The sequence below is a fragment of the Stenella coeruleoalba genome (genome assembly GCF_951394435.1).
Source record: "Stenella coeruleoalba genome assembly, chromosome: 15".
Lineage (NCBI taxonomy): Eukaryota > Metazoa > Chordata > Mammalia > Artiodactyla > Delphinidae > Stenella > Stenella coeruleoalba.
The window spans coordinates 66791200-67079557 of NC_137161.1; the positions used below are offsets into that span (position 1 = coordinate 66791200).

The 288358-nt window shown below is 42.8% G+C and overlaps 4 protein-coding genes and 2 pseudogenes across 15 annotated transcripts; 4 read left to right on the top strand and 2 right to left on the bottom strand.

The window, feature by feature from the left end:
* Positions 1-8554: 8554 nt before the first annotated feature.
* On the bottom strand, positions 8555-33779 carry CDR2 (cerebellar degeneration related protein 2). Its single transcript, XM_079945547.1, has 5 exons — positions 33422-33779; positions 24972-25084; positions 12485-12633; positions 12066-12227; positions 8555-10538 (listed from the first exon to the last, which is right to left on the bottom strand). Exons 1-5 carry the CDS (start codon positions 33498-33500, stop codon positions 9686-9688), a joined length of 1356 nt encoding a protein of 451 aa, XP_079801673.1. The 5' UTR covers positions 33501-33779; the 3' UTR covers positions 8555-9685.
* Positions 33780-37761: 3982 nt separating this feature from the next.
* LOC307198506 (transmembrane protein 180-like) lies at positions 37762-42275 on the top strand (annotated as a pseudogene). Its single transcript has 4 exons — positions 37762-37802; positions 37967-38141; positions 39133-39887; positions 42169-42275. The product of its transcript is annotated as a transmembrane protein 180-like (transcript).
* LOC307198507 lies at positions 41951-72544 on the top strand (annotated as a pseudogene). The gene is made up of 5 exons (XR_013831783.1): positions 41951-42287; positions 45614-45764; positions 48041-48123; positions 51385-51507; positions 72523-72544. The product of XR_013831783.1 is annotated as an uncharacterized misc_RNA (transcript).
* Positions 72545-96536: 23992 nt separating this feature from the next.
* Positions 96537-141628, top strand: METTL9 (methyltransferase 9, His-X-His N1(pi)-histidine). 5 transcript variants are annotated; one of them, XM_079943905.1, is made up of 5 exons: positions 96537-96958; positions 107957-108147; positions 112820-113029; positions 118673-118857; positions 138952-141628. In XM_079943905.1, the coding sequence occupies exons 1-5, from the start codon at positions 96791-96793 to the stop codon at positions 139155-139157; spliced, it is 960 nt and encodes a 319-aa protein (XP_079800031.1). In that variant the 5' UTR covers positions 96537-96790; the 3' UTR covers positions 139158-141628. The 5 variants fall into 5 exon arrangements, with proteins under 5 accessions (XP_079800031.1, XP_079800032.1, XP_079800035.1 ...); XM_079943906.1 differs by having other exon boundaries at positions 138955-141628; XM_079943907.1 differs by lacking the exon at positions 107957-108147 and having other exon boundaries at positions 96821-96958.
* IGSF6 (immunoglobulin superfamily member 6) lies at positions 126552-137880 on the bottom strand. The gene is made up of 6 exons (XM_079945138.1): positions 136869-137880; positions 133155-133511; positions 130659-130765; positions 129954-130001; positions 129524-129604; positions 126552-127987 (listed from the first exon to the last, which is right to left on the bottom strand). The coding sequence occupies exons 1-6, from the start codon at positions 136933-136935 to the stop codon at positions 127928-127930; spliced, it is 720 nt and encodes a 239-aa protein (XP_079801264.1). The 5' UTR covers positions 136936-137880; the 3' UTR covers positions 126552-127927.
* Positions 141629-145958: 4330 nt separating the features above from the next.
* On the top strand, positions 145959-217429 carry OTOA (otoancorin). Of its 6 annotated transcripts, none has more exons than XM_079944333.1 (29): positions 145959-146121; positions 157151-157246; positions 157590-157618; positions 157710-157740; positions 157856-157883; positions 159353-159440; positions 162207-162338; positions 165268-165503; positions 169496-169599; positions 173734-173834; positions 175639-175778; positions 178285-178408; positions 180493-180708; positions 182332-182499; positions 183250-183390; positions 186127-186185; positions 186361-186478; positions 188684-188757; positions 190839-190974; positions 191943-192133; positions 193723-193816; positions 198738-198867; positions 201941-202128; positions 203418-203573; positions 209373-209515; positions 209696-209871; positions 210760-210857; positions 213862-214057; positions 216559-217429. In XM_079944333.1, the coding sequence occupies exons 2-29, from the start codon at positions 157156-157158 to the stop codon at positions 216627-216629; spliced, it is 3459 nt and encodes a 1152-aa protein (XP_079800459.1). In that variant the 5' UTR covers positions 145959-146121; positions 157151-157155; the 3' UTR covers positions 216630-217429. The 6 variants fall into 6 exon arrangements, 5 of the variants coding, with proteins under 5 accessions (XP_079800459.1, XP_079800460.1, XP_079800461.1 ...); XM_079944334.1 differs by having other exon boundaries at positions 209735-209871; XM_079944335.1 differs by lacking the exon at positions 182332-182499.
* The last annotated feature ends 70929 nt before the right edge of the window (positions 217430-288358 follow it).

Below are 288358 nucleotides of genomic sequence, written 5' to 3' on the forward strand. Positions count from 1 at the left end.
AAGTTTATTGGCATGGCAACAGGCACATGAAAAGATGCTCAGCATTGGGAATTACTAGAGAAATGCACATCAAAACTACACTGAAGTACCACCTCACACCAGTCAGAACGGCCGTAATTAAAAAGCCTACAAATAAATGCTGGAGAGGGTGTGGAGAAAAGGGAACCCTCCTATACTCTTGGTGGGAAAGTAAAGTGGTGCAGTCACTATGGAGAACAGTATGGAGGTTCCTCAAAAAACTAAAAATAGAGTTGCCGTATGATCCAGCAGTCCCATTCCTGGGCATGTATCTGGAGCAAACTAATTCAAAAAGATACATGTACCCCTGTGTTCACAGCAGCACTATGTACGATAGCCAAGACGTGGAAACAACCTAAATGTCCATCAAGAAATGAATGGGTAAAGAAGGTGTGGTATATATATATAATAGAATACTACCCAGCCATAAAAAAGAATGAGATCGTACCATTTGCAGCAACATGGATGGACCCAGAGATTATCATACTAAATGAAGTTAAGTCACAAAAAAACAAATACCATTTGATATCACTTATATTGGAATTTAAAATATGACACAAATGAACTTATCTACGAAACAGATTCACAGACATAGAGAACAGACTTGTGGTTGCCAAGGAGGAAGGGGGTGGGGGAGAATGGATTGGGAGTTTGGGATTAGCAGATGCAAACTATTATATACAGAATGGATAAACAACAAAGTCCTATTGTATAGCACAGGGAACTATATTCAATATCCTGTGATAAACCATAATGGAAAAGAATATGAAAAATATAGGTACAACGGAAATCACTTTGCTGTACACCAGAAGCTAACACAACATTGTAAATTAACTATACTTTAATAAAATGTTTTAAAAAATACATGGTTCAAAACAAAAGATACATGGTTCAGTAAAAATGGAAGATATAGTATACTCCTATTTTAAAATATGGGGTGGGACTTACCTGGTGGCACGGTGGTTAAGAATCCGCCTGCCGATACATCTACATGTGGAACAACTCCTACGGAGCACCTACTGAACGCTGGCAGAAGACCTCAGACCTCCCAAAAGGCAAGGAACCCCCCACGTACCTGGTTAGGGCAAAAGAAAAAAATAAACAGAGACAAAAGGATAGGGACGGGTTCTGTACCAGCGGGAGAGAGCTGTGAAGGAGGAAAAGTGTCTACACACTAGGAAGCCCCTTCGCGGGCGGAGACTTCGGGTGGCGGAGTAGGGGAGCTTGGGAGCCGCGGAGCAGAGCACAGCAACAGGGGTGCGGGGGGCAAAGCGGAGAGATTCCAGCGCAGAGGATCAGGGCCGACCGGCACTCACCAGCCGAGAGGCTTGTCTGCTCGCCTGCCGGGGCGGGTGGGGCTGGGAGCTGAGGCTCCGGCTTCTGTCGGAGCGCCGGGAGAGGACTGAGGTTGGCGGCGTGAACACAGCCTGCAGGGCGTTAATGCGCCGCGGCTGGCCGGGAGGGAGTCCGGGGAAAAGTCTGGACCTGCCAAAGAGGCAAGAGACTTTTTCTTCCCTCTTTGTTTCCTGGTGCACGAGGAGAGGGGATTAAGAACGCTGCTTAAGAGAGCTCCAGAGACGGGCACGAGCCGCGGCTAAAAGTGCGGAGCCCAGAGACAGACATGAGACGCTAAGGCCGCTGCTGCCGCCACCAAGAAGCCTGTGTGCGAACACAGGTCACTATCCACACCCCCTTCAGGGGAGCCTGTGCAGCCCGCCACTGCAAGGGTCCCGGGATCCAGGGACAACTGCCCCGGGAGAACGCACGGCGCGCCTCAGGCTAGCAACATCACGCCCCACGCTCTGTGACCTTCCCTAACCCCCCCCCCCCCCCCCCGCATGAGTGAGCCAGAGCCTCTGAATCAGCGGCTCCTTTAACCCCGTCCTGTCTGAGCAAAGAACAGACGCCCTCCGGCGACCTACACGCACAGGCGGGGCCAAATCCAAAGATGAGCCCCTGGGAGCTGTGAGAACAAAGAAGAGAAAGGGAAATCTCTCCCAGCAGCCTCAGAAGCAGCGGATTAAAGCTCCACAATCAACTTGATGTACCCTGCATCTGTGGCATACCTGAATAGACAATGAATCATCCCAAATTAAGGAGCCCTGTGGATGAAAGGCTCTTGGTGCTGCAGCCAGGAGTCAGAGCTGTGCCTCTGAGGTGGGAGAGCCAACTTCAGGACACTGGTCCACAAGAGGCCTCCCAGCTGCACATAATATCAAACAGCGAAAATCTCCCAGAGATCTCCATCTCAATGCCAGCACCCAGCTTCACTCAACGACCAGCAAGCTACAGTGCTGGACATCCTATGCCAAACAACTAGCAAGACAGGAACACAACCCCACCCAGTAGCAGAGAGGCTGCCCAAAATCATAATAAGTCTACAGACACCCCAAAACACACCACCAGACGTGGACCTGCCCACCAGAAAGACAAGATCCAGCCTCATCCACCAGAACACAGGCACTAGTACCCTCCACCAGGAAGCCTACACAACCCACTGAACCAACCTTAGCCACTGGGGACAGACACAAAAAACAACAGGAACTACGAACCTTCAGCCTGCAAAAAGGAGACCCCAAACACAGTAAGATAAGCAAAATGAAAAGACAGAAAAACACACAGCAGATGAAGGAGCAAGATAAAAACCCACCAGACCTAACAAATGAAGAGGAAATAGGCAGTATACCTGAAAAAGAATTCAGAATAATGATAGTGAAGATGATCCAAAATCTTGGAAATAGAATAGACAAAATGCAAGAATCAGTTAACAAGGACCTAGAAGAACTAAAGATGAAACAAACAATGATGAACAACACAATAAATGAAATGAAAAATACTCTAGATGGGATCAATAGCAGAATAACTGAGGCAGAAGAACGGATAAGTGACCTGGAAGATAAAATAGTGGAAATAACTACTGCAGAGCAGAATAAAGAAAAAAGAATGAAAAGAACTGAGGACAGTCTCAGAGACCTCTGGGACAACATTAAACGCACCAACATTCGAATTATAGGGGTTCCAGAAGAAGAGGAGAAAAAGAAAGGGACTGAGAAAATATTTGAAGAGATTATAGTTGAAAACTTCCCTAATATGGGAAAGGAAATAGTTAATCAAGTCCAGGAAGCACAGAGAGTCCCATACAGGATAAATCCAAGGAGAAATACGCCAAGACACATATTAATCAAACTGTCAAAAATTAAATACAAAGAAAACATATTAAAAGCAGCAAGGGAAAAACAACAAATAACACACAAGGGAATCCCCATAAGGTTAACAGCTGATCTTTCAGCAGAAACTCTGCAAGCCAGAAGGGAGTGGCAGGACATATTGAAAGTGTTGAAGGAGAAAAACCTGCAACCAAGATTACTCTACCCAGCAAGGATCTCATTCAGATTTGATGGAGAAATTAAAACCTTTACAGACAAGCAAAAGCTGAGAGAGTTCAGCACCACCAAACCAGCTCTACAACAACTGCTAAAGGCACTTCTCTAGGCAAGAAACACAAAAGAAGGAAAAGACCTACAATAACGAACCCAAAACAATTAAGAAAATGGGAATGGGAACACACATATCGATAATTACCTTAAATGTAAATGGACTAAATGCTCCCACCAAAAGACACAGATTGGCTGAATGGATACAAAAACAAGACGCATATATTTGCTGTCTACAAGAGACCCACTTCAGACCTAGAGACACATACAGACTGAAAGTAAGGGGATGGAAAAAGGTGTTTCATGCAAATGGAAACCAAAAGACAGCTGGAGTAGCAATTCTCATATCAGACAAAATAGACTTTAAAACAAAGACTATTAGAAGAGACAAAGAAGGACACTACATAATGATCAAGGGATCGATCCAAGAAGAAGATATAACAATTGTAAATATTTATGCACCCAACATAGGAGCACCTCAATACATAAGGCAAATACTGACAGCCATAAAAGGGGAAATCGACAGTAACACCATCATAGTAGGGGACTTAAACACCTCACTTTCACCAATGGACAGATCATCCAAAATGAAAATAAATAAGGAAACACAAGCTTTAAATGATACATTAAACGAGATAGAGTTAGTTGATATTTATAGGACATTCCATCCAAAAACAACAGAATACACATTTTTCTCAAGTGCTCATGGAACATTCTCCAGGATAGATCATATCTTGGGTCACAAATCAAGCCTTGGTAAATTTAAGAAAATTGAAATTGTATCAAGTATCTTTTCCGACCACAACGCTATGAGACTAGATATCAATTACAGGAAAAGATCTGTAAAAAATACAAACACATGGAGGCTGAACAATACACTACTTAATAACGAAGTGATCACTGAAGAAATAAAAGAGGAAATCAAAAAATACCTAGAAACAAATGACAATGGAGACACGACGACTCAAAATCTATGGGATGCAGCAAAAGCAGTTCTAAGAGGGAAGTTTATAGCAATACAATCCTACCTTAAGAAACAGGAAACATCTCGAATAAACAACCTAACCTTGCACCTAAAGCAATTAGAGAAAGAAGAACAAAAAAACCCCAAAGTTAGCAGAAGGAAAGAAATCATAAAAATCAGATCAGAAATAAATGAAAAAGAAATGAAGGAAACGATAGCAAAGATCAATAAAACTAAAAGCTGGTTCTTTGAAAGGATAAACAAAATTGATAAACCATTAGCCAGACTCATCAAGAAAAAAAGGGAGAAGACTCAAATCAATAGAATTAGAAATGAAAAAGGAGAAGTAACAACTGACACTGCAGAAATACAAAAGATCATGAGAGATTACTACAAGCAACTCTATGCCAATAAAATGGATAACCTGGAAGAAATGGACAAATTCTTAGAAAGGCACAACCTGCCAAGACTGAATCAGGAAGAAATAGAAAATATGAACAGACCAATCACAAGCACTGAAATTGAAACTGTGATTAAAAATCTTCCAACAAACAAAAGCCCAGGGCCAGATGGCTTCACAGGCGAATGCTATCAAACATTTAGAGAAGAGCTAACACCTATGCTTCTCAAACTCTTCCAAAATATAGCAGAGGGAGGAACACTCCCAAATTCCTTCTATGAGGCCACCATCACCCTGATACCAAAACCAGACAAGGATGTCACAAAGAAAGAAAACTACAGGCCAATATCACTGATGAACATAGATGCAAAAATCCTCAACAAAATACTAGCAAACAGAATCCAACAGCACATTAAACGGATCATACACCATGATCAAGTAAGGTTTATTCCAGGAATGCAAGGATTCTTCAATATATGCAAATCAATCAACGTGATACACCACATTAACAAATTAAAGGAGAAAAACCATATGATCATCTCAATAGATGCAGAGAAAGCTTTTGACAAAATTCAACACCCATTTATGATAAAAACCCTGCAGAAAGTAGGCATAGAGGGAACTTTCCTCAACATAATAAAGGACATATATCACAAACCCACAGCCAACATCGTCCTCAATGGTGAAAAACTGAAAGCATTTCCACTAAGATCAGGAACAACACAAGGTTGCCCACTCTCACCACTCTTATTCAACATAGTTTTGGAAGTTTTAGTGACAGCAATCAGAGAAGAAAAGGAAATAAAAGGAATCCAAATAGGAAAAGAAGAAGTAAAGCTGTCACTCTTTGCAGATGACATGATACTATACATAGAGAATCCTAAAGATGCTACCAGAAAACTACTAGAGCTAATCAATGAATTTGGTAAAGTAGCAGGGTACAAAATTAATGCACAAAAATCTCTGGCATTCCTATACACTAAGGATGAAAAATCTGAAAGTGAAATCAAGAAAACACTCCCATTTACCATTGCAACAAAAAGAATAAAATATCTAGGAATAAACCTACCTAAGGAGACAAAAGACCTGTATGCAGAAAATTATAAGACACTATGAAAGAAATTAAAGATGATACAAATAGATGGAGAGATATACCATGTTCTTGGATTGGCAGAATCAACATTGTGAAAATGACTATACTACCCAAAGCAATCTACAGATTCAATGCAATCCCTATCAAATTACCACTGGCATTTTTCACAGAACTAGAACAAAAAATGTCACAATTTGTATGGAAACACAAAAGACCCCGAATAGCCAAAGCAATCTTGAGAACGAAAAACGGAGCTGGAGGAAGCAGGCTCCCTGACTTCAGACTATACTACAAAGCTACAGTAATCAAGACAGTATGGTACTGGCACAAAAACAGAAATATAGATCAATGGAACAGGATAGAAAGCCCAGAGATAAACCCACGCACATATGGTCACCTTATCTTTGACAAAGGAGGCAGGAATGTACAGTGGAGAAAGGATAGCCTATTCAATAAGTGGTGCTGGGAAAACTGGACAGCTACATGTAAAAGTATGAGATTAGATCACTCCCTAACACCATACACAAAAATAAGCTCAAAATGGATTAAAGACCTAAATGTAAGGCCAGAAACTATCAAACTCTTAGAGGAAAACATGGGCAGGACACTCTATGACATAAATCACAGCAAGGTCCTTTTTGACCCACCTCCTAGAGAAATGGAAATAAAAACAAAAGTAAACAAATGGGACCTAATGAAACTTAAAAGCTTTTGCGCAGCAAAGGAAACCATAAGGAAGACCAAAAGACAACCATCAGAATGGGAGAAAATATTTGCAAATGAAGCAACTGACAAAGGATTAATCTCCAAAATTTATAAGCAGCTCATGCAGCTTAATAACAAAAAAACAAACAACCCAATCCAAAAATGGGCAGAAGATCTAAATAGACATTTCTCCAAAGAAGATATACAGACTGCCAACAAACACATGAAAGAATGCTCAACATCACTAATCATTAGAGAAATGCAAATCAAAACTACAATGAGATATCATCTCACACCAGTCAGAATGGCCATCATCAAAAAATCTAGAAACAATAAATGCTGGAGAGGGTGTGGAGAAAAGGGAACCCTCTTACACTGTTGGTGGGAATGTAAATTGATACAGCCACTGTGGAGAACAGTACGGAGGTTCCTTAAAAAACTACAAATAGAACTACCATATGACCCAGCAATCCCACTACTGGGCGTATACCCTGAGAAAACCATAATTCAAAAAGAGTCATGTACCAAAATGTTCATTGCAGCTCTATTTACAATAGCCCAGAGATGGAAACAACCTAAGTGTCCATCATCGGATGAATGGATAAAGAAGATGTGGTACATATATACAATGGAATATTACTCAGCCATAAAAAGAAAGGAAATTGAGCTATTTGTAATGAGGTGGATAGACCTAGAGTCTGTCATACAGAGTGAAGTAAGTCAGAAAGAGAGAGACAAATACCGTATGCTAACACATATATATGGAATTTAAGAAAAAAAAATGTCATGAAAAACCTAGGGGTGAAACAGGAATAAAGACACAGACTTACTAGAGAATGGACTTGAGGCTATGGGGAGGGGGAAGCGGTGACAAAGCGAGAGAGAGGCATGGACATATATACACTACCAAACGTAAGGTAGATAGCTAGTGGGAAGCAGCCGCATAGCACAGGGAGATCAGCTCGGTGTTTTATGACCGCCTGGAGGGGTGGGATAGGGAGGGTGGGAGGGAGGGAGACGCAGGCGGGAAGAAATATGGGAACGTATTATATATATTAAAAAAAAAAAAGAATCTGCCTGCCAATGCAGGGGAACGTGGGTTCCATCCCTGGTCCAGGAAAATCCCACATGCTGCGGAGCAACTAAGCCCATGCACCACGACTACTGAGCCCGAGCTCTAGAGCCCGAGCCACAACTACTGAGCCCGCGAGCCACAACTACTGAAGCCCGTGTGCCTAGAGCCCATGCTCCGCAACAAGAGAAGCCACCGCAACGAGAAGCCCGCGCACCGCAACGAATAGTAGCCCCCGCTCCTGCTCGCCACAACTAGAGAAAAGCCCACGCGCAGCAACTAAGACCCAACGCAGCCAGAAAAAAAGAAAAAAGGGATGATAATGAGCACACTTGTAAGGATATACCAACAAACTGGTAACCAGTTGATTCTGGGAAGAAAGGTTGGGAGGTCAGGGAAGATGAGACAACTTACTTTACAATCTCTTTGTACTGTTTGAAAAAATAATGTTTTACCCCATCAATCCAGTTTTGCCATTGAGCAAAATTAGATTCAATGCTCATTTTAACATCTGAATACTGTAAAATGTCTTTCCTATGACTGAATGATCAAATGTTTTGAGAATTACCTAGTCAAATGCTATTAATTCAGAACCAAGCCTGACATTTCTAAAATAGTGAAAATTATATACAGCATATAAATTTGAAAATGTTTTTAAATCATATAGTAATTTTAATGAACATTTATCAGTATGAACAGAATTTGTGCTATTACACAATTCCAAGGAATGGGAAAAAATGGAAATGGAAAAAAAAATCACTCAGTTCTTCCCAGAGAGATTTGTTGGAAGAAGAAAAGTTGGTAATAACAGCGAAAAGGCTTAAGCTTAAAATAACAAGCAATTGATCCATTTGTTCATTTTCATAGGTAGTTTTATTTGGTTTTTAGAAAAATATACACAATAAATGGGACCTCAGTTCTCTTAAATAGTTTTAAATTAAAAGTATGCAAAAGTATGCAAGTGAGAGGATGAGTGTTATTTCCAGTCAGGACATCAACACTGTTTAATAAAGTGGCAGATAGGAATTTCTGCAGCAAGTCACAAACGTTTACAGGAATGGCAGGAAGTGAGGAGAGCAGCCTGAGGCTGGCAGGCTGGCCAGCTCAGACGGCACAGTGCGGGTACGGGTTCATCGCGCCCCTTCAGCCTGAATTTAAGAAAAGAATGATTTGCCTATCCTAACCACTACAGCTTTGAGTAAAAATATTTGAATGTGGGGAAGAGGCCCTCCAGGGCTCTAACAAGCTAACTGGGCCAACCAGAGCCTGCCCTTTTAGTTTGGTATTCAGTTAGACTAAAATGTTATTAGGGTTACCTGTCAGTCACAGTTCAACCGGTAGCCCATGTAACCAACTCAAAGGCTTGGAGTATTTGTTAATGCCACGTATTTTGGATTAGACCCCTGCTTTCTCCTGAACATTCTTCTTAATGAATTCACAGTATCCAACAGTGTTTGTGAAAGAGATTTTCCCTTGGCAGCCATCTGACTTCTACATAGTTTTGAGAAGTTAAGCAAGGAGGCAGTAGGAATTGCCTTAGCTTTGTTTCAGCTCTGCCCTTTCCCCTATATAATATACACTACATATATATATATATGTATATATATATATATATATATATACACACACACACACACACACACACACACACACACATATACATGCACACTATATACTACAGTTACTCCAGGCCTACTTCTCCAGGAGCACATATTTTCCCTCCACTGGTCCTGGGGTTTTTCAAGGAATCGCAACCTAATTGTCACGCCAGCCAGAGGCCAGTTTGTCATGGGAGTTACTGAGGAGCTTAAATGGAACTCGATTATACAACTGCCGCCGGTACCCACCTTCCTCCCTCGCTGTATGCACCTGCTAAGTAAGCAAAGCAATGAGGCAGACGTCAGGAGCAGTATCAGGTTTGGGGTCTACACACACTTGTGTGAGTGGGAGAGAGAGGTGATAGGAAACAGGCCAATTAGTGGTGGAGCTGGCGGTTCACTTAGGAATGAGAAGAGAGAGATCGGTATTTTGTTCTCTGTTCGTCTATTTCCTGTTTGGTTTTCTTGATGCAACTAAAGATCTCCTTAAAAAGCACTTTGTATTCTGGTGGTGTCGAGGTGGTGGGGCAACTGATGGGCTCTGGGGTGACCGACGCCGGTTCCCAGCCAAGGGTGCCAGGCTCGGGCTGGGCGTTCACTGCGGCCGGGTCCTTGGCCCTGGAGGTCTGCACAGCCTTGTGGGCCAGGGAGTCCTCCTCCTGCTGGCACTTCCTCAGCAGCTCCTCGTACTTCACCTTGAGGGTGCTGTACTGCATGTCCACCTCGTGCAGGAGGGAGATGCCCCTCTGCTTCACGGCCTTGGCCCTCCGGATGCAGGTCTCCTCGTGGCCCTTCACAATGTCGCCGCCCGCCAGGCTGCTCAGCACCGTCTCGCTGCTGCTGCGCTTGAGAGGCTTTCTGTGCGCTTCGGGCATGGTCAGGAGCATCTCCTCCAGCAGGCTCTGGCTGGGCTCCTTGACAGGGACAAACAGAGAGTCTGGCACCAGCTTCTCAACCCCATTCACAAAAGGGCGCTCCGACTGCAACATCTGCCGCATCTCCGCCACGTCGGCCTGCAGCTCCAGCACACGGGTTCGGTAGGCCTCCGCGGCCCCCAGCTGCTGCTCCAGTTCGCTGTTCTCCTTCAGCACCAGCCCGTACTCCTCCTCCACGGTCGCCCGCTTCTGCCGCTCCAGGCTCAGCTGGGCCTGCAGCATTGTCACTGTTTTCTTCAAATGCTCGTTTTCTTCTTCATCAGGGCTCTGCTGTAAGGCAGTGATCTTCTCGGCAAACACATGATCGTACACGAAGTGCCTGGGGAAAATGTTGCAAGAATCTATTACACAGGTCAACTGAGAATGCAAAGAGGGAGACTGATGATTTTTTTCAACTCCCTGTTTTTGAGGAGCTGTGATGTGAATGATGTTTTGCCTATTCCACACTAGAGCAGTGGCTAAAATGAACACGTGAGAAAACACAAGTTCTGTGACTAATTTTTGTTTTAAACATTAAAAATACTACAGGGCAATTATACTCCAATAAAGATGTAAAAAAAAAAAAAAAAAACCACTACAGGGCTTCCCTGGTGGCGCAGTGGTTGAGAGTCCGCCTGCCGATGCAGGGGACAAGGGTTCGTGCCCCGGTCCGGGAAGATCCCACATGCCGCAGAGCGGCTGGGAAGATCCCACATGCCGCAGAGCGGCTGGGCCCGTGGGCCATAGCCACTGAGCCTGCGCGTCCGGAGCCTGTGCTCCGCAACGGGAGAGGCCACAACAGTGAGAGGCCCGCGTACCGCAAAAAAAAAAAAAAAAAGAAAAAACTACAGAACATCCATTCCCAAAGATCAGCTGTATGACTGATACTGTTCAAGGAAATCAGAACAGCCAGTGGTGCTCAGTGTTGGCTGCAGATTAGAATCACCTGGGCAGTCTTAAAAAATACTGAAGCCTGGGTCCCACCCACCTAGATTCTGACCTAGCTGGTCTGCCACCTGGACTTGAGTTTTTTTTTTTTTTTTTGTAAAGCTCTTTATGTGATTCATAATATACAGCTAAGACAGAACCACTGCTGCAGCGATTTTTAAACCACAAACACATATCAGAAACACCTAGGCAGTCTTTTCCTCACACCTAGAGATTCTGATTAGGCCTGAGGGAGTCGCTGGTTTGGCAGTGTGAAAAGCTGCACAGGTGACCTGGTGAACGGTCAACGCTGAGGACCCCCAAGTGCACGGGCTGGTCTCTCGCCTCTTCAGACTCCTAGGCAACTTGTAACTGTACTTATTTGTGTGGTTATTTGCTTATCTGCCTCTTCATGAGACTGAAACCTCCACGAGGGCAGGAACTTTGTCTGTTTTGCTCACCACTCCTCACATCTGGCATTAGCACCTGCCTTGCAACAGGTGCTCAAGAAATAGTTCCTAAATAAAGATTCAATCTTAGAACTCTATATTGTAAAGGCATTTCTGCAGGCAAAAAAACCTTGTTTGCCTGGATTTTTGTTTTACTGAATTTTCCATTTTTTTCTTCACTGGAATGTGAAATACAACCCCAAAATCTGTAGTATATCAGAAGTACTGCACCTTATTTTAAATTAAGATTTAACACATTAAAAGCACTAAAATACACGAGACTTTCAAAAATAAGTGTTCACCGAATTACTAATACTCAAGAACTCAATCATTTGTATGTTTAAATTAAGTGGTTTTGTTCAAACCACCGGTGGTCTAATAGCCAAGTGGCATTTCCTAAAAGGGTACTTTTAATCTGCTGGAATCCGGAATGTGTCAGTGACACGAGATGCACTCCTGCTTGCAAATGCCATGGAAAGGCAGGCTCTTACTGGCGGAGGTCATACAGCTCTTTCAGAGACGAGAAGCTGGGTGCCGATTTCTCCCGGTCATGCTTCCCCCGGCTCCTCCCTTGGCCAGATGACTTCAACTCCTCCACTTGGCTCTGGAGGTGATCAATGTTGGCTTGTAGGCATTCAATTGTTTCAGTCAGACTGTGAGGAACAGACAGAAGCCAGTTGCTGCTTGTCATATTAAATTAAGGGCGTAAGCAGTGAGGAGAGATTAGCTGCCAGCCACTCAAACTGGGCTTGCATAATTGGAAAAGACTTCTATTTAATCTCTATTCTCCACAGAGAATTAAATTAAACCTTGCCCCATATTGACCCAAACCCACTACAGCCATGTTCTATTCTAGTTGATAGTAAATGACTTCTCCTAGGGCTTCTTCAATGGATTCTAAAAACTTTACCTCAGAATCTTCTGCTGTGAGGCCCTGCTGTCAGCAACGAGCTTTTGATTTGTTTCTTCCAGTTCCCTTGCTGTGACATCTAATTGCTCATAAACCTTTGCGTGCTGTTCATTCATCTGCCGCAGGAGCTCCACCTGCTTGGTCAGATACTGGAAGAGATGATTGTGACCAGTTTACACGTTAAACAGATAAGATACCTGCAGCATTCCAGCACCAACTGCATCCCACAATTCAATTCAGTTCTGGCACTAACTACTGGAGCTATGAGGGCTCAGCCCCACAGAACCGCCCCCAGTTCAGGCGCTGCTGTCAAGTCCCAGGGATCGCCCGTACATTCAAACAACCAGCTATAAATCTGGGGGCTCCCGTGACCTCCCCTCAGGTTCAGTAATTCGCTAAAACGACTCACAGAACTCAGGAAAGGGATTTACTTACACTTACTGCTTTATTCTAAAGAATACAACTAAGGAACAGCCAAAGGGAAGAGAGGCGTAGGGCAGGGATGGGGGTGGAGAGCAGTGCGGGGCTTTCTTGCCCTCTCCAGATGCACCACCCTCCCAGCACATCCATGTGCTCACCAACCCGGAAACCCAGCTTCACTGCACAGACAGGATTCATTCAATCACTGGCCACTGGTGAATGAACTCAATCTCCAGTCCCTGACCCCTCTCCAGAGGTTGGGGATTGGGCTGAAAGTTCTAACCCTCTAATCATGTGGTTGGTCCCTCTGGCAATCAGGAAATCCCAAAGGACTTAGGAGCGCTACACCAGGACATGGGGACAAAGGTCAAATATATGATTTTCATTATACCACAATATCACAGGTTTATTTTATGAAAAGAAGAAATTTAAATCTCAAACTACTTTCCTTAGTAAGAACTGAGTACAAGCCATCCTTTATACGCTTAGTTTCCCTAAAGCTCACCAACATCTCGTGTATCATAAGGCTCTTCTACTCTTACAAAGCACAAAACACACATAAAATTAATATTTGACAGGAAAATCTAAGTGAGACACGATAATCCCACAAGAGAAAAAGCATGGAATACATGATCAATGTTTAAACAAAAATATGTTTTATAGACATAAGAAAAGCCTAAAGAGGAGGATTTTAGATGATTTTTGTTTGAAAAAAATTTAATTTTTTTCCCTCTGGGTGAGACATTCTGGACAAAGAACAGGGAGAAAGTATTGATTTAACCAGAAAAAGATATTTTAACTTAATATTATTCAAAGATACTTTTAATTCTGTGAGAATGTTGTCACCATAATCCTCCTTATTTGTGAGAAACTTGCCAGATTATTTATTTTGGTACTGCTAAGACTGCTTTCTAAATGGCCAAGGATAAAGGGGAATAGTCACAACCTTAATGCCTCAATGTTACGTTTCCTTGTTTCCCCTCCGACTCAACTCCACCTGAAGAGGATGAAAGACAGCATATATTCCAAATGAAATAGTCACAATATTTCTCTGGGGCAAAACCAGAAAGAGGAAAAAGGTAGGTCTGAAGCATTACCAATGACCAAATGGTAATAGACCAGACATGACTTTAAAAATACGTTTCTTGAGGCTTCTCTTACATACCTATACAAGTATTTACAAAGCTAACAGACTTCTTTCACAGACTTCTTTCAAAGAAAGGGCTATATGACTTTCAATGGGCTCTTTAAATGGCAGTGGTGTGGCAGAGTTGAAAAAAGTATATGAGGCCTTTTTTCAAACTAGTTACATAGCTCGGTAGCAACGTGTTGAGAAAACACTTAATTCTCATACCTTCTCATCTGAAACTCTTGGCCAAGAGTGTTTTGGAAAATTCTTTAAATTTTAGGAAGACAACACACACTTTATAACATCCCAGCGAGGGTTGGGTAGCACTCTGTTATCAAGCATTGATATTCTCATCAAAAGTATGAATAAAGATTATAAACAGCCTCACATGAGTTCAGGTCAGGGTTTGCTGTCAAATGAACTTGTTGCCTACTTAAGAAAAATATCTTGTTTTTACAGAGCTTTTCGGGTTCAGAACTGAAAATAAATTGTGGATCCGTTAGTACCTACCTTGTAGGATTGAAAGTATTAAATGAGATGGAGTGAGCACGCAGCATAGCCCCTGTAAAAGCCTATGTTTATTCTTCACTCCCTCAATCCCCACCAGCTTCTCCTAGAAGTGTGCCTGTAATCCTGCCCTCTGGCTGTCAATATTCTGGTAGATTCCTGTCACTGGTAGGGAATGTTTTCAATCTCTTCGGAATACTGGAGTAGAAAAAGGTTCAGAACATAGGAGTGTATATAATAGCTGCAGAAATTTTGCAAGCTACTTTATGTCAAGTATAAGATCTCAAGTATTCTTTGGGACTGATTCACAACAACCTAAAAAAAGTCTAGTGCACAGACCAGACACTAATTATTAAGTTACCACAGGAGCTGTCCCTGCCTAGTGATTGGAACAGTCACATCCTCCGTAGGACACATTTGCCCCACAGAGGGCAGGTGGGACGCCAAGTCTTGGTGGGCACAGGATCAGAGAAGAGAGATGGTCTGATGGGAGGCAGCAGCACAGAAGCTAAGAGCACAGGCTGTGGGGTTGGAATTTGGTTTGAAGTCCTACTTTGCCATTGCTAACTGGGTGACCTCCCGTAAGTAACTTAGTTTTTCTAAGGTGAGATTTCCTCATCACCTACCTCACAAGGTTGCTGTGAGGTTAATATGAGGGAAGGGTTCAGCATGGTATCTCGCAAATGGTAAAATTGCTCGATAAGAGTAGCTATTTCATCCTTATCTACAGTTATGCGTTTTCAAACTTTACATGTGCTAAAATTCAACTGGGGGATTTATTGAAGTATAGGAATCTGGGCCCCTTTCCCCTAAAATTCTGAGTCAATGAGACTGGGGTAGAGCCAGGATTCTGCATTTTTAGTAAAAACCCCAGGTGATGTTAGTGCAAGTGTCCATGGATCACACTTATTAGAGAAATGTTGATCTTGGACATAGAAAATGCTGGAAGCCTCCCCTCCCCCAACCCAATGTCTCTCTTTCTCTTGGGTCCAGGAGACATAAACATTCACTTGGATCGAAATGATTCTTAAGCTTAATGTATACCATTTCCCTTCTTAGGACTTAATTTAGTGGCAGTTATTCACAAAAATTAGGCTATATTTTAACTGTATCGCAACAGCATTCTTTATCATGTTGTATTTTGACATGTTCCTACAATCATAATTCCCTGAAATTATATACTACTTATATAATTGAGTACTCCTTCCTAAACTCTCAGTCCACCCAAATACTGATTCTCTACAGGTGGCTAATCTTAACTACTGCATTTTAAAAACTTGTTAAAATGGGGCTTCCCTGGTGGCGCAGTGGTTGAGAGTCTGCCTGCCAATGCAGGGGACACAGGTTCGTGCCCCGGTCCGGGAAGATCCCCCATGCCGCGGAGCGGCTGGGCCCGTGAGCCATGGCTGCTGAGCCTGCACGTCCGGAGCCTGTGCTCTGCAACGGGAGAGGCCACAACAGTGAGAGGCCCATGTACAGCAAAAAAAAAAACTTGTTAAAATGGATAATTTCAAACATATATAAATGCAGAAAAATGGTTTAATGAACCCTCATCTATCCATCATCCAGTTTCACAATTATCAATAGGCAATCTTGTTTCATCTCTACTTTTCCACTCCCCTCATTCCCCAATCAATTTAAAGCAAATCCAAGACGTCTTAAGTATACATATTTATATATTTCTAAGCAATAAGACCTCATTTTAACCACAATTCCAATCACACTTTAAAAACCCCAACAATTCCTTAATATGTTTCAGTGTTAACATTTTCCCATCTCTTAAATGGTTTTTCCAGCTTCATATGTAGTCCTTATTTCACCCTCAGGGGGTACCTTTATCTTGAAATTGTGGAGTTGCCTCCCTTTGAGGCAAGCTCCCCCTTCCTTTAGGGCCTTTATTACCCAATCTCCCCTCTCCCAGGGGCCTCGCCTTTCCTGGCTGGCTCCATCTAATCCAGCAGCCCTTGACCTGAGGTCCACGGGTTGAGAAAAGTTACACCTTCATTTTCACTAACTTCTAACTGAAATTTAGCATTTTCTTCAATTATGAATGGAGGCAACAAACCACCAGTAGTATGAGGAGTACTCAGGACTTCATCACTTACAGGAATCACAGATGTTTCCATAGCACATGATAGTGGCTGCAGAAATCTTGACTTACCTCATCACTATTTGAAATGACAGTTTTTAGATTGCTATTAGATCTTGGTATTTAATGAATTAATAAACACATATTAATATATCACAAATTTATTTTTTCAATATTTTGATAGTCATTTCAATATAACCGATTCCCTCTGTAATTTTATGTATTTTAAGAGGTTCATCTTAGAGTCACGAGATAGCCAAAGGGATCCACAGCACAAAGATGGCCAAAAAACTCAAGATTATCCTTTAGGCCTCCATGCAAACATAGAGGCTTCAGAAGCCTTTCTAGACCACCCCGTCTAAAGCAACACCACTCCCAAGGCACTCTATTAATTTCCCTCAAAACACTTCACACTTAATAATAAACAACCAAACTGCTTACTTGTTAATGTCATAGTCTTCCTAACCCTCCTTGAAGAAGGTAAGGCTCTTATACATCTAGTCCATTTAGCACAATTCTTGATACACAATAGGGACTAAAAAATACTGGCTAATGGCAATTTCTAGACCTCTCTTCACAACAGCTCATCATGCTTGGTACCACAACTCAGACTGCTGGAATGTCGAGAGCCTTCTTTCAAAGAGTTTGAGAATGGCTTTGGCTATAGCCCTTTTGGGAAAAAGCCCTAATAGATACTAATTCTTTCCCCTCTTGCTCCATTTATGGACAATTTCTCTGTGTTTATTCCCATGGCACAGCTGTGCCTCAGCAATCTGAAAGAGACATTTTTTACCAGTCTCTCTTACATGGGCCCCAAGATGTGTCCCTTTTTAAAGATATAATATTCAAATTAGAGTCGTGGCCGACATAAAGGAAATAAGTCAATGTGTAAATAAGTACAAAGAGGCTGTTTAGAAAACTGCAGTAGGTCCCCCTCATTTGATATATAAAAACCTGTAGGGGATAAAAACCACAATGAAACCATTTAGGAAGAACTTGTGATATTTTGGTCTTAGAGGACTTGGCTTTAAGGACAATCTAAAGAATGGCAGGAAGCTTGCTTTCACGTGGTAGGAGTTTAATCTTATTATGATTAAATCAAAACTAATCAGAAAAGCCCTTCACTTCTCCAAGAATCTGTGATAGGTTACCTAACAAAGAAATCTGACTAAATTGGTCAGCAACTTAAAAGAAAAATTTTTAGCTCTCTCAGCAAGTATTGATGTGAGGCCAGAGAATCAGAATCCATGTAGTCAGACACTGCTTTAAGGCTTGGCCTCTAAAACTTCAAATTAGTATTTAATCAAATTTTTTCTGATTCTACAAGGAAATGGGTTAGCTTATTTTCTACCCTTCATTTAAAGGTATGGCTATGCTTCTCATGTTCTGGTTTTCTCAATTCAGAATCTTTGATCATAGCCTCAAATGAACCTGTCTGGACTGACAAGATCCTAAAATTCAAGTGCCAAAAAGAGATCGAGTACAAAAGTATTTGTCATATTAAACAGCGGAGGGTGATGAGGGGATATTTAAGCTAAACAGTGGAGGGAGGGGAACATGGGGGTAGCAAAAACACAGGCAAAAATGTCCACTTATAGGCAAGAGTGTCAAAGTTTAAGTTCCGTGGGTTATCTCCCACTTGTCTTAGAATTTGTACAGAATGTCGCCTCAACTAGGAGTAAAAGGTTCAGGTTATGTGAAAAAGCTATAAATAGGCCACCTTTACAACTGAGGCAAACTTTTGAAAAAGGCCAGCAGGATTCTATTAACACCTGTTTGCAACTGTAGAACCCTGACCTGGAATGCTGGAAAAGACAGACACAACCAAACTAAAAACTCATAAGGAATGGAATGGAAATTCAGCTTTTATGCAGTGTTGGGATTATTCTTATATTAAGGATTACAGCCCAAATCCTCTGAATTTAGTATCGAAATGACCTTCCACAATACTGAAGAAATATTTCCCATTACCTTTGAAAAACTTCTTTCCCCTGATTAAAATATTGTATTTCCCCTGAAGGAAATTTAGGAAAAAAGTAAAAAGTATGAATATGAAAATAAAAACCACCTATAATCTCACTATTAAAAGCTTGGCTTGTTCTTAAGATCTATTTTCCAATAATTGAAAAGGATTTATTTTTTTCAGAATTAAGATTCTTTCATTACTAAAATTCTTAAAACACACGGATAAACTGCAACAATTTATACTGTCCAAAATATATACACACACATAATCTCATCACCTCAGAACAACTCTGTACCAATGTCACGCAAGCATTCTTATCACCATTACACAGCAGAGCAAACAGGATCTGAGAGGTAATTCACAGGCCTAAAGTCCAGCTATTTGCTATAGAATTAAGGGCTTAAGTCTGAACATCCTAACACTGAGGCCAGAGCTCCTTCCACATCCTTTCAAAATCTCCAGAGGTGGAAACCCACAGTTTAGGAAGTGCTTCGTAAACTGCTTACCTGTCTTCTGTTAAGATACTGATTTGAACAGGTATTCAGTGATTACCTACTATGTTCCAAAGACTATGAATAAACACAGCAACAGACTTCAATGTTGCAACGGAAAATGGGGAGGTGGCGGGGGGAGAGAAACAGAATAAAACAAATCAAGAAATAAGTGTAATATATAATAGAATATCGATAAATGTCATAGGGGAAGCACAAAATGCTTTAAAATCTCCGAGGATGACGTGAGCTTTTGAAAGAAGGGACACCTCTAAGGCCAGACTTCTTTGACTCCTGTGGGGATAATGCAGGTTTCCAAGCAGAGAAGCAACAGAAACACAAGACTGTGGGCTGCTCACACAATTGTAGAAAACTTGACGAGAATCCGATTGTGTCTGATGTGTCAGATCTCATTACTCTGCAAAGCTTCTCTCCACCCCCTCATTCAGGAGAGAAAAACTTGCTCTAGAATCTTGAAAAATTAGACGCTAAGTAAAAGCCACACAGGTTATAGGCATCTCTGAAGCCAATCATTACTTTCAACGTTTAATCTTTTTTTTACATTAAAAACAATGCCTAACAAAATACTAATTTTTATGAGGACTGTTTGAAACCTGTTAACAGTCTTTGAAAGCATACTTGTAGTTCCACTGAGAAAATATCCTTTCACAGTTTCCTAGTTGTCTATTTCCATAATGAGTCACAGTTTGGGGGATTTTTTTTTTAACATCTTTATTGGAATATAATTGCTTTACAGTGGTTAGTTTCTGCTGTATAACAAAGTGAATCAGCTATATATATATATATATATATATATATCCCCATATCCCCTCCCTCCCACCCTCCCTATCGCACCCCTCTAGGTGGTCACAAGGCACCGAGCTGATCTCCCTGTGCTATGCGGCTGCTTCCCACTTGCTATCTATTTTACATTTGGTAGTATATATACCACTCTCTCACTTCGTCCCAGCTTACCCTCCCCCCTCCCCGTGTCAAGTCCATTCTCTACATCTACGCCTTTATTCCTGTCCTGCCCCTAGGTTCTTCAGAACCATTTGTTTTTGTTTTTGTTTCCAAATATATTTGTTAGCATATGGTATTTGTTTTTCTCTTTCTGACTGACTTCACTCTGTGTGACCAACTCTAGATCCATCCACCTCACTACAAATAACTCAATTTCGTTTCTTTTTATGGCTGAGTAATATTCCATTGTATATATGTGCCACATTTTCTGTATCCATCCACCTGTTGATGGACACTGAGGTTGCTTCCATGTCCTGGCTACTGTAAATAGTGCTGCAATGAACATGGCGGTACATGACTCTTTTTGAATTATGGTTTTCTCAGGGTATATGCCCAGTAGTGGCATTGCTGGGTCGTAGTTCTATTTTTAGTTTTTTAAGGAACCTCCATCCTGTTCTCCATAGTGGCTGTATCAATTTACATTCTCACCAACAGTGCAAGAGCGTTCCCTTTTCTCCACACCCTCTCCAGCATTTATTGTTTGTAGAGTTTTTTGATGATGCCCATTCTGAGCAGTGTGAGGTGATACCTCATTGTACTTTTGATTTGCATTTCTCTAATGATTAGCGATGCTAAGCATCCTTTCGTGTGTCTGTTGGAAATCTGTATATCTTCTTTGGAGAAATGTCTATTTAGGTCTTCTGCCCATTTTTGGGTTGGATTTTTTTTTTTTCTTTTTTTTTTTTTGCAGTACGCAGGCCTCTCACTGTTGTGGCTTCTCCCATTGTGGAGCACAGGCTCCAGACACGCAGGCTCAGTGGCCATGGCTCACGGGCCCAGCCGCTCCGTGGCATGTGGGATCTTTCCGGACTGGGGCACGAACCTGTGTCCCCTGCATCGGCAGGCAGACTCTCAACCACTGCGCCACCAGGGAAGCCCCTGGATTGTTTTTTTGATATTGAGCTGCATGAGCTGCTTGTATATTTTGGAGATTAATCCTTTATCAGTTGCTTCGCTGGCAAATATTTTCTCCCATTCTGAAGGTTGTCTTTTCCTCTTGTTTATGGTTTCCTTTGCTGTGCAAAAACTTTTAAGTTTCATTAGTTCCCATTTGTTTATTTTTGTTTTTATTTCCATTTCTCTAGGAGGTGGGTCAAAAAGGATCTTGCTGTGACTTGTCACAGAGTGTTCTGCCTATGTTTTCCTCTAAGAGTTTTATAGTGTCTGGCCTTACATTTAGGTCTTTAATCCATTTTGAGTTTATTTTTGTGTATGGTGTTAGGGAGTGTTCTAATTTCATTCTTTTACATGTAGCTGTCCAGTTTTCCCAGCACCACTTATTGAAGAGGCTGTCTTTTCTCCATTGTATGTTCTTGCCTCCTTTATCAAAGATAAGGTGACCATATGTGCATGGGTTTATCTCTGGGCTTTCTATACTGTTCCATTGATCTATATTTCTGGTTTTGTTCCAGTACCATACTGCCTTGATTACTGCAGCTTTGTAGTATAGTCTGAAGTCAGGGAGCCTGCTTCCTCCAGCTCCATTTTTCTTCCTCAAGATTGCTTTGGCTATTCAGGGTCTTTTGTGTTTCCATACAAATTGTGAAATTTTTTGTTCTAGTTCTGTGAAAAATGCCATTGTTAATTTGATAGGGATCGCATTGAATCTGTAGATTGCTTTGGGTAGTATAGTCATTTTCACAATGTTGATTCTTCCAATCCAAGGACATGGTATATCTCTCCATCTGTTTGTATCATCTTTAATTTCTTTCATCAGTTTCTTATAGTTTTCTGCATACAGGTCTTTTATCTCCTTAGGTAAGTTTATTCCTAGGTATTTTATTCTTTTTGTTGCAGTGGTAAATGAGAGTGTTTCCTTAATTTCTCTTTCAGATTTCTCATCATTAGTGTATAGGAACGCAAGAGATTTCTGTGCATTAATTTTGTATAGTTTTGGGGGTTTTATCCTAGCGTTTTCACCGGTTCTGCACATTCTTCATCTACTCAGAGTAGCTTGTTCCAAGACCATTTTCTGGCTGATTTAAAATTTCTCTGGGTTGGTAGGATAAGAGCTTTCTTTTTGGTTTTCAACTGTATTTTGTTAAATTTAAAAAATGATCATGTATTACTTTTCGAATCAGGAAAACTCCCAATAAACATTCTAAGAAGTCAGTTTAAAACTTGTACAAGTGATTCCATTTGTGTAAAGTTCAAAGACAGGCTAAACTAATCTAGGGTGTTAGAGTGCTGTTTAGGGGGCGTGGTGACTGGAAGAGCTGATAATGTTCTCATTTCTTATCTGGGTATTGGCTGCATGGGTATGTTTATGAAAATTCTCTGAACTATATACTTAGCATTTGTGCCTTTTTCTGTATGTATATTTCAAAAAAAAAGAGAAAAAAAAAACATAAGGTTTGAGTTAAGGAAAGAGTCCTTATAAAGTTTAGGGGGCTCTGAAAGGATATAATGATAAGAGGCACTATACCTATTGCAAGGGTCATCTTTTAGTACAGAATTAGGTTCTTCAACTGCCTGGTTACTTTTACAAGAGCGTCAGGCTTTCCTTGTTGTAGACTACTGGAGGGAGACCTTGGAAGTCTGTTGTGATCTGCAAGTCTGCCTGGGCCCAGGTGTGAACCAAACAGGCAGTAAGGCTGGTCTGTGGGAGGCCTCTGGCTGATAAGCGGGCTTAGCCAGAATTGCCATTTCATCTCCCTGTTTCATCCCATTCCTATTGACTTTCAGGAAGTGATTTATAAAAAGAAAGAAAGAAGAAAGCCAGCCGTAATGGCAGAGAAGAAATCTAAGACAGTGTTGTTCTTAGTCAAAAAACAGCTTTGGATAAAGAGTGAAATGTTGAAGGCTACAATGCTTGGATCTATGAACCAGTGGACCACGTGCTCTGTTACAGAAACAAGAGATCCATGGAAATGTTTCTGGAAGTAATCCAGGCTAAATTTATTTAATTAGCTTTATACATATATTTAATTGTATATTTATTTAATCATTAAGGTCTGACCTGGATACTTCATTTTTATTATGCTTTTCAACATCTTATAAGAATTGGGGGTTGGGGAGAGGTGACTGCAGGGGCCAAGGGACCACATCCGTGTAAAAGCTTGATTACAAACATTTTTTAAGGAAAAAAAAATCTTACAGAAGACTTTAGATAGTGGAGTATTATTTGTAGATTTGGAGACTCTTCAAAGATCTTTGGATTTTTTTCAGAATGTCAATGATCTGTTTCAACTGTTTAATCATCTTCAATACCACAGAAAAGAAAATAAAGGTAGAAAGACAGGTAACTTAGATCATAAAGTAACTGTGTTTGTCATCTCCTATAGTAACAAATAGGCATCATTCTCTAATTATACAAATATTTGGACTTTTTTCATCTATATTTGGAAAAATGTCCTAAAATAAGCATTATAGTATTGAGTTATAGTGATTTATAGGCGCTTTCATGGAAAACATCAATACAATGTATTAAGACTATGTTTCTACCCAAATACAAATAAATGTATCTCACGGTATGCGGTGATCTTCATGTATATGCCCTAGGACCACTCTATGAAATTTTCCAATGAGTTGAAAAACGACGTGTATGAAGCAAAACAGGAATGAGTTCCTTGATCATGTATGACATTTGGCTAGTTTAATAGTTTTAAAATGCCTGGTTTTCCTGCATTTTTAGATTTCTGCCCAATTCTATTCCATTTTGGGTATGGCATGTTCTATGCTCTTCTGATATAGAATATACCAAAAATGATAGCTGGTGACTTCAAGATCATTATAAGATACACCTTCCTAGAATTATAAAGGTATATTTCAGTCACATCATTGGCTAAATTCATAAATCCTGATGAAGGGGGGAGGGAAATCTACCGTATGCATCTTAATTATGGTTACTATGTAAAATTAAGGATACTGAAATAATAAATTTGTCTTAGTTTTGATGATAGGCTTATTTGTATTCAAAAACTGAAATCTGTGTAATTTTGATTGAAGTCAAGGACAGTGTTATTCCACGTCTTTGCATTTCTAGCACCTGGTTCCATATATAATCAGAGCTCAGTAAGTTCTGATCATGATGAATGGCTTCTGTGTTCTAAGGTCTTTTATATTTTTCTGCACATAGACATAAGAGTCCTGGTTCTACTGCACCAATTTGAGGAGAAGGAGCTGTAATTTAAGTGCAATGCTTTTTGGGGGTGGGATGGTAGTTTGGGGCATGAAGTGTTCTAATAGGACAACTGTTTGGTTAATATCCATAACTAGCATCTTTACAGTCACCTGACCTACACATAACTGGGCTACTTTAATGGGACTATTTACTAGACAGCACCTCCATTTTAATCTGGTAATCTAGCATCTTTCATATTACGAAATGCGGTACTACAATTTTTAAATCTTTCATCAAATTTAGGATGGTGTTTGTTAGGGGGAGGGGATGCAGCCAAGGAGGGGTTATAGAGGGAGTCTCAACAATGTGGATGGTTTTCTTTCTTAATCTGCTTGGTGGATACACGGGTGTTCATTGTATTATTCTCTTGTACCTCTTCGCACATCTCAAATATTGCATCATTCATTTTAAAAAGAAAAAAGTGAAAAACTAAGTATAATATTCACAGCTTTACTTTGCTTCACATACTTGTAAATACTGCACCATTTACTTCTAGTACACTTCACCAAGGGTGAAGAGAGAAATTTCTCTCATCACAGCAGACTTACATGTTGGGAAAGCTTAAAGAAAGTAAAAGTCAACCTCCACACACTTCCCAATGGTTCTTTATTCTAAAAAAAGTGTATATTAGAAATTAAACACCGCTTTTAATTCCAAGTGTTATTTTAGTAGAATACAATTGGCGCTAGAGCAGCGACAGGCCACACCTCAAAGGTAACTCTCCCGCTGAGTAAATTACCTCAATTTCCTGGAACTGCTCCTGATTGGTTGTGTACATCTGCTGAAGAGAATCCTCCAGCTCTGTGTTCCGATCCAGTAATGTCTTCCCAAGCTCAGCAGCAAGTTGGAGATCTAGCACAACAAGTAAATCTTAGAATAGTGCAAATGATCTCACCTTAACATTTTACATAACCCAGTCCTTTATTTTAAGAATGAAACAAGACCTAACCCCACATATAAAGTTTAAGTCAGATCCCAATGGAAGGTGGAATGGCACAGAAGGAAACCTGGATTCTACTTAAAAGTCGGTTGTATTAGGGCCTTTTACTAGGTAATGTACTCTTGATGTACCCTTACTTGTAAGACGTGAAGAATAGTGATATTCATTTCTTTAGGAATGATCATTCAGGATTGTGACATCTGAGATCATAATTATTTGCTAATGGACTGGACTTAATCATATCCTGATCGTCTACTTTTCTGGATGGACTGTTAAGCCAAAGTACAGGCAAACCTTTCAATAGTCTCTAAAGTTCCCAGGAATCTGGCTGCTGTGAATGCAACTGTCAAAGCAAAGTGTGTTGTTACAGATCCTGGCCTCCTAAGTGGACTAAAAATTAAGTCACAAAAAGGAAAACTATTGATACATCAGTGATGAGAACATTGCCACAGGTCTCTCTCATTTTTATCTGTTTCTCTTCATGTCCTTCTCCAAGATGAGCAAACCAGATAAGCAAAGCAGAAGTACAGTTTGTGTGGTAACTCAGTCATGGCTCATACTTTCATTTAGCAAAGAAGCATATTTCTTTTCTAAACCTTATTTTTCAAAGCTCTCTCTTCTTAGGCATATAGGCACGTAAGACAGGATTTGTTATAAATCCCAGAAATAAAAATTTAGTGATACAAAAAAAGGACAATAGTTCTAACATAGGTGACTGAAACACTTATCTGCATAGTAAATTTCTTTGAGAGGTCCTTTGATATAGTGGGAAATGCACTGAACTGAGTAGGAAGGTCTGGGGTCCAGTTCTGATTGCCATTTACCAGGTTAACTTTCAATATAGTCCTTACATTTAGTGTTTTGTGTAGAGAGATGACTGTCCTGTCAATATGATTCTGAAAATCAAATGAAATAATTTACTTACTTTACAAACTAAGCTGCAATACACAGGCAAAGTTATTATTGGTATTCATTGATTCACAAATGAATGATTTTGTTGCTAGGCACCATGCTAAGATTTGGCTAGAATGGTGAATAAATGGATGAATTTCCTGCTTTCCTGACACTCCCAGATTAATGGGGAAAGGCAGACAGCAAGTAAGTAAATAAACGTGCAAACTGTGATAAACACTGTGCTTCCATACATGTATGCATAATTCAATAATAGCAGACACTGTTCTGGGGATACAGGAATAAACTCAGCTAAAAAATTCCCTGCCTTCATGGAGCTTATACTCTATTGGGAGAAACAGCATGAAAAAAATATATACTAGATAGCAAAAAGTGCTAAAGAAAAAAAAAAAGAAGAAAGGGGGCAGGAAGAGTACGGATGTGGGAGGTTGAAATTTAAGAACAGGTGACAAGGGCTTCCCTGGTGGCACAGTGGTTAAGAATCCGCCTGCCAATGCAGGGGACACGGGTTCGATCTCTGGTCCGGGAAGATCCCACATGCCACGGAGCAACTAAGCCCGTGTGCCACAACTACTGGGCCCGCGTGCCTAGAGCCCGTGCTCTACAACAAGAGAAGCCACTGCAATAAGAAGCCTGTGCACCGCAATTAAGAGTAGCGCCCGCTCACCGCAACTAGAGAAAGCCTGCGTGCAGCAGGGAAGACCCAACACAGCCAAAAATAAATTTATATATATATATATATATATAAAGAACAGGCGACAAGGGTGACATAAGACTCAAGATGTGAAGGAACTGAATACGTGACCCACGTAGTTCTACTCAGGGGACCGGAATTCCAGGCAGAGGCAAACCTGGCAAGCATGACTGGGGCTAATAAGGAGGCCAATGAGGCCTGAGGGGGTGTGTGTGTGTGTGTGTGTGTGTGTGTGTGTGTGTGTGTGTGTGTGTGTGTGTGTGTGTGTGTGTGTGTGTGTGTGTGTGTGTGTGTGTGTGTGTGTGTGTGTGTGTGTGTGTGTGTGTGTGGTGTGTGGTGTGTGTGTGGCAGTAGGAGACAAAGAGGGGCTCCATGGAACCCAGTGAAGGCTTTTCATACGATCACTCTCTCTGGCTGTTGTGTAAATAGATGGAAAGGGACGAAGGTGGAGGGAGTGTGACAGGGATATTGCAATCATCTGGGTGAGAGAAGGTGGTGGCTTAGACTACGGTGGCAGAGATGGAGATGAATAGAGGTGTAGGATTCTGGATATGTTTTGAATGTAGAGCTAAAATGATTTGTTAATCAACTGCATGTGGTATGCAAGAGAGAAAAAGGAAAAAACCTCTCTGGGTGTGGTATTAATGTACAAAGGATCTACTTCAGAAAGGGAGGTCACGAGGAAAGTCTTTCTTAGGAGATGTTTTAGCTAAAGTTTGAAGGAGGAGGATATCACCTTGTAAACGCCAGGCAGAGGCCCTAAGACAGGAAAGAACCTGGCACACTGCACAGCCCAACATAAAGCCAGTGTGACGGAAGCACACTGCAGGAGAGTGGTATGCAAGCTGGAGGAGTAGGCAGGGATCAGATCACACAAAATTTTATTGGCCACGGGAAAGAAAGTTTATATTTTATTCTAAGTATGATGGAAAGTCATTTCACTTAGTGTCAAAAATATACTTATTATTATGAAAACAGGGAACCTCGCCACATATGATTTTAAAACAATTTTTAGAGGCTGACAAATAAGGTTTAACATTATTCATTACACCAATATTAAAACTTAACCTAGGGCTTCCCTGGTGGCGCAGTGGTTGAGAGTCCGCCTGCCGATGCACGGGACACGGGTTCATGCCCCAGTCCGGGAAGATCCCACGTGCCACGGAGCAGCTGGGCCCGTGAGCCGTGGCCGCGAGCCTGCATGTCCGGAGCCTGTGCTCCACAACGGGAGAGACCACAACAGTGAGAGGCCCGCGAACCGCAAAAAAAAAAACAACAAAAAAACTTAACCTAGAATAAGTGGTAAAAGAAAAGCAACCACCTTTGTTACCTGGTACTGTCCATCTGAGTGCATAATTAGCATTGTGCTTGGTTAGTTTTCCCTCCTTAGGAAAAAACAAAGCCGCAAAACCCACCAAACACTACTATTTTAAAACATTTTACACCCATTTAAAATAAAACCTTATACTTTTGTTAGATAGGTGTTAAAATACATTCTCTTGTGATTTAAATATTAACAATGTCTACTAATGAACTTAAGACTTCAGATATCAAGTCTATGAAATAACATCTTGTATTCACAAGACATAAAACCCTTTACAAACCATTCAAAGCATTTAAGAGACATTAATTTTTTATATCTTTTCAAGGTAGTTAGCCGATGCTAATCAACCTGACCAAATCCACATGGTGAGTCACAAGCAAAAGATAAACCACTGTCAATTCTAACTTTCACCATCATCCCAATTCTCTATGATCCATATCCACACAATTTTAAGTCTATTGACAGAGATGTCCATATACTTCTTTGCTTAAGGCAGGGAGTACAAATCTTCCTAGCTGAGGTACTTAATCTTTTCACTTGTTTTCCTGGATGGCAATGAGAAACTAGAGTTAAGCTCTTTGGCTTTTACTGCCTGCGCTGCCAGTGAAAGCATCTACAACCCCAGGCAAGTTAATATCTTGTTTTCATTAAGTGAAAAAGGAACTAAGTACAGCTGAGACGTTCCAGAAATAATTATTTTGTACTCAGAGGGTAGGCAATGTGTATACATAGCCCCACACAGGAACCACCACGATGAATTACTAAGGACAAAGCATATAAACATTACCTAGACATTACTTAAGTCTCTCCTGGCCTGCTGTAAAGCGGTGAGTAATTCCTCACTGGGAAGGACCCGAGACTCACCAAAGATATTCTTATCTAGCAATCAAAACCTGAGCCAAAACTGCTTCCAGAATAAAGACTAACTTGAGACCACTTCAGCTATTTTCCTCAGTTAGGAAACTACCTATGCTACTTAATACCAGCCAGGAACAGCTTTCCTTTTCCTGCTGCTGCAGAAAGAGATGCCAAGTATAGCACTCTTCTAGTAAACAGCAAACAGAGAAGAATTTGAGACTTGTCCTTATCGCAATCCTTATTTCTAGTTAAACAAAGCCCCAGCCTGGCTCAGTAACCTGAAGTCTCAGTCTCCTAAATATTTCATAGGATGTTTAGGACAGAATCCTGGCGAAACAAGTCTCAACTACAAGAAAGTGTCTGTGAAGCCACACTGTATAACAGGATATTACTTCATCTGTTAGTTTACAGACAAGAGTCTTTTTTGGTCTTAAGGAAAAAAAAAAAGTTTATTTCCTGTTGTGTAGCATCTGGCTTCCATAACCAAAAGGAGCCAAAAGCTGGCAGTAAGCCCAAGAAAGTTTTCTAAAAAATTAGCGGGGGGGAATGGGAGAATAAATGTCTTTTATTTTTAATTAACATATAAAAGAAAAGGAAACAAGATAGTTTTGAAGCCTTATGCACCTGTTCATCTCACCTTACAATAAGGATTTTCATTAAGAGGTTGCCTTTTCTAAATCCTACTGAACTGGCGTAGGCAGCCACTAAAAATACCACAGATTTACTGCAGGCTTGAGAACCGCAACTTTTCAATACCTTCATGTTCAATATTCTTCCACTAATCAGTCTTTGCAAGTGATAATAATCTATTTTAACAGTGTAAACTGTTAGCTTTAAACAGAATATTCTACTCAGCCCTATGCTCTAGGCAAAGTGATTTTTTAAAAAAGATCTTCCTTCCAGAATTCTGAAATCTTTAAATCCCACTGCTATTACATTTTTCTTATTTTACTTCAGTTTTTTAAAAAACACGAGGATGACATATTCCCATGTTAGCTGTAGTCTCTAGCAGTAATTCAATAACATTAAGGCTGAAAGCTTTTCCTATTACCAAAACAAATGCGTCATTTGGTGATGCTTCTGTGCAACCCCTGTTGCCAACGTTACTACAATTGGGAAAGCAAAAAACCTGAATATAAACATCAAGAAAAATGATGGTGTCAGTTTTAATGACCAGTGATTCAGCAAATTAGTTGCTCACATGGAAAATGTACTCCTCTTAAAAAGAAGTAGAAATCTTAGGATTCCTTTAAACTAAGATTTCATTTGCTGAACCATATAGTAGAAACCCGAATCCTTATTCGAAGCTTGCACAGCCCACCAAATGACAATTAAAATAGCAGCTGGTCTAAAAGAAAACCCAGTCTCTTAAGTCTTTTCACCTTGTTCTCAGGGGCACATTTCAGAGGTAGCACCATCATTACCTGCACAGGAGGCTCCTGCTGTCCCAGAAAGGATCTCACCCTCAGAGACCACTGTCAGTGTCCTCACTGTGCCAACTCAGCTCTTTGACAAAAGACAGTCTCTTCATCAAAGTGTTTTATAAAAGCAAAGGGTTTTCTCCTTCTGCCTGCATACAGCTTTATGTGTTTCTAACAAGGTATGAATGGTAGGCCAGAGCCTTCCGAGGTTAGAAACTTTCAGCAATTTTCATTTTTAAAAAGAATGCCCCAAGCAAACTTTGGTATAGAGATTCAATCTACTTAAACAATGCTTCTGTTGCTAAAGGAAAAAAATCTGTAGTTCTACGACTTTGAGAACAGGATCTTAGTTGTTTTAGCAGCTCTCTACAAACAAGGCTCTCTCAGTAAAATTAATAGTGAGGATGTTAAAAAATGAACAGACATATGTCTGCACTTGATAAAAACCCACTAGATCTGCTTATCAATCTAAGAGGACAGACCTGCTCCCAAACTTTATTCAGCAGCAAAATTATCTCGTGAGGGCTCGCCCTGTGCCAGGCACTACATGTAGGAGGCACACACCAGGAGGTGGCTCTCCTCCAGTCAACAGGTTCCGAGACCGTCAGTGAGTAGGATCCTGCCTATCCTATCTTGTGGACGGGCACTGTGGCCCCAGTGCCTGGATGCACAGCTGGCACAGAACAAAGAAAATGTTTGAGAAATGAACAAATTAAAAAAAAATCCTTTAGAAGTTTAGGAGTTCTTTAACATAATTTAATGAAACTGGGACAAAGATACCCTTCTATTCACACTGTAGCCTTCTTTCTTTTACAGGCCATATTCACAGTTATGATTGTTGGAATTTCACATCTATTCCTACACTACACACTTAAACTAAGTTATGACACACAGGGTTATGTCAAAGTCCATCGCGATAACAGATGTAGAAGTCTTTTGAAAAGCACAGAACAAATTCCAAATGCAAATTGCCATTAAGGAGGTTTGGACCTGTGCTCTTTAAGGTTTCATTAAACTTGAACACCTGATGACTTCATTTCGATCAGAGGTTAAAGAGTTCCACATCTAACCCCAATATGTTGCATTTGCTCCTCAGCAGATTGAAATATTACAACCAGTTGTTCCTAACAACCTCCCGCAGGGGGAAAGTGCAGCGTGGACTAAGGCACCTGATGGAAGAGAGCCATGAAAACAATAATCCTGTGTGAGTGCCTCAGTTCAGTTCAACAAATGTTAAAATCGAGCTCCTATTATGTGCTAAGTATTGTGCTAGATTAAAAAAAAAAAAAAAGCCCATACAGATCTACACTTTCTAAATACAGTAAAGAAAACTATTTAGCTTTGATTATAGGACAAACTGCTTAATTTATTATAGGGAAATGTTGCAAGTGCACAATGGCTGCCTCATAAATCCTGCAGAAAGTTTCAAACTAGGCCATCAATCCTTAGGGGGAATTCTGAAAACAGGTTAAAATGTAAGACAAATCTGACTTGTGGACGCTGTGAACATGATGACAGATACTGCACTGCAGCCACTGAATAGCTTAGACTATATAAAGCGTAATGGTAAACTACTGTGGTTTAAGCGACAGGCCACGACATATCGATTTAAGAAATCACCTTCCCCAAAAAGAATTCCTTATGTTTCTTTTCTAAGTACGAGTCATTCAAGCCTACATTCTTTCTTCCCCCCAGATTCAATGGTTAGCAGGAACAAACACCATGGCCATTTACTATTCAACTAAATGAGATGTTAATTTTTTGTGCAAGTTAGAGCTGAAAAAGTTGATTTACACAGAACAGCTGAAACAAGATGCCTGAATACAATTCCTGAGGATTATTCAGGATTCAGTATAGTGGTTGAAAAAGTTTACTCTGGAGTTTGGAGTGGAATCCTAGCTCCCCCAATAACAGTATCTACTTCTACCTCTGAAACTTCGTTGGATTAAACGAGCACCTGTGTGAAGGGCGCATCAGTGTCTGGCACACAAACGCTGTCTCCCAACTGCAAGTTCCTGCTATTAATAGGCCAAAAGCTGGGTGGCACTGGCTCCAAACTGAGGGCCGCTCTAAGGTTTTCTCTGGAGACAAGAAATCCAAGACAGGCCAAGACAGGAATGCCTGTTTTTAACTAAGAAGTTAGGGTGCAAAATGAAGTAAGTGGCAGAGGTAGAAGTGCTCTCAAGTCATCTCACCTGGCATCCGGTAAACTACTCTGCAGAAGCAGTTTTTTTTTCGCCCCCAACAGTCGAACACCAACTAAAAAAGCTGTAAACCAGGTGGTGAAGAAGAGACAGGGTTTGGGCAGTGACTATGATGACTCCTCATTCTGAGTGGGTGGGTTCAAAAATACTTCGCTGTACAGCAGAAACTAACACAACATTGTAAATCAACTATACTCCAATAAAAATTAGTTTAAAAAAATACTTGCTCCCACACCTAACTTGAGGGAAGTCATTTGGCCGCTTTAACCTCCGCTTTCCCCATCTGAAAAATGGGGATAACGCGAATTACTCTCTCACGGAGTTATTGTGTCTATCAAATGTGTGCAAAGGGCTCGGCACGGTTCCTGCCACACAGCACTGCCAGCCGGGGACTTAACACCTGCAGCAGCTCACACTCGCTGGGAGCCCCGGCTGTGGTTCCCCCCAGAGGCGGAGAGGAAGCAGGGCACGAGCCCGGTAAGGAGCCACCCCTCTCTGCTCCGAGGAACGCCGTGGAGATTAAATCAATTAATCCGGAGAGAGCGCTTCAAACGGTGCCTGGCGCCCGGTTAGCACTGCACACGCAGTAGTGGTGGTGATGATACTGATGATGCTGATGCTGATTACCGCGCAGAAGCCTGGGCCCCGCAAAGCGGAGTCCTCCCGGGTGGGACGGGCAGGCGCGACAGTCCCAACGCCAGGTGAGCGCCAGACCCCGCCCCTGGCATCGGTGGGCCCCAAGCAAAAGCAACTTTTTAACAGTTTCGCGGCCGGGAGGAGTAGCCTCGAGCCGTCAGCCGCCCAGACCAGGCCCCGCCTGGCGATCGCGCCCTCACCTTGCTGGAGGTCCTGGTGGTCGTACCACGGCTCATCCTCTTTCATCTCAAACTCCTCCACCAGGTTTTCCGCCAGCATCTCGGCCGGCTCTTCCGGGGGCAGCGGCCCCCGCCGCCGGCGGCCCGCCTCAGCCGCTGCCCCGGGCTCTCCGCCGGCCCCTCCGCACTCAGCCAGAGCCGCCCTCTGGCGGGACCCGCCGCCGCCGCCGCCCAAGTTCCGCAGCGCCGCCCGACCACAGCCACCCGCCGCCGCTGCCGCCGCGGGGCGCGCCGCAGCACACCCCGCGGACCAGCTTCCCGACTCGCCCCGCGCCGCCCAACGACACCAACGGCCAGCGCCCCGGCGCGACCGCCTCAGCCGGCGTTCCAAGCCGGCTCCTCACGCCGCAGCCGGGCCCAACGTGGCACTTCGGCAGAACCCTCCCAGACCGGGGCTGCGATTCAAACCCCCGGCGGCGCCTCGGCCAATCGTGAGCGGGCCGCCGGCCGAGCGGCGGCGACGTCGTCCAATCGCTTCTCACCACAGGCCCGCGGTTCGCCCGGGCTCAAGGGCAAGCAGCCAATGGAGACTCCGAAGGAAACAAAGGAGGCGGGAAAAGGAGAAGGGGTGCGGCCGAAGGCCCCGCCCCCTCCTCTGCTTTGAGTCACTTCTGGGCGTGCGTTCCGGTTGCTGGGGTGTAGAGGTGGCGGCCTCCGCGGCCCCTTTGATGGATGTCCAGCCGATGGACGGGCTGCGTGGGTGTGAGGGGCAGGAGTCCGGCCTCCGAGCAGTGGGCGGTTGCGGACGGGAGGCGCGAGGAGTGCCGGGACACCGAGGTCCGCTGCCCTGCCGGCCCCTACTGGTCTTTTGACTCCCAGGTTTGCTCTGCTTAATGCGGGGAAATTGAGGGTCGGTCGGAAGTTTAGAGCAGTTAGCTGTTTTTTCCTTGATATCTGAGCCTCTAACCCACTGAGAATTTGTACTCACTCCCCCTGAAATGGTGGGCCTCAGACCTACCTGAGTATCTGGGGGCAGGAAGGGGTGCAGTTGAAGCTAACTGCACAGTTAAGCATCTGAAGTCATGACGTTGCACCTGGAAAGAAGAGAATGCAGCCCGAGCACTTGATGGCCAGCAGGGCAGTGAACGCTGTTCTCCACAGACAGTAACAAAATAAATACGGCTCATGGGTTGTGGCTTTTACCATCATCGTGCAGACAAAGCACAGAAATTCTAAAGTAGGGTGACAGACCAGAAGGTCAATGTTCTCAGCCTTGATGTAATGGTAAAGGTACGGCTGACAGAAGACAGCTTAGAGTAGAATGCCAGCCAATAAACTTGGAAGAGGTAATAAAAGAGGAATGGTAAACTCACAAATCCTTTTCTTCTGAATCCAGGTATACTAAAAGGTAAAATGTAACTGATCTACTTTTTATTGCTAGGTTAAGAAAGAAGCTAGGTCCCCTGTGTAGCTTGTACTGCCCTGGTTGTCAATATTCTGGTAGAGATATTATTAGCCCAGAGCCAAAAGACAATAACTAAAACCAACTATCTTAATTTACAAGTAAGTCACTACAGAGAAAGCTCTTTGGAAAGAGAGATGATTGGATTTAGGATTTGCTGATGGTGATTTGTGGAAGCTGAAGGGCTGGAATCATGCCTCTGACCTTCAAGAGACTCATCTTTCACAGCCACTAATCTGCAAGATTGAAAGTGCTTTTTCTCCATGGCAAAACTCCTTTTGACTCCGGGTCAAATGGGAAACTGTATTGAAATGCCCTTTAACATTCTTCAAAAAACAAACACAAAACAACAACGAAAAAGAACGGTCTGGAGAATTAAAGTTATTGATGATTTTAAATGGCAACCCCCCCCCACAAAACCCCACATACCAGACTTTATGCCTTTTAGTATTAGTGTGTTCTTTTTAAGGACACTATTTGGGGAAACGTTTTCCCCCTGCAAAAGCTTGAACAAAAATTGCATTGAAAAAGACAAGTTAGCTTCCAGTGCTAAAAACCCTGCTTTGGAGGGGTTTCCATCATTCTTTTAGAGTCTATAGTCATAGCTGAGAAGCAATCATAAGCAGCCTCTTCAGCAACATTATTATTTGGTTTAGTAATAGGTTAGTGAATAACAACCCAAGCTGATTCTAAAAGGAGGGTTTTGGGTTTCATTTAATAATTCACCAGTATTTTGTGCACCTGCCCACCCTAATCATTACACCATTTTGCTACTTTTAAACTCTTCTGTATAAAACATTTTGTGTTACAGAAGAACCAGTTTCAGAAATCCTTTATTCCTGGTTGTAAAGATACACTATTCTTGTTCTTTGGTGTTTTGTTGCTATAGTAAAATCAGGTAAGGAGAGTTTTTAGATAGTAGTGTTGGCTTTAAAAAGATTCTTAAGTGGTGATTTTCAGTTTGATACCTACTGAAATAAGTGCTTATTACGATGAAAATAATCTAAAGCAAAATACTGATAGTTCCTTTTGCGGATAGAAATAAGGAAGATTTTTACTTCCTCCTCTCAATATATATAAACAGAAGTTTAGGCTATGGAGTTTTTTGTAATGTTATTAAAACCTTATATTCACCATATATATATATATTTTTTTATATATATATATATCACATAAACCTTATGTTTCAGACAGGGTGGGTGCTTAACTCAAAATCTTTAAAAAAAATTTGAACTCAACTAAGCAAGCTTATGATTCTTTGCAAAATTGTGAGTTTATAAATACCTGCCTTCTGACTTAATGATAGATCAGTTCAGAGGGTGTGGCATGCTTCTTGTTTTAGCATGCCTGAAATAAAACTAAGAAAGAGTGCCTAGATTTTGGTGGGCTAAATTTGTATCTTGGCTTTTGGTTCTCCGGACTCCCTTGTTTTTGGCTCTCTTAGTAACCCTGTGGCCTCAGCTTCAATCTTCATTCTCACTTATGCCAAAAAGTAACTCCCTAGAGTGAGGTCTTCAACAGTACTTCCCAGCGTTTTCAAACCTGAGAATTACCTTTAAAGCCAGAAATGTTGGCTGACCTCCACATAATAGTGCTTGTATTTTTCAAGAGTTTGAGAATGCATAATGATAACAGTTCAAGTATTTGTATTGTATCATTACAGCAGAATCTACAAACATTTTAAGAAAGCTAGTACACAAATGGGCAAAATATTCTTTATTCTGTTTACGGACAATGCTTGGTCTGCATATGGGTTTCATAACCTTTTTGATAATTCTAGGGCTCTACTTGCCATAGAATTAAAATCATTCTTGTATCTACCCGATGCAAAATGAAACTCAGGCACTTAGGTAATTTGATCATTTGAGCCAGATACCCACTTCCCCCTTCTAACTTGCTCTCCCCTTCTCTAAGAAATTGGGTAATATAGACTGAGGTTCCTGCTTAATTCCCAAGAATTGTTCAAGCAGGTAACATCTCTCGAATTATCTGAATACTTTTGTTTTCTGCTTCAGTAAGATTTTGGAGACCTGCCCATTATAAAACAGGAAAATCATGGTGTTATCTTTTTTTTAAATTTAATTTATTTATTTTTGGCTGCATTGGGTCTTCGTTGCTGCATGTGGGGTTTTTCTAGTTGTGGTGAGTGGGCGCTACTCTTCGTTGTGGTGCACGGGCTGCTTATTGCGGTGGCTTCTCTTGTTGCGGAGCACGGGCTCTAGGTGCGCGGGCTCAGTAGTTGTGGCTCGTGGGCTCCAGAGCGCAGGTTCAGTAGTTGTGGCGCACGGGCTTAGTTGCTCTGTGGCATGGGGGATCTTCCCTGACCAGGACTTGAACACGTGTCCCCTGCATTGGCAGGTGGATTCTTAACCACTGTGCCGCCAGGGAAGTCCCCATGGTGTTATCTTAAAACTATAGTCAAGATTAAAAAAGCAAGATGAGTCTATACCTACCTCTTGCTTGGTTAACCTTTTCCTGTTTTCCAGTTGGATAAATCAAGTCCCTGAAAGGGTAAGACAATTTGCCAGATTTAAGAGGAACATTTACATCAGAGCAAGGACCAAAATGTGTTCTTTCTATATCCATCTTAGCTTTGGGCCAAAGTTACATAGAATGTCAGGAGGAGATCAAAAATAAATCTCCCAGTGCAAGTCTGTACTACTGAATGGACAACTTTATGCTGAGATGAAGGGCTTGCAGCTATTCCTTCTCTTTGACACTTGCTAAAGGATGTCACTTCATTGTTTTTTTTCTGTTGTAACCTCCCAAGTAGGGAGGATAATACTGCCGTAAACACATCTCCCTGACCGCTAGTTAAACATGTCTAAACTCTTGAATATATTTCACTTTTATAAGTTAGAAGAGATACTAAAGATATATTCAAGTAAAGCCACACTCTATGCAAATTAGGGTTCCTGGCAACATCTCACAGATTGTTGAGTGAGTGGATAAGAAAGTAAAGTATTAAATCTCGTTGCGTATTCACAGCTAGTGGTTTTGAACTTTTATTTAAATTAACTAGTGTCCAGTGGGATTTTGCCACTCATCAGTTATTGTATGCAAGCAGTGAATTTTAACCATTTCTTTTTTTTCTTAAACTAAAGGAAGAAGAATTCCTCTGTGTGGAAAATGGCATTTTAAAATATCAAAACCATTGCTTGGGCATTTTCTAGGATAACATTAGGGGCTGCAATGCTAAACTCTGTCTTCAATTTCTACTATGTAAAGGCTTTTTTGCACCTGTACGAGATTTCAGAAGTGGCCTTTTACCAAGCGCAGGTGAGATGGAGCCCTTGTTGTCCTTTCACCTTAGGACAGAGTTTCTCCTTCCTCATAGTTGTGCCTTGCTGTGATTTTGCAAGGAGCTGATTCCTCATGAGCTGAAAGAGTTAACTATCAAGAAGAGGTTATCCATGTCCAAGATCCTCTGTTTAACGGCAAAGAGACTTTTGAAAGATTGTCAAAACACAACAGCTTTAGAGTTTAAAGGGTAAGCTTTTGGTTATCTGGAAAATTCCCTTATGTGGAAAAATTAGAATTATTAAGATAGTCTATGTTTTGAAATGACCCATGGTATTCACAAATTTTATTGTAACTCATTACCAATTAGATGTTCAGGATGGTTAGAGTTCATGGTCTTAAAAACCCGTATGGTTTATAATGTTACTTGTTTATTACCAACAACAACATCCTTGATCTAATAAGTGTTTTTGCCATTTTGAGATGGCAAACACTAATATTTTAACCTTTCCTAATGAAATTATGTAAAACTGTGCCATGATCTGTAAACAGGCCGTCACTCTTTGCAGAGGCATGGCTGTGTGCCTTGTGGGGAGACACTGTAGCGTAATGATTGAAAGCACAGACTCTGGGGTCATCTGCCTTGGCTCAAACCCTGGCTCTGTCATTTCTTAGCCTGGCAAGTTGCTTAACATATCTGGCCCTCAGTTTCCTTGTAAAGCAGGGATAATAATAGTACCTGCTTCACAGGGTTGTTTTAAGGATTTAATGAAATAATTCATGTAAAAACTTGTTTGCCTAAACACAAAGTGAATGTACACTGTTTTTGAGAGGTAGTATTAGCTGTTATTATTAATATTTCAATATGTACACCCCCTACAGATACTGGAAGCAATGAGCTTTTTTTTTTTTTTTTTTCAACTCATCAACTTTGGTTACTTCACATTAATTAAAAATTCAGGGGTCATTTTCATCAGTATAAACTATACTAAAATAATCCTGTGGTGTTGTTTTTTTTTTGTTCTCCTAGATGACTTTAATGATTTGGAATGCTCTTAACGACCCGACTGGGTATTTTCACAACAACTGTTAGGCTGACTGCTGTTCCAATATCATAGTTCTGTTTTGTGTGGCGGCCCTTTATATGCAGTAGCCTTCCTGCTTCCTTGGCTCCCTTGGAAGTACTATCATGAAGGTGACTGGGTTAGTGGGCTTCACCTGGTGGTATCATTATGTGCTTCTGATAGCACGCTTACCTTTGTTCAGCAAGCCCAGTGTGTACTGTTTGCAGAAATTTTCACTAGATATTTCACTAGTCGGCTAATTATTTAAATTATTTTCACTAATTTCACTAGTCGGCTTCAGCTTATTAAAATCAACCAAGTGGCATCACTGGTAGGATCTACCAGTATCCTTTTCTGTGGTCTCATCTCTGATAACATGGAAATTTTGCTCAGTTTTCAGGCCATCACTGTTGTCATGCTATTCTTGCTACTGCCAGCCTTTACACTGGCATGCGCCACGTGAGTCACTTAGAACCTAAAAGAAGCCCTGAGGAAAACCCTTTCTCAGAAACTGAATAGGATCTCCCCTGGACCTCCATCATCTCACTGATGAGACAAATCTTGATCCAGAAAAACTTTCGCCTTTTTCTGACTATGAATTTCTTCCAAGTCTTCCATTTAACCTTCTTCAGTAACTTCATGATGATCTCTGTTGATAATCTCATTCCTAAGGATGTTCTTCCTTCTTCCATAAGCGGCATCAGGCTTTATCTGCCCACAGGTATGTGATGATTCTTCATGTATCTTCCTACAGGGATTAAAGATGTAACTCTTACCTGGCTGAGGAATTAAAAACCTGATTATATCAGTAGTTGGAAAAAATGATTCACATTTATTAAGAGACCCAAAGATTCAGAGTCCCAGAAATTATACAAGATTCTGTAGAAACATAATGGAAACAAGAGATGCAAGGAAAAAAGGAAGGAGCACCCAAGAAAGCTGAGCAATGTAATATTTTAAACATTTAGCTTTTCAATTTTGTTCTCCTGAGCTTCCTCATTTAAACCTCCACACAACTACAGAGGAAAATACATGGCTTCCTGTGAGCCTGTCATTTTGCTTTATCCTGACATTTAAGATTCCTGTGACTGTTACAAGGAAGAAGAGTTACTTGATCATGGATTCCTGAAGCCAGGTTTCAAAAACACTTGGCTAAAAGACTGGAGTCCTAGAATTCCAGAGCGTTAGTAAAATTCCATGGCCATGACCATTATTGTAGAGGGTGTATCCTCCAAAAAATATACCAACCTGTTGTTTATTACACGATTTGGAGAGTTGATGAATAAAATTGCTTCCCTTAACCTAAATATATCCTCTAAAGATATGACTTAATCTAGCCTATGATATGGGTTTTTCCTGTTTTCACAATTAAAATCTGTTATCTATACTCTTCAGAGAATAAGTTATTCTAGATAGACAAGTTTTTACTGTTTACTAACTTTCCAAAAGATTTAAACCATGTGGGGTAGAAGTAGTTCTGAAATGTTCTAAATGTTGCCACACTTTCTTAAGCAAAGTATGAGGGATAGAACTTGCCTTTCTGCCGTTAGCTCAAGGCCTTTATCATAGTTTGGTTACTGTATATACCATAATACTGGTAACTCACATTTTCTGAGTGCTTACCATGTGCAATGGGCCATGCCAAGTACATTGTATACGTTATCTCGTGTAATCCTGACAACTACCTTTGAAAGACCCATCCTGCCAAATGAGAAAAGGGAGGCTCAGAGGCCCTTAGAGCCGTGCACTTTAAGATTCTCTCTCTAAAGTGTACTGTGTTTATGTGGTCTGTTTAGCAGAATTTACCAAATAGAGTAGCATTTTTGGCTTATCAGTATAGTCTCAGGGACTATGTGTACACAGTAAAATGATGCTCCCCCTTCATGGCAGTTTGAGGTTTTTCAAGCTGTTTGCTGACCCAGAATGGGGAGCTGTTTGAGTTCTTGTTTCTACTTGTTATTGTCAGATTCTAGGCTATATATACATTCCCACTTTTAATCATGTACTTGCCTATAGTATCTCCTCCAGGTAAAAAAAAGTTTGTTAAACTCTTACATAAATTAAAAAAAAAAAAGTAGATAGATATTTTTATTTTTTTGGCCACACCCAGTGGCATATGGCATCTTAGCTCCCTGACCAGGGATCGAACCTGTGCCCCCTGGAGTGGAAGCATAGAGTCCTAACCACTGGACCACCAGGGAATTCCCAATAGATAGATGTTTTTAAGCAGTTTAATTGAGATGTAATTCACATACCATACAATTAATTCACCCATTTAAAGTATACAATTCAGTGGTTTTTAGTATATTCGCAGACTTGTGCAACCATCAGCACAGTCAATTTTATTTTTGTTTATTTTTAAATTTTTTGGCCGTGCCACATGGCTTGCAGAATCTCAGTTCCCCGAACAGGGATTGAATCTGGGCCAAAGCAGTGAAAGCCTGGAATCCTAACCACCAGGCCACAAGGGAACTCCCACCACAGTCAAGTTTAGAACATTTCATAATCTCAAAAAAATGAGTTGAAATAAGGTAGTTTTTTGGTTACGGTTTTATTGAGGTATGATTGACTCTCAAGAAACTACATATATTTAAACTGTACGACTTGGTACAGTTTGACCTACGTATGTACCATGAAACCATCACCACAATCAAAATAGTAGACGAACTCATCGCTCTCCAAATTGTCCTTGTAATCCCTCCCTCTAATTCTTCCTTAGTTTGCATTTTCTAGATTTTTATATAAATGGAATAATACAATACGTACTATTTTTTGGTCTGGATTCTTCAGTCATGTTGCTGTGGTATCAGTATTTCATTCCGTTTTATTGCCAAATAATATTCCATTGTGTGGATATACCACAGTTTGTTTACCTATTCACTTTTTAATGGGCATTTGGTTGTTTCCAGTTTGGGGCTATTACAAATAAAGCTGCTGTGAAAATTTGTGTCTTTTTTTTTTAGATGAATTTTAATTTAATTTTTATTTATTTTTTTATACAGCAGGTTCTTATTAGTCATCAATTTTATACACATTAGTGTATACCTGTCAATCTTTGTATGGACATATGCTTTCCTTTCTCTTGGGTAAACCCCTAGGAGTAGAATGGCTGAACTGCATGGTAGGTAAATGTTTAACTTTTAAAGACACTGACAAACTGTTTGCCAAAATGGTTGTACCATTTTACATTCCTCCCAATCATGTATAAGTTTTCCAGTTCCTCCACATTCTCATCAATATTATATCAGGCTTTTTAGTTTTGGCTATACTAGTAGGTGTGTAGCAGTATCTTATTGTAGTTTTGATTTGCATTTTCCTAATGACTGCTAATGATGTTGAGCATCTTTTTTTTTTTTTGGTGGTACGCAGGCCTGTCACTGTTGTGGCCTCTCCCGTTGCGGAGGGACGCGCAGGCTCAGCGGCCATGGCTCACGGGCCCAGCCGCTCCGTGGCATGTGGGATCTTCCCAGACCAGGGCACAAACCCCTGTCCCCTGCATCAGCAGGCAGACTCTCAACCACTGTGCCACCAGGGAAGCCCTTGAGCATCTTTTAATGTGCTTACTTGCCACCCATATATCTTTTTGGTGAATTATTTGTTTAAATATTTAATTATTTTTTAAGTGAATTGTATATTGTTGAATTGTAAGAGTACTTTATATATTCAATATATTATGTATTCTCAGTAAAGGTGCTTTGTTGGATATATGTTCAGCAATATTTTCTCCCAGTCTCTCTTGGCTATTAAATTTTAAGAGAAGTATAGCCAAAAGATTTCAATGATCATTTTTCTCAAGCCTTCACACTAACATATGAATCTCTGTTGAGCTCAATAAAAAAATCATTATAAAGTGGAAATCCAAAGTTGCCTTAAATTTTATTCTTAATTTCTAAAGAAGTGACACGTATAAATTATTGGGGTAAAAAAAATGACAGCTTGTTGGAATTTGTTGTTATTTATGTGGCTAAGTCACTTTAACACAATACCTGTTGGTTTTGGTAACGAAGGCTAAGCACTGTATTTTCATTTTCTCAGGCTCTCTTCCCAGTGGCTTTCTTTTTGAGGAATTGAATAAATGAAAGGAGAAAAGAATGAGCAAGTGCTTTTTCTCTCTAATAACTGTTTTAATCGGTCTGTGACTCTTCCACATCCCACTCCCCTCCAAGAGGCAGAATAGTAAATGGGTTAGGAGCATGGAGACTGCCAGGGAGAAGTCTGCCTCCCCACTTATTAGCTGTCTGACCCTGGGGAAGTTACTGAAGCTCTCTGTGTCTCAGTTTCCTTCTCTGTAAAATGAGAATAAAAATGGTACCTATGGATTGGAATTATTATGAGGATTAAATGAATTAAGACATACAAAGTACTTAAAATGGTTCCTGGCACAAAATAAACACTCTAGAAATGTTAGCTTTTATTAAATCTCAGTGCAGCAAATATTTATTAAACTTTCACTATAAGCACAGCATTGCCTTTATCTCTGTTTGGATTTAGGCTTCTTTGGCATTTGTTTGCCAACACTTGTTCTGGGACACATTATTCACAAGCTTCTACTCAATAAACACATGAATGGAGAGCCAAAACCCTCAGTTTGTAGAAGGCTTTACTTTAGTAAAAGAAAAAGTAGTCTCTTTTTTTGTCGTTATATTACTCATCATTGACTCCTATCTTTTTTTTTAAGATAATGTTTTTTAATTTAATTTTACTTATTTATTTTTGGTTGCATTGGGTCTTTGTTGCTGCACGCGGGCTTTCTCTAGCTGCCTCGAGTGGGGGGCTACTCTTCGTTGCGGTGCACGGGCTTCTCAATGCAGTGGCTTCTCTTGTTGCGGAGCACCGGCTCTGGGCACGCGGGCTTCAGCAGTTGTGGTGCACGGGCTTAGCAGTTCTGGCGCACGGGCTTAGCAGTTGTGGCTTGGGGGCTCTAGAGCGCAGGCTCAGCAGTTGTGGCGCACGGGCTTAGTTGCTCCGTGTCATGTGGGATCTTCCCAGACCAGGGAATCGAACCCATGTCCCCTGCATTGGCAGGCGGGTTCTTAACCACTGTGCCGCCAGGGAAGTCCCTGGCTCATATCTTTTTACATTGGACAGAAAAGTAATAAGGAACAATTATTAAGTACTTTATATGATGAGAGAGACAGAGACAGAGAAGGGGAGGGAGTGCTAGTGGGAGGAAATGCCTCTTAGGTAAAGTAACTTGTCTATGAATGAACAGCTGATAAAAGTGGCAAAGCTGGAATTCAAACCTAGGGACATCTGATTTCAAAATCTTTCTCTTTCCACTTTGCCACATATTTCTTACATTATTACTTTCTTATATTTTGTATAGTATTTTTGTATTAGAGGTTGAAAACAAGAAGCTTCATTTCAATATGTGGAACTGTGTAAATTTACAATATTATTATTAAATATAGGAATGTAAGGGGGCTTGCTGGGGTGTTTTACATACTTTACCTTATAGAACTCTAAGAAATGCCTTGGATCCCATCAATCACTGAGCCATTGTTTTAATATTAAAAAAAAAAAGCGCTCTTGTTCCTTGAAAGTACAGAATTAAACCAAAAAAATCAGTCAGGGGGAAAACCCCTTATTTTTGTTAAAGAATATTGGTATTACATCATTGAAAATTCTCCTCTAATTGTAATGTATGCACATTTGGTTAGTGAAAACAGTTCAGGGCTAAATGATATACTTCTTAAAACTGAAAACAAAGAGGATCTTTTAATCTTTGTTAATGTACATATGCATATTTAGCACTAACTTTTTGGTCTAGAACAATGAACTTTTTCATTGGTAGCAAGAAATGCAGTAAAAAAATGTGATTGAGCTCTTAACATGAATCGAGTAGAATTATGAAAATATATAAGATTAGGCAGGAAACACAACCAGAAGAAATGTAGATAGAATCATAAACTATTGTTTATCTCTGGTGCTTGATTTTAGGATTAAGAAAGTACATTTCAGACATATTACAGCAAGAAGAATAGTAAGATATTCATTTAACTATTTACTACTGTGTGCTAGGTGAATTCTGGGCTTTAATCCCAAATTTTAAAATCTGAATTTATTTTAGATTTGAGCTGGCCTTTTCACATTACAATAAAGCAATGCTTGTTGTTTCTAAGTGATGGTTCTTTCCTAGTTGGTTTTAGTAAAACCTCATGTTAGTGTGGAAATAAAAATGTATGAAACTGTTGCTCACTTTGTTCATTTTATAGGAAATAATAGCTGTTTCCTTGTTATTTATAGAATATTGGTCAGCTTTTATGGATATCAATGGATAATAACATTTCTAACCATGATAGATAGTATTAGTTGTGTGTTTCAACTGATGTTATAATTCAGAAGCAAATTTATCTTTGGCTGAGAACGTGTATTTCGTTGTCAGGAAGAATAAGCATAATTCATGGGATTCCATCTTAACACGACGCCAATCTGCTTCCATTTCAGGGCCTTGCACTTGTCAGCCAGTCCCGGCTGAGGAAGTTCGGTTACTATGTATCTTGTTTGCATTCTACCTAGAAGGAGCAGCCTCCATTGTCATGTTACTTCTTGGACAGCAATACTATTATTTGTTGGCTCGTTATCTCACTTTTATCATGTAAGTAAATGCCGGTGCCAGTCCCAAAATTACAGTAGGTCTTGCCATTTCCTTTCAAGCAGTGAAACATCTTTGATCTGAAATGTGTTTAACATTCATTTCTAGGCAGAGTCATTATACCTTTCTGTCAAATTGAATGTGAACTCCTTTTTTGCAGAGACTTCTAATGCTAAATTTTGTGGTAAAGTTAAGCACCTCTTTGTAACCTATTAAAGGGCATCATTTAGTAAACGCTGCTGCCAAATAATCATCTTGTCCCCAAAAGATGTTCTTTGCCTTTGCCATCTTGGGAAATGGCTCTACCATCTTTCTAGTTGCCCGCGTCAGAGATTGAGAAGTTGTCTTTGCCATCTCTTTCTTGTCTCCTACATCCAATAAGCTACCAATTATTAGTAGTTTTAGCTCCCTAATATGTCCTGAATCCACCCCTTCTCTGTTTCCACTGCCATTCCTTTAGCTCAGGTCCTCATCATCTCTTACCTGGATTTCCATATAGCCTCCCACATGGTCCCCTTGCCTCTAGTCCCCAGTCCCTCCAACCCCTTCTTCCATATTGCTTCTAGAGTAACGTGTCATTCCATTGCTTAACAATCTTAAGTGGCTTCTCATTACTTGCAGGATATAATGCAAATAATGACATATGAGGTCCTTTGTTATGCAGGCCCTGTTTACCCTTTATCCTCATTTCTTGTTACTCCTCCACTTAGAATGAACTCCCTGCCATAGAGAAACATTTTGCAGTGCCTGATTCAACACCTCCATGTCTAACATGCAGCATGCTGTGCCTGGAGAGCTTTCACTGTTTCTTATATGGCTCTCTCCTAGTGTTTCTTTAGGCTGCAGCTCAGGGGTGTGTTTTCTGGAAAGCCTTCCTCTATTTCCTCATCTGGATTGGTTGTCCCTCCTACATGACCCCAATGCCCTGTGCTTATCTCTGCTGTAGCATTTATCCCCCTGTCTGTGATTGTCTGTGGCTCCCACTGGACTGAGCTTATTATGAATAAGGTCTAGTTTCTTATTACTGTGGCCCCATTATCTACTATAGTTCCTGCAAATAGTTGGTCCTTAGAAAATGTGTTTTGGGTGAATGAATTAATAAATCCGACTCCAGGTCCCTGCTGGAACAATTTGAGAAAATTTTCATGAAGACTTACTTGCATTTTGAATACATTGGTAACGGAGAGTATACTAATTAACCCAAAGGATTGAATCTCTGTGAAACTTCAAGATGTTAGAACCCCACATAGATAGCTATTCTATAAATCTACAATAGTGGCCTTGGCTATATCATATTTAAAAGGACATCTTGATAGGGATTTTTAGAATAAAAAATTTTGTTTGCTTTTTTTTTTTTTACTTAAACATACCTCCATTTTTATTCTTCTATCATAACTAAAATGTTATATGTCCTTTTATAGTTCTTAACTTTCCTATCTTGATATCAAGAGATTTCTGTATTGGATGTGCTGTTGAACTAGAAGATTTCTAAATGCTTCTCCAGTTAAAATATATTGGAATTTATATTATTAAATACTTACTACTTATATATAATATTTTACTTAACTCATTTTTTTTTGCATGGGATAAAGATTGTGCAAAAGAAATATAAGAAGATAATCTACCTTCCCTTAGCTTATGGTAAAGAATTAGCAAACATAAGTAGTAGATTATAAATTTAAACTGAAAAAAATTTAAAATATCTGCTATATTTGCCTTCTGTTATCAAAGATAATTTTAAAAGTTATATGTTTATGTGAATGAGAGATAATGGATTCTCATTTCTTCTGTTTTATTGTGCAGTTTACAAAATATTTATGCTGTTTAAAATATAAACCAGAAAAACACCATGTCATTATTACCATGCTCATAAAGCTAGAAAGTTCATTTTAATTAAGGCAGATAAACTATAGGAAATAAAAGGGAAAAAAAGGAAAAATAAAGAGAAAAAATGTCTGATGAATTCATGGCATGTTTTGTTCTTTAGAACCTATCCGTAATTTAAGCAGATTTAATGAGCAGTCATCTGGGAATGAGGAAAAAGCATAGTAAATTTTTCAAAATGTAGTTATTTTATTTTTAAAAGAGAATTATATATTCATAGATATATTTTGGGAGGATAGAAGCGTGTGCCTAATATATGTTTACTTTTGTAGTATATTATTTCATTTTTCCTTTTTGCAAACTGAATGTCTACTTTTATTTGTTGTTTGGTTTTTAAACAAATCTGTGCCTCCTAGTTATAGAATTTTCATTTGTGTATTTAAAATTGTTTCTAGGGTGATTGTGCAAGCTTCTTTTTGCTCATTTAATCTGCCACTAGCTGACATGTCAATGCAGATGTACTGAAGTTCAACTGGCAGTAAGTAATATTTTTTCAAATATTAGCTATAAAAATATCACATGGAGGCAGGACCTATCAGAGTCTCCATATCTCAGTTACATTGCCATTACAAACCACATAACTGAAAGATGACCATAAGAGGCAGCACTGGGAATCAGAGAGCAGAACATACAGGCTATTCATAATTGTTCACCCTGGGCAAGTTTTCTCTGCTTTTGAAAGGACATCATAATTTTTTTATCCCTCAGCTTCACACAGCCAGTGCTACAACAAGGTTAAATCTCAGAAACCGAAGTGAAACCTCAGATAGCTTTATGTTATAATATTGCTGTATGCATTCTGACACTGGATGGTCAGGCAAAATGACCTTCGCCCTGTGACATCACAAGAATTAAAAGTGAAAATCAAAGTCCATCTTATCCTCTTTTACTTGAAAAAGTGTAAGCTGATGACGAGAGATTTTGTTCCTTGGTATGGTTATTATAAACGCTTTAGATCAGCTATAAAATTCACTTGATGGGCAAATATTTTGTGATATGTGCCCTATTTTATGGATTAGAGAGGACTGTATTATTTGAAGACTGGCATAGTCTTTATTAGCTTTTAGAAGCTGCATGGCTTCTTTTTTTTTTTAATACAACTTAAATTGAAGGAAGCTTTGCCAATCCAGCTTGGTGATTTCTTCCTTATATAATTTCTTTCCTGTTTCAGGGTTTGTTGCTAAGTCATATTTGGAGTGGTGAGCAAGGTGGTGAGCTCCTTAAGGTTCAGGACCGTGTCCCTAAGTGCCTAGAAAAATGACCGGCTCAAATCACTTTTTAAAAAAATGAATAAGTTAACAAGAAGAAACGTCAGTAAACATCTTATAACCCTCAAATTCTTTTTGAATGAGACTGGGTACAAATGAATAAAATGCCTCAAACAGTCGGAAAGCGAAGGGCACTGACATTTATCAAATGCCAATGTGTGTAAGCACTGTATGGCTTTTGCTCATTCAAGTCACACACCAGCCATGTGTGGTAGAATTATTGACTCAACAAATATTTATTGATTGCCTCCTATATGTCAGGCACTGTGGTCAATGCTGGGGATACAATACAGCAGGTCTTGTAACAGATCCTTTCTAAAACATACTCTCTCCTATGCACATGCTGTATGCTTCTGACTGAATGGCTACTCTTGAAGACACATGTGCTTTTCTGCTCCCATAAGTTATATCCTTACCAAGAGTCAGTACTTTTTGTTTCAAATTGGTTAATGTCAGATGCAATTGTTATTATAATTACAACACTTAATTACACTTATATTTTATAAACTTAGGAAATATAAGTATGAAATGAAAGTTATTTCTATGAACACTAAGTTGAATGCTTTAGAAAAACTTGATAAAGATTAAGTGTAAAAAAATCACTATCAAATCTGATGTGATGAGAACTGTAGATGTTTTGGGGAAAAGTCATAAAAATCTAAAGGTATTCTGTTCTTAGATTGCCTTGTGAACAACTTTAGGTTCTCTCTATAACTGATAGTAGAAACCATAGATCATATCCTATGGATACTATACATGCCAGAAAGATGGCACAACACTTTCATCAGTGGACTTGTACTTCAAGAAAAGGTGGGTGAATGAGTATAGTTAAGTTGAAATAGAATGCTCAATGTCTTATCTTCTGAAAATGATTTTTTGGCTTCAGTCAACTGTCATCCTGATCAGGTCAGATAAGAACTTAATGCAGGGAGCCAAAGCAGGTGTAACCCTTGCCTTTATGGCACTGACGGTCTAGTGGAGGATACAGACAGCAGTTGTATTATTATATTATCATGAAATCATAATTATCCCCATTGTCAGGAAACTAAAACTCTTGAGGGGTTAACTTTCCCAAGGTAAAGTAACCAGCAGATTGAAGAACTGGGAATGACTCTCAAGGTCTTACCATCAAAGCAATCTTCCAATTCTCTGGCCTCATCTTTTCCCTTCTTTCCTTTCCTTTTCTTTTTTTCTTCCCTTTCTTCACCTCCCCTTTTTCTTCTCTTCTTCTTTAGTTGCAAGGTTTCCATCATTAGTTGAAATACGATAAAATTTCAGATTACTCAGTCAATGCACTGGATTTATTTTATGTGACGTAACTAAATTATCAAAAAATGATATGGCAGGATTCTTACAGAGAACATGTTAAAGTAATCCTTTATAAACTTTGGGCAGAAAGACTTAAGTATGAAACCCAGTTCTACTAGTTGCTAGCTGTGTGACTATGGACAAGTTAGTCTGTCCTCCCATCCCGAAAATAGGAGTGATAGTATCTTCCTCATGGGATTGTTGCGGAGCTTAAATGAAATAATACATATTGGTACTGGAGATATTGTGTGTTCAGTTCCAGACCACTGCAATAAAGCAAATATTGCAATAAAGCAAGTCACATATTTCTTGGTTTTCCAGTGCATATAAAAGTTATGTTCATACAATAGTGTAGTATATTAAGTGTGCAATAGCATTATGTCTAAAAAATGTACATACATTAACTTAAAAATACTTTATTGCTAAAAAATGAAATGTCCAAACAACTACAATAGTAACATCAAAGATCACTCATCACAGATCACCGTAACAAATATACAGTAAGTCCCCTACAAATGAACCTTCAAGTTGTGAACTTTCAAATATGCGAACATGCATTCGCATGTCCAATCACATAAGTTAGTTCACATGTCTGGCATACGTTGTCATGTGCGTACATCCGCTACAAGTGGTTGTGCTTTTGTGTACTTTACTGTACAGTACTCTGTAGAGTACAGTAGTACAGTATCTTTATTTCAAGCCCAGGATGTCCAGAAGCAAGTGTAAAGGCAGCAGTATATAGCCCATTGTGTTAGTTGGGTGCCTAGGCTAACTTTGTTTGACTTAAGAACAAATTAGACTTACGAACGCGCTCTTGGAACAGAACTCGTTTGTATGTAGGGGACTTACTGTAATAATAATGATAATCTTTGATATCTTGCAAGAATTACCAAAATGTAACACAGAGACACAAAGTGAGCAAATTCCATTGGAAAAATGGCTCCAATAGACTTGCTCGATGCATGTTTGTGGCAACCCTGCATTATCAGATGATGGTTAGCATCTTTTAAACTATTTCTATTATTGTCTATTTAGGCTCAAGGAGGACTTAATAGCCAAAAGGTCCTTGATACTTGTATACATATATATGTATATACATGTACATATATACACACATGTAATTTGTGTGTGATGTAGACACATGCTACTTTTTTCTGTTCCAGGTCACCCCTTTCCTCAATGGCCTTTGGCATCAATGCTTTATTTACCAAACCTGCTCAGTCTTTAGCTCCCATGATGATACTCTCTAGGCTAAACCAGTATGGATATGGAAACCCAAACAAAAGGTAGAGAAAAAAATTGCTTTGAAGTAACGTAATAGAAATATGAAAGCAAACTCAGCCTTTTACATTGATTAGTAGGCAGTATCTTAGACTTTGGGCATTATTAGTCATTAATTTATAGATCTTGCGTAAACTACAATAAAAAGTATTCATGTCAAAGGAATTTCAATAGGAATATCTTTAAGGGTATTCTTTAAATTATGTATGCTACAGATGTCTATGTAATTCACACTAAGCTACATACTGATTGCTTTTTTAAGTCATTCACTCATTTATTATTTCATTCCACAAATGTTTCTGAGGGCCTGCTGTTATCTGCTAGGTTCAAAGGTTCTGGGCATACAAGATGAATAAGGAGACTCCAAAGCCCCACAGATTGTGAAGCACTGTGTAGGGCCCCACCAGCCTTTGGTGATAATGGGCACTGTGGTAATGCAGGGAAGAGGTTCCTGCCTCTGTCTGCCTAAAGTCAGGGAGCCCTTTGCAAAAGAAGGGTTTCTTGAGCTGAATTTTGGAGGCTGAGTGGGATTTTTCTCTTCTGAACACAGAGGAATGTCATTGCCGGCAGAGAATACAGCATGGCAGATATCCAGAAGCATGAGAGAACTCTCACTAAGGTATTCATTTACTCACTCAACAAACATTGAGAGCCTACCACATCCTAGGCTCAGTGATAAGGCAATGAACAACAGGGGGACAAAACCACAGAAGCCTCTGCCCTCACACAGCTTACATTCTAGTGGGAGGGAGGCAGGCAGACAAGGAATTAGCTAAGTAAAATACATAGTATGTTAGTTGGTGAGAAGTCCTCTGGAGAGAAATAAAACAAGAAGAAGAGGAAGGCTTGGGGAAAGCTGCATTTTTAAATAAGGTGATGGGAAGGCCTCACTGCCAAGGAGATGACATTTGAATAAAGACCTGAGGGAAGGTGGGAGGGAACCAGGGTGCTCTTTGGGAAGAGTGTTCCTGGCAGAAAGCACAATGAGTGCAGAAGCACTGAGTGCAACATGCCTGGCACTAGGTCTGCCGAGGAGGCTGCCAGCATGACTGGAGCAGAGTGAGCAAATCCCATAGATCCTTGCAGCCCTCCTTTGTTACCTTGGCTTCACTATGAGGTAAATGGTGATGGTGAGGCAGTGGAGGATTTATTCATTTGTTTACTTGACATTATTTTTTAAAGCAGTCGTAGGGTCACAACAACACTGGGCAGAAAGTACACAGAGTTCCTGTAAATTCTCTGCCTTCCCACGAACTGCTTCCTCCACTATCAGCATCCCGCACCAGAGTGGTACAAATGTTATAATCCATGAACCTACATCCTTATCACCCAAGTCCATGGTTTACACTAGGGTTCGTGCTTGGTGTTACACATTCTGTGGGTTTTGACAAATGTATAATGATGTGTGTCTTCACTGCCCTAAAAATCCTCTGTGTTCTGCCTATCCATCCCTCCTTCCCACCAACCCTGACAACTACTGATTTTTTTTTACTGTCTCCATAGTTTTGCCTTTTCCAGAATGTCATATAGTTGGAATCATACCTTTTCAGATTGGCTTCTTTCACTTAGTAATATACATTTAAGATCCCTCCATTTCTTTTCATGGCTTGATAGCTCATTTCTTTTTAGCACTGAATAATATTCCATTGTCTGGACGTGCTACAGTTTGTTTATTCATTCACCTACTGAAGGATATCTTGGTTGCTTCCAAGTTTTGACAATTATGAATAAAGCTGCTATAAACATCATGTGCAGGTTTTTGTGTGAACATAAGTTTTCAACTCCTTTGGGTAAAGACCAAGGAACACAATTGCTGGATCATATTATAAAAGTATGTTTCCTTTTCTAAGAAACTTCCAACCTGTCTTCCAAAGTGACTATACCATTTTGAAATCTCACCGGAAAAGAAATGGGAGTTCTTGTTTCTCCACATCGTCCTCAGCATTTGGTGTTGTCATTGTTCTGGATTTTGGCCATTCCAATAGGTGTATAGTGGTACCTTGTTTTAATTTGGAATTCCCTAATGGCATGTGATCTGGAACATCTTTTCATATGCTTATGTGCCATCTGTATGTCTTTGGTGAGGTGTCTCTTCAGGTCTTTTGCCCATATTTAAATCAGGTCCTTTAGTTTTCTTATTCTTGAGTTGTAAGATTTCTTTGTGTATTTTGGATATCAGTCCTTTGTTAGATATACTTTTTGCAAATATTTTCTCCCAATTGGTGATTTGTCATTCTCTTGACAGTGTCTTTGGCAGAGCAGAAGTTTTTAATTTTAATGTAGTCTAGCTTATCCATGATTTCTTTCATGTATTGTGCCTTTCATGTTATATCTAAAAAGTCAGTGACACCTAGATTTTCTCCTAGTGTATCTTCTAGGAATTTTATAGTTTTGCATTTTACATTTAGTTCTGTGACCCATTCTGAGTTAATTTTTGTAAAGGGTACAAGGTCTGTTTCTAGATTCATTTTTTGGCATGTAGATGTCTAGTTGTTCTAACATCATTTGTTGAAAAGACATTTTATTGCCTTTGCTCCTTGGTCAAAGATCAGTTGACTGTATTTATGTGGGACTATTTCTGGCCTCTCCATTGTACTCCATTGATCTAATGGTCTATTCTTTTGCCAAAATCACAATGTATTTTTTCTCTTCCAGTTTTTTTTTAATATTTATTTATTTATTTGGCTGCGCCAGGTCTTAGTTGAGCATGCAGGATCTTCGTTGCGGCACGTGGGATCTTTTAGTTGTGGCATGTGGGCTCTTAGTTGTGTCATACAAACTCTTAGTTGTGGTATGTGAGATCTAGTTCCCGGACCAGGGATCTAACCTGGGCCCCCTGCATTGGGAGCACAGAGTCTTAGCCACTGGACCACGAGGGAAGTCCCTCTCTTCCAGTTTTATTGCGATATAATTGACATACAGCGCCGTATAAGTTTAAGGTGCAGAGCATCATGATCTGACTCACATACCACATGAAATGATTATCACAGTGAGTTTCATGAACATCCATCATCTCATATGGATACAACACAGTGTCTTATTACTGTCGCTTTACAGTAAGTCTCGATGTCAGGTAATATCAGTGCATTGACTGGCTTTTTTCAGTGTTGTATTGGCTGTTTTTGATCTCTTTCCTTTCCATGTAAAATTTAGGATCAGTTTTTTGATAGCCACAAAATAGTCTTCTGGGATTTCCTTAGGGCTTGTGTTGAATCTATAGATCAAGTTAGGAAGAACTAAAATGTTGACAATATTGAGTCTTCCTATCTGTGAACTTGGAATCTCTCCATTTATTTAGTTCATCTTTGATTTCTTTCATATTTTGTTAGATTTATGCCTAACTATTTCATTTTGGGGGGTCCTAATGTAAATGGTATAATACTTTTAGTTTCAAGTTCCATTGCTGATATATAGGAAAGCAATTAATTTTTGTATATTAACCTTATATCCTATAACCTTGCTATAAATGCTTGTTAGTTCTAGGAATTGTTTTGTTGCTTTTCTGTTGTTGGTTCTTTTGGATTTTCTACATAAATAAGAATTTATTTTTTTAAGTTTTTCTCACAACTCCCTGCATATTTCTATTATAAATATTTTCAAATATACAAAAAAATTTGGATAATTTATACAGTGAAGACATATATTCACCACCTATATTCAACTATTTATATCTTACTATATTGGTTTTAACACATATTGATCAAGGTATCCATCCCTCTATCTATATATCAATCATTTTGTTTTTCCTCACAACTTCTTTTTATTATGAAAAATTTTAAACACAAAAGATATTGAAAGAATGATACAGGGAAAATCCATGCACCCATTTCTTAGGTTTAACAGTTTTAACATTGTGCCATATTAGCTTTATCTGTATTTATGTGTATGTATGTATTTTGTCCTCTGAACCATTTTAAGGTTAAGTTGCAGATATAGTAGCATATCGTACATCTTGTAGCTTATGTACACCTTATAGTTTAGCTTACATCTAGAAATAAAAGCATTCTGACTGAAGAGTTCTGAGCACAGTAATGACATGATTTGACTTACCTTTTTTTTTTTTTAGAAGATATTGGGGGTAGGAGTTTATTAATTAATTTATTTTTGCTGTGTTGGGTTTTCGTTTCTGTGCAAGGGCTTTCTCTAGTTGTGGCAAGCGGGGGCCACTCTTCATCGCGGTGCACGGGCCTCTCACTATCGCGGCCTCTCTTGTTGCGGAGCACAGGCTCCAGATGCGCAGCTCAGTAGTTGTGGCTCACGGGCCTAGTTGCTCCGTGGCATGTGGGATACTCCCAGACCAGGGCTCGAACCCATGTCCCCTGCATTAGCAGGCAGATTCTCAACCACTGCGCCACCAGGGAAGCCCTGACTTATCTTTTAACAGCATCCCTCTGGCTGCTGTGAGAGAATAGATGAATGAGGGGAGTTAAGACATGGGAAACCTGTAGTTTAGTAACATATGGTATATTGTGCTTGATGGTAGCTGGAGGGAGGTGAAGCTGGAAAGGTCAGGGGGTGATGCTGCATTTAAATTTTCTTAATCCTATACATCAGGGTGTCCCAAATGTGATGACTTTTTAACTTTTGTTATATGAGTTCTCTCTGTACTATTATTTACTTAATATTTTTCTTTAAATTTATTTTAAATCACAAACTTAAAAAAATCTGGCCATAAGCAAAAGTATCCATGATATATATGTATAACTGAATCACTTTGCTGTATACCTGAAACTAACACTACATTGTAAATAAACTATACTTTAATAAAAGTTAAATTGGGACTTCCCTGGTGGTCCAGTGGTAAGACTCCTTACTTCCACTGTAGAGGGCACGGGTTTGACCACTGGTCAGGGAACTAAGATCTCTGCATGTTGCCCAGCGCAGCCAAAAAAAGAAACAAAATTAAATTAAATTATTTAAAAAGTAGGGCTTCCCTGTTGGTGCAGTGGTTAAGCATCCGCCTGCCAATGCAGGGGACACGGGTTCGAGCCCTGGTCTGGGAAGCTCCCACATGCCGCGGAGCAACTAAGCCCGTGCGCCACAACTACTGAGCCTGCGCTCTGGAGCCTGCAAGCCACAACTACTGAGCCCGCATGCCACAACTACTGAAGCCCGGCCAACAAGAGAAGCCATCGCAATGAGAAGCCCGTGCACTGCAATGAAGAGTAGCCCCCGCTCACCACAACTAGAGAAAGCCAGCGCACAGCAACGAAGACCCAATGCAGCCAAAAATAAATAAATTTTTAAAAAACTAAAAAATAATAAAAAGTATACATGAAAACATTCATTTGGTGGGTTTCACTTTTTCTAACACAATTAAAATAGTTAACCATTAAAATAACAAGAACTATTGTGTATCATCTGAAAATCATCACATGTACTACCAGGAGTACAGACGCTGTACTTTGGGTAAGACTACTGTAGGTAAAGGAAGTCATTGAAGATTTTTATTTTAATGGAGTTTAATTGCTTTACAAGGTTGTGTTAGTTTCTGCTGTTCGATTAAGTGAATCAGCGATATGTATACCTATATCCCCTCCCTCTTGGACCTCCCTCCCACCCACCCCATCTCACCCATCTAGGTCATCACAGAGCACCGAGCTAAGCTTCCTGTGCTTTATAGCATGTTCCCAGTAGCTATCTATTTTACACATGGTAGTGTATATATGGCAATCCTAATCTCCCAATTTGTCCCACCCTCCCCTTCCCCCCTCTTTGTCCAAATGTTCATTCTCTACATCTACATCTCTATTCCTGCCCTGCAAATAGGTACATCTGTACCATTTTTCTAGATTCCACATATATACATTAATATACGATATTTTTTTTTCTCTTTCTGGCTTACTTCACTCTGTATGACAGACTCTAGGTCCATCCACATCTCTACAAATGACCCAATGTTGTTCCTTTTTATGGCTGAGTAATATTCCATTGTATATATGTACATGTACCACATCTTCTTTATCCATTCATCTGTCATTGAGGTTGTTTCCATGTCCTGGCTATTGTAAATAGTGCTGCGGTGAACATCGGGGTACATGTGTCCTTTTGAATTATGGTTTTCTCAGGGTATATGCCCAGTAGTGGGATTGCTGGGTCAGACAGTGGTTCTATTCTTAGTTTTTTGTTTTGTTTTGTTTTACTATCATTACTCTGAATTTTTTAAAAATATATTTATTTATTTTTGTTTATTTATTTATTTTTGGCTGTGTTGGGTCTTCGTTGCTGTGCACGGGCTTTCTCTAGTTGCAGCAAGTGGGGGCTACTATTTCATTGCAGTGCGCAGGCTTCTCATTGCGGTGGCTTCTCTTGTCGCAGAGCGTGGGCTCTAGGCACACGGGCTTCAGTAGTTGTGGTACACGGGCTCAGTAGTTGTGGATCATGGGCTCTAGAGCACAGGCTTAGTAGTTGTGGTGCACGGGCTTAGTTGCTCTGCAGCATGTGGGATCTGCCCAGACCCAGGCTCAAACCCATGTCCCCTGCATTGGCAGGTGGATTCTTAACCACTGCACCACCAGGGAAGCCCCACTCTGAATTCTTTTTCAAGTAGGTTGCCTATTTCCTCTTCATTTATTTGGTCTTGTAGGTTTTTACCTTGCTCCTTCATCTGTAACATATTTTTTTTGTCATCTCTTTTCTTTTTTTTTTTGATGCGTGGGACTGTGTTACTGTCTTAGTGGTTGTTTGGCCTGAGGCTTCCAGCACTGGAGTTTGTAGGCTGTTGGGTAGAGCTGGGTCCTGGTGCTGAGATGAGGATGTCCGGGAGACCTCACTCTGATTAATATTCCCTGGGGTCTGAGGTTCTCCGTTAGTCCAGTTGTTTGGACTTGGAGCTCCCACCACAGGAGCTCAGGCCTGACCCCCGGCCCATGAACCAAGATCTCGCAAGCCACGTGGGGTGGCCAAAAAGAAAGAAAAGAAAAGAAAAAAAAAGGAGCAGAGCAAGAACAAAAGGTAAAAAATAAAATAAGATTAGAAAACTAACAGATATGTTAGAAAAAATAAAAATATAGATGAAACAACAACTGGAAGGTAAAACAGAACCAAAAAAGGAAAAAAAAAGGCTGGCAGAGGCCTTGGCTGTGGGGGGGCGGGGCTTAGGCAGGGGCGGGGTTTAGGGAGAGGTGGGGTCTAGGCTCAGCACGGCCGGAGGGGCCCTGGAGTGCCTCTGGCCTTGGAGTGTGGATGATCAGGCCCAGGACCTCGGCAGGCTCCCTGGGCCCAAGTGGGTGGGGGAAACGCTAGCCACGCTTCCCCTCCAATCCTCTGATCCCAGAGGGTCCCTCCCCGTTCGCCTCTACTCTTCTTGCCCCCCCCCCCCGGCCCCACGCCCCTAGAACCCATGTGACTGGATGGGGCCTCTGAGGGCGCAAGACCAGGCCTGGGACCCCAGCAGGCTCACCAGACCCAAGTGGGCAGGGGAAACCCTAGGTGCATTCCCCATGATCCTCTGATCCTGGAGGGTCCCCCCCGTCTGCCTCTCCTCTTCTTCCCCCTACGCCTACACCCCTAGGACCCATGTCGCCAGAGGGGACCCCAGAAGCTGGAGGACCAGGCCTGGGAGCCCAGCAGGCTTCCTGGGGCCTGTGTGCGCAGGGGAAATGCAAACTGCATTCCCTCCCCGGTACCGAGGGCCCCTCCCAGTTTGCCTCTCCTCTTCTTCCCTCCCCTCCCCTCCCCTTCCTCCCACCTCCCTCGCACACCCCCAGGATCCACGCGGCCAGAGGGAGCCCCGGAGGGCGGAGGACCCGGCCTGGTACCCCAGCAGGCTTACCGGGGCCTGACTGGGCAGGGGAAACCCTAGCCGCATCCCCCCGCCGATCCTCCAAACCCCCGAGGGTCCCTCCAGGCGTGGGAACCCCTCCCCTCCCCCAGCCACCCCTCAGGGGCGGCAGTGCCATCCGGCCTCCACTTCTCCACACCCTCAGTCCCCCGACATCCTACCTGGTCACTCGGGGGTTCCTCCCATCCCCTTGGGTGTCGAGGTCCCCCACCAGCATCTGGTAGGTGCCCTAGTTGTGGGGAGACCCGAACTCCGTGTCCTCCCACTCTGCCATCTTGACTCCACCCCGCCACTGAAGATTTTTAAACTTGGGAAAGACATAACCTGAATTTTGTTTTAGAGCATTCTGGCAGTGGTATAAAACAAGGTTTGGGCGCGGGGGGCAGAATTAAAGCCTAGTTACTAGTCACCTACTGTAGAAAAAGTGCTCAGAATACAAAGATAGATAAAATAGTTTGCTGCCAGTAAGGAGCCTGCAGTCTAGTAAGGGTGACAGACATTAGGACAGGTAATTGCAGCACAGAATGGTAGGTGCTATGACTAGAAGTATATGCAATATGTAACAGAGGCTGAAAGGTGGGCATGATAGACACTGCCTCAGAAACCAAGTGCAGGAAGGCTGTACACAGGAAAAGATGCTTTAGTCATTTCAGTGGAGGCATTAATACTATGAATGAAGATTGGAGGTACCTGGGGAAGAGGAACAGTATCGCAAAGCATGGACATGTGAAATGATGGGGCATTCATTCAACAAATATTTACTGAACACTTAACTATATACCAGCTCCTGTGCTGAGTCCAGAGAACAAAGAGACAAGAGATGCAGTCCCAACTCTGAATAAGCTCACCGTCAATTATAGTGAAAATCATAGTGCTATGTGTTAGGTGTTATTGATGTAAGTGTGGGATGCTATGGAAGTATATACTGTCTGAGCATATAATTCAAACCCGGTAGCAAAGAAATGATCTCTCAGATGAATTGTGAAAATGCAGTAGGAGTCTGTGCAAGTACAGAGAGGCATGAGATCATGTGACATGCTTGGAGGAGCTGTGCATGGTTTAGCAGGGTTTGAGAAGTATGGATCTGATCCTGAAAGGAATGGAATATTATTGTTGTTAAACCAAGGGGTAATAATAATATCATACTCAACTTTGAATACATCACCCTGCAGTGTAGAGAATGGTTTGAAGGGAGGTTAGCCAACTCACAGAGAAAGAACAGTTTGAAGACCAGAGCTGGTTTTATATGAGAAACGCTGGTGGGCGCCTGAGCTAAAGCAATGTAACATGGAAGGTCAAGAGGAGATTGACACAAGAGAGGTTAGAGCATTAGAATCATTAGAATTTAGTGATACTTGGATTTGGAGGCATGACTGACAATTGGGTAACTGTGTGTTGAAAAGTGAGTTGAATGTGTGAGAGAAGTGAATGTGGACTGTTCTGGAACACATTTTTCTATAGAACTTTAAGAAACTCTTTCTCAGTCTTAGCTTCTCCATCCACAAAGTGAACGTTTTCCACCTGCATTAGGGAAGTTGCTCGAAATCCAAGTAGCGTTAAATGCCTCAAGCAATGTTGTAGAAGAAAACCGTGGTGACAGAAGGGGGAGAGGAAGAGACTCTGGAGTAGAACTGACTCGAAGTTCATTTGCTGGTAGATGTGAGAGCAATGGAGGAAGAAACGGTGTGCTTAGCTTGTGCCCCTCCAAATATTCTTTGAGAAACAGAAGCTCTAAAGTAATAGTTCTCAACCATGTTGCACATTGGAATCACTTGGAGCTTGAAAAAGTCCTGATATTCAGGCCACACCCTCGGCCAGTTAAATCAGAATCTCTCGGGTGAGATCCAGGCATCAGTATTTTTAAAAGTTCCCTAGCTTATTCTAGTGTGCAGCTGACGCGGAGAGCCTGGAGATTTACTTCCTTGGAAATAAGAGGCTCTGGAGACTAATTCTTGTTGACTCAGGCATAGATATGTCGACAACCAGACACGTTGGCTGTGTCATCTCGTGCTGCTGTAAGCATTTTTAGAGTCATAAACTTATTCAGGGCACTCAAGTATCATTTATCTTTGATAATTTAACGTTTGGCATCTTGTGGCCTCACGTAGCTAATGCCAGTCTGAAAGTGGCTGACTGAAGTCCAGAGGCTAACTGTATACTTAGCAGGATATGGTTTGATGATCAGAGAGTGCTTTGATAGTCAGCAGTATGACAAATTTAGCAAAAATGTCTATTTGAAATAAATTTCATACTTGCAAGTGAGTTTTCTAATATCTGATTAATATTTTACTATTAAAATATACAGAACTGTGTGGTTCAGGGGTATTATTCTCCCCCCTGTGATTTTTGAAAGATGGTCTGTGGTTCCTTGATATAGTTAGAGAAATGTTCGTTCTGCAGGGTAGATTATTTTTCTAAGTTTAATAGATCTATTCGGCAGCCTGTAAATGTAATTGTTAAACTTACTGCTAATGGAGATTCATAACGGAGGTACTTGGGCAAGAAAACCAACGTGTAATCTCTTCTAATTATAGGGGATAAGGCGTTTCATGTTGTAATATTAGAAATTGATTACCTAATTAGTTTATACACGTAGCTTCTATCAAAAAAATGCAACAAAGTCCATACTTTTCACACAAAACAAACAATGACGATGAAATTCTAGTATATTTTAGATAAAGGGCTACTCTGTCCATTTGGTCAATTAAGCATGCTCGCGTGCTTTTATCAGCAAACATTTGTTGAGTACCTACTGGGTGTGAGCACTGTGCTGGGAGCTGAGGTAAAACAGTCGTAAGACATGCTGCCTTTTTGCCTTTGGGAGCTCACGTGGCGCTAGTGGTTGAGGCAGACGGCAAAGTCCAGTGCAGTGAGCCAAGTCCGGGGTTGTGATGAGCACACAGTGCAGGAGGAGCACAGACTTGACCCTCGGTGGCTTGGCGCCGCCCTGACGTGGTAGTACTGTCTTTTAGCCCTGGCCAAATCCCTGCTGCTTGCACATTCTGCAACAGAAAGATAACATTTTCCCAACGTTCAAAGTCTGCCAATTTATTTGTTGAATTACAGTGTCATCTGTAAAGACTTTGCAGGAAACCTAAATAAAATCTATCACACACACACAAAATAGTCTTCTAGATCAATCTGCTATATATATAAGTGTGTTGTTAAATACTGTATATGCAGCCTTTCTTTTTCTTGTCTTTTGTCTGGAAGCCTCACAATAGATACTTTCCAAATTATACTTGCAACGGAAGTTTAGGAGATGACTTTTCTCTTAATAACAGAGTAAACAATACTGTCTTTAACTCCAGCGAAGAAGCAGATCCAAAGTGAGTTGCTTCAGGGTGAATAATTGACAAAAAATAACCTCAGGCCTTTGTCTTTTAAATAATGAAAACAATCTTGGTATTTAACTACATGTAGTTAATCATTAAAATCAATCTTAAAACTGTGTTTTGAAAACAAGTAATTTCCATAGAGATTTACTATAAGGACAGCCTGGAAATCCTTAGGCAAGCATCTCTCCTGCTCTTTTTAATGACTTCTGTTTCATATTAGGATGAAATCAGTGGTTTTATTCAGTGTTAAAGATTAAGTTACCTAGACTAGAAACGAGCTAGTCTTATGTATTATACTTGGTGCTGGTGGATTTTGCTCTTTCAAAGTATCCATTCTATATCATACTGTTGATTCTGCTGTAGTTATGAAATGCTTATTGTGAATTTCTTTATTAATGTTTTACATATTCTTGCTTTATGAGGCGACTGATGAAGCATAGAGGCTTGAAAAGGAAAAAAAAAAAAATCCCCTCCTCTGAGCAGCTCATGTGTCCTAGTATAGGATCCCTAGGAGAGCTAGAGATAGTCAGCAGTTAGAGCACTCCACATATTCAGAGCCTCAAATTTTGTACTTTGGTGAGACATGACTTTCCCCTTCTCCATCACTGCCTATTTGGGAACGAAGGATTAAAAACAAATAAAAAATCTTACAGCTGTGTATATGAACTGTGTACATCTGAGCATATACATTCATTGGGGTTGCTAGAATGAATACCGGGATAATCAGTTAATACCTGATTCAAGATTCTTATAAGTCCTTTTGCCAACTATGATGAACATGAGCACTTGTAGCATTCTAAATTATTAAGAATATTTGGCCCCAAATATTCTGCCTGAAGCTAAGTCAGTTTATTAATAGTGTCAGAAATGGAGCTGTGATGTGAAATTTGGTGTAGGAAATTCTATCTGGAATTTCATAGGACCACAATAATATAGACCCTATGTTTTGCCACAGAATTATCAATGCTGTGTCGATTTCTTCCCTATAGCTCACTTCTCTTCCTCTGTAAATAAGGGTCATAATGTTTCATTGCAAAGGGACCGCCTGAGGACAAGATTATGTCCAAAGAAGGAGATAATCAACATTAGGGATTTTTTTTTTTTGGAGAAATATTATGATCTTACTTTTTTCCATTTAGTCTTTATAGTTGGTAACATTAACAGTAGCTCCCAGCCTCTGACAAAGAAAAACAGGTATATCAGGAGTTAAATCCTTACATTTTGTTCTTGTTTTTTTGCGGTACGCGGGCCTCTCACTGTTGTGGCCTCTCCCGTTGTGGAGCACAGGCTCCGGACGCGCACGCTCTCCGGATGCGCAGGCTCTGGATGTGCAGGCTCAGCGGCCATGGCTCACGGGCCCAGCCACTCCGCGGCATGTGGGATCTTCCCGGACCAGGGCACGAGCCCGTGTCCCCCGCATCGGCAGGCGGACTCTCAACCACTGCGCCACCAGGGAAGCCCAATCCTTAGATTTTGACGCCAGCCATGTGATCTGTCAAGCTCTTCTTGTTCTTGATATTTGGTGTAGACAATTGCCTTTCCTTGAGAGTTTCTGAATTCATTTCTGAAGAGAGCATATAACTTCTCCTTTGAAAATGAGGGTTTTTTTCCTTCTGATAAATTTATATTATAAATACCATTTTTTTCTTGCAGAGATTTTTAGTTTAGATCTAGGTTAAAATCTCAGCTCCATACTTACTAGCTGTGGAATGCTGGGTGATTTAATTAACCTGGCTAAGGCTTAGTGTCTTCTTCAGGGTTATTGTGAAAATCAGTAGCAATGACAGAAAAGTGTCAAACGGGGCAAGGCACATAGGAAGGCTGCCCTACGTGTTATGCCATCACTGTTCTTACAAGGGGCTCATCAGGCTGACCCTAGAAAGGAGAAATTTCTTCTTGAGGCGGCAGCAGCTTATGTGGACTCAGGCTTCCCAGACCCTAATTCAAAGGAGACTGTATGGCCACAGAAACCATATTTAGGTCTCTTTGGCCTTTTCCATCCTGGGTTCCTCTTTCTCTGCAGTTCTCACTGATACCGATTTTGGCAGCAACTTCTTTGACAGGATTTGTCTATTTTTGTACTAATGACTGTAAACATATTACTCCAATCCCATCAGGAAGCAACTTTATTAATTTTTTATATATATATATAATATATATGAATAAATATATTTATTATAAATAAATAAATTTTATAAATAAATAAATATATAAATAAATTATAAATAAATATAAATAAACATAAATTTATAAATAAATATAAATAAATTATAAATATTATAAATAAATAAATATATTATATATATTATTTATATATATATAAATATATATATATATATATTTTTTTTTTTTGCGGTACACGGGCCTCTCACTGTTGTGGCCTCTCCCGTTGCGGAGCACAGGCTCCGGACGCGCAGGCTCAGCGGCCATGGCTCACGGGCCCAGCCGCTCCGCGGCATGTGGGATCTTCCCGGACCGGGGCACGAACCCGTGTCCCCTGCATCAGCAGGCGGACTCTCAACCACTGCGCCACCAGGGAAGCCCTGAGCTTATTTTGATAGCAGAAAAGGAGAGTGGAAAGGAGGCAGACTTTGCTTTAGTGTTGAGATGTGGAAGAGCCCCAGTATGATAGGATTGGAGGTGAGAGGATAGTGATTTATATGGCCCCCTTTACCTCACAGAGCTGAATTTACATGGTTTAGCAAGGAAAGCTAAGCTAAGACAAGTAAGTAAGCTAAATTAAGAAAATGAGGGAAAAGATACCAGACAGTAATACTTCAGAACGTAATAACCCGCAGGTAGATATTTTTCTTTTAAAAGTAGAGCATGGGCTTCCCTGGTGGCGCAGTGGTTGAGCGTCTGCCTGCTGATGCAGGGGACACGGGTTCGTGCCCCAGTCCAGGAAAATCCCACATGCCGCTGAGCCTGCGCGTCCAGAGCCCGTGCTCCGCTACGGGAGAGGCCACAACACTGAGAGGCCCGTGTACCGCAAAAAAAAAAAAATAATAATAAAACAAAAGTAGAGCATTGTGAGAGAAAATTGGGAGCAAATTTTTTCCATAAGCAGAGGTTCTTTACATTTATTTATTTATTCATTCATTCATTCATTCATTCATTCATTTATTTTTGGCTGTGTTCCGTCTTCATTGCTGTGCATGGACTTTCTCTAGTTGCGGCAAGCCAGGGGCTACTCTTTGTTGTGGTGTGTGGGCTTCTCATTGTCGTGGTTTCTCTTGTCGCAGAGCACGGGCTCTAGGAGCGCCGGCTTCAGTAGTTGTGGCACACGGGCTCAATAGTTGTGGCTCCTGGGCTCTAGAGCGCAGGCTCAGTAGTTGTGGCGCACGGGCTTAGTTGCTTTGCGGCATGTGGGATCTTCCTGGACCAGGGCTCAAACCTGTGTCCCCTGCATTGGCAGGCAGATTCTTAACCACTGCACCACCAGGGAAGCCCAGAGGTTCTTCTTATAAGATAAAATTAAATATATTTATTGTCTCTTTGCCTCCACTAGAATGTAAACTTTGTTGAGGGTAAGGATCATTGTTGAATTATTTACTCTGTACTGTAAGCATCTAAAACAGTAAGTGTGCAATAAATAATTGAGTGAACTAAATTATAAGCAGAGCTTAGGTTTTATTTTTCTACCAGAGATTCATTTAAAAATGTTGTTAAGGGGCTTCCCTGGTGGCGCAGTGGTTGAAAGTCCGCCTGCCGATGCAGGGGATGCAGGTTCGTGCCCCGGTCCAGGAAGATCCCACATGCCACGGAGCGGGTGGGCCTGTGAGCCATGGCCGCTGAGCCTGTGCGTCCGGAGCCTGTGTTCCGCAACGGGAGAGGCCACAACAGTGAGAGGCCCGCGTACCGCAAAATAAAAATAAAAATGTTGTTAAGGATGAAATTGACATTCTGAAATTATAAAAGGCCAACTGGTCACTAGGTTCATCCACATCCCAGTAGAGGGGATGTAATGTGAGAGAAGAAAAGAAATTCCCTAAATCATGTGCATATCTCTCAGATTAGAGTAACATCTTAAAAGAAAGAGGAAATCTTAAGAAAGGAGCAGAAAGATCAAGGAAATTTTTGGACAGCATCAAGTGATTCAGTGAAGTAGTAGGGTAATGAAAATTGTTGCAGCTTCGGTAATAACGGTGTCAGCCTGAAAGCATTGGGGGTTAGACCACAACGTGATATCAAACTGCCTTAATCATTTAAACGTTCATTCCCCTGCCTTCCCTTGAACTTCCAGCCTAAGGCTTTCTCCCTGTAGTGTTGTCAGCACGCTCACATCAGGCTTTGCCTCTGCTGATAATCACAGGTGTTCCGCATGCCTCCTCTCACCATGAAAAAAAGAGAAAAAGACAATTCTGTCTTAGAGATAGAAAATCTCCCAGAGAGAACCCCTGGCAGCTGGAATCCAATTTCTTGTTGTTTCTGAAATTGGAATCCGCTATAACTAGAGTATGCCGAAGGATAATGGGCTCCTTGCTGTTAAACACTCAGATAAAAAGCACACAGGTGCCTAGCCAAGCAGAAACCAGTCTTTTCATAAAACACTGGGCTTTGAGCACATACTGTCCTAATTCCTTGACTAGCAGCTCATGGTCATGGCTCTATGGTTTTTTTCTCCTTTAAAGGTCTTGATTAGGCTGCTTCCTTTCTTTTATTGTGTTTAAGAAATGTGTGATTTAGGCTGCTGCAAAGTGGGATTTGGGTTTCCCTTACCTTGTTGGCATCTTGCACCCTTTATTGGTCCAGTCCTCCCATCTGGTCTGTCTTGTGGTTCCAATCAGTGAACAGTCAAAGGTGGGGAGAGAAGCATCATGCTTCTGCACACCTACAACATCAAGTTCAAAAGTATAGTCATGACCTTGTCTTCTCATTCTTGAAATCTGTGCTCAGCTGTTTCAAACCTCCTGTGTCCTTGTTAGTAATGGCCAATTAGAAATCACTGAATCCTTTCCCTATAGTGGTCAGAGGCAGCCAGTTATGGTAATATGGACATGAGTGCCAATGGTAAAGTTACACCATTTGGGCCACTTCGGCTGCAAGTGACAGAAACCCAACACAGGCTAGCTCAAATAAAAAAGGAACTTACCAGCTCATAAAACTGAAAAGTCAGGCAGAGCTGGATCTATGTAGCTAGTACTCAGAGGATGTCAGGAACCTGTTTATCTCTGACTTTCCCCTCTGTGTTGAGTGTAAACTTTTACCACATGGCAGCAAGATAGCTCCATGTTTACATGGGCCTAACAGCCTCAGATCTTAGAGGAAACATGTACATTTGTCCCAGTAGCACAGCAGAAGTTCACAGGTGGACCTTGAAAGGCTTTGCGTGCGTCACATGTCTGTTCCTGAGGCAGTAGTTGTAGCCTGAGGCTGGAGTCCTCTGACCAGGTCTGGGGGTGTGCCTGCCCTTGGGGGTGGTAGTCAGCCTCCACTGCATCTTCAGAAGTCAGCCTCCACTGCATCTTCAGAAGTAAGACAGGGTTACTGTGGAAGAGGGCAGAGGATTTTTCTTTCTTTTTTTTTTTTTTTTGCGGTACGCGGACCTCTCACCGCTGCGGCCAGGATTTTTCTTAAGGGAAGGAATGCTAGGAAGACAAAACACTATGTGCACCCAGAAATGAAGCTTTCCATAGATAGTTTGGGTGGAGCAGAAGTGTAACCAGATCCTGAAAGCATTCTTGCTCCTCTGTTACTTCTAGAGGCTACAGTCAGTATGTGTTGGGTAGTCCAATTGATGACCCAAGCCTTTGTGGTTGTCTCAGAGCATAGAAAGTAGCAACAAGTGGGCAAAGCCTGGGTTGGTCATAATCAGCAATTCTTGTATTGAGCAGGGCTCAAGGTGAAGCGTGCTTTTGTGGAGCAGTAGTTGGAAGGGGTGGTCATACCTAAGCAAATGCAATCCAGCCCAGAGCACCAAGGACTTTCCCACCTGTGGCTTTTAGAGGAGGAGGTAGTGATGGTTGGACGTTCTGCCCATGATTCTAGGCAGAGGCCTTCTAGTAAACATCTACTTATCCTTCAGGACTCAGCTCGAATCCCACTTCCCTGCGGGAGTCTTCTCCGGGCTCCACCTGCCAAGAGTAGACCAGACGCTCTGGTTATGCGCTCCTATCTAATGCTTTGTTTTTTCCACCTCAGCACTTTTTCTTCTTACGTAGTCATGTGTAAGTCGATCTGATTTATGATTACTTGATTAAGGTCTATCTCCAGCACTGGGAGGTGGCCTCCGTGAGAGTAGGAATTCTGTCAGTTTGGCCACCATTGGATAACCAGTCCTTAACCCAGTGCCTCGCGCGTTAATCATCACACAGTGCCTATTTTTTAAATGAGTGAATCACACATGGGTCCTGGTTATTGCAACTGGTTTTAGTATGAAAATGTAACAAACCGCCTCCTTTTCTTGTATCATATAGTTTGATCTTCCCACTTATTTCCTTAATCGGCTGAATTAACGAGGTGCTGTTTTAAATAGCCCAAGTAACCCAAAAGAAGCTGCAGACTAGATAACCAGCCCTCAGATGATTAGGAGGCCTCTTTTACTGTGTATGATTTAAATGAAAAAATATGATCTATCAAATATAATGGAGAACCATAGGCATCTTTGGGCTTAATTGAAGTTCTTGGCAGTAAATAAGGTTGTGTCATTTCTGAATATTATTATTAACTCTGGTTTCCTCTTGTAGCCTCAAATTTTGTAGAATGGAAGTAAGTTTAGTAATAAAAATGAATGCCCAGCTCCTGCCACTTTGTTTGAAACCCATTGGATGGTAATTTCAAGACTAAAATGTTATGAGTATATAGATGCATATGCCTATGCACTGCGCCCACCTCCACCTCTGTCCTCCTGTGCCCGGTGTGTGGTCCTTCGCTGTGGCCTCAGCATTTCTCCCCAGGCATTGTGATCAAGGGTTTACATGTCAGCTCCTCTGGTATAATCAACCGGAAGGTAGGGTTTACTGACTTATTCAGTTATTTGAAAGAATCAAAATTATTTGATAAAATTTCAGTTACCTTTTAAATGGGTTCAATATATACCAAAACTTTTCTGAAACTTTTTGTTGTATAGCTTTGAATTAATAAGAAAAGAAGCCACTGGGGAAACTAAACGTGTTTTTTTGTTTTTGTTTTTGTTTTGTGGTACGCGGGCCTCTCACTGTTGTGGCCTTTCCCGTTGCGGAGCACAGGCTCTGGACGCGCAGGCTCAGCGGCCATGGCTCACGGGCCCAGCCGCTCCGCAGCATGTGGGATCTTCCCGGACCGGGGCACGAACCCGTGTCCCCTGCATCGGCAGGCGAACTCTCAACCACTGCGCCACCACGGAAGCCCTAAACGTGCTTTAAATCTTTTTTTCCTCCCAGTACAATCTTAGATCTTCATGACGCCGTGTTTAATTTGATTTGCCTGGTCCTACTGGGCATCGCAGGAATTCGGATTCTGGTTTGCAGCCCATTCATCAGGAACAAGACAGACCACACAGGGGCTCTCTAAGGGCAACATCAGCCATCATGGGAGTCAAATGAAACTTCAGTTGTTTGTCCTTATAGAGTTTACATTATGCCAGAGGGTAAAACTGCTCTTTATAACCTCTAATTTGTTTAGAAAACAAACAAACAAAAATCCAGCACAACTTAGGGGTTTTTGACTCCATGATAAGGAAGTTAAATATGAATTAAGTGGGCTGTTTCCAAGTGGTCTCATAGCCTGGACACAACCTGTCACTCCTCACCCTTGAACTGCTATGTGAGCTCCTTTGTGTTGCCCAGAGCCCCCCTGACTGCGTGTGCCACTTTCTTTTATTTTTTTAAAGCCTCATATTGCTTCTTTGACTGATTTTATTAGTGATACATCCCTTTTTTTTACCCTTTTCATTAAGTAATACTTCATCACCATCATCTGTACATTGCCTGTGATTAACGGTTGTCAGACTTGGGAATTCAGGGACCTCGATAAGAGGACTCATATAGTCCAGGTTTCTGTGGTTCACTGTCTTGGTTACAGAGCTTTTGGTTGTAAAGAAACAGGAATTCATCTTCAGCTCTCTTAAATAAAGAGAGGTTTCTTGTAAGGATGCAGTAGGCAAATTCCTAGGCATCAGGGACAGGAAATAGGACTAGAGTGGGAGAGGCAGGGTGGCTGAGGCAGCTTTCTCTGTTTCTGTCACCTTCATTGTTTTCTCTCTCATTCTCTCTCTCTCTCTCTCTCTCTCTCTCTCTCTCTCGCTCAACTGGCTAAGAACCGGACCTTTCAGTTCGGTCGCCCACCTTCATCTGACTCAGACTCTGTGTGCTGGTCCAGATTCTCTTACCCAGGAGTGATAAGTGGCCCAGCATGAGACACTGGTACACACTGGTGTGATAGAAATGCTTAACGATTGGCTCTCTGAAAAAAAAAAGTATGCATATATACATGTGTAATTTTATTATAAATTTTACTGATAAGAAAGGTGTATAGCATATGACTTACAAATCATAATAAAATATACCTCCTTTTTTTTTTGAAATTCCGTTTACCTATAATTTCAGTGTGACTTGCTATTTCTTTTTCTTTTTCTTTTTTTTGGCTGCATGGTGCGGCGTGTGGGATCTCAGTTCCCCGACCTGGGACTGAACTCGCACCCCTGCAGTGGAAGCGCTGAGTCTTAACCACTGCACCGCCAGGGAAGTCCCATGACTCGCTATTTCTTACAAATTCCATATTGCATTAGAAGTGTTTATAATTGGCAACAATAGCCATGAAATCAAGACTATGAATGAATGCTTGACTGCTATTCAGTTCCACAAAGAAGTCACTCATGTCATGACCAAGCAGTGTAGTTCCAACCTAAATATTGTTTTATATTTTCGTTTATGTTAACGAGTAAGACAAAACGGACACAATGAAGACACACTTCAGAACGGCACTCAGTCAGCCATGATGTGAGCAACCTCTTTGATTAATTGAATGATAGGTTTTGAATACTGGAAAGAATATGTTCTGAATTTCTTGTGTTTTTCACAGTGTAACAGCTATAGACATGAAAGTTTTGAGTTTAATCTGCATTATTAACATTTTGTTACTTTCTTGAGTCTAGTCCATGGGTTAGCAAACTATCACTGCTGGGCTAAATCCAACCTGTGGCCTATTTTTGTACAGTATGAGATCTAAGCATAATTTTTACATTTTTTAAAGGCTTATAACACAAACAAAACTATGCAATAAAAACTGCATGTGGTTTACAAAGCCTAAAATATTATATGGCTCTTTACTGAAAAAATTTGCTAACCCCTGGACTAGACAATCAACAAAACAAAGCAGCAATTTATACTGATTTCCATGGTGTAAATACATCCAACATGGCTAATTTCAAGCTACAAATGTGATATCAGGGAACACAGATTTGGGAAGAAGTGCTCAGTAGCATACCATTATAAAATTGGAAGATGAAATAAATAACTCCATATACACATGTCATATCACCATACAGGTAGAATAGACATTAATAACATTAAAGAATAAAAATAGTAAAATGTAGTAAAGTAGTTAGAAAGTAATGTCTTGAGTATTTATCACCTTTGTTTTTAATATAATTTATTTGATTATATATATATAAATTTTATATATGGAATATAAAATTTTAAAATAATGGCCATGTTTAAAAACCAGTTTGAGAAGTTCCTGAAAAATTAGCAATGGCTCTCACCAGCCAGCTTACCACTGGGTATACTTCACAAGCATACTCTGTGTCTCTGCTACTTGGTTGGTGGGTAAGCATGTTCAATAAGACGTGTAAGGAGTGTAGGTGGAATAGACCTGATTCATATTCTGAGTTCTCTGATTCAAGCCAGGATATTGAAGTAAGAGAGTGCAAAATGGTATAGTTCCTGAATTTGTTTTCTTTTTGCTTTCCCTGAAATCAGCGAAGTTCTATCAGGTCCTTGAGATGGGGAAGGCCAGGGATGGAGATATTGACTGCATTATCTTCCAGTGAGGTCTGTTTATCATAAATTCACACTTAATCTTGAAAGGGAAGCTAAAGATTGTGAAGAAGTTTGGTTTTGTGCAAACTGTAATGTGCAGAGTGTCCCGTGAGGAGAGAATCAGTGAACTTGAAGATAGGCCAATAGAAATTACAGGCATACCTCATTCTACTGTGCTTCACTTTATTGCATTTCACAGATATTGCTGTTTTTACAAATTGAAGGTCTGTGACAACCCTCTGTCAAGCAAGTCTATTAGCATCATTTTCCCAACAGCATTTGCTCACTTCATATCTCTGTGTTATATTTTGGTAACTCCTACAATACACCCATGATCAAGTAGGATTTATTCCAGAAATGCAATGATAGTTCAATATCTGCAAATCAATGTGATACACCACATTAACAAATTGAAGAATAAAAATCATATGATTACCTCAGTAGAAGCAGAGAATGCTTTTTGACAAAATTCAACATCCATTTATGATCAAAACTCTCAACAAAGCAGGTATAGAGGGAACATACCTCAACATAATAAAGGTCATAAATGAAAAGTCCAGAGCTAACATCATACTCAACAGTGAAAAGCTGAAATTATCTTCATTTCCTCTAATATCAGGAACAAGACAAAGATGTCCACTCCCACCACTTTTATTCAACATAGTATTGGAAGTCCTGGCCACAGCAATCAGGTAAGAAAAAGAAATAAAAGGAATCCAAATTGTAAAGGAAGAAGTAAAACTGTCACTATAGATGACGTGATACTATACATAGAAAATCCTAAAGACTCCACCAAAAAATTGCTAAAACTTATCAATGAATTTGGTAAAGTTGCAGGATACAAAATTAATATACAAAAATATGTTTAGTTTCTATATACTAACAATGAGCTATCAGAAAGAGAAATTGAGAAAACAATCCCATTTACCATTGCATCGAAAAGAATAAAACACCTGAGAATAAATCTAAGGAGTAAAACTATACTAGGAAAACTATAAAACACTGATGAAAGAAATTAAAGATGACACAAACAGATGGAAAGATATACCCTGCTCATAGATTAGAAGAATTAATATTGTTAAAGTGACCATACTACCCAAGGCAATTTACAGTTCAATGCAATCCCTATCAAAATACCAATGGTATTTTTCACAGAATTAGAACAAATAATTCTAAAATATTTATAGAAACACAAAAGACCCCAATAGTCAAAACAATCTTAAGAAAGAAGAACAAAATTGGAGGTATCATGCTCCCTGACTTCAGACTATACTACAAAGTTACAGTAATCAAACAGTATGGTACTGGCACAGAAGCAGACACATAGATCAATGGAAAGGAATAGAGAGCCCAGAAATGAACCACACTTATATGGGCAATTAGTCTTTGACAAAGGTGTAAAGAATATACAATGGGGGGAAAAAACGCCTCTTCAATAAACGGTGTTGGGAAAACCAGGCAGCTACATGCAAAAGACTCAAACTGGACTACTTTCTCACACCAGATGCAAATATAAACTCAAGTTGGATTAAAGACTTAAATGTAAGACCTGAAACCATAAAAATTCCAGAAGAAAACATAGGCAGAAGGCTCTTTGACATCAGTCTTAGCAATATATATTTTTGGATATATATTGCTGTAATATATATAGCAATATATATATAACTATTATATATTTATATATATAATATATATAACTATTATATTTATATATAATATATATATTTTGTTTTCTTTCCCTAGGCAAGGGAAACAAAAGCAAAAATAAGCAATTGGGACTACAACAAACTAAAAAGCTTTTGCACAGTGAAGGAAGCTATCAACAAATGAAAAGGCTACCTACTGAATGGGAGAAAATACTTGCAAATGATATATCCAATAAGGGGCTAATATCTAAAATATACAAAGAATTCATACAACTCAACGTCAGAAAAACAAACAACCCAGTTAAAAAATAGGCAGAGGAACTGAGTGGACATTTTTTCAAAGACACACAGATGGCCAACAGGCACATGAAGAGAGGCTCAACATCACTAATCATCAGGGAAATGTGAATCAAAACCACCTCACATATCACCTCACACCTTTTTGAATGGCTATTATCAAAAAAGACAACAAATAGGCCCTGCGCTGCCAGGAACTGATCCCTAGGGCTGGGTGAAGGAGTTTCCTGATCTGATGAGTCTGTTGCAGCCAGCCACACTTCTGGATGAGTTACCGTGGCAACTGAAGAGTCCATCATCCACATCCAGCCATACCACTACATCCATGATGTGATGGACCAGAACAGCAATGTGTCCTGTGTGGAGATTGGGCCAAAGACTTACATCTGGCAGGAAAATGAGAGGGTCCTGTTTGCCCACATGCGCACAATGACTGTTCCCCCATGCCATTACTGCACAGTGGCAACCCAGTGTTCCGGGATGCCCAGGGCTCCATGCTCTTCAATGTCACAGGACAAGTATGGCTCCGCCACACTGACTTAGAGATCTGGCTGACCCAGGACCCCAACCCCCTGTACCCAGGGGAGGTGATGGAAAGTACCAGGCATTGATGGGCAGTGACAGCAGTGGTGGACCAGGAGAGGCCCAGGCTCAGATGCCCGTGGTCATTCTACAGAAAGTCATCGCAGACCTGCAGTGCCAGCCAGGCGCTCGTCCATGTTGCCCTCAGACCCTGGGCCTGAGTGAGGGGGCACCCCACCTTCACTTCTGTAACATTTCTTTACCTTCACCTCCTTGCCATTTTATACGGTTCCCTCCGGGTTCCTCTACTAAGCAGTGCTTCTTGATCCCGGAAGCATTAAGCACATGACCCGGGAGGTTTGAGGCATTCCTGTCCACTTAAATGCAGACACTTTGGGGAAAATGTGTGTGGAGATAGTAAAGTCATGAAGAGTGATTTGGATGTTAACTCTTAAGGAATCTGAGAGAAGGGTGTAGGGGAATTCTTTGTACTATTCTTGCAAATTTTATGGAAGTCTCAAATTATCACAAGTTAAAAATCACCCATATCCAGGTTCTACCTTAGACAAACTAAATCCCTCTCTTGGGGGGGAGCCGTGGTGGGTGGTCGGGCACCAGCATTTAAACACTCCCTAGGGTGGAGAGAGAGCTTTCCTCATCGCTGCCTCTTTAACCTCTGCTTCCCCGGCAGCCCCAGGTCACAGCAGCTCATGCTCAGACCTCACATGCTCCAGGCCAGGAGGGCCCGGCCTTCCCTTCCTCAGAGCCCAATGCCACCAAGATGTTCCTTTTCTACTGGAAAGTCAGCACTCACCCTTCTTCAAGGCACTGGCTTATACGCGCATCAGTTCCTTTCCCTTCACTGGGGTGGCACCTGGCTCGGGCCTGCCTTCCCCCACCTTCCTGCTCTCCTGGGAGGCTCACTAATGTCCACGTGATGACTGGGTCAACATCTTAGCCTTCTTGACCTCAACTCTGACCCTTGCCTCTTGTGCTCTGCTTCAGCCCCGCCCAGTGCCATGTCCACTCTGGACTTGGTTGTTATTCCCCCACCTGCCCACCTCTGAAAGAAATTTTTTTTTTTAGCTAAAATATTTATATTTTCTTTTTTATTGAAGTATAGTTGATTTACAATGTTGTGTAAGTTTCAGGTGTACAGCACAGTGATTCAGTTGTACATACGTATATATCTACTCTTTTACAGATTCTTCTCCCTTGTAGGTTATTACAAAATGTTGAGTATAGTTCCCTGTGCTATGCAGTAGGTCCTTGTTGCCCCGCCTCTGAAATTAAACCCAGCTCCTTCTTAAGCATCAGTCTCCCCTTCCTAGCCTTCCTCTGTTGTCATGTTGTCTCCAGGCTTTTGAATCCCATCTTCTCTCCTATCCCTCAGATTCTCTTCCTGGTCTCTCCCTACCCCCAGCGGAACCTCGTCATTTTCACACACTCTGCATGTGCTGGACCTGCACCCAAACCCGGTCCTGGATTGGTGTTACCCCCACCTGACCTTTCTGTCCTCACACCCAGGGCAGATCCACCCCAACAGTGTTATAAGTAGCTAATGGGGTAAGTGGTTCATTCCAACCCAAGCCCTGCTCGTTAGTTCTCTTCCTTCCCAACCAGCTTTCTCTCCTTTTTTTTTTCCCTGCATGCCTCTAAATATTTATCATACTTAGTGACAACTTGGTCACCTACTTAGTTAGAAATTGAAGCCATCTGGAGGGATCTGGGTCTGTGTCCCCTTCCCTTACTTTACACCTACCCTTATCTCCTTTCTACCTGTTGGAGCCTCTAGGAGTTTCCCCTCCATCCGTGGACCCAGGAAGATGCATCCTTCTATCTCTGAGATCTTATCCCCACCTAGAGCTTCTCTCTCCCGTCTTTAATTTCTCTGTTACTGGTGCCTTTCTCTTGGCCAGTAAACGTGTTCTGCCTCTTCCATCGTTTTCTGGCCTTGAAGGCTTACTCGTGTACACTTTTCATTCTAAAGAATGCATTCATAAGGCTGTAAAGTCCTCTCTGACTTCCACCAATATCCACTCTCCTTCCCCAGAGGTATCTGCCATCATCCATTCACGGTCCACACTTCCCGATACATCTATGCGTCCACATAAGTATGTATCCATAAAAAGTATTGATTATAACTTATTTGCATAATGACTATCGCATTGTCACTTGCCCGTGTATTTTGAATGAACGTCTCATCTTGGTGCATAAATCATTTCTTGTTTAATTGTTGTATGTAATGCCATATGATGTGTAGAGGTTCGGCCCTTCTCCTACTGAATATCATTTAGGATGTTTCCAATTTATAAGGAAAAACAGTGCTGTGGTGAATAGCCTTGTCTGTGTGTCCTTGTGCATTCTAGTTTTTTCCTTTTAAGAGTAGGAACTGATAAGAAACTACATTACCGGGCTTCCCTGGTGGCGCAGTGGTTGAGAGTCCGCCTGCCGATGCAGGGGACACGGGTTCGTGCCCTGGTCCGGGAAGATCCCACATGCCGTGGAGCGGCTGGGCCCGTGAGCCATGGCCACTGAGCTTGCGCGTCCAGAGCCTGTGCTCCACAATGGGAGAGGCCACGACAGTGAGAGGCCCGTGTACCGCAAAAAAAATAACCAAAACAAACAAACAAAAAACCAAAAAACAAACAAACAAAAAAGAAACTACATTACGTAACTGATAATGTAGAAACACTACATTCATGTGGACTCTTAAGAATGGCCCTGTGAATCTAATTTTTAGCTATTTATTGCTTTCTCTTTCCTCTTTACTCTTTGATGACAACTTGTACCTGATGTTCTCTGCTGTATTCCCTCACAAGCCCCTGCATCTGGCCCCTGCCCCCACCTCCACTGAACCCACTTTGGCAAAACCCCAAGACATCCCAACTGCAGGCCCAGGGGACAGTCATTTTGTGTCCTCTCAGCCACATCCACTGTTGATCTGCCCTCTTATTAAAACTTGTCTTTATGTTTTACTCTGTGGATGTCTTTTTCGTCTTCTCCCCGTCCCCTCTGCCTTCAGGTTCTGTCCTGACTATCCTGCGCGCCCTCTTCTTTTTCGTGGCCTTGATCACTTCATCTCTGTTGAAGACACCCAACTCTGTAGCTCCCAGCTAAGGTATAGACTGTGAGTCCCCTAGCTGCCTATAGGAAGTCCTCTCCTGGATGTCCCACAATCGCTTCATACTGGACATCCAAACCTACTACTTCCCCTTACCCCCAAATCTGTTCTTCTCTCATATTCCCAGTCTCATTTGGTGATACTACTGGACCTAGTCACTCAAGCTGGAAGCCTGTAACAGCATGTGGGACAAACTGGAAGGAGACAAAGGAGGCAGCCAGGAGACCAGTTAGGAAGATATTTCCATCATCCAGGCAAGAGGTGTTGGCGGCTTAGGTGAGGGTGTGGCAGGGATAGATAAAGGCAGACCTGGATTTGCAGTGGACAGACAGGAAGTGACCATGGAGTAGATGTGAGAAATGAAAACCATACTGGACTACATGCTCTTCCCAGAATGCTCACACCTTCCTCCTCCTCCTTTTACACCTTTATATCAAAAACCAGCTCTTCCTCTGAGCCCCAATTCAAATGCTACTCTCTGAGGGCCTTTCCCAACTACTTCACCTGGACTTCTGCAACCTCTTCCCCTTGACCCGGTCCACAGTCTGCTTGGAGGCATTGGTCTGTGTTTGTCTTATCACCCACTGGAACCTCAACTCCACGAAGATGGGGGTATGTCTTGACTCCACCACAACCAGCCGAGTGCAGTGCACAGAGAAGGTGTCCAGGCAAAGGCTTGCAGGGGCAGGAAACCTCCAGCTCTGCCTCTCTCAAACCCAGGGTGTGGTCGGTGGGTGAAGTAGAGTTATGTGAGCTTCTCCTCCCCGGGGGCCACCCTAGTTGGAGTAAGGAATGGCAGGTAGCCTTCACTAAGGCTGAGGTTCAAATCCTGATTCTGTTCCTTACTAGTTGTGTGACATTTGTCAAGTCCCTTAGCCCCTATGAACCACTTTCCTTGCTTTCCTGCCTCCCTCAGATCAAAGATCAAGTGAAATCCTATTTGTAGAAACATTTGTACAAACTCCTAAAAGGTTTGGCTACTTGTGTCTGGGCCCTCCTTCCTGATGGAAGCAGATGTGATGGCTGGAGTACAATGGCTGTCTTGTGACCATGAGGCAACCTTAAAAACAAAGCCTCATGCTTAAAATGTGCCTGTTTATACCTCCCCACCTCCTTATACTTCCTGAGAGTCCCAGTGCACACTGGGCCATGAGATATTCCCTTCCTTAGCTTCCCAGATGTTTCTCCCACATCAAGCCCCCTATCTGTTGCCGAAACTCTGCCTCTTTTCACCAGTGCAGAATAGAAACGTGGAGACAGAGTTTTGGGTGAAGTAAAAAAAAAAAATAGCTTCACTGCTTTGCCAGGCAAAGGGGCCACAGTGGGCTAATGCCTTCCAAACTGTGCTTCCCACCCTGGAGGGGGTAGTGAGGAGTCTTATAGTGCTCAAGGAGCAGGGTGTGATCCACTCGTGCACATTCTTCTGATTGGTTGGTGGTGAGGTCATCGAGAGTCAGCATGACCAACCCTCTGGTTCCAACTGGTCTGGGATCTATGTGCTTGTGGGCAGCATACAGTTAACTTCTTCCACCTGGCGGGGGGTTTCAGTATCTGCAACAGCTCAAGGATGTGACTCAGAATATTATCTACAGCCCTCGAGGAGGAACTAAAGGTCCTTGACTTTGTTTAATAGCTAAAGTATTATTATTTTGCCTTGCTTGACTGTTTCTCATTTTTTTTCTCATTTCTCTGATTAAATTTATTCTTTGACTAAAGTTTTTCTGCAGACAACAGGCAGGCAGAGGACATGGGTGGGGGCTCTATTCTGGGCAGGCTTCATAGGGTCCTCCTCAGTTACATGCCCAGTTTTCCACAGGCGTTTCTAGTTCAAAACAAGTTCTGAGCATTTCTTCAGAGGAAGGTGTGTCCTTGGCCCATCAGCTGTGGTGTCCTCTTGCTCTGTCAACTCCACCTTAGCTCTTCAGACCAGATGGCTTTGGGGCCACCTTCACCTTGTACATTCCACTTGGAATCTTGTTTGGGGACAAGAAAAAAGGAAGATAAATAACAAGTGTTGGCAAGGATGTGGAGAAAAGGGAACACTTGTGCACTGTTAGAGGGAATGTAAACTGGTGCAGCCACTATGGAAAATGGTATGGAGATTCCTCAAAAAATTAAAAATGAACTACCATACGATCCAGCAAGTTCACTCCTGGATATTTATCTAAAGAAAACTAAAACACGAATTAGAAAAGATATATGCACCCCTATGTTCATTGCAGCATTATTTACAATAGCTATGATATGGAAGCACCCTAAGAGCCCATAAATAGATGAATGGATAAAGAAGATGTGGTGTGTGCGTGTGTATGTGTGTGTGTCTAATGGAATATTAATCAGCCATAGAAAGAATGAAATCTTGCCATTTGTGCCAACATGAATGGACCTAGATGGTATTAGGCTAAGTGAAATAAGTCAGACAGAGAAAGACAAATATTGCATGACTTAACTTAGATGTGGAATCTAAAATAAACAAGTAAACAAACATAACTAAACAAAAACAGAGTCATAGATACAGAGAACACACAGTTTGTGGGGGTGGGAGAGGAGAGAAGTAGGTGAAAGAGATTAAAAGGTATAAACTTTCAGTTACAAAATGAGTCATGAGTGGGAAATGTAGTATTTGGAATGTGAGTCAATAATTATGTAACATCTTTGTATAGTGACAGATGGTAACTAGACTTATCATGGTGATCATTTTGAAATGTACAGAAATATCGAATCACTATGTTGTGTACCAGGAACTAACATAGTGTTGTATATCAAGTATACTTCAAAAACAACAACCTCAGGGAAAATGTGATCAAATTTGTGGTTATCAGAGGTGGGGTGTGGGGGGAAGAGGAATTGGATGAAGGTGGTCAAAACGTACAGACTTCTAGTTGTAAGATAAATACAATGGATGTCATGTATAACATGATAAACCTAACACTCCTGTACATTATACATGAAAGTTGAGAGTAAACCGTAAGAGTTCTCATCACAAGGAAAAATTTTTTCCATTTCTTTAATTTTGTGTCTATACGAGGTGATGGATGTTCACTAAACTTACTGTGGTCATGATTTCATGATATATGTAAGTCAAATCATTCTGCTGTATACCTTAAACTTATACAATGCTGTCTGTCAATTATATCACAATAAAATGAGAAGAAAAAAGTAAATGGGATTTTACACACATGCACACACACACACAGGAATATTATTCAGCTATAAAGAAGAAGGAAATCCTGCCATTTGTAACAACACAGATGAGCCTGGAGGACATTATACTAAGTAAAGTAAGCCAGAAACGGAAAGACAAACACTCTATGATCTCAACTGTATGTGGAATCTAAAAAAGTTGAACTCATAGAACCAGAGGTTGGAACAGTGGTTGCCAGTGGATAGGGGTGGGGAGGGTTGGGTACAAACTTTCAATTATAAGATGAATAAGTTCTGGGGATCTAATGTACAGCATGGTGACTGTAGTTAATAATACTGTATTGGTAACAATGTGAGGTGACGGATGTGTTATTTAACTTGATTATGGTAAATATTTCACAATGTATGTGTATATTAAATCATCTCATTGTATACCTTTAAAAATCACATTGTACAACCCAAAATATATACGATTTTTACTTGTTCATCACACCTCAACAAATCTGAAAAAAATTAAAACTTCTTATCATTGGAAGACACTTAAGAAAATGAAAAGGTAAGGCCACAGACTGGGAAAAAACTATTTGCAAAATTCAACTTTGATAAAGGACTTGCAGGTAGAATAATAAAGAACTCTCACAACTAATGAAAAGATAACAAGCAACCTAATAAAAGAAATGGATAAATACTTGGACATTCCACCAAAGAAGACATACAGATGGTATAAAAGTACATGAAAAGATGTTTAACATTTTTGGTCATTAGGAAAATCCAAATTAAAAACCAGTGAGAGGGCTTCCCTGGTGGCGCAGTGGTTGAGAGTCCACCTGCCGATGCAGGTGACGCGGGTTAGTGACCCGGTCCGGAAAGATCCCACATGCCGTGGAGCGGCTGGGCCCGTGAGCCATGGCCGCTGAGCCTGCGCGTCCGGAGCCTGTGCTCCGCAATGGGAGAGGCCACAACACTGAGAGGCCCGCGTACTTAAACAAAACAAAACAAAACAAAACACCAGTGAGATAGGGACTTCCCTGGTGGTCCAGTGGTAAAGAATCCGCCTTCCAATTCAGGGGACGCGGGTTTGATCCCTGGTCAGGGAACTAAGATCCCACATGCCGCGGGGCAACTAAGCCCACGCGCCACAACTACTGAGCTCATGCGCCTCAACTAGAGAGCCCGCCTACCACAAACTACAGAACCTACGTGCCCTGGAGCCTGCGTGCCACAACTAGAGAGAGAAAACCCACACGCCACAACTAGAGAGAAGCCCGTGCACCACAACGAAGATCCCGTGTGCTGCAACTAAGACCCGAGGCAGCCAAAAATAAAGAAAATAAAGAAAAAATAAATCTTAAAAAAAACAACAACAATGAGATATCACTACATAACCATTAGAATGGCTAAAATAAAACCTAATAATACAGGAATTCCCTGGCAGTCCAGTGGTTAGGACGCCGCCCTTTCATTGCTGTGGGCCCGGGGTTCCAAGGAACTAGGATCGTGCAAGCTGTGTGGTGTGGCCAAAAAAACCCGCCAATTAATAGAATTTTTGTAAAAAAGCGAATAATGCTCTACACATGCTGACAGGGTTGTGGAACACCCAGAACTCTTATGCCTTTCTGGTAAGAATTAAAATGGTACAGCTGCTTTGGAAAACAGTTTTAGCAGCTTCCTATAAAGTTAAATATACCCTTGACATACAATGCAGAATTCCCACTGCTAGCTGTTTGCCCAGGAGAAGCAAAAACTATGTTCACCCCAAATATGTACACATTTGATTGTGGCTTTATTCATAATTACCCCTCCCCCAACTGGAAACAACTCAAATGTCCTTCGGTTTGTTAACTGGTGAGCAAAGTGTGGTACATCTACACTGTGGGATGCTACACGTCAATAAAAAAGAGATACTACTAATACCAACAACAGCATGAATGAATGTCAAATGCATTATGCTAAGTGGAAGAAGCCAGACAAAGGTTATCTACTGTATGATTCCATTTATCTGATATTCTGGAAAAGGCAAAACTATCAGGGCAGCAAACACATTAGTGGTTGCCAGGGCCTGAAGGTTGGGGAGATGGGTTGACTACAAAGGGACACAGGGATTGTTTTTTAAAATTTAATTAAATTAATTAATTTATTTTTATACAGCAGGTTCTTATTAGTTATCTATTTTATACATATTAGTGTATACATGTCAATCCCAATCTCCCAATTCATCCCACCACCACCACACCCACCATGCTTTCCCTGCTTTGTGTCCATACGTTTGTTCTCTACATCTGTGTCTCTATTTCCGCCTTGCAAACCAGTTCATCGGTACCATTTTTCTAGATTCCACATATATGCATTAATATATGATATTTGGTTTTCTCTTTCTGACCTACCTCACTCTGTATGACAGTCTCTAGGTCCATCCATGTTTCTACAAATGACCCAATTTCATTCCTTTTTATGGCTGAGTAATATTCCATTCTATATATGTACCACATCTTCTTTATCCATTTGTATGTTGATGGGCATTTAGAACCAGAGGTTGGAACAGTGGTTGCCAGTGGATAGGGGTGGGGAGGGTTGGGTACAAACTTTCAATTATAAGAGGAATAAGTTCTGGGGATCTAATGTACAGCATGGTGACTGTAGTTAATAATACTGTATTGGTAACAATGTGAGGTGACGGATGTGTTATTTAACTTGATTATGGTAAATATTTCACAATGTATGTGTATATTAAATCATCTCATTGTATACCTTTAAAAATCACATTGTACAACCCAAAATATATACGATTTTTACTTGTTCATCACACCTCTATATATGTACCACATCTTCTTTATCCATTTGTATGTTGATGGGCATTTAGGTTGCTTCCATGACCTGGCTGTTGTAAATACTGTTGCAATGAACATTGGGCTGCATGTGTTTTTCTGAATTATGTTTTTCTCGGGGTATATGCCCAGTCGTGGGATTGCTGGGTCATATGGCAATTCTATTTTTAGTTTTTTAAGGAACCTCCATACTGTTCTCCATAGTGGCTGTATCAATTTACATTCCCACCAACAGTGCAAGAGGGTTCCCTTTTCTCCACACCCTCTCCAGCATTTATTGTTTGTAGATTTTTTTGATGATGGGCATTCTGACCATTGTGAGGTGATACCTCATTGTAGTTTTGATTTGCATTTCTCTAATAATTAGTGATGGTGAGCAACTTTTCATGTGCCTTTTGGCCATCTGTATGTTTTCTTTGGAGAAATGTCTATTTAGGTCTTCTGCCCATTTTTTGATTGTGTTGCTTGTCTTTTTAATATTGAACTGCATGAGATGTTTACATATTTTGGAGATTACTCCTTTGTCCTTTGATTCGTTTGTAAATATTTTCTCCCATTCTGAGGGTTGTCTTTTCATCTTGTTTATAGTTTCCTTTGCTGTGCAAAAGGTTTTAAGTTTTATTAGGTCCCATTTATTTATTTTGGTTTTTATTTCCATTACTCTAGGAGGTGCGTCAAAAAGATCTTGCTGTGACTTATGTCAAAGGGTGTTCTTCCTATGTTTTCCTCTAAGAGTTTTATAGTGTCTGGTCTTACATTTAGGTCTTTAATCCATTTTGAGTTTATTTTTGTGTATGGTGTTAGGGAGTGTTCTAATTTCATTGTTTTACATGTAGCTGTCCAGTTTTCCCAGCACCACTTATTGAAAAGGGTGTCTTTTCTCCATTGTATATCCTTGTCTCCTTTGTCATAGATTAGTGGACCACAGGTGCATGGGTTTATCTCTGGGCTTTCCTTCTGTTCCATTGATCTATATTACTGTTTTTGTGCCAGTACCCTATTGTCTTGATTACTGTAGCTTTGTAGTATAGTCTGAAGTCAGGGCGTCTGATTCTTCCAGCTCTGTTTTCTCCTCTCAAGATTGGTTTCACTATTTGGGGTCTTTTGTGTCTCCATATAAATTTTAAGATTTTTTTGTTCTAGTTCTGTAAAAAATACCATTGGTAATTTGATAGGGATTGCATTGAATCTGTAGATTGCTTTGGGTAGTATAGTCATTTTCACAATACTGATTCTTCAATCCACGAACATGGTATATTTCTCCATCTGTTTGTGTCATCTTTGATTTCTGTCAACAGTGTCTTATAGTTTTCTGAGTACAGGTCTTTTACCTCCTTAGATAGGTTTATTCCTAGGTATTTTATACTTTTTGTTGCAGTGGTGAATGGGATTGTTTCCTTAATTTCTCCTTCTGTTCTTTTGTTGCTAGTGTATAGGAATGCAAGAGATTTCTGTGCATTAATTTTGTATCCTGCAACTTTACCAGATTCATTGATTAGCTGTAGTAGTTTTCTGGTGGCATCTTTAGGATTATCTATGTATAGTATTATGTCATCTGTAAACAGTGACAGTTTTACTTCTTCTTTTCCAATTTGTATTCCTTTTATTTCTTTTTCTTCTCTGATTGCCATGGTTAGGACTTCCAAAACTATGTTGAATAAGAGTGGCGAGAGTGGATGGACATCCTTGTCTGGTTCCTGATCTTAGTGGAAATGCTTACCGTTTTTCACCATTGAGAATGATGTTCACTGTGGGTTTGTTGCATATGGCCTTTATTATTTTGAGGTAGGTTCCCTCTATACCCACTTTCTGGAGAGTTTTCATCATAAATTGGTGTTGAATTTTGTCAGAAGCTTTTTCTGCATCTACTGAGATGGTCATATGGTTTTTATTTGTTAAATTGTTAATATCGTGTATCACATTGATTGATTTGCATATATTGATGAATCCTTGCATCCCTGGGATAAATCCCACTTGCTCATGGTGTATGATCCTTTTAATGTGCTGTTGGATTCTGTTTGCTAGTATTTTGTTGAGGATTTTTGCATCTATATTCATCAGTGATACTGGTCTGTAATTTTCTTTTTTTGTATTATCTCTGTCTGGTTTTGGAATCAGGGTGATGGTGGCCTCATAGAATGAGTTTGGGAGTGTTCCTTCCTCTGCATTTGTTTGGAAGAGTTTGAGAAGGATGGCTGTTAGCTCTTCTCTAAATATTTGATAGACTTCACCTGTGAAGCCATCTGGTCCTGGACTTTTGTTTGTTGGAAGATTTTTAATCACAGTTTCAATTTCATTACTTGTGATTGGTCTGTTCATATTTTCTATTTCTTCCTGGTTCAGTCTTGGAAGGTTACATCTTTCTAAGAATTTGTCCCTTTCTTCCAGGTTGTCCATTTTATTGGCATAGCATTGCTTGTAGTAGTCTCTTAGGATGCTTTGTATTTCTGCGGTGTCCGTTGTAACTTCTCCTTTTTCATTTCTAATTTTATTGAGTCCTCTCCCTCTTTTTCTTGATGAATCTGGCTAAAGGTTATCAATTTTGTTTATCTTCTCAAAGAACCACCTTTTAGTTTTATTGATCTTTGCTATTGTTTCCTTTGTTTCTATTTCATTTACTTCTGCTCTGATCTTTATGATTTCTTTCCTTCTACTAACTTTGGGTCTTGTTTGTTCTTCTTTCTCTAATTCCTTTAGGTGTAAGTTTAGGTTGTTTAGTTGGGATTTTTCTTGTGTCTTAAGGTAGGATTGTATTGCTATAAACTTCCCTCTTAGAACTGCTTTTGCTGCATCCCATAGGTTTTGGATTGTGGTGTTTTTGTTGTCATTTGTCTCTAGGTATTTTTTGATTTCCTCTTTGATTTTTTTCAGTGATCTCTTGGTTATTTAGTAATGTATTGTTTAGCCTCCATGTATTTGTGTTTTTTACGTTTTTTTCCCTGTAATTGGTTTCTAATCTCACAGTGTTGTGGTTGGAAAAGATGCTTGATATGATTTCAATTTTTGTAAATTTATTGAGGCTGGATTTGTGACCCAAGATGTGATCTATCCTGGAGAATGTTCCGTGTGCACTTGAGAAGAAAGTGTAATCTGCTGTTTTTGGATGGAATGTCCTATAAATATCAATTAAATGTATCTGGTCTGTTGTGTCATTTAAAGCTTGTGCTTCCTTATTAATTTTCTGTCTGGATGGTCTGTCCATTGGTGTAAAAGAGGTGTTAAAGTTCCCCACTATTATTGCATTACTGTCAATTTCCTTTTTTATAGCTGTTAGCATTTGCCTTATGTATTGAGGTGCTCCTATGTTGGGTGCATATATATTTATAATTGTTATATCTTCTTCTTGGATTGATCCCTTGATCACTATGTAGTGTCCTTCCTTGTCTCTTGTAACTTTCTTTCTTTCTTTATTTTTTTTTGCGGTATGCAGGCCTCTCACTGTTGTGGCCTCTCCCGTTCCGGAGCACAGGCTCCGGACGCGCAGGCTCAGCAGCCATGGCTCAGGGGCCCAGCCGCTCTGCAGCATGTGGGATCTTCCCGGACCGGGGCAAGAACCCATGTCCCCTGCATTGGCAGGCGGACTCTCAGCCACTGCGCCACCAGGGAAGCCCCAACATTCTTTACTTTAAAGTCTATTTTATCTGATATGAGTATTGCTACTCCAGCTTTCTTTTGATTTCCATTTGCATGGAATATCTTTTTCCATCCCCTCACTTTCAGTCTGTATGGGGACACAGGGATTTTTTTTAGGTAATGGTAATACTCTGTATTTTAATTGTCGCGGTGGTTACACAGTTTTATGCATTTGTCAAAACTCATAAATTGTACACTACATAGGGTGAATTACCTGACTTGAAAAAATTTACAGACCACAGAATTTGCTTTCATTTTATTTTTGGAAGGCTGTTTTGAAGTGATTATACAAATGCCATTTGACTTGCTATTTTGAAATGTCATTTTCTTTTTTTAGGTTATCTGCACACTTAAAAATTAATTGCTTCATTAAAAAATAATTTCATGACTTTTGAATGCTTTTAATTAAAGTACATATTGCTTTGCTGAGGACCTTGTCTCTGTCTTCTCCCTGGTGAGCCATGTTGCAAACTGCCTATTTACAGCAGGATTCTGAATCAGCCCACATGGGATGGCCCAAGGAACTGCATTTAACCAACATCACTGGGGATTCTAATGCTTGTGGTCCAAGGACTGTTAATAAACACCAGGAGGCAGTAGAGCTTTGTGTGAAGAATGTGGGTTCTGAAATCAGACTGCCTGGTCTAAAGTCATGCTTCAACCACTCATCTGCTGTGCAGTGGAAGCTTTCTGTGCCTTAGACTCTTTCTCTGTTAAAAAAAAAAAAATTGATAACAGTATTATCAACCTTGTTAGATTGTAGTGAGGATTAACAGTGTTAGCACAATGTCTGGCACCTAGTACATGCTGTCCTTGTTAGTTGCATGTGTGATAGTCTTGCAGTGCTGTTGTAGGAAGCTCTTTTTCTTTCTTTTTTGGTTTTATCCTTTGAACTTTATTATCACGTTTCAGAAATATCTTCATTTGGTTGACATACTGATAATTCTTCCCTCATGGAAGGTTCTTTTTCTTGAAGAGTGAAGCTGTGGTCCAGATTGAGAACTTCGTGTGGTAGAAATACATCTATTTTCATTTTTAGAGTACTTTTCCTCCAGGTATTTCTCAGGGGACTAGGCAAGCCTCACACAATGAAATAGCAGGGGAAGGTAAAGGAGAGGGTGATGAATATGGGCTGGGGGAGTAAGAAATGCAAGGATTTTGGTTTCAGATCATAAGGAGCTGACAATTTGTCAAGCACATAACTCTCAAAACAATGTCTCCACTTATACACTTTGTTGCAGGTATGTACTATTTTGCAGTAAATCGTTTCCCATTTACCTTATGGAGTGTTATGAACTCTGAATTTATGAGATTTGTTTTTAAAGTGTGTGGGAAAATTATACCACTTCTCTTGTGTACTATATAAGTACAGATATGTTTATATTAGCTTTTGGGGAAAATCCACAGAATTTATAATTCACAAAAGAAAGTAAGCAGGTAAAGGAACAGACCCTGTAACTGGAAGAGACTTTAAGAGTCTCTGATCCAGGTCCATGACTTTATGTACAGGTGGTCTTTATTAATTTCCATTTTTGCAGACAAAATGATTAAGGTTATGTGATTTTCCAAGGTCACATGGAAAATATCAGGATTGTAACTAGAATTTGAGTTTCCTGCCTCCTGGCATAAATGTTCAACCTGTTTTTGATGATAAAGAGGGCTGGATTAACTGATATGGGGACAGGGACTGGGAGAGTGTGGTGGGACAGAAGAGACCTTGAATAAGAACCACAGGCATATGAGAAAGCCTCATTCCTATACATTGCATGTTTCAGGCAAGTGAGGCCTGATACCTGTTGGATGAGGGAAGGCTGGCTGGTCATCACCATTCCCATAAGGAGTATAATGTAGGTCAATTAATTACAGTCTGAGGGTTTTTTGGTATAGAAACAATATGTTGGTACATTGAGAATGGAATCATCTCTCACAGGCACAGTAGCATGGATCGAACTCACAGACCAATGCAAAAAAAAAAAAAAAACCTATCTTAATCTATACTGAGACACTAAACTACCCATGGGACAAATGGTTGTGTTCCCCCACTATCCCTTATCCTATATAAGGGATATGGTGGGCATAGAATGAAGGACATGGCGATTCAGGATAACGTTAAGGGATGATGTCATGGCACTTGATAAAATGGATGCACCCATCTCCATCCACACAGAGAGGCACCTGCTGCATTGAGCAAAATGGACCAGGCTTTGGTCTCCTGGGCTTGTGGTGGAGATCCACTGTGAAATCAGTCTGCCTTTCCATTTCCTAAGGCTGACCCAATCCTCCCCGCCCTCCACTCACACGAGCTGTTAATTCTAAAATATGTTATTACTTTCCTTCAGTCAATTTTTAGTCAAGTCTTGTCTTGGGGACCTGCCTTATTTTAAAGATGACTTTTCATCTCTTTGCTCTAATCCATTATGTACATGCTTCAAAAAGTGTGATTCTCAGCAATTTTATTTCCTTAGTTCCAGAATTTTTTTGAAGGCAATTTTATGATTGACTCCATGTACCACCTACCATGTCAAAAAAACCTGACAAAGTTTTTTTCTTGAAACATCCTTAAACATATATGTCAAAAATATAATTTATTCCTGATGCTTGTGTCCAAACAGACATAAGTTCCAAACTGGATAAAATAGCTAACAAATGTTAGATGTCCTCAAATATGATGTGTTACCATGTGTCAAGATGAAAATACACCCATGTATTTATAGACATGGGCTGCTATTTATAGACAATAGTGGAGAAATTCCAGTCCATGAATCAAACAGGGGGTTGAAGGTTCTAAAAATGAATCCATTGTACTATCAAACCCTACAGGAGTAACTTATATTTATTTTCCTGAGACTTATTCTATTGAATAATCATGATGAGCACTGTAGATGTGGTAAAAATGATCTGTAAATATGTCTCCTTATGAAAGCAAAAAAAGTGCATATAACTAACCTAAGACAATTTGTTTAAATTGTAAGATATCTGAAAAGCATCAAATTTGGCTCCAATATCATTTATAGTTCTGGTTATAAAATGGACCATTCCTGGAGGGAGAACAGCCTGTTCTACATTCACAAATACCGAACTTCACTTTAGTGAGGTTCCTGAGCAAAGCTGGCTTCCCTGACCCACGTCCCCAGGGCTGGAGTGGGAGGCATGAGGGGAAGGTGGGATCTGAGTTCTGTTGGCTAAGAACAGAAGTCTCTGTGGTGGAGGAAAGGCTTCTGGCCTCTGATGCCTGCCCCGTCATATCTAAAACTTTTTTGGAAAGACTTGAGCATAGAAATCTAATGAACTTGGAAATAAAGCTTCTATTGTAAAACGGCTTCATAGCTGGTTTCAGTACTTACTTTGTCAATTTTAGGAAACTGTATGGAACAACTGCAGAGTTCTCACAATCTAAGGTTTTGGTTATCTAATAACCAAATGCATTTCCCCTGGATTTAATGATTCGTGCACACAGTAAGTTTAAGGAAGATCCCAGGCTAAGTTGCAAAACAAACTCACATTAGTTGTAGCTATTAAAAAATCGATCACAGTTTTCAGCAGAGAAGGGAGTTAATTCTGTCTGATTTTCAGGTTGATTGATTGCTCAAGTATTCTCTTTCATAAAAGTACTCTTCCTCATTTTCAGACCAGTTTGTGGTTGTGCAAAGATAAAATTGTGGTCTTCTCTCATGCCAGCAGAGATGTGGTTCTGTGGTATGTTGTACAAACTATTTAAGATACTTATGTTTATGTACACACATACATGCTTTGTCTACCATAAAATATTTAGATTTTAAGTGTTAAAGGCTTTCTCATCATACCATGCAATATTTTTTCATGTACTTCATATAAACCATACGTTGGAAAGTTGTAGAGTCACAAAATAAGAAGGCTTTATAGTTTCAAAATAAGTATATGAAAACACAGTGCCATGAAGTTACATGGTGAGCTGGGGTGGAGAGGAAGCAGCCATTCACAGGACCAAACCCACATACATGCAGGAGACAGCAATTAAGAGGCCAAGGATAGGGATGTTTTGAAAATATACTTAAAACAAGATGAAAGATCTTGGACCTTTGAAAATGCCCTAGAAAGTGAATGAAAACAACAGCCTTCTCTTTTATCAGAGCTCTGACTCAGACCTACTACTAGGAAGACCTTGAAATACAGAATATATGTATAGAAATATATATCAAAAAACCATATATTCCTTTAAGTGGATCAAACTATTATATGTGCAAATTTCTTTTAGAGATCCTAGAAGCAGTTGCGTACATGGACAACATTAAGTACATAGGTGGCCCACCGTGATTCCTCACAGCCCAGAAGGCTCTCAGGGGTACCCCATATTTTCTCCCATAATTACTGGGTGCACCTGTAGTCCAGAGGAACTTGGAAGCTCTCAAGCTTAGCAAGGAGATATCAAAATGAGGCCCACAAAGCAACACTTCCTCAGGACAGATTTTTCCTGAACCGCCCCCCTGCCCCCGCCCCCCACTGAGGTCAGGTCTCTGCTGTAAGTTCTCCTAACAATGTACACTTCTTTTCTAGCACTCAGCAAACTGTAATTAGCTATTCATTTTGTGATTACTTGGACAGGTCTGCCTCCCTACTAAACAGTAAGCTCTATGAGGGTAAGTCATTGTGTAAGTCATCGTGCTTTCCTCTCCATTTAGTCCAGTGCCTGATGTCTTGCATGTACTCAATAAATCTTTATTGCCTACGTGAAAGTGGTAGTTCTTTGTCTTTCCAATATTATTCCTGACATAAATTGAAACAGGTATGAGATTGCCATGGGAGGGAAGCTGTGGGGTTCAGAAGGTTCTAAGCAGGTGAAATGCTGTGGCTGGCCCAGAGGTATGCAAATGAGCCAGCCAGGAAGAGTTTCATACATCAGAGATGGAAAGGTTTTCCTACTAAGAAGACAGGCATCTCTGACAAGTACATAAACTTGAATTTGCTGCCTGATTTTGTGATTCTAGGTTTGAATGTTATGTAAATAGTTTTGTGTTTCATGTTCCTTTTAGCCACTTTCATTCTCACTTCCTAGTTCAAAGTCTCAGGAAGGGGTGTGGGAATAGACAGACACATTATGAGGAGGAGCTATAATCGTGGGCTCTAAGGGAATGTTTTATGGAGGTTAGCTTTGCAGAGACCAGTCGCATTAGGAATGAGCATCGTTATGATAATCTCGGTTGAGTTTTTATAGTTTATGAAGCTTTCAGATCATCTGATTCTCACAGACATATTGTGAACTAAGCGACTCAGAATCGTGGCCCACAGTTTATAGATGAGAAGAGGGAGGTTCGGAAGAGGTTGAGTTATCCAAGTTACAGTGAAAGCAAGAGCAAATTAACATTTTTTGAGAACTTACTATGTGTTGAGGCACTATGCTAAGCCCTCTATATTTAGAATATACAATTTAATCCTCACCACATCCCCATGATGTGATACATTATATATTATATAATAATATATAATAATATTATATATTATTACCTCCGTTTTACAGATGAGGAGACCAAGACCTAGAGAGGTCAAGTTGTTTGCCTCAAATCGCAAAATCAAGAAATGTAGAGCCAGGCTTCAAACCCAGGTGGTCTCTTTCAGAGCTCAGAGGATAAACCACTATGCTAATGAGTAGCATTAGGAGATTTCCAGTAGAGTATATTGTATTATTTGTATTTGCTAACCAGGTTTTCAGACTCTTGGTTCAATTCTGCTACTTTATGCTGCCATTTTTTATTTTTTGCTGTACGTGGGCCTCTCACTGTTGTGGCCTCTCCCGTTGCGGAGCACAGGCTCCGGACGCGCAGGCTCAGCGGCCATGGCTCACGGGCCCGGCCGCTCAGCGGCATGTGGGATCTTCCCGGACCGGGGCACGAACCCGCGTCCCCTGCATCGGCAGGTGGACTCTCAACCACTGCGCCACCAGGGAAGCCCCTGCCATTTATTTATTTATTTTTTAAACCTATTTGCAGTTTCACCTTAGCTTAGACTTTATCAGTAACCATAGTGATGTCATTGCATATGCCTGAGATTATATCAACCAAGTTCAGATAAAAATCCCTTCCTTATATTTACTAATTAAAAATAATTGTTGAATATATTTACTAGTTTTATGTTTTAGAGGTGCTCATTGCTTAATAACCACAAGGAACATCTATTGAATACACTGGGGAAAACTTGCACCTTTCTCTGACACTCTACAAAATATTAAGAAGTATAAAAAGAATCTAAGTCCGTGAAAATACGTGATTACATGAGTTCTTTTTAGTCCATTACCTCTTCAAAGAGATGACAATGAACAACAGTGATGGCACATTCTGTGTCCTCTACAGATCCAGCTCTCTCTCTCTATAGGTTCTCTTTGTAATTGAAAAGAGAACATGAAGGTGTCGTAATTTGTAGCTGATAAGAACAGTTACAACAAAAAGTGCCCTGCCTAGAGTTCTAGATAGGAAAGTGATCCATCCAGTCAAGATTTTGGGCCTGTGCACAGAGATGTGACCCAAGCTACACACCTGAGCCCTGGTCAGGAGGGCACTGAGCAGAGCCCAGCTTTTGAATATCACTGCATTTCAAAGCCACATTAGAAAGAATACTGGCTGCTATTTGGCTTTTTGTGTTATCTGTGCCTCTTCCCCTCTCTGTGATGGATAACTGAGGTTTTAATATACAGTAGTGACATACTAGTAGATGAAGGAAGGGGGCAGTCCCCAAGGGCAATCTGAACTTCTGCTTAGTATATTTACTCTTGCTGTTTTCCTTCCTCCTCATTTGTAATTCAAGAGGCTCTCTGAGAAGAGAGAGACAGCAAGGCTTCTTAGATGGATCAAAGGACGACAAGCTGGGATACCGGGTTCTATGAAAAGGTCTGCTATTGAATTTGTTCTGCTACCTTTAGGCACATCATTTGTTCACGCTGTGCTTTGGTTTCTTCCTGTGCTTGCTAAGAGTAAATAACATGTACTTGAATATTTTGTGATGATTATGGAGTATTTTAAATGCGTGAGTGATTTATTTTTCCAGGCCGCCTGCTCAGGTCTAAAGTGAAAGTCTGCTCCTTTGAGATGCTAGGCTTCGTGGTGGTCAACTGACCCCAAATCCTTTAGACGACAGCAGCCACCTAGTTGCTTCTTCTCAGCTCATCAGGCTTACTCTATAGTTGCCGGGCTTATCTTTTGGTCTCCTCTGTTTGCAGAAATGAAATATGTAATTTTATATGTTCATGCTGCTTTTACACTCCCCCACCCCACTCACCCCCTCGAAAAAGATGAAGGCTTTCTTTGGCACAGAGCTGCTTTATCTGTGACACTGATCCCAAGAGACAGTGGAGAGAGGTGACATGGCAAACAAACTGAATTATCTGAGCTTGTTACTATAGTTCCTTTTTGATGATTTGGGTCAGGACCACTAGAGGTTGAACTAGATTTAGTAAGGTGCAGGCTCTTTGGGGTTTGGCAGGGAGAAGTCAGGGAATATACTGGAAACAGAACACAAAGTACCCTTCCCCTTTCCCCTCCCTGCCTTTTTGTTTGTTTGTTTGTTTGTTATAGCCTGTGTTACATTAGGCAACAAGATGCCCCTGTCAGCGAAAGGTGCCAAGCTGAGAGTCTTAGAAGCTAATAAAAATGTTTGTGGATAAGCAACAGTTTTGTTCCTCAGCAGTGGATCACCACGACGCTATTAAATAACAGTCTCTGAAGTGCACTAATGGAGTTAACAGAAAGGTTTCTTTTGTTTTGAACTAAAATACAGTGTATTACATTATTTCTAGTGAAGTTAAAAGCAGTTTCTAAACAAGCCTAGGAAGGTGTGAAGCTAGAGGACCCATGAAATATGTTACTCCTTAGTTGTAGCTTTGGTGGCAGCAGGAAGAACTTCAGACACAGGAACACAGTGTAACCTTTCAGTTTTGAAACGCTGCTAGGTCTTCCCGTTCTATAAATGATCAAAGAAACATTTGGGTAAATACTGCTCCCAAACCTTACTTGGCTTTAAGAGTGCTGGGTCCAACTTCCGTTTGTTAGTTCAAGGAAACAAGCAGCCAGGGACTCTAATTTGGGGTCTTCATTCTTGGACAGGGTCATCAACACACCAAAACATCACTTGCAGGTGCCCCAGCTGCAGCAACTTCCAACAAAGGCAGAGCTTTCCCCGATGCCTCTTAGAAACAGGGAGCCAGCAACCTGCCAGGCTTGGGGAACTGGGCGGGGAGGTGGGAAGGGATTGGTGGTAACTTTTCCCCCCTAGATTCTTGTCCGCTTTGCAGCTCCTGTGAAGCAGGGTGGAGGTCCTTGGGGTGGGGGTCTGGCTGGTCGGCTCTAAATGTAAATAGGAAGCCACGCAGCTCAGCAAGTAACAGTTAAGAAATGGCAGTCTCCATCTCTGGCAAGGACTTGGTCCAAGTGTCCGAAGGTACGAAAGGGATGAGGGTCACCCCCGGGTCAATCTGCACAACCTGGTGAAAGTCCCTCCGTGGTGGGGGCGTGAATGAGGGGCCCAGAGGCAAAGACTAAGGCGAGGAAAGACCAGAAGAACCGCGGACACTACCTTGGAGGGACGGGGAGGCTTCAGGTACCGCCTTGGAAATTATCTCCCCTGGCCCAAAAGTCTTAAAATCGTTTCCGCCATGATAAGGAGCCGCGACCAAACGGGAGGCGTGGACGCGCGCCACGCGGATGCGCGCTCCCTTTGTCCCACCTCCTGGCCGGCCCGCTCATTGGGAGGAGGGAGCGCGCTTCGGAGAGAACGCGCCGCAGCCGTGCGTATGTGGTCCGGGTGGAAACTGGAGCCGGTGGCGGCGGCGTTCCGGGGGCGGAGAGGACGGGGGAGGCGGGAAGGCTGCGCGCCGCCCGCTCCTCCCCACCCCCCGCCTCGGCCCTGAAGGGGCTGGATGGGCGAGTTGGGCGCGATGGCTCGATCCTGGGCGGCGGCGGCGGCGGCGGCGGCGGCGGCGGCTGGAGGCGGTGGCGCGTCCTCCTCCTTGCCCCGGCGCCGGCGGTGATCCGAGCGAGTGGCCGCGGCCCCCGATGAGACTGCTCGCGGGCTGGCTGTGTCTGAGCCTGGCGTCCGTGTGGCTGGCGCAGAGGATGTGGACCCTGCGGAGCCCGCTCACCCGCTCCCTGTACGTGAACATGACGAGCGGCCCCGGCGGGCCGGCGGCGGCCGCCGCGGGCGGCAGGAAGGAGAACCACCAGGTACTGGGCCGAACCCGGGCCCGGCGGGGCGGGGCCGTGGCGGCCGACCTTCCCGCGCTCAGCCTGGCTATTGTGCGGGGCGTCATGGCGAGAGGCCCCCCCGGGCCTCGCCCCGCCGCCCCGGCCTCTCACAAAGTTTCCCCCCGTCTTCCCGGCCGGGCGCTCGGTCCCGGCCCGGCGACTCCTTTTGTTCAGCGGCGCGGGCGGAGGACGGCCTCCCCTATCCCTCCCCGGCCCCGGCGTGCGCGGCCCGGAGCCCCGCATTGTTCCTGGGTCCCCGGCGGTGATTGCAGGCGCTCCGCCACCTCGGCGTCCGCTCCCGGCGGCGGGACGGAGGAACTTTGGGGTCGGCGCGTGGCGACTGGGACCCATCTGACATCAGGGCCTGAGAGCTAGATGATCGGACCAAACCCATTATCCCGGACAACCTTCATCAGCTCCGAGAATCACACCGAAAAGCCGGTGCCTCTTTTTGCCTGGTTGAATTTCTGAACGTACAAAAGGTCATAAAGAAATTTAACCGTGCTTCGCGAGCCATTTAACTCCCTGGGCTCGTTCCGGTGACATTTTCCCTAAGCACTTAAAAATGTGTTTGACAGGTCGTCACTCCCATCCTATCGAACCTTCCCCTGCTACTAAAGAGAGATCGCCTTTAAACTTTGATTTTGGTATCTGACTGCAGAGATGTGATAATAAGAAAGATGATGTAAGCTTCTACTGGAAGGGTTATTAGAACTGGGCAGGAGTGAATTCTTTAAAAAGTTGTAGTTGTGCACTGTGAACGATGGCGGTGTGGCTCGTTGGGTAGTCTTTTCATTAGCTTAGTTTTGTGCCGCTTAAATATGTGCATTTGTAGTATTAAGAGTGAGATATTTCATATTTGACCGTAATGTAGTTGGCGGTTAACATGACTATTGCAAGGAGGCTTTTGAACTCTGCCAGAGTGTTCGTTTATAATAGCTAGCATTTGTAGTACATTTTGCCTGCCCAGAGAGCAGTAGCTAATTACTTCCCATCTTGTGTCTCATAATTTTCATAGTTTTCTCATTTTCCTATGTCATTTTTCTTGTTATGCCAGGTGTTCAGAGTTTACACCGAAGTTGATTTCATGTGTTCTAATGAAACTAAAGAATTATCTAAGGAGATAAGGCTATTCATTCAGAGAAGTAGTGTTTAGTTTTTCTTTAAAAAATATTTATAGTGGCCTTTTTCTATTTTTAAAGGAAATCATAAATTTCCATAAAATTTTTTAAAATTTATAATCCCACAGCTATTGCACTTTGTTAGGTAATCACTCCTATGATATTGTTAGGAGTGCACATAAAGTTAGTCGGTGATCTTAACTTGTAAACCACATTGTTTGCTACAGATTGATCAGTCAGTTTTAGAGTTGTACTGTAGTGATAATGTAGTTACCAAAATGTTATATATCTGTAAGGAACATGGATAATGGTGTAAAACAATGAATAGAAATGTCCTTTTTAACAGTTGGTAGAAATAAGTTTCTGGGTAGGATAAAAAGGAGGCTTATTTCCATTGACATGGAATTATGGTAGAGTCTCTTGGCTGTAGGTGTTTATTACAACGCTTGTGATTACCTCTACTGCAGTACACTTGATGTTTTCAGTGCTCAAAAAAGAAATAGACATATTATAAAACTGAAAAACTGTTTAAGTAACTTGGTTTTTATGGGGCCTAGGTAGAACTATAGCTGTAGACATAGCCTCAGAATATGTCCTAGCAAGATATCTCTGAATGTCTTCTAATTGTGTACCTTTATCAAGTTGAATCTGCCAGGTTCTAAGGAAATGTAATACCTCATTTACTTCATTAGGCTTCTGAGATACTAAAGTATGTGTGTACGTGTGTACATGTGTGTGTTCTAACCAGTTGCACCTGACAGCTTGGCAGCTAATTTCTCTGAAGACTAATCTGGTGGTTTCTGAATATTAGGTGGGCAGGGGGAGATTGGCTCTTTTCCTTAGAACAATCAATCCAGACATTATTTTGAGTTGATACATGCACATTATGAAAATATTGTCCATGAATAAAGATTAAAATGAACAAAAGAAACATGTATAGAAACCACAGTGAAATAGGAGACTGTTCTCTCTGCAACGTGGCTGAGTTGATGATTTGTTACCTGCTTTATATTTCAGGATCCTGGGTTTGCCTTATAAACTTAGTTGCTTGTGAAGTAACTTAACCCTAAACGCTTTTCCTCCCTTCAAATTAATAGTTCATACTGGGTCTTCTGGTGTTCATTTGGGTATGTGGCTTCCATAGCCAGCCACATCTGGTTCTTTTGCAGTTGCATGAAAGTGGGGTTATGGATTTGATTGAACCATACTTAGCACAAGTTTTCCTTATGGTTATTATTATTATTTTTTTAAGTTTTATTTTTTTTTAATTTTATTTATTTTTTTGTGGTACGCGGGCCTCTCACTGTTTTGGCCTCTCCGGTTGCGGAGCACAGGCTTCGGACGCGCAGGCTCAGTGGCCATGACTCACGGGATCTTCCCGGACCGGGGCACGAACCCGTGTCCCCTGCATCGGCAGGCGCACTCTCAACCACTGCACTACCAGGGAAGCCCTCCTTATGGTTATTTTGATTAAGAAGTTATGGTGGTAGATTCTGTGTTTAAGACAGACCTTGGGCAATGTTTGTTCTTTAAAAATAGCTATTTAGTTACTATAGACTTGAGAGGCAAGGCTCCTTTGAGCTAAAGCAGCTCTAAAACTATAGTCGCAGCACCATTTTAATAACTCGGTTTGGTGTGCTAGCTTCAAAACTGGGATTTATGTTTCACTTTGGGAAATCGAGAAGCAAGGGAGGGCTTCTCTCAGAGTAGGGATGGATATGGCTTGCATGCCAAATTGGGCTCACTGACTTTTTTGTACAGACTGTGAAGTAAGAGTAGTTTTATACTTTTAAATGGTTGCAAAAAATATATAATCTTTTGTAATATGTGAAAATCTTTTTACATGAAATTCAAATTTCAGTATCCACAAATAAAGTTGTGTTAGAACAGAGCCACCAACTTTGTTTACCTATCATCTGTGAGAGCTTCCAGATACAATGGCACAGTTGCATGGTTGCTACTTTATGACCTACAAGCCTAGAATATTTACTGTCTGGCCCTTTACAGAAAAAAAAGTTTCCTCCAGAGAAAATTTCCAGCTTCCTTAATCAGCAGCACATTCTTTTTTTTTAAGCAGCACATTCTTAATCACAGATTGCAAGGTGGGTAGTTTGACTTACTGGGAAGAAATTGAGGCAGACAGTGAGAAACTAGATATGTGACTTTTCAATATTGGCTGACCCGGAACTTACAAAGAAGATAACAGCAACAAAAACTTTGGATCTAGTCTTTTTGAGGCATTGCACCTAGTACTTAAAGTTAATGCAACTATTAAAGAGCTATTGAAACTCTTAAAGGACTCTTAGGCCCCACTAACTAGGTTCTTGATAATAACAGTTATTCAGCAGCTTCTCAATTGATGGAGTGAAAAAGGATTTTTATCAAACTCCTTGGAGCCAGGCCAGGACTATTTCTGCAGGTGACATACTGCAAGGTTTTTTTTAAAAGCACAGATAACATTATCGGGAGTTAATAAGGTGTGACATAAAATTGCAAATATGTGTATATCTGACATTTTATTTTTTCACCTTCTTATATAAACTTGAACTGTGCTTTGCCATAAGCAGTGGTGGATTTAAGATAGAATTGAAATGATTTGGATTTTTTTCCAAATGAAAAAACACTTGGACATCACAGCGAAAGATCAAAGGTTATGCTAAAGGACAGATTCTGTCTGCTGCCCCTCACTCCCCAGTTACCTTATGGAGGTGGACCCAAGTCAGGCATGAGTTATCAGTGCTCAGTGGGGCCAGTCAGCTAGCCAGACAGACACTGATGGATAGGTTCGTGTCCTCCTCTGAGCTGCCTTTGAAAGTCTGGAGGCCTTTGCAGCCGAATACCAAAGAGATTTTGAAAAGGGTTTCTTCCTTCCTTATAACCTGTGTTGAAACCCTAAACAAGTGTTTGCTTCAGTTTTACAGAACACGGGGATGCTCTGTTCTTCTGGATATACCAGAGGCCTTTATGTTCCCCTCTGAAGGTGCCCTAGGGGACCCAGGTACTTCCAGTAAAAGAGGTTTTTAGACCCTCTGAAGCGTGGTTAAAATCTTAGGATTGTAAAATACAAACAGTGAGTGAGTATTTGAAATGAAGATTGCCAGTAATTTATTCATTACATCAGAGCTGAAGCAATTTAATCTAATCTGTATAAGTTGTTTCCCTCCATGGACGTGAAGGTGTCTTGTTACTCTGCACTTTGAAATCTCACATAAAGAGGTTGTTGGTTTAGGTTTGTGTCATTTGTAGAAAAAGAATGAATGATTTGAATATCTCCTCCTAAGCTGTACTTATACACAAGGTGTCAATGATTAAACGTCTGGACTGACATGATTGCATTGTAGAACTGAGAATGTGATTTTTGAATCCTTAGCTGTCAAGGTCAATGTCGTCAGGCTTGGTCTTACCACCTGCTGTAGTAGAAAAGATTCTGCTGGACCCTGTCAGTGGAGCCTTTCTGGTTGTTTTTAGTGGTACTGAATATCTCAGGTCTTTGCTTACTCATTTCTTTTGAGAATGGCTGGGTGCCCAGACCTACAGTGTGGTTTTTGGGCATTCCCTTGAACTTCAGTTCTCTGACTGGCTTTTGTGGACCTTGGACAGGAAGGGAAAGAAAATCAAGTTATTTTGCTTCTATTAAGTGTCAGGTACTTTAAATATATTATCCTCTCTAATCCTCAAAACAACTCTTGGATGTGGTATATCCCCATTTTACAGACAGAAGATTGAGGCTGAGCAATGAAACTTGCCCAAGAGCACAGTTAATAGATGGCAGAGTTGGATTTTGAAACCCTGCTCTGTCTGGTTTCAAGGCCCAGGCTTTCCCCACTGTTTCATGGTGTCTCTCCTAGGAATCCTTGTTGTCTGAGGGGCTGTGAAAGTAGACTGCCTTCTTAATGGCAGACTGTCCCCATCCTAGTGGACGTCTGTGTAGACATTGAAATTATGTAGCTGAGTACAAAAACCAAGTTGTTCTTGCAGTTTGTGAGTTAGATAAAGATGGGACAAGTGCTTGAAGTTCTGGCTTTCATCCAGTTTGTGCATGCTTAGGTCAAATTTAACATTGAAAAAAAAAATCTTGCCTGTGGTGTCTTTCTTGTGACACCAGCCAATTCTCTGACACTAACTAGGTGTTCTACAATTCACTTCTGTTTGACACTACCCGGAGTTAACAGCCCAGAGACTTAAGGGCTCCTTCCTGCAAGACTGCCCTCACTTCACATGTCAGCTACAAGTTGAGGGTCCACAGTCTACCCATGCTTCTGTCGGACTTGTTTATAAACTCTGTGGTTTCCACAACCCCCATCAGGTTAAATAACTTGCTGAAATGACTCACAGAGCTTAGGAAAACACTTGACTTCTGCTTATGGTTTATTATAGAGGATACAACTCAGGAACAGCCAAGTGGAACAGATGCCTAGGGCAAGGGGTTGAGGGTTGGAGAGGGTGGCACAGAGCCTACGTGCCCTGTCCAGGTAAGCCACCCTCCCAGCGTATCGATGTGTTCAGCCACCTGGAAGCACCCAGCCACCTGGAAGCACCCAGAACCCTGTCTTTTAGGAGTTTTATGGAGGTTTCATTACCAAGGCATGACTGATGAAATCTTCGGCCTTTGGTGATTGAACTCCATCTCTAGCTTCTCTCCCCTCCCTGGATGTTAGTGGTGGGGCTGAAAGTTCCACCCTGCCCTCCCGGTCATCTCCTGAGCATACAAAAGGTGTTTTATCACTCCTGAGTTTCTCGAAGGTTTTTAGGAGCTCTGTGCTGGGAACTGGCGATAAATACCAAATATTTATTTTTTATTAAAATCAGGAAGTTGGTTTTTTAAAATAACTTTCTAATTCTAATTTTACTAATGTGCGCAAGTCCTTTGTATTTTGGAAGAAAAGACTGTTATATCATATGCCACGTGTTTGACTAGTTGAGGAACTCAAAAAAATAATTTCAGAAAAACTTTTAACTGTATCCCTCAGTCTGATAAGCAGATATAATTTTATAGGGAAATTTCATGTCTACTTTAAAGGAACGATTCATCAAACAAGGTTATATAAAGATGAGGAGATTTCCATGGCCTTAATGAAATCTTTAAGACATGACTTAACACTTCATTATGTTGACTAGCTGGTGCCCTGTCATGTCTACCTGATTTGGCCATTTATTGTTTGGCTAATTATTAGTATCTCTACAGTCTTGTTGCTAGTAGGGAGAACATTGCTATTTACTGTAACCTCTTTTAGAAGATGTTATGTTTAGTTATCACATCCTATTTCACACTTGGCATCAGCAGATGACTGCATGGCATAACTCTGGCTTGATTAGACTTTGTTATTTCAAAGATTTCCTTACTTATTTCCATTGAACAAAACTCAAGCAAACTTTAAAGGGAGATGCTAGCTCACAAGATGCTTTTTCAGACCCTGTGGTCTCCAGCTGAGGAGTACAGCCCTACAGTAGGGCTGGCACACGGTCCTTCCAATGTGAACCTTTAACAGGCATGATACTTTGTTCTTGCCTGTGCACATTTGTCTCTGTAGTCTTTGAGGAGCACACGTTCAAAGAACTCACCTGCTTGAACATGTGCAGAAGCCTACAGACAGGCCACTTAGTGAGAGCTCATTAAAGCTTTTCATTTAAGCTGGGTTGTCTGGAGAGAGGTAACTCCAGGGGGACTGCCACATGGTTGCATGGGCTCCTGCACTGACTTTCTGTCAACATCTTAAGGGCAAGGTGACTACGTATTTAAGGCCTGAAGGTCCTGGCCAAGATCACGATGACATTACTTGTTTCTCTGGGTTTCTGATTTTTTTCCCTCCTCTGGAATGTAAGTTCCTGGAGGCCAGTGAGTCCATCTTTAATTTTCCCTAGACCACTTTTGAGCTGGGATGGTTAGGAAATGCTAATGAAATTTTCTGGGTAAGCCCATTTAGGGGTTCTTAAGCAGTGGTGATTTTGTACCTTCAGGGACACTTGGCAATGTCTGGGACATTTTGGGTTGTCATAACTGGAGGGTGCTACTGGCATCTGCTGGGTACTGGCTAAGGATGCTGCTAAACATCCTGCAGTGCACAGGACAGCCCCCATAACAAGGATTGTCCAGCTCCAAATGTCAATAGTGCTGAGGTTGAGAAACCCTGGCCTAGTGTAATTTAGTTGCTATCTAGATCGGATTATCTTTAGACACATTTAGTCAGTCTAACTGGCCAGAATAGTTCTGCTTTCTCAGACAGATACACTGGGTAGCCTGAAGCAAAGAGAAGCTTCTTTGAAAGAAACTCATAAAAAAACCACATGCACCTAGAACAGGAGCTTGAATCAGCTGGGAGTGCTCAGAAACCCCAGGCTTCCTATTCATTCAGGAGCTATAAGGTGGGAAATGAAATGTGCTCTGCCAGGTGCCTGGTACAAGGTAGGCACTCGGTGTGTTCCTTCATTGCTTGCTCTGCTAATGCAGTTTTGTGGTGGGTGGGTAGCTTAACTACTATTTACAGAATTGGGTTTAAGCAAGGCCTTGCAAAAACCTTGAAGTTTTAGAAATTGATGAAACCCAGTGACACCTGTCTCCATGGTTATCCTTGTGTTCTCTCCAGGATTTTACTAGAAACTCTAAATTTTATCTGTTAGACTGCCTGTGATTTTTAACAATAATTGTTAAACAGATGAACATTTATTGTTCATCCGTATCTGTGCCAGTCACTGAAGTCAGTCATTGTCCCTGACCTTTTATGGCGCTTTCTGTCTACTGGGAAGATAGACACCAGACATGCAATTATGTACAGGTGTTCAGTTCAGTGGTTATAAATGTTACTGAGGAGACTTGGGAGATGTGAGAGAGTATTAGAACAGGGGATCCATCCTAGTCTGGAAGTTCAAGGGAAACTTCCTTGAAGAAATATTTAGGCTTAGGTCAGTTGGGGTGGTGGGAAATGTAGGAGACAGCGAATACCGTGCGAAACAGCCTTGGGAAAGGAGCCTTCCAGGAAAAGAAAGAAGGGTACAGTGTTGTGACATAGTGAGTGGCTGGGTGTTATGGATTGGTAGGGAGTGTCGTGAGGTGAGGCTGTGGACACAGAATGGACAATCCTGTAGGGCCTTGTAAGCCATATTAAGTATTTTGGATATTAAGACTTCTCTGAAGCAGGGTATTGACATGATTAGATTTGCATTTGAAATTTGCATTTTTAAAGAGATATGCTTGACCACTTAAGTTTTCTAAGTGTACAATTCAGTGCTTATTAGTATAGTCACAAAGGTGTACAACCATCCTCACTTTCTAATTTTAGAACATTTTCATCACTTGATACAGAAACCCCATATTCATTAGCAGACACTCCCCATTGCCTCCTCTCCCCAGACCTTTGGTAACCGTGATCTACTTTCTACTTTCTGTCTCTGGACCTGCCTATTCTGGACAATTCATGTAAAGGAAATCATGTAATTTGTGGCCTTTTGTGACTGACTTATTTCACTTAGCATAATATTCATAGTTCATGTTGTCTCGTGAATCAGTACCTCATTCCTTTTTATGGCTGAAATAATATTCCGTTGTATGGATCAATCACATGTTGGTTATCCATTCGTCAGTTGATGGACATTGGGGTTGTTTCCACTTTTTGGTAGTTATGAATAATGCTGCTATGGAATTGACATTAGTATCATACAGATGGTCAGGAGGAACATGGAATTCAACCTTCATCTTTAAAGAGAAGGGCATTACTCCTTTTTATTCTGTAGTACAGTCTTTTCAGTAAGCATTTTCTTTTCTGAAAGATTTGTATGGCAGTAAAGGTTCAACCACATGTGTTAATGTTGATGAATTGAGAGAAATGCTGTTAAAAACTTGAGTTTTGGGGAACACTTGAAAGCATTATTTGCAGTTAATGGTGCCAATTCTTGCTTAGTTCTGGAAGTCAGAGTCTGTTATTGTTCTGGTTGTCTATTTACAAGTGGATGCCAAAGAATTCTTAGCTCCTCTGTTCCACTTGAATGACTTCTTGTCCACGTTAATAGAATGTACCTGATTGCCTATTACCAAGGTGATGGCTTTCATCTTGATTAGTCATTTCAGAGAATTAAGAGAAAATAAAAGTTAGAATGGCCTCAGTATTACAGAGTTCAGAATGTGAACCAGGAGGTCAGGCATATAATAAAAAATGGTTTATGACCTGCACTGGGGCATAACTTCAGGCACAATGAGTGTTAAGAATTAGTTAATGATTAAGCATGAACGTTTTCAGACCAAGGAAAAAAGTGTAGGCAGTGAATGTAAGAAGCTTCAAAGCTTATCATGTAGAGTGGGAAAAATAAAAATAGTATCAAGCTGAAGCAGTTTTGGTAAAAGTGTTTAATGGTAAATTAACACAAATCAGTCAACAATTGGAAAGATTTGGTTTATCAAGTCAGGGCACAGAGTTCGTAAAAAGATTAGTTAATCTTTGAAATCTTAATGTGCCTGTCTGCTTCTTTGTATTGGTTTATAACTGGTTCCTTTCAATGTTAGTGTCGGGAATATTACCCAAAATTTCATTCAATATTTAGCAAGCTTAGGATGACTGTAAAATTGGTCCATCAATTGTGCAAGCAGTTACAGGACACCTACTGCTGATGAATGGTCGTGTTTGTCAGGGGGAAGCAGGTTACTTTTGGCTATTCATTGGGAGAAATTGATTGTTTCTTAGTGGATAACAGATTAATAGTAACTGGTCTACTCTGCAGTTTCATCATGGTACTTAACGGACTTACGTTTATTTATCAGGCCATGTCAGAGGACTTTATCTCACGGCTATTATTATTACAGTAGTCTCATGTGTCTGGTCCTATATTGAGGATTGGCCTGCATTAACTTGCTTAATCCTCTAAGTAACCTACCAGGATAGATAGAAACCAGTGACATCTCTAGTCTACCGATGAATTTACAGAGGCTCAGAGATTAAGTGACTTGTGTGAGCTCATACACGGGAATGGCTGAGCCAGGACTTGATGATGAGCTCACTCTAGAGCTGCGGCGCCCTGCAGGCTGCTTACCCCCTTCTCTGGTATACTAACGCTAGATGAAAACGGGACACATTTATCACGGAAGATTACATTTCATCCACAGTTGAGGTTCTTGAATTTTGTTCTAAAAGTGTGTTCTGGTTAGAGCCTATTCCTAGAAATCTGGTTCTTAGCATGTTATTACTTTGTCTTCTCATTGGTTGCATGTGACCTTAAGTAACTTCTTAATCTTTCTCAAACATACTTGGCTCCTGTCTAGTAGAATGTTATATGACCTGGTAAAGCGCACCTCAGTGTTCCTAAAGGTCCCTATTTAGCCCACAAGAAGAAGCGCAGCTTAATCTGGTCACTGGAATATTAAATTCTGCTGTTCCTCCTCCGCTTACTTGATTTGTCTGGTGGTTTCGAGTTAAATCATTGCATTGAGTGACTGTTTTCTTATCTAAAAACAAGGTTAATGTTGGTAGTTATTGCCTTATGTTGAACCCCAGTGAAGGAGAGGCCAACAGTTTTCCTAATCTTGGGGTTCAGGGGGATATGGTGACAGAGTTTTGGGCCAGGAGTCAGAGCACTTGGACGGTGGCCTGGCTCTGTCACTTACTGAGCTGCATGACTCGGAAGCCTCTTCACCCTTCCCCCACTCTTCTCTGCGTACCCTGAAGGTAATGAGAATTAAACCAGGAATTATGTATGAGGAAATACTTTATACCTTATAGGTCATATAAGAGATGATGATTATTCTTAAAGTGCCATGAGATTATAACATTTGGAAATCTTAGATTTAATTTAGTTTTCTATTTTTTGTTTTTGGACTTCTTAGATGACGCTTCAGTTGTATGTTTTCATTTTTTTTCTTCTTTCTTTTTAGTGGTATGCGTGCAACAGAGAGAAATTATGTGAATCACTCCAGGCTGTCTTTGTTCAGAGTTACCTTGATCAAGGAACACAGATCTTCTTAAACAACAGCATTGAGAAATCGGGCTGGCTGTTTATCCAATTATATCACTCTTTTGTGTCATCTGTTTTTAGCCTGTTTATGTCTAGAACATCTATCAATGGGTAAGTGAATCTTGGATACTTTTTTCTTTATCCTTAGGTCTAAAAAAAGAAAAGGAAAACGAAAAGTTACCTTGTTGAGATGTTGACCACCTCTACAGCTACAACACTTCTAGTCAGAATCCTTGGCCCAGTGTCTCAGCCTCTGCAATTATGCTTTTAAAATTCACTGTAACTTGATCTTGATAAACAGCCTCATTGGTCTGTATTTCTGTGATGGGAGTCACAGTGCTTCCCACTTTGGTGTGCACAGGAATCACCTGGGTATCTGGTTAAAAGGCAGATTCTGAGTCAGTAGGTCTGGGGTGGGACCAGAGATTTTGCATTGTTAACGTGTTCCAGGTGATGCCTATGCTGATCTATTAGAGAGGAGCAAGATGGTTGGAACCATCTTAACATAGGCTGAAAAGTAAGATCTTTGCCTTAAGCACACTTCCCAGGAGCAAGTTTTTTTGGGAAGGATCTAATTCAGCCCAGCAGTGGATGGTGGCTTGTTCGAGTGAAGGGTTCTCCATCTGTTCTTTCTTTCTTTCTTTTTAAAAATATTTATTTATTTATTTCGTTGTGCTGGGTCTTAGTTGCAGCAGGCGGGCTCCTTAGTTGTGGCACGTGGGCTTCTTAGTTGTAGCATGTGGGCTCTTAGTTGCGGCATGCATGTGGGATCTAGTTCCCTGACCAGGGATCAAACCCAGGCCCCCTGCATTGGGAGTGTGGAGTCTTAACCATTGTGCCACCAGGGAAGTCCCTCCATCTATTCTTACATAATGTTTAGACTCACCAGAATTTTGTAAACATTGTGGAATTCTCTATCCCTAGAGTGGTTCTCTCATATAAGTCTATGGAAGAAGCTTTAGGAATATTTTTATCCTTTCTTGGCCAAATTTTCAGACACCGCAAAGCCTAAGAATCCAGAACTCCAAAGAGAAAAGCAGCAGGGCTCAGTGCTTGAAAAGCCTGTTGGACCACTTGAAGCCACTGGCTGGGCCCACTTTTTCTTCCCTTGAGGTTTGGAGCCAGCTTCTACTGAATGTCTGGATCCCCAGTCTATCATCTGGTCCTTAAATATGTTTTCAGGAACCATGAGCCGTTTCTCAAGATTTCTTCATTGTTTATATGAAATTGCCTTAAATTTGCTTTAGCAAACAGTTGTTATTTTTGTATTGGTAGCTGAGTTTAAACAACTTGGTCTGACATTTTGTTTCTAAAATTCACGGCATTGAATTTCTGTTCTGTACCATTTATTTTTTCGCTGGGAAAGCAGACAAGTCACCGCAGCAGTGATTTTTAACCTTTTGGGGGCCCTGTACCTCTTTGAAAGTGATATAAAGTAGAAATTCTCTCTTCAAATAGTCCTTACATTCAGCATTTTGCATATAATTTAGGGAGATTTCAAACTCTAAACCGCTTCCCCCTACCTCTGCCCTGTTCGCCCCTGGTTAAAATTCTCTGCTCTGGGATTTCACAGTTCGGTCAAAGGGGCAATAAGATTAATAAATCCGTTTTGGCTTATCTTATCCACAGCTCTTCTGCTTTTCTTTTTTAAATAACCCTCATCCCCACCCCTTCATCCCCCCTTGGCACCCCTCTCCCCCAACAAAACAAAAACATCTCTTGCCCTGTGTCCTATTCTCAGCTGGAAGCTTAACTTTGAGCCCATTGGGAATTTCCGTCTATGGCAATGGAAGCTTATTACCACAAGTGGCTGTCTCTTATAGAAATAATTACTATGGTAACCTTTTTTGAAAGAATATTGATTTATTTTATTTATTTTGTGGGTTTTTTTGGCTGCGTTGGGTCTTAGTTGCGGCATGCGGGATCTCTGTTGCAGAATGCGAGATCTTTTCCATGCGGTACGTGGGCTCTTTGAGGCTTGCGGGCTTCTCTCTAGTTGTGGCGTGCGGGTTTTCTCTCTCTGGTCGTGGCACGTGGGCTCCAGAGGCCGTGGGCACTGTAGTTTGTGGCACCCAGGCTCTCACATTAAGGTGTGCGAGCTCAGTAGTTGTGGCTCGTGGGCTTAGTTGCCCCGCGATATGTGGGATCTTAGTTCCCCAACCAGGGATCGAGCCGTGTCCCCTGCATTGGAAGGCAGATTCTTTACCACTGGACCACCGGGGAAGTCTCTATGGTAACCTTCTTGAATTAAAAAGATAAGGTACTTATCGACGTCCTTTACTGGGAAGGGGAAGACCAAGTAAGGAGAGACTTGATAGCTGTTTTCAGAGTTTATTTTATAAGGAAGATATTTGTAAGGAGGTTTATCTCCTCTGTAGACTCTAAATCTAGAGAGAACTTAGAGAACGTAGGATGTTTTTTTACACACACACACACACCCCAAAAAAATACATCGACATCACTAACTTTGGGAGTTAAAGACAAATTAGAGAGCCATACCTCTCCGTGGTATGTGTTTGCTGGAAACCTTGTACTGAGCAAAAGTCAGTGTCTTGGTATTTTAAGTGGGATAATTCTTCATTGTGTGGGACTGTCCCACACATTGCAGGAAGTCTGACTTTTCTGACCTTGCCTTCTAAGTGACAGTAGCACCCTCAAGTAATTGTGACCACCCAAAACTCTTCCCACCTACTCCCAGGGCCCCTAGAGACCAAAATTCATCTGGGCTCGATGAATTTAGATTTTTTTTTTCTTTTGGCAGTTTAAATCTTTTTGTGTAGCCTCTGTTGCTCATGATCTTTGGAAATAGGACAATGCTTCTCTCTCTGGTGCCTTTCAACCTGAGCTCTGACCTCAGATGACCTCTAGCTCTAGAATTTTATGATTTTCAGGTCAAGGGTCCTTAGACTCCAAAGAGATGGCCAGGGAAGCATGTTAGTTTACAATTGGGAACGTTTAAGCCATGGAACTGTTTTGCAACTTACCTTTGGTCCTATGGCAAGTTAGCACCAGCATTTGAAACATGTACCCCCACGCCTGTGACCTCTCTTAGCTCTTGTTCTGACTCTGGCTCCCATGTGAAATTTTGTGTAGCTATTTCAGGAAGTTCAGCTCCTTTTCTCAGTTTTCTTTTTCAGCCTGTTTTCCCACTGGAAGATAGGAACAATTGAGGATTAAAAACAACTTGTCTTTTAGGAGATGTTTTCTCTGGGAGCTAGTTGTATTGGGTGAAAGTCTGAGGGTCCCCCCCACCGCATTTTTTAGCATTTCTGTAGGGCAGAAGATTTACTGCAAATATATTGTTAGATTTGGTTGACCTCTTCTGAGGGAAAGGGGAGGAGGAGCTTGTTATATGAGCTCCATATTTTAATTTTTTCCTGAAACTGGTCTTACCAGGAACACCCAGTTGCACACGTCCTTCCAGTCACTGTGTAACAAACATATTGCACCTTAGGATTATTCCCAGAAAGCAGCAGTATGGCACAGATTTCCCTGCCATTTCCTAGACCAGTGGTTTTCAGACTTTTCCAGGGTCTGAAGAGGAAGCGCCTCAGGAGCTGCTTCAGGCTGCAGAGAAAGGCCCAGGAGTGGGCTGGCAGCAGCGCTGAGGCTCTCAACCTCATTTCAGCAGCAGTTCTCCTGTTACATTTTACATTGTCGATGAGTAACGTCTGCTTCGTTTAAAGAAACGGTTCTGCTGCTTAAAGGAAGTTTGAGAATCCCTGCCCTAGACAGACTGGGATTTGAGAGCTAGAAAGCAAGTTCTAAATAGGGAGTGCATTTTATTTCTCAAGATGATGCTTCCTCAGGACTTGGTTTGATCTGTAGCTGCTTTTAGGAGAGCTCTCTTTGATCTCCATTTTAACTCCTCTTTTTTCAAAGGCATTACTATGCTTTAGATGTTTTTTAGGATTTTTAGAAATAATAGGACCCAGCCAATTGTATAACATACAAACTGACACAAGTATGAATCTACTTTTTAAATGCAGATTAACGGATATCACAAGGACCACTATTCCTCTTTTCTCTAGTGTCTCTTAAAAATCTAATACCTAGAGCTACTTTTTATACTCATTGTTCAGTTTCATATTCTAAATGGCTTTTTTCCCCTATTTTCTTTTTCTGCTTAGTGTTATTGGCTAGTGTTGTGGTCTGATCCTGTTGGCCTGTCATTTTTTTAAACCGATATACATGTTTTCTATTACTCCTTCCATCTTTCCTTCCTATTTTGACTTAAATTCTTCACATTCATCTTTTTTTTTTTTTTCTTTGCGGTACACGGGCCTCTCACAGTTGTGGCCTCTCCGGTCGCGGAGCACAGGCTCTGGACGTGCAGGCTCAGCGGCCATGGCTCACGGGCCCAGCCGCTCCGCGGCATGTGGGATCTTCCCGAACCGGGGCGTGAACCCGTGTCCGCTGCATCGTCAGGCGGACTCTCAACCACTGCGCCACCAGGGAAGCCCCACATTCATCTTTTAATTTCTTATATATTTTTTCTTCCCTTCCCACCTTTTATTCCTCTCCTTTCCCCACTCTTTTTGGTGTATTGTTTGCAGCCTCAAAGGCAGACGATGATATCTAGAGGTGTTTTCTTATTTTATTAACTTTGCTTTTTAATCATAAATCATATAAAAGATATATATTTTCATCGTATAATCGTATAAAATAAACATTGTGTAAGTTCAGAAGGCTGTTGGTGTTGAGTCACTACTTTGTGTGGATGTTGGGTGGAAGTGCTTAGCTTGTATAGAGTCATCCATTTTTGTCCTCTTTTCTTTTCCAGGTTGCTAGGAAGAGGCTCAATGTTTGTCTTTTCACCAGATCAGTTTCAGAGACTGCTTAAAATTAATCCAGACTGGAAAACGCACAGACTTCTTGATTTAGGTGCTGGAGATGGAGAAGTCACAAAAATCATGAGCCCTCATTTTGAAGAAATTTACGCCACTGAGCTGTCTGAAACTATGATATGGCAGCTTCAGAAGAAGAAATACAGGTACAATTTTTAGACGTGGTTTAGAGTATATTTCTTGGTTTTAGATGTATTGCTTCTTGAGATTATATTATTTAAAGAATATAAATCAGAAACAATTTCCATGATGAGGAATTAAAAAAAAAAATCTTTCCATATTACAGTTGACTCTTGAACAATGCAGGGGTTAATTCACGTATAATTATAGTCAGCCCTCCGTATCTGCAGTTCCTGCACATCTGCGGATTTAACCAACCATGGACTGTGTAGTATTGTAGTGTTTACCTTTGAAAAATATGGGCAGTGTATAAGTGGACCCAGGCAGTTCAAACCTGCATTGTTCAAGGGTCAACTGTACAAGTAAGTGGAAATTGAGAGAGAAATCATCTTTCTTTGGCAGTGTTCTTCTGAACTAGAGGTTTTGGCGCTGTAGGAAGGAAAAGGGTGGGTGAGAGACAGCTTGGAGAAGAGAGATCATACGTAGGGACTTGTTCCCTAATTTGAATCTGGCATTCTCAAATCTTGTTTTTTGTTTATTTTTTTAATTAAAAAAAGCTTTTTAAAAATTGTGGTAAAAATATGTAACATAAAATTTACCACTTTAACCGTTTTTAAGTGTACAGTTCAGTAGTATTAAGTATATTTGCACTGTGGTGTAACCACCATCACCATTCATCTCCAGAACCTTTTTATCTTTCCCAACTAAAACTTTGGTACCCATTAAACACTGATTCCCCAGTCCTCTGTCCCCCTGGCTCCTGGCAGCCACCATTCCACTTGCTGTCTTTGTGAATTTGACTATTCTAGGAACCTCGAATAAGAGGAATTGTACAATATTTGTCCTTTTGTGATGGGCTTATTTCATTTAGCATAATGTCTTTAAGGTTCATCCATGTGGTAGCATATGTCAAAATCTCCTTTCTTTTTAAGGCTGAATAATATTCCATTGTATGTATATGCCACATTTTGTTTATCCATTCATTTGTCGATGGACACTTGGGTTGCTTCTACCTTTTAGCTATTGTGAATAATGCTGCTGTGAACATGGGTGTACAGATATCTGTTTGAGTCACTGCTTTCCCTTCTTTTGGGTATATACCCGGAAGTGGAATTGCTGGATCAAATGGTAAGTCTGTGTTTAATTTTTTGATGCATTGCCATACCTTTTCCACAGCAGCTGCACCATTTTACGTCCCATTGCAATGCACAAGTGTTCCATTTTCTCTACAACTTCACCAATACTTGTTGTTTTCTGTTTTTTTGATAATATCCATCCAAATGGATGTGAAGTGTCAAATCTTGGTTTTTAGACCATCTGCTGCTTGAGAGACTTAGGAAGAAGGTTATTCTTAATTCAGTATGGATTCTATTGAATGGGGGAAGACGGTGCTGAGTATGGAATGGGGGAGGTGGAGGTAGAGCCTGCTTCCTTCTCTGATATATTTGAAGCTGGGCTTAGGCTTAGAAAGAAAGGAGAGAATTATGTACTCCCTCACTTTCTTACCCAGCTAAGTTCCTAAGTAGGAGACTATCTTAGGAACAGACTAACCCTAGAGACAGAGCATTAGCATAGCTCTTGGAGCAGGATTAGATTTAAATTTGGGCAAAACATGGACATGTTTAGCCTGGGGAAGAGAAGACCAAGTAGGAAGGAGGGGAAGGGAAGATTACTGTAAATGAGTATTTAAAGGGATTTATATGGAAGGAGGCCCACCTACCCCGGGCCATGGCCGTGCTTGTTTGCCTGACATTCAAACCCTTCTGAGACTAAGTGCCCAAAAGGAATTTTCAGTGAGACTTCAGATGTTTGAATTAGTGATTCAGTATATGTAGAGTTTACATGTTATGTTACCTGATAAACTTGTACACCACATAAAAAATACTTAGTTATTGGGAATTCCCTGGCAGTCCAGTGCTTAGGACTCGGCACTTTCACTGCTGTGGCCCAGGTTCAGTCCCTGGTCGGGGAACTAAGATTCTGCAAGCTGCGTGGAGCGGCCAAAACAAAACAAAACAACTTATTTTTCTTTCCCTAATAAATATTTCATATGCCAAAATCTGTTTGCCGTTTGATAGGGAAGTTATACTGGTTGACACTCTCTTCATAATATTATTAGTATGAAATAGAAACGTATTCACAAAAGTGGCAACTTTTGGTACAGTTTGACATTTTAATGGGCAAGCAGTATCTTACTAAGTTTAGGGTTCGCCTAATCCATGATGGCAGGGCAGACTTTTAGCTTCCATGTTTTTTTTTTTGGCTTCTTTTTGGGAGGTAGCTGTTTTTTGTTTCTCTTCAATATCTGGGCTCATGAAAAACTGGCTTTTTAGTAAAGGTTCTGGATGTCATTTTTGAAATAAACCCATAAAACAGAAAATGGCCAGGCTTTCCCTCTGTTTTGCCAGGATATTATTGTTTATGCCAGAAAACCTGATTGTAAAATTTAAGGATGTGGCTTTGATTTTTAAAACAAAACAATAAATTTTCTCTACATTGCTGGTATTTTTTTTTTATTTAGGATTTATCAAAATACTGATTGCTTTGTTACTTCTCTAAGGAAAATGTATTTTAAATCCCCCTGAAGGTAAACTATTACTTAACTCACTTTCTTGAAAATAATAACCCCCTGAACGGACGCCTTTCTTCTAGGGTTAGAAATGCTGTTTTGGAAGAGCCATAGACATTTAGGAAGGAATTATACAATTACTTTTTGATTGTGTGTACTAATGAACAGTTCCACAATTCAAATGACAATAAATAAAAACTGTTGTTTGGCAGGAAGAAAATTTTGGCAGCATGGTTACCTTCCTTAGTCTGCTTTACCAAAAGTTAACATGAAAATTTGTTGACATGATCTGAATGGTGGTTTGTAGATAGTGGAGGAAACAAGTGTGTGGCAAGATGCGGACTGGCAACGTGGACGGGTTTGGAATTAAGTCCGCACAGGCAGTTCACCCAAGTGTGTGGGTAGTTCAGAAGGAGTTGCGTATACATTTTTGACACCAGAGAACAAAGATCTTTAATGTAAATTTGAAAGATGCTTGACTTTAATCCATTATCTATAGGTTATCTTGATCTACAGGGATCTTTCTTGAAAGGAAAGGAAAATATTGTGGTTAATTCTATTTCTCGTGTTCATATCCTCTTTTCTTTTTTAACAAAAAGATACTGGAGACTGAAGGGATGGCCATTCACTCTCAACCCACCACCCTGGAAGCATTTATTCAAGGACTGATTGTTAGGTTCTTTCTCACCTTATATGGAGAGAGCAGGTTCATTGACCTGAATAACATACTAGGAGAGTTTCCAAGTTGTAATTTCTACTCTGCTAGAGATTTACAGTGTGACCTTGGACAAGTCACTTCTTTCATTTTTCTCATAAGAAGAGGAAGATTCTAACAACTTGTTAGGATTCCTGGGCTAATATGCAGTTTGAGTGGGGCTGATAAATACATCTTCATCAGTGGAACTGAGTTTATAAGTAGAAATCACAAAACAGAAGTAAAGATGAAGTTGGACCTCTATAGGTATAGTTTTAACTGTCCCGATATTAAGGCTATAATTTTCTGTTATGAGCATGTGTTTCGGTCTTTCAAAATTACCAACATGGAAACTACCTATCCTCAAATAATTCTGAGATGGATTTAGTTAGATTATTCTAGATATTTTTTAAAATACATTTATTTATTATTTATTGGGTCTTCGCTGATGCGCGCAGCCCCTCTCCAGTTGTGGTGAGCGGGGGCCCCTCCTCGTTGTGGTGCGCTGGCCTCTCATTGCAGTGGTTTCTCCCGTTGCGGAGCACGGGCTCGAGATGCTTGGGCTTCAGTAGTTGTGCCTCGCCGGCTCCAGAGCGCAGGCCCAGCAGCCGTGACGCACGGGCCCAGCTGCTCTGCGGCATGTGGGATCTTCCTGGACCAGGGCTCGAACCCATGTCCCCTGCATTGGCAGGCGGATTCTTAACCACTGCACCACAAGGGAAGCCTGCATTATTCTAGATTAAAACATGCTGATGATGTTGGGTTCTGCTTCGTTTTAGATCAGGCCTAATTTTTTTTTTTTTTTGGCTTTTTAAATCAAATATATAATTTGTCTTTTGCAAGTTTATGAATTTAAATTGGCTGTTTGGCTAAGGTATTAATATATAAATAGTCTTTCTTTTTAATTGTTCATTTCTGCTTTTAAAATGGGAATTGATGACATTTTTATCCTGAAAGTAGAGTCTTCTCTCTAGTTTAAATGAGCTAAATACAGCTCCTAAAATCATCATTGCAGTCACAGTTTCGATACAACAAAGTGATTTTGGAGCTCTAATGCCCTAATTTCAAGCAACAAAGAAATCTGACTAGCTCCTTGAAGTTTGTCAGTTTTGCTTTGGAGGAGGCTTTAGTTTTTAAAAACATCTAGATTGAGGGATTCCCTGGTGGCGCAGTGGTTGAGAGTCCGCCTGCCGACGCAGGGGACACGGGTTCGTGCTCTGGTCCGGAAGGAAGATCCCACATGCCGCGGAGTGGCTGGGCGCATGAGCCATGGCCGCTGAGCCTGCGCGTCCAGAGCCTGTGCTCCGCAACGGGAGAGGCCACAACAGTGAGAGGCCCGCGTAGCACAAAAAAAATAAATAAATAAAATTTAAAAATCTAGATTGAAAAGAAGATGCACCTGAGCAGTTAGTGTTTCTTTTTATTCTGCTATACAAAAATGCTCTAAAATGTCATTATACTGAGTTTTCCTAAACAGTCCTCATTATGCTTCTAGAATTTTCTAAGATATCTCTATCTGCTGAGCGTGATCAAAGACTTGTTTACCAAAGGTCCTTTTTCCTGTTTCCTTTTCCTCCTGTCTCTATCATAACATGCCTCACCTACCACATTCTGATTGGTATAACCAAGCAGGAGTGAGTAATTTATGGAATTGCCTTAATGGTGTGGCTAACAAAGCCTCTTGATATAAGGTCTCCTCCTCTCTGTGAGTAAAACATTGTAAAGGACTAGAAATGTTCTTAGGGCGAGAGAAGACAGGGAGGAGAGAGAGGGAGGGAGAGACTGATTGTGTTCATGAGATACTGAGGGCTGAGAGTGGTGTGTTAACTATGTTCTTCGCTTACTGTTTTAATAGGATGTCCTGTGCTTTATCTTTTTCTATATAGTTATTTAGAGATGAAGATTCTAGAATATGAAATAGTATCTCTCTCCTGGGAATAGAGATGTGCTCAAAAGACATAAATGGAAATTATCTTATACCACTCCTAGCCATTCTTAAAAATAGGAGGGACCCTAGGAATAGAAAACATGAATATATGATGTCTTCTACGATTACATTCCAGTGAATGTAAAAGTAGGATTCTTTGTTCATTAACTGATGTTCAAGAATTGGATGCCCCAGTTTCGTAACCATTTTTATCATCTTATATCTTCATATTTATTAAACATACTAGTTCTTATAAAGGAAATTTTGCATGTTTTGAGATTTGGAAATAGGAGAATTGCTAAATTTAAAGAAATATGGTTGTTTACTTTCGTATGGCCATTTTATTATTGCAAATATAAATTATAAATGAAGATTTTTGAACTCACTTTGATTTAGAAGACAAAATTAAAGTCTTTACTGGCATCTAAGTATTTTTAAAGATGTCTTTAAGAGGGTTTGTATCTTTCTGATTTTTCCAGAGTACTTGGTATAAATGAATGGCAGAATACAGGGTTCCAGTATGATGTCATCAGCTGCTTGAATTTGCTGGACCGCTGTGATCAGCCCCTGACTTTGTTAAAAGATATCAGAAGTGTCTTGGAGCCAACTAGAGGCAGGGTCATCCTTGCTCTGGTCTTACCTTTTCATCCCTATGTGGAAAACGGTAAGTGTGGCCACCCACTTACCAGCCTGTTATCCAGAATTGGTGCTTATTGGTATTTGTGATTCTGTGCTGTGCACAATTAGACATGGACTGGTATTTCTCAGAATAGCCTGGAATTTAACAGAGTACAGTTAACCCATGTAAAATACCACCTTGGTTAATGTTCGTCTTAATGTGGATTTTATAGAACTCTGGTACTCCCTTTGCAGTGGTAAGAATTAATACTCAGATGGATCTGCCTGCTCAAGATTGAAAGCCTAAAATGCTTTTAAATGGAGCCTTAACCACTAATTTATTAGCTTATGAGCTGAGTCAAGCAATAAATGATGCCTTTTAATCTACCTGAATATACCTGCCAAATGTTACAGCTGTTTCATATTTTACGTCTCTCGTCCCAGACTCTAATAATGATAAATGCTGTTGTTATCCATTTTTTCCTTTTGAAGACCATTTGTGTCCCAGCATGTATCATTTCTTTGACGTTTGGTGTTTTGATTGCATGGTCTTGCTCTTCAGCAACACTGAACGAAGAATATCTCAGAAGAAATGGTTTGATTTCATATTGCTTCACATTTACTTTTGGCCAGAGACATTCATTCATACTTGGTTTTCGCTTATGTGGTTTGCATTTTAGATCATGTTGAAAGTTATGACTTTAAACCTCTTTTGAATTTTCATAAGTTATTGTACAGTCATGTAAAAATTATTATATGAGTAATGCATGTTAATATTTTTAAATCTTTACTTTTTCTTTTTTACTGCCTTGTTCAGCTTTGGGTTCAAAAACTCTAAGCGCTTGTAGACATTTTTAAGAAATCCATTAGTATTTTGTAAGCATCGTAGTTATCAAATACCTGTGAGAGTCTGTGTCTTAAGGGATAACACTGAAGTTTGCTTATAACTGTGGATTTGTGTTGCCATTCACTTGCTCCTTCTTTTCTTCTTATTTTTTCTCCCTCAGGTCTTAGCCCCTTCTGATTTCGTGCTTGTCTTAACGTTTGCCGAATGGTTTTAGATTTGTGTTGATGGTGGGGAAAATGGAGAATTCTTTAGACATAGGAGGGTGGGAAGGAGAATAGATAGAATAGATGTCCCCTCCCCCATCTAACTTCTCCATTCCTGTGTTGAATCCTTTTGTCATGGTAAAGAAAAAAACTGCTATAATGTGTGAGTGCCCATATAGTGCATATATGTGTTGTATAGGGGAAAACCTGGTAAATGTTGTCCTTGATAATTTAGCAGCCTGACCTTGTTTCAGTGCTGTTCCCTGTGTAACTAAACCTCGGCTCCATCTCACTGCATTGCAGTCACTAGTCATCAGGTTGTAAGGTCCAGTCTTCCTGTGTCCTGTTGGGCAACCACACGATGGAACTTTAATGCTACTTCCTGACATAGCAGGAGGTGGAAGAGCAGGGGAAAAAACATCAATCTAACCATGAATTTTATTTCCTTGTGTTTTTGTTTTTTGTGTGTGTGTGTGCTACGCGGGCCTCTCACCATTGTGGCCTCTCCCATTGCGGAGCACAGGCTCCGGATGCGCAGGCTCAGCAGACATGGCTCACGGGCCCAGCCGCTCCGTGGCATGTGGGATCTTTCCGGACCGGGGCACGAACCCGTGTCCCCTGCATCGGCAGGCGGACTCTCAACCACTGCACCACCAGGGAAGCCCTCCTTGTGTTTCTGACACTAAAAATTGAAAAGAAGTTAAACTGGACAAGAGGGCAGTCTCTAGTAAGGCCTGAAAACAAGCTCCTTGATTGTGGTTGCACAGTTGCCTGTTGAATCCAAGGAGTCTGGTGTGTGATACACAGCAAACTGAGCAGCGGAGCCTTGTTTGCTGTGGGTGACCTTTAGTGACCTATAAGTTTCGTAGACCGCTTGTGGCACTCTATTATTGCTTCCTTTCTCTAAGTCACTAATTAGATCCTGATGATTTCCATGTGACACTGTGTAAAGACCCAGGAGGTGCAAAGTGATCTTGCTGTGAGTTCATGTGTATGGGGCTGGTTTAAGGATATGTGAGTGTACTTTTCACACTTGGCTCAATTTATTTTTTAACAAAAGCAGTTGTAGATGAAATGATTACTTGTGTAATTTTTTTTTGATTTGTCTTGAAGTTGAACCCCAGCAATTTTGTTGCTTAGGTTAATTTAGGGAAAAAAAATGCAAAATGTATCTTTGTAATTTCAGTTTGTTTGGTTTGCTGACCCAATTCTGGTTGGGGGTTATTAAACCTAGTGAGAATTGTTTTAAGCATCAAAAAGGGGCAAAGTATGTAATCAAGAAAAGGAGACTTATTTTGCAAAAATGAACATTTAGTGATGTTTAATTTTTCAAAATTGTAATTTTTATGAAAAGGTAATTCATGGTCAGAAAGAGTTCAAGCAGCTTGCAAGAGAGTATAAAAGGAGGTTTCTTATCCACTCGTTACACAATCTTGTTCAGGTTTCTTGAATAGTTTTCTAAAGATAGTCTATGCAAATATGTGTGAACATGAAAAAATTGATTCTATAATTAAAGCCCATTATAAATAGTTTCATTGCCCTTTTCCTCTCAAGCATGTCTAGGAAATTATTCCTTACTAGTGCGTAAGTATCTACATCCTTGTCTACGTGTAAGCAGTGGTGTGCTGGAGCTGGTTTTACTGGCTCAGGAGAGCTGATTGTTATCTTGGCAGGAATTTAGTGAACTGGTTGTTAAACTTGGCCATTATTGAAATTGACCTCAATGGGAGTACTTACACCATGGAAATTGGCACACTCCACAAATAGTCTCTCCCTTCTCCTAGCTGATTGGTAAACCTTTACCAGCACACTGCTGGGCATTTGGTAACTTTACTAGAGGAGGCCTCTGTTGACTTATTACTTTTAGATACCAGCAGTTTGCTTTATAAATATTTACAAGTGAAATGAACATTCTTAGGCAAGTCTTTTGCACACGTGTAAGTAGGTATCAGGATGTTTTCTGCTTCAAGAAACAGAAGGAGCAACTAAAAGTAGCTTTTAAAAATTAAGAGTTTATTTTAGAAAAGTGATTTCGAGGTTGGTTAATTCAGTGATGAAAGTGTCCACTGAAGCTCAGAACTTGCTTTCATTTCTTCATCTTCAGTGCGTTGACATTCCCCTCGCAATTACAAAATGGCTGATGCAGCGCCAAGCATCATGTGTAGGCGTGACAGAGTCTTGGAAAGAAAGAGGCATTTTCTCCCATCCTTTTTTTTTTTCTAAAGTGATGGAAACCTTTTCCAGAAAGCTCCCTGGCACATCGCACTTTTTCCCATCGGTAAGGATGGGGGCACATGCCCTGCCCAGCCAACAACTGGCAGGCAGGTTAGGACAATTGTGCTGCAGGTCTGGGGAGGGAGTCTGCCCTGAGCATATTTACACTGTGAGACTGAGCTTGCGGTGAAGGTGGGAGGGATACTCTTATGGCACAGAATATCTTTATCATTTAAAAAGTGTTTACTGAGTGATGCTGGAGATAAATGAGCGAAAAACATACAAATATCCTTGTCCTCATGGAGCTTATGTTCTAATGAGGAAGACAGACTGTAAACAAATGGCATGTTGTTGATGATAAATGTTATGGAGAAAAATAAACAATAAAAGCAAAACAGGGGCTTCTTGGAATTGGGGGTTGGCTTTGGGCGCTATAATTTTAAAGAGGGGGGCTCAGGGAAGGGCCTCTCTTAGAGGGTGATGTAGGGAAAAGGCTGAAGGAAGTAAGGTTTATGGTTATCTGGATGATACATTTCTAGGAGTGGAACTGCTTGTTAAAGAGTGAGTTTTCCAGGGCTTCCCTGGTGGCGCAGTGGTTGAGAGTCCGCCTGCTGATGCAGGGGACACGGGTTCGTGCCCCGGTCCGGAAAGATCCCACATGCCGCGGAGCGGCTGGGCCCGTGAGCCATGGCCGCTGAGCCTGCGCGTCCGGAGCCTGTGCTCCGCAACGGGAGAGGCCACAACAGTGAGAGGCCCGCGTAATGCAAAAAAAAAAAAAAAAAGAGTGAGTTTTCCAAATAGCTACACTGTGATCCTAACACCATTTATTGAGTAATCATCTTTTCCCCAATGCTTTGAAATGCCACCTAAATCATAGACTAAAGTCCTATAATGTGTTTGGTTCTGTTCTCTGAAGATTTATCCTTCTATATGTGTACCAATACCAAAATACTTTAATTACTGTAGCTTTATCATGCTTGTTAGTATCATAGCACTAGTCTTTCTTAATCAGTTTCTCTTAGATTTTTCTTGGCTTATTTATTTAACAGATCAACTTTAGCACTAACTTGCCTAGTTCCCCTATATTTATCGGTTAATTTAGGGAGTATTGAGTGTTCTTAGCTAATAATAGGATGTCTTTCAATTTATTCAGTTATGTTCATTAGTAACAAAATTTTCTTCATAAATGTCCTGCACAAGTTTTGTTAGATTTATTCTAATGGTGTGTGTGTGAGATATTATAAATAGGAATTTTTCTTCCTTCATGGTTAAAAAAATAAAAAATTTTCCCAGCTTTATATAATTGGCAAACATTTTTTGTATTTAATGTGTTCAACATGATGATTTAGTATACAGTATACATTGTGAAATGATTGCTGCAATCAAGTTAATTAGCACATCCATTACCTCACATAGTTACCTTTTGTGTGTGTGTGTGTGTGTGTGTGTGTGTGTGTGTGTGAGATGAGAACACGTAAGATCTATTCTTTTAGCAAATTTAAAGTATACAGTTCAGTATTATTAACTGTAGTCACCAGGTGGTACATTAGATCCACAGAACTTTTTCATCTTATAACTGAAAGTTTGTATCCTCTGACCAACATCTTCTTATTTCCCCCACCCACCAGCTCCTGGCAACCAACATTCTCTTCTCTGGTTCTGCAAGTTTGACTTGTTTCAATTCCACATATAAGTGTGATCATACAGTATTTGTTCTTCTGTGTCTAGTTTATTTCAGTTAGCATAATGTCCTACAAGTTCATCCATGTTGTCTCAAATGGCTCTCCCATCATATTTTAGAGTGGATATTATGCATACACAGACAAGCAGTTGTTTTTTGTGTGTGTGTGTGTGTGTGTGTGTACCAGTTTTGTAACCATTTACCTTATTGGATTATTTTAGTGTGTCCAGTAGTTTTCAGCATTGATTCTCTTGGGTTTTTTTAAATACAGTTACAGCATCTGCAGATGGTTTTAATACTTCCTTCTCATTTTTAGACTTTTTTTTTTTTTTTGGTACAAGTGAATTTGTAGTTATTTCCAGAAAATGTTAAAGAAAAAAATGGTGGAAATTTTTGCTTTGTTTTTTACCTTAATGAAAAAATACTTTAAATATGATTCTGTCTTTCGGCTTGAGATTGCTGTCTGGCTTGAGATACATATTTTTAAAAAATCCTATTTTATTAAGAGCTTAAAAAAAATCAGGAATCAATGTTGAATTTGCCACCTGTGTTTTCAACATCTCTAGAGATAGGGTTTTTTCTCCATTGGCTTATTAAATTAATAGTACTGTTCTAATACATATCCACTCTTGCATCCCTGGGCTTAGGCAGAGTAGTCTTGTATGTACCACTAGATTGTATTTACAAAAACTCTAAATAAAAATATTAGCATTAATATTATTGAAAAATGATAGTCGGTCTGATCTGATCTTTTATTTGGAGGATGTTATCTTTGTCATGTTTTGGTATCAATGTTCTGCTGGTTTTGTAAAAAATAATTTCTGAGTTCTTTCTAATGCTCTGGAACAGTTTAAATAGCATTATGGTTATCCGCTTTTGGAAATTTGGTAGAATTCTCCTGTGAAACCAGCTAAGCCTGTGGGTTTTGAGAGGTAGCCACTGGCAACTTTCTCACTTTCTTTCAGGGTCATTGTTCAGATTAAATTAGACATGTTAAGTCTTAAAGTTCCCATCAGTCTAAATAGAAATAAGCTAGACTCTGGCCAGACTGCTTTGTTGAAAGAGCATGGGCTTTGAGGGCTGACCTGTTTTGAAACAGGGGTCAGCCCTTATTACCTGTGCCTCTCATTAAGCTTAGTGTTTCATCTGTAAAAATGGGGCTAATACCTACCTTGAGGTTTGTTGTGAAGATTAAATAACGTAATTTAAAGGATAGTGCCCAACCTTGTCTATCTCAGTATTGGTATTTGATACACATTAGATTTTTTCATTCCATCCTATTCCGTTACTTTGCTTTTATTTGTAGCTTCATTGATCAGATTTGTTCACAGTTCTTCACTTTGAAGTATTTGTCAATGTTTTTGCATTTTAACTTGGTCTCAGAATCTGTACCTTTTCCATCGGTTTATGTGACTTGACTCCACAGACACTTAACTATATGCCTATTAGCCCAGGGCTTCAGACTCTCTCAGGTCTTATATAGTAGAGAGAAAGAAATGACTTATTCTGAAAATCTCGTTTACACCTTTTGGTATGTGGGTTTAAGTGCTCTTGTCTAGAGGGTAGGGTGTATAGACACTAGAACCATGTCTGTCCATTTTCGTCTTCAAGTTGTTTTAATATTATTTTCTTTTCATTGTCTTGGGAAATATAAATCTAAACAGAAGGCTATAGCTTAATCCTTTCCAGTGAAAATTCTGGATGCTCACATAGCAGGAAAATTAATGTTAGGGATCCAGTGAACAGTCCTTATGAAGAGGGGTGAGGATCAATGGCTAGAGAGTGAAGTGTGCTTCATATCTTAGTTGAAATGCTGAAAAAATATTTTTCTATAGAAACATCGTTCAATTGCATTCATATAAAGGCATTTAAGAGCCTACTATGTACCAGGCAGTGCTAGGCAGTAGAAATAAAAAGAAATGAGACATGTGCTTCTAGTTTTAAAATACTTACAGAATAGTTCAGAAGATGTAAACAGACAATGGCAGGATAGTCTGATAAGAAACATGACAGAGTACTATCGGTTTAGAGAAGGAAAGATCCATTAACTGCTAGGGAAGTTTTCATGTAGGTGACATTCGACCTGTTTGTATCTGTGGAGCATTTTACCAGGCAGAGGGAACGGCATGTGCAAAAAAGCATGAAGATGTGAACAAGGTGGGGTTCACAGGCGAGGACAAGTTCAGTGAGACCCAAGGATAGCATGCAAAAGAGGCCTTTGGTTGCATAATAGTATAGCACTCAATAAATATTGTTGGCTACATGGATGGATAAAAGAATGAATATTCTATATACATCAGGCGCTCATATATGACCTCAGGGAATATAACTACTTGGAAAAGTGTATTCCAAATTTTAGCTTAAAAATCAATCTTTGAAACACAGTCTTTGGTTGTATTGGCAAAGATTTAATCTGAATCAAATATGAATTTGTCTTAGGGATTTTGTTTCCTTGTTAGTTACACAAAGAACAGTATATATTCAGCCCTGAAAGTACCAAGTAATGATTCTCAGAAACGAAAAGGAAATGATCGAATCCAACACTTCTTCTATTCACCTAGATGGTGTTTGTGGTTAGTGGTTTGGAAGTTCATTTATTTCAGCCAGGCCAGTGGTCTCAAAGTGGAGGGAGTACACAAGACAATTTATTTTGGGATATAGGAAGAAAATATTAACATTTTTATTTATATTACTTTTAATGCCCATTGTTTAATTTCTATTTTTGTGTATACACATATACACACATAAGTGTATATGCATACACTATATAAATCACACACACGCACTCACACGTGTATACATCCTACACACAAATAAAATGAGGTTATGTGCTCCCCTCTCTCCCCTTTCCATTTTTCCTGGCACATGTGATTAGAAAGGTTAGAGATTACTGATTTAAACCGTTAGTACAAAACGCTTTCAAGGGATCTTAAAATATTCTAAACTTTGATCTGGGTTTTAAAAATAAGAATACATCTCATTTTATACCAGCTTAAGAGAAGCACTTTAATGAAATAAACATAATAGGTTGTAATTCATGTTTAGTAATGAACATATACTTGTAGGTACTTTAAATAGATTTTTTTTTACACAGAAGTAACTTTCAGAGAACAATTCATAACATGTTTTCTTAATGAGATGGTAATGAGTGCCATAAACATCCTTGCTGTATACCCAGTCCCTTACCTAACATTTCCCTCCTAAGTTGGTTAAAAATCAACATTGCAACGGACAATACAAAACTATATACTTAGTATGATCCCAGCTATGTATAAAGTGTAGGTTTGTGTAAGTGTGTATGTATGTGCACATATGTATATTTGTGTGTGTGTGTGTGTAATACAATGACTAATTAAAAGAGAAAAAAAAATCAGTATTGCAAGGGCATTGTCAGGAACAGTGCATTGCCGAATCCTTCCCTGGTGCTGCTGTTTGGCACGAGACTGACATCTAGAGTCGGATGTGGCTTATTTGTTCTGAGGTTTTTTCTGGTTGAACTTTCTGCTTTGGATTTTCTGTATATAAGTTATTGTATTCTTACTCTATATTCTATTCTGGTCTCACTTTTTGTTGGTAGCATGATGTAAGTTATTTTGCATACCCTGGTAGGAAAATGTGCACTATACCATTGCCCCATTGCAGTACCAGAGGAAATAATTTTTGCTACAAAATACTTCTCAAGGTGATTTTTTCTAACTCAAATTTTGCCACTCTCCTTCCTCCCTCCATCCTCCTTCCCTGCCAACTTAGTCTAACTGGCCCATCACTTCTACACACCGTAAAGACAGTTCTTCCATGCAAGACTGAGGCACGTGGTGTGGCTTCAAATCTTCTTCAGGGCAACAGTCATCGTGTGGTGCACCTCATATGTTGAGTGAAACAAATAAAGGATATATGCTGTAATTGAAAGTTTTTGAAGAGGTTTGACTGCTTAGAATTCTCCTAGCAAATTAGGAAAGTATTTTTCAGTTGCATTTTGTTGGGCTCTAGTATTGTGATAATTACTCTTAGTAATAGTTTCCTTATACTCTGACATTCTTCTTGTAGCCAGTTGACTTTTCCGTTTACTTTAAATTGTTTTTAAAAAAACCCTGATCAGTGTATGTCCATTGACACTTGCATAACTTCTGGAGTTGGATTTTCAGTGACTTAATTGAAAATCAGAAGATTTCTATGGTCTTTCATAGTTAGAAGGTGCTCTTCCATTTTCATAAGTGTTGTCTTTCTCCTGCTGCAATAGTAAATAATAAGCCATATTTTAAGTTATGTAACCAATAACGCCACGCTACAAGCAACATATAAACTACAGTGCCATCTTGCATTCTGGGTCCTAAATACCCTTCCAGTAACCTTAAAGGTCCAGTTACCATTTTCCCTTTATTTGGAGTAAGATGTGGGAACTGAAGAATAATTTTCTTGTTCAGATGCCATTGTCAAAGCCCTGGCTTAGAGCTTTAAAATTCCTACTTCCAGGCCTGTCTTCAGGCCATTTACCTTGGTCTCTTTGCTGAAAAAGGTGCCCCAGCATCAATAAGAAAAGAGTGTGAACAGGCATTTATAGTTATTCAGAGTGACATCTTAGGTAATTAGGCCACTTCTTCATGTGTTTATATATACATTGAAGGATGAAGTGACCACGTAGATGATATTCTTTCCTGGATGAAAATCCTTTTCAGAAATCGGATTTAAAAAAACACACTTCAGGGGGCTTCCCTGGTGGCGCAGTGGTCAAGAATCCGCCTGCCAATGCAGGGGACACGGGTTCGAGCCTTGGTCTGGGGAGATCCCACATGTCGCGGAGCAACTAAGCCCGTGCGCCATAACTACTGAGCCTGCACTCTAGAGCCCATGAACCACAAATACTGAGCCTGCGTGCCGCAGCTACTGAAGCCTGTGTGCCTAGAGCCCATGCTCCGCAACAAGAGAAGCCACTCAATGAGAAGCCCGTGCATCGCCACGAAGAGTAGCCCCCGCTTGCCGCAGCTAGAGAAAGCCCGCGCGCAGCATCAAAGACCCCATGCAGCCAAAAATAAATAAATTAAAAACAAAACAAAGCAAAACCCTCCCCACACCTCATATCAGAATTCTGTTTCATGTGGCCTCATGGCTGCTGTTTAAGAAGAAAATATCTTTCCTAGTATATAAGTTCATTATTTTGTATACATTTTAATTAAAATCTGAGCAGTTTGATCATGCATCATGGAAACCATCTGCTCTGCTGGCTCTAAAACAATGTCTTGTTTGAAAAACCTGTTTATATAGGACTTTAAAGAAACACTATCAGAATGTATTGTAATCAATATAGATGTATTCTTTCTATGACTACAACCCCAAAGACTGAAAAAAACCTCCTTTCTTATTTTTATTAGCTGTATCTTTTTTAATGTGAACAAGTAAGTTTTCTATATAATTTGATCCACAGATGTTTGCAACATCTACTTAATGCTTACTACTGCATGCAAGATACAATACAAAGTAGCTTTCAACCCACAAAAGCATCCTCGTCTGTACTGAAAACATTGCCTGTATCCAATGTGTTTCTGAAAGATTTCATGTCACTAAGATGCCAGCCTGGTGTCTATTGAATATTGCATCAGATGACCTTTGTTATGTATTTATCAAAGCAAGTTCTATATAAAAATGCATTTTGTGAAAATCCTCTTTCAGACGTTTGTAAAGGAAGACTTGGTTATCGATAGGTTGTTGGCAGCTTAGTTGTTTTTAGTTAAACATATGCTTTATATCTTTTTTGATATTTTACACTTACAGGTTGTTGGTTTGTTTCCATGTGTCTCTTCGTATATAGTTCTTGAGCAATTTCCTGAAAAATACGCCGAGCACTCTTTTTCTATAAATACAAATAAGAAAAAAATGTATCTGTCTCAGGAATAAAAGCAGTGATTATTGCACATCATCTCAGCCTTTTCTTTCTTTATTGCCACCAGTCTCAGAAACTACCCCGCCCAACACATCTATACCTAGTTAACTCTTGTATTTTGAGTATAGTAAGTAGAATTTATGATTGAGAACTATCAATTTACCACATATGTTACCATTATCATTTTTCTCAACAATAGGAAATAGTATCTGTGGTTGCAAGTTGTTCTTTGATGATGTTCTGAGTTTCTTAAATTATTTTGGATTTGAAGTAGTTACAACCACAATTCGAAAGATATTTTACAAGCATTGGTCTGTACCTTTTGTGAATCTTCTGTTTCCTTCTTTCTTAGAGTGTTAGATTTTGACTGTCAAGAAGAAAAGGAGAATCTTATAAGACACTTTATGTACTCAAAACAGTTGTGGCAGAGATCTCATACCATAATAAGGTTAAACTAACTTAATATTTAAATGGTAATGCAGTAAGAGTTAATAATTTTCATGTCATTTCTGAGATGCTTTATTAATAAAATAGCTCAAACTGATTGTAGGATTTATAGTAATCCTAATATAACATACACATCCCCCCTCTTGTAGCATGTGAATAGCCAGAAGATAGTCTTTCTCAAAATCTTTAGGCCTTTTAAAGATATTTAAAGGCAGTTTCTAATCTCTTTTAACTTTTTTTTGCTCTTAAAGATTGTTCTTAGCCCTTTCATACCTCCCCCACCAGCGGAAAGTAGCATGTGTATGATGGTTATAAAGAAGGGTCTCTTATTCCCATATTACTGGGTTTTAAAAAGAAAACCCTGTAAATTGTGTACTCTGGTTAATAATTTCAGTGATGAAAATTTTTGCTTTCTTCTACAGACCTCTCCTGCAGGTGGTATTTCCTGCAAATGCAAAGGAAGATATTAATTAGATGAGCTATTTCTGAGGCTCCCGACATGTGGAGAGATGGAAATTATTTCCTTATGATAATATTCAAGGCCATAGGGACATCTAATGCAAGAAATTTGACTTACTTTGGTGAGGACGATGAAGTACACGAATACACCAGTGACGTAGATAGACAGCAGTGATAAGAGGGCCGCCAGGAGACTCTGCAATTCCTTGCTGAGAGCCTTCCTGTCTTTGTTAATTACAGATACAGAAAGAACCACAGTCACTATTGAAGCATATTATTGCAAATATATGTATAAAGTATAATCAAAACTACATGTTAGAGGTGAAACATTAACTTATTCTATTTGGCTATTCATATAAAAATTTATTCAGGGTCTCTTGATTCAGAAAGTACTCAAGTATATGATATAGTTAAAGCCAGTTCATTAGTTCTTTAAATGTATTATGCCCAACATGTTATTCATTTTTAAAACTTAAAATTTTTAAAAATTCAATTAATTACTTGTCATAATGCTAAGTATCACTTTTTATATAAAGTTTTGCTGAAAGTTAGATAAACATTAAGAGTTTGTTCAAGGGTGTTTAAAGTTTCTTTTAGTAGATATGATGTACAAGTGTCACCAAGAGTCTGTTTATGGAGTTAAGATACTTTCCCATGTGTATTTATAACCTTGAACTGTTTAGTACACATAGCTGAACAGTGCAGTTCTCTAAGAACCTGAGAAGGCCGTACATTGAGACTTTAGTGCTCACTGCATGCTTAAAAGACAGGCATTGTTATATGTGCCCCTTATTTCTAATAAAGTTCTGGAAGTGGATTTATTGAATCCGTTTGCACATTCTGAATTTCTCCCTCCTTGCAGGAAGTGTCCTGTGCCCTAGGTAGTGATGAAGTAACACACCACGTCTTCAAGTACCTGAGTATTTGAAATACAAAATCCATTTAGATTTATAATTGTTATCTGAATAACTTGTACTTTTCAACTAAATATCCCATAGATGCTTATCGTGTGAACTCAGTTTATACAACATACATTTTTCTTGTGAAACTAACAAATCAACCATATCTGTAAAACTTAAAAAGTTTCAAGTGTGAAATTAGGAGCTCTGTAGAAAAGGAAGTTGCCATGTCTATCTTAGTGGTACTTTCATTCCTGTTCCTCAAGAAGAATGTTTCTTCACGTAAGCTTGCAGGTTTGAAACCTTCATCTCTTTACAAACCATTTTTCTTCTGTCTAGTATTTTTTATAGAAGACGAATGCATGCAGTGAGATATACAGATCTCCAAAGCGGTTGTGTTTGTTTTAATACCTATAGCTAATGTTTATTGAGCACTTGCTATGAACCAGGCACCATTAAAAGTGCTTTATGTGTATTAATGCATTTATAATTTACCTTACAGGTGAGAATAAACTAAGGTTAAATGACAGTGGAATATCAAAAGGCCATTAGAGCACCAAAGCAGGGGTTAAAATACAGGACCATCTGGGCTCCTCAAAGTCCTGTTTTAAAACCAAAAGGCTGGCTAATTTGAGTTTACGTTTTCATGATCTCAGTGCTCATCTTACCAGAGTTTTTTTTTTTTTTTTTTTTAAAGAAGATGTTGGGGGTAGGAGTTTGTTAATTAATTTTATTATTTATTTTTGCTGTGTTGGGTCTTCGTTTCTGTGCAAGGGTTTTCTCTAGTTTTGGCAAGCGGGGGCCACTCTTCAATGCGGTGCGTGGGCCTCTCACTATTGCGGCCTCTCTTGTTGCAGAGCACAGGCTCCAGACGCGCAGGCTCAGTAGTTGTGGCTCACGGGCCTAGTTGCTCCGCGGCATGTGGGATCCTCCCAGACCAGGGCTCGAACCCGTGTCCCCTGCGTTAGCAGGCAGATTCTCAACCACGGCGCCACCAGGGAAGCCCATACCAGAGTTTCTTTAAAGACGAGAGGTCTGAAAAAAAGCACGAAGTTGCTGCCCTTCTTTTCCTTCCCCCAGAATCACGTGAAGCTTTTCCTCTGAAATTTCTTAATTTCTTAATTTATAGAACTTAGCTAGGCTCCGTGTCCTCACTTGCATGAGGAAATTGTCATGGATTTTAGTAAATCTCAAGAAGCCAGGGCCACACCGACCTTTTTTCTGTTCCTTATCTATGCAGAAGGGGTAGGGTCAGGGATCCCCCAGTGGCTTCACCTAAAATTTGTGTTTATTCTCCATAATGCATTTTTTTTTTCTGGGTCCAATTTATTGATCGCTTTCGCTTCTCCAGTGTTTTGTTCTAGATGGTGCAATACCAGACTAGATACTGACAAGGCTGTCAGTTAATCATCACATTTCCATCAGTGTAACATACAAAAGGAGGATATAGTTGGTCAGCCTTTGCCAGTAAAGTCTGGACATGGAAAGAGAATATAGCACCCACATAACCCTGACTCTGCGTCTGTGGAGGCTGGGAGATGGTGTCAGAGGAGTTCTTGAATCCAGACTTCATGTTAGCTTGTGTGCAGGTCACACTCTTCACTGGCTCGGGTACTAAGTTATCAAATTGACCTCATAATCTCTGCATATAAGTATTGTGATGCATTTCGGGGGCAGAGCAGAACGCAGTGTTCGGGAATAAAGTCTTGACTAACCTCTTACCACCAGCACAGTCCCTCCTCCCGTGCGCTTAGCTCTCGGTTCCTTTGAACTGGGAAAGGCTATTCCACAGACGTAGATTGCACTGTCATTGAAAGCCAGCCTGTTCACAGTGAGGGCAACTTGGTTTTGTGCCAGATTCACAAGTGTGAATTTGTCTGTCTCATCTCTGCATCCATCCAAGCACAGGTTCTCGGGCTGGAGAGCGCCATAGCGAAACCACAGGCTTGTTGGTCGCTCTGCAGGGCACCCCTCGGTGGAGAAAGAGCACTGCATGGTCACAGCCTTTTGAGTGTAGTCCACTTCAAGGGAAGGTGGTTGAACCACCGAGACGGTACAGTTGCTCGCGGCACCTGCAGGAGGAAGCAGGTGAGCCTGTTTAGTGGGCCTCTCACCTCCCTTTGTGCTTCCGTTTTATTGACATTTTGGGGTGAAGAATCGTTGAAAGCCATTGCTTTCTTTTTCTTCCCTCACTCCCAGCACAGACAAGACTGTAAAAGTAGACACTGGTGACAGTATTTTATAATAACTATAAATGGGGTATAACCTTTAAAAATTGTGAGGTTGTACACCTGTAACTTACATAACATTGTACATCAACTTTACTGCAATTAAAAAAATTTGAGACTAAAAAAAAAAAGTAGACACTGGTATTCCTCACTTTTCCTAACTCTCCGAGTTTCCTAACCTCAGCCTGCTGTTGTGCAGTGATGTCTGGTACTTGAGGGCAGCCCCAGAGAGGTCCCGGGAATCTGCATTATCATGAGCGGAGGTGACAGCAGATCCAGAGTCAGAAGTTCGGGGTCCACATGTACACTTGTGGTGTACGTACAAGCTTTCCTCTGACCTCCCTATGCAGATCACTTACTCTCTCAGGACCCGTTTCCTCATCCGTACCCCCTGGCCTCACAGGAGTGTTGTATTCAATGTGGTAATAGGTATCAAAGCCCTTCATGCAAATGTCACGCCCACTGATTGAGCACATGGGCAGTAGGGATTTGGGGGGGGCCTTGTGGCAGTTGTGATTGCTAGGAATTCATGACAATTTACAGTTGTTCTTTTATGAGTCTAGTTGTCCCAGTGGGAAACATTATAAAAGGCAAGATGTACATCTGGGAAAATGTAGCCCGGGCTCAGCCTACAGGGTCTTTGATTACTGAGCAGAGGCCTGATGAGCTGGCCGGGCCGCAGCCCAGCAAGTTGGATTTCTTCCTGGCACTTGTACGTTGCTTTGTAGTCTCTTGTAGCTTTCATCTATTTGATGAGAGTGTAGCTCCTGGAGCACACACTTTAGTTGGGATCCTAGCTCTGCCAGTTCCTAGTTCTCTGGTCTGTTTCCTCATTAGCAAAATGGGGATAGTATTGTGCACCTCATGAGTTTAGCGGGAAGTTTAAGTGAGGCCATGTATGCATAAGGAGTATTTACTTACCTAAGTCTTAGTAAGTATTTAATAAAAGGTAGCTATTTCTGCTGCCACCATTATTCCGTTAATGGGCAGTGTCATATGCCCATTTTAGAGATAATTGTGGACATCTCAGCAATGTGTTAGCAGGGCCGGGGTTAGATATCCAGTCGAGTGCTCTCTCCACCATGTCCTGCTGCTTTCATGTCATAGAGGTTGGGTCCCTACTTTGGCCTTCTGTCTAATCCCAGGCATGTGAAGCTGGAAAGCTGCTCAGGTGTTTATAAATGGGAAGACCTCCCCTCAACCCTTTTGGGATCAAGGGAGGGGCTCTATGTGAAATAGTATTGGTTGAGACAAATTGGAATTTTTGCATGTTTTTAGTCTGACTTTGCCTGGTTATATGTTTCCATGTGGTCTTATTTGTCTGACTTTGTCCTTGGCTACTGTAAACGAAATTGAAAGGTAATCCAAGTGGTCTGATGTAAGTTTCAGACGAGCTTTTTGTCACCTAACGTTTTTGTTATAGGTCCTGACCCAGAACAGAAGAATTAAAACTAGAATCATGGTATCTGTGATGCAGGTCTGTTCTCACCATGTTTTAATTTTAGCATTTGTACAATTGAAGACGAGCTGGGAGCTTTTTAGCAACCTGATAAATGTAAACCAGATGAGAGGGTAAAGTCACTTGGAGAAGACCAGGCTTCCTACTTCTTCAGCTGAGGGACTTAGCTTCACTCCTAAGTCTGATAACTGTAAGCACAGGTCTCCTACCCAGACTCAGTCACCTTAGAAGTAAAGAAACGCTTTACAAGGTATAGTGATCATTATGTATGGAAACTTGAAATGGAAGTGGGCCTACCAAGCCACAAAGTTAACCAGCAGTGTCCCAGTGTCAGGTCCTCTGTCACATAGAGTTTTTAACAGGGAAGCTGCCTTTTAACATTTTTCTTGGAGAGCTAGTGCTCCAGGGTAAAATAAATATTTGCAACTTTGGAGTTTCATATATCTGCTCATTTCTGACTACTGCCTGAGAAGGGAGAAAACCAGTTGCAGTGGTTTCCTGTGAGAGCGCAGACTGTGAGGACACCGCTGCCCCTTCCCCCATGCTGTGAAGCAACATCTTAGTGAAAAAAGGGAAGTTCGGATGATATGTCACACTGCAGCCCACTCCTTGAAAGATTTCTCTTTAAGAACTCCCACATTCTGTAGGATTTTTTTAAAAAAAAAATCTGAAAAGGTTGAAAGTTTATCTTCTTAGTGGAGGGAATAAAAAAAGATTACTATTTTTGAAGACCAAGCTAGAAAATACATAGAAAATTAATTTTTTGACACTTTCTAAAAAAAGCCTCTTTGGAAAATTTCGAACATATGCAGAAGTAGTCGACCAGCACAGTAACTTCTGTGCCGTCACCTGACTTCAACCCAATGTTGTTTCACCTCTTCTCCCTACTTGCTCCTTCAGTCCTGTGTTATTTTAGGGCAAATTCCAGATATTTTATCTGCACATCTTTCAAAATATATCTTTAAAAGATAAGAATTCTTTAAAATAATACTAATTAAAATATATTAAAAGTAATATATACATATTAGGGAAAAAAAGACTATAACTGAAAGTAGAAGCAAAAAAATCACCCATAGTCCTTTCATCACCCCCACCAAAATCACTGTTAACATTTTAATATATTTCTTGACAGATGAGAAAAAAATCATTTTAAGGGCTTTTGCTCCCTTTCCTGCCCTATGACCCAAACTTTGTGGGCAAATCTGAGATTATTAGATTTATTAGAACTATGGTGAGATTATTAGAACTGTGATGTAGGAAACTCTTTCATAGAGAAAAAAACAGGTATAGGCATCCATATATTATGAGATGATTCTTCAAGGAAGGAGCCATTGCAGTTGTTTTTTTAAATGACAAGTACTTTAATTTATAGAAATTCAGCTTTTCTGAAGCACTGTTCTTTAAAAATATTCAAGTATTGTTTAGTGCAGAGTGAGTTCACCTGTATGGGAACTGAATTGTTGATTACTAACATGTGATTTTACGAATATTTTCAACCCTTTGGTGAGGTGCCCTTCTCTACAGCTGCATAAGAGCAAAGGACATTTTCAGTGTTAATATGAAATTTTTTCTCAGCGATTTTTTTTTATTACCTGTTTGAGAAAAAAAATTTATCACCTTAGACAATTTCCATAATGTTATACATTTAAAAATTAATCTGTAGGGGCTTAAAATATAAATGAATTAGGCAAAAAGTAGCAATTGATTTAAATAAAATGGAGGGAAAAATAAAAGAACCTTACCGACATGAAATAGAATCAGATTGAGTTCCAGACCGAGAATGATTTTGCCTCTGTTCACAGTCTTCATTTCTGTGTGTATGTGTGACGTGGTTGGCGGGATTGTGTATTTGAAGAGAGTTGGCTTTTTTTTTTTTAAAGAAAGGAAGAACCAAAGAGAGGAACTCTTATTAAGGAACCATAATCAGGAACTTTTTGAAATTGTGTAAAGATTGTTTGTAATCCAGTTTCACCATTGCAAGTTGAGATTTTAGCCTAGAGCACACTTCTAAATGTTCATATGTTCACATTTTTCTTGGATTTTACAAACCCTCGAAAGTGTTAGATGTTTTGAGTGAGATTTTGATTTACACGTGGTGCATATTCTCAGGATGTATTGTTTGACGGATAATTCGTACTTTAAATTTCTAGAGCAGTTCAGTCGCTGGTCTTGGGGCATCTAATTTGTGCTTAGTGCTGGGCCAGTAACTTCTGGAAATGGAGGAGAAGCAGAAGGAAGTGTCTTCACGTAGAGGCAAGAGAAAAATTAGTGAACGGTACATCAGAGTACAATGAAGAAATAAGTTGTGTACCATTAACTAGCTGTGCCCCAGTTTGTGTGACCCCTTTTATTGTGCTGTGAAACAACTGTGTGGAATCTCTGTCATCCCCAGCCCCTTGGGGGCTTCAGCAGTCAGGTTCTTTGTAAGCAACAGAAAATGACTTGGGCTGACTTAAGCAAAGGGTAATTTACTGAAAGGATTTGGGGTAGCTCAGCGAGTCACTGGAAGGACTGGAGAGTCGTGTGTGGGGGTCTACACACAAGACACATGCCCCAAAACATACTATAAAACTGATCCAAAGAGCACACTGCCGCCGCCGAGCACTAGATGCTGCAGCTGGACCAAAGCCTGTCGGTAGTACCGCCCAACGCTGCCCAGCTGCTTGGTCTCACGCCACCGCTCCGCCTCCCCAGAGAACGAGCCTCATGTCCCCACTTCTCTGGGTCACTAGCTCCTCCTTCCAGGTCTCAGGTGAGTGTTTCTGAGCTTAGGGTCGTGTGCCAGTGCCTTAGCTGCAAGAAAGGCAGGGAAAGCTGCTTCCCCAGGCTTTGTCTTCCACCAGGAAGAGGGTGCTGGGCCACTGAAAAGAGCGAAAAATCTTCCCACTGTACTGTTTGTACTCTTGGCACCTGTTGATTATATTTTGTCATTTACGGAAAGTTATTCTCAGTCTGAATTTAGTAACGCTTTTAGTATTATTGTGTTTTTTCCATCATCATAGCATCTAAAAGCACCCCCAAATTTATATATACTATTGTGTGTGTGTGTGTGTCTGTAGTCAGTGCTTGGTATGTGTGTGAACTTGAAGACCTTTTCTAGCCCCCCAGTATCTGGGCATCTGATGCTCATGGGTTTGGGAATGACTAACATAACATAGACTTCAGTCACTATTCCAAGAAGTGCTGGATTGATTCATCCATTCTAGTGTGTTAACCACTCTCTGGTTCTGGAGCTTAACTTTTATGAAATTGTTCTGGAAAGTTAGAGAGTGGATTGACCTCCCTTGAAAAAGATACTGAATGATCTGTTTTTATAAATTAAAACCTTCATTAGCCTATTTTTATTTTCAGCCTGATAAACCTCTCTAGTTAATATGTTGCATAATTTTACTACACTAGTGGCATTTTCTAGCATTTATCCAAAACCGTCTTTCAAGTTTTACGTGTTACTCTCTGCTTCAATATTCCAGTGTTTAATCAGCAGTTTTCCAAACCTATTAACCATTACACACCAGTCAGTCTGAGGGAGGGTGATGTCCAAAACTGTCAGAGAAAATAGTAGTGTGGGCTTTGGGTCCAGTTAAACCAGGGATTATGTTTCTGCCCCAGTGTTCATGAACCTTGTAGGCTGGGGCATGTGCTTCAGTTCTCCTAAGTCTGTACTTCCTCTCTTTGTCCTACTGCTGGGTCACCTGGGAGCTGATTCCTCAAAGCACCCAGTGCTTGGCACATACCAAGTCCTTAGCAAATATTGTTCTTCCCCTCTTCCCTCTTTAAATAACTTGTTTGTTCAAGAATTTAACTTAATGTTTTTATTTGTTTTAGTAGGTGGCAAGTGGGATAAACCATCAGAAATTTTGGAAATCAAGGGACAGAATTGGGAAGAACAAGTGAATAGTCTGCCTGAAGTTTTCAGAAAAGCTGGTTTTGTTATCGAAGCTTTCACTAGACTGCCATACCTGTGTGAAGGTGACATGTATAATGACTACTACGTTCTGGATGATGCTGTCTTTGTTCTCAAACCCGTATAAACACGTGGAGCTTGAAATTTTCACAGTCCACCCCAAGAATGTATGCTCCGGAAGAGGGTCTGCGTTCTCAATTATGCGAAGGGAGGACCTTTGGGGACTGCCATTCTAAATATCATGTAGGAATTTTAAAAGCCAAAATACTAATTATTTCTTTGTAGTGTGTAAAAGGAATGTTTTTAAAAAACAAAAACCCAACTCTTTGAGGACTTTTATTAACTCTTTACTCAGTAATGCAGGTCACACTCCGATTATGGAAGATATTTTTTATACTTAATTGCAGTAGGGACTCATTCCCAGGCAAAGCAATAGTCATGACTTCACATGGAACCAATAAATATGGATTGTTTTTAATAAAATGAAGACTGGCAATAAAACTGTCCATCCAGTTGCAAATATTGGTTATAGGATATAGCCACTGATACTCTTTCATGTTTAGAAATTCTATCATTATTCAAGAAAATGTTTTTAATCATGCTAATAAACTTTTTTGGAGATGACTTTGGCATCATGTTTGAGTTAATATAAGGCTTCCCTGGCATCTGTCATTGCTTTGGCTTCAGGGGTACCCGAATAGTAGCAGTATGTGAAGGATGCAGTTGACTTGAATGTGCGGTGAAGGAAGGCTTGAGACGGGGGTGGGGTGCTTACTGCAAGGTGTGGTGAACATAGGCAACCCAGACGAACCCTCAGAACAACCTCATTCAGATACAGTACTTCGAGGACCACTCTCACTCCCTAACTCATGTTGTTTTCGGAAGTGCGGAACACTGGATTCTGACTTTGTGGTAGCTTCTGTCCTACATTCAGAATTTTGTTTTTTCCGGACAGTCTCAGGTTCTCAGCATTGAAACATTCAGTTTTGTCTTCTGACAAAAATGCAACCTAAAAATGTTTTAATTCAGCTTCTTACTCTGTACTTGTATACATCTTTCCCAGAACTCGGCTCTTTCGAAATCCTTAACTGAGTTTATCGAAATCCTTGACTGAGTTTAGAGTTTGCCAAGAGTGTGGTTTGAGGAAACCATGTCAGACTCATGCATTCTAGAATCAGCAAGTACCTCCAACTATATATCCAGAAGTGTTGCAATGAGGAACTCATTAGCAAGATCAATAGCCATTATGGATGTTACAAAGAGCAGAGCACTTAACCCAGAATCTAAAATCTCAGTAATAACAGATGCCAATTTGAGATCGTGGCTATTAATATGTTATTCTCACAACTTTATTTCTTTTGTCAGCCAGGTGTTTCATTAAATATTCTCATTCATATGCTCATAGAAGTTATCAGATCAGCACATTTACTGCAACACCTGGGTGTAAAGGAGAATTAAATCCTTGAGAAGAATGACTTTATTATTCATTGAGAACAGCATTCCCATGTCCTCACACCAATATCTTCCAATGTTATTGTGTAGTCATAAGAGTTGGGTTATGTGATTTATGCAAAAGTGTTATTGGTGTGTTCTAATGCTTTTTTCCAGGAATTCAAATAAGTGAAGTGCAAATACTTAGCACCTTAGATTGTAAAAATAGAGGAAATGAGTAAACTTAATGTAGTTCGTGTACAGTTGAGTTTTGCTTCTTTATAAACTGTCATCATCAGGGGTTACTATTTAGACTGCCGAACAAGAGTGCAAGAGTGACGGATGTTCAAAGAGGCAGGCTGCTCCAAAGTGTTTCATAGCCTTGAAATCCAGAATTAATTTGAGAGTCTATTTGAAAAACACACACCTCATTCTTTAGCCCCCAAATCAGAGAAAGCACAGACATTAATTTATTTCAAAGGTAAAAATACTTTCTCAAAATCTGAGGTTCTCTGAAAGCCAGCTTCTCAAAAGTGCGTTTTTTTTTTTTTTTTGGTGAAAATTTAAACCAGCAAATCCGCTCACATTTCGTGCCTGGTCTTGAAAGTCTTGATGGTGTGTCACCATTCCACTAGATGGCAGTGTTGCTTACTGAGTGTCGATGGCTGTTTTTTTCCCTAAATGGAGTCATGTTTTTTCTTTTTTCTCCCCCAAATACAATAAACTGCCTTCTTGTCTACACCATTCCTGTGTAAGTGCTTCATATCAAGTTAAGGTTGTACTAGAGGAATTAAGAAGAGCTCTATTTGTGGTCAAAGCAAGCTAACCAGTTGACCTTAAAGGTCACAGAGAAAGGAAATGCAAGCTGCACCTGTGAGTCAAAGCTCTTTGCACCTGCAGTTGTAAGCCCCTTGAGTGTTGAGACTACTGATTTCAGGGAAGGGAAGGGAAGAAGACACAATGGCCTTAGTCATTTCTCCCTTGTGCAGAGTTGTTAAGAGAGACAGTGTATTTTCTACCCTTCTCAATGTCGCATCAGTTTTTACACAGTTGACCTTTAACAGAAAAGAAGCTGGGCTGGGAAATAAAGTAAAACTTAGCTGTTTCAAGTCATCTTTCTGAGTAAAGCTTTGTTTTCACTTAGTTCCGAGTATAGTATTTAAATAGACTTATAATGAAGCAAGGTGCTTTCATCAATTGCTTCCCGCTGCTTGGTTACTGATAAAAGTATTTCATGATCTTTTTTCTCTAAAAGCTACAGCACCTTCAACAGGGGCTTCTAGTGGCTAAAGTGACCTACTATGTTTGTGCAGATGCCTAAGTACCCCCCAAATAAGCTTTTTTCCAATGCACCCATGTTGCAGCTGGAAGCTGGTGGACTGAGCTAGGGTTGTCCAGGCTGAGTTGTGCTGCCTAGGAGTCCACTGAGCACAACCCTGGGCTCGCAATTGACTTGAAACAACCAGGATGCTCACTAAGCCACAACTTATCAAAGATAGAAAATCATGAATTGGCAGAAGGAAGTTCACACTGTGTCCATGCTAATCTAAGATCTAAGTGAAAAAATGCACCCAGGATCATTAAGGAAATATTACCGCAATGTAAAATTCAACAGCCTGCCTTTTTGCAAGTAGTGGATGATGAGACAATAGCTGGGCAACAGTGAACAGCACAAGAAAAACAATTTCATATCTACCGTAGCTATGTAGGTGTTCATATGTTTTGCTGCTTACCTTTATCAATTCTAATACATTTGTATTGTCTGTCTTCTATGTAGGAGTTGATTCTAACTTCTTTTTAGTTGTCACTTGTTTTTTAAAATTTTATTTTAAAATGAACTTTTATTTTGGAATAATGTTAGGTTTCAAGAAACCTTGCAAAGATAGTACAGAGAGTTCCTGTATACCCTTAACCCCCTAACGTTATCTTGCATAGAAGCCACGGTATGTTTGTCTAAACTAAGAAATTAACATCAGTACACTACTATTAAGTAAGCTACTGACCATTGCAATTTTGCCCATGTTTCCATTAATGACCTTTTTTCTGTTCTAGGAGCCAATTCAGCATACCACATCCCATTTAGTTGCTTACTTTTTAAATTGTTAGTGTTTACTGACACAGTACCATTATTTATCTTTTCCTTTCAATTTTTTTATTGTAAAAAGCACATGAAATTTACCATCTTAACCATTTTTAGGTGTTCAGTTCAGTGGTATTCCATACATTCATATTGTGCAACCATCGCCACTATCCATTTTTACTCTTTTCATTTTGCAAAACTGAAACTCTGTACCTGTTAAACACTAACTCCCCATTCCCTCTTCGCCCCCAGCCCCTGGCAATCACTGTTCTACTTCCTATGAGTTTGGCGCTTCTAGGTAACTCATATAAGTTAGAATCATACAATATTTGTCCTTTTGTGACTGGCTTATTTCACTTAGCACAATGATCTCAAGGTTCATCCATATTGTAGCATGTGTCAGCATTTCTTCCTTTTTTTTTTTTTTTTTGGCTGCGCTGCGCGGCATGTGGGATCTTAGTTCCCCAACCAGGGATCGAACCCACAGCGCCTGCAGTGGAAGCAGGGAGTCTTAACTGCTGGACCACCAGGGAAGTCCCTCTTCCCTTTTTAAAGTTGAGTAATATTCCATTGTATGTATTTTGCTTATCCATTCATCTGTCAATGGACACCCGGGTTACTTCCACCTTTTTGTTGAGAATAATAACAAAATGCTGCTATGAACATGGGTGTACAAATAATCTGTTTGAGTCACTGTTTTCACTTCTTTCGGGTATATACCCAGAAGTGGAATTGCTGGATCAGATGGTAATTCTATGTTTAATTTTTTGAGGAATTGCCATATTGTTTTCCACAGTGGCTGCACCATTTTACATTCCCACCAACGGTGCACAGGGGTTCCAATTTCTCCATATCCTCCCTAACACTTGTAATTTTGTATTTGTCTTGATAGTAGCCATTCAGTGGATATGAGGTGGTTTTGCGTTTCCTTGATGATTTGTTTTTACAGTACAATTTGTACAGCATTGGGTTTCATTTACTAGTAACTTGCACTTTATAGCTTGCTATCTATATTGATATCAATGAATTGGAATCAGTGTCCACTGATACCAAAGTACTTCTTTTTAGTTATGAAATTTCATACTTTTGGAAAATTAGGAGAATATTATTACATAACTGGAACTTAAGATTTCCCTCTGGATTTTAGAGTCAATATGCTGTATTCACATGAATTAAATACTAGTGTATTTTTGATGCAAAGCCATTTAAAAATTACTTTCAGTAAGTGTAAAATGAAAAGTAAAGATCCCCTTTCTCCACCCCCAAATAAATGAGCATGTGAAACTGGAATGTCTTATTACAGACCTGCATTTCTTAAATTCTGGAAAATAATTAAGGACAGGTAGAATGCCCAAATGCTGTTTTCTTATATCCTGTTCAGGAGTCAACACAGAATATGGGTTTTAAATGCCTTTGAACCCTCAACACTTTTCAAATGGTAGAGTTGTGGTGTTTGAGAATACATTGGCCGTCATTTTTATACTCAGCAGAACAAAAAAGTTTTCCCTGCCTTTGATTTTGCCACCTTGTTTTTATTATTTATTATTTATAAGGTGGCTGTGACTGATCATAAAGCCCTACTGGTTTTGGCATGTTTGTTATAGAAAAAGTAGAAAATACCGACAGGTGTAAAGAAGAAAATGCAAGTAGGTTTTACCTGTATCATAATCTTAGAGCACCACTGTTAACGTTTTGGTATATGCCCTTCTAGACTTTTTTACATCCATATATGTACCCACACATACACATTTACAAATTAACATTAAAATTTTTGACAATAAAAAGATACTTTTATTCTTCCGAGATAAATCATGTGAAACTCATAGACACCTATTTTCTAAATCAAAAATTGACAAAGGATGGAAGACATTTTCTATCATTTAGTGCTTGAGAGCAAGATTCTTGTTTAAAGGATTAAACCAGGAGCCTGGGGATAAAAGGATGTTTTTGAGGATGCTGATAAATATCATAACTATTTTTAAAATAAATTTATTTATTTTATCGTTTTTGGCTGCCTTGAGTCTCCGTTGCTGTGCGCAGGCCTTCTCTAGTTGCGGCAAGCGGGGTCTACTCTTCGTCGCGGTGTGCGGGCTTCTCATGGCGGTGGCTTCTCTTGTTGCGGAGCACGGGCTCTAGGCACGCAGGCTTCAGTAGTTGTCGTTCTCCGGCTCTAGAGTGCAGGCTCAGTAGTTGTGGCGAACGGGCTTAGTTGCTCCGTGGCATGTGGGATCTTCCCTGATCAGGGATCGAACCTGTGTCCCCTTCATTGGCAGGCAGATTCTTAATCACTGCGCCACCAGAGAAGCCCCACAACTATTTATAAATAATATAAATATTACATTAAAACCATCAGATGAGCAACAGAGCAGTACAGTTGGCCATTTCTGGAGAGGATGTCTAATTTTGCCACTGACAAAGTAATTTTGCATTACACAAAGTAATTTTGCATTACACATTTTAAAAAAGTTATTTTAAAAAAAATTTCAGGCATTGAGATGTATTTCATTAAATGTAAAGGATTGCAAGGAAATTTCTAGAGTTCACAATTATATTTTCATTAGAAAAGACAGTTATTCATCATTTCACCATGAGAACCTGACACTTCAATGTATTTCCTTTCTGTTTTAATACAAGTGCATATAACATATATTACTTCATATTTGGCTTTTTTGGGATATAAAGTGATTTCCTTGTGTTTCTGTTGTACAGTCTTTATTATACCCATTTAAATAGCTGTATAACCCACGAAATTGATGTAGCATAGCTCACATAACCATTTCCTTAATGGTGAACTCAAGTTGGATCTTTTCCTACCGCCCCCCACCCCTTCTTTCTGTATTTATATGTAATGCTGCTGCAGTAAATATTTTGGTGCACAAACTTTTTTACTTCTGAGCATTTTTTTCTCCTTATATAAATTTGGCCATGTTTACTGACCTAGGGGTCTGAATATCTTTACGGTTCTTCTTCCCCTTTCCCTTCCTCTTCTTCCTTTTCATCTTCTTCTTTTAAAAACCTTTTTATTACAGAAAATTCCAAGCTCACGAAAAAGAAGAAACCAGGTAACAATAACCCCTGCTCAGGCTGCAGCAAGTATCAACACAGGACCAGTTTGTTTCACCCAGATTCCTGCCACTCCTTGGTCCCCGTTATTTCCACGTAAATCCCAGACATCATATTTCAGGTTTGCAAATATATATCTGCAAAAGATAAGGACTCTTTAAAAAGAGCCATACTGCAATTGTCACCCCTAAAAAACCTAACCATTAAACATCCAGCGACTACATTGCTGCAGTTGTCCTATCATTTTTAAAATAGTTTGTTTGAATTCAGATCCAAATAAAGTCGCTACATTGTAATTGGTGGATGTGTTTGGAGAGCCCTTCAGCCTCTTTCCTCGCTGCTGTCTCGGAGAGGGGCGAGGGAGAGCGCGTTTCCGCCTGCGTCTTGCACGCTTCGGGATTGTGACCCCCGCTGCGCTCGGTGCCCGGGTTTCCACTCGGGCAGCCGCCGCCGGGAGGTGGGCGCGGTTCCCACCGCCCGCGCGCTGGACTCAGAGCGGCCAAGCGGGGCACCGCAGGTGAGGCGCGGGCGGCCGGGGAGGACCCCGCGGGGCCGGGCGCAGGGACGCGGGCGGGCGCAGCTCAGGCGCTGGGGTCGCGCGGGGGCCAGGAGCTCGACGCGGGCCCGGTGCAGGAAAGGGGCACAAGGTGTGCGTGGGGCGGCGGGTGACAGACAAAGGAGAGGGGGCAAATGGCGGATTCAGCGGCTTTAAGGGCTCGCGGGGGCGACGGCGTCATGGGAGGGAGTGGGGAGGAAATTTCCAAGACAGGGATCCGAAGGCACTTAATAATAGTAAGAAGAAGAAAATGATAATACCAGGAGCAACAACAATAGCATCAGTAATAATAATAGCTACTATTCATCGAGTGTTTATATGTCCCACGCTGGGCTCAGGTTTTTTAACGTATTTTACATATAAGGAAAGTTCTTTGCATAGTTTACATACTTTATCTCATGGCTGTTGCGAGCAAGAAATGAGAATATTCAGGAAGAGCATAGTACTGACTCTGCATTGCATAAATTGATGAACTTTAAAAATGTTTATACAGTCTTTCGGAGGGAGGTACTATTGGCATCCCCATGGGACAGAGGAGGAAATGCAAGCTCAGAGAGGTCAAGGAATTTGTTGAAGAGCACACAGCTAGTAATGGGTGGTTTAAATGAAAACGGGGGCTTCTATCCCTGAGGTGGCACCTCCCACCTGGAGTTTTAGATTCAGAGTTACTGAGCAGAGGCTGGAGAGCAGAGCCAGTATGTGCTTGGAATCATTTAGGTCTGGGTTTGGGACCTGGCCCTGCCACCTACCAGCTGTGTGACCTCGGGCAGGTCACTGGACCTTTTAGAACCCGTTTCCTCGTCTGTGAAATAGAAATAACAGTAATATTTGCCTCAAAGATTCTGCAAGGACTGAGAGAGGCAGTGTGCATAGAGGGGCACGTGCTTTGTTCTCTCTCATTCAACGGTTGCTACAATTATGATTACTAGGGAGTCCCGCCATTTGCTTGCTCTGTGACCTCTGCATGTCCACTGAACTCATCTCTGAGACCAAGTAAAGTAAACCTTCAGGGCTGGTGGATTGGGTAAATGAATTGGTCCGGCAGATGGAAGATGCCCAGTGAGACCAGCATCCTCCTGTCTCTTCTTTTATCACAGAATCCCAGGCCTTCCATTTTGCTCTCCTGAGACTAAAAGAGAGGAAGGGGAATGACTGTCCAGAGTCTCGCTATCAGTGACAGAGCTGGGACCGGCACTTAGGCCTCATGCCTGTAGTCCAGAGAGCTCCTATTCCCTTGAGTTCTACAACCCTTGTGAGCCGGGCAGTTCTAATGCCATGGTTTGAAATAAAATCCAAATCCAGTTCAAATAGCCTGGTATTCTACAAACCAGACCAGTTAGCCCACTTTGCATTCATAGTAATGAAAATAGTCTTGTGGGTTTTTTTTGTTTTGTTTTTTTATTATTATTATTTTTTTTTTGCGGTACGCGGGCCTCTCACTGTTGTGGCCTCTCCCGTGGCGGAGCACAGGCTCCGGACGTGCAGGCTCAGTGGCCATGGCTCACGGGCCCAGCCGCTCCGCGGCATGTGGGATCTTCCCGGACCGGCTCACGAACCCGTGTCCCCTGCATCAGCAGGCGGACTCTCAACCACTGCGCTACCAGGGAAGCCCTTGTGTTTCTTTTGATTTTTGTTTCTGGGAGAAAATCTCCAAGATAGTGTCTGTAGGTCCGTATGTATGTGTCCATGATTCAGACCTTAAATGGAGCTGCTTTGCAGACAGTAAAACTTCATGTACTTTTGAATTGTTGGTTTGTGTCTGGGATGGGATGCCCCAGCGTTGGGGGAACCTCCTAGCATCTTTGCAAGTTTCATGGAAGATGAAATGTCTCTCATCCCTTGGGTGACCAGCTCATCCTGTTTTGCCTGCACCTTTCTGGGTTTTAAAGCTGAACCCTCCCTGCTCATCCAAAAGCACGAAGTTTTTTAGGAAACCATGTTCATTTCAGGTTTGTGGTTATTGTTGCTGGTTTCATTTTGAGTTCCTTCAAAGCAGTCCTTGGTTGCCTGATTTTCACCCATCTGCTGGGAGAGGGCCTTTAGGTGGGAAGAGGGGCGGGGTGCGTGGAGAAAACTATCGACCCCCAAATCGCTGTTGCCCAGCTCAGTCCTTTTAATCCTCTTGGCCGAGCTCCTGAAAGAGAGTGACCCGAAGGGCTTTTAATTAAAACCAAATCCCATCCTGGCGATGGGCTGGGGTTTCGTTGGAACGAAGACTTTATGTGCAGCAGAAAGTGGGGCATCTGTTTCAGTAATTGTAAACCCCTTGTATAGTTAATAGGGAGACTGTAGCAATAAGCACAAGAAGCCTCATTGTCTGGGAAACTGGAGAATTGTGAATGAGGCCAATGCCCCAGGGCAGCTGACCAAAGGGAAGGGAGAAAAAAGGGCCAAAGGTTCCCCAAAGTCCCCAAACCAGTAAGAGTTATTATGAGAGTTGAACATACCAGCCTGCGGGGTGGGATTGATGGAGCAGAATGTGTCTACAAAGTGCTTTGGGATCAGGTTCGCTCAAAACCTGTTAGAATGCGCTGCTTTTGGTGTCTGGAGGTTTCAAAAGTTTCAGTTTGTTTTTGCCCTGGGCGGTCAAGTGAGCATACCTGTTTCCAAAGTTGGTTGAGAAGTCCCCTTGGGGGATAAAGAATCTATTTGCATAACAAGCCAGGCAATAGCAGGGGAATCTGTATTAGAGGGTGCTGGGGCGCCTATAATCTCAAGAAACCATGGGTGTGCATTATGGTGCAAGTTCCCAAGGGGGTGGCATCCTGTGACTGAAGTGAGCCTGGGAGTCAGGCACCACCCTCACCTGTTTTCCTACCAGTCCTCTGGCCACTCCTCTCAGCCCCCTTTCCCAGTTCCTCCTTATCTCTCTACTTTCTTTTATGAAAAAACACAGTATCTCTCTCTTTTTTTTAATTTTTAAATTTTATTTATTTATTTATTTTTGGCTGTGTTGGGTCTTCACTGCCGCTCGCGGGCTTTCTCTAGTTGCAGCAAGCGGGGGCTACTCTTCGTTGCAGCGCGCAGGCTTCTCATTGCGGCGGCTTCTCTTGTTGTGGAGCACGGGCTGTAGTCACACAGGCTTCAGTAGTTGCAGCACTTGGGCTCAGTAGTTGTGGCTTGCGGGTTCTAGAGCACAGGCTCAGTAATTGTGCATGGACTTAGTTGCTCCGTAGCATGTGGGATCTTCCCGGACCAGGGCTCGAACCCATGTCGCCGGCATTGGCAGGTGGATTCTTAACCACTGCACCACCAGGGAAGCCCCAAAAAACAGTCTTTTTTGTTTTGTTTTTTCTTTAAAAAAATCATTTATGTGGAAAATTTCAAGCCCATATAAAGGTAGACACAAGAATATAATGGGCCTTATGTACCCATCACCCAGCTTCAGTTGTCAACTTGTTTCATCCATCCCTATTTCCTCCCTCCTGTATTATGTTGAAGCCATCTCAAATGTCACATTTCTTCTGTAAATATATGAGTGTAGCTCTAAAAGTGGGCTTGGCAAACTTATTCAGTAAAGGAACAGAGAGTAAATATTTTCGGCTTCATGGGCCACACAGCCTCTGTTGCAACGTCCCAGCTCTGCCGTTGTAGTGTGCAAGCAGCCGTAGACGCTCCTTAAATGAATGAAATGGCTGTAGTCCAATAAAACTGTATTTATGGACACTAACGTTTAAATTTTAAACATGAAATTTTCACGTGTCAAGGAATGCCGTTCTTTTGATTTTTCAAAACTTTAAAAATGTAAAAACCATTTTTAGCTCACGAGCCACACAGAACCAGGTAGCCTCTGAATTTGGCCCTTGGCTTGTAGTTTGCGAGCCCCTTGTAGGAGGTCATCGAGAGGACGTGACCGCCTGTTGACCCTGGAGCTGGACTTGGGAATCAGAGCCTCCTCACCCCTCCCCCGTCCTTGGAACGTACATTCTGCTCACTATTCCCACAGTGGGAGCGTTTTCAAGGACGCAGCCTTGAGAGAGCAGTGTGTTCTTGAGATGGTCTGGACAGTATACATGACTGAGCTCCATTAAGGCCTCTATAAACTTTCTATATTCTGGGGGGCGGGGGTGGGGATCTTGCGGCCCCTCAAGACAAGCTTACTGTATAGCACAGGGAACTCTACTCAGTATTCTGTAATAACCTTTATGAGAAAAGAATCTGAAAAAGAGTGGCTATATGTGTATGTATAACTGAATCACTTGGCTGTACACCTGAAACTAACACAACATTGTAAATCAACTCTACAATATAAAATAAAAATTAAATTAACAAAACAAAACAAAAAATCCCTCATTAAAATATGTAACGGCAACAACAACAAAGACAGGCATTGTAAGTAGGTTTCCTTGCTTATTACACCTGTCCCCTACCAATCTTCCTCAGTCTCCCCTTACCCTCCCTGTATGGGGGCTAGCGTGTGAACCAACATCCCTCCTTTAAAAGATAAGTACTCCTTTAAAAATATAACCACATTTCTGTTATCAACAGTATTTCTTTAAAATCTTAAGATAACCACTCGAGGTGCAAATTTCCCCAGTTGTCCCACAGTCTTTGTTTTTTACGGTTTGCTTGAATCAAGATGCAAATAAAGTCTGTATGCTACAAGTAATTGTTATATCTCTTAAGTTTTTCAAGTTCCTCCGTGTGTGTGTGTGTGTCTGTGTCTATTTCTGTCTGTCTCTTTGCAGTATATTTGCTGAAGAAACTAGGTGGTTTATTCTGGGGAGTCTCCTACAGTTTTGAGTTTGCTGGTTGCACCTGGTCTACCCAACATTTTAACAAAGGAATGCTTGGGTCTCAGTCCTTGAAACTTACCCACGTCTCCCTACGCTCACTTTCTTGGTGATCTCATCCAGTGTCCTGGGTTCAAGTATATGCTGACTGCTCTGCATAGATAGCTCCAGTCTGGAGCTCTCCCCTAACTGCAGGCTCAAACACCAAACTGCCTACTTGCTTTCTCCACTCGAACAATTAATAGTCTTCTCCAGCTTAGCTTGTCCACATCTGAGCTCCAGGGCCTCTCCCCCAAACCTGCAACTCCTACGGTTTTTCCCATTTCCCACCCCTCTAGATGCTCAGGCCCAAATCCTTGGAGGTTCTGTGACTTCTCTGTCTTTTATTCCTCACATTCGGTCTATTGGCTGCACCTTCAAAATACCCGCAACCACATCTCACCGCCCTTACTGCCATCGGTGACTAAGTCATCATCATCATCATCTCTTACTGCTCTCTTTGCTTTAGCTGTTGCCCCCCTTCAGGTTATTCTCAACACAGCAGTTGGTTTTATGGAGCCAGTTTTTTAAAAGTCAGAGCACAGCTCTTACTCTTGTGCTAGTATCACTTCAGTGGCTCCCATCTCCCTCCAAGTAAAAGTCAAGTTGCTAATGATGACTTAACCTCATCTACTGCTCTCATCCTCTTGTGATTTATTGCATATGTAAATTGCATTCCTAATGTCAAGGCCTTTGCACTTCTGATTCCCTTTTTCTGGAACATTCTTTCTCCAGACTTTCCCATGAGTTGAATTTTGAAAACATCAGTCTGGCTTATTTGTTTATTTAATAAACCCATATGTAGAGCTTTCTTCATGCCAAGCATTGTTCTAAATGATTTACTTCATTAACTCATTTTATCCTCATATGACACTATGAGGTAGGTACCATTTATTAACCGCATCTTACAGATGAGGAAATGGAAGCACAGAGAGATTCAGTAACTTGTCCAACATCACACAGCTACTAAGTAGCAGAGATGAGATTCAATCCAGGCAGTCCTGCTCCACAGTCCATGCTTCTCCTTTCTCTTTTGAAATCAGCTTCTGTGAGGTATAATTTATATTACAATAAAATGCATCCATTTAAAGTGTAGAGTTTGATGAGATTCAATAAAGGTATGTACCTGTGTAACAACCACCAAAATCAAGGTATAGGAATGTCGCCCCCAAAGTTCCCTTGTGTTCTTTTGCAGTAAATTCCTCCCGCTGCACCCAGTAGAGTCCCAGGCAACTTATTTGTTTTCTGTCACTGTAGATTATTTTGCCTATCATGGAGTTTCCTATAAATGAAATCATGCCATATGTACTCTTTTGTGATTGGCTTCTTTTGTTTGGCATAATGTTTTTGAGGTTCATCCGTGTTGGTGCATAAATCAGTTTATTCCTTTTCCTGAGTTTTTTTTTTTATCTTCCATGTCTCTCCTTTACATGTTTATCCTTTTCTCTACTTTCCTGAACTTACAGAATATATTTATAATAGTCATCCGGTCTACTGATTTGATCTTCTGTGTCATTTCTGGATCTCTTTCTGTGGACTGGGTTTTTTCCTATGGTAACCAGCCATATATTCAATTTTTAATTGGATGCTGGACATTTTGGATTCACATTTCTGGATGTTGTGACACTCCTTTAAATATTGTTGGGTTTTGTTCTAGGATGCAGTCTAGTTATTTAGAATCAACTTGATTCTTCCAAGACTTGCTTTTAAGCTTTGTTAGGGTAGGTCCAGGGCAGACTTTAGGGCTAATTCAGCCTATTACTGAGGCAGTACTTCACTGAGAACTGTCCTTGATACTCCGTGTATTTGGAGGTTTTCCACTGGTAGTTGGGAATTACTCTCCACCCTGGATGAACTCCAGGGATTGCTCTGCTTATTACTGGTGGTTCTTTCTTCAGCTTCAGGTGGTTTCTTACATGTATAGGCATAGACAGACCAATATTCAGCCAAAGACTCAAGGGACCCTTGTTCAAATCTCTAGAACTTTCTCTCTGTGCAAATCCCTCCTCAAGTAGTCTTCCCTGTGGATTCTAGTTGCCTTGGTTTCCCTAAACCCCTACTCTGTCTCCTCAGCTCTGTTGGGATTCTCCTTCTGGTGCTGTGGTCTAGAGACCCCAGGCAGCGAGCAGGGGCACTTACAGAAAAACCTCAGCTTTCCCTCCTAAGTAAGGAAAACCCCAGTTCTCCCCCTCCTTCTTTGTTCTCTTCCTATAAGCCTTTTACCTGTGTGTCTCCTTTACTACTCACTCAAGACACTCAACGCAGAACACATCACTTCTGACCCTCCGGGTCACCAAACGTGTGGAGGATTTTCCTTACGCCAAGTGATTCTGTGACACCAGCTGGGTGTCCTACAATTCAACTTAACTCTGACACTGTCTACCTGGAGGTAGCCTCAGGTCCCACAGGTTAAGGGCTCAGTCCCTCAAGACGTCTCCCATCCCACTTCAGACACCAATCTCAAGTAGCAGGTCTCCAAGTTACCCACAACTTCTGTCTGATTTGGCTACAAATCAAGGTTCCCATGACCACCTCCTCGGGTTCAATTAATTTGCTAGAGCAGCTCACAGAACTCAGGGAAACATTTACTTACATTTACCAGTTTATTAAAGGATATGATAAAAGATGCAGGTGAATAGCCAGATGAGGAGACACATAAGATGAGGTCTGGGAGGGTCTCAGGTCTCAGGAGCATCTGTCCCCAGGGAGTTGGGGTGTGTCACCCCCCTGTTGTGAATGTGTTCATCAACCTGGAAGCACCCTGAAACCCCTATTATTGGAGGCTTCCTCACATAGGCATAATTAGCTATTAACTCCATTCTCAGCCCTCTCCCCTCTCTGGAAGATGGGAGGGTGGGGCTGAAAATCCCAAGCTTCTAATCATGGCTTGGTCTCTCTGGTGACCAGTCTCCATCCAAGAGCACACCCAGAGTTGCCTCCTTAGAACAAGAGGGCTTCCCTGGTGGCGCAGTGGTTGAGAGTCCGCCTGCCGATGCAGGGGACGCGGGTTCGTGCCCCGGTCCGGGAAGATCCCACATGCCGCGGAGTGGCTGGGCCCGTGAGCCATGGCCGCTGAGCCTGCGCGTCCAGAGCCTGTGCTCCGCAACGGGAGAGGCCACAGCAGTGAGAGGCCCGCGTACCGCAAAAAAAAAAAAAAAAAAAAAAAAAAAAGAACAAGAGATACTCCTAGTGCTCTTTTCAAAAAAATTTTTATTGGGGTATAGTTGATTTATAATGTTGTGTTAGTTTCAGGTGTATAACAAAGTGAATCTGTTATGCATATACATATATCCGCTCTTTTTTAGATTCGTTTCCCATGTAGGCCATTACAGAGTATTGAGTAGAATTCCCTGTGCTATACAGTAGACTCTTATTAGTTATCTATTTTATGTATAGTAGTGTGTAAATGTCAGTCCCAGTCTTCCAGTTTATCCCTCCCTCACCTTATCCCCTGGTAACCATAAGTTTATGTTCTACATCTGTAACTCTATTTGTTTTGTTTTTTTTTTTAATTCATTTTATTTATTTTTGGCTGCGTTGTGTCTTCGTTGCTGCCTCTAGTTGTGGTGAGCAGTGGCTACTCTTTGTTGTGGTGCGCGGGCTTCTCATTGCGGTGACTTCTCTTGCTGTGGAGCATGGGCTCTAGAGGGCAGGCTCAGTAGTTGTGGCTCACGGGCTTAGTTGCTCTGTGGCATATGGGATCTTCCTGGACCAGGGCTCGAACCCGTGTCCCCTGCGTTGGCAGGCAGATTCTTAACCACTGTGCTACCAGGGAAGTCCCTCTATTTCTGTTTTGTAGATAAGTTCATTTGTAACCTTTTTTTGTAGAGTCCACATATAAGCGATATCATATGATATTTGTCTTTCTCTCTCTGACTTACTTCACTCAGTATGACAATCTCTAGGTCCATCCATGTTGCTCCAAATGGCATTATTTCATTCTTTTTTATGGCTGAGTAATATTCCATTGCATGTATGTACCACATCTTCTTTATCCTTTTCTTTGTTGATGGACATTTAGGTTGTGTCCATGTCCTGGCTATTGTGAAGAGTGCTGCTAGGAACATTGGGGTGCGTGTATATTTTCAAATTATGGTTTTCTCTGGATATATGTCCAGGAGTGGGATTGCTCGATCATATAGTAGCTCTATTTTTAGTTTTTTAAGGAAACTTCATACTGTTCTCCAGAGTGGCTGTACCACTCCTAGTACTCTTATCACTTAAGAATTTACACGGGTTTAGGAGCCCTGTGTCAGTGATGGGTCAAAACCCAAATATTAGAACAAGAGATCCTCCTAGTGCTCTTATCATTTAGGAAATTACAAGGGACTTAGGGGCCCTGTTCCAGGAACTGGGGGCAGAAACCAATATATATTTTCTGTTATCTCACAGTTTCCCTTCTCTCAGGGATCTCAGTCTTGTCCTACCTGTTATCCAATGTCTGAAAACCTTTGTTTCATGTTTTGTTTGTTTTCTAATTGTTTAAGGCGAGAGAGTTTATCTACTGCCAATTACTCCGTCATAGCTGGAAGCAGAAGTCCAACTCATTCCTTATTTATTGATGAATGGTATTCCACTGAATGGATATACCGTATTTGTTTCACTTTTCATCTATTGTTGAACATTTGAGTTGTTTCCAGTTTTCGGAATGGAACTCTACAAACCTTTGTATGGACGTATGTTTTAACTACTCCTGGGTAAAATACCTAGGGGCAGAATTCCTGGATCATAGAGTATTGTATACTTAACTTTATAAGACACGGCCAAACGGTTTTCCGGAGTGGCCGTATCAGCAACGTATAAGAGTTCATGCTGCGCCCCATCATCCTCAACACTTGGTGTTGTTAGTCTTTTTAACTTTTAGCCATTCTACTGTGTATGTAGTGAATTTGTTACCACATCAGACTGGGGTCCGCTTGCCCGCACGCAGCAAAGCCAATCTATTGACCCTGGGTTTTGGTGAAGGAAAGTGCAGCATTTATTGCAGGGCACCAAGCAAGGAGTCCAGGGAGCTAGTGCTCAAAAGGCCCCCCCAATCCCCAGAGTCTTTCAGGGAAAGTTTTTTCAAGACAGGGTGAAGGAGGGGGGTTTGGGGTGTGTGATCAGCTCATGGACATGCTTCTGATTGGTTGGTGGTAATTGGGAGTCGACATCATTAACCTTCTGGTTATAACCGGTCTGTGGCCTACGTGCTTGTGGGCAACATAAGTTTACTTCTTCCACCTGGTGGGGGTTTCAGTATCTGCAAAACAACTCAAAGGACGTGGCTCAGAATATTATCCACAGTCCTGGAGGAGGAGCTAAAGGTCCTTGACTTTAATGGCTAAAGTATTATTATTTTGTCTTGCTTGACTGTTTTCCTTTTTATGCGTTTTCTCACTGCCCTGGTTAAATTTATTCTTTGGAACTTGGGGAAGGCCTAGGAGGCTAAAGTCTTTGTATAGACAAGAGGCAGGCGGAAGGGAGTGCGGGTCTGTTTTGGGAAGGCTCCATACGGTACGGCTCAGTTACAGTACCTCATAAGGGTTCAGTTTGCATGTTCCTGGTAACTAATGATGTTGATAAGCTTTTCTGTGCTTATTGGCCATAAATGTATTTTTTTTTTTTTTTTTTTTTTGCGGTACGCGGGCCTCTCACTGCTGCGGCCTCTCCCGTTGCGGAGCACAGGCTCCGGATGCGCAGGCTCAGCGGCCATGGCTCACGGGTCCAGCCGCTCGGCGGCATGTGGGATCTTCCCGGACCGGGGCACGAACCTGTGTCCCATGCATTGGCAGGCGGACGCTCAACCACTGCGCCACCAGGGAAGCCCAAATGTATTTTTTTTTTAAATGAAGTTTAAGTTTATATTTTTTCCCTATTGGCTTGTTTATCTTCTACTTACTGAATTGTTAGAGTTCTTTTCATATTCTAGATATAAGTCCTTTGTCAGATATAACAGAGTCCATGCTTTTAACTGCTGCTTTTTGTCTGATTGAGAGGAATGAGAGGTAGATGTCAGAATATAAACAGGCCATTGTAGAGTGAGGAGAGAGATGATCGTGTCTTATACTAGCATAGGGTTTAGATGGAGCAAAGTGGATGGAATTTAAAATTAAAAAAAAAACCTCAAGGAATTCTGGGTCTATTTTTTCCCCTTTTGTCTTCTGAATGTTCCTAAATATATTTACAGATACAACCTGAATCAAACCTGAATTTTTCTTTTCTTGAATTAACTACAGGGAGAATGTCTCAGGAACCTAGGACATACTCTCTTTTGCTGTTCCTTTTTCTGAGCCATGGAGTGGCAAGTCATGGCGTTCCAGATTCCCGGCAGGGTAAGTCCTGAGGGAGGAATCATCTGTCATGGTTCCACACATCTTAGAGAATGGAGTGGGGTTAGATCAATTTAGGTACATGATGCCGCAAAGTGTTTAGGGATGTGTGTGTGCCTGTGTGTGTGTGTACCCACGTAAGTGTAGAATTTTCAGGATCATTCTGAAAGGGTTTTTCAAACCAAGGTTTTTTCACACTGGCACATATGCTCACAAGTATAATTAAAATTCACTAAACATTTCCTTCACGAGTAACCTTTTCGGGGGCTCTTTTCTTAATACATATTTGTATTTTTGAGGGTCATCCAGTTCAATTCTATTTATACATTCAACGGCTTTGTTGCAGATTTGCCTCCTTTGTTGCAAAAAATGGCGGTGAGTATCCATTTTATTTTAAACAACATCCCCTGTACTGGAGCTGCCAACTTTTGGATGTTATACTCGACAATATCTCTTTGCCTTTTAGGAAGAAATAATAGATGGAAGCTACCTGAATGGTAATGTCCCTGCTGTCCCTGCTTGTTGCTTCTAAGAATTTCAAACAGAATGTGCCTATGATCTCTCTGGCATGATTCCTTTTTAAGTTGTCTTTTCATTTTATTTCCATTGTAGCCTTGCTGGATCTCATACAGTTTCAAAGGTAACTCATCCTAAAGGGGAGGGGAAGGGATGGAATAGATTTTTAATAAAAATTCTTAATGGAAGTCTCTTAACTATAGAAAGTAAAATGTACTCATTACAAAAAATATCACCCAATGAACAAGTGTTTTAGAATAGATACATTCGTTCAACACAAGTTTGGCCCCCTCTGCTCTAACATTTACTGACTGCTTACTGTGTAGCAGGTACTATTCTAAGTGCTTTTATGCATAGAAACACATGTCCTCTTCCCAAGCCTCCCCCTTCTCCCACCCAAGTAGGCCCTATTGTTACCCCATTGGACAGAATAATGAAACTGAGGCCCAGGGAGGTGATTTAAGGTCACACAGCTGGGAAATGGTGGAGCTGGGGTGTGTATCCGGCAGCCTGGCTCCAGGACTCACTGTTACTTTGCTCTCACTGTCACTTTATATTCTGTGTACAGGCTGGTGTTAGATACCAGGGATGTGGAGCAGGGCACTAGATAGTCTTATGGAAAGACAAATATGAACAGGTAATTCTAATATAACAAGTACTATGAAGGAGAAATGGGAGCCTTGGGGCCCCATGACAGGAGCACTTAATTATACTAAAGTAGAAGATTCCCATAAACAGTCTTCTCCCCAAGGTAACTCCAGTTGATAGTTTTGGATACATTCTTTCAGGCTAAAATTTTTTATCTATCTATCTGTCTATCCATCTATCTATAAAAAATGTGACTATAAAAGGCCTTCTAACCGTTTAAGGCAGGAAGATTTATCTACTGCCAATCATTCCATCACAGCTAAAAGCAAAAGTCCACCTCACTCCCTTCGACTGGATGAGTGACATTCCATTCCATACCATCTGTTTAACATTTCACCTGCTGTTGGATATTTGAGTTGTTTCCAATTTTGGGCTGTTATGAATGAAGTTGTGCATTTTCTATGTGTTGGTCAACGTTTTCAGCACTTTACATGTGTGAACAAATTTAATTCTCACAGTTGTTCGCTGTATTACATAGAAAGGGAAACCGAGGCACAGGAAAATTCAGTAAACTGCCTAAGGCCATACAGTTCAGTGGGAGAGCCAGGATTCAAACCCAGGTTTCGAGCCTACAGTCCTAACTGCGCTATTTCAGCCTCTCATGGTATACAAGGCATCTGTTTTTTAAACTTAATACAGTCAGGACACCTTTCCAAGTCAATCTGTTTGGATTATTAATCTGAGTGGATTGTTATGGGATTTAGCTTCAAATTGATCATTGTCTTTGAGAGACTGGTATGCAGGCTGATTCCTGGAATTGGAAACTCCCCCTCACTGTGCCAAGGAAACACATCTCCTACCTCTAAGCACAGAGTTCCTAGCATCCTGGCCCATCTTCATTGTCCTTTCTGAACCTCGGTCCCCTGATCACTCAGCTAGTAGGGGAACTGCTCATCCTAGGCGAGCCTGTCACCATGACCTTCTCCTGTCTGTCTTCAACTGAAGCTCCCATGTGTGGACGGCAGACCTGTCCCACAGAGTCGTGGCCTATCTGAATTCACGGAACGTTGCCTTCACCATCCCCAGCCTGCAGGTGTGTATCTGAGACCCGTCCCTATGTTCCCCTCTCAGTGCTCAGGGGTTGCAAAGTCAGAGAAGTGGGCTAGGTGGAGAGCTAGTCTTCACTTCCACAAAGGAACATGTTCTGTCCAGTGTTTTTAAGCTCCTTTGTCTCTCTTTCATTTTTCCACTTTTGATGGAGACATGGTGTATTAGAGCAGCAGTCCCCAACCTTTTTGGCACCAGGGACCGGTTTCATGGAAGACAGTTTTTCCATGGGTTGGGATCGAGGGGATGGTTTCGGGATGATTCAAGTGCATTACATCTATCGTGCACTTTATTTCTGTTATTATTACATTGTAATATATAATGAAGTAAGTATAGAACTCACCATAATGTTGACAGGAGGCGGAGCTCAGGCGGTAATGCGAGTGATGGGGAGCGGCTTGCCCGCCGCTCACCTCCTGCTGTGCGACTTGGTTCCTGTCGGGCCACAGATCGGTAGTGGTCCAAGGTCACGCACTGGTGTTAGAGTATAGGCTGAGCTACTCTAACAAAGAGACCATAGATTGCAGCAGCTCGAACAATTTAGTTTATTTCTGTCTCATATAATAGTCCAGGGCTAGGTGGGAGGTCCAGAGAGGAGAGACAGCTCTACTTCAAAAGGCCATCGAGGGGCCTGGGTTCCTTCTGTCTTGTTGCTTTGTCATCATCTAAGGAGTGGTTGCCCACATGATTGAAACAGCACATCCATTCTCCAACCCAGAGAGGGTGTGGTGGGAAAGAGGAAGTGAAGGCTGAATAGCTTCTCTTTAAGGATGTGACCTGCAAGTTGCCCACTTCTTCCTGCTCACGTTTCATTGGCTCACAGTCCACAGTCACATCTTACTGCAGAGGAGCAAGATGAGAGACCATGTACCCAGCTAAAACTTATGGGATTCTGTTCCTAAAATAATTACAAGAGAGTGGACCTTTGGGTATAATTATCAGTCTCCCAATCATGGGTCCAAGAAATATTTTTCTTCCCTTTTAACTCTACTAGAAGAAAAACAGTAGCACAAACATGTAAATGGATGGCAGTGGATATTTGCCTTGGGGAACAATAGGGCCTGGTGGGGACTGCGGTGAATTGGCCAGCACATGCCTCATTAGCATAATCGGTAGCCCAGGGCGTTTTGTTTTGCCTTTACCAATACACTGTGAATAGCACAGAAAATTGAGACAACATTCTTTCAGAGTTCAAAGACTATTATTTGATTCAGCAAAGAAGTCATGTCATTGACGAATGAAGTTCTGACATATGTCTTTTTTTGTTTCGGTTTTTACTTACCTTATAGTGAAGATGAAAGTGTCAACCAACATTCATGTGAGAACGACACTCAGAACCCTGGTTGTTATCCATTTACCAGGAACCCGCTAGGTGGAGGTGGCTGGTGGCCTCATGGCATCTGCTTTCTTCGCCATGTTCATCTGTGCAATCTAGAGAGAAGTGATGCCTGCCCTTTCTCTCTAGCAGTAGGGTTTCTCATAAAATGTGTATATTTTAACCTGATTAGGAGCTATACTACCTCTCTTCCTATTTGTATATTCATTTAGTATCTACTTATCCAGCCTCTATTCTCTGCCAGGCACAGTTCTAGACACTGGAGACTCAGGAGAACAGGCGGTCACATTAGTACCCACGTGGGCCTTTCATTCTAAGGGGAGGGACATTGAGTAAACAATCATTGAACTCATTCAGGGCAGAGAATAATGGCTGGCACTTACTGAGAACACTTTACATCATCATTTACTCCTCATGACCTAGGATTCATTCTTACTTACATAGTAAGTTTGACTGTTGTTCCTACCTTTCAGCTGAGAAAACTGAGACCCAGAGATACTGTTGCCCATTTATCAAATAAAAATACAGGTTTCCCAGTTAAATTTGACTTGCAGATGATCAACGAATACATTTTTTTAGTGTAAGTATGTCCCATGCAATATTTGGGATATACTTACGCTAAAAAATTATTCGTTTATCTGCAAGTCAAATTTAACTGGGCATCTTGTATTTCATCTAACCATCCTAGTTAAGGAACTTGCCCGAGGCCGTACAACTAGTAAGTGGCAAGGTGGGGATTTGCACAAAGGTTATCTGGTGCTAGAGCTCACCTTTGTCCATGATGTCACACTATGCTGCCTTTCTAGAGCACCTCTATTTAAGGAAGATTTAGAAAAGAATTCCCCAGATAGCAGAGGAAATCTCTTTCAGGAGAGGCTGCTGGCCTCTGCCCCTCACCCTGGAGGGGGTGCCACGGGGAGTTCATGCTGCCTGAATTTTGCTCCTGTGCTGGGGGCTTGGAGCATGGGAGAGGGTTTGAGCAGTGCCCATCTGGAAGTAGTAAACTTTCCGGGTAGAGGCCAGCTTCCCTGGACTTGAAACCTCAATCACCTGCAGGGACCAGGCAGGCCGTGGGGAAATCAGCTACCTGGAGGGTGGTGAGCCGGAAGAGTAATTACAGTGAGCAGCTGTCCCTCTGCCTGTTGATTATTACACAGAAGGGGATGTATGCCCAGCGTTGCCACATCTTTGTGGTTTCCAAGAAAAGTTGGAAATTTGGATTTTTGTGAGGAATTCCATGAATTTTAAACGTTAGCAGCTCATAAAAAATTTTGGAGCCAATTCAACCAAACGTGTGCAGGCTGCCAGCTTGCGGTCTCTGCAGGGAATTAGGTGGCCTGGCTGGGCTGCTGGCCGTGGTGCTGACCATGGGCTCCTGTCCTGTCCTCACTGACTCTCCTAACGTTCCATATCCAGGCAGTCATGGAACACCACCTGGAACAATGTTTGTACCAGCCCTGGAAACTGCTGGAGGACCTGAGGGGAACCGACGCTCAGCAATTCCGCACTGCCATGAAATGTCTCTTAGAAGACAAGAAGGACCGCTTGGTGAGGCTCTCTTGGCATCCTGGGAGCGGAGGACATCCAGGGCCAGTTGGTGTTTGTCGAGTTGAATGGAATTGAGCCTCACTCAGGCCTGGGCCCTTCTTTATCTCTTCCTCTCTCCTTCTCCTTCTGCAAACTCCCTGGGACCTAGGTTTCCTCTCATACTTTCTCCAAAGTTCAGATGAAGAGCCTTATGAGTCATATGATTATGAGTACTGAGAAATGAGGGGTACTGAGGAGTCCCAGCAGTTTGGCTTCATAAACATCCATGAATGATTACTGTGACCCAGGGGACACTGGATTCAGAGATGAAAGACTGTCTCTGCCCTCAAGGAGCTTATGGTCCAGGGAGACCAAAAAACAGGGACAGAAAATTTCCACAAAATGAGGTTGGTAATGTAAGAGCAAAGAAAAGGCCTCTGAGACCCAGAGAACCCTTGGAATCAGAAAGGTGAGGTGTAGAGGTGGTTTTCTTTTCAGAGGCAGTTGAGTGTGGAGCCGTGTTTTCCAAAGGGAATTGAACCATTTAAACATTTTAATAATCATAAACTTATTTTAATGTCTGTTATTAAAATGCACATCAAAACTGTGAGTTTGGTGGAGATGTAATGTTTCCTTTTGAAATGAATTTAAGTTTTAAAAAGAGTTTAAAGTAAAAATATGAACTAAATAATAGTAGGCAATGCAAAGATATGGCAAAAATGAGGATGGTGGTCTTTGAAAATGCTACTGATCTGTGTTTACTGTGTGTCGGGTATTATTTCCAGGGAACGATCAGCAAGCCATTTCTGTAAAGGGCCGGAGAGTAAATATTTTAGGCTTTGCAGGCCATACAATCTCTGTCACCACTACTCACCTCTGCCGCTGTAGCATCAAAGCAGCCGTAGATGGCAGGTCAATGCATGGGTGTGGATGTGTTCCAATTAAACTTTATTTGCAGAAACAGACAGTGGGTCAGATTTGATCTGTGGGCCATATTTGCCAACACCGTTCTAAGGGTTTAACAAACGTGGACCTATTGAATTGTCTCCAGGACCTTCTGAAATGAGGATAAATAGACTCTTACCATTTCAATATTCAGATGAGGAAACAGGCTTGGAGAGGTTGAGTAAGTAACCTCGGGTTACACAGCTTGAAAGTGGCAGATCTGAGGTGGGAACCTGGGCTCCTGACTCTAGCTGTGAGCCCTCTGGCATCTGGTGAAGCCCATGGGCTCCATCTCAGAATAATGTGTTAAAATACAATGGATGACAAAGGAAGCCAATTCTATTGAAATACATTTATCAAAATACATAAGACAAAGTTAAGGGTACAGTAATTTATGTGCTTCTTTAACACATCCAATAACAAGATTTAGTGGCGGGGCTAATAGTTTCTGTAATTTTGAGGAAGTGTTGAGTGTAAGTGAGATTTCAAGACATTTGCAGCAATGGTAGTGAGTTATGAAAGTTTGTGATTTCTAGTGATGACACATCAAAGGTTCTCCTGCCACCTTGCTGGCTTGCTGCCTACATTCATCCCTGAAGGAGATGCCAGGGACCAATTCCATGGCACTGAAAAGGAGGTTGCAGTTTCCCCCCAGTGTTCACAGATGCCCTAATACTATCCGCAGACCCCTGCCCAATAACCCCTAAGTTACACTCTTAGCCGCTGCACTGTTTGGCCCCAACCGGGAATGACGTAAGTTAGGAAACACATGGGCGTGGTGAGAGGTGTGGGCTTGGACTCCATACACTTGTTTCAGATCCCAGCTTTGTGCAGGTTTGGCCTGGTTAACTAGTCTCTCTTTTGTTCTCATCACCTGTAATATTGAGTTAATTATAGCATGTAATGTTTGCTGAGTGTTCACTAGGTACCGGGCACTCTCCATTCATTATCTCCTTCAATTCTTATCTAGATCTAGGAGGTAGGCCCTGATTTTATCTTCATTCAAGAGGAAGAAACTGAGACTTTAAAAATATAAGTGATTTGCTCAGGGACATACACATGTAAGTGGAGGGCCTGGCATCTGAACCTAGGAATGTCTGACCCGCAGACCCATGGGGCTTAACCTATAGGACTGTTGTGAGAATTACAGGAGGTGATGCATGCTTGCTCCATGCTTGACACAGTGCCTGGAGTGTAGTCCATAGGCAGTAAATTGTGGTTGTTGTTTTCGGAGGGTGTGTTGGGTGAAGGACAGAGTCGTGTCCAGTCTGATTGTACCTACACCCTGTCAGTATTCCTGGGGTCTGTGGTTCAAAAGATTCATTCACTCGTTCATCCTAACAGGCTATTTCTCAATGTCTTCTAGGTACCAGGCATCCCGCTAGGCACATGGCTTGGGCCCCAGCACTTTCCTGGCTCAACCTCAGCTACACACTGGAATCAGATGCCAGGGCTCCACCAGAGACCAGTTAAACCAGGCTCTATACAGTGGTGCTGGGGATCACCTCCCTAGTGATTCTGATGTGCAGCCAAGATTGAGATCCACTGGCTTGGAGGAAAGATAGGCCCATAAGCATCTCTAATGCATCGTGGGGTTTGGTTCAAGATGCTGTTGGGAGCCCAGAGTGGAGGGAGATTTGGATTGACTTAAGTAGGACATCAGAGAAGACTTCACCAATGAAATGACAACTGAGCTTGGCCTTAAAGGATCAGCTGGATTTCTCTGGGAGAAGGAGGTGGAGAGGGGATGCCAGTTAGAGCAAGGGCCTGGGGTGTGATAGTCATGGTGTATCTGGAGAATGACAAGGTGCCTAGTGTGGGTGAAGCAGGTGAAGGCCTTGACTTTGTTCTTTAGATGATGGAAAGGTCTAGAAGATTTGACATAGCAGCATGGTGTTTAACAGTGGTCCTGAATTTCACCACTGCTGCTAAGTGTGGTCTCTCCCAGTGTTTCCAAATCAAGAGGCAGCTCTCAAGACAAGCCTAACTTCTATCATTCCTGTAGGAGCTGGATGACATCACTGTTGACTTGGGAGAGATTCGGAAACAAGCCTTGCAGAGCCCGGGCGTGAACCGCAGCCTGTTTCTCATCACGCTGGAGAGGTGTTTCCAGGTGCTGAACCCCCTGGAGTGTGTGGAGATCCTGGGCAGGGTGCTAAGGGGCTCCTCAGGCCACTTTCTCCAGCCGGATATCACGGAGAGGCTCCCCCGGGACCTGCGTGAAGATGCCTTCAAGAACCTGTGAGTGACCCCCTGCCCCCCCCGAGTCTGTCCTGAGAAGTCAAGGAGGTAACGCATGAGGGAGGGGAGAAGGCAGGTGGGGACAGGTTAATGTTCGAGGTCAGTTTAGAGATGGTTTGATTAAAACAGAGTCTCCCAAATTTTAGTCATTCTGGTATCATCCTCACAATTTTTCCATACCTATATACCACCTGTATTATTATTAGTTCGTGTTTTTTAAAAATAGATTCATTCTATTTACTTAAAATATCTATTTTAAAAGTAAATATGGGACTTCCCTGGTGGCACAGTGGTTAAGAATCCGCCTGCCAATGCAGGAGACACGGGTCCGATCTCTGGTCCGGGAAGATCCCACATGCCGCGGAGCAGCTAAGCCTGTATCCCACAACTACTGGGCCTGTGCTCTAGAGCCTGCGAGCCACAACTACTGAGCCCACGTGCTGCAACTACTGAAGCCCACGTGCCTGTGCTCTGCAACAAGAGAAGCCACTGCAATGAGAATCTTGTGCACCACAGCAACGAGTAGCCCCTGCTCGCCGCAACTAGAGAAAGCCCGCACACAGCAACGAAGACCCAATGCAGCCAAAAATAAATAAATGAATTTATTTTTAAAAAAGTAAATATGATACACACTACTGTACATAAAAAAGATAACTAACAAGGACTTACTGTATAGCACAGGGTACTATACTCAATATTTTGTAACAACCTATAAGGGAAAAGAATCTGAAAAACATAGGTACATATGTATGTATAACAATCACTTTGCTGTACACCTGAAACTAACACAACATTGTAAATAAACTATACTTCATAAAAAATAAGTAAATAAATTTTAAAAAGTAAAGGGCTTCCCTGGTGACGCAGTGGTTGAGAATCTGCCTGCCGATGCAGGGGACACGGGTTTGTGCCCCGGTCCGGGAAGATCCCACATGCCGCAGCGCGGCTGGGCCTGTGAGCCATGGCCGCTGGGCCTGCGCATCTGGAGACTGTGCTCTGCAATGGGAGAGGCCACAACAGTGAGAGGCCCGCGTACCGCAAAAAAAAAAAAAAAAAAAAGTAAATATGGTATAATTACTGTAAATGGGAAACCAGTATCATTTGTCTTAAGTAATCATAAAAATAAATACAGTATAAAAAACAAACCAGTGTCATTAAATCCTAGCTAGATATGTTGTTCTGAGCCTAGGACCTGCTCCCTTGGTTAAAAAAGGAGCTGAGTGTGTGTTGAAGACTCTCTAGCACTAAAGTGAGACTTCCACCTTGAGAGTCAGCAGGACTGACAGACACAGTTGGATCCAGAAGCTCAAATTACGTCATCAGGAACATCTCTGGCTTTTTATCTCTCAGCTCTGCCCTCCTCTGTGTTGGCCTCACTCCCAGGCGGGCTCTCTCCACGAGGGAGCATGGGCACAGTTCCAGGTAGAGTCCTAGACCTGATTCTCATTGGTCCACACTGGGTCATGTGCCCATTCTTCTTTTTTTTGGCTGCGTCACTCAGCATGTGGAATCTTAGTTCCTCAACCAGGAGGGATCGAACCCACGCCCCCTGCAGTGGAAGCGTGGAGTCCCAATCACTGGGCCACCAGTGAGGTCCCCATGTCCCCATTCTTGAGCCGGTCACTGTGGCTAATGGGATCTTATATGCTGAATGGCTTAGATGTGGGTCACAGTCCCACCCAAATGACATGGATCAAGATGGGGACATGGGGACTTCGCTGGTGGCCCAGACAAGTGTTGAGAAGAGGGAGGAGTGGACACTTGACAGTCAAAACTCACAGCTGGCCAGCACAAAACTTTATGTAAACCCTGACAAGAGCCTGGGAGAAGGTTACAAGCCTTACAGAGAGAAAGACAACAGATTAATACGGAGAGAACGTTGCCCGACACCAGATTCTCATCATGAGGTGGGAGTCCAGAATATGGCCCCATTTCCCGTTTCTTGATGAGCATCATTTAATCCAACCTCTTCTTTCGCAGATGAAGAAACTGAAGCCCAAAGAGAGGACAGCGTCCTTTGAAGTGACCCCCTGGGGCCTGACTTAATTTGAACTCAAGCCAGTTCTTCTGAATCTCAGTTTTTTTTGTTTTTTTTTTTTTTTTTGCGGTACGCGGGCCTCTTACTGTTGTGGCCTCTCCTGTTGCGGAGCACAGGCTCCGGACGCGCAGGCTCAGCGGCCATGGCTCACGGGCCCAGCCGCTCCGCAGCATGTGGGATCTTCCCAGACTGGGTCATGAACCCACGTCCCCTGCATCGGCAGGCGGACTCTCAACCACTGCGCCACCAGGGAAGCCCTGAACCTCAGTTTTGACCTTTTCCTACTCTACCCTCCCGTCCCCTTCTCCTTGTGAGGATGATGTCATTAAGCCCCACCCCCCATTCTTCAAATGAGGAGACTGAGGCACAGAGAGATTGTATAACTTGCTGTAGGTCAGACTGCTAGGGAATGATAGAGCCAGCATTTTTACAAATGGGCAAGCTTTCCCTTAAATAATGTAAACATCGTTTTTTCAAAATTGTATCTATCTCCTGTCCCTTTCACGTACTGTGCTGTTCTGAAAAACAAAACAACAACCCAAAAAAGACAGAGAGAGAGAAAGAGAGAGAAAGAAGAAGAGGAAGAATAAGAACCAGGAGAAGAGGAGAAAGGGGGAAAAAAAACAACCGAGGAGAAGGAGGAAGAGAGGAGAAGAAGAAGAAAAGAAAGATACGGCAAGAAGATATTAAGATAGATTTAAGGGAAAGTTTGCCTCTTCATATATGAAATGACGGGGAGAGTGGTGAGGAGAAACTTTAAGCTTAGAAAAGGGCAGATGGGTCATTTGCTGAACTGATTTTCAGTGGTGGTGGGTGGAGGTGAGGGAAGTTTTCCAGGATGAGTAGACTCAGCTATTTTGCAGGTATGAACTGGAAGGGTGATCAGTGCCAAATGCTGTGAAAGGTCAAGTCATATTTGGACCAAATGGGACTGCTGGGTATGGTGACAAGGAGCTCATTCAGGACTTGGGCCACAAGGAGTGGTGTGTTGATGAAGAAACCAGATGTCAGTGTCTTAAAAAGTGACCAAGACACTTTACGCCCATCAGGATATCTGTAATCAAAATGTCAGATAATAACAAGTGTTGACAATGACGTGGAGAAATCGGAACCCTCAGACACTGTTGGTGAGAAAGTGAAGTGGTACGGCTACTTTGGAAAATAGTCTGGAGTTCCTCAAAAGGTTAAGCATAGAGTTGCCATCTAACCCAGCAACTCCACTCCTGGGTCTATTCCCAAGAAAAATGAAATGTGTCACACAAACACTTATACGTGAATGTTTACAGCAGCGTTATTTATAATAGACAAAAGGGGGAAACAACCCGTGTCCATCAATTGATGAACAGATAAACAAAATGTGGTATGTTTGTACAACGGAACAGAATTTGGCCATAAAAAAATGAATTACTGATGCATGTTCCAACATGCATGAACCTTGAAGTCATCATGCCAAGTGAAAGAGGCCAGATACAAAAGTGACATATTATATGATTGCATTTATCGGAAATATCCAGAAGACGTAAATCTATAAAGAGAGAAAATAGATTAGTGGTTTCTAGGAGTTGGGATGACTAGAAGTTCTGGGGTGATAGCTAAAAGGTAGGAGGTTTCTTTTTGAGGTACTTTAAAGGATTCTAAAATTGATTGTGGTGACGGTTGTACAAGTCTGAATATACTGAAAACCACTGAGTTGTATACTTTGTAAGGTATAAGTTATATCTGAATAAAACTGTTACAAAAAAAAAAGGACCTGGTGGTGAGGAAGTGATGAACAGTCTTTGGAAGGTATTTAACTGTGATGGGAAGAGGAGAAACAGGAAAATCGCTACATCTGTAGCAAGGGAGTGGGAAGGGCTTTTAACCAAAGATAGCTTTGTATACTTCTGTTGTTTGCACCCTGCCTGAAGGCCTTCATATTTGTTCCTTAATTGACACCTATGTGTATGTCATGTAGGTCTGTGGTGTTCAAAGATCTCTACGACCAAACCTCGGCCCATTCCCAGAGGGCTGTCTACTCCTGGATGACTGGGATTTTGCAGACATCTTCCAATGGCACTGGTGAGCTCAGGCTTTGAGGTGGGAACACTTTTTAGGGGGAGTCCATCCTTAAAAGTGATGCTTCATCTCTGAAGATAGGGATTTGATTTCATTGCCACTTAAGATTTTTAGCTCCCTCAGCTTCCAAAAAGTGTTTGCTGTGGTTTATGGAAAAACCACATACCCCATTTCATCAGTGCAGTTTTCACACGCTGAAGTCTTGAAGTCAGCATCATCTGTATCTTACAATCAACACCGTGTCCAAGTTTAGCTTCTTAGTGGAACGTAAATAATGCTGGCACCTTAGATTCCATGAAAACTTGCTGTGCTGAGCAGCATGCGGGATCTTAGTGCCCAGGGATCGAACCCTGTAGTGGAAGCGAGGAGTCTTAACCACTGGACCGCCAGGGAAGTCCCTCAATGAAAACTTTTAGAATCAGGTTACAAGTTCAAAATCTGTGTTAAAAATCTGTATCAAAGTGGGACAAAATAGGTTTTTTTTGTTTTGCGGTACGCGGGCCTCTCACTGCTGTGGCCTCTCCCGTTGCGGAGCCCAGGCTCCAGACGCGCAGGCTCAGCGGCCATGGCTCACGGGCCCAGCCGCTCCGCGGCATGTGGGATCTTCCCGGACCGGGGCACGAACCCGTGTCCCCTGCATCGGCAGGCGGACTCTCAACGACTGCGCCACCAGGGAAGCCCAAAATAGTTTTTTTTAAAGGAAAATATAGGCAATAAAGCACAGAAATTTAGTGCTAAGCTTCCTGCAACCGAAGCAGCAATAGGTCAGGAGTAGTTTATTTGGCAGATGTTCATTAAAAACCTTCTGTTTTCTAGAGCAGTGAAATTCATAGAGACAGAAAGTAGAGTGGTGGTTGCCAGGGACCAGAGGGAGGAAGGAGTGGGGAATTACTATTTCATGAGTACAGAATTCCAGTTTTGCAAGATGAAAAAGCTCTGGAAATGGATGGTGGTGCTGGTTGCACAGCAAAGTGGATGTACTTAATGCCACCGAACTGTATACTTAAAAGTAGTTAAGGGGCTTCCCTGGTGGCACAGTGGTTGAGAGTCCGCCTGCCGATGCAGGGGACGTGGGTTCGTGCCCCGGTCCGGGAGGATCCCACGTGCCGCGGAGCGGCTGGGCCTGTGAGCCATGGCCGCTGGGCCTGTGCGTCTGGAGCCTGTGCTCCGCAACGGGAGAGGCCACAACTGTGAGAGGCCCGCGTATCGTAAAAAAAAAAAAAAAAAAGTAGTTAAGATCGTAAATTTTATGTTACGTGTATTTTACTGCCATTGAAAAAAAAGGAGAGAGAATGGCTATGTAGATTAGTAATGCAAACAATTTCACAGGTAGCTTCAACTTGTTGAATCGTTAATGTTAGTGATGTAAAGACAATAAACTTTTTAAACACCTAAAAAGAGCCTACTATGTGTCAGCCACTGGAGATACAAAGGAAAAGAAGACTAAGTCTTTGTTCTCATGGAGCTATAATTTTATTGTGGGAGAGTAGGTGGAGAAAACTTGTAAGCAAGTAAATAAAGAGAGATAGAGAGAGAGAGGACACAAATACCGGTAACTGCTCTGCAGAAAATAAAAGGGATCAATGCCATGGAAAGGGTGACTGCTGTAGTCTAGAACAGGGCTTGGCAAGTGTTTTCTGTAAAGGGCCAGAGTAAATTTATAGGCTTTGTGGCCCTACAGTCTCTGTCTCAACTATCCGACGCTGATGTTGTAGCACAAAAGCAGCTCTAGACAGCAGATAAATAGGCTTGGCTGTGTCCCAAGAGAACCTTATTTATGGACACTGACATTTGAATTTCATGTGATTTTCATGTGTCAGAAAATATTCGTCTTCTTTTGATTTTCCCTCAATCATTGAAAAATGTAAAAACCGGGAACTTCCCTGGTGGCGCAGTGGTTGGGACTCCGCGCTCCCAATGCAGGGGGCCCGGGTTCGATCCCTGATCGGGGAACTGGATCCCACATGCACGCCGCAGCTAGGAGTTTGAATGCTGCAACTGAGGAGCTGGCAAGCCTCAACTAAGGAGCCCACGAACCGTAACTAAGACCCGGCACAGCCAAATAAATATTTTTTAAAAATGTAAAACCCAAGCTCGAAGGTGGGCTGGGTTTGGTCCACGGGCTGTAGTTTCTGACTGCTGGCTAAGGAGGCAGAGCAGAGCTCTCTGGGCAGGTGACTTTTGGATTGAGACCAAAATGAGAAATGGGATCAGACATGCGAGGCTCTGGAGGAAGAGCATTCCAGGCAGGGGAAGCAGCAAATACAAAGCCTCCGCGGTGGGAATGAGCTGCGTGTGTGTGGGAAACAGAGAAAGCTGGTGGCGGTGAAGTGTAGGGAGTGCCAATCAATCCTTTTCCTGGAATTCAGCTCTGAAGTTTGTATATAAGAAGCATTAAACAATGGAATAAATGGCTTCCGTGTGTAGCAGAATTCCCTCTGCCTGATGCATGGTGGTAGCCTCCAAAAAACTGAATCTCACACTAAGTGACCCTGAGAAATTCACTCAACTCACCCTCCAGACTCTAGACTTCCCTTAAGTCCTTGTTGCCGGAATTTAGTTGGAGACAGACAAATTCCTCTATGATACATTTCATTATTAAGCTAAGTGAATTGAAATGAATTCTATTTGGACTTTAAACTTTTTTTTTCATGAAGTTCCTTGAGGTAACTGGAAATACTTTGGGTGTCAAAACTATCCCAAGTTTGGGGATCATTGGTCTGCAGAAATACAGTTCATGCTTACTAATTAATTAGAGGGACTTCCCTGGTGGCACAGTGGTTGAGAATCCGCCTGCCAATGCAGGGGACACGGGTTCGAGCCCTGGTCCGGGAAGATCCCACGTGCCGCGGAGCTACTGAGCCCGCGTGCCGCAACTCCTGAGCCCATGAGCCACAACTACTGAAGCCCATGCGCCTAGAGCCTGTACTCTGCAACAAGAGAAGCCACCGCAATGAGAAGCCTGTGCACTGCAACAAAGAGTAGCCCCCGCTCGCCGCAACTAGAGAAAGCTCGTGTGTGGCAACGAAACCCAACGCAGCCAAAAAAAAAAAAAAAAAATTAATTAGAAATGAACAACTCAGCTTGGTTCTTGGTGAATTTAGTGGTTTCCCCACAGAATTCTCTAGCCTTCCAGGGCCATCCTTTCTTCTAATAACCAAGTCAAGTGTGCAGAGTCCCCATCGAGAGGATCACAGGTGTTTACCTGTGCGCACCACAACAGCTCTGATTCCTGGGCTGGGGGAGGGCAGCCTCTTGTCCCTGTGACTTGGCCCAGGCACCAGCTGACTTCACTGTCTCCTCTGGGCCTCAGCCATTGCCCACGGCCTGCTGCAGCAGCTCTTAGTGACTGATTCACTGCACCCTATAACGGCTCCTGCTTTTTCCATTTCCCCAAAATGCTACCAACGCAATGGTGTTCTGTGTAAATCTTTCACTGGAGGATTAGGGGCAATGGCAGCCAATTCTAGTTCACTGAAACTTGAAGTTGGATCCTGGCCACGATTGTTCTTAAAGCCCCACTGATATTTGCCGATGGGGAATTTCAAATGCCTGAACGGAATTACAGAGTCCTCTGGGAATTGAGAGGAGGGAGAACACTGCTGCTGGCTGAGGAGATGAGAGAAGGCTTTAAGAAAGGAAACACTTGGAAGCTGAAGAGTTAGGGGAAAGGCATTCTAGCTGATGAGACGGGCCCAAGAGAGTAAAGATTTGGAGACCATGTGGGGTGCATATGAGGAAGGTTTGGCTCATGTACATGGTGATAATAAGGAAGATAAGGATTGTTACTGGTAGTAATAAAAGAGTCAAATATATTTCAAGTTAGTAACTAAAAATAAAACTGTATTTTGTGGTCTTAAGTATTAAAAAAATAATCTGCATTTCTAACAAGTTCCCAGGTGATACTGAGGCTGCTGGTTCAAGGGCCGCTCTATTGAGTAACGAAGTGGTGGACGTCTGTCATCGCCTGTCTGTAGTGTAGCATCTCATAAGTAGGGGGCTCTCAAAAGATGGTTGTGGAATGAATTAATAAATGCAGAGAGGAGTCCTGACATCAAAGATCTTTTGACTCTCATATACCAGTGCACAGCCTTTTATTAATTTTTACTTATTTGTCCACTTATTTATTTTTTGCAGATGACTCTGTTTCATGGGTCAGTGCAGAAAACTTATGGATTTTGGGCAGATATATGGTTCACCTATCCTTTGAAGAAATTATGAATATTAGTCCTATAGAAGTAAGTTGGAAAAGTTCATTTCCATGTTCCCATCACTAATACTTCTGGGGTAAGGTGTATTCTAAACCTCTCACGTTTAGCCAGCTAGTCAAGGTGCCCTGGGAAATGAACACCCACCTCAGCTCAACATAACTTGAGCATCTAAAGGAAATTCCTGGAAGAAGACCTCCAGCAGTCAGTCATTGGATTGTGTTCTAGTGTAGAAAAGCTAAGAAAAGAAAAAGGATTGTGGACTGTTAAGATAGCTCTGATGTGAAAAAACATGACCTATAAATGTTGGCTACGTACCAAAAATCATTTAAGGGTATTTTTGTACTCAGGAAAGGCCAAGGACGATAACTGTAGAGTTTCCGGTCCTTGGAAGCACGAACGCAAATGAAAAGCGATGTGGATTAATAGCTACTTCAGCACGTGTGATGATTGGATTTTAACTCTAGAGTTTACAGTGGAGAAATACACATATTCGAGGTTACCTAACTCACCCATCAGGTGTCTTTCTCCTTCTGATGTTGGCTCGATGACACTAAAATCCCTGGGGTAGCATGATTTTAGAATGCAGCCTCCCAAGAATGCTGCCAGCAGGGAGGCATTCGTAAGCAGTTTGGGGCTTGCCACCAGTTTTTATCCTGTGCGCCCTCACTTTCTGCTGGCCAGTGAGAGAAGTGTTCACATCAAATGACTGGCTTGTTCAAGGACCGATTGACCCAACAATATCTGGTTGTTGCGAAACCAGAGGCATAACGAGGTTTCTCTTTTTACCTGGGAGGCTGGAAATATTTCAAATGTCTCTCAATTTTATAATTCCCAGTTATAAAATTCCATTTTACTCTCCAAAAGAAGTTGAATTTCAGGAAGTCGATAGAGGTTAAATTCTTAGGAAACTGGGCCCCTAGCGGGGAATTTCTGAGATTCAGATGCCATTTGCACCATTTCTTCATCTTCTAAAAATGTAGAGAAGGGAGGTGAAGCCACAGAGTGCCAATGCTACGAGGGAATTTCATATGGACGAAGAGTACAATTCTTGAGGGAGAGAAAACTTTTTGAGACCTTTAAGCGCAGAATAACCATGCGTTGAAATATTGGAGGCTTCAATGCAAAAAAGTGAACAAGAATAGAAAGAATCTGAATAGCATATTTAATAAAGTTGAATATATGATATATATTTGCATTATATAGGTGTGTTATATATTATGTAAACATACATTTACATATATATTATATACATATATTCAACTTTGTATCTTACAAAGAGAACACACTCTTTTTTTATCACCTGAGGGTCATTTATAAACTGACTCATCTATTAAAAAAATTCTGATTCCCCAAAACAAACAATTTATGGACCATATTCTCTGACCTCAATAAAGCAAATCTAGAAATAAATGTGCTAATATTAGCTTTAAAAAAGTTCAACTGCTCAGATAGTAAAAACAAACAAAAAACTTTCCTAAATAACAGTTGGATTGAAGAGGAAACTAAGGCAGCAGTTACAGACCATTAAGAAATCAATGACACCTATGGTTACCAAAGGGGAGGGGGGTGGGAGGCATACATTAGGAGTTTGGGATTAGCAGATACAAGTTACTATATATAAAATAGATAAACCACAAGGTCCTACTGTATAGCACAGGGAACTGTATTCAATGTCTTGTAATAAACTATTATGGGGAAAAAGAGAAATCAATGAAAATGAGGCATGGGCACCTCCAAGTGCCAAGAGTAGGGCACAGCACAGACCAGCAGGGCGGGGCTGCACGGGCGCACTTCATCTCTCCACACTGACCTTCCTGTCCTTGTCCACCAGATTGGGCTGTTTATCAGCTATGACAACGCCACCAAGCAGCTGGACACGGTTTATGACATCACACCTGAACTGGCCCAGGCATTTCTGGAGAGAATCAGCTCCTCCAACTTTGATGTGAGGAATACCTCTACCATCCACAGGCAAGGGGCGTGGGCGTTGGCCCTTGGAGCTGTTTCCCAAGATGCCATCTAAGCATCAGCTTCCTCTGAGCAGCAAAAGACCCGGGGAGGAAAGGGAGGTGGCTGGTCCATGTCTTTGGAGAGTTCCATGTCTTTGTGCATGTGAGGGAGGTGTTTCCCCAAAGAGACCCCTTTCAAGAGGTTGTGAAGCGGGGAAGAAAACAAATGCTTTTAAGCATCTCCTATGTGCCAGACATTTTATACAACCTTATCAAGCGCTAAGATTCCAGCTCTGGGCACGAAAATGGAACATTTTAACTAGTACTCCATCCATTCCAAGGTAAATGTGTAATTCCCAAGAGGTTGGGTTGAGTATTGGAAATAGCTCATGGGTTCCCATATCTGTGAACCCCTTGTTATCCAGACTCTCAGGTGGGGAGCCCTGGGATGAGATCAGCTCTAGAATTTAGTGATTGTAACATGATCCCCCAGAACCATTTCCAGCAGGGGAGGGCCAGGAGCTGCACACCTGGTGACCCCAGAAAGGGTTTGAATGTTGGGGGGTGTGTGCAATGGGGAGGGCTGATGGGCACTGTTCACCCATCTTCTCTCCATCTCCCAGGGCCTTACTGTCACAGTGCTTTCTCTGACATTACCACATGACCTTACATTTTTCAAAGCACTTGCAGAGAATGTTCTCATATAAAACTCTTACACCGGGGCTTCCCTGTTGGCGCAGTGGTTGAGAGTCCGTCTGCCAATGCAGGGGACACGGGCTCGTGCCCTGGTCTGGGAAGATCCCACATGCTGCGGAGCGGCTGGGCCCGTGAGCCATGGCCGCTGAGCCTGCACGTCCGGGGCCTGTGCTCCGCAACTGGAGAGGCCACAACACTGAGAGGCCCGCGTACTGCAAAAACAAACAAACAAACATAAATCTCTTTCACCGTCTTGCCCCATCCTTAGTAATTTTCACCATTAGCATGGCTCCCATTTTTTTTTTTATAGTTACACCAAAAATAGCTTAGCTATTAAGAATATGGGACCTGGAACCAGACTTCCTGGGTTTAATCCTGGCTCTGCCACTTACAAGTTGTGTGATCTTGGCCATGTTACTGTGCCTCTCTGTGCCTCCATTTTCCCATCTGTAAAATGGGAGCTACTAAGCTGCCTACCTCATTAAGACCCTTGTAAAGATTAAGAACATCTGCACAATACGGGGATATATGTATATGTATATGTATAGCTGATTAACTTTGTTATACAGCAGAAACTAACATACCATTGTAAAGCAATTTTACACCAATAAAGATGTTAAAAAAAAAGAACATCTGCGAATAGTAAGTGGTCAAGAAATATCAGTTAACCTTAACATGGTTATTAATATTCAGTCTTCACTTCTTCTGAGTCTTCTTTTTTCATCAGACACACTTTCAGATCCTTTCCCTGGCCTGGTTGCTTTCTGGTGGACATGTCTGAGAGTGTCAGTGTCTGATCATGATCGACCAGGTGGTCCAGCCATGCTAAGTTAAGTAGATTTCATACTAATGCTAAGAGCATCCACTGATGAAGTGCTTAGTATCCACCAGGAAGTATGCTAATTAGTTGGTATGCCTTTTCTCACTTACCTCTCACAGCATTCCTCATTCCTTCATTCATCATATTTAAGGAAACCTCCCCATTAAAAGCTTAGAGAGGCAGGGCTACCCTGTACAGTAGTACAGAGTGTGCAGTGCACAACCATGTGCTGCAGGCTTTCAGAGAAGTTAAGCAACTTGCTACAGGTCAGATGTCTCGTAGAGCTGGGCTTCAAACTCCAGTTGGCCTGAAGCTATGTTCTTAACCACTAGATACAGTGCTCCCCGTGAGACCAGGATTCAAATTCCATCTCTGCTCCTACGTTGTTCTGCCTCTTGTGTTTTTTTTTTTTAAAGATTAAATTATTTTATTCAATTCAATAGATTTTTTTCATTAAGAAGTTTATTTATTAAAAAGTTTTTTAAAACATCTTTATTGGAGTAGAATTGCTCTACAGTGGTGTGTTTCTGCTTTATAACAAAGTGCCTTTTGTGTTTTTTCCCTTTTGAAGTCATCATCATCTGGTGATGTTGGTTGGAAATAAACCTCTGCCTCAGAGGATCCCTCAGGGTGGACCAACCCCTTATCTCTGAGTGGAAAATTGGGGTTTTTCTGTGGCTAATTGAGCACATGCTTTCCTTGTGCCCTTTATTGCCTCAGGAGGAGAGATGGCAGAGTTGGTTGGATCTAGATTTAAGGCCCTGCACCACTACTTGCCTTGGGCAAGTCACTTGATCTCTCTGAGTCTCAGTTGACCCTTCTGTGAAATGGGGCTAATGAGAGCACCTACCCTGCAGGGCTGTGATGAGATAATCCGGGTAAAGGGCTCAGCACAGTACCTGGTACGTGGCAGCTGCTATGATCGTGACCTCTCGGTTCTAACTGGGGTGGGGCTGCGGCTGTGGCCCCCGGCTCTGCGCCCTCCACCAGCATCCCTTGTCTTCTCACACAGGCTGGGGCTGCTGGTTTGTTTCTACGATGACCTGGAGCTGCTGGACGCTGCTGTGGCCCAAGTCCTCCTTCACCAGATGATCAAGTGCAGCCACCTGCGGGGCTTCCAGGCTGGTGTTCAGAAGGTGCAGAAGGGCTACAGCGCCCTGGAGCCTCAGCCTCAGTTTCACTAGCCAGAGAAATGGGAAGAACAGTCCTTCCTGGCCTTTGAGAGAAAACATGTAGGGTTTATCAAGATCTAGGTCCAGCCTCGCAGGTGGTATCTCAAACACTGGGATGAGCTTAAAATGGGAAGAAACCACAAAAAACGGTAGGAAAAGCTTGAATAGATCAAAATTCAATCAGAGCAGCCACTTCAAACTTAAAGGTGCATAAGGTTGCTTGGGGATCTCAAACACAGATTTAAGGCCTGGGTGGGGCCCGAGACTCCGCGTTTCTAACAAGCTTCCAGGCGATGCTGAATCTGCTGGGCTGGTGACCATGAGTGGCATAGCAAGGAGACACAGCAGTGGTTCTCGAACCTGGTTCTGTGTTAGTGACACGCCCCTCCCCCAGGCTCTACCCCCCAGAGATTCTTGTGTCATTGGTCTGTGGCCTCAGATGCAGCCAGGGTGGAGAGCACTGGAATGGAATGTATTTGCTGAGTTCCTAGACCAAGGTTTTGGACCAATAGGCACATGGGGACTGTCTCGTTTCCCGCCTCACTCCATCTCTCTCTCCTTTGTTCCCTTAAAGTCTTAATTCTGCCCGGCTTCTCTCACCTCTTTTTGTCTTTCTCATTGTTTTAATTGAAAAGATGACATGAGAGCAGTATTCAAGAAAGTTTGATAACATCGTCAATAATTCCACAGCAGTTTCTCACACATCACAAAACCCTCGGTCCCATTTGGCACTTTACATAGTAGGCGTTGTCTTGGTCAGTGCATATTTTTGTTTTCCAGGAAGAGCAGCCTTCCCAAGCAAGCTTGAGCAAAAATAAGAAAAAAAATGTACTTTAAGGTCACAGGGGTAGCTGTGACCAAGAAGAAAGTCAGATACAATGAGATATGAGAAAACCCTTTGGATCATCTAGGTCAGTACTCAAACCTGAGGACGCATCAGAATCACCTGGAGGGCTTGTTAAAAACAGCTTGAAAACATACCCACATCCTCCTCTGATTCAGGAGGTCTGGGGCGGAGCCTGAGAACCTGCATTTCTACCAACTTCCCAGGTGATGCTGATACTACTGGTCAAGGACCACACTTTGAGAACCACTGCTTTAGGCCTTTTGCAGGTGTGGGAGCCAGCTTTAGGGAAGGGGAGCTGCTGAATTTGGAGAAAGCCAGGAACTGTGACAGCTGTTTCTTTCACTTTACTCTGCTGCCCCCAAGTGGCCATCTAGAACACTTGCGTACCTTCGTCTGACATGAAGATATGGTTTATGCAAGTTCAGGTGTTAAAACGTGAACCGTTCTCATTTTTTTGTACAGAGGTCACGTTGCAATAGATGAGTTTATCACCTTCTGTACTGGAAGCAGTTGGGAAGCACACTTGACTATAACTAGACAGGCATGTTACAAAAAATAATGAAGGGGATCACAGAAATATGAAAACCTGTAACATAATTTTAAATGAAAAATATAGAGCAGAAAATTGCACTTGTGTTCATGTTACAACTATGTAAAGACTACATGCCACAGTTTATTTATAAAGGCATAAGAAGTTTTGGAAACATATATACCCAATTGCTAATCATAGTAATTTTTTTTGAGGTAAGATTTTCAGGAGACTTTCACTTTCTTGTTACTGTTGAGAATTATTTTTACATAGATTATATATTATTATGAACCCCCCCCCCCCAGCTATTTCATGAAAGAAAAGCAACCAAATAGACAGGATATAGAGTTCAAGGTCATAAAAATAAAATAGTTGCTACGGGAGTGTGGTTGAGTTACGGGTGAAGTGAACAAAATTTCCTTCTGCCACGCTTTAAGGTTGATTTAATAACAAATTAATATTTAAATGAAGCATAAAGTGAATTTGTAGCATACGAAAGTCAAAGCCAGAGGAGGTGGTGTTCTCAGTGGGGTGACTCACGGTCTGGGCTTAGCAGGAGTCCCTCCCCTTTTGACAGGGCAGGGTCGGTCGAGGGTGCATCCCGGGGTGTAGTCAGAAGGAACCACCATCTTGCTTGCTATCGACCCTCATCCCAGCTTGCTCCCCTTCTAGCTCAAAGCCGACCTCCTGGAAATTGCCACAGAGAACCAGACCCTCAACGAGACCCTGGGCTCTTTGTCGGATGCAGTCGTGGGCTTGACCCACAGTCAGCTGGAATCCCTCTGCCCTGAGGCTGTGCACGGCGCCATCTCGACCCTCAACCAGGTCTCGGGCTGGGCCAAGAGCCAGGTCATCATCTTGTCTGCCAAATACCTGGCCCATGAGAAGGTCAGTTGGAGCTTGAACTCTATTTTAATGCCCTGAGACCCAAGGGCCAGTTATACACACACAACAGGGGCAGCCAATCAGTAAGAAGATGGTGCCAAGGGGGACTACCTGGGTTCGAATCCTTGGTCTGCCACTTATTAGCTGTGTGACACTGGAGAATTGGCTTAACTTCTCTTGGCCTCAGTGTCCCAATTTGTAAGACGGGGATACAGTAGCACCTGTTCCATAGGATTATGTGAGTCACACACGGGAAGAGATTAGAACAACACATGACCTAGAGTATGAGCTCAATGAGTGTTAGCTGTCTCTGAGTTAATCCTTTAAGCTTCCCAACAACCGTCTGAGGCCAGTAGTGTTATAACTTCCATTTTCCAGGTCATTCATACGAGGCACAGAGTGTAAAAGGGAATTGCCAAGGCCACATGAAAGGGGCAGAGCTGGGACTGAACCCAGGGCATCTGGCTTCACATCCTGCTTGCTTCACTCCCATGCTAACTACTTCCATCATGACACCAAGACCAATGCCCACCCATTCTTACTTTCTGACTCAAGACCAAGGATAGACCATTCATCTTGTCCCTTCAGGACTTCCGGTGACTTTCGTCTGAAGGCTTTGCAGACCTTCTGTTTTGACTGGGGCCACATGGGTCCACTCTGTGAATCTGATTTTAGGGAGCTGAGGGACACTTGTCTCGTTCCTCACAGCCCTGGACCAAGAGGCTTGTCTCATTCCTGTGTCCGACTCATCCTCCAGAGGGGTGAGGTGACTTTTGCTAAGAAGCCAAGAGCTCAAAAGGTCTCGCCTTCTTTGGGGACAGTAAGAGACTGTCCATTCTACAGGGAGTAACTATAGGAAACCACTCAACGGTTTTTTGCAGAACCAAGGAATGTCTCTGATTATATTACATCTAGCGTCTTCACTCCAAAGGAGTGGGGGGAAAAACCAAGCGTGATTCCTGTTAGAGTGGCCAGCTATAGTTGTATTTGTCATAAAATATCACACTCATGTCCTAAAACGCTTCTTTACTTCAACTCAAAGCTTCCACATGAAGGTAGATGAGCGTGGGGCTTTGCCGTGTCAGATGCCTGCCGGTGACATACTGAGGCCGATACTGAGGCCAGTGGGCTTTCTCAGGGTCCCATGAGAGCGGGTGGGCTGGGTAAACTAAGAGTCCCACGATCTGCCCGAAGGTTCTTGCCCATTGTTGCCAACGTGGGCCCAGTATCGCCTGACATTCAGATTTTTTTTTTTAATAAAGCAGAAACTCTAATATGGATGTTTATAGATTCCTCCAATATTTAAATCTTGTCAGCTAGTTCAGATTACACACAGAAAAGCCCATTGCCTGGTCAGCTGTGGCACATGGATAGCACATTGCTAGTTGTGCTGTGGCCTCAGTGGCATAGTGATTCCCCCAGTGGTACAGTTACTGGTGTCTTGTGTTTTGATACTTAGCTCTCTTTCCTGATGGAAGGAAGGAGGATCTGGGAGGGCAGCTTGTGTCTTGGTCACGGTGGTGCCCCAGCACCCGTCTGGATACTTGGCCTGCAGTAGGGCCTAGTAAACGTCCGAGTGGTGGAGGCCCGGAGCTGGGCCTCATCCTCCCTGGCCGGTGCCCCCAGGTGCTGTCCTTCTACAACGTCAGCCAGATGGGCGTGCTACTGGCTGGGGTGGGCACCCAGGCCTTCCACGCCATGGACCGCAGGGACCTCGTGCAGCTCCTGAGAAGCACCATCTCCCTGCACGTGTCCGACTTGTCACCTGCCCAGCAGCACGGTGTCTTGAGCAAGGTGAGAGGAAAATGTCTGGTCCGCAGCCCTGGGGCTCACAGAGCATGTGGTTCTGGGGCTTTGGGAGGGGTCTGTGTCTTTAGGTGGGGTTGTTCTGAACCTGGAGAATGCCTTCCCCTGACGCCCACCTTCTCTCCTTTCCAGAAGGAGCCTCTGGGGGTTGTGCCTTATTCTCTCCAGACCCAGGTGCTCTCCCCAGCCAGTCAAATCTGGAAGACTTTTCTTCAATTAGGTTTCTTGCTGTAATAATGTTTTAGGAGTTTGGTTTTCAAATGTGAAAATGAATCCTGAATCCCCCTACTGCTTCTGAACGCCCCTCCTTTCATGCTCTGAAGCCATGTCCCTATTCCTCTTTCTCACTTGCAGTGGGTCTTCTGGGCATCCTATTCTATCAGACCTGCCAGGTCCTATTGTACAATCTGTTAAGAAACCAACCCAAAGGGTTCAGCCTAATTTCAACCAACACCTTGCAGATAGCTGTCACGCCTATGGTTAAATTAAAGAGTGTGGGTTTTGGAATAAGACAGACTTGGGCTTAAATCTCATGTATCGACTTTCAGCCTTACTCGTTAAGCCTCGGTTTTCTTATCTGTAAAATGGGGATAAGGATCATCTCCACCTCCTTGGGTTGCTGAGCAGACCTGATGGATTTTATTGCCAGTGAAGCACTAGAGAGAGCGCCTGGCCCTCACCCAATGCTCCATGTACCTTCTGCAAGGTCGTTATTATGTTTCTTCTCACTTTTGACAGGTGATGGAAGCAGGAGATACCGCCTCGGGCATTGTGGAAATACAAGGGGCTTTCTTTAAGGAAGTGTCTCTCTTTGATTTATGGAGGGAACCTGGATTCAACTCCACAGTCCTGAAAGAGAAGGAGCTCCGGCGGAGTCAGGTACGACTGTGACTCCCAGAGGTGGTGCCTGGGTTTCTGACTGTCTTGTGGGAAAGGTCTGTTCTAAGGTTAATTTGGTAAAAGAAACTTGTTTCTTGTGATTAAACTCAGGAGACAGAATAGCGGAGTGTTAAGTTAGACGAGACCCGAGCGTGAATTCCGGGGCTGCTGTTTATTAACTTTGGGGTCGCTGCTTCTCCTCCCGCGGCCTCAGATTTCTCCTGTGCAAAACGGGGATCATTTCTCACGAGAATCGTGCTGGGCAGTGCACTGTGCATAAGAGCAGTTATCACTGGGGCCTCCTGGGGAGGGTTGTGCTGTGGAGGCCGACTTGCGGCCTCGGAACCTCCCCTGACTTGCTGTTCATTCCCTCACTCGTCAGTGTTTGTGGAGCCCCTGCCCCCCAGGTGCCTGTGCGTGGTGCTGGGGACACAGAAGCGAGCAAAACAGAGGGAAGTCCCTGCCCTCAGGGGGCTTCCATCCTAGCGAGGGAGACAGTGCGGAAGGTCAGCAATTAAACGTGTGCCCTGTTAGGTGACAGGTGCTGCTGCTGAGCACTAAGGAGGAAGTAAACCGGGGGAGGGCCAGGCCTTTTAGGGGGTGAGCTGTTTAGACAGGTGACGTCGCTGAGCTCAGAGAGGTTGTGGAGTGGCTGCTGTGAGGACTGCCTTCTACCCTGGGCAAGAAAGGGAGCTGAGGGGCGTCTGAGAAGGGACAGGATCTGACTTTGGTTTTCGAAGAATCACTCTGGCCGCTGCTTGGGGACTGAGTTGAGGAGAGCAGGGAGGAAACAAAGGGACCAGTTAAGAGGCTACTGCGTACAGTGGCCTGGACCAGGTGTTGGCAATGCAGGTGGTGGCCAATGGTCAGATTCTGGGTACAGTTTGAAAGTTAACAGTGACAGAATTGGCTGTCGGATTGGATGCGGGTGTGACAGAGGGGAGGCGTCAGGCCTTATGTGCCCGTGAGCTGTTGCTGGTTACCCACCAGCGCCAGGTTCAGTGGGGCAGCAATTATTTTATCTACTCCCATGGTTCCCAAGGCTCTTGCTTAGGCTTGTTCACAAAGTTGGATTCAGCTGGTGGCTGGGCCTGGCATCTCATTGATGTGTCTGACATCTGGGCTGGGGAGACTCAAACAGCTGGGGGTGTCTCTGTTTGGGTGTGGTCTCTCCATGTAGTGGGTTGAACGGTACCCCCCCCAAAAGTTATATCCACCCAAAACCTGTGGGTGGGAATGTGACCTTATTTGGAAAAAAGGGTCTTTGAAGATTTAATTAAGGTCTCGAGATCCTCCTTGATTATCTGAATGGGCCGTAAATCCAATGACAAGTGTCCTTATAAGAGCGGAAAACGCAGACAGCAGAAGAGAAGGCAGACTTGGCACACACAGAGGAGAAGGCCACGTGAAGATGGAGTCAGAGACTGGAGGTGTGCAGCAACAGGCCAAGCGGAAGCCACCAGAAGCTGGAAGAGGTGCGGGAAGATGCCCCCCAAGAGCCTTCAGAAGAAACCTAGTTTGCCGACACCTTGGTTTCGGACCTCTGGCCACCAGAGAAGAAATTTCTATTGTTTTAGGCCACCAGGTTTGTGGTAATTTGTTACGGCCTTTCTAGGTGTCGGATACTGTCCAGAATGGTGGGTTTGGGCAGCTGGCTTTATAGGGGTGGTTCAGGGCTCCCAAGGTGTGTGTCCCGAGAGAGAGCTGGGAGAAGCTGTCATCTCTGGCGACCTTGGAAGTCACATAGCATCACTTCTGCTGCGCTCTGTCTGTTGAGGCTGTCTCAAAGCTCCCCACCATGCCACCCACCTCCAGCTACAAGCGGACTCCATCTCTTGATGGGGGAGCGGCTCCGGAAGCTTCTAGAAGAGCATATTAGGCAGAAAATACGCGATCACTTTGGAGAATATGTCCTGCCACGTGTGCTTTGAAGATATTTTTGTCTCAGCAGCTGAGTTGATGAAGGCCATTCCCTGAGATGGCGGAGATGATGGGGGGACCCTGGAACTTGATCCTGTGCCTGAGGAAATCTCTGGGGCCACACACAGAGTGCCTGGAACTTACCTCCCCTGCTGCTCCTTTCTCCTGGGCTCAGCTGTCATGTCACCGATGCCTCCGCCTAATGCCAGCTCATAATTTATTCTGTTTAGGGAATTATGTTCTAAGTTTCAGAGTCTATAAAATAGATGAATGTCGTATTTGATTGTATATGCACGTTAGGTGTTCTGTAAAATTACGTTCCTTGAAACAAATGACGCCCCTGCCTACGAGGCCTTGCTCTCCTGGGGGCCCACCTGGGAGGGCTTGAGGGGAGTGCTGTTGTGAGCAGGACTTACTTTACTGTTGGAACTTTCTAGCCCATCCTGGTCTATTCATCCGTCCGTTTTGTTTTCTGGGATGCCGTGTGCTCAGAAACAGCAGGTGGGCATGAAAATAGGGGCTCTAGGGGGTCCTCAACTGGGCAGCAGCTTCTTAGAGCACAGGAAGTAAACTTCCAGGCTTGCTGCCCTGGCTTTGCTCCTCATTCACCTCCTGGAGCGCAGGGTCACCTGGGGTGTGAGAGCATGGACTCTGCAATTACCTGACACCAGCTCAAGTCCCAGCTCTGCCGCTTAGCAATTGTGTGGTTCTGGGTAAGTAACAAAGCCTCCATTTTCCCATCTGTAAAATGGGAGCATAGGACTCGTCACGGTAGGTGAGTGCTCCACCCCCATGGCAATCATTCTCTTCCTTCAGGCCTTGTTCCTGTTTGAGCTTCTGTCAAAGACAACCAGGCGGCCCGAGGAGCTCTTGAGGTAAGCCTGGGGCTGACGAGCCCTCTGGAGTCTCCCTCCCGAGGAGCCTATTTCCCAGGAGGGAGAGTTGGACAGTCCTGCCTGCGGCTGGTGTCAGATCAGATCTGCCTTTGCTTGCTCCTTCTTTCCTCTTCCCTACTCTCCTTTTCTCCTGGGTCCCTGTTTTGTTCTGTAGCGCAGGGCAGCTGGTCAAAGGTGTGATGTGCTCCCACATTGAGGCCATGAGCGTGGACTCCTTTCTGGCTCATTTCCAGTATTTTGAGAACAACTTCTCTCTGCTTTCACCGTATCAGGTACCCTCGAAGCACTTCCTTGTTTCTAATTCTCTCTCCCTACCCGGTTGCTGGGTGAATTAACTGTGGCGTCTGAAGATACTTGTGCCAGGATCATACTGATGCAAGTGACGATATGGGGCCAAATACTGGGCCAGGTTTTCTCCAATTTCTTTTTTAAAAGCTCCACATACCTATGTCTCTACAGCCAGAGTTTCAGAAGATTGGCTATTCTATACCCAGATTTGAACCCCAAAATTCACTTGGAAGGGATACCGTTTTGCATGTCCACAATTATGCTTTCCTGGGCCTGCAGGTCATACCCTCCTCTAACTTTCATACCCTTTCCAGAGGTAGCCTAGAATGGAAATAGTCCTCTAGGAGAATTTAAGTTTTCATTTAAAACTTCATTTTCCAAATAGTTAAGGAGACTCTTTAACCCTTTGGGGAGACCAGAGGCAGTGACTGACTTTCACTGTATCTAAGTAAGTAAAAGCGGGCCTTGGGGGCAGCTTTGGACTTGGAGTGCAAACGGTCGGCTGTACAGAGTCTGAGAGGGTGAGCAGGTGGCCTGGTGCATTTCAGATCTGAATGAAAAGTTTCCAAACAATGACTTTTCTTCCCGAGAGCCAGGAAGGGAAAAGCCGGGTGTATAATCCTTTGAGATCATTAGAGGAACAGGCAAATTTTTAATGCAGCCTGTCATTCCCTCAGATTGTTCATTCTGTCAGTGGTCCTCAAACTCGAGCTTGCATCAGCATTGCCTGGGAGGCTTGTCCACTGGGTCTAACGTTTCAGTTTTGGTGGATGAATAAGTTGTGGAGATGTGCTGTACAACACAACACCTGCAGTTAACAATATGGTATCTGCATTTCACAATTCGCTAAGAGGGTTGCTCTCAAGTTATGTGCTCTGTTCACAAAAACCAAAACAAAGGGACAGGAGGACACGTTGGGAGCTGTTGGCCATGCCTATTACCTTGATTGTGGTGGTGGAATCACAGATGTTTGCATATGCCCAACTCATCGAAGTGTATGCATTAAATATGTGCAGTTCTTTGTATATTGATTATACCTCAATAAAACGGTTAAAAAACCAGAGATTGCAGAGCCCCACTTGCAGAGGTTCCCTGGGGTTTCTGGGGTGAAGCCTGATATTTTTCATTTCTAATGGTTCCCTGGTGAGAACCACTGAACTATATTAAAAGCCTTGCCCAGGTAGGGTGGGAAGCAGGTTATTTCTGAAACCTGGACCTTGGCGTGGCTGTCTCCTTCCACTCATCAAACTGGTGCAATGGATGGAGTTCAGGCCAGCTTTGAGGAAGACCTACATGTTCAAACAGGAAGAGTTGTCCCAGGAAAGCTCCTTACCTGATTTTGCCCAGTTCTCAGAACCTTCAAATACCAGTTAATTAGAAAATTTGCCTTGATTGTTTATCTTTTTGCTGAAAGCACATTATTATAAAACAAAACAATAGAGAGAAAGTAAAGTTTCTCCTAGAGCATGGTTTCAACAGGGGACCATTTGGCCATATCTGGAGACACCGTTGGTTGTCACACCTGGGGGAGATGCTACTGGCACCTAGCAAGTAGAGGCCAGGGATGCTACTTGACATCCCATAACACAGAGGACTGCTCCTGCAACACAGTTACACTGTCCAAAATGTCAGTAGTGCTGAGGCTAAGAATCCCTGCTCCAGAATTTAACTACAGAGAAAGTTTGCTATTGACTTGGAGAATTTTTCGTATCTATAGAACATATCTACATGTAATTTAAGACACACAAATGAGCTCATACCATACACAGTGTTCTGTTTAAATGTATATAATGTGCGCACGCGCACACACACACACCCACACACACCCACGCATAAATCTACCGTATGGAAACACAGTAGTTGCATCGTATTCCATTGTATGGCTATACCATAATTTACTTAACCAGTCCCCTACGGATGTATATCAAGGTTACATCTCACTGCTTGCAGTTATAAATAAAACTGTGGTGAGCATTCTCAGACTTAAATTTTTGTGTGCATCTTATTATCGCCTCAGTTTCTTCATCCATAAATTGGGTGCAGTCGTGTTACCTACACTGTAGGGTGTTCTGTTTAATAAGTGAACGTATGTAAAGCACTTAGAACAGTGCCTGACACACCGAGAGCACAGTCTGTGTTTGCCCTTGTTATTATTGGACTAAATTCCTGGCACTGCTTTAATCTTTTAGATTAATTGTTTGGCGTGGAAATACTGGGAAGTTTCCAGGTCCTCTATGCCACCCTTCCTCTTGGCTACACTCCCGTAAGTGAACATCAGTCTCCCTTTCTGGCTCAGTAAGATTGGCAGGTGTCACCAAAGCCAAAGTGATTCTCTCTCCCTGGGTGTTGGTGAGGAAACAGGGGCAAGTGGACAGTGCCTTCGACAGTTAAGTCCTTGAGAATCAGGATTTAAATTCTGAGCCTCACGTTGATATTTTAGACGGACTCTCCTGCTTTTTCTTGTTATTTAAAAACCAAAGCCAAAGCAACCTGAGCCTGAAGGAGTGAGTGCCAGTGAAGCAGGTCACATCTGGGCTGGCCTCACAGCTGTGTCCAGGCTCCAGGGGAATCAGGGCTGATGGAAGCAGTGGGGATTTCTCCTGGTATGTGTGGGTGTTCAGGCATGGGGGGGGCAGCCCTGCTTTTTAAACATGGTCTGGACACTGTTTCTCTCTTTTCCTCTTTATTTCCCTCTCCCTTCTCTTGCTGCCATTGTCTTCATTGAATTAAAAATATTTATTGAGTGCTTACTACATACTAAGCTCTCAGCGATAAGTAAATTTTCCCCTTATAAGAGCTTACAGTCTCATGGAGGAAAAACAGACAAGCATGAAGCCAATTGTAATATCAAGTTGATATTTGGTTGAAAGTGACAGAACCTTGACTCAAACTGGCTTAGGCAATAAAAGGTAACTTTGGAGTCAGGAAAGTCCAGGGATGGACTTCAGGCATGGCTGGATCCAGGGGCTCAAATGAGAAGGGCAGAAGGGTCAGGGAGGGCTTGTATGACACCTTGGGGTGTTTTACTTGTATTCTGGGAGAGATCATCACTACTGTCCATATAGAGGATGGAGTGCAGGGGGCCTGGCTGGAAGGAGAGAGACAGTGGAAGCTTATTTCTGTAAACTTGACCTTGGCATGGCTGTCTTCTTCCACACATCCATGTCTCAGCTCATGCCTTCAGAGGGGCTCTCCTGGCTGTTCCCATATCATTCTGCATTACAGAGCCATTTAATTTTCTTCCTTACATTCATCACTAGCTGAAATGATCTGTTTTATTAACTGGTTTCTGTGTTTCTTCCCCCTACAGCATCCCAAAGACAGGGGCCTTCCCCTCATGTCTTGTTCATGGTGGTAGCTGGTGCCCAGCACAGTGGTTGGCATGCAACAGATGCTCTGTATATATCTGCCGAATGAATGAATGAAGAAATAAATAAGATGGTGATACTAGGACTGGAGAGGCGAGAACAGATTTGAGTAATATTAAGATGCTAGCAAGGACAGAATTGGGGATAAAGAGACAAAGGGGTCTGGGATGGCAGAGAGGAGGCAGAACATGTTTGGGGGAGGAGGTTGAATTTGCTTTGGGAACAGTCAGGTGGCCATGATGCCACATGGCTCCAGAGCCGTCTTTCTCAACCTTTATTTCATTATTGCCTCCCGAAGGGGAAAAACTTAATTTCTCCCTAATGAGAGAAATTACAAGGAGTAAGATTTTGTTGAGTAGGGTTGAGCTTTGGCGGATCACAAATCATTGTAATAACTAAGATTCCCTGCCCCCACCCTCCCTCTCCCTGAACCAGTTTCTCCCCACGGGGGTGATATCGCTCCTGTTGAGAATATACGGTCAAGAGCTTGGAGGAGAGTTCTGGACGGGGGTTGACAGAACTGGGAGTCATTTCTCTTACTTTCTCCACTCTCTCCTTCTCGTCCTTTTCCCTCCACTTTGTGTTTTATTCTCTCTTCTCGTTGTCTCTTTCTTCTTCTACCTTTTCATTTCCTTTCTCCTCATCTCCCCTCAACCAGTCCACCAGCCAACCTCTGTTTATGGAGATCCTGTTCTCTGATCAGTGCTGCTGGGTCATGGAAGAAGGGCATGATGGGAAGCTTGTTTCCCACCTGTAGGAGAAGAGCATTATGCAAAGTTTGTTTCCCACCCACAAATTAGGAGAATGATGGGTGGGAGGCTTGCTACCTGCCCAAAGGAGACAGAACATCTCTGGGGAGAACCAGCATTTAAGGAACACCCCTGTGATAAGCTCTTGGGCATACAGACCCCGATTTCAGGGACAAATACAGAGCAACCACTGTTTTCCTTCCCTCATTCTCTCCATCTCTCTCCAGGGCTCGCTACCTGGCTTCTGTCCCAGCCTCCCAGTGTGTGCCCTTTCTGATCAGCCTGGGGAAGAGTCAGTTGGACTCCTTGGTTTTAGATTCCCACAAAAAGAATTCAGTCCTCAAGAAAGTACAGCAGTGCCTGGTAAGGAAACTCTTCCTGGGTGACACTTTCACTGGTGTCCCTTCCCCTCCAGGTATCTGTGGCCATCCTGGAGAGCCCTCAGGGGATCTGGCTGGGCTCTCAAGTCTGATGTGATGGCCACAAGTGGGCTCTGAAACCACTGGGTGGAACACTCTTGGCTACTAGTTCTGGGGACTGCCATTCTGGGGCCTGAATGTTGGCAGGCCGCTCTGGAGGACAGGAAGGAGCACAGTACACGGAGTCTGGGTTCTAGACACACATCTGCCACTGCCTGGTTAGGTGGCTTTGGACAGGTCACTTCGCCTTCCCGAGCCTTGGTCTCCTCATCTGTAAGATGGGTGCTGTAGCACTTTACTCATGGAGTATTGAGGACATGAAATAGGTAATATATTGTTTAATGCAAAGGCCCAAAGGGCAGAGGTGACAGTTTCTTTATCTTGAAAAAGTGGATGATATTAGTACTCACTCTTTTTTTTTTTTTTAGTACTTACCCCTTAAGGTTACTTTGAAGATGAATGGATTCAGGCATGGAAATACTTAGAACAGTGCCTGGCACCTAGTAAGCACTCGATAAATGTGAGCTATTTTTGTCATTTTGAGAAAGAGCTCTGGAGGCTTTCAAGGGCCGTGCAAACTTTGAAGTGCTGTGTTTGTTATTGCAGTACTATCATTATAAGGGTTACTGAACTCTGAGGTACCCTCAGAGCAGTCACAGTGACGCTGACCACAGCCTCACTGAGTGAATGCTCACGATGGGCGTCTTCCACCCACACCCGCCCCCCGTGGGGTCCCCCAGACTTCTGGGGCCGGCACCCCTGGGGTAAAATTAGGCCCCGTGCCTTCTCTACAGGTCCATGGCAGGGTAGGCGATTCAGATCCTGGAACCTTTACGAGGTTTGGGGTCGGGAAGTGTTTTACAGGATCCAGCCCCACTGGACCTTTCCACCAGCTCCGCTTGTTGGTTTCAGAATGACTCCGTTGCTGATGAGTACACCGTGGACATCCTGGGAAACTTGCTCTGTCACTTGCCAGCGGCCGTCATCCACCGTGGGGTGTCCCCCAGGGCCTGGGCCACTGCCCTGCACAGCCTCAGAGACTGCCTGGACCTCAGCCCCCAGCAGAAGGTGGCAGTGAGGCTCAGGCTCTTGGAACAGCACGGGTGAGGAGGGCCCGGGCTGGGCTCCAGGGCTGGGGTAGGGGGGCTGGCGAAGGGGCACCTGGCCCTGGCGCTCCTGCCTCAGAGCAGAGTCTCTAACTTAGGACGAGGTTAGACACTTCGATTGATTCTGGAAACATGATCTTTTTTCTTTTGGCCTCAGATTCCCTGTAAGGTGAGAATGATAGCTGTTCTACAGGCCTCATGTGGTTGCCACCAGTACATCTTGGCTTGTGGAAAGGGAAAGGGTTTCAAAAACATGGTACTTTACAAATGCGTGGCGGTGTTATTATTATTTTTGTTGGGAAACACCACCACCAATAATACTAATGCAGATAATCGAGGCACCGTCAGCTCTGGGTGAGTGAGAAGTCCCTGGGGGAAGACAGCTGTTCTTTCCCAGGCAGAGTTTTCTGAAGTTAGGTCAGATATTTGAGTAGGGCCTAGATATCGGTCAACGGTTAGACAACAAATGTTTTTGGAGTAATTACTGTGTCCCAGACACTTACTATTATATAGAGTTTAAGAGCTGGGACTTGGGAGCTTGACTCCTTGGGTTAAATTTTTCTACCGTCTGCTGTCTGTGTGATCTGGGAAAAGATACGCAGTCTTTTGCACTTTAATTTTGCATCTGTAGGATGGGGACAGTGAGAGTCCCCACAGGGCTGTTGTGATGATTAGCTGAGTTAATGCATTAAGGGTTAAAGCACTTACCACAGTGCCTGGCATGTAGTACTGAGTATGTGACAACAGCATTTTGACTAGGAATGAAGATACAGTGGTTATTATTAAGTGTGGCTCCTGCCCTCATGGAACTTACAGTCTGTTGGGGTAATATCGTTAATCAAAGAGTTAAGGGGAGGCTTTTTGGCCGGGGGTGGTTTGCCTTGGTCCTAGGAGAAGGGTCATCATTGCTAACTGGGCAGACCTCCTTTAGAGATATCCTAGTGTGAGGCACTTCCCCGTGGACATTTGAGGTCTCCACAAGAACAACGGTGGATCCTGTGTCAGTGCTGTTATTATTCTGCCAGGCTCGAGAGGAAATTTCATCTTGCTATAGGAGGAGACCATTATGGTAATTTAAAAGGAGCTGATATATCTTTACTGTTCTGTTGAGAAAAGGGAGGAAGGAAACACTCTGATGCAAATGACAGACATTCAGTAGCTCAATTCACACTAAAACATGGGAGTTTACTGAGTTTAGAAATGGATGGGACTTCAGGCATGGCTGGATCCAGGGGCTCAAATGATGTCATCAGGAATGTGTTCCTCCCATCTCTCAGCTCTGTATTCTTGGTTGTGGCCTTTATTTCCTCCATTTGGTGAGAGGAATGGCCTCCAATATCCTTTTTACTGCTAGAGATGCCAGAAGAAAGAGAGAGCTTCTCTAGTAGCTCCATCACAATTGCCAGGGATGACTCTGATTGGTCCGTTTGCATCACATGTGTGTTTTCTTGGTTAGGGGCGTGGGACCAAGTGATTGACAGCCTCTCCAGGTATAAAGATAGTCTTTTCCTAAAAGAAAAAGATGCTGGGGGACAAGGACAAGAGCGTGATTTTTCCATTTACTGTTTATTATTATCTCTCCTTAGACTCCCCCAGAACTGGACAGCTGAGACTACAAAGGATTTGGGACCCTTTCTAGTACTTTTCTCAGGAGATGAATTAAGCTCTGTTGCCACAAAGGTACCTCTGCGTTCTATCTTTAGAAGGCTGAAGGAGTTTGAAGGGGAGAGAAAGTGTGCTTAGTTATATTCCCTTGGGTTTTCTGCCAGTTTGTTTTTCTGGAAACTTCCTGCCTGCCTCAAAGAGCTCAGGTGTTTCCAGCTCCACTCCAGGATGCCCAAGGTTCAGGGAAAGGGAGTGAGGCAGCCGCTAAACGAGCTCAGGGTCTTTCACTTGGCCTCTGCCCAGATGTGCACAGGCTGGGAGCTGTCATTTAGCTGCCACTCTGCTATCTGTGTGCCTCCCACATGCACGCCTGTTCGAGGGCTTACACCCACCAGCGCCATATGCACACGCATATGTGTGTCCAGTGTGTGCAATCACATGGGCAAACATATTTAATCCAAAACCAAATCTTTATTGAGCACTAACACTCGACTTGGAGTAACTCTCCAAGAGTTAGACAAGGCCAAGAGGCATGCCAGATGAGCATGTACTAGTCAGCTTCTGCTGTGTAACAAAGGCACACAATCTCACCGGCATGCAACAAGAAGCATTTATTTCTTGCTGACTGGTCTGTGGATCTGGGACACTGAGTTTGCCTCTAGGGCTAGGCTACCTGGAGCGTGTTCTTCTCGCAGTGAAAGTCTGAAACTCTAGAAAAGGGAGTGCAAAGTGCAGTTCTCCTTAAGGCCTGGGCTGGAAAATGGCCGGCTGTCACTTTCTATCGGCCAAAGCAAGTCACATGAGCAAGCCCACCTCAGTGGGGCAGGAAGTCTCCTCCATGCAGGTGGAGGGTGGGGTAAGAGGGGATGTTTGCTGAACAAGAGTTAGATCAACCACAAAGCACGTCCATACACCCTCACCCCTGTGCTCACACACGCAAGATGTATGTTGTCACACACGCTCAGGGGGCCTGAGCACCTGGCACGTCACCCAGGTTCACACATGCACAGCAACATTCCAGTGTCCAGTCATGGTAGAATCGTCTCCTGGGGTGTCCAAACCTAGAGTCATAAGCAGCAGCTGCATGTATCTTAAATGCTTATCTAATCTTTTTTTAAAAAATCAGCTTTTGAAATCGAAAAAGTCTTGTATCAACGTGGTTAAATCTCAGAAACGCAGTGTATGGAAGTTGCAAAAAAATATGTACAGTAGGATACGAAGTAAATAAATACTAGTTAATTTTAAACACATGCAAAACAATGCCATATGTAAGAGAACTTTAAAAGTACATGAGAATGGTTAATTATCAAATATCAAATTCAGGGTGACAGTTAACTTCTGGGGAAGGAGGGAGGCCAAGGGTGAGGGAGGGAGCTATCAATTATATTTGTGATGTTTTATTTCTTAAGCTGGGTTCTGGGCACATGGGTGCTCTGTTGTATTATTCTCTCTACTTTTGTTTTAATGCCTGAAATGTTTAGTAGAACAAGTAATACATGCTCCTGGTTAGAAAATCCCATCTATACCAAAGGCTATAGGATGAGAAGTTTCTCGCCCCACATTTCTAGGTTCCTAGCTTCTCTCCTCAGCAGCAGTTGCTGTTCCCAGATTCTTCTGCATCCTTTCTGGAAAATCTTCCTCCTGCCTTTACATGTTCTCCCTTTAAAAATACAAAATGGAAAATACTCTGCTGTGCAATTTGCTCTTTAGAAGTTAACTATTTATCTTAGAGCAGTTTTGCTCGTGACCTTAGCTGCACGTGGGAATCACCGGGGAAATTCTAAAAGGGACAGACACATGGACCCCACCCCAGACCAATGGTCTCAGAATCTCTAGGGCAGGGCCCAGGTGTCTGTGGATTTCCCAGGTGCTTCTCACCTGCAGCCTGGGCTGGGAACTACTGGCTTAGACTGTGATTCTGATTCTGAAGATTAGAATAGAAGGAGGAACTATAAAACCCAACGACTTTTGGGGCACACTCTTTTGGTGACTGGGACACAGAGACACACTGCTATAGGGAAGCGTTTGATGAATTCTCTAGACTTTTGGATAGATTACCAATAGTATCCTGAGCTTGACAAAGTGCATCAGCTCTAGATGAGAAATGGCACCTTCTCCAGGGCAACCAGAGGCCCCCTCGTTGCTAGTCTTCTCCTAGAACTCAGAGATAACTCTTTCCTCCTCCTTTTATACATATAAATTTTAACAAAAATGAACAAACACTACCAACCCCAAAAGACATAGGCATCCATACATTTTATAGATATTATCAGATGGTAATGATGCAGCATCTAACAGTCCCACAGAGAAATAAGTATGCGTATTTCCTACATCTTGGCCGGCATTAGGTATTATCACTTTATTTTATTATTGACAATCTGATGGGTGAAAAACAATATATACTTACGTTATTGAACACGTATTGGATTAGTACTGAGATTGGGTATTATTATCTATGATTCTTGGTAGAGACTAGTTGGGCTGGGGATTAAATTTACATGAGAAGCTGCTACAAGCGTACCTCGGAGATATTACGGGTTGGGTTACCGACCACCGCAATAAAGTGAATATTGCAATACATCAAGTCACATGAGTATTTTTGGTTTCCAAGTGCCTATGAAAGTCATGTGTACACTGTACTGTAGTCTGTTAGTGTGCAATAGCATTATGTCTAAAAAACAATGTAAATACATTAATTAAAAAATACTTTATTGCTAAAAAAATGCTAACCCTCATCGGAGCCTTCAGTGAGGTGTAATCTGTTGCCAGTGGAGGCTCTTGTCTCGACGTTGATGGCTGCTGTCTGATCAGGGTGGTGCTTGCTGGGGTGGCTGTGTCGATTTCCTAAGGTAGGACAGTGAAGTTTGATGCATCCAGTGACTTCCTTTCACTAAGGATTCCTCTGCAGCATGCAATGCTGTTTGATAGCATTTTACCCACAGTAGAACTGCTTTCACAACTGGAGTCAATCCTCTCAAACCCTGCTGCTGCTTTATCAACTAAGTTATGATTATGTAATATTCTAAATCATTTGTTCCCATTTCAACAGTCTTCACCAGGAGTAGTTCCATCTCAAGAAACCACTTTCTTTGCTCATCCGTAAGAAGCCACTCCTTACCCATTAAAGTTTTATGAGATTGCAGAAATTCAGTCACATCTTTAGGTTTCACTTCTGTTTCTAGTTCTCTTGCTATTTCCACCACATCTGCAGTTACTTCCTCCACGGATGTCTTGAACCCCTCAAAGTCATCCATGGGGGTTGAAATCAACTTCTTCCAAACTTCTGTTAATATTGATGTTTTGACCTCTTCCCATGAATCACAGATGTTCTTAATGGCATCTAGAATGGTTAATCCTTCCCAAGAGATTTTCAATTTACTTTGCCCAGATCCATCAGAGGAATCATTATCTATGGCAGCTATAGTCTTAAGAAATGTATTTCTTAAATAATAAGACTGGAAAGTGAAAATTATTCCTTGATCCATGGGCTACAGAATGGATATTGCGTTAGAAGCCGTGAAAACAACATCAATCTCATTGAACATCTCCATCAGAGCTCTTGGGTGACCAGATGCATTGTCAATGAGCAGTAATATTTTGAAAAGAATCTTTTTTGTCTGAGCAGTAGGTCTCGGTAGTGGGCTTAAAATATTCAGTAAACCATGTTGTAAACAGATGTGCTATCATCCAGGCGTTACTGTTCCAGTTATAGAGCACAGGCAGAGTAGATTTAGCATAATTCTTAAGGGCCCTAGGAGTTTTGGGATGGTAAATGAGCATTGGCTTCAACTTAAAGTCACCAACTGAATTAGCCCCTAATGAGAGAATCAACCAGTCCTTTGAAGCCAGGCATTGACTTCTCCTCTCTAGCTATGAAAGTCCTAGATGGTATCTTTTTCCAATATAAGGCTGTTTACTGTAGCCATTTTTGTTAATTATCTGAGTTATATCTTCTGGATAACTTGCTGCAGCTTCTACATCAGCACTTGCTGCTTCATCTTGAACTTTCATGTTATAGAGATGGCTTCTTTTCTTAAGCCTCACGAAACAACTTCTGCTAGCTTCAAACCTTTTTCCTGCAGCTTTCTTGTCTCTCTTAGCCTTCATAGAATTGCAGAGAGTTGGGTTTTGCTCTGGATTAGGCTTTGGCTTAAGGGAAGGTCGTGATTGGTTTGATCTTCTATCCAGACCACTAAAACTTTCTCCATATCATCAATAAGGCTGTTCGCTTTCTTATCATTTGTGTGCTCACTGGAGGAGCACTTTTAATTTCCTTCAAGAACTTTTCATTTGCATGCACAGTTTGGCTAACTGTTTGGTGCAAGAGGCCTAGCTTTCAGCCTGTCTCAGCTTTTGACAAGCTTTCCTCACAAAGCCTAATCATTTTAATTTTAATTTAAAATGGGAGCCTTGTGACTATTCCTTTCACTTGAACACTTAAAGGCCATTGTAGGGTTATTAATTGACCTAATTTTAATATAGTTGTGTCTTGGAACAGTGAGCCGTGAGGAGAGGGAGAGAGATGGGAACAGCCTATTGGTAGAGCAGTCAGAACACACACTACATTTATTGATCAAGTTCACTGTCTTATATGGGCACAGTTTGTGGTGCCCCAATTACAATAGTAATGTCAAGGATCAGGGATCACAGATCACAGATCACCATAACAAATATAGTAATAATGAAAAAGTTTGAAATATTGTGAGAATTACCAAAATGTGACACAGAGACATGAAATGAGCAAATGTTGTTGGCAAAATGGTGCCAATAGATTTGCTTATCACAGAGTCGTCACAAACCTTCAATATATAAAAAATGCAGTATCTGCAAGTGCAGTAAAGCGAAGTGCAATGAAACGACGTATGCCTGTATAAAGAAAAAAAAAGCAATGGAGGCAGTGAAGCAGTGTTCCAGTTTACACTCTGATTTAAGTCTGTGTTTCATGTGCTTTAATTATTACTCATTCCTCCACTTTCATCTTCGCTGCCCTGCACAGTTTCCTGACATCCTTCAGCAAACAGCTTCCAAGATGGCTGGGACCTTGCCCCCCAAAGAATTCCTCCAGGCTGTCTTTGAATCTGTTCGGAACAGCAGTGAGGAGAGCCCCAGCTCTGACCGCAGCCCTGGTGAGTGTTCCTGGGGGTATCTGAGGCCGTTGTCATGGCAGCAGTGTTTTGGTTAAGTCCCTGGCTTCAAGAGGACTCCTTGTCCAGGGGACTGGATGCAATGTTTGCAAAGCAGTAGAATAGCAAAAATCCACAGGGCATAGAATTACATCTTTTTTTTAAAAAAATAAATTTATTCTTTTTTTTTTTTGGCTGTGTTGGGTCTTCATTGCCGCGCATGGGCTCTCTCTAGTTGAGGCAAGCAGGGGCTACTCTTCTTGGGGTGTGCGGGCTTCTCATTGTCGTGGCTTCTCTTACTGCAGAGCACGGGCTCTAGAGCGCAGGCTCAGTAGTTGTGGCGCACGGGCTTAGTTGCTCCCGGGCATGTGGGATCTTCCTGGGCCAGGGATCGAACCCATGTCCCCTACATTGGCAGGCGGATTCTTAACCACTGAGCCACCAGGGAAGCCCAGAATTACATCTTTGTAAAGTGATTTGGAATCACATCTTGCACTCCTTACGCAGGCCAGTAGGTTTAATGGGTGAACACGTGCAACAAACATTTCAAAACAATTGATTTAAGGACCAAAATGGCTGTGTGGCTATGAATTGCTGTGCTGGGGCCAGGCTGACTGGATTTGGATCCCAGGGCTGCCACTTATGGGCTGTGTGACTTTGGGTAAGCTCTTTAACCTCTCTGTGCCTTGGGTTTTATCCTCGGTAAAATGGGGATAACGAAAATCCCTACCTCATTAGATTATCGTGAAGGTTGGTGGGTTTGAAACCTATAAACATGTACACGACAGTGCCTGGCACGTAGGAAATGCTCAGTAAGTATTAGATATGATTACAAGTATTATTGTGCACCTACTGAGTGCAGACTTGTGCCAGGTAGGAGGGGACAAAGTTAATCAGACCCGAGAATAATTGTAATAATAAAAGTAATCTGTGCTTACTTTCTTTCCTGCAACAAATAATTTTTGAGCACTGACTGTGTGAACAAAACAAAAACCCCTGCCCTCGTAGAGCTTACTTTCAGATGGGGTTGAGGGTAGCCAGACAATAAATTACAGACGTAAGTGAAGTACGTAGTATGTCGTGTGATGAGTATCAAGAAGGAAAATAAAGCAAAGGACAGGAGTCAGGGAGCGTGGGATGTGGGGCTGTAATTTGAAAGGAGAACACAGTTAAGGAAGGGCTCACTAAGGTGACGTTTGAGGAAAGGCCCAAGGCAGTGTGGGAGTGGGCCCAGTGGGGACCTGGAGTTGGAGTCTTCTGGGCAGAAGGAGTGTGACAGGAGTGGGGGAGGAAGGAGGAATGAGGGGCAGTGTGGCTGGAGTGGGGTCTTATCTCCTTGTAAAGGAGACCCGAAGGTGGGGTTTCATGGCGGCATCGAGCACAGAAGTGTCGTGATCGGTCTGACGTTCACCTTGGGTCGTCGCCTCTCCGTGCATTGTCTCGTCCTCACCTCTGTCTATGGGGTGGGCAGTTTGCTTTCTCCCAAAAGCAGAATGAGGTTTAGAGGGATTAAGAGATTTGGCCAAAGTCTCAGAGTTAGTCAACGGCAGCTCTTGGAATTGAACCCAAAGCAGGAGATGTTCGCCACTAGCCCATACGGTCCTCGCTGCCTAACAGTCCGGTTGTCATATCGCCGTGCTCCTACTCTCTGCCTGTGGACACGTGAAAGTAAGACTTTCCGCCCTTGGGGGAGGATGCGCTTAGCTCCAGTGCTTAATTGGAGTTTTCTTTAGTTGGTTCTGGGTATTAATTACTGCTGTGCTTATAGTCATTAATGGATTAGCAGAATTACTACTTGCTTTCATTTTAGTTAATTTTTGTGTGTGTTGATTCATTCAGTGAATATTTCCTGAATACCTACTATGTGTCAGGCCCTATTCTAAGCCCCAGGAAGTGATAAGACCAAGTCTCTGCTGTACTTTTAAACCATTCTGTTCTCTAATTCTGTACTTTCACTGAATCCTGCTTTCATTGGAAAGTGGGGCAAAGGGAGTCCAGGAGAGATGGGTCTTTTGTCTCCTCCAAGTGGGTTGTGATAAAGATGTTTGAGGACCAGACATGTACCTTTGACCTGGTCCAGTTCTGCCTCTTGATTAGAGTCCAGTGAATTTCCATTTAAGATGCAGTGAAAGGGGAATGGCCACAAGGCTTGGGAAATGCCCAGCCCCAGGTGGCTCTGGTGAGTCTGTCAGCATCAGGGGTCGTCAGCTCCTAAGATAAGAAACCCAGGATTGCTCTTAAGGCAAAGGTTTTCTCTCAGGTTGGGCACATCTGGGCTAGCAAAGACAATATCTCATTTGTGTGTTGCTGAGAAAGTGGTTTCACTAGGCATGGTTCAGCTAACTCAGGACTCATATGGATGGGTTTCTCCTGTTGCCAAGGAAAATGTAAGAGACCCATTTCTCCTCTGTCCTGGGATGGGAAGGCCATCGCCTCCACCAAGATTTTTATGGAGGGCAAATCATCTTCCCTTTCCACACTTAGATAGGAGCGCCCCTTCCTTATAATTCTGGAAGCCTTAACTCTGGGTTGCAAACTCAAATGCATGGGGTGGCTATGGGAGGCAGCATAATAAAAATGGCTAGCATGTATTGAGTACTTACTGTATACCTGGCGCTGTTCTAAGTGCTTTATAAATAATAACACATTTAGTCCTCGCAAAAATTCTATGAGGTAATTTTATACTCATTTTATAGACTAGGAATCTGAGACTAGGAATCTGAGGCACAGAGGGGTTAAATAGCTTTGGATTTGAATCTAAAGCCAGAACTGTTCACCACCACCTCCTATTGCCCTCAAGGCAATTAGCAGTCCAGTCATAATGACGCAAAGCTCCTACTGTGTGTGTGCTTGTGGCTTTGCGAAAAGTTGGCATTTCCATGATTTCGTTCGGAAGAAATGGCACAAGTGGGATTCAAACTGGTCCCTGAGTCCCTGCGCTCAGTTTCTACCCTACACTATTTCTCATGGATAAATCCGATTGGAGAACAACATTACTCATTTCAGTAAAGAAACAGACTCACGTTTCCTGAAATTCTCTTTCCTCTGTTCCTTCCCCATGTCGCTCATTCCTCAGGTTGCCATGGAGTCTCGGCTCCCTCCTCCAATGACATCATCAAGCTGGCTGAAGCCAACGCCTGCTGGGCCCCCGAGGGCCTGCTCTGCCTGGGGGAGGATGCATTCCTCAGGAGCGTGGAGCTGCTGGGGGCCGTCAGGAGCTTCAGCCCAGCTCAGCTGAGGACCCTGAAGGAGAAGGCAGTACAGGTGAAGCCCATCTCAGGGAGGAAGCACTCACAGAGGGAAACCCAACACAGGGTCCCAGCCCTGCTGTGCACAGACCCCTGTCTTTCACTTTCACTTGGGTCATCTTGTTGAAATCTCTCTGCATCAGTTCAGAGCCATAGTTGTGATCTCCGCACCGGAGAGATTTCTAGCTCCTCCCTCCTAGGGCTCTGGCCGGGAATGAGATGTGTCTTGGCATCTAAGGTAGGCTCAGTAAATCAAATTCTGTGGTGCCTCTGACTGAGGTGGTTTCCAGGAACTGTGCCTTTTCTTTCTCCACTCGGAGAACCCCACTGCTGCTTGCAGGAGGTTTTCTCAGAACCTGTTGCAAATTCACCTGAAAACAGAGCAGAAAGGAATAAAAAGATGACTAGAAGTCATTTGCCATCTTTATAAAGATCGCTTGTTTCAGCTATTAGGATGGTTGTGGACTGTATAGTTACCCTCGTGGGGTTAAGACATTAAATTCCTTAAAATGACAACTCTCTTTTTTTATATGAGTAATCCAAGTTTATTGTAGAAAAGTCAGAAAATAATAAAGAAGAAAATCAGTCCTAATCTTTTACCCAGAGGTAAGCGCTTGTTAATATTTTGGTACGTTCATCTGAAACTTCCCAGACTTCTGTGTATGTGTGTGAAATATATTTATATATTTCATACATACGTATATATGCTACAAAATATAGCATCACAGTCACCTACTGTTCAATAGCTTGCTGTCCACACCAACAGCGTATAGTGCGTATTTTTATATATCAGAAATATAAATCTATATCAGTATTTTAAATAGCTCTATAATACTTTATGGCTGGTTTTTATTTATTTATTTAACCAGTTGGTAGACTTTTAGATTGTTTATTTTTTTTAAGGCCTCAAGGTGCATATTTATACATATTTCTTTGGCCACTTGTCTTATTATTCACTTAGGCTAGATTCCCAGAGATGGAATTTCTGAGTCAAAGAGTTTAAATATTTTAAAAGCTTTTGATGCATGTAGCCAGATTCCCCTCTAAAAAGCATGTACCGATTTACATTCTCAACACCAGCAAATGGGGGTATCCTGTACCCCATATCTTTCCAATTCTCTTTACTCCTTGTCCAATGGTCAGCCAATTTACTGTTCTTCGATTTTTGTTAACATACATTTCTTTAATTATGCCTGAGACTGAACTTTTCCCATATGTTTATTTCTTCTTTTGTGAATTTCCTGTTCATGTCTTTTGTCTGTTAAAAAAATACTAGTCTAATCTGGCTTTTTTTCTCACCTGGAGGTTTGGGACACGCCTTCGTACTGGAGAGAGTACCATCTCGTCTCCCTGGGGCGCATCGTTCTGGCTCTTACTGAGAGCGAGCTTGAGCAGTTGGATCTCAGCTCCATCGACACTGTGGCTTCCCTCAGCCAGCAGACAGAGTGGACCCCAGGACAGGTAAGTAGATGTTGCTGGACCTTTCAAATATTCTACTTCTGTCTTAATTTTGTGTATATTTTCCTTTACGTCCTAGAACATACTTAATAGTATTTATAATAGTAGCTTTAAAAACCTTTCCTGCTAATTCCATCATAATTGTCATTTCTGAGACTCTTTCTGTTAGCTAATTTTCCCCATAGTTATGGGTCATATTTTCTTACTTGCAAGTCTAGTAATCTTGGCGGGCTGATGGGCATTGTACATTTTACGTCTTTGCGCACCCACCCAATTTAGCGGTACTCCTTTAAAGAGTATTGGGCTTTGTTCTGCATACACTTAAATTACTTTTAGATCAGCATGGTCATTTTGAGGCTTCCCTTTGAGCATTATAAGGGTGAGTCTAGACTGAGCTTTATTCTGTGGTTAATTTATCCCCATCACTGAGACATGATTCTTCTGAGGACTCTATCCAACGCTCCGTGTATTTCAGGACCTCTTCTCTCTGGCTGGTGGGAATGTGAACTCTTTCCAGCTCCATGTGAGCTCTGAGAATTGTTCAGCCTACGGCCTTCTGATGCCTTTTTTGATATTTATGTGGAGTTTCATTCCTTGCATGTGACCAGCACTCAGCCAGACTTGAGAAGACCTCTCTGCAGATTTCTGGAGCTCTCTCTCTTTCTCCGTGCAGTTTCTTCCTCTCCAGTACTTTGCCCAACAAATTATAGGATCCCTGGCCTCTCTAACTTGGATCTCTGTATCCTCAACTCAGCCTGACCGCTGGGCTTCTTTGGGTTCCCTTTCCTGCTCCGTAGCCTGGAAGCTGCCTCTGGGCAGAGAGCAAGGGCAATTGTGGCGCTCACCTGATTTGTCTTCCTTCTCCCAGGATTATAGGCCTGTGCTCCCTGCTGTCCAGTGTCTAAATACAGTTGTTTCATATACTTTGTTCACATGTCATGGTGAGAGGGTGATTCCTGTGTCAGTTAATTCTTCACAGGCTAAAGAAGAAGTTCTGTCCAGAATTTAATTGTTTCAATTGGGAGGGCAGTTAATCCACTGTATTGCTAGAAAGGAGAGTCTTAGTTGCTCCGTGTTAACTTCATTCTCAGGCAGCCCTCCCTCAGCTGTTGTCTTCAGCGCTAGGCTTACATATCATGTAATTAGCAACCCCAGAAAAAAGTGCCCCTTTCTCATTAATTTTTGAAACAGTCCCAGCATTGACTCCAATCATGCAGTTGCCCGGCCCTAAACTATCTGGTCAGGATTAGAATATGTGGGTTGGCCTGGCATACACCAGGGAGTGGAATCCATCTCACCAGGACCATATGTACTGAGGACGGGGAACGCGTGTGTCGTAACGATCCCCAAAGATGTCTACATCCTCATCCCTGGAGCCTGTGACTATGTTACCTTATGTGGCAAAAGGGGCTTTGCAGGTGTGATTAGGTTAAGGACCTTGAGATGGGAGGTGATCCTGGTGGGCCCAACATAATCACAAGGGTCCTTAGAAAGGACCACAGATATAGAAGGCAATGTGACAGTGGAAGCAGAGGGACAAGGGACACACTGAGAGATTTGAAGGTGCAGTGCTGCTGGTTTTGAAGATGGAAGATGGGACTCTGAGTCAAGGAATTCAGGCAGACTCTAGAAGCTAAAACAGGCAGGGAAATGAATTCTCTCCAGAGCCTCCAGAACGAACACATCTTGCCGACCCATTTTAGGACTTGAGACCCCCCAGAACTGTAAAAGAATATATCTGTGTTGTTTCAGGCCACTAAGTTTGTGGTAATTTGTTACAGCAGCAAGAGGAAATGAGCACAGGTGGTTCACCAAAGGAAAAGCATGGTGTTATCAAAGGGAGAATGGACGCTGGGCAAGCAAAACCAAGGCATCGCCCCTACTCTCATGAGCTTTTTGTAATCAGGATTGCCATGTCACATGACTCTGGGTGATACCATTCAAAGAGAACATGGTGTGAATTGTGCCTCCCTGGAGTTAGGTAACATGGAGGTCCTGGCCATAAGGATTAAGTGAGTTAATACATGTTAAATATGATGAACAATGCCTGCGACATAGTAGTCAACAAAAATTAGTTGTCTTCATCAGCATATTGTCATTGTCACACTCCCTCTCTGGTAGTTTAACACCTTCCTCATTTGCAAGGTGAGGGGGTTGGACCCCCAAGTCTGCAGTTCCTTCTACTCTGACATTCTACAGTCCTGGGGTTCCGTGACACTAAAACTGGTTTTGACTGGTTTGAGAAGTACCACATCACATTTCCAATGTTAAAGTCATTCTGTTCGCAGGTCTGGGAGAAAACAGAAGAATATATCCAACTTAGAAACCAGAGTATCTCTTTCCCTTTTTACCAGTTTTCAGTTCCCATGGATGGCAGTGAGATTTATCAATATGTTTGAAGAGGATATGGAAATCAACATTTGCAAATATCATTTGCAGTCAGTTCCTCAACTTCAGCTCCCGATCAAACGCTTCAATGCGTGTTTCTAGATTAATAGTCAGACCTGGCGGAACTACATTAACAGATAGTTCAGCTTAAAAACCAATATAAAGGGAAAAAAAAACTATTATAGAGGCCAGAGGGATGAACAGAGAGATTGAAATCTTACAGCTATTCACTTTTCAGTGGTTAATATTGCCTAAAAGTGCTGGTATTAATTGTCTTGGAATCATTACAGATACAGTGCTCCAGTCACTCAAGGAAATATATTGTAGCTTATCACTGTGCAGGCCGAGCTTGCATTTTCCAGGTTCCAGTCGCAAGGACAAGTTAATATCACATCTTCAAAGTAATTTTATTTGAATTGTATTTTTGCACTTTCATTTTAAAATGGGCATGCCTGATGGTTGGGGGGGCACAGATTGCTGTGAGTCAATGAATGAAACCTGATTATGAAGACTTAATAAAAGCTAACTTGAATCTCCATCTTTCCTTCATCCCCAAACATCTTCACTGGCTCTGAAGTCAGACTGCCCAGGTTGTAATCCTAGAACCATTATCTACTAGCTGTGTAACCTTGGCATAGTTACTTAACCTCTCTGTGCCTCAGTTTCCTCATCTGTGAAATAGAGATAATATTAATATTTACTTCCTAGGGTTGTTGTGAGGATTAGATGAGATAGTATGTGTAAATGGTCAAAGCAGTGTTGGCATACAGTAAGCATTCAATAAATATTAGCTATTATTACTTTGGATGCACATTGCCATTCAAAGACATTTAAATCTAAACGTTGTGTTACTGAAATTCACTTACAGTACCTGTGAGCTTTGTAATCATTGAGGGGAAACTTCATGAAGACACTGACCAGTCCAATTTGCAGAGACATGGGAAATCTCTCTGAAGCCAGTCCATCACATGACGGCAATAATCTGATGCCATTTCGAAGGAGTATATATTGCCTACAACATCTATAGCTCACTCACTCAGATGTTCATTCATTCATTCAAAAAGTACTCATTATTCCCAAAGTACCCTATTATGGGCCAGGCATTGTATCAGGTACTAGGGATGCAGGAGTGAACTAGCTGGCTATGGTCTTTGTCTTTGGAGATGCTACTGGGTGATACAGATGAAAAGTTGAGTGATCAAGGTGAAACATTTAATAAATTTTGATAAGTGATAAGCAGAAAATGGACAAGGTGCTCATGGAAATAGTGGGGAGGGAAGCTACTTGGGATGGGGGAATCCAGGAAGTCTTCTCTGAGCAGGTAGCATTTAAACAGACCTGAGGGATAGAGAGACAACAGCCACGTGAAAAGTGGAATCCCATTTCAGCGTTTCGCAATCTTTGCCAATACTTTTTCTTAACGCTGGAGTGATCTATAGTGTGTGATGGGATGGGAGATTAAAGGGAGATGGGAAGATTCACTGTATCCCTGTGACCCTCACTTGCATTCAGGAGATGTTCGTCCTTGGAGGTCTCCTCCCTATCTTTGCCTTGTGTGCTCTGGCCCTTTTGTAATCTTCTGCATCTGCCTCCATGAGCCCTGAGGAACCAGACAATTATACAGCTCAAGAGATTGACTTGGGTCCTTCCTCAGATCCAACATATCTGGATCAAATTAATCAGGGTTAATCCAGTTACAAGTGACAGAAAACCCAACTCAAAGTGGCTTGAACAAGAATGGAATTGACTCCCATAACTGAGAAGGTCAAGGGTGGAATTAAGGTATGGCTGGATCCAGGGGCTTCAACACTACTGTCAGGAAGCCATCTCACACCAATTTTTTTTTTTTTTTTCCTGCGGTACGCGGGCCTCTCACTGCTGTGGCCTCTCCCGTTGTGGAGCACAGGCTCCGGACGTGCAGGCTCAGTGGCCATGGCTCATGGGCCCAGCCGCTCTGCGGCATGTGGGATCTTCCCGGACCGGGGCACCCTGCATCGGCAGGCGGACTCTCAACCACTGCGCCACCAGGGAAGCCCATCACACCAATTTTTGACCCTGCTTTCTTTTACGTGGGCTTTGTTCAGAGGCAATTTCTTTCTTTCTTTTCTTTTTTTTTTTTAAATAAATTTATTTATTTATTTTATTTTTGGCTGCATTGGGTCTTAGTTGCTGTGCGTGGGCTTTCTCTAGTTGCAGTGAGTGGGGGCTGCTCTTCGTTGCGGTGCACGGGCTTCTCATTGTGGTGGCTTCTCTTCTTGCGGAACATGGGCTCTAGGCGTACGGGCTTCAGTAGTTGTGGCACGCGGGCTCAGTAGTTGTGGCGCATAGGCTTAGTTGCTCCATGGCATGTGGGATCTTCCCAGACCAGGGATTGAACCCACGTCCCCTGCATTAGCAGGCAGATTCTTAACCACTGCACCACCAGGGAAGTCCCCAGAGGCAGTTTCTTTCCATGTGTTGAGTTCTAGCAGATTCAGGTGTTTGTCCTTCCAAGGTCCAGTCCACAATAAAGAAAGCTCTTCTCTTCTAATTGCTCCAACCAAAGTCCTGGTTGGTTTTGACTGGATCACATGCCTAATGTAGAACCAGTCACTGCAGCCAGGCTAAGAGACAAACTGACTGGCCAGGACTAGGCCATAGCATCACCTCTGGAACTCAGAATGCAGTTAGCTCCAGTTGAACCACATGAAGTGAGAGAGTAGGAGGTCTGACTCTCCAGGACAGGTCATGAATAATCAATGGTCACTATACTAAAATTACAGGGACCCTACACTACACATCAGCTCCTAAAGCAAAGCTCATTGAAGAGATTCCTGTGTGGTTTTTTAATGCCAAAGGATTTAACGTACTACTCCCTGGAATTGAAGAGTGAGAGGCAAACCTATTTCAGGGTAGATTTCACGAAGGTAACATTTGACTTGAACTCCCAAATAAAAGGATGGTCGGATTTTAACAGTTGGGAATGCAGGAGGGGCATTTCAGATGGAGGCGCTGACTTGAGTAAAGGTGCAAAGGCAGAAAATTACAAGGTCAGAAAGTTGTGACAACTGTTGCTGGAAAAGTCTGGATCCTGATGCAGAAGAACTTAAATGACCAAACTATGTGAAGGTCATGAGTGATGAAGGGAATAAGCCAGCAGACACAGACACAAGGTATAGGTGTCTTTAATACTGGTGAAGGATACAAGAGCTTCACGGCCTAAAGATGCCTCCATAGATCAGGGGACGTACTCCGTAGAAGCAGGACCTTCAGGAGGCTAACCTGGATGAGCGGCTGGGATGATTTGGAGTGGGGAGTGTGTTTGGAGGAGTAGGGCGGGCGATCAGTCAGGAGGCTGGCTCCGTTATCCCCTCAGACCTTGGGGTCTTGATCATCCCTGGATAGTTCATTTCCTATCCTCCCACATTTTTATAGGCTAAATCCATTCTGCAAGGGTTCCTGGAGGATTCAGGCTATAGTGTCCAGGATCTGAAGAGCTTCCACTTAGTAGGACTTGGTGCAACCCTGTGTGCCATGAACATCACCGAAATCTCACTTATAAAGATCTCAGAATTCAGGTAACCAAAACACTAGTGTGCAAAATAGCAAATGATTGATTGGTTGGTTCGTTCATTCATTCAGCAAGATGTTCTGTGCTTCCTCATGCTTTGCAACTTTTCTGGGCTAAAATAGGGAGTGAGATTAGCTGGATCATTTTTTGGTGCTGAAACCTTCTGCATATCTTTTTTTGGCCGGAGAGTCTCCCAGGCTCACACTACATCCTCCCTCACAACCAGGGTGGTGGTGGCCAGAATTGGGACCCTGGTCTGCAGCACCCGCGTCTTGGCAGAGTTTAAGAGGAAGGCAGAAGTTGTGTTTGGGGGGCCCACCGAGTGGTCCAGTTCTGTCCTGCAGGAGCTTGGGACCATTGCAGGTAAGAGACACCTTGGGTATGCCTTTCTCTCCCTTTCCAACCTTAAATCTGGGGACAGAAACAAACAAAATAATGAAAGAATCAGGACAGAAATAAAGATGCAGACGTAGAGAATGGACTTGAGGACACAGGGTGGGGGGAAGGGTAAGCTGGGACGAAGTGAGAGAGTGGCATGGACATATATACACTACCAAATGTAAAATAGATAGCTAGTGGGAAGCAGCCGCATAGCACAGGGAGATCAGCTTGGTGCTTTGTGACCACCTAGAGGGGTGGGATAGGGAGGGTGGGAGGGAGACGCAAGAGGGAGGAGATATGGGGTTATATGCATATGTATAACTGATTCACTTAGTTATACAGCAGAAACTAACACAACATTGTAAAGCAATTATACTCTAATAAAGATGTTAAAAAATAAAGGTTAAATAATATAGTGTTGAAAAAAAAAAAGAATCCTTGACCACGTGTAGTGACTATCTATAGAGTTATGGTAGAACCCAGATTTCATGACTTCAAGTTGCAGAGGGTGGGGTCTGCAAGTCTGCTTTTTAAACAAGCTCTCTTGGTAATTTTTGTTAGCTAAAGTGGTTTAGAATGTTATTTAATTGGCTCCAAAATAGATTTATACACAATTTGAAATTTGTGTAAAGTGAAGCTCCTTCTGGGCGTACATCTCCTTGTAGGAGACGAATCAGGGTTAACGTGACCCACATTTTTTTTCCTGAGTTGATTAAGGAACCTGATTCCCCAGTGTGATTCTCAGGGACTTTTGTAAGGAAAGATGTTTGCCTAGAACACGCAGATCTGTACATTATGCAGCACCATTAATAAAACAAATGGAGTTCTGATGGCTTGAACTAAACCCTCATGATTCCTTTTTCTCCCCAGCTGGATTAAGTAAGGAAGAGCTCCGAATGCTTGACAAGGATTTGATGCCATATTTCCAGCCATCAGCAATCAGATGCCTTCCTGATGAGATATTCAAAGTAGGTACTCAGTTCCTCAAGGAGAATGGGAGCTTGACCCTATTTCAAATCACACAGGGAGGCAGATGGTGGGCCTTGGAGTCTAGGGACCTGCAACCAGCCTTCTGCTAATAGGGCCAGAGGAGAGCTGTGTGCCAACAGCGGATGGATCACAAGATAATTTTAGGTGTTTTTGTTTTTTTAAGTATTTTTTTCTTCAATTTAAATTTATCTTTTAATTGTATCTATTTTTACGGTTTCCTGCTCTTCGTAGCCACTGGTACTGATTTTCTATTTATGATGGTGTGACAGGTGCATATTCCCTTATCCAAAACCCTTGGGGGCATATATATGTTTCAGAATTTGGAATTTTCCAGATTTTAGGAAGATCACTCTATGAATCTACAGTATTGTAACTTAATACCTTCAGCAGTGTCTGGGGAAGCACCTTGTAAGCCAATGCATTAATATTTCTGTGAAGAAATCTGTGACAGATCACACTAATTGGAATAAGTAGAGACTATAAATGGTCTCACATCAATTTAGATCAGATTTTGCTGGCAAATAAGTTTGTCTTAAACGTTGGAAAAAACTTTGTTTTCTGACTTTTTTGGACTTCAGAATTGCAGATGAGGGATAACATTTCCTGTATAACATTTCCTTTTAAAATAAAATTAAGTAAAATATTTTAATTGATTTTAAGAAAAGTGTTAATGAAGCCACAGTAGGACAGGTGACAAACAGCTATGGAAAAAATTGAGAGGGTTGAATTGGATCAACTGAGGTTAGGGAAGCAGGGTATCCAGTGAGAGGTCCTTCCTTCCTGTCCATGTACAAGATTAGGAGAGGGTTTGGTGGGGACAGTCTGCTCTGATGTGGAGTGACGCTGGTGTTCTTGCCCGCTGTGTAACTTGGAAACACATTCTGTCCATAAAAACTGGATAAGGCACACACAGGAGGCTAGACAAACTCCCATGATGCAACATCATTGGTTCATTTTAATAAAGAGAGCGGACCTTGAACCGCTTCAGCACCCGGGACAGTTCCCAGCACAGAACAGGTGTGATAGCTGTTTAGGGGAAATAAGTCAGTCAGAGTCCTTAATGCCATTGAGCTTCTCCTCTGGGGGCTCTGCACGGGGTAGGCAGCTTGGTTCTTGATGCTGGCATGTTTCTGAGCACTTTCTCCTGGTCTTGTTTGGAATGCAGTCTGTAGCTTACCTACTCCCAAAATTCCTAGTGGCCACTTACATTGTGGTAGGCTCCAGCCTAGGCACTAGGATGTAGGCTCCAGGCTGGTGCACCAGGGATGCACTGGTGAAGGGGTATAACACAGTGCCCTCAGGGGCTTGAAAAGTAACATAAGGGAGTGCAGTGGCCAGGGTAGGGACTGAAGTGAACTGGAGAGCCCTGTCTAAATCTGGGGAAGCTGCTTCTCATCTCTGGCACATTGATGCAGTGTGACAATGTGGGCCAAGTATTGCTGGATCTTCCTTTTTTATCAGAATTCAGAAATCTCATTTTCATGTGAAATCTCCTGATAATTAAATGTTGGCAACCACTTTGAATCCATATTTTAAAACACAGTGCAATAGGCCTAGAGATTCAATCTGGCCTGTGGGTTGCAAGCAGCAACATTGGAAAAATAGATAATTTTTATAATGCAGACTCTATATTAATGGTAGACGTAAGGTGTAAGCCAGAAGAGCATGTCCTCTGTGTGTGTGTGTGTGTGTGTGTGTGTGTGTGTTTGTGGTGGGGGGGAGGTGATGCTGAATTTTGCAGGGCGGGTTAGCTAGGTGGAGAGAGAGGAACAGTGTTCCAGCAGAAGGAAGTGCTGCCTTCTGGGGCTGCAGACATGGACCTCCATTCTCCAGGAGTGAAGTGTGCCAGCGCAGAGGACGCTGGAGAGGTGGGCAGGACCCAGAGTTTGAAGCGCTCGTTACCATGTTCAGGAGCTTGAGCTGTGGCCTGGAGAGGTGGCAGGGAAGGGTTCTAAGCAGGGGCATGACATGATTCCAGAGAAACATCAACCTGGACGGGAAAGAAGAAGGTGAAGGAGAGAAGACGATGGGGTGAAGGAGCAGAACCCCCTTTCTCAGAATCTATGGGGCCCTTAGAAAATAAGCAGGATGAGTTTAGAGGCCCCTGCCATCCCATCTCATTCCACACCTACTGGAACTAGTCACCAAGTCCTCTCTAGGATGGAAGCGACTTCAGAAAACATCTTGTTCAGGGCCTTCAAAGGACTTCTGCTCTCCGCAGAATTTCCTATTTCTGGTGTCCATGGCAGACATCACTAATGGATTACTGTACTTTCCCTTCGCTGAGCCCTCACAGGACTCAGCAGCAAGGGTTAGAAGCACTTAGGAGACGAGTTATCTGTGCCATCCCACATCTAGTCCAAAAGCCCAGAGAGGCTATGAAACTTGCCCAAGGTCACACAGCTGTTATGTGACAGAGCTGGGACACAGATTCAGGTCTTTGCCTTTTAGGTGTGTGTTTTCTCCTCCACATCAGTGTTTCTCAGGTGGGGGACTTGAAGCATTGGGGGTGGGGTGGGGTGGAACCTTGCACTGCATTAAACAACACTGTCACCTTTTCACCTCTCCTTTACTACTGATTACTTGGAGGAGGAAGTCTCGATTTGGAGCTAAAATATATTTAACACCTCTATAACACTTTAAATCCCCTTTTTTTTCTGTTTTTAAAGAGGCCTCAGGTTCAGACATCGTTGGCCAACACATAGAGCTACAATTCAACAGTGTCGTTTTATTTATTATGGCATATTTTAAATGAGTACTTCTTGCGAGTCATTCCAATTTTCCACTTTTGGAAATTTCCATTAAATTTTTTTCATTTTAAAATAAGTTTATTTTAGTAGTGAAAGAGTGATCTGGTTTTAAGTAAAAATCCTAGAGGAGCACATGGGTACGATGAAGGTGTGCGGGTGCTGGGCGGATGGCCGAGATTTGCGAAAGCCGCGGAGGGGCGCCTCTGAGGGCGCTGCCCCCTCTCCCCTGCAGGAGCTGTCCGCGGAGCAGATCGCCTTCTTGGGCCCGGAAAACGCCGCGGCCGTGACCCCAGCCCAGCGCCGGCAGCTCAGCATGTTGCAGCTGCAGAGCCTCCAGCAGGCGCTAGATGGCGCCAAGACACGCTCCTGGCTGGACGCGCCTCCGAGCGCCAGCCCCACCCGGACCCCCGCCTCTCTTTCTCCTCCAGGTGAGCCGGACAGACCCACCCCGGTCCCCCACTCCTAATCCCTTTCCTAGTCCCTTGGTCCGTCCTGCCAGACCCGGGGCAGCGGGAAGGTTCCTAAAATTCAGGGTGGGCTCTCTGACAGTCCTTGGAGATCCTGCATTCCCAGAAAAATCCAAAGGCCCTACCGAGCACATGTGAATGATTCTCAGCTCCAGAGCACTTTAAAATCACGGGGGGAGCCTTTTTTAAAAAACATTTATTTTTGGCTGCGTTGGGTCTTCGTTGTTGCGCGCGGGCTTTCTTTGGTTGCGGCGAGCGGGGCTACTCTTTGTTGCAGTGCTCAGGCGTCTCATTGCGGTGGCTTCTCTTGTTGCGGAGCACGGGCTCTAGGCGTGCGGGCTTCAGTAGTTGTGGCACGTGGGCTCAGTAGTTGTGGCTCGCGGGCTCTACAGCGCGGGCTTCAGTAGTTGTGGCGCACAGACTTAGTTGCACCGCTGCCTGTGGGGTCTTCCCGGACCAGGGCTCGAACCCATGTCCCCTGCATTGGCAGGCAGATTCTTAACCACTGCGCCACCAGGGAAGCCCCACCGGGGAGCTTTTAAATACTGCCAGTCCCGTGGACCCCACCCAGAACCCACTGAATCAGAATTTCTTAGGACTTAAGTCCTGTCAGTGGTTCCTTTACTCCTCCCTCCTCACCGTCCAGTGTTAATTAATAAATTCAATTGACATATACTGGGCACCTGTTAATACTATGTGCCAAGCCTGCGGTAGGAGCAGGGAATACAGAGGTGAGTAAGGCAGGTAAGGCTCTCTCATAAATAAAGAAGATTTCAAATCTGGTAAGACCAGGGGAGGAAAGCAGCAGAAGGTGGTGGTGGTGACTAAGGGCTGAGCTGAGACAGAGGGGCCGGGGGTGTGGCTTTCCTTCCTGTCTTTCCTCCCTGCCTGCCTTACTCTCCCCCTCCCCTCACTCTCCCACTTCTCACCGCCTTTGGACTAAGCTGGTGCTGGGCTCTGGGGAGGCAACTGTGAACCAGCCAGGCGTGTCCTCTGTCCTCTCTGAACTCCCAGTCCAGCATGGGGGTGAGGGAACTGCTGCTCCCCGGCGACCATGAGGCAGTACAAGGAGTGCTGTGAGGGGGGGGGACACAGGCCCCCAGGAAATGCTCGGGAGAAGCAGCTACCTAGGCTTGGGAAAGCGGGGAGCGGCCATGGAAACCTCCAGAAGACAGTGATTCCTAAGCTGCAGACCAAGAGAAGAGAAGATGGACCCAGCCAGGTGGAGAGTGTCCCAGGTAGAGGGAAGAGTGAGTGCAGAAACCCAGAGAGCGAAGCTTGGTGCTTCGTTGTCTCCAGGTCTGCCCCCACCTCCCTTGGGGATAGCAAATTGGGGGATTCCCAATTTCTGCAGCCACAAGTGGCCAGACATGGCACCTGCAAACCAGAGCCACTTACTATCATCTTAAAGCCTTTTCATTGAAATATAATATGCATACATTTAAAAGTTATTTTAAAATGTTACAGTGTTTTGTGTATGTTATATAACGCACACAATAGGCGATGCACCTGGTTTAAAACACGAACCGTCTGAAAAGGTGTGCAGTGAGCTATCTCCCCCATCCCCTGTTCCTTAGTCGCCCAGTTCCCCTCCCCAGAGGCAACCAATGTCACCAGCTTGTGTATCTGTCCAGAGATACTCTACACATATCCATAGTTTATCCCTGCACTTTACAAAACTTGTTATACACTTTGTTCTGTGCCTTGCATTTTTCACCTGACAGTGTACCTCGGAGGTAGCTCTACATCCGTACCTAGGAGCCGTGCGATTGTTGTTTCTCTGGCTACGGCATAACTGTAGTTAACTGGATCTCTGTAGATGACAATTCAGTTGTTTCTATTTTTATATTGTTACGAGCAGTGCTGCGGCGGATGACCTTACGTACTTTGCATCTGTTCAAGTATATCTGCGGGGTAAACTCTTCCACGTGGGATTGCTGGGTCAGAGGGTTTGGGCATGTGTAATTTTGATGGATGCTCGCCAGGCAGGAGAAGCCTAGATTCCTTCCCCTTCCTTTCACCCCACAGGCCTGAGCTGGGGCTGGCAGCTGGGTGAACCCTTCCAGTGGGCCAGGCACTTAATCTCTTGTTTTGTAAATTTGCTTCATTATCCGAATCATCTGGGAGTGATACTTAAAATTCCAAATCCCTGGGCCTGGTACCAGGCTTGCCGAATCAGAGCTTGCCCGGGGAGGATCCCAGAATTTGCGTTTTTAGCATTCTCCCCAGGTGACTCTTATGATTAAGGCAGCTCTGGTAGTCGCTGATTCACACAGTCTCATTTAATTCGCCTTTCCGTCCCTTGCAATTTGGGGTCATTATTCCTGTTTAGGGGTTGAGCAAACCAAGGTTGGGTGAGATCTAGTGAGTGGTTCAGGGAGAGGCACAGGGAGTGGTGTGTCCACCCTCCGCGGGCTGCCGAGACCTCCTGTGCACTCTTGTCTTGTCTTGTTTCCTTTTAGGAGCCTGGGTCTCCCAGGGTCTTGGGCTGGGCTGCCCTCTGCTGGTCCTGATGCCCAGGCTCGTGTGGTGAGCGGCATTTGCGCATTGCCCTGGGGCCCAGGCAGCCGCCCAGGGCACGTGGAGACCGTGGGCGCTGCAGACGGTGGGAGTCCCGCACCCCGACTCAGAGCCTCAGTGGGGGCAGGGAGACCCCGGGGCCTTGGAATTGAAGAGGCGCTAAAAGGAAGAATAATTGTTGAAAATGCTCTCGCACGTTCTTAACCTGGCTCGTGTCCTCAGCGGGGAGGCATTCTCTGCTTCATTTCAGCCTCCCTAGTTTTCCAGCTTGGAGACAGAGAAGCTGGGGAGGGAGGGGTGTTTCCTGTCAAAGCATGAAGACCTTGGTACAAGTCACTGCCCTCCCTCCAGAGGGAGATGCCGGAGAGCAGTGGGTGCAGGCAAAGGCGCCGTTTTTGCCAGGGCCTGATATGGCTTCAATTCTGGCTTAATTTCCCCTCCTTGGAGCTATGGGGTGCATTGGATTTCTCCTTCTTGGATACTTCGCAGAGCTGAAATAAATGAATCCCGCAACAGACGCCAATATTCCTGCCTGATTGCTGGGACTAATTGATGTTTTGGTGGGCGTGGCATTGCTTGGAAATTAAAACGGTTAACATGGCTCAACGTTGAATCAATTTTAACATACATTTTCCAGATGCCTTCCATTTCCTTGGGAGGCGGCTGAGTGAATGGCTGTGGAATTATCGGTGAAACTTTCAAAACATTCCTTTCTTGATGGAGGTGGTGGCTCTTCTTGTTTTAAGTTGCTCTGGGCTTTGAGGATGGGTTGAAATCAGAGCAAATAAACTGTGTAAGCCAGTCACTCCTGTGATTTTGGCACAGCAGAACAAACGCACCCTCTGGCCCAATCCTTTTGGAGGCTGGGATGGAGTTACTTCTGGAAATTCGCAGGACGCTCTTGGCCTTTGGTTCAGGAAGGGGCGCGTTGCCGCCTCCCAGGTGTCATGCCTTCTCAAATTCAGCCAACAAAGTTGTTTCGCACCACATCACTTACGTGGCAATTTCGGCATCCTGAGTACTTCTGTGCTGCCCCCAGCACGTTCTGTGCCCTTTTCCTGGTCACATCCACAGTAGACGTCTCATCTGGAGACAAGAAGAGCCTGCTTGAGTGTCCAGAAATCTCTGGTGTTCCATCAGAGGTGGGTGGGGCTTAAACAGCACCATAGGTGGATGTTATAGAGGCTGGTGTGTTTTCAGATGTCACATGTGATTATTACAGAAAATTGAAAGACCGGGGTGTGGCCCTGCAGGTGTTACTTGGGGTCTGATCCGGTTTTCTTTCATCCTGGCAGGGACGTGGCCACTAGTGCTGCTTCTCTAGCACAGATCGTTTGTCTTGTTACAAACTCGAGCCCCAGTTTAGCTGGGCTGGACCAGCTGCTTGGAGAGGGACGCTGGGTGAGAATGTGTCTGCCCAGATTCCCATCGGAGGGGCCTTGGACCTCGCTCAGTTATTCCCACTTTCTTCCAGCCTTGGATTATCCTAGGCAGGAACAATAACAACAATCTCGTTTGAGGTGGACTTCACGCTGCCAATATCACGTAGTCTTTGCGTCTTACTTTCCCTTCTGATCCTTTGTTTTTGGTTTCATTCCTGGCTTGTGCCTCCCATCGTGGATGACAAGAACAGGTCCTGTTTGGGAGGCTAAGTCTGCCTCTGAGGGCTTTAGCTGTGTCATTAGCTCATGTCATCAGCATCACGATCCTGCCAGGTGGATGCTGTTGGCTCCCTTTCTCCAGATGAGGGGACAGAGCCCGAGAGAGGTAAGAAACCCTTGTCTGAGGCCTCTCCGGTAGTGAGGATCTAAATCCTGACTTTTTATCTTGCCCTGTGCTGCCTCGTGGATGGGTATTCTTGAACTTCTCTAATGAGTTAGATCAGAGAGAGCTTCTGTAGATCCCGTCCTCTCCTCCTCTGGCGGGAGGCCAGCTTGCCTCACAGCACATATAATTGGTGATTGCCTCAGGCAGGAAGACAAATCCAGCTTATGCCCTGCAGGACCCCTGGGGTCTGCGGTTGAAATGCTCAGTCCTCTGCACACAGGAACGCAGCGGGTCACAGCGCAGGTGCCACTCCCGTTCACCTTTCAGTGTCAGCCGTACCGTTGGATTCCCAGCCTCCACCTTCTGCAACTTCTCCCAGCTGTTTGCAGAGATCACGGACACTGGCATGCAGGTCACAGTGTGCTGGCCATGGCTCTGATCAGTCAGGACCTGTGCTGTACTGGTTATTAAGATGTTTGAATATCTCGCAGCTATATCCTTTTACAGAACCCCACCTTCAGGCTTGACGGGAGTGGGAGTCTTTCTGCAACTGCAGCCTACCATCCAGTGGGGCTTAGAATTAAGCTATTCTCTCTAGTCCTGGAACCCAGGGCTTCAGCCACAGCTGCTGGGATGGGCTCCACTGCCAAGGACAGGTGGCTATGTGTGTGGGTGCGTGTGCAAATGTGTGTGTGTGTTTACCTGGCTTTACTGAAGAAATGCTGTCATGGAAGAGACAGTAAACAACTTAATATTAAATATTCCGTATTTATTTGTCCTTAAAATTTCTTTGCCCACCCTTGCCTCCTGAGGTCCTTTAAAACATCTATATTGCCTCCCTATAAAACATGTATATAATAAACAATTAAGCCCGGCAGAATTCCAGACCACACAGTGTCTAAGCGGGACGTCTACGAAGTGCATGTCTTGAAGCCTTCTAGAAGTGAGTGTCCTCTCTGCAAATCCATCCAGGACGTCCAGCGATTCTTGGGATTCTCAGCCACCACAGGAGGGTCATTGTACACTTCTCGACCTCCACTGCCCCAGGTACTGATGGTTTCAGAAAGGGACGTAACTTGTCTGATCCTTGGAGACATCTGCAACCTACCTTGTTTGCCTTCCCTTTCATCCTGGCTTTTTATGAGCCAGATCAGATACATGCTGATGAAATCTGGAGGGAGGGGCTGTCCTTTCCCAGGAGAACTCTGGCCCTGAGGAATTCCTTCCAGTCTGAGACCCTCCGGAACACTCCTGTTGGCTGCAGGGTGGGTGGGTGGGAAGACTAGACGATTGTTCTCAAATCTTCTGCTCACTGCCTCTGTTAGGACGGAACATCCAAGCCTTTGCTGTGTGGCTTTGTCATGCAATTCAATAGGTAGAGTCTAATTCCCTACCTGCTAACTTTGGGCTTTGGCCATTGAGCAGACATGAATGACGGTCCACCAGCCGCAGTCTTAGCCGCGCTTGCGCGATTTGGCTTGACCTCTTGGCAATTACTTCCTCATGTGAGGAGACCTGTGGGTGAGGAGACATGAGGAGCAGACCTGAGCCCAACCCACAGCTTGGAGCCAAGCTGAGATCAGCAGAACCCAGGGGAGCTCAGGCAAGCCCAGGAGAGCCACAGCCAACCTGAATACTCATGTGCAAGAAATAAATATTTGTTAAGGGAAGCCATTGAGATTTGGGGGTTATTTGTTACTGCAGCCAAAGCTGACTTATACTCCATGTCATCAACATGCCTCCCTTGCACAGTGCTGGTCCCATGCTGGGGATAGGAAGGTGATGCACTCTATCCCTTTCTTCACATTCCCATCATTTACCGTGTACCCATGCCCATTTGTGAAGCTCTTTGTCAAGTGCTGTGCTACTTGATACATCGTCATGGCCCCTAACTTCCACTTATTTCCCATTTTCAAGATCAGGGGTCATAGAACTCAGGTCCCAGATGCTCAGGGGTCAGAGCTTATGCCCATAACATGGTGGTTCTACCATGCAGCTTTCATATCTAATGACTTATTGAACTATTTCCCCTTGAGCAGTCACTGATCCAACATCATTCCCTCCAACCTACAGCTTAGCTACATTCCCTGGTACTGTCAAGACTCTAAGCTGGAGTCTCCCAGAAGAATTTTTCAGGTCAAGTAATAGCACATGGCATAGGTGCGTCGGCCCATCCTCAGGGGAGAACGCCCCAGTTGAAGAAGCCATCTGGCTCTCCCCCAGGTGTGTGTCATCTCCATTCACGCTGGAAGCTGGAAGCCACTTTGAAGTGACTGAGGTCAACAAGTCTGGCCTTGAGCTACCCTCCCTTGCGGATCTCTCCCATCATCTTCATCTGCTCCTTGTCATGTCAGGCCCATTGAGACCCCACTCTCCACCATGACATCTTGGGTCAGGGAACCTGAGACTGATGGGCGGGCTGGCGGGTTCCCATTAGTGTCCAGTCAGCTCCAGGACCTCTCACACCAGGAAGGATTTGGGATTGGAGGAATGGGCATGAAAACTCACCAGCATTTAGCCCCTGTGGGCAGAAACCTTGACTGTCTTGTTCACTGCTGTATTCCTCCTGTTCAGCAGTCCCCAGTAAGCTGGGTCATGGTTGGTGTTCATGACATATTCGTTGAATATGTAAATGTTTCATTTTCCTCCTCACACCAAACCGAACTCAGTAGGACCTTGGATCAGGCAAGTATTGGGAAACTTCAGCTCCAGGGGAGCTGGGGAGATATGATAAGAATATACTCATTTAACAAAAACTTATTGAGAACCCACTTTTTGCCAGCCCCCGTGCTGGGCACGACAGACGCAGAGTACACACAAGCCGGTTCTCGTGCAGCTCACATTCTGCCGGGAGCTGGGAGAGGCACATAATAAACACACACGCACGAATCAGATAGTGATAAATACTATGGAGAGAAGTAAATCTGGAGGAAGAATTGGGAACTCCGGGTGGTGGTGGGAGTGGGAGTAGAGAACAAACTTTAGGTAGAAACCAGGTGGTCAGGAGAAACCTCATGGAGAAGGTGTTGACAGAGCAAAGACTTGAAGGAGGTGTGGGCAGCGTGCATACGCCTACACCTATGCCTATACTTACGTCTACATCTACATCTACATCAACATCTGTATCTATATCCAGACAGGATAGTAAGGATGAGCAAGTGCAAAGTCCCAGAGGCAGGACTGAAGCTCCAGGAGTCTGAGCACCAGCAAGGTGACACAGGGCTGGGGTGGGGGAGAGGCAGGAGATGAGGTTGGAGAGGTCATGGGCCAGATCAGGCAGGGCCTCGCAGGCATCACAGGGCTTTGCCTTGTGGCTTTGAATGAAACGAACGTGGCAGGAGGTGGGACCCCACGGGTCTTTCCCCTCTTCCCATGACACCAGGGCCACTTTGAAAAAGTGTCTCTTGCTCCCAGAATTCCTCTGGGTTCCGTCTCGCATCCACGTATTGTTGGGCTTCCCTTGGTTTCCATCCTGCCGCTTCCTTGCAAAGGGGTCTTGTACCAGTTCAGTTTGGTGAACGTTATCTTAGAAGATTTAACTTAGGCTTTTGTTTCCAGGCCCCTCCCTGTATCCCAGACATGGGGGGAGAACTTACCCTCACCTCCATGCTGCTGATTCCTGATGGCATCTCCTCCCCACACAGCTGGGTGAGCAGTCAGCCTAGCAGGAGCCCCTCCACGTCACCTGTAGGTGGTGTATCTGGAACCTCTTGACTTATATCCCTGCTGAGAGCTGGGAAAGGGTCTGGATTCAGGCCTAGCTGGATCCAGGAGCTCCAACAACATCCCCAGGAGTTGGCTTCCCTCTTGCTATCTTTTGACTCTGACTTTAGATTTGGTTTCTTTCCTAGGCAGGCTCTACTTTCATGGTGGCCACCATCAGCTTTAGACTCATAGCCTAATACTTTAGCATTATTGAGAGAGAGAGAGAACTTGGTCCTTCCTGGTCATGTCAGCAAAAGTCCCTGGATTCACTTTGATTGGGCCTGCTTGGGGCCGGTGACATCACTGAACTGACCACTGTCTCTGGGATGGTGGAGTATACCAGTTGGCTGAGGCTAGGTTAGGAGATTACCCCAAACCCTACCCCAAATCACACTGACTGAATAGAAAAGGGCTGATTCCAGAAGAGTTCAGTTACCAAACTGTGTAGACAGAATTCTAAGCTGGCCCCAAACTCCCTGGTGTGCACGGCCCATGTAACCTCTCCCCCCCAAGGGCAGGCAGAACCTGTGCATGTGAGGGGATGTCACTCCCATGACCGGGTTACTAGTCAGTTGACTTTGAGTTAATCAAAAGGGCAATTGTCTGGGTGTGCCTGACTTGATCAGGTGCCCCCTTAAAAGGAGCCGGGACCTTCCTGATGACAGAACTGTTCAGAATGGGACAGCCTACAGGGGGACCACATGGCGAGGACCCAGGGTGGACTTTGGGAGGAGAGGGAGGTCCCTGGCTGATGGCCAGCAAGAAAACAGAGACCTCGGCCATACAATCAGAAGGAATTGAAGTCTGCAAACAACGAGCCATCCTGGAGGAGGACCCCAGCCCCGGATGAGACCCCGGCTCCAGTGACACCATGATCTCAGCCCAGTGAGATTCTGAGCAGAGAACCCAGTTGAGCCATGCTGAGCCTTCTGACCTACAGAACTGTGAGATAATAAATGTATGTTATTTAAGCTGCTACGTTTCTGTCCATTTGTTATGCAGCAATAGAAAACTAAGACACAGAATAAGGGGAAACAAATGCAGGGGAGGCGTGACCGAGGTGTACACGGAGCTGAGAGCTGGGTGGCCATTTTTGGTTGAAATAGACTCGCTCTGGAATTTAAGCTTAGCCTGGAAACCTGTCCACAAGCATGAGCACCCCCTGCCGCCTCCCTCCACCCCGGCAAAGTTTCCTTGGGTGGGCATCCTACTCCTTTTCTGTCTCTCCCTCTAGGATCTTTTGCTTCTTGGCAGGAGGGAGGCCTGGTATGTTTATTTATCTTTTGCATTTGTCATTTATAGTGACGTAGCATCAGTTCCTCCTTCCCCACAATACTGTGAATTTCCTTTGGGAACATTCCTCTGGGACTTCTGCTCACGTGGATTAGGTGGAATCAATGCCACCTTCAGCTCCAGTGCTGGGCTCTGATTCACTGAAACCAGTCAGCATTTCTCATTCCCCAGTCCGCAGTGATTGATCAGGGAGCCAGGGCTGGGATTTTTATTCAACTGTTGGGCGAGAGAGAGAGAGAGAGAGAGAGAGAGAGAGAGAGAGAGAGATTCTCTTTCCTTCTGAACTTGAACTGTTCAGCCATCTTGAAATTGTGAGAAGTTGTATGAAGGAATGGAATTAAGAAATGGAATGAGAAGAATGGAGTTAAGGGATGATGTGAGAAAACCCAGGTTCTGGTAATAGTTTTCGGAGCCTGGATCAAACCATACCTGCAGGTCTGCCTGTGGATCATTTCAGTTACATGAACAAAATTGGGTTGGGTTTTCTGATGCTTACACCTGGTTGGAATGGCTTCTCTTGCCTTCCTTTTTCGTAATTTTTGGGTGTCTGCAGATTGCTTTTTATGGTGGGTGCAGCGGATCACAAAGTGTCATTTTCTCTATAACAAATAGTTTATGGATATCTTGGCTTCCCAGGGCCCCTAACAACACTGTTTTTGCCTGAAATTGGCTCAGATGCACCTGAGTGTCTGATGGGTCACAGGGACCCTGGTTTTAAAAACTATCTTTACATAGATGATGAAATAGCCATTTAATGGTCAAGGTTTTAGCCTTGAGCCCTAGGCTTATTGTGGAGATGACACTCATCGGAGGTGGGCCTTCCTAGTTGGGAATTTGGCCTCAGGTAGCTTAGTCATATCCGGCTGACTCCAAGTACTTAAGTTCGGATCTGTTTGTCCAATAGGGTGGTGCCTCATGGCCCCCCACGGCAGCCAATACCATCTCCTGCTTTTTTCCCTCCTGACTTAGCATCATGCAGGGCGCGAATTCTGGGGTGCAGGGCAGGGGCCTTTAGGTCTCCTGTGCGGCCTGGGTCTGCTGGCACAGCAGCCTGCTCTTAGCAAGGCCGATTTTCTAACTGGCAGCCAGCAGCATCTTGTCGTATGACCTCTGGTAAAGGCCTCCCTGGTCTTTGCACAGAAGGGGCGGGGGGCTTTTCTCTTTGTTGTGTATAGTTCATGACTGTTCCCATAGTCAAACACCCATACCAGTCTTGTCAAGTACTTGGCTAAAGCAAGTACTTTAGCCAAGTACTTGACAAGACTTGGCTAAAGTATGAAAGAAAGGAGCTTGATATGCAAGAATGCTGCCTGGATCTCTGTGAATACAATATTACGGTTCTTCACTTCCCACCCTCCCCAAGGACTGACACTCTTAGAGCATCCCGAGGCAGGCTCAAAAACCTGTATTACACTTCCCAGTAAAGCCTCTAGTCCTGGGCAGTCGTAGCTTTATTTTAAAAGCTATTTTGTTTCTCCATGCCGGTTGGAATGGCAGCTTTGGAGAACTTACCCATGTCTGCTCTTTCCTAGGAGAATTGCTATGACTTCTGTACTTTTTAGAAGCGCAGATCAAGCTGCCAGGTGTTTTGTTTATGTTTGGATATTTTCCTGTGTGGACCTCCAGATCCACTCGCCACTCGTATCATTGCCTCTGGCTTGCATCTGGGATTGGGCAGTGGGGCCAAGCAGGAGATTGGAGGGTCCTGATTCCCTTTCTGCCAGCCTGAGGGTCGCGTCCTCCGTGAAGGCCACAGTTCCTTTGGACGGCTCTTTCTGACAGCTACAATGCTCTCTGGGTTCCAGAAGCCTCTCTATCCCTTTCTCTTTTAGCCTGGGGGTAAGGGCTTGCCACTGCTGACCATTCCAGGGTAATTCGCATTCCTTATTTTCTCTTAACCCTGCCTGTACCTCTGCAATACTCTTTTCATTAAACTCTCTTCAAATACCTCATTTGAGTGTGCCATTCTTTTCCTGCCAGGACCAGACTGATCCATTTAGAACATCCAGTGCCAAAGAATGCAAAGGGAGTCCCAAAGAAGTTTCTCCAATGTCCCTCTGATTTGGCGTGGTTGTCCTCCTCCAGCATGGATGAGTCAGGTCAATTAATGCTGCCCTGTTTTATCTGATGAAGTTTGTTGTTGATGTCATGAAGATGCATTCCTTTCACTTCTGGCTCAGGAATAGCTAGCTGGGCACTGCACCTGTAGTTAATGACCCTGGATACAATTCTCAAATTAATCTGGGGTCAGCTGAATCTATCCAGCCTGTGAGGAGCCCCCCAGTTTCTTTTATTTTGGTTAAAAAATTTTTTTAAACATCTTTATTGGAGTATAATTGCTTTACAACGGTGTGTTAGTTTCTGCTTTATAACAACATGAATCAGCCATAGGAGCCCCCCAGTTTCATGACCAAGGAAAAACCAAAGCCCCACCTGGGTTTCTGTGAATTCCTGGTGAATCGCTGCCTCTGGGATCCTCCTAACTGTATGCTATTTCTGCACCTCATTGCCCCAGGTGTGAATCATCTCACATAATAACCCATTCACACGAAAGTGCTAGTGGGTAAATGTGGTGGGCAGCTTCTAGGGTGGCCCCCAATGATCCGTGCCACCTGGTGTTCATACCCTTGTGTAACACCCTTCCCTGAGTGTGGGCTGGGTCCAGTGACTTGTTCTTAATCAGTAGAATGTAGCCAGATGTTGTCCCTGAGATAAAGTTACAAAAGACTGGGACTTCCTTCTTTCTGAGGCGCTGTCTCTTTGCTCACTCTGCTACATCCAGCCGCCATGTTGTAAGTGGCCCTAGGGAGACGCCCCGCGGCAAGGATCTGAGGGCAGCCTCTGCCAGCTGCTCATGAGAAGCTGCCTTCAGCCAACAACGTGTTCCCCAGTGTAGCCTTAAGATGAAACCTGGCTGACACCTTTATTGCAACATGTGAGAGACCCTGAAGCGGAGGGCCCCGCTAAGCCAGGCTCCAATTCCTGACCCACAGAAACTGTGAGATAATAAAGATGTGTTGTCTTAAGCTATTATGTCTTGGGGTGACTTGTTATGCACTGATATGTAGCTAATACAGTAATCTAAACTTTACTGATGATTGCAATGGAGAGACCAAAGTCGGATTTGTATTGCACATCTCGCAATGAATGACTAACTAACCCATCCAGCAGGCATTTCTCTGCATCCTCAGACCCATCAGTACTGCAGAATCCTCTGGGTTTTTTTTTGCAGTATGCGGGCGTCTCACTGTTGTGGCCTCTCCTGTTGCGGAGCGCAGGCTCCGGACGCGCAGGCTCAGCGGCCATGGCTCACGGGCCCAGCCGCTCTACGGCATGCGGGATCTTCCCGGACCGGGGCACGAACCCGTGTTCCCTGCACCGGCAGGCGGACTCTCAACCATTGCGCCACCAGGGAAGCCCTGTCTTGTTCTCTCTTGATAGCACTCTTCAACTTGGCAGTGTCCAGCTTCGTTGACTGTTATCTTCCTTAGGGTTTTCAATTCTTCCTCTGTCCACTTTGTAGAGACTTTTAGTTCTTACTAACGTCTACTCCCAAACTCGTTGACAAACTCCTCCAGGTGTCCAACAGAACAATGCCTTCTCTGTCAACAGAGCCCATCTTTCTTGGGGAGCAGTGTGGGTTATAGATCTAGAAAATATCTGTACATAAGTCTCTCAGCTCTTTCTTGCATATATTGCTATTCAACAGCTCAAAGCTATTGAAAAATGCATGCAAACAAAATTTTCATCTAACAAAGAAAATGCCCTAATGACAGTGTTCGAATCATGTTCTCATGTTGCATGTGAAGAAGTACATGCCACTGGAGAAAAGCCTTTTAAATTCTATGCTTTTGGGGCTTCTCTGGTGGCACAGTGGTTAAGTATCTGCCTGCCAATGCAGGGGACACAGGTTCGAGCCCTGGTCTGGGAAGATCCCACATGCCACGGAGCAACTAAGCTCATGCGCCACAACTACTGAGCCTGCGCTCTAGAGCCACAACTACTGAGCCTGCATGCCGCGACTACTGAAGCCCGTGTGTCTAGAGCCTGTGCTCCACGACAAGAGAAGCCACCGCAATGAGAAGCCCCCACACCGCAACGAAGACCCAACGTAGCCAAAAATAAATAAATTTAAAAAAAGAAAATATGGTATATACATACAACGGAATATTATTCAATTTAAAAAATAAAGGAAATCCTGCTGTTTGCAACAACATGGATGAACCTGGAGGGTATTATGCTAAGTGCAGTAAACCAAACACAGAAAGACAAATACTGTATGATCTCACATATGTGGAATCTGAAAAAGTTGAACTTACAGAACCAGAGAGTAGAAATGTGTTTTCCAGGGGCTAAGGGTTGGGGAAAATGGGGAGATGTTAGTCAAAGGGTTCAAAGTTTCAGTTATGTACAATGAGTAAGTCCTGGGGATCTAATGGACAGTATGGTGGCTGCAGTTAATAATACTATATTGTATATTTGAAATTTGCTGAGAGTAGATCTTGAGTGTTTTCACTACAGAAAAGATGACTATATGAGGAGGTGGATATGTTAACTAGCTTGATTGTGGTAATTGTGTATACATCTATGAAAACATCACGTTGTACACCTTAAATACATACAATTTTTATTTGCCATTTATACCCTAATAAAGCTGGAAAAAAGTTTTACAAAAAAAGGGAAAAAAAAAAAAAGAGTGGCTGACTAGTCAACAGATTGGGGCTTCTATTTGAAACCCGGCTGATTTTCTGTATTGACAGCACCTTGATGTATTTGCATGTGTCTCCTGATCAGAGAGGCCTGTCGTAAAACTCCAGAGCATAACAATCTATCTCTTTGAGATTCTCCAGCAGCCCCTGAGGTGAATTCCCCATGTGCCCTGTGTCCTATATTTTAAATCGAACCTATCACAAACATAGCCCCTAACTTTGCTGGCAATCTGTCCAGCTATTTTCATATGATCCTATAAGACAGAAACTTAAATTCCAGATACTGAGGTTCTTTGGTGTTCATCTGGGCACCAGACGTGTGTTCATCTGTAATGTGACATTTTCTTTATCTCTGAAATAACTGTATGGTGCGCTTTACTGTATGTGTCTGTACATGTCAAGGGCTGAGTATTCCAGGAAATATCTGTACTTGAATTTCTAGGTAAAATAAGAATCAGAAAGAATGGGTCTTGAAATACATGGAACTGGAAGTTCAAAGTTGAAAATAAGGGTGAAGGCTGAGAGACAGTAGCAGGGAAGGGCTGGATCTGGGGACAGCTGTGGACAAAAGCCTGGTTCTCCCTACAGTGGAATGTGCATCACCTGGGGGTGGCAGACTGCAGGTGTGTGGAGTCCAGGGCCACAGCTGGCACCTATGGTTCTTCAGGTGAATTACAAAGAGGTACCACTTCTGTACAGGTGAATCAAAAGAAGTTCCTCCTCTCGGTAGAGTGGACCAATTACCAAAAGGCATCCCTTCCTTTGGCTGAAACTCCTTGGACCAAGCCAGGTGGCTTAACAAGTGATCCGAGGGAGGACTTGACTTCTGACCTCATTCATCACCTTGGTCAGGTGCCTTTGTGAAGTGCACACACAGTCCAACTGTGCTTGAAGGCCTTGCGGGTACCTTCTATTCCTCCTCATTACAAAACTCAGCCACTCAGCTGAGAGAAGCACTTTAAAATTTAAATGAAGTTAAGGTAAATTTGTGTATAAGTTACAAGGAATGCCATCCTGGTGAACGAGGTTAGATTGGTAATATCTACCTGAATCAGGGTCTAGAAGATTTACTTGAGTTTTCCTTCCTTAGAGAAAGAATTAAATTGTTTATCTGATTGAACCAGGGCTTGTGTGACATTTCAGCAGAATTTGAATGTATATGTGCATATTCTAAGGCTGATTTGGAAATTAACACTTGAATACTGTATATGTAAGAGGGGCCTACTTGGTTTGAAATAGTCTCTTTCATTCTTTTCAGCTTATTGGTAACTATGGGTTGATTTATCCCTAAATAGTTCAAAGCCTTTTCCGTTTTAGCTCTGGGAATAATGTTTTTCTTCTTTTCAAAGATGTAATATTTCTGCTAACAATACAGAAAGATAGCAAAGATAAGAACCTTCAGGGCTGTTTGAAGACAAAATGGTTTTCTGAATTGGACATTCATTAGACTGAAGGGATACACCTCTGAATCTGTGTTATATGATTTTGGGCTTGTTTGTTTAATGGATTTCTTTGCTTAAACTTCAGGTGCATGTGTGATAATTTTAAAGAGCAGAGAGATGGACAAATGCTATTTAATTTATAAATCTTTTCAAAGGCATTTAAAATTTCTCTCGAGTTTATTTTTCATAATCTTGGTTTAAGGCAAAAGTGATTGTACCCCTCCCTCCACATCTCAAAAGATGGGTTTTTTTTACTTATAAGTTCTCTGACCTCAGAGGAGGAGGCAAAGGTTTCCAGAAGGGTTAGAAATGAAGGTGGGGTGGGGAGACAGGCCCTAATTACCAAGGGAGTTGGAAACCATGTGGAAGAGCCACTGGTTTAGAATTGCTGGTTTAACAGTGGATTCTTTTTTTTTTTTTTTTTTTTTTTTTGCGGTACGCGGGCCTCTCACTGTTGTGGCCTCTCCCGTTGCGGAGCACAGGTCCCGGACGCGCAGGCCCAGCGGCCATGGCTCACAGGCCCAGCCGCTCCACGGCACGTGGGAACCCCCCCGGACCGGGGCACGAACCCGTGTCCCCCGCATCGGCAGGCGGACTCCCAATCACTGCGCCACCAGGGAAGCCCCTAACAGTGGATTCTTTTATCTAACTCTTGATTGTGTTATGGGAATTAAGATGATGGACGTGCCCAGTGTTAGCTACTGTTGTTATTCTCAGTCCAGCTTGTGAATTTACCAGGCGTATTTGGGGACATTTGTACCAAGGGTTATGGGAGAACGAATTTGTGGTGGACATTTCAGCCCAGTGAACTTTCAGGACTTAGGCTGAGGGAGGTGGGGACGGCCCTGGGGCTGGCTGGCTTGGTGGAGGGCTCTTGCGTTGGGGTCCTGAGAGCCCCAGGGTAGGAGATAAACTTTGCCACAAGACCTGGGGACCACTGCTACCACTCAGGCTTCTGTGAGAATCGGCTTGAAACTCCGACTCTGTCAATGAGGTATTTTTGCTGCCTTGTGTCTGCCTGAGTTTTTATGTGACTTTCCATTCTGCTTTTGCAGCTTTGATGATCTGTGACGCATTTTGTTCCTCCTCAGAGCAAGCAGAAGTACGATGGCAGAGTGTTTCAAAACCAGATTTGCCATAATTAATTTTTTAAGTTGCATTTGCTTTTTCACATTATAACCTCTTCTTTTAAAACAACGTAAGATGTACAAGAGTTACAGATGTTCCGAATACTCGTCACCCAGCTCCCCCAACGATATTTATGTAATCCGATTACATTGTCAAAAACAAGAAATTGATGTTGGCATAATACTATTCCAACTGATTTTAAGCTTTAGTTATTTATTAATTACTTAATTGACTTAATTGGAGTATTGTCCAGAAGCAGCTACCACAAACTCTGTTAACTCCTGGCCCAAGGAGTTGCAATTAAGCTCTATGGGAACAGCCAACAACTTACATGTTAGAAATTTCCGTGATGACATCCCCTTGTTGTGAGGGAGCCAATATGATTTTCCTCATCAAGAGGGAGAGAGGACTCTTCCTTGAGAACTGTGTGTGGGCCATGAGCATATCCAGAATACCTTGTTGGAAGATATTTTATTCTTCATTTTCTTGAGTAAATAAATGCCCTAGCAACCATGATGGGACAAATCTAGCTGACCCACCTGCCATAAAAAATAATGAAAGATGAGGGACTGTTAAATAGATCATAGAACCTAAAGGACCTGCTGATGGTAGAGGAGAGCCCAGCTCGTTGCTCAGCATCCCAGAAGAAATTGCCTTGGACGTGGACGTTGACGGTGGGGGCACTTATGGACCGAGAAGGGGTAACCTCATTATTGCACAAATGGAATATAGAGAGGAGGTTTGGGTGGAGGTGAGTGGACGGGCAAAGAGAGGACAAAATCTAGCTCACTTGAAGAATAGTAATATTACAAAGGGCAAGGTTGGCGATATGGGGCAAAAAGGGGATGATCATAAGAAGACCATTTTCGAGCATTGCCCATTGATGCTCTCCGCGCATTATCCTCTTCAATCAGCACGACCACCTGAAGAGGTAAGTGGTGGTGTCCTCGTTTCATAGAGGAGGAAACTGAGGCTTGGATATGATGTTGGAGAGGGTCTGGAAGACTGGTTTCCAAAGGGGATGCGTCATATGCTCTGCTGTCATTCACGACACTCTGCCTCTCTCACTCCTCTGCTTCTGAACAGACGCTGTCTTTCCAAGTATTGTCTGTTGTCCCTTCAAAACCTACCTTTGATTCACCCACTTCTTTCTGTTTCCTGTGTCATCACTCCAGACTACCATCCTGTCTCAACTGTCCATGGCAGCAGCCTCTCACCTGATCCCTCCATTTTCTATTTTGTCTCCTGCCTGGACTGTTCAACAAAAGCCAGAGAAACCTCAAACAAATACACATCTGCTAAAGTGATTCCCTTCCTTTTAACCATCAAAGTCTCCCTTCACATTACCGTAAAACCCCGAACTCTAATCGTGGCCTGTGAAGCCCAGCAGGGTCTGGTCCCTGCCAGCCATGTGTTTCCAAAAGTGTTCCCTTCTGCTTCGACACTTTTCCTTCCACTTTGGACCAGTGAAATGACTTATCTTTCAAGTCTGTTGTGGACTAAATGTCTGTGTCCCCCCCAAATTCATATGGGACCTTACCCTCCAATGTGAGGATATAAGGAGGTGGGGCCTTTGGGAGGTAACTAGAATTAGATGAGGTCAGAAGGGTGGAGTCATCATGAATGGCATTAGTGCCCCTATAAGTGTCACAAGAGAGCTTGCTCTCTCTCCCTGCTCTCTGCCGTGTGAGGACACAACGAGAAGTCAGCCATCCATAACCCAGAAGAGGGCCCTCATGAGAATTCAACCATGCTGGTACCCTGATCTTGGATTTCCAGCCTCCAGAACTATGAGAAATAAATGTCTGTTGTTTATAAGCCAATGTCTGGTATTTTATCAACCCAAACAGACTAAGACATGGTCTCACTCTCACCTTAAAATATCACTTCTCTAACTTTCCAAATTAAACAGGCCTCCTATTCTCTTGCAAGAGTGATATATTTTTCTCAGAACACTTTTCACAGTATGTAATTATCTGTTTTTTGTGATGATTTGTTTAACATCTGTATCTCCCTATTAGATCATAAGCTCCACAGGATCAGGGCCTTGTTCTTATTGCCCAGCATTGATTTTATTTCCAGGGCCCCGGGTAGCGCCCAGCATGTAAAGAGGCACTCGATAAATATTTGTTGAATAAATGAATGAACAAAAATCTGTAGGGTTGCTGACAATTCTAGCTTTTGGATTTCAGTATCATTTTTCATTTACTTTTTTTTTTTTTTTTTGCGGTATGCGGGCCTCTCACTCTTGTGGCCTCTGCCGTTGCGGAGCACAGGCTCCGGACGCGCAGGCTCAGCGGCCATGGCTCACAGGCCCAGCCGCTCCCTGGCATGTGGGATCTTCCCGGACCGGGGCACGAACCCGTGTCCTCTGCATCGGCAGGCGGACCCCCAACCACGGCGCCACCAGGGAAGCCCTCATTTACTTTCTTAAACAGCAATATTTTAAAGTTATACTTTCAGCTAGAAGGTGTAAGAGTTTGAAGCAAAATCTCAAAATCAGTGACTTGTAACATGGAAGGATGGATGTCCACACAACCCAAAGTTTGTTTCTGACCTGGATATGATATGACTTTGCTTCTGAGTTTGCTAGTGAACTTGACCACAAAGACGCTGAGTGCACTGCCAGCCACAATCAGCAATCATCGAGTAGTGGGCGTTGGTGTCAATCTTAGAAACATGAGATATTCTTAGGTGCTTATTTTTATAATTGGTTATATTATGGAGTTGCTAAAATGGGCCCAAACCATATGTCTCCGTCGAGAAAAGTCTGAGGACTGATTGCATGAAACAAAACGCTAGCAGAGACATTGAAAAACCAATTGTGTGACTTTGGAGGCAAAGCCAAGCACTCGTGTGTTTTGTAACTGAAAAGAAACGTCTTGGATTGGAGCAGTACAATCAAACAAACAGCTAAAAAAATTGTCTCTTCATTAAAGGTCAGTTTAGAATCGCTGTGAAAGGTACCTGTGATAATAGAAAACCTAGTGGAGCCTGGAGCTGTAGAAATGGTTGAAATTATTTTGGGTCAAAAAGAGGCAGCCAAGATGAAAAAAGTGCCCCTATTGAGTGACACCATCGAATGGGTTCAAAAGACACACTTGGGCAATTGGTGGAGAGGCCCAGGGGCAGCCAGTGCTTTACATGGTGATGAAAGGGGAAATGTCAGTGGCTTGGGCGTTTCACCATCTTTAAGATAATGAAGTCCATGACGACATGCTAATTTGCTCAGGCTGAATGGGATAGCAGCTGGTGAACACTTTTCATCAAGATATAATTTTTCTCCTTTTCTAGCAAGTATCGATACTTGCCACGTGGTTCAGAAATGTACTGTGTCTGTGTTCCTGGAGTCCTCTGACCCTGAGAGAAAGGACAGCACTGAACCTATGATGGCCCTGCACCTGGACAGAGGCCGCATTTTCTGAAATGGAAAGATCAGTGTAATGGTGTCTTGCTAATAATAATTTTGTGGGGAATTTTTAATTGGTTTTTCCTGATGGCAAGTAATTTATTCATTCATCAGAACAATTAAACAACCTCTTTAATGCTGTTCTTTTGAGAGGGGGTGTAATTACACGCACACGGCAAAAAATTTAAGCGGTATCAAGGATGTTCAGTGAAAATTAAGTCTCTCTTCTCAGCACCAGTGTTTTGCAGCTCCTTCCAGAGATTGCCCACACCTATCTGTGCACGTAAATGCATTTCCCTTTTTATTAACCCAATAGTACCACACTCTGTTCTCTTTCTTTTTAAAAAAACATTGAGGTGAAATTCACATAACAGAATTAACCATTTTAAAGTATACAATTCAGTGACAACATTGGTGGGCAACCAAGGCCTCTGTCTAGTTCCAAAACATTGTGTTCTCTTTCTCTCTTTATTATTTCTCACTTAACAATACAGCCTGGAGACTGTTCCATACTAGGAAGTGCAAGTTTCTCTCTTTCTTCTTTATTTTATGGGTGACTCTTGCGCCAGACCTGCCTTTGAGAAAGGACTGGCTGCCCAGCTGCAAGGAGTGGGGAGCTGACAGCCTTAAGCTGGGACTTTTTCAGGGTCCCCCCTTAGTGTCGAGTTGGGGTCACACTCTTCTTGGGGCAGCCTCCTACCCAGGACTGAGCAAGGTGGTGGTTCAAGGGCCTGGCTGTTTCTCTAACAGGCAATCTTGGCTTCCCTCTGGGCTGGTGGGGACCTAAAGTGGGCTCTGATGGCACCCTTCCCTCACCCACATGCTCAATCCTATTTCCTCTCCTTTTGCTTCATAACTGTCACTCCTCAATAAACCTTTTACACTCTGCCTGGCATCTGCTTCTCAGAGAACCCACCCAGAACCTACCGCCACATACCCACCCATTGCATCTCATGTATCCGGTCTTCTATTGACTGACACAGAGGCTGCTTCCAGTCATTTGCTATTACAGGTAGTGCTGAACGCAATCCTTGCACACGTGCCTTTGTACGCACGTCCAGGAATGTCTGGAGAACGAATTCCCAGAGGCTGAATTTAAATTTTGCATTTAAACTTTCGATACCTATTGTCTAACCACCCTCTCCTCCCACCAGGCTGTACCAGCTTACAGTCCCACCAGGCGGGGAGGAGAGAATTGTTTTCTCATACCCTTGTCAACAGAGTGTAGGATCACGTTTAAGAATGTTCCCAATTTTATAGGTGAAAAATATTATGTTATCGTAGTTCTAATTTGCTTTTCTTCTTCTTATGAGTGAGGTCGAACATATTTTAATGGCTTAAAAGTTATGGCAAACAAATGAAAACATTATTTCATATTAAAGCAAGCAGACTATGTAAACCATTTGCATTGGAATTTTACAGATAAAATATAACACTTTAAAGAAATGCCCTGCTTGTGGAGGGCTACTTTGTGTTAAATCCCTAAACATCTTTGGGTACAAATTTTCTTTCCTGCCCACTTAAGGAAACTGTGATAGAAAAATTTGAGAAATCCTGCACGTTGGTGTAAAAAGAGCTTTTCTTAAAGTTCAGGAGACCAGCTGTCCACCTGTGTAAGGAATCTCCCGGGTACAGACTCTGTTTGGGTTAAGACATTAAGTATGTTTCAATTTAAAATGTAGAATGAGTTAAATATTTTTTTGGTATGAGTCATCATGAGTTGGTGATTAGAATGTTCTAATTCCTACCACTGTTAAACTCTGTCAGCCTCAGCAAGATAAAGGGTTATACCAAAAATGATTATGTGTCCTACTTTCCTGAGTGAGTCTTAGGAGGACCCAGGGCAGTAAGCTCTCACTCTAATGTAAAAACTGCAAGGGAAAAGAACCACTGGAAATTTGTCATCTGATGACAGGAACTAGGTGGGGGAATGTGGAGAAGGAACATTGTAAGATTCTGCGCTCTGGTCACTGACCAAGACTGGTGGAGTTGATGTTCTATATCCATCTCTTTCCTGACTCCCCCAGGAATAGGAGACTTGGTGAGGTGTATTGGTTAGACCACAGGCTGAGCTGCTGTAACAAAGAAGCCCTAAAATACAATGCCTCAGAAACATGATTAAAGCTTATTTGTTTTCCATGTTCAGGTCGAGGTTGGTCCAGGGTTGAGTAGGCAGCTTGGTTCCATGAACTCATCCAGGGTCTCAAGTTCCTTCTGTCTTATTGCTCTGCACACTCCTGGGGGTTCACCTTTATCCTTGTGATTAAAGTTGACTCACCAGCACCGCATCCTAGTTCCAGCTCATAGGAAAGGTGAGAGGAAATGGAGGACCAGTAATTTCCTTTTAAGGAAAGTGATGAAGATGCTGGTACATCATTTGCACTCACATTTCCTTGGTGAGAATTTAGTCATGTGGTCATACCCAGTTGCTGAGAAGTGAGATTCCGATAGGGTGGCCATGTACCCTGTTAAAACCCCATGGGGGAATATAAAAGGAAGGAGGAGGGATAAATGTTTGTGGACAATTAGCTTCCTCTGCTACATGGGTTCAGAGCCTGGCCGAATCATGGTCCAGGAAAGGCAATAATTCTATATCTGTCATCAGTCACATCCATTCCAAGCATCCTGAAGTGGTGCCAGGAATGGATAAGATAGTAAGGAAGAAGAGGAGGTACCAATTTCTTCTTTGATCCTTCAAATAGGCTTTTATTTCTTTCCTTAAGGATCTGGTATTAAGGATGCCCAGTTGTCTAACTTGGAAGCCATCAGTCATTCATCAGATAATTAATGGAGCACCTGCTATGTGCCAGGCATTGCCTAGGTGCTGGGTACAGAGAGGTCCTCATGGAGCTTCCTGGAGACTGGAGGATGTAGACATTAAACAAAGAATCCCACAGGTAGATGTATAATTGCAAATTATGATGCATTCCTTGAAGGAAAAAGTAGAATATTCTGTGCAAGAGTATAAGATATGGATCTAATTTATATTAGAGATTGAGGGAGGTCTTGGCAGAAGGAGTCTTTAAGCTGAGGTCTAAAAATAGTTGTGTTAGAGTTGGCTGGTGGATGAGGGAGGGGAAAGAGTGATCAGGTAGAGGGATTAGAATAGTGAATGAGGGGGAGAGAAATGAAATATGTGGCTGGAGAGAGAGCAGAGAAAGTTCTCCTACAGCTTTGTTGGCCATGTGTAGCCGTCTGCTGCATATCAAACTACTCCACAATGTAGTGGTTTGAAATGGCAGTAATTTATGTTCATGATTCAGCAGCTTGGAAATTTAGGCTGGACTCAGCTGGGTAGTTTTTGTGATCTAGGCTGAGGTCCCTTTTGCATCTGCGGTCAGCTGTGTATCAGTAGGTGCCTCTGCTTCTAGGGGTAGGTTGGCTGTTGCCTGGGGCACCTGGGCTTTCCTCCATCTGGTCTCTCATCTTGCACTAGGCTAGCTCGGGCAGGCTTGTTCCCATGGTGGCAGGGTTCTAAGAGAAGGTGGAAGCACGCAAGACCTCTTGAGGCCCATGTTCAGAACTGGCATTCCATCATTTCTGCCACATTCTATTGGCCAAAGCAAGTCACACAGCCACCCCAAACAAGGGCTGAGGAAATTGACACTTGATGGGAGGAGCTGCAAAGCCACACTGTAAAGGGTGGGATACAGGGTGGGGTGCACAACTGAGGGCATGTTTGCAACCACGTAAGGAATTTGTGTGATTGGAAGGCACGGGAGATTTCAAAGCAGGAGCAAGCAACAACAGGGCACATGGCCAAGGTGATTTGTGCTGCACTGTGGAAACTTTTGAGAGTTTATCTTGCCTCACCATATTGGTGGCGGGTTCTTTGGAGGCAAGGTCTGTGGTATCCTTTCCCAGGGCTAGACACAGCGCCCATCTGCCGGCTCAACCCCTGCGGCTGGAAACAGGAATAAAAAGCTTTGTGTTCTCAGCAGCTCCAGGCTTTCCGGCGAGGTGCTGCCAGGTTTTGTACAGACAGCTTAGCTTGTTTGGAGTTGCAAAGCTAATACCCTCACCACAAGCTGAGCTGCGAAGAATCCCAGACTTGTCTAAATTATAATTTGTTTGTTGGGCCTTGAAGGGGTCTGGAAAGCGTGTTCCAACTACTCTCTCTCTCACAACACACGAGCATATTTGCCCAAACAGGCATTTATCTTCTGAGCATTTGTTATGGAAGTATTTTATTTTGCCAAGTGTGGCGTGCTGGTTGTGAAGCTATTGTCTCTCAATTAACCCTTCCTTCTAGACTCCACTCAGCGATTCTGGGGCTGGGGATCTGGGAACCGCATTTCTCCTTTGCCAGCGGGAGGCTCTGTGAATAGGGAAACTGGAAGGAAGGAGGAAGGAGGAAGGAGAAGGGATGCCTTTCTTCTTATTTGTTTTCTTTTCCCGCCAGTATCACTCCAGTAATGATTCCATACCTTGGCAGCGGCATTTGATTACACTAGCAGGTGTTCCAGTTTCCAGTTTCGTCGCCCACGCTCCCAGAGCCAGCCTCGGGAGGCCCTTCACAGACACCAGCACTGTCTGGGCGTCAACTCCTTCTCAGAGGTCTGAGTCTCAGCTCCTAGGGTCTCTGCTCCCAAGCTTCTAGGTTCTCCTTCTTCTTTTTAAAATTTAATTAATTAATTTATGTGGCTGCGCCAGGTCTTAGCTGCGGCATGCAGGATCTTTTAGTTGTGGCAGGTGGGATCTTTTAGTTGTGGCATGAGAACTCTTAGTTGTGGCACGTGGGATCTAGTTCCTTGCCTAGGGATGGAACCCAGGCCCCCCGCATTGGGAGTGCAGAGTCTTAGCCACTGGACCACCAGGGATGTCCCTCAAGCTTCTAGGTGCTAATAACCCCATACACTTCCCTCTGTTCCTTCAGGACGGTAGCTGCTTCATGCAGTTACTATTTCTGTGTTAACTCAAGTGTTCCCTTTTTGCATTTTTAGTTCTCTGCTTAAAAAATTCTGATAAAATAAACTTGTTCAGTTTTTCTTGTCCTGCCTGAATCTTGACTGTTACATATGGTATGTAAGATTATCTTAAATGGTACTAAGTTGAACATTGAAAAAATATTTGAATGGGTATTTAGTATACTGTATATTAGGAAAAGAAATATATAACACACCAGACTCATTAGCTCTTAGATATTATTGCTTAAGATTAAAAATATAAGTTACAAATGACTTAAGAAACAAGGCTAAGAAAATAATAGAGTAAATGATACGTAGTCAAAATAGTGAAGGTGGTTTAATGGAAGTTTGAAAGCACTGAGTTAAGGCATGTGCACCTTGCCCATTGCCCTAATAAAATAACCCTTGAAGCAGGAAAATTACCTTGGTGCCAAAGAAGAATCAAGATAGAGGGAAGATTAGAAAAGCCGTAAAGTCAGATTTCCTGCATCTCTTAACAGTCCCATGTGTGCTGGGTTCCAATGGTAGCAGCCAAACCTGACCTTTCCCTTGGAGTACAGCCAATAGGTGACTTTTTGTTGGATCTAGAGGATGAGGTTTAGATATTCAGATCAACCAATGATTGAGAAGTTTGGCTGCCAGTTTGAAAGGCCGTCCCTTGGTTATGTGGAAGCAGACCTGCACTAAACAAACCGATGGGATCATTTAAGCTGGGGCCTCAGATTCCTGTGTTCTAGCATCATGAAGTTGCTGGACTCAGAGTCCCTTTTCTGTTGGCATTCTGGAGGTCACATTTCAGATGTGGGAACACTGTGTAGCAAGGCCAGCAGAAGGAGGGCCACTCCAATGTCCTACCTGTAGCTAACAAGGGAATGACATCCTGTTCTGAGAAACTGATGCCATCCCCTCTTGCTTCAGTGACAAGGAGTTGAGGTAGTTATTTTTGTTCCAAGCAACCCAGATGGGGAGAAACTCAACCCACACAGTCTGGAGAGGGGGAATAAACCTTTAAATGAGAGACTTCTCAATGAATTACAGAGGTGGCTAGGCCTAATGAGGTCACTGCAGTGGAAGCTGTGTACCTGAAATATGACTTTTGGATTATGTGAAAGTGAGTAGAAGAGCAGCGCAGTGGAGGCTTGACGTCAGACAGGTGTCTCTGCAAACACTTCAGCAAAGGCAGACTTGGGCACATGTCCCTTCATGACTGACACTCAGTGTCATGGACTTTCATTTTATTTCACTTCTGAGAGAATAGTTGTCATAGGTGAACTACAGACAGGAAAGGAAAGGGATATGAAGAACTATTTCACTTATACCTGAATGTGACAGCAGAAACTTTTCAATTTAGACATTCGGTACTTTCCAGAGGCTTCTTAATCTTTAGAGAGATTCTGATGTGCTAAAATTTTCTGGTTGAATGTTTTCCTTTACGAAACAATCCTTTAGGAGTAGAGGTTCAGAGTTAGAGGTAAAAGCAATTCAGAACCACAGTCTTTCTAAGATAGCTAACAGTTCCACTGGAATGATCAATATGATATAGAAAAAAATGGTTCCTTGGTTTCTGCACTGCTTTTAATCTTTTTGGAATTATTTCCACACATTTTAAGACACAATGTCTTAAAAAGGATCAGGCTTGCTATTTATTGATAGGTTTTCCTGAATGTCTCACTACCAAAACTTTTTTAAAAAGCATTGTTCTCTTAATCACTAAAGTTTGCCAAGTGCAGGGACAAAGCACATGAGGGCAGCTTTCTCATTCCTGAATTCTGAAATATTTTTGACTTGTTCCTTTTCTCTGCCTTATGTCCAATCAGTTCTCAAATCCCCCATACTGGGGCCATCCATTCATTCAATAAATGTTTATTGAGCACCCAATATGTGCAGCCTTTTCCCTCGATCTGGAGATGTTTATCCTTTAAGCTTTCATTCAGTGTTTTTTATTGGGGGTTCTCAGGATCCTGTGACATGAAGTGTCTGCCATTGGCATGGGAAGTCTCTAACATCTTTGGCATCAAGGATAACACTTAGATGAATACACTGCCTCTCTTGTATCCAAGCATAAATATGATAACTATCAGGTTTACATATATCCATCAATTTAAATGGGGAAATAAAAGTAACACTAATTTCCATTTACTAAACACATAATGTGCCAGGTACTACTGTGGTTACTCTGTAAAGAGGACAGGGACTCCCCCCACCCCCAATTTAGTTCCGATATCAAGATTGATGAAAAAGGTGTATTGCGCACACAGAGTGAGGCTTTCTAGGGAGAGCAGGGCAGACCCCCAAGCAGGTTCAAAAATGGCTTGAGAGCGAGGAAAGGAGACTGACAGTGTTTATGGTGGTTCAGGGTTGGGACTGGAGCGAGGGATCTTGTGTGAGGGCTGAGGCTGTGAACTGTGTGCTGGCTCCAAAGGAGAGGGCATCTAGGTTTTCTTATCAGCCCGCTTATCTGGGGCAGAAGGGGAAGAAGCAGGGGTGGGTTGGGAAGACGTCAGCAATCCAACATCAAAAATGGAGACAGATTCTTTATTACAGTTCATCCTTGATGTTTGACTAATGACTGAAATGTGTTATATTTCATGTAATTGAATTTGAACTTGTTTAATTCAGCGATTGTGGTTGCTATGAGCCTGTATCTTGAGATCAGTAAGGGAGATGAAACTTACATTGAGTGACTCATTAAAGAGCCCAGCATTGTGTATGTTGAGAAGTGAAATGAGTTTTGGTCAAATTCTGAAGGAAATAAGTTTCTTGATGAGGCCTTGTACTCTGGCTTTAGTAGGTACACAGACATATGGGACTTATATTTTGGGGATCTGTGAGGCAAGAGATTCATGGAGTTTTCTTACCCCAAAGGGGGCAAATATGGATAAGGAATCATTGTTTCTGCCATCGGTAAGACCAGATGGCCAGACCATCGGCAGTGGTCCACGAGTCTGTAGAAGTGTGCAGATGGGGCTTCCAGCGCTGAAGTTCAACCGGTTGTACTGACCCTTGGGTCCCATCCTTTTGCAGGGATATCTTGGTTAGGGATGGAGACCAGCAGCTTTCTAGCATGTTCCATCACACACGTGATTATGACCTTGCCTGCAAAGATTGTGCACAATGACAGGGCTTTGTGTTACCCCATGTGTAGACAGGTAAAGCTGTATTGCGTTCCTTTGATGGTGCTGACACACTGTGACTGAGAGGCTGTTAAAACAGGCACTGAATAGAAGAGATTTAGCCACATCTATGACTGCAAAGTATTTACCAGCTGCTGATTGGACAAAGTCAGTAATTGAAATAATACTGGGTGTAGGGGCCTCAATGGGTGGGATCATGAGACTAAGATTGCAGTATCCATGGTGAAGTACCACTCATTCCTTCCTGGGTTAAGAAAAAGCCAAATTGGGCTATTAAATGGAGCAGTAGTGGGATAATCACCCCCTTCTCTACATAGGTCTTGTATAATGGGTTTCGATCTCAAATGCCCTGTTTTGATATATACTGGGTCTTATTAAATATTTTAACCAGGCGCAGAGAGGTCCATGGGGTCCCAGTTTTGTTAAGCTGATTGTACGCTTAAGACTTAGTTTAACTTTATCACACATTGAGTCAGAGCGTCCATGTCCCCTATGGGACATTTTAGGGCAACGGCACTTTGCTTATTAGGAAATCAGGCAAGGCAGTATTTCTGATGGGTTAAGGAGAGGCACAGCATTTTATCTTCTATTTTATGTTCAGTAACTACCCTAAGATTATAGGGGTACCTTGTTTAAATTAAGTGGGATTCCCAGGTATGACTATAACTTGAGTCTCAGTGTGGATTAAGGCCATGAAGGTTTGCCGGCCGACGCATCTCTGTAGGTGTTATAGTTAATTCAGAACCTATGCTGTAGGGCTGCAAAAGCCAATCTGCCCACGCTTATCTATTCATTGTACAAATTCTTGTAGTGAATTTTGGAATTCCAATTGAGCCAAATTGTGGATCTCTGTTTCAGTTTCTTTGTTCCCTCCTCTCCAGGTGGCGCTGTTATTATTATTTGGTGGTGGTTACTAGATCTACTTTGCGAGGGGGTCCTCTCTATCTAGCTCATATTTAGAAATTTCTTCCTCCAGAGAATCTCAAATTAGTATCATCAGGTTTAGGGGTCTCCCCCGTGGAAGTGGTTGCTTTATTGGGTTTTACGGTCCACGGCTTAAGCCATGTTTGGATTAACCCTTTGGCTGTGGCATGGGGAACCACGAGGGTTTTTTCCTATAACCATGAGGATAAAAATTTTGGTTACGATGAAGGCATAGACAGCAGCAAAGGCATTTTGAGGGTCCTGTGGGCTGTTTACTTTTAGGAGTATGACCGTAACTCCAGATGAGTCATCACCCTGCAAGCACACACACTGCATAAGGGTATCAGTCTTTCCCCTGAGCCCTCCCTTAAATGGGAACTAAAGCCTGGTGGAGACATATACAATGGTCACAGGGTAAGAGCCATTCCTTGCAGCCTAGTGGCAGTCATGTTTCATGCTGGGATTGAGACACACAATTCAATCTGAGACATGCAGATGGGTCCAGTCCAAGATCCACGACCCAGGGCTGCTTTAGGAAGGGCCCCAATTCCATACTCCTGTTCCTAAATGCCAATGAAATTTCTGATTTAGGTTGGTTAAATGTAACAGAGGCTTGAAAGAACTCAGCAAAGAGACCCTAAGCAGCTCAGCTCCAAGTATGAGCCAGCCAGTAGGCAACAGCGCAACTCGGGAGCATGCTAGCCAGGAACAGTTCGTAAAGCATGAGTTCCAGCAGGCAGGCGAGCCAGTGAGCAAGCCAAAGCAGGTGAGGATAGACCCTGCTTTGGTGGTGTCTGCAGTGGTGGTCATTGCCTAGACATCCCGTGTCACCCTGAAGAAGTGGGATGAGCTCCATGACCCCAGGTTTGGTTCATATGCCACCCCCCCCCAAGAGGTCTGACAGGTTTATTACTCACATGATGAGGCTTTCTGGGGAGAGGGGCAGCCTTCCCCAAGAGATCCTTGACAGCAAGGAAAGGAGACTGCTTTGGCCTTTATGATAGTTTGAGGGTAGGGCTGGGGTAAGTGTTCCTGTCCATATGTCAGGGCTGGTGTGGTTTCAACTTCTTACCATCACCAGAAGAAAGAACACCCAGGCTTTCTTATCAGCGTGCTCAGCTGTGCGGCCAAAGGGAGAGGGGAAGGAGTGGGGCTTGAAAGCTCTTTGTGGTCAAAAATAAAAAATAGAGTCCGACTCTTTATTCCAGATATATTGCCTCCTTTAATTCCCATTTTGCAGCTGAGGTAACAGCCTTAGAAGGACTAAATAGGCCATATAACTATTAAAGAGATAAAATAAGAGTGGAAATGGGAGTCAAACCCAAGCCCATCTGACTTCCAAAGCTGTTCACTTGGCCATGGGGCAACACTGCCTCTCAGGAGGAAAGGGAAGAGCCCAGCTCTAACAACCTGGACTCCCCAGGATCCCAAAGGGAATCGCAGTTATCAGTGAAGAAACCTATAAATAGGGAGTTGGACAATACTAGAGTATAAAATGGTGGGAAATATGGGCCAATTTGGGCTTGAAATATATGTCGACTGTAGATGTCCGTCCCTCAGTCTGGTTGCCCAGAACAGCTCACCGCAATTTCATTTGATTATCCCCACTTGAAGGGCATGTCCCCATAGACTGTACAAGCATAAGTGGATTAGTCAATGTTAACTGCAGAGCTTCTTAACCTGGTGTAGGGAAGGGGGACAGATATGGGGCCAGTGGACGAGTGTCAAGCGTTCTATGAACGAGACACACACATACACACACATACACACACGCATGCACGCACATATGCACACAATGTTTTTCTCCCAGCTTTCTTTCTGTTACTTTGAAGTAATAGAAGACATCTCTGAAAAAAAATTTGCTGTCGAATTTAGTTGCTGTTTCATTCCAAACAATTGTGCGGTGGAATGGGATGCTTGCTTTGTAAGACAATATACAAAGTTTATGTTTGTTACATGTCAATGCCTGGATTAATTTCTCATTGATAGAAACTAAAGAAGGTACACTTTGTTATAATGCTTAAGGAAATCTTCAGTTTAGCTAGTTTGGGAAGTTTTGAGAAATAAAATCACAGAGAAATTTATGTATACCTCGGTTTCACTTTCATTACTGAACATAATGGGTCACCAAAGCCGCAATGTGTCTTGGAATGTGAATTTCTTGTCAAGGGGCCCATAAAACACACAACGCTGAAGGAGCAGCTTCCAGCCCAGCATCCCCCCATAGCATCCTGCAGTACAGGTGTGTTTCCTGAGGAGAAAGTTTGGAAAGGATGGAACTTCACCTGTATGTGCCTTTGCCTCTGCCCCGAAGTTGTATCTTGGAACACCCCACAACTTCATCTCTCACATTGCCAAACAACAGAGCATCTGTGCAACAAGGGATGTCTTAGAGAAGACCTGTGCCCTAGCAATGACCAGGCTGCATTATGACTTGGGGCGGAGATGCCAATCAAATGCCTCTATCAAATAACCTCACCTACTCTAAGAGATGACTCCTACTTCCTGATGTCTTGCAGCAGGAATTACAATTATTCCTCTTCCCTTCAGCCTGCAATTGATCGAAACTGCCTGTACTTTTCAGTGTGGATCTATGATTCTTCTTTCATTATGTGTATATTAGTGTAATCAGAAGAAAGGTTTTCTTTTAATGGGTCACTTTGGAAACGTTAATGGCTGAAAACTCTTTTTTTCTGGCACGACTTTAACTGGAAAAAACATCTGGGCATGGAAGGGAGCATCTGGCAAGCTTGACAACCCATGGCTTCCCTGCTTGGGTGGAGATGCTGCATGCTTCATTGCTGTCTGCGTTGACATCAAAGACTCCAACAAAATCTTTAAAGGAGTCTTGTCCAGTGGCATAAAACTGGGCTTTGAAGGAGTTTTTGTCACAGTATGGATGCATAATATTACGTTTTTATTTAAACACAAATGTGTGGCCTTTCCAGAAAACAAATCCCCGAGCTCTTGATTGAACACTGGACAGAATTTTCACTTTTAAAAGGGAAGGAAAAGCCCCCTTGCAAAATAACTTGGCAGCAAAGTCTTTCACCACTGGGCTCGCTTGGAGGAACTTCTTAGCCATCTGAATGAAGCAGGTGTTTCCATTCAAGGTCCTACCATGATGGATGTTGCAGAAAAACCCTGAGCTCTTTGGTCAGTTACCTTGCAGGTGGACAACACTCCAAACTTAACAAAGTTGAAAGAAAGAGCTTCTGCAGACTGGAGTTGAGAATGTTAGAGCCTTATCCATTTCTTGGTGTGTTAAAACCTGAAGATGTGGAGGAACTAAATACACTCTGGTACCAATTCCAACGTGGAGGGGGTGTTCCCCACATCAAAACGCAATTCTCCAGACACAAACTGGGTGTCCTACAATTATATATATATATTTTTTATTTTTGGCGACATTGGGTCTTAGTTGAGGCACGCGAGATCTTCGTTGAGGCGTGCGGGCTTCTCTTTGGCCGTGGAGTGTGGGTTTTCTCTCTCTACTTGTGGCGCGGGGGTTTCAGGGCACGTGGGCTCTGTAGTTTGCGGCACGCGGGCTCTAGTTGAGGCGGGCGAGCTCAGTAGTTGCGGCGCGTGGGCTTAGTTGCCCCGCGGCATGTGGAATCTTAGTTCCCTGACCAGGGATCGAACCCGAGTCCCTTGCATTGTAAGGCAGATTCTTTACCACTGGACCACCAGGGAAGTCCCTAATCTTTTCTTTTCTTATGAATTTTTTGGTTTCAGGATTTTTGATCATTCAGGTGCCACTTAAATGAAAAATTGGAATTGATTTGGTATAGATACCAAAGACCACTCCACAATTCCAACTTTTTATTCAAGCCAAGAAATCATAGCAATTTCATACATGTGATTTGGAGAAGAATTGAAAATTTCTGTTTTATGTGCAATTTTAGATCTATTCCCTCTACCACTCAAATAGACCTTGAGTCTTAAAATAAGTTATAAAAAAAAGAGACCAAGACTTTTTTTTTAAAGATTGCTTTTAACTTCTCTTCACGTGCAGGAATACATTTCCAATGTAGAAAAAATTTAAATGCAAACGTTTTGGTGTATGTATTTCTGTGCATTTTTCTGGGAAGGAGGGGCATAGCTTTCTTCAGCTTTTCCAAGAAGTCTGTGATGCTCAGAAAAGAAAGCATTGTAGCATACGGCCAGGTTGGGTGCTCTGGCCTCTGTTCCACCTGGTTTCAATCACTCCCAATCATTGGTCAGGCTGTTGAGTTCTCAGCACGCCTTTGCACCCCAGCCAAGCTACCCTTTAAAAACAAACCAGGAAGGTTAATCGGTCGGGTCCGGGTCCGTGGTCCTTAAATCAATCACTGAAGTTATGCGTGAATTTCCCAAAGGTAAACAGATTTCTACTTAAATGTTATCGCTCTCAGTAACATCAACTGTTTTCATTATACAAGTGCTGAGATGTTTTCTAATCTAGTTCATAAGTTATGCTCGTTACTTTGAGGTGTTGAAAAGAAAAGAAGTTTTTTGGTTCCCAGTGTCCTTTTTCCTTTATGCCTTTAATTTATTCTTTTCATTCGTGAGGAGATTTCCCTACATTTCTCAGTGGTCCCTCTGCCTGTGTCCCCTCTGAGTCTCTGCTCTTATAAATGCCAGTTCTCCTTCTGCCCAAAGTGTGTCTGCTTTGACTCATTTACTGGCGTATTCTTCTTCCTTCCACAGGATTACATGGGTATCCTTCAAGATTCAGTACTAACCCTTCTGCTTTAATCTCTCTACTTTTTTTTTTTTTTTTTTGCGGTACGCGGGCCTCTCACTGTTGTGGCTTCTCCCGTTGCGGAGCACAGGCTCCGGACGTGCAGGCTCAGCGGCCATGGCTCACGGGCCCAGCTGCTCCGAGGCACGTGGGATCTTCCCGGACCGGGGCACGAACCCGTGTCCCCTGCAGTGGCAGGCGGACTCTCAACCACTGCGCCACCAGGGAAGCCCTCTACGTTTTTTACTGTAGAGAATTCGGCTACCAAGTTTCCACCATCCTTCACCTCCCCTGGACCTAGTCTTCTGCTCTCTCCACTACAACCCGGCTTCCTGAGGCGTGGTAGGTATTTTTAGGTGGTATGTGGTTTGTTTTAATAGTTACATATTTATTTGATTGTTGGCATCCATCTATGGCAAGGAATATTGGTTTCCAGTTACATCAGTTATATGACGTTTCCTGTTTTAAAATGCATTTAGATTAAAAATGAGTTGATTGAAAGCAGAGGTCAACACACTTTTTCTGTAAAGGGCCAAATAGTAAATATTTTCAGTTTTGCAGGCAAATAGCTCCATTGCAACTATTCATTTCTGCTGTTGTAGCTTGAAAGCAGCCACTGACAGACATTATGTACACGAATGGGTGTGGCCTGTCGGCTTTGTTTGCTGACCCCTGATTGGAAGAAAATTTTTATGAGAACAAGAATTCAGGGAGTAAGTAGATACAGTAGAATTCATAAAGCTGGAATATAAATGCCTTAAGACTGAGACACCTTGGTTTAAAGCTGTCACTTTGTTCAATATGTGTTCTTTTTCACAACTACTCTGTCCATTCAGAATGCTGGGGGCACACATCCCCTCTCTTTAAAGAGCTTAGTCTACACAGAGAGACAGACAAAAGGACAAATAGTTACAGTAGGCTGTGAGAGTGACCTCAGAAGTGCCGCTAGGGGTGTGTGTGTGTGTGTGTGTGTGTGTGTGTGTGTGTGCGATTTAGGAGGAAGAAGAGGGGCTGTGTTGGTCCAAAAAAACTGCCCTTTCTCATCTTCCCCAGACTATTCCCTAATACATTATTCAATAATTTATGCCAGACTCTGCCCATTTTACAGAGGAGGAAACAGGTTCAGAGAGGTTATAGAATTGCTGAAAGTCACAGAGGTGGTAAAGGGAGGGAGTGGGATTTGAACCAGACAGTCTGACTCCAAGACCCTTGTGCTTAACCACAATGCTACCCAGGCCCCAATTACCTAGATGAAAGAATTGGTTCCTCCCCTCGGGATGATTCTGTGTGACAGAGACCAGCCCCGTCTTTGGAAAGTTGTCAACTTACACAAATGCCCTTGATGCCCTCCTGCTCACAACCCCCCTGCAAAGGGGACTCAGGCAGCATTAACGGGAGAACTGGGTCTCTTCACCTGCCCCAGAGGTGGACATAGGAGTTACCAACCGGAAGCTCCAGGTTCTGTGAAGATGGGCGGTACCCAGTCTGTCCGTCTGTCAGCTGTTACTCAAATATGGTGAGGGACGCTTGCCTGCTTATGGGAAAAAGCAACCACAGCGATAATAATAGTAATAATAATAATTAGTAATGAGAATGATGCTACATTTCTGTATGACTTGCTAGACATTAGACACTCTCGTGAGTACCTTGCATGGCTTGTGTATTTAACTAATCCCCATAACGATGCTTTGAGGGTGTGTGTTAGTTTCCTGGGGTTGCCATAACAAATTGCTGCAAACCAGGGGGCTTAAAACAACAGAAATTTACTCTCTCATAGCTCTGGAGGCCAGAAGTCTGAAATCAAGATGTCAGCTGGGCCATGTTCCCTCCGAAGGCTGTAGGGGAGAATCCTTCCCTGCCTCTTTCATCTTCTGGTAGTTGCCTTGGCTAGTAGCTTCATCACTCCAATTTCTGCCTGTGTCCTCACACGGCACTCCTCCCTGCGAGTCTGTCTCCATGGCTCCAAATCTCTCTCTCTCTCTCTCCTCATAAGGACAGCAGTCATTGCGTTTAAGGGCCACACTAACCCGGGAGGGCCTCATCTTAATCACATCTACAAAGACCTTATTTCCAAGAAAAGGTCACATTCACAGGCCCTGGGGGGTTAGGACTTCAACTTTGGGGGATACAGTTCAACCCACAACAGGTAGGTACTATTATTATTTCCATTTCACAATATGGGGGTCCAAGGTACTGAGAGGTTAAGAATCTATCCGAAGTCACACAGCTTTATTAGCGGAGCCAGGATTTGAACTCAGATATTCTGGGAGGCTGTGCCCTGAACCGCTGTGTCAACAACTACTTTGCCTGCAGAGCTGCCCGACCTGGCACTTCAGACACTCGGCTCACCTGCAGCATCTGGTGACAACAGACACGCACTGAATTAGCTGAACTTGTGGAAAGCCCCATGGCTGTGTCGGGTGGCCCCCAGGAGCCCAAGGACAGGTGAGGGGCTTGGCAGTTGGTGGGGATTCTTGTTTATCTCAACAAGGAATCAGGCTCTCAGTGTGGCTGGGTGGGCACATGACCTCCTGCTGCCACCTGGGTAATTGGTTTTCTGTGTTCATGTCAATAATGAACAATATTAAAGGAGGCTGGAGATGCAGTGGAGATACAAGCATTGTGGAAGGAACAAAGGGATTTTAATGTGTTGAGTCGGTTGTGGGAAGATGAGGGGCACGATAATGAGCATGAAAACAGAAGCGATTATGCAGCGGTCCTCACACCATCCATCATGGCTCTCGTCCGGGGCTGGTGGCAGAGCTGGAGACTTCCGAGATCTGGGCATGATCTCCACTCTTTATTTACATCTCAAATCAGGTTGCACTGACAAGGAGCGAAAGGAATTCCAGGGAAGAAATGTAACTACATGATATATTTCCTACAGAAAGTGCGAACACAATACAGACTATCTGGTTAAATATATCATCCCAGAAACGATCCAACTGCCGAAAGCTTAAGTCTGCACTTTGTATTCTTGCTGAGAGATCATTAAAGCGGTCCCCCCTTAGCCACAGGGGATGTGTTCCGAGAACCCCCGTGGATGCCTGCAACTGTTGATAGTACCCAACCCTATATACTGTTTTTTCCTATACATACATACATAGGTATTATGATAAATTTTAATTTATAAATTAGGCACAGTAAGAGATGAACAATAATAACTAATAATTAAACACAATTATAACAATATACCATAATAAAAGTTATGTGAATATGGTCTCTCTCAAAATAGCTTACTGTACAAGTTTAATGCCTTTTTTAACTAAGCACGTATCATGATTTGTGGCTGTACCTTTTGCAGTTTGTTGAGGTGCAATAGCAAAACCAGCGTGGATTTCTTTTTCTTTCTCACAGTTTCACGGATAGAAGATTTGTTCTTACCATAAGCAAAGTTAATATATGATTTTTTTCCCTTATTAAGTCAAGAACTTTCACCTTTTCACTTAAAGGGAGCACTTTACGGGTTCCCTTTGGCATATCCGAATTGCCAGCATCACTACTCTGTGCTTTGGGGCTACTATTAAGTAAAATAAGGGTTATGGGAACACAAGCACTGAGATACCAAGACAGGCAATCTGATAACCAAGAGCGCTTCCAGGTGATTAACGGGCAGGATATGCTGGGCAAAGGGACGTTTCTTGGGATGGAGCCGGAAGGCGTGAGATTTCATCACGCTACTCAGACCAGCCCACGATTTAAAATGTATGAATTGTTTATTTCTGGAATTTTCCATTTGATATTTTTGGACTGTGGTTGATCGCTGGTAACTGAAACTGCAGACAGTGAAACTTCAGACAAGTGGGGAAGACTGTATATACCCTCTGAGGCCACTGGCCTCCCCTGTTCTCTTCCTGACTGCACTGCATCTCCTCCCCTTCGCCCGCCCTGTTCCCCGGGTCTGTCTTCCACACCATTTCCTTCTCTCCACACCTGCCTGGACAACCTCATCTTCTTCGTGGCTTTGACTTGTGGCTGGCTGTGTGCTGATAATTCCAAACTGTACCTTCCCAGGTGCCCGACACCTGTTCTTCCCTTCTCAGTTCTTCACAGTCTTTATGAGCAGGTTCTACATTTTCGTAGTTAAAACCGAGACAGTATAAACAGTCAGTATAAATTCTTCCTTCCTTCTTGGTCTTGCATCTGCCTAGTTCCTTCCTTCATCAGAGATCATTGCTGGTCTCTTATGACTCCTTCTAGAGGTACACATGTACCAGAAAATATAAATGGTAGTTTTTCCTCATTTTCCCTTCAAATGTGACACCAGTGAACTCTCTCTGTCTCTCCATGACCATGGAGGAAGGGCCATGTGAGAACAGAGCAAGAGGCAGCTGTCTGCAAGCCAGGAACTGACCGTGGCACCTTGATCTTGGAGTTCTAACCCCCAGAACCATGAGAAAATAAGTGTTTGTTGTTTAAGCCCCCCAGTCTATGGTATTTTGTTATGGACCCTCAGCAGACTAACATACCCATATTGTTTCAATTAATTTTAGTTCTATAAGTAAGGCATACTTCCACTCTCCTTGTAAAAAAAATTAAACATTAAAGAGTCTTTAACCAACACCTCCCATCTTGATTCTCTAGACCAGGAGTCGCAAACTATGGCCCACAGCCCCAATCTGGCTCTCTATCTGTTTTTGAAATAAAGTTTTATTGGAACGCAGCTCATTCATTTATATATTGTCTGCATTTGTACTCCATAAGAAGAGCTGATTAGTAAGACCTCGTAGGCCTAAAATATTAACTGTCTGGCCTTTACAAAGCAATACTGCTGACCACTGCTCTAGACCATGTCCAGAAATAAGCACTATTACCAGTTGGTGTGAATTCTTTCTGCATATATAGCACTGTATTATTTGGGGTGTGTGTGTGTGTGTTACAGTCATGGTATCATCTCTTTCTGTACCTTTTTTTTCAGGCAACAATAAGCCTTGGATATTTGTCCACATTGGTAGACATAGTTCATTATTTTAACTGTTGCATAATATTCCAAAGTATGAACATACCAGGGTTTATTCCATGATTTTATTAATGGACATTCTGGTTGTTTCCAGCTTTTTCCACAATAAACAATGCTGCAACAAATACCTATATACATCTCCTTACACATGTGTTTGAGTGATTCTCTGTGATTAATACTGGGATTGCTGGGCCATGATGCAGATACATTTTTAAATTTAGTCCTACTTTTTGAATAGGCCGTGTATTTACGTGATTCAAAAATTAAAAATAATGTACAAGATATACATTGCAAAGCCTCACCTCTCCCTCTTTTCTAATCTATTTCACCATCTGCCACCCCTATACGTATTAGTTTCTTATACATCCTTTTAGGGTTTCTTTATTAAAACAAAGCAAAGAAGAATATGTATTTCTATTTTCTTTCTTACCCAAAAGGTAGCATACTATATATATTCTTCTTTATTTCACTATTTTTTTTGCTTGACAATATATTCTGGAGATCTTCCCATAACTATAAATCTTCTCATATCAGTATATAGAATGTGTGCTCATGCCTTTTTAATATAACATTTGGTCTGTGTAGTATTTCTCTCCATCCATGTACCCTAGTTTATCTAACTTGTCCCTTACAGAGGCTCACTTTTTTCCTTTCTTTTGTGACTACAACGAGACATGAACATTTTAAGTGTCAGTAGATGTAGCCATGTTGCCCTTTAAAGGGGCTGTGCAGTTTGTACATCTACCTGGGCCCCCTTTTAAGGAGCCAAAACAGAGCAGACGCTTGCTTGTACCTTAAGCTCCAGCAGTTCCCAGAGCACGACATGTTTTGTCATGTGTCCTTACTATTCTCTTTGTTGGAAGCTCCCTTTCTACACCTTGTCAGTCTAGCTGACTCTAAAATCTTCCTCTAAGTTTTGACTTGAAAATCTGTGAAGCTATAAACCCCTGTGGTAGAGTTGATTATTCCCTCTCTTGGACACTTGCCCACATCTCTAATTTTGCACTTCTCACATTGTTCATTTTCTTTTCTTTCCCAGTCTTGTCTCCCTTCCTTCGTGGTGGACTTCTTGAAGGATGAGACCACATCTTCATTCATCTTTTATTCCTGAAGCCTAAGACAGTGTCTGTTGTGGAATAGATGCTCAATAAAAGTTGGCTGAATGAATAAATTGACAGATAAGTGATCACTAAAAACAGAGATGAACCAACAGAATTGAATTTGGACAATGAATTCATGGGTGTGTTTATCCACTCATCTGCCAATCATGCAGATGAGCTTATCTGTGTCTGCTGATGGAATTTCGACGTAATTTGCATGCTGGAGGGGGAGGCTGCCAGTTCACAGAGAATTCTTCTAGGCATTTGTCATTCATTATAGAACATAAGCTTGCGTTGGAGTTTATGCAGCACAGCGTCAGCCAATTAGAGGAGATTGTAGCTTTGGAAGCAAACATCTGCTTGGTGCTGGGTAAATAATAGTTAGAGTCTGGTGTTTTACGACAGTGTGATTAATTTGAATCTCATGTAGTTTACTACTTGACCATGCGGGACTCACAGAGATCATGCCCATAACCCAAGTTACAGCTGCAAAAACCATATCTGGGATTTCCTGCTATTGGCCTCAGGTACTCGGAGATGATTTCTGGTTGGTGTGACACCTGGGACGAGGGGTAAGAGTCCCATTCAATGGGAGCTACCTCACTTAAACAATAGTAGAGACGGACACCTGTCTCCAAATTCTATCCTGAATAATCCTCTACAATCCTATCCCGAATAACCCTCTATCATTGTATCCTGGATAACCCTCTGTAATTCTACCTTGGATAACCCGCCTGTAGACAATTCATAGAGTATTGGGAAAACACGAATGCATTCTGTTGGCCTTCGATCATTTGTCCAGGGGGAAGGAGGGTAAAAGAAATGTGGTAAGGAAAGTGCCATCAATCAAGCTCCTTTTCTATGGCAGGTTCTTTTCCAGATGCTTTTCCCCCCCTTTTCCCCCTTTGCAATGCACAACAATATGAGGTCAGGATGATCAATTCTTATTTTACAAAAAAGCAAACTGAGTTGGAGGGACTTGTCCTGGGTTCCCAGCTGGCAGGTGGCCATGCTGGGAGTTACAGCTCATCTGCCAAAGCATGTGCTGCTCTCAGGACACCACCCTGCCTTCCCAGAGGATGTGGCCAATGGGATTCGACAGAGCCGCTGGCTGTGACGTAGCTCCGATTCTCTGCAGATAGTGCTGGGTGGATTGGCTGTGAACTCTGCCTGCCTTGCTTCCAAATAAAATAATCAGATGCGCTGGCATCTTTGCCTGTGGGGTTCTCAATAACATCATCCAAATGCTTCGTGTGGAAAGATGAGGGGCCTGGTGAAAAGCTGGCTGCTGGCGGACTCGAGCGTGTAGCAAATGACAGCCAAGTGGCCAGGAATGCAGAGTATTTGCTAAGCTAATAATGCTGCCTAGCTCCATAACTACTACAGAATTGAAAAAATAATCAGGCCGCTGGTTTGCAACAGAATCATCTATGGAGCTCTGAAAAATCAGCATGTCTGGTCACCACCCACAGATATTCTGATTTCATAGGCATTTTAAGCAAGCCTTCCTTCTATTCTGATGCATAGCCAGATATTGGAATCTGTGGTCTAGTCGAATGGATCGTTTGAGTCATCAGACCTTGAATAAGGATTGCTTTCTTTGGATACACCTTTTCTTTATCACATTAAGTCAATCTCTCTCTCTCTGTGTCTCTCTCGTATATTTTTTTTCTAGCAGTCAGAAATTCTTAAAAGCTTTTTGCCACTAAACCATCTGCTGGTGAAATCTCCCACTAGGTTTCAAACGCCAAACTGTTCCCGGTAGCAATTTTCTTTATTATTTTGGGGAAAAGAATGAATTACATTTCTTCCCTCTGAACGAAAAGCCTTTAAAAATACTCACATGGACCAGTAGCAGTTGCTTATATTTTTAAAAGAAATAGCTTTATTAGACACATGTTTTGTGAGTTTACTTCAGGTTTTCCTCGCAAGCTTGATTCTTGCCTCGAGGACAGGAAGTGTGGATGGGTCCAGCACCGGGATGCCCTGGCCGGCAGTGGTGATATAGAGAATGGAGACCAATTTGGCTCAAAGAATTACAGGATGTTTTATTGAGTTCCTGATGCCCGCAAGCTTTATGGAAGTAGCCATGCAATGCTATAAGCCTCATTTGAGGGTTTATGTGGCTGTACCCTTGTCACATTGTGTAATCCCCTCCCAATTCAAAACCTTTCCCCATTACTATAAAAACCCACATCCTGTGACAAGTAGCAGGAGTGTTATTAAAAGTCTTGGGAAAAATAAACCTGAACATGTTTCCTTTGCCTCCATTTGGAGATGGTTTTCTTTAAGAGTCTCGTTAGATGATCTTCTAAGCCTTTGAAATTCATTTGTTATGGCAGATGGCCGGCTATCCACCCAAACCTCATGATCCCCTTTCTGTAGCATGAAGTTTTACTGGGAGGCAACTTCCCATCCAGGGACCACATGACGCAGCGCCCTGTGCATCAGTGTGCGGTCCTCTGTTTAGTTCTGACCAATGGATATGAGCAGAAGTGATGTGTGTCACTTTTTTTTTTTTTAAAAAAGAAGTGGGCACCTTTTCCATTTCTCTTTTTCTACTAACAGGATGCAGATAATTCCAAAGTCTCGGGGGGAAGTAGAATCATAACATGGAAAGAGGCTCGATCCCTGAATCACTGCATGGAAGAAAGTCGCCTGCTGACTAGAAATACCATCACTGGGCTTTCATGTGAATGAGAAGTAAGTTCTCAGTATGCTGAACTACTGGAGTTTGAGGTTTGCTTATTAACTATACTGATCAGCAGGGTGCTAAAGACCTTCATCTAGTTTAAGGCACTTTGACCTCCCGACACAGGAATGCTGATAAGAGCAATGACTGCTTCTAATGTCCAGCATGGAACATCTGAGATCAGTAAAGAATTTTTATTCTGTGACAACCATTCTAAGAGAAAAGAGAATATTTGTTACCAGATAATGGTATGAATAGAAAAAGATATTAAGGATGAAAGAAGACTGTAAAAGTGATACCCACTGGGACAGGCAGGCAGATGAAAGATTTTTGCCCCTTAAGATGGAAAAATATTTCCTACCCTCATCCTGTTTTAAACCTCTGATAATAGGCTTTGTATCTTCCACTGCACTAACCCTGCAGACACAGTTCTGGCAGTAACCAGGGAAGAGGATCGCTTTGCAAATAACACGTTTCAGTACCAATAGCAATAAATATCCTTGAAAGTCTCCGCAAACTAGGCAGTAGGTTAGGTAGAGTGAAGACAAAAAAATAAGTCTGCCAAATTATGCCTTCAGAGTGCTTACAAAGCAGTTAGGCTGACAGAACATAATAATAAGAAATATTAAGGAACAAAGGCCAAGTATAAAATTAGTGGTAAGAAGGGAGCTGACACAGGCCTTCAGGAGGAAGCGACCACACTTGGGCGTGTGACATAGCATCAGGCAGAGAGTCCTGGGTAGGAATCTCATTTGGGCAGCTTACATCTGGGTGAAATGCAAATAAGAATAAACAAGGTCTCTGAAGCACCATTTGCTTTAAGCTTTTAAAAATAATTTTTAGAATTTGTGTAAGCCTATAAAGGTGATTTATTAAATGTCATTTGACATGTGAGTAGTGACCACAATAAAAACTGCAAACCAGTGTCCTAATATTCTTCCCGCGGGAGAGTCATTATGCAATTCTGATTGGAGCCAAAGCCATGCTTTAAAAAAAAGGAATATAAATTTTTTGGTAAACTAGATATTTTAAAAATTAACAATGTGCCCAGCTTGCAAACTGACCAATCAGGATGGGCCCAGGCCTTAGAGGGGACCTGGAAGCTCCAAACTATACGTGATATTAACCTTTCACCTGCTGGATCATTGGTAGATTGAGGAAGATTCCTGGGGGAGGGAGTGCTTGGTAGAGTGGCTTTTTATAACAAATATGGAAGTATTTTATTATTTTAACAATCCTCAGAGTTGCACCTATGCATACTGGACAAACATCAACCCAATATAGAATCATTATAAAAAATGAAAACAGTGCTGACAAAGAATCTCACTCTGTTCCCACCTCTCAGAGATGATTACCGCTAACAATTTAGGGTATATCCTTCCAGACTTAAAAAGTTTTCTGTGCACACACAAACAACATCATACTATGCATTCTGTACCACAAGCTGTTCTTTTCTCCCCTCTCAAAAAAAGAATATAGGGCTTCCCTGGTGGCGCAGTGGTTGGGAATCCGCCTGCCAATGCAGGGGACACGGGTTTGAGCCCTGGTCCGGGAAGATCCCACATGCTGCTGAGCAGCTGAGCCCATGCGCCACAACTACTGAGCCTGCACTCTAGCGCCTGTGAGCCACAACTACTGAGCCTGTGTGCCACGACTACTGGAGCCCGTGCTCCACAACAAGAGAAGCCGCCACAATGAGGAGCCCGCACACCACCCTGAAGAGTAGCTCCCGCTGGCCGCAACTAGAGAAAAACCCAAATGCAGGAACAAAGACCCAACGCACCCAAAAATAAAAATAAATAATAAAATAAATAAATTAAAAAAAAAGAATATATCATGAGCATTATGTTGTGTGATCACATGAAGAATTACCTGTGTTCTCGCTTTTTCTTTATCTCCTGATGAGAAGTTGCAGACCTAAATCAATACCATTCTTGAAGTGTTTCGGGGCCCTCCCAAGCTTCAGCCTCACACTCATGCAGCATTTTACGTGTGCGTTGTTCTTGGTGCGGTGTTGCGGGAAGCCATAGCAAGGGTCCCCTCCTGCAGCTACCTTCCCCCCATTATCTTCCCCGGTTGTTTTTCTAATCTCTCTTATTCCATACCCTGCAGGGCTCACTCTTATCTTGACCTTCTAAGTGAACTTTAGTCTTCGGAAGGATCCATCGTGTGTCGTAATTTCTTAACCAGTTTCTTGTACTTTTCTCTCCCTTCATACTTTCCTTGTCTTAGTGTTCTTTCCTCAGTACCCTGTCAGATGCTGGAAAGATCCTCCTGGATCTCCTGCCCCTCTTTCTCCATAAACCAGTCTCGTGGCCTTTCACCCAGGAGTCAGATGGTGGGTAGAAAACTTTAAGTTCAAGATTGCGCTGTTTGGGTTCCACGCTGCATGTAAAGGGAGCGCATCTACCTATTTTATGTTCCCGAAGTACTCTGTACATCTTCCCAATATCCAGTGAACTTACTAAAAGTTTGTTTCCCTTATAGATTTTATTTCACAGGGAAGAAGCTGCATCTTTCGTGTTCTCCATGGTATCACCATAACCACACCTGGCACATGGCAGGTGCTTAGTAAACATCTGAATAAACAACCAGGAGGAAAAGGACCCAGACTGGATGAAAACTGAGCTGAATGTCCTAGGACTCAGGATCCTGATTGTCCACAGGCTGAAGTGACCTAAGAGGCGAGAGTGACAAGTCTACAACAGCTGCATATTGCAAAGGAAAGGCCAGCAGATGTTCTGACTGCTTCTAGATGTTGCTGGTAGGCTGTGTCAGATGGGGCTGCCAGGCATGGCCTGCCATGTCAGGAGACCTTGGGAGAAGGAGCTGATCTCGAGCTATAGCAGATGGTGAGTGCTGTCTTTCGATTTTAACATTTAAGGAAAAGAACTGGGAATAGACGGTCGGCTCAGTGGCAGTTATGATGCATTTAAATAAGCCTTGCAAATCATTTACAGAAATGCAGATGCCTCAAAAATTCTTAATTGCCCATGGATGATTTTTTTTTTTTTTTTTTTTTTTTTGCGGCACGCGGGCCTCTCACTGCTGTGGCCTCTCCCGCTTCAGAGCACAGGCTCCGGACGCGCGGGCTCAGCGGCCATGGCTCACGGGCCCAGTCACTCCGTGGCATGTGGGATCTTCCCGGACCAGGGCACGAACCCGTGTCCCCTGCATCGGCAGGCGGACTCGCAACCACTGTGCCACCAGGGAAGCCCCATGGATGATTTTGTAGGAGCTTCCTCTGGTCCATTTTTCTATCCTCAGTGTCTAGTAAGAGTGTGGCATGGAGTGAGCCCCCTGCACACTGGGGAGTGGGTAGAGGAAGGGGGACTGCCCTGCTGAAGGAATGCACATCCTGAGACATAATGGCATTAACTGACTGTGACTAATCTATCATCTTCCCAGGGGAGTCCCAACCCTAAGTGCAAAGACTGTGTCTTATGGTTTGTTTGTTTTTTTTAGGTTTTTGACACTTAGCTGGATAAACAAGTTTATTTGTAAATTTAGTCAACATACATAATTGAGCTAAAAACTTCAATAGAAGGGTAAATTTTAAAACCACTTGGAAAGTCATCTCTATGAAGTGATTTTTCCCAGGACCTTATACCAGAGAACACCATTTTAACTGTCAGAGGTTCCATGAGCTGAAGCTGTGTGTCCCTCTCCCACAGCAAGTTTACCCTAAGGGTTATTATAATACAAACTCCACAAGGAAAAGAAGTTCGGTATTGTTCCCTCTTGGTAGAGAAAAACTCAACCTAGTTATGAGACCAACCACAACACAAAGAAAAGCTGCACTAACTACTATATTAGTAACAGATGATGCTGGTGTGTATAACTTGTATTATATTCTAGAGCCCTTATAAATAAATTCCCCCGTTAAGTGTCTGCATTATCAGATAGAGGGTTAGTTAACATGTGGTAGAATGAGGACTTATGCAAGGTATAATGCGCAAAGCATTTTACTACGTATGAAAAACAAGTGCAGTCTAGTTAGGAGAAAACCAACCAGACTCTATATCACACACACCTTAATGACAAGACTCCCTACCACGTGTGAATGTAAAACATTTAGTTTAAAAATGTTGACACTACAATATATAAAATAGCTATTATAAATGCACATAGTGTATTCCATAGCTGCCAGGTTTACTTTGTTTTTTTGTTTTTTTTAAGGAGACTGTAAGTTACACTGTGGTTAAGACTTGTATCTTTACCCTTGAAAAAGCCCATATTCTGTCACAATGATGTATGGTCAGACTTAACAGCCTCAATTGTTAAACACTTGGATCAAGTTCTCAATCACTCCTGAACATATAAAATATTCATGAAGGGACTTCCCTGGTGGTCCAGTGGTAAAGAATCCACCTTACAATGCAGGGGATGTGGGTTCGATCCCTGGTCAGAAAACTAAGATTCCACATGTGGCGGGGCAACTAAACCCACCGTGCCACAACTACTGAGCTCGTGCACCTCAACTAGACCCCGCGTGCTGCAAACTACAGAGCCCACGTGCCCTGGAACCTGCGCACCATAACTAGAGAAGAGAAAACCTGCTCGCCACAACTAGAGAGAAACCTGTGCACCGCAACCAATGATCTCGCATGCCTCAACGAAGATCCTGCGTGCCGCAGCTAAGACCCAATGCAGCCAAAAATAAATAAATAAATAAATAATAAATCTTAAAAAAAATATCGTGAGGACATGAAATAAAACTGTTACTGTGCTGGGAGCATCGATCAAAAGGGTGATGTTTATGTAGCATTGTTAATTGGCTTTCTACAGTGAGATGTTCTGTTTGTTGGGGTCTATCTGATGAAATGTGGGTTGTGACAGCAGCTCCTGGCGATGACTTGGGGTGGCTTCATGGTCAGGGAACTGGGCAGCCATCTGACCAACAGGCTGGGGAGAGGAAGGAGGGTTGAAGAAGTCGCTGGGAGCTCTTGTGGTCCAAATTTCTTATCAGTGAGCTGTAGGGAGTACTCCGTCTCTCAGATTTATCAACAACTTTAATGAATGTCGTGTTTGAATAATGACCTGTATCTGGACTTGCACAAAGTCCCGAAAATACTTCTACAAATTGTGTTTTTATCTCAAGGACTGCAGTGATGTGTGACATTACCATTGATATCATCTACTGAGAACTCTTTCCCAGGTTCTTTATTAAGGTTTAATTAAATTTTATGTGTTATCAATTAGGATTAATCTACATTTAGTCTGAATTAGAGGGAGCCAATTATAAATAACACCACTTCTCATTTATTCGTGAATACAAAAGGAAGGTTTTTAAACTTCCTTTGGAAAAAAAACCCATAACCCTGATGAACCAAATATGCACTTTAAAGAGTTTTATGCCCAAGAGGCTAAGAGTTCTATTAAAATAAAATGAAAGGATGAGAATTCCTGTAGAAAGGTGTTATAGACAGAAAATGGGAGTAGTGAGGGGAAAGAGAGGCAGCCCAAATTGTGAATAAAGCTGACATCTGGGAGGAGTTTCAAGAAACTTGCATTTTCTATTTTCACACTTTTAGAAAATATGTGAACACATAACCCCATGTATCGCAACATTTTGTTACTAATAGACATTTTACTGTAGCTCCAGGAGTCCTTCAGGCACCAGGCAATCTAAAGCGTAATCCATTCTCCCACCCCTAACCATGAGTTCTACAAAACCCCTCCCCAAGTAGGTGCAAAGGACCTGCCCTGGTAGAATGATTATACTTGGTGGGAACACATCAAAACATTTTCCTTCCGAAACTCTGGCTGGATGTAGATTTATCTAAGTGCCATTAGCTACGAGATAACAAAAGCAATAGAGATGTAGTCAGGTGTGTGTGGTCGAGGTAGAGACTTTCAGCTTTCCATTGTTAACCTGGAGTAGTCACAGAGAGAGAAGAAAGGAGGGGGCATCACAGTTATTCAAACTTCTCTGCTACTGGAAGAGGCCAGACCAGCTGTGCTTTGTGATTGTATTTGGTGAGACCAGTTCAAAGCAGTATAATATATTTCGTTATCTTTCTTTTACTTTTTTGTTTTGCGGTACGCGGGCCTCTCACTGTTGTGGCCTCTCCCGTTGCGGATCACAGGCTCTGGAAGCGCAGGCTCAGCGGCCATGGCTCACGGGCCCAGCTGCTCCGCGGCATGTGGGATCTTCCCGGACCGGGGCACGAACCCGTGTCCCCTGCATCGGCAGGCGGACCCTCAACCACTGTGCCACCAGGGAAGCCCCAAGTTATCTTCTTTCTGAGCACAAGTAGGATTGCACTCCACCTCTCCCTCCACCTTGGATAAGGGCGTGAGACTTGTTTGGTCAATGAAATGCAAGGAGAAGTGATGGGTATCTGTTCCGTGTAAGAGGCAGCACACAATTCGCCGTGGTTTCTGCCTCCTGCTGCAGTAATCATGGAAACATGGTTCAGATAGAGCATCCACCAGCCTAAGGTGGGCAGGGTCTTCCCTGCCAACCTGCATTGGTTACGTAGCAGGAGCAATAAGTAAACTTTTATTTTGTTAAACCACTGAGAATGAGTTTCGCTGCTTTAGCCGAACATGCCCGATAGACCGTCTCTAAGCTTTGATTTCTTCTAAGCTTTGGTACCTACCTCATTGGGTTGTTATACGGGGAAAAAAAATGGAGTAATTCACAAAAAGTGTTTCACTCAATGTCTGGCACACAGCAGGTACTTAAAAAATGTTAGTGCTTGCTATTATTATTATTATTTTTAACATCTTTATTGGAGTATAATTGCTTTACAATTGTGTGTTAGTTTCTGCTGTATAACAAAGTGAATCAGCTATATGTATACATATATCCCCATATCCCCTCTTTCTTGTGTCTCTCTCCCACGCTCCCTATCCCACCCGTCTAGGGGGACACAAAGCACCGAGCTGATCTCCCTGTGCTATGCAGCTGCTTCCCACTGCTTTCTATTATTGTTGTTATAATTGGGGGTGCCTATATATTATGCCTAAATGACCCCATTTGTGATACTGTGATAGTATGTTCCAAGTTTATTTAAACTATTAGCATTTTGGTATCTTGCCCTCCCACCTAATCAGAATTCCCACATCAGGCACCCTTGATTCCCCTCTGTTAAAATGGTTTCCAGAGTAGAGAAAGCCTTATAAGGCATGGTCCTATTTACTTCCTCTTCTCCCTACATCACTAGCTAGTAATCCCACAATATATAGTTTAAGAAAGGACAAAAATAATCAACCTTATGATGACAGCCCATTTAGGGAGGCACTGTGTTTTCAATGAGCAGCTGGAGACCTAACCTGTATAGGAGGCCTTCTGACACATCTGTTGATTCAAGGACTCTTTTTCCACAAATATCCAGCAGTTCTAAGAGTAACTAGTGATTTCTTCTACAAATTTTCTGGCCTGGGTCTCAGTTAAGTGTGTCCAATCTATGTACAGATATAAACCAAGAGACTTGAATTCCATTGGTGACCAATAAACAGGTGTGCACTGTGAACTCTTCCCATGGGCTTGGTATGCAATTGTTCCAGAAAACCTTTATAGGTTGCCGTGTAGTAGGAAACCTGAGGGACACCCGGGAACAATGATCAGACCAGTTCAAATATTACCTGGACCCAGAATTTAGAATGTTCAGTTCTTTTGGATGGTAAGTTCTTGTTTCAGAATCAGACTGTGGTCCCAGTGTGTGCAAACTCACTACAGTCAGGAATGTTTTGGCTGCAAGCGACAGAAACCCAGCACAGACCGAAAAGGATAGTTACTGGCTCTCTTTACTAAGACATTGCAATGGCCCAACGCTCCAGCTTCAAGTATGGCTGTATCTGGGCATTCAGATAATGTCGTTATCTCTTTGTCATGCCCCACTCTGACTTACTTTCTCTGTATTTATTTTCTTTTCATCACTCTTTCACATAGTGACAAAGATGGCATCAGCACCTCTAGACTTTCATTTCTCTTATGCCAACGATCCCAGCAAAAATACTGTGCCTCTTTTTCGAGAGTTCCACGAAAAGTACTGAGGAGGGCTCTGGGGTTAATTTTTCTAATCTACAAAGAACTTCTCCAAATTGAAAAGATTTTTAAAATCCAATAAAGAAATAGGCAAAGGATAGGATTAGGCAATTTTCAGAAGAGGAAATGCAGATGGCTAATAAGCAAACTAAATTATGCTCATTCTTATGGGGGAAGGAAAATGTAAATAAAAATGACAATAAGATCATGTTAGAAATTCATCAGTTTGGCTTATGATTCATAATCCATGGCTTGTGATTGTGTGGGGTAAATAAGGGCTCTCATACTTTGCTGGAATGAGTAAGATTGCTTTAACCATTCAAAAAAGAAATCTGGAAGGAGCTACTGAAATTTAAAATATACATACTCTTTGACCCAGCCATTTAACTTGGGTAAACAGAAATAAAAATACCAGATCAGGAGAAAAATGTTTATTACAACATATCTGATACTTGCAAAAATCTGGAAGCAATCTGAATACCCAAAAATAGGGAATTATTGAAAAAATTATATTATTTCATGTTCTGGAGTTTTATGCAGCTATTAAAAAACAGTATATAGAGGTACACCTATAATCTCTTTTTAAGTAAAAACAGCAAATTGGTATAGTATGATCCCATTTTTGAAAAAAAAAAAAAGAAGAAAATCCATTCCAGTGACTTTTTATGTATGAATGTTCGCATGAGCTCAGGAAAAACATGGAAAGATATGCACCAAACGGTTGATATTAGTTACTTTGAAGGGAAGGGGTTTTGTGAGCATATATTACTATTGTAGTTTGAAAAAATCATTAAAGTATATAAAAAAAGAACAAAGTGTTCCCATGTCCCTGAAACACATTATAACAAAGTCCAGGTACAGAGTGGCATTAAATCTTCGGGTGGGCATATGGGCGTATGCATGTCTTGTCAAGGGTCTTTTCATGGAAAGTTGGCCAGTCTTGGCTATGGTTGTGTCATCCATTGACCTTGGTCATGCTGGACCTTCCAACTGAAGAATGGACACATTGGATGCATGGGGGGCCTGCATCTTACATTTCAGCAAATGTGATATATGCCATGCCTGCAGTTCGTAGGTTCTCTTGCAGAGCTGTAGAGCCTGAGATCGGGCCCCGGTTGCCAAAAGGTCTTTGCTGTTCATTAGGTCTGAGCCTTGTGGTTTCATTTGGTTGTGTGAAGCCTCCTATTGTTGGTTAATGTTGTCTATAGCTCATGCATGGAGGCCTAATATTCAAACTGTGTAATGGACTAAAGGGCAGAGGACTTTTGACTCTGCTTATTTTCCCTTTCGCTTCATTGTTATTATTGAAATAATAATATAACAGCAACATTTTGAGACATAACTAGGGAGTTGACATTATTTTTGGGATTTATGTTTGTGTCATGATCAGTCAGCACATCCATCTAGCAAATATTCCCGGCATGTCGGGCACTGCGCCAGTGACTGGCCTTGTGATCTGTGGTTTTTCACATTAATACTGAACAGCTATTACTATATGGCAATGTGGAAAAAAAGAACAATCTCCTAAGTAATTATTGAGTCAAAGGAGCAATAAAATATACAATCAAAGACCACTTAGAGAATAATGAGAATGTGAATAATACATATGAAAACATATAGGATATAACCAAAGCCCTTAATTTGCTTTTATTGTTGAAAATAAAAATGAATAAAGTTAGCTTTAAAATCAAGAAGTATGAAAATTGGCAAAAAATCTTAAGTAAAGAAAAATAAATCTTTTCAAGAACAAAGCAGAAATCCATGGATTTGAAAACACACAAGTTCAAGCTATGATAAATGCATCCAAGAGGTGACTCTTGGAAGAAAACCAATAATATGGATAAACCTCTGGCAAACTGACTGAAGAGGGGAAAAAACCCAAAACAAATAAAATTTAAAACGATGAGGAACTCTAGAAGGCACGTGAGAGATTTAAAAACCAAGATATTACTATGTACAACTCTTCGTAAAGAAACGAAAAAAATCTCAGTGATGCAGATTCTTTTGTGAAATATGAATTACAAAAATTGACTCATGAAAAAGTATAAGCCCAAAGAGAAACATAACCATATAAAAATTAAAAAGTTAAAGTGTTACTAAATGCTAGCTCTAAAATAACCTCCTTGAACAGAAATTTTTCTATGTGTTTTTTTCACATTTTCCAGTAACAGATTATACCTATACTTGACAAATGTTCCAGATTATAAAAAAGCATGGAGAACTCTCTAATTCATTTTATGAGGATAAAACAACCGTGAAATCCAATCTCTTTTTTTTTTTTTTTGTAGTATGCGGGCCTCTTACTGTTGTGGCCTCTCCCGTTGTGGGGCACAGGCTCCGGACGCGCATGCTCAGTGACCATGGCTCACGGGCCCAGCCGTTCCACGGCATGTGGGGTCCTCCCGGACCGGGGCACGAACCCGTGTCCTCTGCATCGGCAGGCGGACTCTCAACCACTGCGCCACCAGGGAAGCCCTGAAATCCCACCTTGAAGAATACAGTAGAAAAAAAGGAGAGAACAGCAGACCAAGGAACTAGATGAAAAACTATAAATAAAATAATAGCAAACAGAATTCAATAATACATTAATAGAATCATTCACCATGACCAAGTTGGGTTCAGCCAGAATGCACAGACTTTTGTTTTTCAGATCATTTTATTTAAAAAGAAATAAAATAAAATCATACAGGTTAGTTGAGGTGCCCTTTTGTGCTTCTGGACTCCATCCTCTCCCTCCCTTCCTCCAGTCCTTCTTGAATCCCTCCTCACCCCTTGCAAACACCAGCGATAACAACTATTTTGAAGTTGGTATTTATCCTCCTAATCTGAGTCTGGTATCTCTACAACTTTTATGTGTCCATAAATATTTAGCTACACGTTATTTTGTACGTCCTCAAAACATAACTGCTTTTATTCTAAATGTGTCCTTCCAGAACTTGCTTTTGTTCTCTTGGCATTACTTTCTTAAGATGTATTCACGTTGATACAAGCAGATCCAGCTCATTCGTTGTATAAACGCACCATATTTTATTTATCTATTATTTTTTACACATGGACATTCATGTTATTTCCTTCTTTTTGGTGGTTATTATAAACAGTATTACAGCAAACATTGTGTACCTTTCGCCCTTGCTTGTTGTAGCAGTCTCCTCTCCTATCAGCAGGGTGTGAGCTCTGTCTTTCTTCATCCTTGCTAACCCTTGTGTGGAATGGGATTTCATTCCCGTTTGAATTTGCATCTCCCTGATTACTAGAGAGGTGGAGATTTTTTCAACGTTCATTGATCAGAAGTGTATTCTTTTTTCTGAATTGTCTGTTTATATGCTTTTATCTAATTTATACTAGATTTAAAGAATCTTTTTCCTACTGATCTGTAGGATTTCTTTATATATTCTGAATGCTGATCAAGAACTATTTCATAACAGGAAATCTATTAACACATCACATCACAGAAATAGGTCAAAAGTACCCCATGTCAATAGATACCAAAAAGACATTTTCAATAGAGTTTGAGCTTCATCCCTGATAAAAAGCTCTTTGAACACTTAGGAATAAAAGCATGATAAAAGTATTTGTTTTAAACAAGGTGCACATCAGACTTGCTGTTGAAACATCAGATGCATTCCCATTAGAGATAAGGTTGCTCACTGTTGTGGGGTGAATTGTGTCCCCCAAATTCATATGTTGACATCCTAAGCCCCATTACCTCAGAATGTGACTGTATCTGGAGATACAGTCTTTAAAGAGGTAATTAAGTTAAAATAAGGTCACTAGGATGGGCTCTAATCCAATATGACTGATGTTCTTATAAGAAGGGAATATTAGGACACAGAGGGATGACCACGTGAAGACACAGGGAGAAGACAGCTGTCTACAAGCCAAGGAGAGAGACCTCAGAAGAAACCAACCCTGCCAACACCTTGACCTTGGACTCGTAGCCTCCAGAATTGTTAGAAAATAAATTTCTGTTGTTTAAGCCACCCAGTCTGTGGTACTTTGTTATGGCAGTCCTAGCAAACTAATACACTCACCTTTACATTGGTCAAGTGTGTTGTGACGTACTTGACCAATGACCATATGGTGTACAGAGAAATAAGAGACACAGCTATGAGAAAGAAAGAGACCAATGTACCATTTATAAGTGATATAAGATAAGAACTATAACAACTTCAATAGGACAGTTTAGGAGCGTAGTTGATATATAAATATCTAAAACTCAATAACCAGTAAGAAAACTATCATTAAATGTCTTACTTTCAGTAGCAACAAAATATAAAATAACCAGACTGTTTGTAACTGGAGATGGGCATGAAGAAAACTGCAAAAATTTACTGAGCAATACAGATGGTTAAAATAAAGAATTGTATTAATTCCTTGAATGAGAACCTAAAGCATTTAAAGATTTAAATTCCTCCAAAATTAGCTTACAGACTTAATCCCTGGAATTTACATTTTTTAGTAGCTTAATAAAATAATTCTATGGTTCAATTAGAACAGTGTGAGAAAAGAGTCATAACAGATGACTTGAAAGGCCAGATATAATAACTTATTACAAAGCCCTAGTAATGAACCAGGATGTCACGGCTCAAGAATTCAGAACCCATGGACTTCCCTGGCGGTCCAGTGGTTAAGACTCTGCACTTCCACTGAAGGGGTCATGGGTTCAATCCCTGGTTGGGGAGCTAAGATCCTGCATGCCACACTGCGCGGCCAAAAAAACCGAAACCGGAACAAAACAGAACAAGAATTCAGAACGAGGTAAGTGGATCAGATACTTAACCATGTATAACTTTAACAGTCAGCAAAAGTGGTAAGTGGAAAACAAATGATGCAAAGATAATCTTTTAAAAAAATCAAAGAGGAGGGGCTTCCCTGGTGGCACAGTGGTTGAGAGTCCGCCTGCCGATGCAGGGGACGCGGGTTCGTGCCCCGGTCCGGGAGGATCCCACATGCCGCGGAGTGGCTGGGCCCGTGAGCCATGGCCGCTGAGCCTGCGCGTCTGGAGCCTGTGCTCCGTAACAGGAGAGGCCACAGCAGTGAGAGGCCCGCGTACCGCATCAAGGAGTGGAAGCTGGAGTAAAGGAACAACATAGAGCAAGTAAGGCGAGAACAGGTCGTGAGTACAGTTGCCCGACTCTGACCGCCATCTTTCCTTTGCATCTATTCCTGTTGGCTTTGGGGCAGGGCTGCAAGATGGTCAGAATCACGCTAGTCGCCCTGTCCTTGTTTCCCCATCCCCCTGGCTGTGTGGAGTTTCTATGAGGAGCCCCCAGTGGAAAGGCTTCATGTAATAGAAATCTTGCTTGGGATGAGTGTTTCACCCAACTCACTCGGGTCAGGTCTTTATGGTTGGCTGGAAGAGTAAATCACGCCTGGGGGGTATGTTCCCCCAAGTGAGTCTCTGGCTCATTCTCTCAGGTGTAGCACTGGCCTCAGAGGCGCAGGGCACTCACCCCACCTCTTCTCCTCTCCTTTAAACCACGGAGCAGGTTGAGGAGGAGGGATGGCAGGGGTTTTACCAGGCTAACTGTGGGAGTGGGAGGCAGCTGAGAAGTGGAAGGATGCTGGTTGCCTCATTCAATGATTTGAAACAGCCTCTAGCTTGTGAGTGGGGTGGATGGTGTGGAAGAGGCATGAAGGGTAGGAGGGTGAGTTATGAGGAAATACTCCCAGTGTAAGGCATGATCTAGAATAGGGACTGGAAAACTTTCTCTGTAAGGGGACAGATAGTGAAGATTTTAGGCTCTGTGAGACATGTGGTTGCAACTACTCATCTCTACCTTTGGGCTGCAAAAGCAGCCGTAGGGAAGCAAACGCGTGTGGGTGTGTTCCAATAAAACTTAATTTACAAAAACAAGTGGCAGGTGAGATTTGGCCCTTAGGCCTTGGTTCACAGATCCCTGATTTAGAACTTGATTTTGTAGTTAAACCCATCTCCACAGCCTCCTGGCATGACATTGGCAAATTCTGTTACTTCTTAAGATTGTTTCCTGATGTCTAACATGGTGGTAATAATAGGTCTCTAGGATTGTTGTACATAGTAAGTGCTCAAGAAATGTGAGCTTTCTTTTTAAAATATTTTAATTTATTTATTTACTTTTGGCTGCGTTGGGTCTTCGTTGCTGCGCGTAGGCTTTCTCTAGTTGCAGCGAGCAGGGGCTACTCTTTCTTGCGGTGCACGGGCTTCTCACTGTGGTGGCTTCTCTTGTTGTGGAGCACGGGCTCTAGGTCCGCGAGCTTCAGTAGTTGCAGCACGTGGGCTCAGTAGTTGTGACTCATGGGCTCTAGAGCACAGCCTCAGTAGTTGTGGTGCGCTGGCTTTGTTGCTCCGCGACATGTGGGATCTTCCCCGACCGGGGCTTGAACCTGTGTCCCCTGCATTGGCAGGTGGATTCCCAACCACTGCGCCACCAGGGAAGCCCAGAAATGTGAGCTTTCTTGTTGCTTTGTTGTTAGAGTCATCATTATAAATATTGTTTTTTGTGAGGAGAAAAAGTCACTCAGGAAGGTCACCCCAGGACAACACTGTCTCCCTCCTGGCCTAAAAATAAAATCAGATCTCCGATTCTACTTAACACTTCTGTCAGTAGGCATGAGTCTTTAACATTTCCAAAACTCTGTGACATCTGTTGGCAGGTCTTTGGATATATAATACTTCACATCAAATCTGAATCCCTGAAGGATCCATGCTCATTTTTTTTTTTTTTTTTTTTTGCGATATGCGGGCCTCTCACTGTTGTGGCCTCTCCCATTGCGGAGCACAGGCTCCGGACGCGCAGGCTCAGCGGCCATGGCTCACGGGCCCAGTCGCTCCGTGGCATGTGGGATCCTCCCGGACCGGGGCACGAACCCGTGTCCCCTGCATCGGCAGGAGGACTCTCAACCACTGCGCCACCAGGGAAGCCCCCATGCTCATTTTTGTAACTTCAAATTGGAGGTGAGCTAGAGGTTTGCATGGAACTCAGACAGGTCAGGACTTTTTCATTGTTTAGGAGAATAAGTCATTGTCCCCAAGAATAGAATTTTGACTTTGCAAGTGTCCATAATGTGGCCAGACCATCCTTCTGCACATTGGCTAAATTTCTTTCTCGCTAGGTAGTCATTTGTTGCTATGGACATTCAGGAAGACATGCATTTTCTTTCTACCCCCTCTGCTGTATCAGAGCATCCCCGAGTCCCTCCTCTGGGGACTACTTCTGTGGCAATATTGTTTTGTCACTGTCAGGAGGCAACATGTGGTCTCTGAAAAGCTGGCTTTAATTTGATCAAAGGGCCTCTGGCATTAAGATCTCCAAATTATTTTATTTGAGTTTTTCAGAGCCAATAAATCAGTGTCTGAAATATATCTTGCAGCCAGCTCCTATCTGCATCCCCACTGTCTTGGTGGAGGCCATCACCATCTCACTCCTGGATTACGGGACCTCTTCCTGACTGGTCTCCATGCTTCTGCTCTTACCAGTCCTCACCGCAGCACCCCCATCTGTTTCTACACTCATCAGCCAGAGTGATCTTGGAAAAATGGAGACAGATTATAATAAAACTTTTTAATGGCTTCCCATCAGTCTTAGAATAAAATCCAAACTTCTTCTGGTGGTCTACAAGGCTCCACCCACCTCTCTCACCTTATCACAGGGCCCAGACACACTGGTCACCTTCATATTTCTCAGATACACTAAAATCCCTCCTGCCTCAGGATTTTGTGCATAACTTCCCTCTATGACAATGTCTGTATTAGTTTCCTCTTGCTGCTGTAACAAATTACACAAACTTAGTGGCTTAAAATGACACACATCTCTTATCTAACAGTTCTGGAGGCCATGAGTCCCAAATAGGTCTCACGGGGCTAAAATCAAGGTGTATATTCCTTCTGGAGACTCCAAGGGAGAATCTGTTTCCTTGCCTTTTCCAGAAGTAGAGGCTGCCTGCATTCCTTCGCTCATGGCCAGATCACTCTGACCTCTGCTTCCACTGTGACATCTTCTCTGGTTCTCCCGCCTCCCACTTTCCCTTATAAGGACTGTGGTTACAGTGGGTCCAGTGAATGTGCGGGATAATCTCCCCACTTCACTGTGCTGGACTTAATCACAACTGCCTTCTGCCATGCAAGGTAACAGATTCATAGGGTCTGGGGATTAGGACATGGACATCTTTGTTATAGCTTGCCAACCATGCTACTCCTCCTGATGGAGATGATTCCTTTCCATCTCTGGCCTTGAATTTAATGTACCTCCTCAGGGAGGCCTTTCTGCCCACCCCATCTATATAGGTTTCCTCAAATTTTCTCTCTCATAACACCCTCTTGAGGAATTTGTAGCAAACTCCTCAAAAAATATGCCCCTATTTTTTAAGCCTCGTTTAATTGGATATTCTGTTCCTTAAAGCTGAAGGCATTCTTACTGCATAGACCTTAACAGCCTGTACCCGCATCCCCCTAAGATCCCCTAGCCAGAGGGGCCCCCCTTCTCCCCCTATATAAGCCTGGTCTTCCCCTGCCTTGGCCTCAGCTGAAATCCTGGAGAAGGAGCGGGTAGAGATGATCTTGCTTCCCCACAAGTCAGTCTAGCCAACAGGCTCCCATGCCCAGATGGGCTGGGATGCCAGGGGTCCAGCTTCCTGATCCCTTTTCAATGGGGCACTGGGTTATGGGGGTGAAGATTCAAACGTGAAGGGGGTTAGCATTCCCCCCTCTATGGACATGACTCCCCCTCGCCAGTTAGAGAGTTATTGGCAAGACCTATCCTCACGTGAATCAGCAAATGGTCTGGCTGCTTGGAGTGCTTTTAATCACAGCTCAGCGAGAACCTTTTCCAGCAGAAGGGTCTCTGTTTTAGGGTGGGTTTCCCAGAAACAGACCCTGAGATGAGGCTGTGTGTAAAAGTGATTTATTAGGAGGAGTTCTCAGGGAACACTGGTGAGAGTGAGTAAGTGGGGTGGGGACAGGCAGAGGCCAGGAGAGTGTGGTGTCATCAAGCCAGGACCCATGGAAGGTCGGTGTGGCTCTGTCCCAGAGGGGAGCCCTGGGGGCAGCAAGATTACCCCTCATGGTTGTCCCATTAAGACAAGAGAGCAGGCAAGTTTATAAGCCTGTACCCATCACTAATTGGTTAAGGGTTTTCCCCTAAAAGGAACATAAATTCCTAGGCACTGCAAGCTCTTGGCACACACAGACAAAGTGAGACCAGTCCTTGACAATGAGATGCAGGTCCTGGCTGAGTGAAAACACACCTGGGGCTGTATAGCTGTGCTTGTGTGCAGACAGTGGTGAAGGGGTCTGGGGCTGCACACTTGTGCTTATGTGTAGAAATGGCAAAGGGATCTGAGGGCACGTGGGCAGGGCACTGAGAGCACTGCTATGTTCCCCCACTCCAAGTGGACCCATTAGTTCATTCAACACATATTCATCCATCTTCCACTCTGGGCCAGACTCTGGAGATGCAGGTGATAAAGACATGGTCCCAAACCTCATGAAGTTTATAGAAGTTTACAGTCGAGTAGGTGAGACAGACTTTAAGTCTGGTGAATGGGTGGGCATGGAAGGCTTGTCTGAACAAGTTATTGCTAAGCTAAGAGCTGAAGGATGATAAGATTGAACCAGGCAAAAAAGGGAGGAAAGAACATTATAAGCCAAGGGAGCATGTGCAAGGGTCCTGAGGCAGGAATCAGCAGGAGGAACTGAAAAAAGTCTAGGGTGGCAAGAGTTCCAAGAGCAAGGAGGAGAGTGGTAAGAGACAAGCCTGTGGCCTATGGATGAGTCTTTCCCGCCTGGTTTCTCTTCAGTTCTGTCCAATATCTTTCAGACTCAGATCTGTGGCCCATTCTACAGTATGTTCCCTGGAAGCCAAAGGGAAATAGGGACATAAAGAGGGTGTTCGGTGGGAGAGTCTATTTTCAACTCTTCATTTTTTTCCCCCCACTGAAGCTCACAGCTGAAATTAATACATAAATTTACAGCCGCGAGTCAGTTGTGATAAATAATCCCAGAAGTGTTCTGATTATTTACATTTTTATGGAATCTTGCCTGAGCAAACCCAGAGAGCTCACTAGGCACTTGAAGAATTATGTCTTGTTCAAAACCAATTTAATAGCAATGGAAAATAAAGCCATCTGTGGGAACTCGTAGAGCAGAGTAGTAATTCTCTGCCAGATGAGCAATATACAAAAAGCACCAAATCAACCCCAGCACTCCGAGCTCATGGAAAGGTAACAACTGCAACTTCAATGAACTGTCTGAGGACATCAGACCTTGGCGTGCCTCTTGCTTACGCACTATTTGGACAAATATTCTGGTCACGTGGGGATGTGAGTGGGCGCTGACTGGAGACAAGTTGTGTGATAAGGCGAGAAGGTTGGCTTAGTGGAGGGGTAAGGAGCATGGGTTTGGGGTCAAAGAGTTGAGGTTTGCATGTGGGTTTTGCCACTTGCTAGCTGTATGGCATCAGGGAAGTTGCTGTTCCTAATTTTCCTAATGGGATAATACATGTGTGTTTTTCCCTCCCAGCCAAGCGTCCTTCTCTTCCCACATTGGTTTTATCTCCTTTCTTTTTTTCCGAGTTTATCACTAATTTTTTAAAGGCTTTATTGAGGTACGATTTACATACATTAAAATTCACCCATTTAAAATGTACAGTTCAATGAGTTTTTAGCAAAGTTATATAACTGCACAATTATCTTCACCAGCTGGTTTCAGAATACCTCCATCACTCCCCTAAGTTTCCTCATTCCCATTTATAGTCGATCCCAGTTGCTACCTCCAGCTCTAGCAACCAACGACGTGTTTTCCATCTCTATGGTTTGCCTATTCTAGCAATTTCATGTAAATAGAATCATATAGTATGTAGTCTACGTGTCTGACTTCTTTCACTTAGCATACTCTTTTTGAGATCTATGTCGTTGCATGTAGCAATAGTTTGTTCCCTTTTATTGCTGGTATGGAAATAGCACATTTTGTTTACCTATTCATAAGTAATTTGGATTGTCTAGTTTTGGGCTGTTATGAACTGCTGTGAGCAATTGTGTGGATGTCTTTGTGTGGACACATATTTTTCATTTCTCTTGAGTAGATATCTAGGAGCGGAATTGCTGGGTTGTACGGTAAGTAACTTTTTAAGAATCTGCCAAAACATTTTCCAAAGTGGTTGTACCATTTTACATTCCCACCATCAACATGTGGATTGCGGTTGCTTTATAGTCTTACTAACACTTGATTTGTCAGACTTTTTTATTTAGCTATTCTAAAGGGTATGTTGTGGTTTAAATTTGCATCTCTGTTATGGCTAAAGGTGTTGAGCACCTTTTCATACTCTGATTATCCATTAGTATATCTTTTTTTTGTGAAGTGTTTATTCAGATCTTTTGCCAGTTAAAAAAAATTGGCTTGTCTTCTTCCTACTGAGTTATAGGCATTCATTATTCTGGATACAGGTCCTTTATCAGATATGTGTTTTGCAAATATTTTCTTCCAGTCTGTGGCTTACCTTTTCATTTTTCATAGTGGTGTCTTTTAAAGAGCAAAAGTTTAAAATGTTGACGAAGTCTAATTTGTTAATTTTTTTTTATGGATTGTACTTTTAATGTCCTATCTAAGAAATGTTTGGCTAACCCAAGGTCACAAAAGTTATCTCTTATGTTTTCTTCTAGAAATTTTAGCTCATGATCCATTTTGAGTTAATGTTTGTGTGTGGTGTGAGGTAAGGGTCTAAGTTCATTGTTTTACACGAGGATATCCAATTGTTCTTGCACCATTTATGGGAAAATTATCCTATCCTCATTGAATAACTTTGGCCCCTTGTGGAAAATCATTTGACTATATGTGGATTTATTTCTAGACTCTCTTCGTTTTCTTTTGAGGACTAACCTTTCTCTCGTTTGATGCATATTCATGGGACAGTAACAGAGTGGGCACAGGAAACAAGCTGGGGTCTTCTGATGCTTTCTACCTAGGATTTGAATGCTGAGCAGCAAGACAAAGTGACTGATAATGGGTGGAGTTAGATTTAGTTATAACGGTGGTTTCCTACCCAGACTCACTCCACAAGACTCTCAATAATAAGAACTAACACCCATGTAGCACTTACTAAGTGCCCAGCACTGTGCTAAACACTAATTATATAAACTCATATAATACATACAACAAAGCCATCAGACACATACTATTATTAACCTCATTTTACAGGTAGGAAAACTGAAGCATGCAGACTCTAAGTAAATTGCCCAAACTCAAAACTAGTAAGCAGCAGGGCTGTGATTTGAACCCAGTGAGTCTGATTCCAGAGCTCATGCTTTTAAACATCAGGCTATACTATCTTAGTTGTGCTTCTTCTTTCCTAGACTGTGGAGGTACCTTTGTCCCTGCCTACTTCCAGCCCTAGTTACAGTCTAGAGTCTACCTTAGAGGGTCTGGTCCCCATTTCCTTCCAGGAAATTCCCTGTGGCTTAAGTTACCTACAGTCAGTTTTTGTTTCTTGCAACCAAAGTACCCTTCCTTATAAGTTCAGTTCACAAGGTCATTGTGAGGATTTAAGGAAGACGATGCATGTCAATCACTAAGTGCAGTACCTAGGACATAGCACATCAATAGATCTTAGAGATGATGATGATGAAGATGGCAATGATGATGGAGAAAATGATGTCTATAAAAATCTATGTCTTGGGCTTCCCTGGTGGCGCAGTGGTTGAGAGTCCGTCTGCCAATGCAGGGGACGCAGGTTCATGTCCCAGTCCGGGAAGATCCCACATGCCGCGGAGCGGCTGGGCCCGTGGAGCACGGCTGCTAAGCCTGTGCGTCCAGAGCCTGTGCTCCGCAACGGGAGAGGCCACAACAGTGAGAGGCCCACATACCGCAAAAAAAAAAAAAAAAAATCTATGTCTTATCAAGCCCTAAGCCTAGGGATCCAAATCCAGGGCTGAAAAGCAAGAGAGAGGATGTCTAACTTGCACTTGCCCTTGTGGGAGGGTCCATTTGGTGGCTGTATTCATTATCTATTAGTGTACAACAAATTATCCCCCCAATTATCAACTTAACAGAACAAACATCTATCTCACAGCATCTGTGGGTCAGGAATCCATGTGCAGCTTGGGTAGGTGCCTGTGGCTCAAGGTCTCTCATGAGCCTGAAGTCAAACTGTTGACTTGGGCTTTGGTCTCATCTGAAGGCTAGACTGGGAGGGAATGTGGATCTGCTTCCAAACTCACTAATGTGGCTGTTGGCAAGCCCCAGGCCCTTGGCACATGGGCTTTTCCACAGAATGCTGTGTGACATGGCAGCTGGCTTTCCTCAGGGCAAGTGATCCAAGAGAGAGCAAGAGGGAGTGCACAAGATGGAAACCTCAGTCTTTCTATAACTTAATCTCAGAAGCGACATGGCATCACTTATGCAATTCTGTTCGTAAGAAGTGAATCAGTAAATACCGCCCACACTCAAAGGGAAGGGATTAAAGGAGGTCATGACTACTGGGAGGGGGGAACACTGGGGGCTCTCTTAGAGGCTGTATATGCCATAGTGACAGCCTTGCGGGAACCAGAGTTAGGTGAGAATGTACCACCCAAGGAAGCCAAAAGAAAGAGCTTGAGAATTAGTTTGAGTAGAATTCCTTAGAGAGATGTCTACTCTCTTTAGTCTGGCAGATTTCTTAGAGCCTTCCCAGCAGTAATCTTATTTGAGATGGATCAAGATTGGCTTTATAGGGCTTCCCTGGTGGCGCAGTGGTTGAGAGTCCGCCTGCCGATGCAGGAGACGTGGGTTCGTGCCCCGGTCCGGGAAGATCCCACATGCCGCGGAGTGGCTGGGCCCGTGAGCCATGGCTGCTGGGCCTGCACGTCCGGAGCCTGTGCTCCGCAACGGGAGAGGTCACAACAGTGAGAGGCCCGCGTACCGCCAAAAAAAAAAAAAAAAAATTGGCTTTATAGTTTTTCATGGGAGGGAGAATAAACTAACCTGGATTCAGGCACTCTTTCACTTATTGCATCATTAAACAACCACTGAACATCTACCCTATGTCAGGCACTATGCTAGAGACCCCTAAGTAAATTAGGCACATAGTCTGACCTCAAGGAGTTCGAAATTCTAATGAGAGAGACATGAGGGCAAACAATTAGAATGTAATATAACAGAACTGTGTACAAGGTGTGGTAGTGGCACAGGGAAGGAAATATCCAACTCTGCCTGGGCAGTTCAATGAAAGCTTCAGAGGAAATACCGAGGCTGGGTCTTGCAGCATGCAGAGGAGCTCACCAGCAAAGTGGGATGGGTGAAAGCATGGCAGGAGGAGGACATAAGAGCTGGCAATAGTATATACAAAGGCCTGGCATGTTTAGGGGAGTGTGAAGTTTGTTGTGGCTGGACAGAGGGTGAGAGTGGATGGGGTGACACAAGGTGAATTTGGAGTGTTAGTTTGGAGGGCCCAATATATCTTGCAGAGGATGTTTGACTCTATCCTAGTGGGACAGGGACTCCCTGAAGGAGATTACATCCTGGGGTGATGTTGTCACATGAGCACTGAAAAAGCAGCTGTGATTTCCACCACAAGGTGGGGTCTTCTTCAATAGTGTATTCATCCACTAGGTGTCCCGTAACAAAATACCACAGATGAGGTGACTTAAACAACAGAAATATACCTCTCACAGTTCTGGAGACTAGAAGTCCAAGATCAACTTGTTGACAGGTTTGGTTTCTCCTGAGGTCTCTCTCCTTGGATTGCAGATGGCCACCCTGCTGTGCCCTCACCTGGCCTTTTTTTCTGAGTGTGCCCATCCCTGGTGTCTCTCTTTCTCCTTATAAGGACACCAGTCATATTGGATTAGGACCCCTCTTTTATGACCTCATTTAACCTTAGTTACCTCTTTAAGGCCCTATCTCCAAATATTGATACAATCACATTGGGGGCTAAGATTTCAACATATGAGTTGGGGGGGGCACAATTCAGTCCATAACAAATAACTACCATTTTACGAAACATGTATTATCTCCTGGGCCCTGTGCTAAGTAACTCCCATGCAAGCTTTCATTTCATTCCCATACCATTTCAACCTTGGAAGACTAACTTAACCTCTCTGTGCCTCAGTTTCTTCACCTGCAAAATGGGGATAATAATAGTACTTGCCTTATAGTGTTGTTATGAGAATGAAATGAATTAATATATGTAAAGCATTTAGAACAGTGTCCAGTCTAGAGTATTTGTTAAATATATGAATAAATCCTTCCTGTAATGTTGGTAGAATTCATATCCTCACTTTACAGATGAGAAAATCAAGACCTTGAAGGAATAGAGGTCAGCTGGCAGAAACGCTTTAATTCAGTGCTGTCATAGCCACAACTCTATCATTTTGGATCTTTGAAATGGGCTCAGGGGATCCCAGAGTTGTGGTAGATTCTGGTGTGTTTCTCAAGGGAAGAGAGCCTGGCTAATCTCACACTTGGAGAGCAGGGTTTATCAAAAAGCAACTGCTGGATAACAAGCCTGTCTTCACCAGGACTGGCGCCCTGATCTGCCACGATCTGCTGCCCCAAATGATCAGTAGGGACTTTTTCAGGTGACATAGTGGGGACACAGCACAGAGGTGTATACGGATGCATCTGGAGAAAGAGCAGAAATTCTAGCGGTGCTGAAGCAGAGGGTGCCTGGTGGGGACGAAGGGTGGGAGTGAGGGGGTGCCGGCCTACAGGTTGTTGGGACTTACACGTCCTGTCTGCTCTTTGTATTGTAGGCCACAGGGAGATAGTGGAGATTTCTAAGCAGGATCCCTTCATCAGTATCAAGTCACAAAAGTGGATTCTGGCCAACTTAGGCTAAAAAATATCAATTAAAATCGAAACAGAGGTCAAATAATCATACCTTTGAAAGAATTGCCCCAAAGAGTTAGACAACAGGTACTATCAGAAAACCCGATCAAGGCACCTTCACTATTTTTCCTTGTCTGCGGGACCCCCTCCTGCTGCATTCCGGAGAGGAGTAATCTGATTGGCTTAGCCTGGGTCACATGACCAAAACATGGTGGGGCGGGACCTCTCTATTGACAGTCCCAGCCGATGGTCTCCAATGCACAAGGGGAGGGTCCCCAAGTAAAAGTGGGTGCTGTTACCTGAAGATGGGGAGTTGTTGAAAACACCAGAGGAGAAGTTGGAAGCAGACTGAGAGCAGGCCTGAGAACCAAACCAGAAAAGGGTACTTCTGTGAACTTCTCACCAGATAAATCTGCAGTTCTCTGTGCAATGGAGCTGTGCTTAAAATCTGTCCCATGCCTAATTTTAGGTTGTGATTTTAGGATAAATATCGGTACTTTTCAATAGTAAAAAAAAATCCTGATGGAAGGCAACTAGATACATTTCTATCCGTAGAGAAACAGAGGGTGCTTTATGAAGTAATGTATTTACTAATTTTTTCAAGTAGCTAATACTTGAGTAATATATTCCTGTGGTTCAAAAACCAAAGTGATATAAAAATGTATACACGTGAAAGTCTCATCCCCACTCCCAGGCCTATAGATAAGCACCTACTAGTTTCTTGTGTACCCTTTTGGTGTTTTTTAAAAAATTCTGCTAGAAATACAGATGAATATGTATAGGAAGGTCTTGTCCAGGTCTCCTTTCTGGAAGGTGTTCGGGGCCCTGAGGAGGCCTGGGGAAGCTGGAGGTCTATTTTATCAGCCCAGCTTCAGCTCTGGCAGGCTCCCCCGACCCGAACATCTCGTTTCAACGGAACACTCCAGCTCACTGGGACTGGGCAATCCAGGAGGTCAGTCTAGTTTTCACATTCCTCTAGGTTCTCTTGGGCAGGGGTCAGCAAACTACAGCCTGAAGGGCCAATCCTATTGGTCATTTGTTTTTGTATTGGGACATAGCCACACCCATTTGTTACATATTGTCTGTGGCTGCCTTTGCTTTACAACAGCAGAGTTGAGTAACAGAGACAGGTTTGCTTTCAAAGCCACACATATTTTCTATCTAGCTCTTTACAGAAGACTTTGCCAGCCCTGCTCTAGGAACCGGAAAGGTCATGAGCATGCTGCCCTGCGGTGCTTCCCAGTGGTGAGGGAACCCTGTGGTGCTCCCAGTGAGAGGCCATCACTTCAGAAAAGCAGCGGCTCAGTCAGGAAGTGTGGGAATCATCCTTGTCTCCCCTTCTCCTCAGCCTACCCCTGCCCCACATTCAATTCAGCATCATGCCTGTTGATTTCTCCTCCATTCTGTCCACTGTCTCCATCTCCAGCAGCATCATTGCTTCATCTCTTGCCTGGACCACCCTCCTAAGCCTTCACCTTCTTTCTGTTTTTGCTCCAAAGCTGTTTCCATCTGTTCATCACAGAGCAGCCAAAGCGATCTTTGTAAAGTGAAGATCCGATCAGGTCACCCTCCTGCTTAAAATCCTGTAATGGCTTCCTGTCGTTCTTAGGATAATACCCAAATCCACAGTCGGGCCTCTGCCTGCCTCTCTGGAGCCCTCTGGAGCCCGGCCCCCCATCTCTCTCTGCACTGTGGCCACACAGGGGGAGCTGTGCTCCCTCCAAAACACGGGTTTTGCAGACACTACTTCTCTGCCCAAGTGCTCCCTACTTTTCCAAAACGCTCCCCATTCTTCTGGTGTTACCTTGACCATCACTTCCTCGGAGAATCTCCCTTGACCTCTCTCACTAGAGATCCCCTTATTAACCGGCTCCTGCAGCCCTGTCCCCACCGCCCCATGGCACCTTGCCTGTCACAGCTGCAGTTCTACACTTATTCGCGTGAGGTTTTTTTTGGTGGGGTCTGCCTTTTCCACGAGAGGAGGACCCCATATCTGACCTTGCTGACCAGTGTCCCCAGTGCCTCGCACGCCTGGAACACAGCAGATCCTCAGTGAATAGTTATCAGACAGATAAAGAATGAATCTCATTCCATCCCAGCCACCTCTGGGTGATGGCAGAGATTCTGCTCTGCAGCCTATTGAGGTTTTAGGTGCTAGAGTCTCAACTTCACCCCTCCAGAACCGTATTTAACAGAGTGAGTTGGCAGAGCCAACAGAGGCTGGTTGGTGCTGATTGAATGCCACTTCAGTCCGCACCAGCGGCTGCTGAACTCCTTCCAGTTGGCGTCTCCAGACCCAGACAGGGTGTACACAGCATGCTTTCCTCCAGACTGTGTCCCGAGAGATCGGTCAGACCAGGAGGGCTGCTTGTCACATTTGCTCCCAGCTTCTGTGTGCCTGGTCTCCCCAGAACCCAACCAGTGAAGATGCTAAATGAGGAAAAACAGACAGGTGAGTCGGCGTCATTCTCTCCCGCTCCCTTCACTCTCTGTTAAGTATTCCATGGGATCCAGACACAGAATTGTATTTGTTTTTCTGGACCTAAGCTGCCCCTTGACATAGCCAGTGATTGCTTTTTTAAAACCACGAAGGGAAACTAGGTCCTTTCATCTACTGATAAGGTGCCAGGTGATAGAGAGATCAACATCCCAAAACATAAATCTGCAACTAATCCTTGGGAATCAATATTTTTCATTAAGAACCTGTGAGAGTTAGGCCATTATGGGGAAAATCTGTTTAGGTTGACACCTTGATGAAGTTATTCAGTTCAGGGGCTTAAGTCATTGAAAGGTAATAAAGAGCACAGAGCAATCTCGGGGCTGGTTAGGAGAGAAAACGATGGGAGTATTGAGCTTCAGTTCAGTGAAAAATGACCTACTGATTTGTTGGGGAATGACGGGGTGCTGGCCTCCTGTGCAGGCCGGGCCAGACACAATCAACGCGGCAGCACCTCCCTCTCACTGCCTCTCACCATCTGCAGTCACTGCTATTTATAATTTATCTGGCAGTTAAAAAGCAGTGGGGAAATATATAGGGATATATATTGGGGGGTCTTGGGATATTTCCAACATGTTCTATGTCCCCACCTTCATAACATCCTTTCCCATTTGGGGCTTTCTCCTATAGGTCATGGGAGATAGGGGCATTGAAGTATTCTAATCAGTCACTAGCCTGTTTGACCCACCATCCTGCCCCCCTGTCTTTGGTTTTTCCCCCTGGTTCCACATGCTGGGAGGCCTTGTCATCTGGGCAACTGATTTGGACCTTGCAAATCAGCTCCCTTAGTTATGCAAAGCTTCCTATTGGCTCCACATTCTCCCCTTTCCACTCTCAGCTCTGCACGCCATCTTGGTTTCTATCCAGGGGCAGCTCCGTGGCCTTGGGCCCATCATGGACCTTACGCCAACTGGACTGTCTCTGTGGTTTTGCTCATCTTGGAGAGGGATGGAGAAGACATATAAAGGTTGGGAGATACAGATGTAGAGAAGTTTGCTGGTGGAGTGGTAGACGGTTTAAGCTCTTCCTACTGCTGGCCACAATTTTCTAGAAGGAAGACATGGGTTTTTAGGAACTGGCCTTGAAGATGTGGAAGAGGGAGCTGATCAGGGACAATTAAAAGGATAGCCTAGCAGGGTGAGAGCCATGCAGAGGTTGGGGGTTTGCACATAGAGTCTCAGCAGTCCACACTGTGGTGTGATTTCCTCCACCACGCTCAGCCTGCCCTGGGGAGGGAAGGAGAAGACACGGTTGTGGGGAGACTTGTTTATATCCAGCCCTGTGTTATTCTGCCACATGTTACAGGTATTTACTTGTCTCTCTATCTGACTAATCTGTTGGGGACATTAGAATACACATCTTATTGATTCTTGTGTCCCCAGAGCCAGACACAGAGCCTGGTACCTGGGCAGGTGTTTAACGGATCTGAGTCTTCGATGAATATTTCCTTTCAACTCTAAACCCTGATGGTTTTATCTTTGTCCAGTGGATCTCAACCTTTTATATTCTGGGTACCCCTCCATAGCCCCTCCCCAATCCTCACTTAAAAGATTTAGTCTTTTTAAACCATCTATTTATTTATAGCCATTAATTCATTTAGCCATTTAAAAATTAGTCAGGCATTCAATAAAACAATAAATCACATCATGAAATAGCAGGAACATAAAAAAACCCAGCACTTACTTACTCAACTGGTTGATTGGCTTCTGTCAGCCTATTGTAGTGTTAGTGTAGCTAAATGTCCACGTTTCACTAGGGATTTGTGACCCACAGGCAACAGCTTGTGGGTTCTCTTCCCTCTTCCTCTAGGTGGCAGCATGGAGTAGTGGTTAAACCCACGGATTTTGGCATCAGATTTTCTGGACTCAAATCCTGGCACTGCCACTTACTAGCTGCTTTACCTTGGGCGAGTAATTTAACCTCAATTTCCCCGTCTATAATAAAATGGGAGGGAGGGATAAACACCTATCTCATGGAGTTGTTACAAGGCCTTTTGCAAAGAGGCTAGAATATAATGGGCACTTCATAGCCTGAGTGACGGAAAAATCACCCAGATATCTATGCTCTGACAATCTAGGGACCTCCCTATAGACGGCAAGAAGCCCATAGACATCCATTCCCTCCGCGGGGAGGAAGGAATATTGCTTCTTAGTGTTGCTCCCCGTGATTTCCAAAGGCAGCAGCATTTCTGAGTGAAAACGAAAGCTTGCCTGCTGCTCGTTGGTTCTGTGTGTATTGATCAGCGTCGCGGGGGTCGGAATGGGGGTACTGTTCTAGAAACACTCACTTTGATTCCTCAAATAAACCCCCCACCCCCGCCCCCCGGGGTCCTGCTAGGAAACTATTTGGGAGTTGATTCTGATGAATAAACGTGCTGCCGCCGCCTGAGGAATTGACCACGCCGTTAAGATGGCTGGAGCAGCAGAAAAGCTCTGTCGCGGCCTTCTAAGGGGCCCATCAATAATAGATCGGCTCCGGCCCTCCGATTGGGAAGCACTTCTACTGCAGCTATGAATTATGGATGCCGTCTAGGGTTATGCGGATCCGTCTCAGAGGTTCCGCTCAGTTTATGCGCTTGTAAAAGCCGGCAATTTGCTTGTGTTCCAGCTGTAATTTGCGCTACATTAAGGGACCCTCCTTTCCTTAATGGATAGGCGGTTGGACGCAGGCGCGGTCGGGCTTCGAGGGCAGGGCCTCACCTGGCGGGACGCCGAGCACAGCCAGGTGTGGTCCTGCGCAGCCAATCGCCGCGCCCGAGACCCTTCGCCGCGGAGGCAGAGGGAGGCCTTAGCTCTTTTCCGAGGTGCTGGGAAGAAGCCGCACGTCAACCCAGAACCCTTCTGTGAGTCGCCGGCTAAATGCAGTGGACGTTTGTACTGAGAAGCAGAAAAGAAAGCCTATGGGCTGATGGTCTGGACAGAAAGACACCCAGTTTTGCAAGAGAAGCAGTAGGTGAGAAGGTGAGGGGCCCAGATACTGAAGGCAGACCGCCCGGGTTTGAATTCTGGCTTTGGCATTTCCAAGCTGTGCGCTCTTCTGTAAATTACCCAGCCTTTCTGTGCCTCTTCCCCCCAAATAGCAGTAATGATACTGACCAGAGACATGCTGAAACCAGAGCAATCTCATGAAAGCCAACTGTTTCATTATCAGGAATGTTGTGAGCTGGTTGTTAAAAACAGCCACTATTAAAAATTAAATTTTATAAACTTGTAGTTAAATAACATATTAAAACCAAAGTAATAAGTCCTTAAAACTCATCAATTCCTAATCATTTGACCCCATTTTACTGTTATGTATGCCCTTGAGGCTCTTTCTGTGGGTCTCATTTGGTTGGTGGCAATGATAGGACGTGCTACCGGGCATCTCTTCCCAACGCTGAGGTCCACGACATCACGCTGGTATCCTGAAACTGGCCATAGTGGGAATGTTTATACCGAGGACGTGGGCAAATGTTCCCCCTGGGAGCTGGTTATTAAACGTTTCAGAGCACATCACGAGTATTGACCTAATGATGTTGTTTGGAGGATTAGATAGTTAATATGTTTGTAATTGCTTCGAACAGGGCCTGGCACATAGCAAGCACCACATAAAACTTTGCTATTACTTTATCATAGGTTTTTACACAATTTTCTAGCAAAGATCAAAGGGTGTATGAGTGGAGCCCTCTGAGGAACCGCAAGCCTTTCTTTCTTTCCAGATCCCGTGATACAACAGCCTAAGGAAAGACTTACTAACTCTACCCTAGGGGTGAGGATGAACTCAAATTTTGGAGAAAAATGAGGTTTAGGTTTGCATGTTTTCTTTAGCTTTTCAAGTACTTTCCTTTGGTGTGGGCAGAGATTCTAGCAAGCTTGACCTTGGTAAAGGGTGAGCTTCTGTTGCCTACTAATTTGAGGATATTATTTCACCTTTTCAACTCTTTGCTTGCTTAGCTGTAAAAAGAGGGTAATAACAGCTGACTTGTGGATTTAGTTGTAAAGGTGCTATGAGAGCTAGTACAGTCTCTGGAATCTGATTGCCTGGGTTCAAATCTTACCCCTAGCACTTGCTGGCTCTGATTTTTTTGGAAAAAATACCGCACAATGTCTGTTAGCTTTAGTTTTCTTACTTGCAAAAGTGGGATAACAAGACTTCTGTTTCTTGGTTCTTGTGAGAAGGAATGGAATAGTGTGCTTAAGGGGTTTAGCACATTCACCTGGATATACTAGGTGCTTAATAAATATTAACAGTGACCATAGCTCCTACCTAATATATGAGGCCTCTCACCACCCCTGATAACCTGGGGAGTTTAGGTAGATCTGGATGATGCAGGGGAAAGACTCCCCTTCCTTCTCTCTTGTATGTATTTTCCTCTTAAAGCTGTAGCTGCCCGTAGCTGATGACCTTCCCACACTGATTCCCACCCTGAGGAGGAGCCCTCTTGGATGGAGTGTAGCAAAGTGGTGCGCCCCTACTCAGACATCCAAAGAAAAACCTCCCTGGAGCTGGTGTGAGGATTAAATGAGATGATGTAGGTGCAGCAGGGCAATTCATTAAGAATTTAATAGCCTGTCCAAGAATGAATTGTGTCTTCTTTTCTCACCTGGGGGTTCATCAGAAAAGGTTGGGATTTTTTTTCTTCTCTTGCCCTGGAGGATAAGTGGGTCTTTGTGTCTTTAAAGTTTAAGTTTATACAGGCAGACCTCATTTTATTGTGCTTTGCTTATTGCACTTTGCAGATAGTGTATTTTTTGCAGATTGAAGGTTTGTGGCGACCCTGTGTTGAGCAGGTCTATTGACACCATTTTCCCAACACATTTGCTCACTTTGTGTCTCTGTGTCACATTTTGGTAATTCCCTCAAAATTTGAAACTTTTTCATTATTATTATGTTTGTCATGGTAATCTGTGATCAGTTTACAATCAAATTGCAGAAGGCTCAGATGATGGTTAGCATTTTTAGAAATAAAGCATTTTTTTAGGCCATACCGGTAAAATAGTTTTATTTAATTTAAAAATGGTCATCGACGTGAAAATTTCCCAAAGCTGGGTGTCTAGAGCCAATAAAGCATTTTAACTTTAGGTATGTACATTGTTTCTTTAGACTAATGCTATTGCACACTTAATAGACTTCAGTATAGTGTCAACATAACTTTTATATGCACTGGGAAACCAAAAACATTGTGTGACTCGCTTTATTGAGATATCTGCTTTATTGTGGCAGTCTGGACCGAACCCATGATACCTCCGAAGTATTGCTGTACTGCTCCTTAGGCTGTCAGATCTCAGTTATCTGGGAAGGAAATGTGGGTCTTCAGAGCTTTGCTCAAAAGCAGTGCCTGGAGGTTGTCTCTGAAGAGCTGGCACTATGGCAGGGCCTGGGAGTCATGGGGAGGATACCCTGAGGCCAGGCTCCAAGGGGTGGGGTGGGAAGCAGTGGGTGGTGGCCAGTGCCCCCCCTCTTCCAGGAAGCAGTGCAGATGGAACCACTGGGTGCTCAGTGGGAGGCCAGCCACTGCTGTGCCTTGGGGCTTTCCAGGTCCCCAGAAAGAAGAGGGGCTGGAAAAGTGATGGAGGGGAGGGCCTAAGGGGTGGCTGTG

Bases quoted from the DNA above. Each gene is read 5' to 3' on its own strand.
- CDR2 (XM_079945547.1), bottom strand. From the start codon at position 33,500: ATGCTGGCGGAAAACCTGGTGGAGGAGTTTGAGATGAAAGAGGATGAG. The intron at 12,634-24,971 runs GTAATTTACTCA...CATCTCTTCCAG, and splicing joins AGCAGTTCCAGGAAATTGAG to TATCTGACCAAGCAGGTGGA. The intron at 10,539-12,065 runs GTAAGAGCCTGC...CATTTTCCCCAG, and splicing joins GAGCTGTATGACCTCCGCCA to GCACTTCGTGTACGATCATG.
- IGSF6 (XM_079945138.1), bottom strand. From the start codon at position 136,935: ATGAAGACTGTGAACAGAGGCAAAATCATTCTCGGTCTGGAACTCAAT. The intron at 133,512-136,868 runs GTAAGGTTCTTT...TTCCTCCTGCAG, and splicing joins TCTGATTCTATTTCATGTCG to GTGCCGCGAGCAACTGTACC. The intron at 127,988-129,523 runs GTAAGTGTAAAA...TTACTATTGCAG, and splicing joins TGGAAACAAACCAACAACCT to CAGGAGAAAGACAACACTTA.
- OTOA (XM_079944333.1), top strand. From the start codon at position 157,156: ATGTCTCAGGAACCTAGGACATACTCTCTTTTGCTGTTCCTTTTTCTG. The intron at 157,619-157,709 runs GTGAGTATCCAT...TTTGCCTTTTAG, and splicing joins CTTTGTTGCAAAAAATGGCG to GAAGAAATAATAGATGGAAG. The intron at 183,391-186,126 runs GTACGACTGTGA...CTCTTCCTTCAG, and splicing joins AGGAGCTCCGGCGGAGTCAG to GCCTTGTTCCTGTTTGAGCT.
- METTL9 (XM_079943905.1), top strand. From the start codon at position 96,791: ATGAGACTGCTCGCGGGCTGGCTGTGTCTGAGCCTGGCGTCCGTGTGG. The intron at 96,959-107,956 runs GTACTGGGCCGA...CTTTCTTTTTAG, and splicing joins GCAGGAAGGAGAACCACCAG to TGGTATGCGTGCAACAGAGA. The intron at 118,858-138,951 runs GTAAGTGTGGCC...TATTTGTTTTAG, and splicing joins TCATCCCTATGTGGAAAACG to TAGGTGGCAAGTGGGATAAA.